The following is a 205,310-nucleotide window of genomic DNA, read 5'->3' as shown; positions in this document are numbered from 1 at the left end:
GGGGTGGACACACAAACACAACTCATACACAGAAGTACCATACAGGAATACACGCAGCAGAATGTACACAAATATGCAGAAATAAGCTATGAGACTTCCACGCCAACAGAGAATATATACGACAAACGTAAGTGTTTCATTGCCATGAATCAAGTTTCAATTGCCATTTTTAAGTTGGTTGTAACTGCTTGTGCAAAGTGAGTACAAGGCACGAGGGCGGGGGTGAACGGGGCAAATTGCACACAAAAATAGACCGAGTCCTGCAATTCAGTGCTGCTCCCACTGAACTCCAAAAAGCTAACTTGATTCATGCCAGTGGAGATTCTCCCAAACGTCTTCATTACACCATAAGAAAGCTGCCAGGCTTTTGTCAAACTACAAATACCTATTTATTTATTTTGAATTAAGAAAATAAAGTTTCAAGAGGAAATTTTTAAAAAGTTAATAATGTGAACTTTTAAGTGGCTTATCGAATCTATTACCTTAAACACTAACACAAATAATGTAATAAATCATCATCTTCATCAGGCTAAAACAAAATACCTCTTTGGGTATTTTACCTTAACGGTGACTTTGTCTTGACTGATCTTTATTTTAGTTGTTAAGTTTTGCATTCAGGAGAAAATTATGGCAGTCTAACATACATAATTGTCATCTTAAAGTCAGATTTAGGCTTCATGGATATCATATTACATGAAATGAAAAAACAGCTCTTTGGTGAATATATAGTTGCAGCAGGCTGCCGGTCTGCAGCGTAAAGAAAATATCTAAGATGCTTTCAGTCCTAGGAATGGAAATTTCCTTGACCAAGTAACAATAATATATTACTTCACCACGTCTCCTTATGATGTAGCCTTGGGTCAAGGTGCGCAATGTGCACCTTCACAAACATGACTCTCGTGATGCGTTGTAATACCACCTTCTGCAACCTCATCAATGAGAAACATTTCCTTCACTCTAAGTCAGTCTGAAACACGATTGCTCAACACGGGAAGAAAAATGTGGGAAAGCTCTTGTCTCCCTAAATGTAGGGGGTCTGAGGGAAAAGCACTGAGGGGAAGGGAATGGCAAGGGATAATTCTGGGTTTTGTGCAGATCTCAGCTGTACTGAGGAGCGCTATGGGAGATGGAAGAGCACCACACTGCAGGCCTGAGACAAGGACAGGGAAGCAAAGTCTTCAGAAGGTCAGATGACACTCCAAATTCACTGGTTTTCTTTCAAGTTGATTATGTTTAAATTCTTGTTTTCTTCTGAAAGTCACTACAGCATTTTCATTTATTTCGGTAGTGCGTCTCCAGTTGATGTCTTTTTATAAATCATCAAATGTTTTTTCTGTTTGGGGCAAGTGGCAAAACTCTCCTCTAAAAGATCCTAACGCTTTAAATAACAATACACGGCGTTAGGAAAAACCAGCATCCCCAAAGCTACGCCCCACCCTGTGGCTGAATGAGAAAGTTGTTAGTTTTAAAGTTGTTAATTTGTTAACTCTGTATCCTGTGTTTGCCTCAAAAGTCTCACAATAATTTCATTTCCGTAGCAAATGCTGAGACAGGAGACCATCATAGAATCAGTAGGATGCTATCTGAGCAATGCCTGAACTACTGTGGTGTGCATGCCTTTTTGCTGACATTGTGTATGAGCTACATTGCTTCAAAATACTTTTCTAGCTTTATTGTCAGCATTAGAAGCATTACTATGTAAGGATTTTTAAAAGGATGTTACTTGTGACTGAAAAGATTAAAATGTTAAGGAAAAAGTTTACAATTAAAGGGAAAATTTTCATTCTTTTTAGAAATGTTTTTCATTTAGCTGTAGGAAAATTCACTTTGATAAAGTGTGGAGTTTTTTTCAATTACCGTTTACTTTATTTCCTACCAAATTGTCTCAGACATACACATAATCCTTACTTCAGAATGCATATTTTATTAGTTGCTAGCATGTCTTTTAATTTTAAAGACAAAAATCTGTAATCAGCCAGCAAGCTCTTTTATTTTTAAAGGGATATTGTGTGTTAACTGAATGAAGCTTCAACTGAATATATGTTCCTTCTAGCTTGTTTTCTTTTTGCTTCTTTTTCATTTTTTATATTTTTAAAAAGTAGTTTACAACTACTGTTCAGTTTTGAAGAGAATCTTTACTGTCAGTCTTTTTTTCAAGTGAGCACTTCAAAAGCAAAAAATGCTGCTACTTTGTAAAACAGTCAGGGAGTCAATTATCAGGAGGCTGGCATATCAATTACCATGAAATTCACCATCTTTTGTGAAGATGTAATTAATTTACATGTGCTTGTAAGTTGTTTGGAGCTGTTACATTTGTACATTGTCTACCACAGTAGCACCAAGGTGGTAAGGTCTCTATGTGGTATCACAATAGCAAAGAAAATAATCATCAATTACATGTTTGTCTGCATACTAGCTGTATCCACTCTTGTAGGAGAAAACATTATTCACTGTTGGCCTGCTGAAGGCTCTAGGAAAGCTCCCAGAAAGTTGTGTGGGATGTGATTGGGACCCTATTTGCTGTAGAATAAGATTTAGAAATCCAGAGTGATTGTAGAATTTGTTGGTTTATACTGATATACCCCTTAGCCTCAGCAAGGAAGATCTGATAAACTACCCACCTGCCTCTTCCCCACTGTTTTTTTTAATTCTCCTTTAACTATTGTTATTCCTTTCTGAAAGGAATATCTGTTCATCAGACTTCCCAAAAGCATACTGTTCGAAGTTTGCTGAAGTTAACAGGTGTTCTTTCTGCTAACTTTAGGAAATTTTGAATCAAATCCCTATTCTGACTTATCAAAAAATTGCCACACGTGCTCAGTTTCAGAGTGACTTGATGACAAAGGCAGATGCTCAAGTGCATTACACATTCTGCATGACCCTTTGTCTGTGCACACATTGTATATATGATTTATACGAACCAATCCTATACATTTTTTATTTTTTGTGATGCTAAATAAACTCCCGCCTCCCATGCTTTGATTTGTGAAAATGTTTATACAGCTTTTCAGTGAATTTAGTACACCACAATTTCACAGTTTATTGAACCTCTCTGTGGTGAAAAGCATGTGGACAATAAAGAGTGTTGGGTACAGTGTGCATCTAAGAGAGAAGGTACCTGAACATTACTTTCCTGTATTTATCTCCACTCGGTCTTTGTGTGTGTGTTCTTATTGTTGTGTTAAAAGAGCCGCTGAATTATAGGTTCCTGTATGTTAGTGTACAAGGTGGTTTGTCTGGATCTCTTGGTGAATATAGGTCTCAAACAGTTCATGTATGGCAAGGTAACTTTAAGAAAAGCTTAAAGCTGGGAGTGAGCTTTGTGTGCAGCTGCGTATGAGCTAGCAAGTACTGCAAAAAGGCAGGCACCACAGAGCTCACGTGATCACAGTTACACTGTTTCCAGATCTGGTACATGATGTCAGTGGGGGACCCTAAATTTACCATCTCAATTCAGCATTTACTAATCCACAGCCCATTTCACTGAGCAATATAGAAATGTCCAAGGAGTCATGGGAAATCAGTAGGTCAGTTGAAATGTGGTTCCCCAAAATAGTTTTGGTACTCAAACCCTGTGTATGACGTACCTGGCTCAAGGTAGTTTAAGGATTTCCTGAGCTAGAGGTTGTATCTGGACCATTGTTTTTAATAGCCACCGATGGGCCTATTTCCCAACAAATGCTCCTAAAGCCTTTTGCATTTAAACTTTTGGCTTTTCCAGCATCCTTTAGCAACTGGTTCCACATCTAATGATGTACTGTATGAAAAAAATGTTTCCTTTTGCTTCAGACCTGATAATTTACTTGGTTGCCCTTAACTTTAGTATTGCAAGAAATAGAGCTTAATCACTGTCCATGCTTTATGCACCATTTAAGATTTTGCAGACCTTTAGTGTATTTCCCCTCAGTGGTGTCCACATCAAGTTAAAATGCCTTCATCTCTTAGACCCTTCTCATACTGAAGCCATTTTATATGGCTGACCATCTTTATTGCCCTTCTCTGTACCTATAGCAGTTCTACTATATCCTTTCAGAGATGGTAGTAATGGATTTCTGCAATACATTAAAGATGTATGTGTGTCAGGGATTTGTTCAGTGGTACCATGATGTTCTACGTGCTGTTTCCATATGGGTTCTAAAATGCTGCTTGCTTTTCTGGCTGCTGCTGAGCAGAGAATAAACCCTGACTCTAGGAACTGTTTAGTGAATGGCAGTAGCTAATTTAAAACCCGTCATTGTATCTGTAGATATGCAGAGTAATTCTAGAAACTTCAGTCAAAATAATGTAGTTAATAGAGATTTCCATCAGTGTAATTGAAATCGGATTCTGGCCTGTGTGTAGTAGACATGAATCACCTTTCACCTACCCCTATATAATTCATTGCAGCTTACTGATTTCACTAAAGCCACTACTGATTTATTCTAGCTAAGAATTAATCCCTTTGATTTCTACAAATGATTTATCTTCAAGCAAGATACATAGTGGTAGTATGCAGTGAGCTTCGCAGAAATAATTTCTCAGCTTCTCACTCTCCAGGAACCTAGACTGCCAGTGGAGCATTTGCATTTCCTTTTTTAACATCAACATAAAAATAATTTTAGAATAAAAATGCTCAGGTAACTTGACTGCAGAGTGACTTGGAACAAATACAGAGAGGCTTAGAGTGAGCATGGAGAACAAAGAAACAGAATTGCTAGGTAGGGTTGGATGGAATTCTCTTTGATTGGAAGATAATATTGTACACACATTCAGTTAAACTCTGAAAGCACTTAATTAGACTCATGGTGTGTGGCAGAAGGAGATAAGTATTATTATGTCCTTTGGAAAATGGGGAAACTGAGATATAGACAGCTGACGTGGCTGCCCAAGAACACAGTGTCAATATGTGCAAAACTGAAATTCAGGAATTCAGGGCTCCCAGCTTTGACTTACAGAGCCCACTCCAAGGGGCCCCCATGACGTCACACAAGTTTCCAGCCAGCAACTCAGATTTTAACCATGGTGTTGTTCAGGCCATCTGGGAGTGTGATGAGACAGCAGTGCCTGCAGCTTGTGCTTCTCCTTGGCGTCCCCATGTACCTACTTATTTGATAACTCTAATGTTCCAGAGAAAACTGAAGGTTAACACAACTTCATGACAAAAAGGATTCAGGATTTGAGAAGAAAGAGGGAGATACTATAAACTATATCATGGGACTTGCACACAACATTTTGTAAAATGTTATGTCACAGTTTCACTTAGCAGAGGGACAGCACAATGAGAATGGACAGTTGTTTCCATCATAAGGTCAGGTGAGATGGACAAAATTTTTTTAACATATTCCTGGTACTGAACTCACGAATTAATTGGAAATGCAGCCTACCTCCTTTTCATAGGCTTCAGTGAGCTTTGTGTCAAATCCTAAATGCATGTAATTGAGAAAGGAGCATGTCTTATTTCACACATTCTATAATCAAGTCAAGACATCTGATTTTTGAAGACACTCTGGAAGGAGGTTGTATTTGTTATTATTCACTTCTCTGATACCTCTTTTCCTTCCACTGCCTGATTCACTTCTTTTATCGTATTTCCCCTCTTTTGCTCTTCCTCAATCATACCCACCTACTTAAAACTAATCACGTACTAAAAAGTGCATAATTAGATTTTTGTAATGCTCTTTCCTGACATAATTTTTTGATTATGTAATTAAGGGTTCTCATTGGGCTCTTGAACTGAGAGAAGATTTTTGGTTTAATTAATCAAAAGGTCTTGCTCAATTCAGGGTATTTTTAAGCAGTTTTGGTTTTAAGTAATGTGCAGAAAGCATTTCTATTATTGCTGACACATAATGTTGTGTGATATGCTCTTTACTCTCTAAAGTCAACAATAGAGAAACATTATCTTGACAGCAGGCTTAGGTACTTTTATCTAAAGCACCAGAACTAGGGGTGGGGGAAGAAGATGCATCAAAATTCAATATGCTTGAAGTAGGATGATTTTTAAAATTTTATTTTGCAGAATGGAAGTTTGTCAGATTTTGATGAAATAGTCAATTAAACTGGGGTTGTTCCAAGTGATTTTTTTTCCCATATGAGACCATTTACCAGTTTGCAATTCCTTACATTTTTTTCTGACAAATTAACATTTCTATGAAATTTATTGTTTTGGGAAGTACTAAGAGAGGCTGCTGGAAGTTTTGCAGATTGTATTGCAAATAAGTATTTGCCCCGAGCTAAGACAACCAAGCAAAAGTCACTTTTTGCATTTTTTTCTCTAGAAGTACATGAAGAAAAGATAACACGAATTATGGTGCTTGTTTTTGTTTATAAATTGCTTCTTCCTAACTGCATGTGTATTATTTTCAAGCATCAGTACATCTTACAGGAAAAGCCACCTACCTTTGTGTCAGCCCAACCAATGCGTATAAAAAAAGTAATTAAGAGGTGGAGACTAGAATTATGCAGCCACTTCTGAACTCATGTGGTTTTCATAACTGGAGCCGGAAAAAGAGTCTCCCTCATGGAACAGATATTGGAAGATCAGAGAAAAAAAGTTTTATGAAATACATGCTATCCAGCAGGCATCCATCCACCTGCTCTTCTTTTCTCCAGTTCTATTCTCTGCTTTCTCCCATGCGCCTCAGTGGTTTTGAAGATGTAGATCTTGATTTTGAGGGCTAGGGATTGGCAATAGCTCAGCAATCTGTCGTCTGCTGGCTTTCAACTGCAACATGTGCTTAAGAGGTTTGATGGATCGTTCACATGCTTAAGTTCAGATCATGCTTAAGTGATTGATTCAGTTGGGGCCTACTCCCTGTGCTGGTGTAAGGCAGAGGAGCAAGACATCGTATAACGTGATGCTGCGTCAGCTGCTGCTTTGACACTCAGTGTCCAAATGTATTTGAACAGAGTTGTAATTTCTGTTCTTTATTGTCTGCACCTGCAATTTTGGTCAAATAGAAAAGATCTTTTTTTTTTTTTCATACTGGGGGACATGAGTAACCTAATACGCATTTCTGAGACAATATGTGAACTCTTCTCCACTAAATACTAAGATTAAAGGAGATCTGCATTTGATAAACTAAAGATCTTTTACTAAGGATGGGCTGGACCAGTTAGATATCACATTAGCACAAAATAGATAGCTTTGTCATAATACATAACTTTGCCATTTACAGTCTCCCTGGCCATCTTGTATTTAGGGTAAAACTCTCTCCATGGTTATTGTAGTGCACGTATTTTACATCCATAGGGCTGAATTCATGTAATTGGGAAAAATTCAGTCCTGTATGTAGCTTAGACTGTGGTTTTATGGTTGGACTTGAGTCAATCTAAGTGTGAGCTACCCTTTTTCCCCTTTCTACATTGCTGCATGTTTTCACCACCTCCTTTGTGAAACTGTGGTGAACGAGATCTGGAACTGATCAGCTGATCCAGCTGAAAATTAACCGGAAGGCAAACAAACAAAAGGTCCTTTTTTAGTCAGATTTGCTCCCTGACTGGCTCAGTGTGCAACCCCCGAAAGCTACTGCTGGCATGAGAGGAGGCGTAAGGTCTTGTGGTAAGGGCAGGGCTGGGAGGTGGGACTGCCTCCTTTGGCAGTAACTCACATGCAGATCAGTTTAAAGCCATTTGTGAAACTGTAGCCTTACACTGCTGCATGCATCAATGCTGGATGCAGTCCATGGAATTATAACCACTTATATAAGGTCAGTGCATGGGCTGTGAGCTCACAGTGTAGGAGTAGAAAGACATTCTGGGAAATCATCACCCAGCTCTAACAGAATACTAATTGACTACAGCAGTCCCACTAGAGAATGGGAATCAGACTTTTTTTGCCTTATTGATATTTTCAAAGGGGGCTTTTTTTGTCTCTTGCTGATTTTGTGCAGAAACATTAAAAGTAGGTGTAGCAATAAAAATGCCGTTAAACTGACAGTATCGCTCATGACGTCACAGAACACTTTCATTTGAATTACAGTGTAAATGCTGTACAAGTCATAACAGGAAGCCAGTGATAGTAGATTAAAGTTAGGAGGAGGCCTATATGCTTTGCCACAGAAGATGGAACTTGGTGTAAACACTAATGGCCCAGAACACAGCATGCAGAAGGTCTTAGACTGAAGATGGAAGGAAATGAGGCAGATCTGTTTTTCTTGCAGCTTTTCTTAACACATAAATTGCATTAATGATAGCAAACATGTCAGTTATGGTCCCTTTGCTTTCAGAAGCTCGGTACTTTTGAGAAATTCTCATTTTGGCCAAAACTTTCTAGTCTAAGTCTGGAGGTTAAAAATGTGAAGATTTGTTCAGAATGCTTGACTGGAGTAGAAGTGAAAAAATACTCTTTCCTTTTCAAAACTGAAGAAAAATATCACCATGTAGACTCAATACTATGCTGGAATTGCTTTTCAGGGAAAAAAAAAAAGATAATTTGAACTGAGTGTAGCTAACATGCTACAGAATGCTTTGTTTAAACAAAAAGTACTTACCAAAGTTTAAGGTGTTTGTCTTCAACATGCATGACGTTTGGATTTTATAGCTCATAGGTGCACCCGGGTGTTAAGTGGCTATAAAGTATAAAATGGTAAGCAGGATTTTCTTTCCCTTTCTGAGGATGTTGACTTGAACTAGATTGTGCAGCCAATTTTACATTTTTACACCCATTGCTGATCTCTATGATGATTTATTACATAAGTAGTCCCAAGCCCTGAAAAGGACATCCACAATTCCGACTTTTCTGGAAGTCCTTGCAGACTTCAGACAGCAGCCCTGAGCTCTGCCAGTCTCTGAGGAAGAAGGCAAAACGCCTTTTTCGTTTGCTTTCTCCCAAGCATAAGGAGAGGAAACACTTTGTGTGCAAAGCCTTCTCTTTGAATGGCTGATGCTTTGGGCATGGCTTGCACTAAAGCTGCATTTTCATTGTTCAAGCACCAAAATCCCTGCAGAGCCCCATCTTTCCTGTGCTCCTCTAGAGGGGTAGAAGTCAGTGTTTTGTATGTGAATTTAAGGTTTTGGCTAGATTTCTGTTTGGTATGCACCAGGACACAGCAACAAACAAAGCTTGTGCAAGGTAATCATACAAATATGAAGTCATTGACAATACTCATCTGCATAAGGATGGAGGGGAGTGGGTTCAATAAATCTGAGTCTCCACATTTCGTTTGAATGACCTCTGATATGGAAATTATTTTTCCACTCTACTGGCTGAAAAAATTATAGAACCATTTCAGTTTCAAATTGAGTATGCTTCCTAATAACACCAGACCAGGACAGTTAACAGCTTCTTTCTTCTATGTCAATACAACATATTGCAACTAAATTTTTGTATAGGAAGTTTCCTTAATATAGTAGCTGGGATTTAAGTAACGAACTACAGAGATATAGGGGGAAACTAAAACACTGGTTTTAAAAAGAAGGCCAAAAGAGCCAACATAATGATGAGAGAGACATTCAAGAAGGTTGTAGAAAAGTTTCCAGTGACAACAGCATAGAAAAATCATTTTGCACTCTATAAACTGAACCAGTCGAGAGGGAGAGAGAAAGAATCAGTCCCATACCCCCAATTTCTACACACACACACATTTCAGTTTTGTCAATATGTTTCTTTTATTCCAGTAATATTTAGTCTCATAAAGTATTTGGGAAACACTGAAAGGATAAAGAAAATTAAGCTTAAATAAAATAAGGGTGGCTGGAGAGCTCACTAGACCTGTTGGGTTACACATGTTAATTCTGGCCCAGTAGGCAGAAGATCGAAGAGGTGAAACCAGAACAAAGCTCCCTTTGTCTAAATGAAGATTCCTCTAAAGAATACCTAAAAGCAAATCGAGAATAAATTAATACAGTAATGAGCAGAGAGAGGAAGCCTTTCCTGCTGAGAGGAAAGGAAACAAGTCTTCTTAAGTCTGAATCAAGGAGCCAAGGAACTGTCTTGAACTGGCTTTGTGAAAAACATGAAGAGCTCTGCACATGCATGAATAAAATCCGTACTGTATGGTAAGAGCCAGGGACATTTCTTGATGACTCTCTGAGTTTCTTACAAGAAATGATGAGATATAAAGATCAGATGAAAGGTCAGAGAGAAGGTCATTCATCAATTTAATTCTTGGTGCTACTAATAGCTCTCCTTGTGACTGAAGTCACCCCACTAGCAAGCAAAATGCACAGGCATGTGTGTCAGAGGTGGAGAGCAATTGCTAAAACCCTATAAATCTGCAAACATTGTTCAACTCCTTTCAGTTTAAGAAATTCTGACAGGATTTTGTTTTATTGTAAACCCGGATCTTTGGTAGCTTGGCATTCTGTTTTCTTCATTTTTACTGAATACAAGGTTTCTGTCAACAAAATCTCAATAGTTACACTATTACCTACATGAAAAGCAAAATACAACGCAAAACAGGCTTTTCTGTGCACAAGATAGAATGTGTAACAAGTCAGTCCTGTGGCATTCAGATACATGCAAGTCTAACTAGCACTTGCTTGCATGGCAAATAAAGTCTCATTATCACCTCTCAGACAGGAAAAATTGCAAGTGAGTGATTATCCAGCCCTGGGTCTTCCACCTCTCAGGCACTTCAGGGTGTGGGAGCTACTCAATTTCATTTGCGTCTTTCCACTCAATTAGACTTCTCACTCTGCAGTCAAAAGCAGTCATTGGCAAAAATATTTTTCCCATCTGCTCTCTCACTCTGGCTGCTATTTTTTAAAAGTAAATACACCGCTTCTTTTTTTTAAAGACAAGCTCTTTCTAATGTTTATGTATATTTAGGCAATTTTTCTGGTTTTTCTGGCCTAGATATGGTTCTAAAGACTATAAAAGGAAAATAGTCTCAAATTTTCGAGCCTGAGTATGTTAAGGTTCTTAAAATGACTGTTTTTAGGGCTGCTACCCACCAGAAGCACACACTGATGTCAGTCACTGGGAGCAGTATGTGTTCAGTAAAATACTTCAGTAAAATAGGCCATGAAGGCAATCATATTTGGATATGTGAACTTAGATTTAAAATCTGATCTTCGGATTCTATTGCATCTCTGGTTGTCTAAACACTGTTATGTCCCTAATAGATGCTATTGTTGTTACATAATAGGGGGATCAGCAAAACCGCTACCATGGACTTCTGGAGGGCGGACTTTGGCCTGCTCAGGACACTGGTCGAGAGGGTCCCTTAGGAGACAGTCCTGCAGGGCAAAGGGGTCCAGGAAGACTGGACGTTCTTCAAGAAGGAAGTCTTAAAGGCGCAGGAGCAGGCTGTCCCCATGTGCCGTAAGAAGAACGGGTGGGGAAGACGGCCGGCCTGGCTGAATGGGGAGCTCTGGCTGGGATTCAGGAAAAAAAGGAGAGTTTACCACCTTTGGAAGAAGGGGCAGGCAACTCAAGAAGAGTACAGGGATCTCATTAGGTCATGCAGAGTGGAAATTAGAAAGGCAAAAGCCCAGCTAGAACTCAACCTGGCCACTGTCGTAAGAGACAATAAAAAATGTTTTTACAAGTATATTAATGACAAAAGGAGAGCCAAGGAGAATGGGGGGGGAACGTTGCCACCAAGGACGAGGATAAGGCTGAGGTACTTAACGCCTTCTTTGCCTCAGTCTTTAATAGTCAGAGCAGTTATCCTCAGGCCACTCAGCCCCCTGAGCTGGAAGACAAGGACCACGAGCAGGATAAACACCCCACAATCCAAGAGGAAGCAGTTAACGACCTGCTACGCCACCTGGACGCTCACAAGTCTATGGGGCTGGATGGGATCCACCCAAGAGTACTGAGGGAGCTCGCGAAGGAGCTTGCCAAGCCACCCTCCATCATTTACCAGCAGTCCTGGTTAACTGGGGAGGTCCCGGGTGACTGGAGGCTTGCCAATGTGACGCCCATCTACAAGAAGGGCCGGAAGGAGGATCCAGGGAACTACAGCCGGTCAGCCTGACCTCAGTGCCGGGGAAGATTATGGAGCAGTTTTGAGGGCGCTCACGAGCCATGTCCAGGACAACCAGGGGATCAGGCCCAGCCAGCACAGGTTCATGGAAGGCAGGTCCTGCTTGACCAACCTGATCTCCTTCTATGACCAGGTGACCCACTAGTAGATGAGGGAAAGGCTGTGGAGGTGGTCTACTTGGACTTCAGTAAAGCCTTTGACACTGTGTCCCACGGCATTCTCCTAGAGAAGCTGGCAGCTCACGACTTAGGTACACTCTTCGCTGGGTAAAAAACTGGCTGGACGGCCGAGCCCAGAGAGTTGTGCTGAACGGAGTTAAATCCAGTTGGCGGCCGGTCACGAGTGGTGTTACCCAGGGCTCAGTTTCGGGGCCGGTCCTGTTCAATATCTTTATCAACGATCTGAATGAGGGGATCGAATGCTCCCTCTGTAAGTTTGCAGATGACACCAAGCTGGGCGGGAGTGTTGATTTGCTCGAGGGTGGGAAGGGTCTGCAGAGGGACCTGGACAGGCTAGATCGATGGGCCGAGGCCAACTGTATGAGGTTCAACAAGGCCAAGTGCTGGGTCCTGCACTTCAGCCACAACAACCCCAGGCAACGCTACAGGCTTGGGGAAGAGTGGCTGGAAAGCTGCCCGGAGGAAAAGGACCTGGGGGTGCTGGTCAACAGCCGGCTGAACATGAGCCGGCAGTGTGCCCAGGTGGCCAAGAAGGTCAACGGCATCCTGGCCTGTATCAGAAATAGTGTGGCCAGCAGGAGTAGGGAGGTGATCGTGCCCCTGTACTGGGCACTGGTGAGGCCGCACCTCGAATCCTGTGTTCAGTTTTGGGCCCCTCACTACAAGAAGGACATGGAGGTGCTGGAGCATGTCCAGAGAAGGGCAACGAAGCTGGTGAAGAGCCTGGAGCACAAGTCTGATGAGGAGCGGCTGAGGGAACTGGGGTTGTTTAGCCTGGAGAAGAGGAGGCTGAGGGGAGACCTCATCGCGCTCTACAACTGCCTGGAAGGAGGTTGTAGAGGTGGGTGTTGGTCTCTTCTGCCAAGTAACAGCGATAGGACGAGAGGAAATGGCCTCAAGTTGCGCCAAGGGAGGTTTAGATTGGACATTAGGAGAAATTTCTTTACTGAAAGAGTGGTCAGGCCTTGGAACAGGCTGCCCAGGGAAGTGGTGGAGTCACCATCCCTGTAAGTATCTAAAAGACGTGTAGATGAAGCGCTTAGGGACAGGGTTTAGCGGGCATGGTGGTATTGAGTTGATGGTTGGACTCGATGATCTTAGAGGTCTTTTCCAACCTTAATGATTCTATGATTCTATAATATTCGTTATTATGACAGTGAAGAGCGACTGCAGTTCAGGATCGTAGTGTCTTCATCTGCAGTTCTGGATCGTAGTGTCTTCGTAGTGTCTTCATCTGAAGATACGGTTCACAGTACTAAGTCATGTGAGTCTTGTATTCTACCCAGTAGGTACCAGACCACTACTGACTTCAGTAAGGAGCTCCTTCTACCAGGACTACTAAAAAAAAAAAAAATCCCTCTAATTTGTTTTTGATTGAAATGTGGAATTTTAACAAAATTATTCTGTGGGAGAAGCATCTGCTTTCTTTGGGCATGTTGCTGATCTTTTGAAATGCGAAAAATATGAAAAATGCAGATTTTGGGTTTAGCCAAAGTGTTAGTTTTTCATATTTTTTTATAAGAAAGTCCAAGTTCTCCTGTGAGAGAGACAGCTGAAAATCTGATCAGTCCTGTTGGCTTTATGAGGAAAGAAGAATTTGATTTTTATTGACTTAGAATTGTATAAATCTCACATATTCCATATATGGCTATTACCCTTTGTAAATTACTTCAAGGTAAAATATTAAGGTAAAAGGTAAAATATCAGCACTGTGCAGAAATACTGATGTAAGTTTCAGAGGCCTGACTGTGGAGGTAGAAGAATACCATTGCATTCGGGGAGTGCTGTAGGTGGACTCATTACAGAAACAGCTGGTCTAATTTCTCTGGCACAGCACTGTGTAAATACAGCTATTTTGCCTCTCAAAAATCAAATATTTTTTTTTTTCATATCATGGCATTGCCCGGTGCTGTTTAGATATATTGTCAGTGTCCTTTTCTCAAATTACGGAGCTTCCTTGGGTAGGAATGCAAGTTCAGTGTGAGGCTGCTGGCAGTAAGTTGGTCAGAAAGATACAGAAGGTCTGAGATCCGGATTTGAAGAAAACAGTGGGAATGAGAGGGAGAGAATTGTATATAAACCTCATGATGAAATGTCTTGCTAATACCACCTGAATACTCGTATAAATACCCACTTAATAATTTGTTTTGGTAATCCTTCAGTTATCTCAATTATACTGTTAGAAATGGGAGAACTCTTTACCATCTGGATTTATTGATTTTAGGGCATGCAGTGTTGAACTGGAAAAAATGTAGAGAGCTGAGACAGTGAATCAAATGTGGAGTCCCCTGGGAAATCCACTAGTAAGTACATTACTGGACAGCAGAGAAAACAGCTAGAAGCCAAGCAGAATAAATAGAATCAGTCCCTATGGAAACGATTAAAAATGGGCAGCAGAAGGGAAAAGAACATCTACAAGGAATTTCTGCTAATGCTAGACTGGGAACTGAGCTACTGTACAGACCAGTGCTGTTTTCCCAAGAATTTTCCTGTCTATTCTGCATCTTTTTTTTAAGGTGAGGTTTCCTTCCTAATGCAAAATATGTAGCAATATGCCAGTGGGGGAAGGGCTGTGAGGTTACCCCTGTCAATCAGCGAGGAGCACCTGGCCCCTGGGCAGAAATCCAGAGAAGCTTCTTGCCAAGGAAGTAGCTTATACAAACTGTGAACTGTGTCCACCTGTTAGGCATTGTATACTCTTGATTTATGTCTTGCACTACAGACATATTTGCTACAACCAGCTCTTTACATCAGTTTAATAGTAATTCTTGTAATTGGCACTGAATTTACTTGAAAACACATACATGCAGATACATGTATTCTTTCCCTGTTTATCTGCCTTCTGTTCTGTTTGAAAGGCTTTCTTTCCTTGTATGCCTCCAACCATGAATACGCATCATGCAATTAAACTCTGTATGCAGCACAGTGCTATATTCAGTAGTAATGTTGAGCTAGTCTATGTTGTTTTTGAATTAGCCAAATAACTCACATTCTCCCCTCAGAAAAGCAGCTAATGTGATCTTAAAATATTTTGAGGAAAAGAATTAAAAAACTTTGAAAATAGTTCTGAGAATGATACCAAACCCATTACTCTCTCACTGCAGTTAGTTGCAAAATCTCATTTCAGTGCGATGAGAGCACTGTTTGCTGAGTGTGCCTAATCTGACATTAGAACTGTGTGTCTTGGGAGATTAAGACATTATGTGGACTGGAAGACATGAAGACGTTATGCCATGTGCTGGAAAGCCCAGGTGCGTTTGGTGCTCAGGTGAAAGAAGCCCTCAGTAAGACACTGTTCGAATGTAATGTAGACTAAAACTTTTTTTATGATATATCAAGCAGGTAGAGACTTATCAGGAGGGCAAAGGGCTCCACTAGTACCATGTGAAATCACCAACCAAAAGCACCCCTAAATATGTAAAGGGCAGAGCTCTTAGTCTCATTATCATGTTGATGGCTATTCTTTCTTTGACAGGCCAACTTCATGACCCCATTTTGACATTTTTGCTTTTACTTTAGAAGACCGTAAAATAGACATACTACACTTATGTGCAAATATATGTGTATCTGCCATATTCACAGTGCTGTTCCTACCAGTTTGATTACCTGGTTGGTAGCTACTAAGTTTGAAGGCTGCATATTATTTCTTCCCTTTTTTGGGATCATAAATGGTTATTTGCGAAGAAGATTGATGTTGTCCTGCTTGTTCTGAAGTTCCATAGAGGTTAACTGTGGGAATCATAACATTGCCCTATCTGTCCTGGTCATTTAAAAAATAAATGTGTTTCCTGTTTTCTCATCAAAGCACGGAGTACGTGATCACTTTTTTATGAGATCTCTGGATGAAATAATTCTAATTCAGTCTCCTCAGTCAGAGCTATTTTGAGTGACATTCTGGTTAGAAACAAGCAATTTCTAGGCTCGGCTTCACATATCCTGTCATTGAGGATATGCCACTACTGCTTTAGGAAAGTAGCCATGATTTGTGAGAGCATTTCGTTCATTTTCAAGTGGATGCATAGCTTTTGAGATTGGAGAGAAAATCTTCAAAACATGAATCCTTACAATCAGAAGGCTAATAGAGAATATACCATTTTTAAATTTTGTAAAATTTCATGCCTTTTAAGGCAATCTGATAGTTTGGGAAGCTGTATTCTTGCTTCACAAATGCTTGGATTTAGCACTGTAGAAAAAGCTAACCAGTGAACAAAGCTGCCAGGTTCTCACCATAGGAAAGTACCTTCTTCAGCTACTACAGAAATCTTACCGGGACATGTTGACTCAATCTCACATTGGCACAGAAAGCAAAAGCCAGGGACGTATTTAATATTTGTCTTTTTATATTGTGCTAAACTTTCACATGTGTTACAACGTTAGAATAGAAAAGAGATTCTGATCCTATTTTCTGCTTTCTGTATCTCTAAATGAACCAACTTGCCATCCACTGACAGAAGCTGTAGGTTGTTCTACACATAAATTACAGGTATGTGTTAGAATAAGGGTCATATAAGAGACCTGTATTTGTTCTCTGTTTCCTTCCTTAATCTGGAGTAAAATACTTGGTAGACTGACATATCAGTGTAAGGTTGTGGCATATGGAAAACACACCCAAGCCACTAAGAGCTGAAACAGATAATCTTACAGGCTGGGCATTGACATACAAGGATAAGCCATAATCAAAGTTATCCAAGCCATGTTATCAACAAATTTTGAGGTTTCAGACAAAATATGAGCCAGATCTAAACCAGCCCTGGCCAACAAATTCTTTGGCATAAACCATTCTCCTATTCTGCCTCACTCCGAGCTCTCTCCATGGTTGAACAGCACTACAGCGTGTGCTGTATTCCAGCAGAGCCTAAGAAGGGTTGTATTGGGCTGAGGCTAACTCACATTACACGGCAGTGGGTCCTTATTGACTCAAGACCAGCTGTACTATTTGTTGTAGTTCTCTTTGGCTAGCTGGATTGCTAGCAAAATGTTAGGTCTTGCAACTGGCGTAGGAGACAAAGCAGATTTGTGGGAATGCTAGTGAAATCCCTAGACTTCTGCTTTCTCAGCTTCTGAATGCATGCAACAAAACTACAGGGGATTTCACTGCTTATGAAACCAGTGTGCACATTATTTTCTTGTAACTGTGGATCTCTTTCTGCTCAGACCTCACAGGTCTCTGAGTGATTAACACTGTGACCTGGGTTGTGGCCTCTTCACAGAGCAATGGCAAGGCACCCATGCTTTCTGAGCAGGTGAAAATCAGGTTACTCAAGGTCTTTCCCATCTGATTGACCACACTGAAAGGCATAATGCAATGAAGTTGTCTCCAAATGTCTTGGTTGTGTTTTGGCTCTGTTTGAATTAGCTGGTGCAGAAAGGAAGTAATGCTTCTATTTTTTTTAATCCCTTACTCCTTCTGCTTTTTTATTATTTATAGTAAAATATTACTTAACCATATGCCTGCACTAAATGGATTTCTAAATTCCCAGTGCTACCTTTTAATATGACAAGCATATGAAGCCATTGCAAGCATTTGAAATTTTCTGTAAAGATAACACATAAAACATCATAGATACATAGTGGTCTGCAAGAGGCAGGGACATGACACCACCAAAAGTTAAGTGTCTGTCTGTTATTATGAGAACAAGGATCTTTTTATCTGGGAACTGTTAAAACTTTTAGAAACAGAGACATATCATATTGTATACTAAGAACAAGGCAGTGTTTTATCATGCAGGAGTTTATGCAATTTACTGTAAGAAAGCAGCCATATTACACTGATAAGGGATCACAATTTTTATTACACACATCTGTAATTGGAGGCAGAATATCCTTTTTGTTGTATATTTCTATAGTGCCTGGCATGGAGCACAGTGTAATTTGGGTACATAGTTGCAATATTTTTATTTTTTCCCAGTCTTTCTTCTCTCCCCCAAGCAAGATATCTAATAGGCATTTGGTTCAGGTTTGGCACTCCGATGCCATTTGGTTAGCAAATGTGTCACAAGCAGCCAGTGATGGTAAATTTTGATGATTTACATGTGTTGCCTCCATAACGGTGTATGCAAATCAGATACACAGTCTTCTGAAAATCTTGTCTTTTTTCATACATGCTGACACAAGTGTCAATGAAAACAGCTCAGTTGGTTTAAAATTACTGGGTGGATACAAGTCACAGATCAACACTGGAGTTAAAAGGAATGTTGATTAGACAAACCCACTGTAGACAGAGTCCAGTATATTGCAGGTTTAAGGGAATGTAGCTGTCTCTCTGGCCTCATTTTTTGCAGTGTGGTTTTCATGCCATGTGGTAGGGACAAGGTTGTGCTTCTGCTTATGTTCTCCACTGTGATCAGTATCATAGACACAGCCACTGTTGACAGTGCTGTCCTAATTTCCCTGTGTGCAGTATAGGAGGACATGTTCATGGATTATCTCACTTTTCCCAGGAGACCCAAGGCAGTTCAGGATCTTCAGATGATTTAGCTCATTCCCTTTCTTGCCACTTTCCCTTACAGTTTTTTTTCTTCATCATCCATAATCACAGACATTCTGGAAATGCTTGCTTAGTAAAAAATGCAGACAACCCTCCCACCTGTCAAAGGGCATATGAGCACATTTAGAAGGGGCCTTCATGATTCTCAGTTTTGACAGTTTTTGTGCTGATAATCTCCTGCCAGCTTTCCATGTCCACTTCAGTGAAACCTGGGAATTCAGGTGGCCACACAGAGCTCATATTGTTTCATAGCTACTGGGTGGGAAACTAGCATCTCTAAGACAAATTGCTTTTCTATACACAGTCAGTAGGACGGGCAGCTGAGTAAGCTCCACAATGAAGGAGGGAGACTTACTCTTCCACATGCTCACCTCAGTCTTCGTGCTTGACTACATGTGGACTTGACCCATCTAGTTTTTAACAGCATCAATTAGTAGAGGGAGGGTCATCTGGGCTAAAGTGCTATGATCAGTAGCAGAAAAATGTTAGCAATGAAGTCAACATTGAAAGGACCAACAGTTTACAGCAGCCCTTCATTCAGGCTCTGATTTTGCATGTGCAATAATTAACACATCCTGTCTTGTTGCATTCTCATTTATATAGTATTGCAAGCAAAATCAAGCTACAGCTGAAAAATTCCAGGAGGACAGAGCAGTTTAAAATATCTGAACCCATGGTGGGAAGTAGTCTTCTAGCTCAAACAGACTGTAAACGTTTCAAATTAACTGCCAGATTATTCTTAAGCAGTAGTCATATAAATAGTTACAGAACGTCATTAGAAACATTTAAACCACAACCCGGCACATCAGCATGACCAATATATTAGTCATATGTGATTTAGCTATGAAAAGTGGCTTTGCTTATGACATCAATGGAATATTGCTTTTGTTACCTCTTGAGTTTAGCTGGTACTTTACTGCTTGAATGACAATTCAATTGTGAAGAAGTGACAGAAAGTAGATGCTCTGCTTATAGAACTTTAAAAAAAAAAAAAAGACTACTGTGTATACTTTGTAGATTAATGCCATAAAAAGCTCTTTGAAAAGGAGAAGCCAGAGGGAAGAGAAAGATAATCTGAATGAAGTAAACTCTTTAAGTCTGTGAGAGGACCAGATCTGCTATTGAATTAAATATTAACTCCTGGAACTAAAACGAGCCAAACAGTAGCTGTGAATTTGGACATATATGGATGGGGGGGGGGGGGACTAGGATCACATCTGATGGAAGCAAATACAAACAAAATCTTCAGGTCCCTGTTTAGCTTAGTGGGCTAACTCTGGCATGTATCTGTCTGCTCACCTGTGTGGAAAAGGTATTGGTCACAGAGAAGCAGATATGACACTCTTCTCCTGGATGTCTTCTGGTCATCTGATCCAAGGCAGACCGCAACACACGGCCATCTGTTATGATCTGCGTGACAATAGTTTCTTTCCACTTCTAGCACCGAAGATTTCATCATGTTAATATGTGTAACTAAAAATCATTATTTACACTGTAGTGATCCTTTTTTTTTCCCTTTCCCTTTTCTTTTTGTCTTTTCATACTTCTGAGCAGTACTGCTTGCGAACTCAAGCGGTGCATTCCCTTTCCGGAGCTTGGCCTTTAGCGCCCTCAAGTGAAGAAAACTGGTTTAAACAAGTGCTAAGATTGGAAAAAGCATAAACCAACCCAAGAACACAATTCCGACGGGAAAAAATGGTATAATTGGAAACAATGCATCTTACTCGGCATGGGTGCCTAGCTCTCTTGGCTTTTTCAAATTAGTAAGCCCAATGCAGATGTGCTCCTAGCTACTAACAATACTTCAGATGCAACAATACTTCAAATGCTATGACATCTAACTAGTAGGATAAATTCAAATACCATTTATGACCATCTAAATAACAGGCTTGATTTTCAGAGAGCCAGTTAGTTGTAACCTTACACTGAAATCAGGAGGAGCTATGAGCAAAGGTTATCAAGTAAGTCAGAGGGAATGCTTTGCTTATGGGTGGTGCCTGTTTTTTCTTTCCATGGAATGCTCCCAAGCAGATGTGATTTTAGGCAGTCTTTCAAATTCTGTTTGTTTTCTGCAGGTTTGAGGGCTTGGTTTTCACTTCATGTATTGATTCCATAATGTGTTTTTATTCTCTATGGTGCCGGAAGAATTGGGATTTATACGTGAAGCATGGTTTTCATGATGATACACTTGTAAGGGGGAAAAAATATATATATTCTGTCTATAGATCATTTTCTCTTTATCACTTTCTGTCGTTGCCTCCTGCTGACAACTGATGTTTGAAATTCAAGTTGATCATGTTAGTTGGTTATGTAAATCGCACAGAAATGTTTCTATTCCCTAGTTGGATGAATAGGTTGCACTCAGCAGAAGTGGTTTGAAAACCTATAAGGGCAGTTCAGGTACAAATAGCAAATAAAAAGGATGTAAAGTTTTTAGAAAATGTGAAAGCTTTTTCTTTCTGCAGTGTGCAATCCCTGTGGACCCTAGAGAATCAGGCCATGCTGTGGATTGTTGGCATGTTGAATGGGATTTATTCTCATTTCATACTCCTTGGTTCATTGCTTTTTTGTAGTGTTACTTGCAAAGGTGCAGGCAGATCCCTCCCTGTACCGCTGAATTGCCTCTGTTGAAGCAGTCTAATCAAGAAGCTGTAGGGAAACTTTCTATTAGCTGTGTCAAGCAATGCTTTCTCCAATAAAATGCATACTACTCCCAGTGTGAATATTGAAAAGGAGTTCTGAGTGTTTTGTGCAAATAAAACTAAATGGTTTAATCTGTGTGGCCTCTGAATAGCAGCCACAAGACTGGCTATCGCCTTCCATTTACCTGGCTGCCTCACAACACCTGATCATAGATTGTTTAAGGACATACTAAACCACTCAGTCTGCCTGGGTAACTGTGTAATCTGCAACATACCCTCCAGGTGACTTTTGGATCAGTCCTGCTGACCTGCTGCAGCATGAACTGTTTTGAAAGAAGACACCTATGAATTCCAATTGGGCAAAATAAAACTATCTAAATATGTGAGCAAAAACTAGTTTCTTTAACAATAAATGATGCTTCAAACAGGCAGGGATGAGAAGAAAGGTCTGAGCCTTTTGAAAGGCCAATGTTGCATGCAGACACCGTTTTTTATTCAGTAGCAGTCTGACTGTGTGAGCTTATAGTCTTAAATTTTTGACACTGACAAGGTCTCACCAAGAACTGACCCATCTTTCTGCAGCTGTTGTCCTTATATTAAGTGAGCATGGAAAATGCTTTGTGGGAATTAATTGTCTCCAGTTATGTGTGCCCAGAGTATTACCCAGTGACAGCAGAGATCGCTTCAGGGAACACCTCCAAATAATATCCAGCCTAACTTTTTTTGCATGTGAATAACGGAAAAAGGTCATAATCTCTCATAAAGGCTGAATCTATGGGGTTGCACTGTCTTTTGAATTACAGATTTTTAAAAGAACTATTCTCCACCTCTTCCATATTTTCTTTCTTGTATCCTCAAGCAGTCTTTGATCTAGTGAACTCATTAGTCTGGTACAAATGATTCAAGTATCCTTGGCCTCTATATCCAGTTGCATGCTAACTCCTCGTTAACAGACTTATCGGCTATGTGCTTGTATTTTAAAGGAATGTGCTTGTATTTTAAAAATACTCAGATTTCTATGAAAGAGAAAAAGAGAGAAAGAAACAAAGAGGAAGAGGGCTCTATTTCAAGAAAACAGAAATGAGAGTGGTTCTGGGTTGTGGATGGGAGTTCCTAGCATGTGATCCCTGTCACGTATGACAGTGGCAGACCTGAAATAGCCCAAACAAGTGAGTGGCAGGTCAATAATAAAATCAGAAAGCATATAAATAACAGACCTGCTATTCTTTGTCATGGACGCCAACCTAGGCAGAACATCATCATGGGGGTGAGTGCCTTGTTACGGCATATGTACTAGTATTTCCGAGTTACTTTCATTGTGGCTGAAGAAAGCTCTCTGCTGGAGAGCTATCTTGTCCCCTAGGTTTTGTAAACTAAGCTATTGCTGAAAGGGTTTAATCTACCTATGAGTACTGCTGCAGATCACACTTCAATTCCTCAAATTTCCTATTTTATTCCATTTGTGAGAATAAGCTATAGATTTTTACCAGGTGTGCTGTTTTGGTGAGTAAACAGCGCAGTAAGTTTTCTCAGGCCATTAAAAGTAATACAAAAGCAAACTGGTGAGAAAACAGAACAAACTGAAGAGAAGTCAAGGAGAAAGAACAGGTCCCATAGACAAACTGTATGCAACATACAGGATCCATTGTACTCTCCTGGGGCAAGTCCAAAGAATTTGCTAGGGACAAAAGGACATCTAATATTTTTTATGCCTGTTTCTAGAAAATAAATTTGCAAATCTGTTTCAGATGCCTAAATTTTCTATATAGTGATATTTCTAGCACATGGCACCCAGTGAGGAGTAGCATATATTATTTTTTCAGATTATACTGCATGTGTGAAACTGTTTCCTGAAAGATGTTCCATTTGGCATGGATGACTGATTGTCTCTTTTGGTTTAAAATAATGATGATGTTGGTGCCATGCATAATAGGAATTGCTAAAAGGATGTGAGTCACCAAAGTACTTTTGTTTTGCTGACTTGTAACAGTTAACAACCTAAACTTAGGACTAAACTCAGTTGTCCCTTGTAAGCTCAGGCCTAACTTTAGTTCTGACTCTAACTATACGGAAAATTTTAAGTCCCTCTTCATCTTCCAGCTTCTGCACTAAATGCAATTTGCTGGACATTTGAGAGATCACCTTACTGATATTTAAACTAAGCTCCATCCTCCTTGTTGATAACTCTAAGCAAGCAGTCCTTCTCCTCCACAAAATTAATACTACTTCTCCAAACATCTCTTATTTTATCCCAGTAAATGAAAGCCTGATCTTAGCTCTTCTTTCCTAGCAAATTTATTATCTAACCCTAATCCTAGCTCTAAATCTAACCTCACTGTTGGCTCTCAGCTACTGACCTATAGCAGTCCGAAAAACAATTGTTCATCAACACCTTATGTCTCATCTGCTTTTTGAATACCTTTCTGAATAATTCCTTGTATACTCAAGAGAATCAGAACCCTACCCCAAACATTAAGCCCAGTCCTAACTTTGACTGTTATGTTAAACCTAAGGAGGAAACCCATCTCCAACCCTCTCTAAAACTGAACACAGTCTGAACACACATCCCAATAGATCTCACTATAAATTTCATGTAGACATCCCTTTCAGACTCAGGCCTAATCTTAATTCACTTCCCTTGATGAGTCTGAACTCCAACCCTAATTCTACCTTGACCATAATTCTAATGCTAAGAAAAGACCTTTGTCACCTCCAAAGTTGAATGTAATTGGCAAGCCTTGGTGGTATGAGTGCTACTGTGAACCCAGAGACCTATTATAAACTCTAGCCTAGCCTCCCTTAAGGAGTCAGAACCCCAAGCTTAACCTGCATCCTAATCCTAAACCTATTCTCGATTCTCTTGTTAATTTGAAGAAAGCAACTGCTTTCAGCCTGACAAACACACGTCTGTAGCCACTGATGATACCAGCCCTCAATTAATGCAAATTTGTCCTTGTAAAATAGGCCTAGCAAAACACCCAGTGAGTTTTGGTCCTAACAACAATCTTGACCAAAACTCAACCCTTGACAAAGTTCAAAACTAAATACACTTCAGTACCTATTGACATTTCCTGCCTTAAATTTAGCCAAATAGGTGCTTGGAGACCAGCTCTAACACTAGCTCTTCTCTCTTACAAGGGCCTAACCCTTTCCCTAAAGGAAACCTCTGAACCTCAACTGGGACTGGGACTGGGACTGCTTAGTCTGGAGAAGAGAAGCTCGGGGAGACCTTACCGTGCTCTACAACTACCTGAAAGGAGGTTGTAGTGAGGTGAGGGTTGGTCTCTTCTCCCAAGTAACAAGCGATAGGACGAGAGGAAATGGCCTCAAGTTGCGTCAAGAGAGGTTTAGACTGGACATTAGGAGAAATTTCTTTACTGAAAGAGTGGTCAGGCCTTGGAACAGGCTGCCCAGGGCAGTGGTTGAGTCACCATCCCTGGCAATATTTAAAAGATGTGTAGATGAGGCGCTTAGGGACATGGTTTAGTGGGCACGGTGGTGTTGGGTTGATGGTTGGACTCGATGATCTTAGAGGTCTTTTCCAGCCTTAATGATTCTATGATTCTATGAGTCTATTATTAATACAAAGCACTATACTCAAGAGTGCCTTCTCCTCCAGATCTAACTTTAGCTCCACAACCCTAATCCTAATCACAGTAATGATTCTATTGCAAATCACAAGGGGAGGTGAAAGTAGTCTGAAAACTAAATAGACTCCATCTCCCAGTATGAGCACTTGTTACTCAGTGAAAGTTGATAGATAACTGTTCTTTAATCTCATTAAGTCTCAAACTCGAGCCTACCTATAACTCAAACTTTAAATAGGAGAGCCTGCCATTCACCAACTTCATGTTCTTCATATGCCACTAACAGTCAAAGAGCTCATTGTAACTAAAGCCTAGTCTTGTCTCTTTAAACTCCAAACCATAACCTCAGTTGTAACCCTACACCTAGGAATTCAGATACTACTATATGATTTGAAAGACAAGTTTTTTTGCTTTTCCCATGAAAACTAATTCTTTGCCACAATATCAGAACTCATAATTTGGCTGACAATACATGAAAAGCTTCTGCCGCTTAATTAGTTCTGCAATGCTGCTGACAGTAATTACAGCTTTTTTTGTGTCAATAACTAAGTCAGCATCTCTCAAAAAAGATTCAGAGCCTTATTTGCCTTTTAGTTATGTCACTTCTGCATCACTGTAATTTCACTGATAACAGTAGAATTACCTTTGATTTACACTAATGTAAGTGAAAGAAGAATCAGATGTATAGACAGCAGTAACAAACGCAGGCAGTTCTTGGGGGATTTTTTTTGCAGTCACATTTCTGATTGATTGTGAGCGTATTTGAAAATATGCATCTAAAAATACTAGCATGTGGAGATGTAGTGCATCAGTACAATAAAACAAACACTGGATCCCCACATAGCTTTAAGCAGAATCTTGTATAAACTACACAGCTGGCTTCAGAACTTGTCTTTCTAACAGTCAGCATCTAAATTCCAGAGGAATACACTTGCTCTTTGCTGCAGATATTGGAGGTGAACAAACAAACAAATTTGTACAAGGGACACCAAACTATATATATATATGTTTACCTCAGTTGATGATCTGTCCCAGTCCCTTTAAAATGAAATAAAACAAAACAAAACAAAAAAATACACAGATGAATGAATTCTAGAAAACAATTAGAGAACTGGAGGGGAATCAACTACTTGAATCTTTTAGCAGATACATCAATTATAAGAAAGCTCAAAATGGATCTCTTTGGGCTAAATTTGACTGTGGCTCATATTGCTGTAAATCCAAAGTCCACTGAGTTCAATGTAACTTACAATGGGTATGTCAGTGAAAATGTTATACAGCAGTCTTATTGTTAAATAGTTCACGTCTATGCTTAACAAGAATAGCGATGAGGTACGATCTGTGATTAATATAGCTATGCTGGCAAAATTTCTTATTGTGGTTAACATTATAAAGACAAAACTGTACTTTGCTGGTAGCTAGAATGAATTTCCAGCAAAGCAGTTCTAGTGGTTCATCCTAGGAATGCTTTGCTGGTACCACACGGGTGTGAATTTATCAGGGAGGGGGATAATAGATACCTCATGTCATGGAACTGTATCTCTAAGCTGTTTGGGCAAACTTAGTAGATTCATTGCTTCAGACCTTCACCATTAATATCACTGCTAGAGTTACCCCCATAGCATCCTGATATGTTTATACTGCCAAAGCACTTCTTGTATAGACTTGGCCCTGTGCTCAGCCAAGTACCATCTGAATTCCAACATCTTGGGTTGCTAAATTCCACTCACTTAAAAAGCCTGTTTACTAATGTGTCTTAGATTTGATATTCCAGTTAAATAATTCCAGCAGAGATTAAGAGACTAACAAAATATTTTAAAGAATTATAATAAATTATGTTATGTACTTATAATACCTTAATGATCTTTCCAACCTATTAATTTTCTTTCCCTTGTGAAGTTGCTTATTACTATTTACATCCACTTTGGATTGTTTTGCAATGTAATGCTGTGCTGTTTGAGTTTCAAGTACTGAAGGAGAAAATTTAGACTACTCCATTCTTTCCTCATCATTAGATTTTTAAAATTAATTTTAAATTTATTTTATTAATTCATGAAATTAAAATAAGTTTTGAAATGTTATAGGATCATTTCCATCCCATTAGATATGATAAAACCTAGAAAACAAAATAAGAACCCAAACCTGTACTTCACCCAGGAGTACCTCACTTCATGCCCCCTATCATTAAGCACTTAACTGATATGCGTAAATGAGGAACCTATACTACTTTGAACCAGGATTTGGATTTAGGGGCTTCACTCACTAAGCTCCTGCATTTAGGTAAGATAAATCTGAACTCTGATAACAAAGGCTCCAAACGCAAGCACTTTAAAGGAGATAGAATCCAAAATTAATGTCTTACTCCTATTTTGCCACTGTCTGCACATAGAGAGGCAGCTTCCCTAGCAGAACTGGATTAATTTTGTTGAGACAGAAGTAGCAGTACAGTAAAACTGTACGGGTGGGAGTTTACTAATCAGTTTGCTCTGGGATGAGCACTAGTCCTGGGGGTAAATGAAAAGAGAAACAGAAAAGTTTCTTTCAGGAGATGTCCTGAGGATGATCTGGCTTCTTGCACTGGTACATTTCAGAAAGGTCTCGTCTGTGAATTCTCACAAAATCTAGTCTCAGGCTACACAGCATCCAATCAATTGTTGATGGGTTAACTATTTTGCTGGAAAAATACGTGTGCTGGTTTTGGCTGGGATAGAGTTAATTTTCTTCGTAGTAGCAAGTATGGGGCTATGTTTTGGATTTGTGGTGGAGACAGTGTTGATAACACAGGGATGTTTTTGTTATTGCTGAGCAGAGTCAAGGCCTTTTCTGTTTCTCACACCACCCCACCAGCGAGGAGGTTGGGGGTGCACAAGAAGTTGGGAGGGGACACAGCTGGGACAGCTGACCCCAGCTGGCCAATGGGCTATTCCATACTATATGACGTCATGCTCAGCATATAAAGCTGGGGAAGAAGAAGGAAGGGGGGGACATTTGGAGTGATGGTGTTTGTCTTCCCAAGTCACCGTTACGCGTGATGGAGCCCTGCTTTCCTGGAGATGGCTGAACACCTGCCTGCCGGTGGGAAGTAGTGAATGAATTCCTTGTTTTGCTTTGCGTGCGTGCGCTGCTTTTGCTTTACCTGTTAAACTGTCTTTATCTCAGCCCATGAGTTTTCTCACAGTTACTCTTCTGATTCTCTCCCCCATCCCACCAGGGGGGAGTGAGCGAGCGGCTGGGTGGTGTTTAGTTGCCACCTGGGGTGAAACCACGACAATATGTTAGGAGTATTGCTATCGCATATGCAACACGAGAGAACAGGCAGTTCCCACATGATTAGAACTTTATATTTTGATAATAACAGCTGATCACTTCACCCAAGAGAAACAGATCAGTGTGGTATGTCAAGCCCCACCACAGAAATTTGAACTCCAGGATATAAATTTAATGCTGCCGGCCTGGAAATAAACTGTCCTGACATTCACTGCTTCTTATATTAACTTTTCCCTCCTTACATGAAGTCATGCCTGTCAGTGCCATTTACTGCCAACTGATAGACAAGGATTGGTATCATTGCACTTGGAGTAAGCTGCACATGCTGCAGCACCTCAAGTTATTGTGATCAAAGTACATTTTGACCTTCTGGTAAAAGTCCTTGACTAGAGGCATTAAACACAGATGCACTGAGCTGCTAGCAATTCCTCAAGCCACTGGACCAGCCTGGAAAACTGAAAACTAAAAAAGCATTAAAAGCCCTTATTTCAGTTTCTATAGACTACCATGGACATATTTTTCTTTGTCCTTCTCAAGGCCCATCTGCATCTTAGCATGATTCACAGAAAACATCTTAATAGGTTTTGGTTTCTTCTAGTTTTCTCTTCTCTGAGAAAGCTGGGTTTTGTTTTCTTTTGTTTTGTTTTCTCACAGATATTACATCCTGTGTCATCTTCCAAGACTCCCTTGGTTTGGGGATATCAGGATATTGCTGAGTGGGCTGCACCTAAAAGAAAGAAGAAGGATCATGATTCATTTCCAATTCCTGTCGCATATTACAAGACAAATGCCACAGGCAAGGTATTCCACCCTCTTTTTCTTCACAGATTTTGTACATTTACTGGTGTCCTTTCTGCCTGCTCACCCAAATGGAGCAGAGTATTGCTGGGTCCTGCCCCTCAACCTGTCCAAAACCTGCAGTGTATCATTACATTTCAAGAATGTACAAATGTCTCTCACTAGCATTTAGAGAAGGAAAATAAAGATTCTGTCTGTACCCCAGACCTCCTGGGCAGTGTGAGATCATCGGTGTTGGCAAGGAGACAGTTTAGCATAGATGACAAGCTATCTGTTTACTGCATATGGATTACACATGATCATACAAAAATCAAAGGCAGGCATTAAGCCTAATCAAGGGAAAAAGTACACTTCTGCAAAAAAGGGCTAGCAATTAGAACCATCTGCCACTGTGCCTGGGACCCCGTGTTGATGAGGGAAGGGAGGAAGCTGTTTCTTGGACAGCTTTTTCAGAAGCTAGTACTAGTGGATCAAGGAGCAGTCTATACCCAGTTAGCTCTGACAATGTATTTTGCATATATGCATTTCTCAGGCTGTGTTGAATAAACTTGTATGTTTGAAACAACAATGTGGTCAACCGTGGCAACTATGCAAGTTTTGGTCTGTTCACAATCAGTCTGTGTCAGGAATCTGCTTCCTTTTGCCTCAAACCCTACAACAATAAAAGGCAGGCAAGGCAAGGCCATCCTAGATGTTAACAAAGGTCTGCAGAGACTTACCTGAAAATTATCTGTAACAATAAAGGATGAGGTTCTTTGGGAGCTTCAGAGTATAAAAAGGACCCATCCATAAGAAGGTAAATAATCACAATAGTCCTTAGTGTAAATGAAAATTAAAGCCCTCCTTTTTGAATAAGCATCCCTTAATTCTTGGGCTCTCTGCTCCTTTTCTTATTCTAATAACCACACATTTTATCTTGTTATGGCTGAACTCATAGTTTTTCAAGAGGTCTCATTTCCTTGCCATTACTACTTAGAATATAAACTTAGTGGAAACTATAACATTCTGTCACCTTCCCAACACAACTATTTTTCACTCAAGTCTGACTACTGGTTAACCTGTATCAGCCAAATCTTCGCTTCTAACTTGGTCATCATGTTCTCTAAGATGTATTCTTACCTATATCAAGACTGTAGATTTCAGCACTGAAATGAAATTACTCTTGAGTCCAAGCACAATCAGTTTGTCTTTTGACTTCTGAGCTCTCAATGTCAGTACTTGACTCTGTGACAGGTGATCCTGTTCTCTCTTTTTTGTGTACAATTTCTCCATCTCTCCCTTTCTAATAGACAGGCATTATTAGGGAGACATATTAAACCTTTTCTTATTTTGGATGTGCTAAATTAAACTAGCCAGAAGAAATTTGATATTGTTCCTTTTTGTCGTTTTTTTAGTCAGTAATGAGGCTCTTAAGGTTTATACTGAATTTCTTGCCCTTCAGAACAGAGCAAATTAAATTAGATGTTGCCTGGTCAGTAAGATAGTCAGTGAGATACCCTGTGTAGAGGATTTGAGAGCCTGCAGTATAGCAGAGCTACAGTGGAGCTGGGAGTAGGAATTAAAGGAGGCAGCTGAGTCATGAGATGCACAGCAAGCCTCCTTCCTAATTCCCTCCCAGAGACACACTGAATCAGCATTAACCTGAAAAGCCTATTTTTCAGACTTTGCCTTTTGGGAACAAGGTTTTGAAAACTACAATTAAACCCCATTCTACTATCTGTATTTTAGTCTTTAATGCAAATTAATTCAACCACTTGGCATGTAAACCATCTCTCAACCCCTTGATACTCAAAGTAGTTTACTCAGAAATGGCACACTTAAGTGATCACAGGCATACAAAGATATACAAATAGAGTTTAAAACCTTAATATGTTCACAAGTCCAAAGGATATTATGAAATATCTCATGGAACTGGTTACAACATACAAAATACTAGACCATGTAATGACTTAATATCCAACACTTCTAGATATGTAACATGCTTTAAAATAAAACAGCAAATATATAAAATGATTACACAGCTGATACTATTTAAAAATAGTAGCATACTGAATCCTGCTAGGAAAACACCAGGAAAAAATATGGGCAACTTCAATATTCTGAAATCAGCTGCATTTTTCTAAATATTTAATGAAGTTAGTTGCTACTGAAAAAGCATACATTACATGGTTTCACTATATTGTGCAATGACATTAATACACAAAGTATCAGCACAAAGCTCGAGGATGAAATCTACTTCTAGTGTAAAAACAATTATGTTACCAAGGCTACAAGAAGAGTGAAGTCAGCACATCTATATGATTACAGGAATGAATGTCTTTTGTATAGGAGACCAGAAATTCATACAAAATACAGGAAGAACCAGACTGTAAGACACTTTCAGTAGAAAACAAAAATGGAACTATAGTCACAATCTGGAAATGTCTTCATTTTTAAAAAAACATTTAATACCCCGATTTCTACATTATTTGTCTCTATTTTTCTGATATTCCCATCACCATGATAATAGAGTCCTTCCTTCTGCTAATGGATAGCAGTTAACATCCAGACCAGATATTAGGAAGAATTTCCTAATTGGAAAGTTAGCGAAACACTGAAGGCGACGAACTGAAAAGCTGTTGAATCTCGTCTATTAGAGCTTTTCATGAAGAGGCAACATTTTGCCTTTGTGCTTGGAGGTGGACTAAATGATCAGTTTTCTAATAGAATCATAGAATCATACAGGTTGGAAAAGACCTCTAAGATCATTGTGTCCAACCGTCAACCCAACACACCATATCCACTAAACCATGTCCCTAAGGGCCTCATCTACACGTCTTTTAAATACCTCCAGGGATGGGGACTCCACCACTTCCCTGGGCAGCCTGTTCCAAGGCCTGACCACTCTTTCAGTAAAGAAATTTCTCCTAATGTCCAATCTAAACCTCCCCTGGTGCAACTTAAGGCCATTTCCTCTCGTCCTATCGCTTGTTACTTGGGAGAAGAGACCAACACCCACCTCGCTACAACCTCCTTCCAGGCAGTTGTAGAGCGCGATGAGGTCTCCCCTCAGCCTCCTCTTCTCCAGGCTAAACACCCCCAGTTCCCTCAGCCGCTCCTCATAAGACTTGTGCTCCAGGCCCTTCACCAGCTTCGTTGCCCTCCTCTGGACACGCTCCAGCACCTCCATGTCCTTCTTGTAGTGAGGGGCCCAAAACTGAACACAGTATTCGAGGTGCGGCCTCACCAGTGCCCAGTACAGGGGCACAATCACCTCCCTGCTCCTGCTGGCCACACTAGGCCAGGATGCCGTTGGCCTTCTTGGCCACCTGGGCACACTGCCGGCTCATGTTCAGCCGGCTGTCAACCAGCACCCCCAGGTCCTTTTCCTCTGGGCAGCTTTCCAGCCACTCTTCCCCAAGCCTGTAGCATTGCCTGGGGTTGTTGTGGCCGAAGTGCAGGACCCGGCACTTGGCCTTGTTGAACCTCATACAGTTGGCCTCGGCCCAAAGTTGAAGTGCTTCCCAGCCTCACATTTCTGTGATTCTGACTTGGAATAGTGATTCATTCTGAACATACATTATTCACTTAATGCAGACGAAAGTTCAAGTCAGTTGCCTTAGGACAGCTTCAGCTGACAAACTCTCAGAAGGACTTTAACCTTCCAACAGTGTCTCACCTTTATTACGTGGTATTTTCTGGTAGCAGAAGAGGCAGAATATACTATTATTGTCAAGAGAACAGATATAACTAGCAGATTTTTGAGGCAGTTACACCCTGATAAATTGTGATTTAATGACGAGCCATGAAATCACACTCATATCACACCCATACTTGAACTGCTGATCTCCAAGGAAAACCCGAGTCTTCAGATACTAACAAACCTTAAAAATTGTTTCCAGATAGAGGCCCTTCCCTGCTTATCCGGCCTTGTTATAACTCTGATTTCCCAACTTCTAACATATTTTTCCATGCAAGTGGAGTCCTCAGCTCTGTGTGAACCAGTCCACATAAACCTCTGGACAGTAGAGGTGATCACAAAGCATCTGTCCATTTTCCCTGTGAAATAACACAAAACTAATGCTTTGCACGGGTGTTTGGGTTTGGAGCCTTTGTTAGTGGTTTCAAGGACAAAAATTGCAGCTCTTGACATCTTGACACTAAGGATCCATGAATGACATTTTAAAGAATTAGAGTCCTGGTGCTTGGGAAATAAGGAAATAAAATTACAATCTAGGCAATGTAATGTGCCCCTGTATTCTCAGTTAGATGCGGTTGTCTTAATTTGATTAAGTCCATTGTGGAATGACATGGAAGAGATGACTGTGTTCCAGTGATGGTTGCCAGATTGTGGTGGAGAGTGTCGATGGAGTAAATTGCCTCTACAGATTATATCCAAAGATTACACTGGCTTTCAAAGAGTCCAGAATTTGATTTTGGGTGTAACAAACCCTACCACGTAGGCCAAAGGGTAAAGGGAGAAAATCCAATTGGGCATAAGGTTATAAAAGGAGACTCAATTTCTGGGACTTGAAATTTAATTTTTAGCGATTCTTCTTCAACGTACAACTTTGGTGTACTTTCTCAGTCCCTCTTGACCGGACTTGTTCTGTGAAAAGTTAACGGTGATAATGCAAATGTTGAGATGCTTAGATTAGAAGCCTTATAAAAATGAGTATTATATTAAGGTGACTTCCCTTTCAGTAATTGTAACTTAATTACTACAAATAATTGCAGTAGTCACTGTACTCGCAATTTATTGATACTGAACTTCGTACCTGAGACCCAGCAGACCAATTTCCACTTAAGCACTTTGCATTACAGCAAGGCAGTGAGTCGGGTTTTGCCCCCAGACAGCGCGGGGAGAAGAAAAGGTCCGACCCAAGCCGGGAGGAGCCCAGCGCAGTGCGCGGGACCCCCTTCCCGGGGGAGCCGGGGACACCCGCGCAGGGTAGCGCGCTGACCGCCATGAAGAGCTTAGCAGCCCGCCAGAAGCCCGAAGCTGCGGGACGTGGCGTTAATTGTCTTTAATTACAGCCCGTACTTCAGCACCGAGGCGCGGTGACTCTGCCACAACAGGCCGGCCCCGCCCCCTGCGCAAGCCCCGCCCACCCCTCGCCGCCTGTCACTGGCGGCACCGCGGAAGGGGTCGGAGGTCATCTCGGGAAGGCGGGGTGCTGGCCGGGGTCACGTGACGGTGCCAATATGGCGGCGCCGTGGCGGCGGCGCGGTGGCGGCCGCTGAGGGAGGTGCGTCTCTTCCGGATGATGGGGCCGCGGCGCGGCCGCAGGCTCTGAGCGGCGACCCCCTCTCTGCCCCGCGGCGGGGCCGCCCCGCCATGCAGCCACCGGCCCGCGAGCAGGACGCCCGCACCAAGAGCATGTTTGTGTCGCGGGCCCTGGAGAAGATCCTGGCGGAGAAGGAGGCGAAGCGGCCCCCGCACGGACAGCTGCGGAGAGCCTGCCAGGTGGCGCTGGGTGAGTCCGCCCGGCGCGGCCCGGCCCGGCCCGGCCCGCGGGACTCCCCCGCCTGCGCCGGGCGCCGGGCTGGGAGCCGCGACCCCTCCCCGGCCTGCGGGAATGGCAGAGGGCACCGCTGACGGCGGGGGGGAAGGAATCGCTGCTCGCCCGGTCCGGCGGGGCCGGGAGGCCGTGTTGCCGCCCCCCCGCCCCGGGTGGTGTCCGCTGCCACGTCGGGTCCCCGGCGGGGTGCGAGGGAGTCCCGGGCCCCCAGCTGCGAGGTTGCGGCCGGGGCTCCGGCCGAGCTTGGGACTTCGGAGTGAGGTGAAAGTTCTCTCTCTAATAAAAGACGTGCGAATACGCGGGGAAAAACCCCAAACACCTGTTTCATTAAGTACTGGTCTCGATATGAAACAAAAGGGATTTGGGCTTGTCACTTTAGAACCAATTTTGAGAAAATTAATTACAAACTTTTAAACTAGGAAACAGGCTGTTAAGGCCCTCGACTTGCGGAGTCTCAAATCTTCCAGGACTAGTAATCTTCTGACATCTTATCTCCAACTCATGGTGGGACTGGCTAAAAACTGTTAGCAGTGTAGCCACATACATACAATGTCTGTGGTGTCTTGCAGAACTGAAAATACTTTCTGTGAAGTTGCCAGGCTGGTCTTGAAATCTGCAAGTACAAATTGATGATACAGATCTCTGTGTTAAAGTTCTGAAAACATATGGTATGTCATGAAGGAGGAAAAAATAAGCTGTGTAAAGCAGTATAGCTCTTACAGTTGGAGTTCTCTATGCCCTTTCTTGATTTGCAGAGGTGACGTCTTTTACAGTTTTGGTTGCTTTGCACCGATATTTTTCCTTTAATTTGAGAACATTTACTGTATCCAGAACAGAAGAAAAGAAAGGCTGAGTATGTAAGGAAACTGGGCACATGCCAGTTCTGTCCAATGCACTGTGAAAGCAAGCTTGAAAAATAGCTGTCGTTTTTATCTTCCTTCCCACAATCCTTACCCTCAAGAAATTTACAGGAGCTAATTGTAGTGATAGTATATCCAGAGAAAGGTAAACAGATAGAAGGGTATTTTTAATTATTATTTAAAGTTGACATTGCAAGCAATAGTATTGCATGTGTGCCCCAGCAGATAGACGCTACTTTGCCTACTTACTTCCTTTTCCTGATTTCTTCCCCAGCTCCCCCAACATGCTCCTAACCCATTTACAGGACTGGGAACCTGTTTTGCTGCTATGTAAATATATTTAGAGGGTGAGAAAGGGAACTTTCTTGAAAGATTACTAGTGAAGGTCTTTGTTTGCTGACACATCAAAGATGATGATTTTGGGAGAGGGGTATTGTGCAATAGCCACTTACTAGCATTTGCGTGTCAGATTATAACTATTCTATGTCTGCATATTTTAAGGTACATTACATCGGAGGGTAGTTAATGCTTGTGATGATGGACTTTTTTTTGCTAATCTTGCTTGGAAAAAAAAGTCCATGTGCTTTCCAAGCAGAGGTCAGCATGAATAGATAACCTTCTTTTGCCCAACTGTCCTGCCCTAGCAGTGCCTTGATTAACTGTACTAAAGGATCTCTCTTATATTTGGTCAATGTTGTTGCATCATTTTAAGTTGCCAGCATGAATGTGGTTTCTTTTATTTACATGTGATTTTTTTTTTTTCCCCCCAAACTTTATTCTGTTTAGGTTAAGCTTTTTTTTACTCAAATAAAAAAATCTGTTTTATTTACATATACTTAAGTTTAATTAAGCTTATACTTTATATTAACTAATACTATGACTTCAGTTTCAAAAATGTTAGCTTAATTATCAAGCCCTGTGCAATAGTAAGTATGCTAGGAAACATGGGAAGAACATTACTTGCAGTCTGAGGAATTCAGGTCAAATTTCATAATCTACACAAACTGTTATGGATGAAAGAAGCTTCGGTGTTTTGAATAATAATAAAAAAGTCCAGTTAACTCTGAGTAAAATTAATTCAGTTTGAGAGAAATGTAAAGTTAACTTTATGAAACTGGTAATTGTGTCAGCTGTTGTCTTTTTTTTTCTTTTCTCCATGTCATGCTTCGAATTATCCCTTTCTACCTCTTACTAAATTCCTTTTGCTGTGCCCTCTTATTTATACAATGGTCTTTTTAATGGAGCCTTGAGGTATTGTACCATTTATAAACCAGTCAACACAGGCACAGGTCGTGTAAATGATATCTGCTCTTGGTACTAGGGAAGTCTATGATGCATCTTTTTTCTAAATAGAGAAGAACTGGTGTATTCTACAACTACCTAATATAAATTAACCTGCAACTATTTCTACAATTTCTGTTGTAGTGTCACTGCAGTAGTGTTTCTGTTAATTACATATGCTTTACTTTTTTTCTTCGGTGAGACAGAGGAATATATTTCTAACTGTGGGAATGATACTCTTGTTTTCTTTTACATGAGTTCTTTATTGTTTTGAATGTGTTCAACTCCTGAGAACTTAAGTAAATTATTAATGAAAATTGCTGTCATTCTTATGTAGGGAAAATACAGGTATTCTTTCATTCTAATTTTAATCTGTTCTAATCGTTTTAATCATTCTAACTTTAAACTGTTCTTACCCTTTTTTCTCTTCGTTTCCCAGTAATATACCTTTCACTGGACTAACACTGTGCAGTTTTGGACTGCAAAATATCTTCATGACTTTGTAGTAATGAGAAGTAATATAGGCTCAAATAGGATGTAAGCACAAGAAGTGTGGAAGAAAAGGAACAAAACCAGTTCCCAGTGGTGGTTTTTCCCCCCCCCCCCGCTCTGTCCACCTCCTCCTTTGGAAATATACAGTGTTAATGTTGAGTAAGCAGAGTTTGAATAGATTCCTTCATTCAGTCTCTTGCTTCATCAGTAGGTGTAACGGTTGTATCCTGTACTTCTAGTGCTAGCAAGCCCCAGGAGAGATTGGAAGAAACGGAGGTCTTTAAACAGAGAAGCTGTTCTTCTCTGCTGTAGAAAACTGTGTTTTTAAGAAAACTCGTTTTCAACAGGCAGCCAGTGTATTGTATAAAAATAGTTGCTTAATAAGCATTTACATAGAGCTCTAGGTACACATGGTTCTTAGTAAATCTACTGAAATAATCTCTGTCCTGAAAAATTTGCAGTGGAACACAGACAGTATGTATCAGAGCAGTTCATATTGGTCTAATGCTAATTTTGCGCCTGGGTCTCTCATATAAACTATCACTCATGCCCTATTAGGACTGTTTTTAATGACATACTGTGCAGCCACTGTGGTTATGTGACCTTTGATTGCCTAGGCACCTCCAAGTATATATATCTTTGAGCTTTGTAAACAACAGAATTTGTTTAGTTAGCTTGTTAATGAGTTTAAAAAAAAAAATCTCTTAAACCATGCCTTCACTTAGGAATCTAGTTGTGTGTTTAAGAAGTCTCTGGGTATAAATGACACATGTCTAAAATAAGTTTGCGTTTCTTAGTTTAGTAGCCTCTTGACTAGCATGTTTTGAGAACGCTGGGGCACAGGGGGGAGAGTCTTGCTTCATTCTGGCAGTCTTTTCTAAAGGGTTCTCTATAGATCGATAGAATCAATAAATGTGGGGTGTTGGGGTTTTTTTTTTGATTTAAGTTTAAGGCAGCCTGGAATTGGGCAATGCAGTAGACTTTACCGGGTTGGAGTGAGGGAAGCTTTTGCTGCTGCTCCGTGTGTTTGTATTGGCACTGCTGTCCGGTGTTCTGACAAGCCATGGAAAGACATTGCTTGTGTCCTTGTGCGAACACAAGCTATGCCATTTTCTGCACAGGAACGAGTTTGCTTCCATTGAGACAAACTTGACTGTACATTAACATAGGATGCATCTAATTGCAGGCAGGCAATTATTTCCTCCGTTTTAATCTATAGTTTTCAGTACAAGCAAACTTAAATCATCCAGCTAATATAGCACGGTAGTTACTCTCATGAGCTTCATCCTGCTTTTATTATGGCCAGAAGCTCTGGAAGAAATTGCTGCAAGGCCTTGCTTGTTATTCCAGTTGTGTTGCCTGGTAGGAATGCTGAAAGGTTTGCGTTGAGTGGGCAGCACGCATAGTGCCTGGAGTTGAAGATGTTTCTGACTGAGGTAGATGCGATGTATGCCGATACATTCTGGTCTTGAAAGGAGCAGGTAGCTCTAGTACCGAAAGCACCGCGTGAGGGGTCAGTGTCGTGCTGCGATGACCAGAGGTTGACCAAAATTCAGACTGTGTTCTGCAGCTGTGGAAGGGAATTGAGCTTGCCCCTTAATCCTGTGACTGGAAGAGGAGAGTGGCAGTAGGTTTCTGGAAGCTGGCTGTGCTGGGTCGGGGCTTGGCAAGCTGATCATGGCAACAGACTTCAATTAGGCAACGATTTCTGTTTCACTCACTTTTGGTGGTCAGACCACCAAATGAGCGCTTCAGATGTGGAGATTTCCAAACTATTTTGATGCAGTCAGTAGCAGAAGCATGCCTGTAACTTGCTTTTGTCCGTACTTTTTTTTTTTTCTGCCAGCATTATCTATTAAAATACAGATGTTTTTACATGGCTTTAGAAAAGCCTTTACATAATAAAATTGTAGAGAACTTGGTCAGGCCTTGGTTAGATTTTTTTTTTTTTAATTTATGGAGTATTTCTGAGAGTGAAATTGTCATTGCTCTAATATGGGACACTATCCTTGCATATTTTTCCAATGCAAGATTCTAATATAACTACTAGTAAAGATGGTGATGATCATGTCTCCTTAAGGCTAAAATCTTTGTGAAGTTCTGATTCAGAACTTTTCTTGCTATGCTGCTTTGCTAACAAATAGTATGGGGGGGAAGTGATCTTTTTGAAAGAAAGAGAAATCATTTCAGTAGGATATAGTGATTTGGAAAAAAAAAGCATTACTTGGTTAAACCCTAAATGTGCAAGTGAGCACTTCTGTAGCTGAAAATAACATATCCTAACAATGAAACCTTTTTTCTTTTACGCTATTAAATTTTACAAAATAACCTTTTTATTTTCTTGGGTGGACTCATTGCTATAATATTCCTACTGTAGTTTGAATTTTTTTTTAACAAATAATATTTAGGTGAGGAATTTTTGTTTTGGATCCCTTCCCCCCCTCCAAGGGACTCCCCCAACAAGCCCTCCCTGTCCACCTCCCACAAAGTGTGACAGAATGAAGATGGTGTGTATGACCTTCAGCTTTCCTTCTGCCAGCAGCTGGGTGCAATGGGAAGAAGCATGGCAAAATTGAACTGGATGAACTGAAACAAGTTTGGAGTAATAAGCTGGCCAGATTAGTGGCCACTAAACAGGTTTCAGTTTCAGCTCAAAGATCAGAAAAGTTAGGCTTGTCCACAACTTCTGAAGTGGCAGCTGCTGAGGGGTGGAAAGTGGGTAAGTGTGCAAACAACAAAGCCCCTAAAGAAAACTCATATTCACTGAGCTCGATGTATCAAATAGGGATTTTTTTTTTTTAACGTATCTCTGATAATATTCACTTTATTGATCTGCCAATGGGAAAAAAATTTGCAGCAACCCTTTTATATGTAAAATAGCTTTCTATTTCATGTGCTATAAAAATACCTGTGAGTATTCAAAAGGTGTCTAGTCTGACTTGACCAAAACATTACCAAATCAAGGAAGCCTTTTTTTTTTCCGAACTAGACAAATTATCATTTTTAGTGCAAGGAGAACCACTTGGCTAACTTGGGCAGTCTTTCTGCTTTGTAAAAATAAACTTAGTTCACAGTGTGTTGAGTTTTCGCAATCGTTTTAAAAAAAACCTTGTAAAACCTAGTTCTGCAGGGTTTCTGAAATATAGCATTAACTGTGTTACAGCTGACCACCCTGGCATCCTGCTCTACTTGGGATCCTGGCTATAGCTAAAATATGTCTTTCTCTGCCAAGACCTGGAGGCAGGACTAAGTGTTCTGAATGTGTAAAGCTACCCAGGAAACTCTGTTTTAAGCAGCCAGTTCCTGTAGGTGACAGGAATACACTGCTCTAATAATAAGACAGATCTAAATAGGGACACAATAAATTGGTGGGTCCTTTAGTGTATGTTGTTTTCAGTAGCTCTGTGGATCATAATGTGATGTTAAAGGTGGGGAAATTAATAAAATCAAGAGGACTGAATTCAAATTTTGCTGAATTGAACTTCTGACTAGCCATCTTGTTGATAAACCAACTGGATATCAGAATGAAGAAAACAGTGATCGAAGAAGTGGTGCTGTAATAAGATTTATATTGTCTGTCTGTTTAGCATGGGAAACATTGGTTATTTCTTATCAACAGTCTCCGTTCTGTTGACTCTTCTTACCAGTGTAGCCTGAAGTATTAGAGGATGACGACGCTGGGTTTGCACTGTCGCAGAGCTGCAAAGTTATTTCTGATTCTGAAATCCCAGGCGCTGGGGTTATGCACTTGGCTCAGCTCGTTGCCTTGCCACCGGCTTGTGCAATACTGGCAAGTGAAAATTGTCTCCCCTTTAAAACTATTGGGCATGGTTGTTTGCATGATGGACTTGATTAGAAAATGGTGGGCTTCTGAACAGAGCCATGATGCATTGTGGGCCTGTGACTCTTCAATTTTTCTGTTTTCTATTCTTCTGTTGAATATAGGGTGGATAATGTTCCTTCTGTTCTTGTTACATCATTTATTGCTAATGGATGTCAGACTGCTGCTTTCTTGACTGCTGACTGTGTTAGCTTTCATTAATGAGAGAGTATGGCAGACAGAATAGCAAGTCCCAGTCCTGGATGTAGTTTATCACTCACAGCTTGTAGTTATACAGGTTTCCCCTATGTTTTGCTTCCATTTTCTCTATAAAATAGGGGTAGTAATGTTACAAAATAGTCATACTCTGCAAGGATTAATTCTTGTAACATTCATTGAACAATAGGACAGTGGAAAAAAACTTGTAATATGTGTTTGTTGCAGTCCTTGTTCGTTAGTATGTTTTGTGTATATTGATGCTTCTGAGACAGAAGAAATTATTGAGGTTCACAGACAGCACTGGAGTCATCTGAACTCTGAACATCTAATACCAAACAATGGTGCCTCTCCAGAGTTGTGGAGAACAAGTATTGAGTGAATGATCCATTTCTGGTAACTTTGCAATTGAAACAAGTTTTGCAGGCATGATAATTTGCAGACGCATGAGATAGGTGGGATGGACAGGATTCCACGTGGTGTTACAAATGATTGTAGCTGTGCAGCCTTACTGTGTGTAAAAATATTTTTGATATTTTTTGTCAGTGTTCACAGTATGTGCTTATGCTGTGTCTGGTGTAGTGCAGTTCTGTTCTGTATTGTGCATCATGGTGATATGTTAGAAATCCTCAAAAAGCCATACTAGGATTGTTGGGATTTGCTGCTGTATACAATAGAAATGAGAAAGAGACTTTTTTTCTGTGTTTAATTTTATGAAAAGCTCCCTAAAAGTGTAACTCTTTAAAAAAAAAAAAAAGCTCTCCTGGCAAAATGACAGCATGTGTTTAAGATTTCTTATCTCTTGGGAGTTTGTTTGTTCAGCTGATGTCATATTGTGAGGTTTAACAAAAGCAGGCTAACCAGCATTGTAGTTAACAGGAAGGCCTGATGCATTGAACTAATGGTTTATGCAGTGGCTTAAAGACTTCTGCAGACCTGAGCTCCCTGTGATGTAGACTTACTCTTAAATAAAAATTGCATACTATACCTATGTTTTCTAAAGATATCTTTTGTTAGGAATGTTTGGAAAAATTAGCTTTTTCATGTAGAAGTTGAGAGATATGCCTTCTAATAAACGGTGTGGCGGTCTACAATCTCTGAAGCTGAAGATGTTACAGGAAAGGAATAGCAAATACTGAAGTGTAAGACTTCTTGTTTGAAACAGCTTTGCTTTATTAGATTTTCCTTATTTGTGTTATTGATAATGATAACTTATGCTGGGTGTTAAATGCTTTGAATTTCTTTTTTTCTTTCTTCCAGATGAAATAAAAACGGAGCTGGAAAAGCAAAGGTACGTTATTAATTGCTGTAAACTATGCCAGAAAACAGCAAGTGGAATAATTTTATAGTGGAAATGTAAGAGTGTATATACGTTACAGCAATGAGTTTGTGAATACCCAGTTACACACCTTTCTGCCAAAAACATGATATGGCCCGCGTGTTCCAATTGCACAATGTTTGTGGCTATGGGTACTCAAGCCATAACTGCCTCTGAATTTCACTATGAAAAAATTGCAAAACTTCTAAAAGGTGCTAGTTTTTCACTTCCTTTTACTGGGCTTAATATAGCCTGACAGGAAATCATAAAGAGCAGTAGGTATCCTCTGTATGATAATATATGCTCTTAACTACCTAGATCAAGAATATCAATTTAAATATCACTTAAGCCGAAATTTTAAAAAACTTATCCAGCACTGATTTAAAATGAGCCCCCAAATGTGTTTCTCTTTGTTTAGTATTCCTCATACGTTTAATTCAGAATAACTTTGATAGATTTATGATTAAGTTGTGTAGGAGTTCCCCAGTATTTCAGGTAGTGGGACAGTGTTGGAGTGTAGTGAGGGAAGAGTTAAGTTGAAGAATATGTGAAAGAGATCAGATGCAATATAAATAAATGTAAAGTGTTTTTTGTGTGATTTTTAAAGAAAATTGAACTTTCTTTAAGAAAGTATGTGTGAGAGAAACTTACATTACATTTGTATGCTGCTATGTGCCATTCAGCTTTAAATTTAGAAAAGGAGGAAGTGTAGTTTGCTGTGATAGACATGTTTAGAAAAATTAATAACTCTTCTTATCTGACCTAGAGAAGGCACTGCTGCTCCACCAAAAGCGAACTTCATTGAAGCAGATAAATATTTCCTTCCGTTTGAACTGGCCTGCCAGTCAAAGTCTCCACGCATTGTCAGTACTTCACTGGATTGTTTACAGGTAAGTGTCCTGTTTAAACTTGGACAGAGTGAAATGGAGAAACATGCAGTTACAAAAATCTTGTGTGCTGTTGGCATTCTTAGAGTGAAGAAGTAATACTGTCCTGAGTACATACAGCTGTGCAGATACCCACTATGGCTACCTAGATGCACAAACCATGCAAAATAGGTTATTATCAGACTTGGCTGAAAGTGCGTCTTGTCAAAGTCAGAAATGTGTGTGTTGTTTTATAGTGAAGCAAGCCTTTATTGAAGCTCATGAATGCTTACATTATTCAGTAAAGTTGTTTCACCTGTGGTGCTCTAAAAGGAATATTTACCATGGTGTTTCTTGTAGTGCTGATGTGATGGGAGGTCAGACTCTGGAATCTTTCCACCTTGATCCTCCTTAGATTCTTACAGAAAAACAAATGCAACTTAATCTCAGCTAACTACTTGGGCAGAACCTTTCTGTTGTGAATAGGTACAAAGATTGATGTTCAAAACCTCTGTCTGGTTATGGTAGGAAGAAACGGTCTGGGTGGAAAAAGCTTGTGTATCACTTACTAAATCTGTTTCGTCAAGATGTGTGAACAGTCCAAGTATTCGGTAGCCAGGCTATTGATGGTGTTAAATATTTGTGTTAAAACTGGTTAAGTGAGGTATGCTGTCTAAAACCCCTTTTTATGCTGTACTTAGTATTTTACTTAACAGTATATGGTTGTCTAACCTGCATTCTTTCTACCTAGAAACTCATTGCATATGGACATATCACTGGCAATGCTCCAGACAGTGGAGCTCCTGGAAAACGACTGATTGACCGAATAGTTGAAACCATTTGCAATTGCTTTCAGGGTCCTCAGACAGATGAAGGAGTACAACTACAGATTATTAAGGTATTTTATTTGGTTCATTTTAGTCCAGTATTAATTTGCTTTCACTGTCTTTGATTTTGTAACTGAAAAAAATTCAATGCAAAGTACTATTTAGGGCCCAGTTTCTCCATTTCTTACACTGTTAGATGTGTCGTGGAATTTAGGGAGGCTGTGACCAGGTCAGAATTGGTATGTGAAATGTATTTCCTCTTGGTGAAGCAGAACATAAGGGAATACTTTATAAATGTTTGTCCTTCCTACTGGGATGAGCCATGGCCTGGATACTTTATCTTGCAGACAGCTTGATGTTCATCTTCTAGGCTAGTAATGCCCACATTCATTAGGCCAATGAACTGCTATCAGCCTTCAACTGAAGGCACTGTAACTGTGATGCAGTATCATGGCCTGCTGCTCTAGCCTGTCTGTTCTTATGTCTGTTTTTCCAGAGATCTGCAGTATATGTTCTTAACAAGGCATAGTAGTACCAGTGGCCTGTGTTCTGGTTCTGAAATCTACTTGGGCTAATGTAGCTGAGGTTAGAAGATGGTGAACCTTCTAGTAATCTAATTTGATGGCAGTGTGGTCCAATTGGCCCTTTCATAGAAATGAAGCTATAAAGTGTCATGATAACTGTTTTCTTTGGAGGTGGAATATCTCCTTTAGTGGAAAACTAGTTGTGATAAAACACTTTAACAGCTCAGGAGAGAACAGAGATATGTGGAAGTTCTGTTACTTTCTTTGATGTGAAATGCCGTTTCAGAGAACTAGAAGTTCCTTATTATGTCTTATAAACAGATACATGTGTTTCATAACAAACCCGCTGATTATTATGGAAGACCTGCATGAAGTGTATTGCTGCCTACTTGCTTAGATTTCATTTTTTACTGTATTATGGACTTTTTCAGGCTCTCCTCACTGCAGTAACATCTCCATATATAGAAATCCATGAAGGAACAATTCTTCAGACTGTTAGAACCTGTTACAACATCTATCTGGCCAGTAAAAATCTCATTAATCAGACAACTGCCAAAGCTACCCTTACGCAGATGTTAAATGTCATTTTTACACGGATGGAAAATCAAGCTGTATGTAACTGTTACTTTTGTTCATCTCAAATGTTTAGGCTTGACAAATGAACAGAAAACTTTTTTATTATTATTTTTAATGGGTCTGTCATTGTAATTGGATATCTATTGATTTGTAATTTAAAAAAAACTGTCAAATTCTGCAGTGAAGCATCCTGACTGATGAAAAATAAAATATGAAGCTTATTGCTGATAACAAGGTTTCACACTGTAGTTTCTGTATAAATAGGCTTTGTATAAATAAATGATGGGATGCTTTTAAAATAAGCTTGAAGCGCATCTTTTTAATTTGACTGGCCAAGTGATTATGTTTTCAGTTTCTTTCTTGTTAACATGTGAATTCACAAAGGAACGTCAGTTATCGTAGACATCTGTTTTCCCTTTTCATGTTTTGTGCCTTAGATTAACTTTCTTCTATTGGTTTTTCAAGATACAAGAATCCAGAGAAGTAGAAAAAACAAATCAGCAAAAATCCCAGTCTCCTGCAATTCAAGTGGTGACCAGGTCTCCGAAGATTGGTCAGTTAAAGCACAGCTATCAGGAAGGCAAACCCACTGCTCCTGTAAATGTGGAATTAACGAACGGTGAGCCTGAGAGGCCAGAAAATGGAGACATGAAGTTGGAGCAGGATCTGGCTCTTTCAGCATCAGGTGAACAAGAATAGGTTGTGTCTGTTGCTTTCAGTTGCAACATTTCTATTGGAAAATGCTCTTTTAGGCTGTTTTGGGGAGAAGTGACTGGGGTTACTGGCTCAAATCATGCTTGGATTTTCTCAGTAGTTATTCAGAGTATACAGGCCATCCTTAGCTCATGTCTACAACAATTATAACTGTTGAAGTAAGGCTCGTTTTCCCTAGAATTCTAGTAAAACTATATATAATTTATGTATATAGAATTACAATGGAATTTGACTTGATTAGGTTGATAAAGGGGAAGGAAAGGAAGAGAATAATCATGGTACGTGAGAAGTGACAGAATTCCTTTGAGGTAACTGAAATTCTGTAGTAAAAATAATGTATATTATGAAGACCTTATCATAAGCTTATATTGTATCTAAATTAGGAACGTAGGATATTGCGTAACTAAAAGTTTGTAACAGTTGATAAATACAAATGACAAAATCAGTGCATTAAAAATATCAGTGCTTTGATTTAAACAATGGAAATAACATCAATGAGTATTTTTGTGTGACTTCTTAGAAATGACTTAAAGGAGAACTACTAAAGAAAATCTATGATTTTTAATCTTTCTGCCTCTGTCATGTTTCTCCTTTTAATCTTTTTCCTAAACCAACGTACTGAATTCAAAACTATCTCTGTGTGCGTCATTAGAGGAAACAACTGATGGAGGAAAGGAAATGGTTAAAGGCATCTTGGAAGATGTGGTCAAGTCAGCTATGAAAGGTAGCAAAATCTTCTGAAGTAAAATAGATGTATGTGTATTTCCAAACTTTTATTCCTGTGATTATAAAAGCATGGAAGTTATTTTTTTGTTGCCAAGTATCTTGTCAAGAACACCTACTAAGGCAGTAAGAACAGGTTTTTGTCTCACAGTATTCTTCTTTTGCTGGTAGCTGAGAAACTTTCTAGTTAACCAGTGCTGCTTCTTGGTTGTAGAGCTTCACAAAGTCATGGGATAAAAAAGCTCAATGGGTGATTTCCCTTTTTCCTCTTTAGTGGCTGAAGAAAAGCAGGAAACGGAACCAGTTAAGGCTCTACCTGCGTTAGAGACTGCAGATATTGCTCTTTCTGGCTCTAGTAATGAAAATGTACAAACAAATGGGATTCCAGATGATGGGCAATCTGTTTCCTCCACTGATAATCTGGTAAATAACTTCACTGGATGCTAATGTATGTTTAGGAAAGGAGAAATGTTTTTATCATACCAACTAATACAATGGGATTTTGGGGAGGGAAGGGACAGAAGCTTTAACGTATGCGTCCTGCTCAGGTTTGAAAAGGAAGCAACAACTGCAATTTAAGTAGATAATGAAAACAACTGTTCTAAAATTGGTTATGTTAGTTGTATTTTAATACAGAGTGGGGGCGGAGGGGAAGAGTCAGTCAACAGGTGTGAAAAGATCCAGATCACTTGTAGTCCTGTTTAGGTTTAATTTAAACTTTGACAAATGTACCGTTTTTTTCAATCTGTAGCTAATTCTCAGAGGAGCTGTGGAATCTTCCTAATTGCTCTGTTGCTTTGTCTCACTGAGTTGTGTTTCTTGCTCTCCAGGAAACAGATGTACCTGGACATCAAGCTGCTGCTAAATTTTCCCATGTTCTACAAAAGGATGCCTTCCTTGTGTTCAGGTCGTTGTGCAAGCTCTCCATGAAACCACTTGGTGATGGACCACCAGATCCCAAGTAATGAGACTATATTTATTACACTGTCATCTTCAGGTAGCTTTTGGAGACAGTTAAGTAGCTGCTGTATAGTAAAGCAGGTATTCAAAATTCACGTCAGGCCCTTGTTTCAGTTAGCTTGATGAGTCTAGGATTGAAACTTTCTTCAAATGATTAAAAATTGAATACTTGAAGGTGTTTTTATTTGTGTAATGGGCTTATTAATCTTATCAGTTGAAATGGCCTTGACTATAGTATTTGTGAAGCTTTTGATGGGGGGGGTAGGGGAATGCTTCTTAGTAGCACTGAGTTGCATCTATTATCCTAGTCTAAGATGTTAATACTCCTGGAAAATCTCCAAATTAAGATGGTAGATGTTGTCCGAAATCACTTGCAGGCTGATTTCCCCCCCTGTTGCCCCCTGCATTGAAATGAATTAAAGTAGCAGTCATTTCTTCTTGACATGGAAGAAATGCTATAGTGCTCATGTTGAATACAAGTATGTATTCAGAAATACATAGTATTCAGAAATACAATAAAAATATATTTAATGTTGAATTTTTTCTAGATCCCATGAATTGCGTTCTAAGATAGTGTCTCTCCAGCTTCTTCTCTCAGTACTGCAGAATGCTGGTCCGGTTTTCAGGACACACGAAATGTTCATCAATGCAATCAAGCAATATCTTTGTGTAGCATTATCTAAAAATGGAGTCTCTTCTGTTCCTGATGTATTTGAGCTCTCTCTTGCCATCTTTCTCACGCTGCTTTCAAATTTTAAGACCCATTTAAAAATGCAGATTGAGGTGAGAGACTTTTTATCTATCTTTTGTGTGATGCTCTAGTTTTCAAATAAAAATACTGCAATGATAAAAAGACAACTGGAACTTAGAAGTTAATGTCTTAGTTTTGTTTGCATACTAAACTAGTATATTACTACTGTATTCAAATTCTAATATGCATGAGATGATATCCTGCAAGAGAAATTGCTGAATAGAAATTAATTTGTACATTTGACATGGTTCTAATAAGTTCCAGATCATCAAGTCCTTTACCTCATTTGTTTTGCAGGTGTTCTTCAAAGAGATCTTCCTGAATATTCTAGAGACTTCTTCAAGCTCCTTTGAACACAAATGGATGGTGATTCAGACTTTAACTAGAATTTGTGCAGGTATTTCCATTGTTGTGAAAATCAGTCACTTCCTCTGGCAGATGATGAAAATTATTTTGAAGACAAATGCCACATAGAATGTTTAAGTGTGAAAAATTGAGTCTGATCCCATAATGCTTGGGTTAAACATCTGGATTCATTCCCATTGCCTGCTCCAACTGGCTGATTGCTTTTAAAAACGCTATTACACTGAATCCTAATATTTGCACTTTCTTTTTATTTTCAAGATGCCCAGTGTGTAGTGGATATTTATGTTAACTATGACTGTGATTTAAACGCTGCTAATATATTTGAACGCCTTGTAAATGATTTGTCCAAAATCGCACAGGGACGAAGTGGGCATGAGTTGGGAATGACGCCTTTACAGGTAAGAAAAACAGCTTTGAAGATAATGTACTATTTTTTTCCTAAATGGTGCTCTATTTTTTCATAAATAGTGCTGTCTCTGCACTGTTATTGATACTTCCAGTGGTTTGTGTTGTCTGTAACCTACTGATGTTACATACTTTTTATTAGTTAGCTAATTTGCAATTGGATACTGAAGCAGTACGATTAATTTACATGGTGATTTTGCTGCATATTTGCATTGTGACACTAGGCTTGTTCTGGGCTCTTTTGTTGGGCTGCCATGGGAGGGAGAATCAAATGAGCCTTCCTCTGTCTTACTCAAATGACTTTCCTTCTGGGGCTTATGAACCAGCAGTACCTTCATCTTGTGTTTTGCTTTGCACAAACTTTTTATGCCGTATCTCCACCACAAGTATTTTATTTCCAAAATTATACTTTCCCAGTCCTTAGAGGAAGGGTGGAGTATAGACTGCTTTCAGCAAGCACAGATATTTCTGACATTGGCCTTGCCTATAGCACTGTTTTTCTAGCCCAGCCTAATGGCTTTCAGGGCTGAAGTGAACTTTATGCCAGTGTTGGTCTCAGAACTGAGTGTACCTCACACCTTCGATTAGAATTGTATCAATGCTTGCTTGATTTTTTTTTTTTTCCGCTGTGGTCCTTTGACCAGAAAATGGAAGTACAAACCAGGAGACCTTTGTTTCAGATTTTGAATAGAACTGTTTACTGTACAACTAAGGTAGTGAGACACTTGTCCTGCTTGTGGAGAGATCTGACACTATCGAGGCTTACTGAATGGTCATAGTCATTTGTACAACAAAGGGGCTGCATTTAGGATTTGGTGTATATTGCCCCTTGGTTGTACTCATCAGTTGTCAATAGACCATTTGCTTAAAGCAGCTGGAATGTGTTCTGGTGTCAGTCTGGTTATGGTTGCTTTTGGCCAGGATATATCCAACCTAAATAGTCAAGGGGCAGAAACTTTGTATAACCGTAAATTTCCCCCTAACTGACAAACTTTCTAAGTTTTGAATGGTGTGATGTAATGCCTTCTAAAAACTTGTGGATATACGTATATCGGTCTGGGGGTTTGGTGTTTTTGTTTTTGGTTTTGTTTTTTTTTTTAGGAGCTAAGCCTGAGGAAAAAAGGACTTGAATGTTTGGTTTCTATTTTAAAATGTATGGTAGAGTGGAGCAAAGACCTTTATGTGAACCCCAATCATCAGGCTAGCTTGGGTAAGATTGTTTCCTTACGGAGAGATAATTTGTTCAATAAGTTTGTGCTTGTGTTTATTCAGTGTTTAGAAGCTATTCAGAAGTGTGGATGCTAGGTTTTTACATGATGACTTGTTTATACAAATGAAGTATTTTACAAACAATTGTTAATGCTGTTGCAGTAACTGACTGTCCAAATGTCTGGTTCAAATAACCAGGTTTTGTTTAAGACCTTTAGCCAGGCCATTGTCTACACTATAAAAGCTGGCTTATGTAGAACAAGATATGTGACAAATCTTGCAGTTACAAAGTTGAAGTGCAAGAATTTCTCCATAACTACTGCTGCTCTTCTGCCTTTTGTTGGATTATTTTAGAATTGCATCAATACAGCATCTTCATGTAGTGTAGACTGCCAAAAAATATATGTGGTAAAATAAGAATATTGACTCATAAATTTCTACTAAAAAGTTTTATAACTAAAAGCTTTTGACTGAATAGGATAACTTAAGTCTTGCCCTGTTTATAAATAGGTTCATATAAACCATCTGAACAGGAAATGGCTGAAGGTAAATGCCTTGAGAGTGGAGGGAGACGGAGTAGTGTCAGTTCTTTGGACTCCACTGTGTCGTCAGGAGTTGGAAGTGTTGGTACCCAGACTGCTGTCCCAGATGATCCTGAGCAATTTGAAGTCATCAAGCAACAAAAGGAAATAATTGAACATGGGATAGAACTGTAAGTCCAGCATGATGGGAACATAAAAGTTCACTAGTAAAAAGCTTATGTGTACAACCATATTGTTTCTTATGGTCTTACACAGTCAAACCTGTAGGGACACTTAGAAATTGATCTTAATGCTGAAGACTCTTGCCTGCTGTTGTCAAAAGCTAATGCTGGAGGCTATTGTACTTAAAAGGAATTCAGTAAAATAGAGGGTGAAGTGGAGGGTGATTTCACAGCTTTCCTTTGTGCTGGTTCAACTGCACAAGGGAGGAAAGTGTGGGTATTCCTAAAGAGAAGTTGGTTTAAGCAGGTGGGCTTGTTTTCTTACAGCTCGTACACCATTTGTTGTCTTTTATTGAAATAGAGTTTGGAGAATTAAATCATTGTCCAAGTATGTTTTACTTCTTTTTCATTAATTTGAACATCTTTATTTCTGTAAATGCTATAAAAAGGTCTTGAACAGCAACATTTTTAACATTTTATGGAAATTCTCTAATTTTTAATATTTCAAAAGGGTCAGGTTTTAAGTGAGTTTTCCAGCAATAACTGTTAAGCTTATCAGCAACTGAATGTACATTATGAGATGTAGCCTATGGTGTGATATAGTTATTACACTTGTTGCACATTCTTTGACTTTTTTCTAACTATAAAAAAAGACATAGAGCTACAGCACAGAATCTCTGCTTTAGAAGGACTCTGTAGAACGAAAATTTTATAGGCTGTGGTACTTTTCAATTGTATGTCTCAATTTCCCCATGTTTTTGTCTGAATAGGTTTAATAAAAAACCAAAGAGAGGAATACAGTATCTACAGGAGCAGGGAATGCTTGGAACTACAGCAGAGGACATTGCACAATTTTTGCACCAAGAAGAACGCCTCTGTTCTGTAAGACTACAGGCACCATAAGATAATTAATACTCTTGCCCCTACCGTCTTGTCCCCTGTCTTCTGATGTCTGTATGCACTCTTTCTTTAGTTCATATTTCATTAACAGATAACTGAAAGTGTAATGGTTCTAATGAAGGTACTTAATACCAATGCTACTTTCTATTTACTTGCTGTCCCGGGCTTTTTAGTAAAGTAGCTGTGTTTACAATAAAGGGCTGAAGGGATTCCCCATAAATGGGAACATGCATTTTATCTATATCCGCATTAGCGGTATCTTGCCAGCAAAGGAATATCATATACTGCAGTGGCAAAGCATTCTCTACTGCATGTGAAATTGGGCACAGTTCAGCTTTCCTTGGCTCTACAGTAATGCAGATCTTGCCTTGAGAAGTGAGGGAAGCAAGAATATGCAGACTAAAGGCATTTCTAATGACACTGGTTTCTTGTCATCCCTCTAACGGTTGCTCTGCCTGCTCAGTGAAGCTATCAGTCTTACAAAACTGACAGCTGTGCAATTCTTGTACTATCAACTTTCTTGCAAAGCTGGCAGTTGGATTACACAGTAATAACTGTCCCTTCTGTTTTTAGACGCAAGTAGGGGAATTTCTTGGGGAAAGCAACAAGTTTAACAAGGAAGTGATGTATGCCTACGTAGACCAGCTTGATTTCTGTGGAAAAGACTTTGTTTCTGCTCTACGTATATTTCTGGAAGGTTTTCGTCTGCCAGGTGAAGCCCAGAAGATCGATAGATTAATGGAGAAGTTTGCTGCTAGATATATTGAATGCAACCAACGGTAATTCAAAACCTTTGTATTGGATAAGTGCCTGAAGAAGGCTGTATTGTTTGTGGTCCTTAGGGGCAAGGTGCAAATCACACTCATACCAGGTCAGGAACTTCTACAGGCTTGTGTGAGGAGCAGATCTTGTTGCTAATATTGGTGCTGAACCTCTTCAGCAGCTAGGCAAAATGGAAACTTCGGATAGGAAGTATACTGATGCTGGCATTTCATTAAATCCCAAATACTTGTTAGAAGAAATTATTGGAAGAGAGAAGCCCTACGTATGTTAAATTGTCTCTGTATTAGCTGTTCTGTTTTTAAACAAATGTAGGTCAGTCAAGTGTAAACAACAGTAATAAGCCGTAGCAATTGCTAAAATTAAAAATACATGGCATAAACAGCTAATAAGATGTTACACATGTTTTTGCTTGCCTGTTAGATGTTGAACAAAATGTATATATGTTAGTTGACATCAAGTAGGCAGTGTTGCTAATGTTGCTACTGTTTCTAATGCAATAAAGTAGCATTGAAGTTTAGCTACATGTTCAGGCTTAATTGGTTTCCATTCCTTAGTCCAGTTGGTGCATCACTGAATTGGTTTTGATAATTCTTTATGAAATGCTGGGAGTGAAAAATAAGCTGTTCTGTAGCTTTTGTAGGATACCCAAAGAAGGATAATGTATAATCTTTTGGGAATGTACTTGAAAATTCCAGTCATGGCTAGTTTTCAACATTGTGAAGAAGACGCTTTTATATTTTTTCCCTTTTTATTTGCATTTTAAAACAGTTGGTGCTTCATGCGTTTCTAAAGACTACTTTTAGGCTCTGTTAGCTCTTTGGTTGAATGCATAGCACTTCTGGGTATTTTTCTTGCATGTAGAAATAGAGCTAATGGATTGAGGAATTAGGGCTCTAAAAACCTGTTTTGTTTTTTTTCCTCCCTTAGGCAAACACTATTTGCTAGTGCTGACACTGCCTATGTTTTGGCATACTCTATTATAATGCTGACTACAGACTTGCACAGTCCACAGGTAGAAATCAAAAAAAAAACCTGTAGAACTTTAAATTTCCCTGGAACTTCCATTCAAAATCTGATATCCAACTTCCATTCTTTTTTACAGGTAAAAAATAAAATGACAAAGGAGCAATATATTAAAATGAATCGAGGAATCAATGACAGTAAAGACCTGCCAGTAGAGTATTTATCCACAATCTATGAAGAAATAGAAGGAAAGAAAATTGCAATGAAAGAGACAAAAGAATACGCAATTACAACCAAGTCTAGTAAACCAAGTAAGAAGGAACTAGCAACTAGAAAGACCGCAGTGCTCTTGAACTATTGCAGTAACTTTCAGGATGGCATAGTGGAGTTCAGATCCCTTTTTGAAAACATCTTTGTGTGTTACATAAATTACATTTAGAATGGCTAATATATATATTTGGAATGAAACTGGCTCAGTTATTACTTAATATTCTACTTCTGTGATGGAAACATAGCTGTGTAAGCGCATCTGGCACTATTGCAGAGAGGCACTAGAAACTAGATTTGGGGGGTTTTTTAAATAGAAGTGTGAGGGGAAAATGGTAGAATAACTGAAGGTGGCACTTACTTTGCAAGTTAACTTAGTGTTTTTATGTGCTAGACAACAGGTGAACTTTTGGGTTGGGTTGTTTTTTTTTGTCTCCCTCTCAGTAGTATGTCATACTTCATAGGCTGGTAAATGCCACAGTCCTTGTGATAATGTTTGAAAAAGAGAAAGATCAGAGAGTTTGTCATGATCTATAGTCACCTATCCTCAGCTAGAACAAATGAGGACTTCTGTGTGTAGTATACACTAGAAGCCAGTATCCTCAGCTGTACCCTGCTTTTACTCAGAATAGTTGGTATTAATTTAATTCAAATTAGTGAATTCTAAATCTTCAGCATAGTGCTTTTTCAGTGTTTTCTGTGCTGTTTGCCGGTTTCCTAGATGAAAATAGGAACAAAATTTATTTGCTTGAAAATTGAAGTTGCAACCCTTAGTATAAGGATGAAGAAACACTAAGTTACTAATTTATTTATGAAGTTGGTGAGGGCTAGTTTTGTTCTGAGGATGTCAGCCTAAGAAGATGAAGGATTTTTCATGCATTGTTACAGGCAGAGTGACTTAATAGAGTATGCCTCTCTGACTTCCAATGATTAGGTCATAACATGTGGCATATAATAAAGGGCTGAATTAGTTATTTTGTATAGAATAAAGTCTTAAGTTGGGGTGTGGGTTTTAGTGCTTGAGTTCCTTGCTTGCAACCTATGACAGCCTCCTGAATTCTAACATTCTGTAAGATTTTTGTCTTTAGATTTAATTCGCAATACCTTTATTTAACATTTTGTGATGCTCAACACGAAGACATGGAATATGCTGTTATAAAAAAGAAACCAATGCCGCTGTGTGGTGTTCCCCTTAGGTGTAGCTAATGAGAAGCAGCGGAGGTTGTTGTACAACTTGGAGATGGAACAAATGGCTAAAACAGCTAAAGCCCTCATGGAGGCCGTAAGCCACGCAAAGGCTCCTTTTACTAGCGCCACTCATCTGGATCATGTCAGACCTATGTTCAAAGTGAGTGTGAAGTTCTCCTTGTCTCTTCATTGCTAAGAATTTTAAGCATGGAAAAAAATGGAAAATTACTCTGAAGAGTTAGGTAATGCAACAGGTAGACTCTTTGGATATATTTGGTTTCAGTTACCTGGTGTTTTGGGCTAAAATTGTAATAGATTTCTGAAGTTAGTTTCTTCCTTTCTTTAGCTTGTGTGGACTCCATTGCTGGCAGCTTACAGTGTTGGCTTGCAGAACTGTGATGACACAGAAGTTGCATCCCTTTGTTTGGAAGGAATACGATGTGCGATTAGAATAGCCTGTATCTTTGGAATGCAGGTTTGTATAAGACTTAGCATGGGGCTTACTAAGGGCAGTGTAGGCTCTGGGAGGGAGATGAAAAATTACAAACAACTTATACATAGAAAATGAAGCATCTCATCTACTTTCTTGAAATGGTAAAATAAAATATTACCATATCGGTTTAGTTCGTTTTAAGATCTTGATATTGTCAAGCTCTTCAACTCTGCTTTCCTTTTATTGCTGAGTCTTCTGTCAAGAGCATTTGCTAACTTGCCTCCTACTCTTGTTCGGCTGGAAAGTGCTCTAATAGTGCCAACTATACATAGAAGGAAAATTGTGTAGGCATGCTGGATAAGTAGCTTTCTCTAGCTCTTCAGGGACTTGATTACGATGCTTGTTTCTCTGTCTTGTAGCTTGAACGAGATGCTTATGTACAGGCCCTTGCTCGTTTTTCCTTGCTGACTGCCAGTTCCAGTATTACAGAAATGAAACAGAAGAACATAGATACCATTAAGACGCTTATTACAGTTGCTCACACAGATGGCAACTATCTTGGGAACTCTTGGCATGAGGTAAAAACTTGATTAGTTTAAATAGTGCAACTGCATTGTCCTCTGAAAAATTGCAGGGTTTTTTTTTCTACTACTTGCAGTCTTTAGTAACTGCATTAGCTCCCAGCATGTGTCAGAACTCCTTTAAAGTGTGGATGCAAGTGCATTATTTTGTTAGTGGTTTATATATATATGTGTGTGTCTGTGTGTGTATGTGTGTTGTAATTTTTGTAGATGCCTTTGATATAGAGTTAAAAACCATATTAAAATCTCATTTGACTTCAGCGAATTCTGCAGAGAAACCATTGCATTCTTGTTCACGTAAACAAAAATACTCTAGCTCACAGGTCCAGACTTGTCTGTGCAGTGTTTGGCAACATTTATACCACGATCACATGGAAACTTAGGGCTAAAATAACTTGGTGGGGGATAGGCTATCGGGATCATATGTATTTCCTTAAAGTATATTTTCCAGGACCTCTTTAATAAGATCTAAATCTGTGCTGCTGCTAACAGGGGCATTCCTGCTGCATTATGTTCTCTGGCAATAGTCTTTGGCTACATGATAATACAAGCCAAAAGGTTCTCTAGCTGTCGAATTGCTTGGACCTGGCTTACAGCATACCATCACAAATGCTTGTGCCAGTCCAAGGGATGTTGCAGTGGGGGAGTAAGAAAGAAGAGAGAGCCGATTTTGTGCTGATGGCAAGGCACAATTTTGGCATTTTCACTGTCTACATTGGAACATCGTTACTCAAAGTGGTAGCTGCAATAATTCAGTCTTTTCATCTCTCTGAACCAATGAACTCTCTAGAAGATCAACTCCAAGTTTTTTATAGTTTTGAAGGTTGATGCTGTAAGAAGTAATAAAAAGGTTTCCTCTAGTAGTTAGAGATCCAAGTTAGATTTTTGGGTACTGTTTATTTTTCTCATATTGGAATGATTTGTGGCAGCTGGTGATCTTGAATGAATCACTCAACTTTATTTCCAGTTGTATTGGTAATGTTTCAGTTACATCAAAACCATTATCATTGTCAAAGTTGTTTTAAAGGCTAGAGAACCTGGGAAGGTTGTAAATATTAAATATAAATATATGTTAGGAATAAAAATATAATGGTGTCCAGAAACACAATGTTTAAATATATTTTGGTTTTAGATCTTGAAATGTATTAGCCAGCTGGAACTAGCACAACTAATAGGAACTGGAGTGAAAACTCGGTATTTATCTGGCTCTGGGCGTGAAAAGGAAGGAAGCATTAAAGGCTATGCATATGGAGGGGAAGAGTTTATGGGCCTGGGATTAGGTAAGATTAATAATCTTGGACTTCACAAGATGCACATATAAGTGAAGTATGATGGCTAAGTAAGCTCAATGTTATAAGATATTAAAATACATTTACTTGCTTCCAGGGGAAGCTATATTGGATTAATGAAACTTAAAAAAATGGAACCGTATATTTCAAGATGTATTAGTAATTACCAAATATGTTTTAACTTTTTAATTGGGTTAAGCTATTTAACAAAACTCTTCCAGATTTATTTGCTGGAACATGTTGTTGTCAAAACTGTTTTACCATATTAGTAAGTCATGGGTTTGTTACCAGTATTATCAGTTCTTTCTTTTTATGCTTTGTTTTTAATAGCAAAAACATAAGCCATTTATCTTTAGGAACTAACAGATGTTTCAATGATCGATAATTGGTTTTCCAAAGGAATTTCTTATCTCTGCATGTTGGGCTTGCTGTTCCAGGTCCTATTGTTCCTGCATTATATGCAAGAAACAAACCTTAGATTTTAAACTGTAAATTAGAGGGACAAGGCAAGTTGCCTTAATCTTTGGAAAACTATCAAGAAAACCTTTTAATTTGAAAATACTCTGGAGTTGATGCTATACGCGACAATGATGCTGAATGTAACAGAACTGTGCCTGGCGTTAACTACTTGTATCTGACAGAGTTAATATTTTAAAATAATGTTCTATCATTTCCAGTTTTTATTAACAGCATTACATCATCTTAACTTAATAAACATGATGGTCAAAACAATGCCCTAAGGGAAAAAAAACATACTACTTGCTGGATGTTTCATTTTGTAATAATCTGGCATAGATCTGACAAAAGCACCATCTGCTCCATGTAAATTACGAGCTAATTGGAAGTAGTAGTCACTTGTCTTTGTCTACTTGTATAAAGTTGGGGTTAATATAAAGTCATGATTTCATGATGCTAAATACTGGTTTTTAATGGTTTTTGTTGCAGGTAACCTCGTTGGAAGTGGAGCTGATAAACGGCATATGGCAAGCATTCAAGAGTCCGTGGGAGAGACCAGTTCACAGAGTGTAGTGGTAGCAGTAGACAGGTACTGAGAATATAATCTCTTTCTGGGGAAAATGTGAGTTGAAGTTACTGACCATCCTCACTTTATTTGCAGACTCTGACAGGGACTTTTGTTCTTGAAGCCTGTTTCTCTTGTGAGAAAGATGCTGATACTTAGATACTTTCTCTGGATCCTCTATAAGTATACCTCTTTAGGCATGTAATATTCACAAAAGAAAGACTGTCATTAAATAGCAGTATAATTAATGTAGTGTATTGTGAGAAGGGGCACTGTGTGTATACATGTCTTTTTATGCCTTTTCTTTTGGAGTAAGCCAGTGAAGACCAGAATTAGGTTGGTATTACAGTATTTAGCTATTTTTGTTTTACAAATCCGTCTGATAATTGTCTCTAACTTTCGTGTGTGTGTTCTGTGTATTTGGGTTTCTTTTTTTTCTTTCTTTTTTCTTTGTTTTAGCCTGAACAGGACAGGTATCCAAAATGAATAAATGCTTTTATTCTATTAAATCATGCAATTTTCTTTGGTCTTGTGAACTTTGGTATTTCAGCATTTATTTAGTTGCCATTCTTCAGCTTTTTATTCATTAGTCACTGCATTCTTGTCCCAATCATTATCTTTCTCATTTGTCCTTCTGAAGTGTTGTCTAAAGAGATGCTTCATAAACCATGTGCTGGAAGGGGACTTATTTATAATTATTGAAACTATTGGGAAAGTCTGTAGAATCGTTCCGACTTGTGGTATTTATTGTAACATAAATGTGTCCATTACCATATCAAAGTCTAAAAGATTTGGGAACATCCTCCACTTATCAGTGTTCTGTATGAACCACAATCAGTGGTCTGAAGTCCTCTCAAGACTGAACAACTGAAGGGGAAGAAGGGACAATGGTGCATCCATAGTCTTTCTGCTATCTGTTTTAACGGCCACAACTTTAAGTATTCTTGCACCATGTAAAGATCAAGCAGGCGGCTGGCATCCAGCAACAAAGTCTTGCAACAAAGCTTTCTTAATGTCTCTTTAGTCTCCCTATGAAATTTAACATACTGTCACCTAAACGAGTGTTCCAGCACTACTTGCCCTGGATAAAAATGTGAGCCTGTGCCAGTTTCCTGCAGTGGGAAGGAGCATAGTAGACTGTAACTTGCGGCAGGGAAGAGAATGCTTAGAGTAGAAGAAGGACATGAACTGCTGCCAAGGAGTAAGAATAAAACAGTTGCAGAGTTCATGGCGTGGAGGTCTGTAAAGTACCTCCAGATGTGCTGACATTTGCCTACAGCACTAAGATGTGATTGACTCTTGTGGATGCACGACTAAAACTGCAACTCATTTATTTGTTCCATAGGATATTTACAGGATCAACTAGGCTGGATGGAAATGCAATAGGTATGTATGCTGACCATTTGGTGGGTTATAGGAACTCTTGCAATGTAACATCCTGAACTTACAGTAGTGTTTTAATGTTCAGTTGACTTTGTCCGATGGCTGTGTGCTGTTTCCATGGATGAGCTGGCTTCCCCACACCATCCACGCATGTTCAGCCTGCAGAAGATAGTGGAGATATCGTATTACAACATGAATCGTATTAGGCTGCAGTGGTCAAGGATTTGGCATGTGATTGGAGATCACTTCAATAAGGTATTTTTTAAAATCAAGTTACAGAACATACATGAATAGCAGGACTTCTTTAATCAGCTTTTTCCTTTTATGTTCCTAGCGGTGTAGGTTGTGATATTTAAAAAAAGAAAACAAAAAACCCCCCAAAAAACCCAACAACAACAACAAAAAAAAAACAAAAACAAAACAAAAAAACCACTAAGATTCATTAAAGGTGCCTAAAGGAAACATCTATTTAAAAATCTGAAGTATAGAAATAGAAATGGAAATGTTTATGGGAATGACCTTTAATCACTTCATTATATGATTTTTGTATTTGTAATTTTTCTTTATGCCATTGTCTTATCTTTCTGATCAAATGCCAAGTTAGTTTTCCTCTAAAATATATACAGATGATCCTGGAACAATCAAGTTATTTTCCTTAGGAAACTGGACCATGTTTGGGTGGGGTTTTTTTAACCCAAGATTTTTTTTTTAGTGCCTAGCTGGCTATTATAGTTCTGCACTTGTTGCATACAAAATCCATGGATCTGTTTAGTTGGATCAAATGACTGAGAAAGCCCTCTCCGAAAGTAACCCCCCATCTTCTAATTATCTGAAAACTAGTGATTTTTAGTGGATTGACGTGAAACTTGAATGATGAATTTGTTACTCATATATGGTAGCTGCTAAGTTTTTGAAATCATGCTTTTTTCCTAGGTTGGATGTAATCCTAATGAAGATGTTGCCATCTTTGCAGTAGACTCATTAAGGCAGCTGTCAATGAAATTTCTTGAGAAGGGAGAGTTAGCCAACTTCCGCTTCCAGAAAGATTTCCTAAGGCCTTTTGAGCATATTATGAAGAAAAACAGGTGTGATGCACTGCAATTTCTGTTAGCTTGCTTTAGTCCTACTTAAAGATGTTACTTGGTGTGGGTTAGATTGTCGTGTAAATGGAAGTGGCACAGTTACTTTGTGCCAATGTAAAATTGTGCCACTTATGAAAGTCTTACTTTCCATTTTTTTTAAGATCTCCAACTATTCGGGACATGGTAATACGCTGTATTGCTCAGATGGTGAACTCTCAAGCTGGTAATATTCGTTCAGGCTGGAAGAATATCTTTGCAGTCTTTCATCAAGCAGCGTCAGACCATGATGGGAATATTGTGGAGCTGGCCTTTCAAACTACAGCACACATAGTTAGTAAGTAATGCTTGACAGATGCAAGTACCCAAATAAGCTTAGCTGCTATGATTCTGGTTTAAAAGGCCCATCTGAATAAGACTTTTGTATTTCCAGGTAAATAAACACAAGATCTTGCAGCCAGACTGCTTAAACTCTGCAGCTAGGTCTTGCCCGTTAAGTCTTCTGATTGCTATGGACAGGAAAAACTAGATACAGATCTCCTGCTATAGAACTTTGGAATAGATTCAATAAGTTTCTATGTTGCCCCATCTGTCACAATAAGTTGTTTTAGATTAAGGAACACATTTCACAAACTTCATGCTGATTCAGTATCGTATGGTGGGGATCATAAAGCTTGTGATGTTGATATGTGACTGCTTCTAGAGTTTAGTTCATACAGCCTACCTGCTCTAAAAGTATGTTTGAACAAAATACTACTGCCACTTTCAAAGGAAGACAACCAATTCAAATGTTCTTGAAATGGACCTTCAGTATTGATTGTACCTTTCTTAAATGTCCTGAAATTGCTCTCTTCCCATTAAACAGCATGGGGAAAAAGAGCTATGGACAGTATTAATAAATGCAAATAGTAACAAAACTTCTGCTAACTTGAATTGCATAGGTCTTGGGAGTTGTAGTTTGTTCAAAAGCTTGTATGTGTTGGATTGGTTTTGTATTTAGTCTGTCCCTTAAGTCTGAAATCTAACGGCTTTTTCCTCTCTTGCTACAGAATATGAATAATTACAGGTGTACATAATTTAGGTAAATTCAGGTAACTTCAGTCACAGCAGGGAAGCTAACATCAAGCTTTACTCCTATTATTTCTCAAAATATTTTAAGAGCTTTGGGTTGCATATGCTGTGGGAGGAAACTGAACCGTATAAGAAGCCATGAAATAATCTCAGATTATAAAATTGGTAATTATTCAACCTGAGAAAATGTGATGCTGACAAATTTGGGTGGTGGGGTGAGATGGGGAAGAATGCAAGGAAAGACAGAGAACCCTATTTAATCTAGAAAATCTGTCCCTTTCATGTTTGTCCATTTGGTAGTGGTTGACATCTGTAGATCAATGCCAGTTTATCTATAAATTTCAATATCAGTAAATTTTAAAAAGTGTATTTGTTTGTTCTTCACAGCAAATATTTTTCAACAGCACTTTCCAGCAGCAATTGACTCATTTCAGGATGCAGTAAAATGTCTTTCTGAGTTTGCCTGTAATGTTGCATTTCCGGACACCAGCATGGAAGCTATTAGACTTATTCGGTATTGTGCAAAATACGTTTCTGAAAGGCCACAGGTATTTTCTTTAAATTTTTACCCTTGTGTATTCTTACACTATCTTCTACTGTTAAACTGAGACTAATCTTGTAACTAAGAAAGAGCTTTCAGACTCAAACTTCAGTCTCCCAGCAACAAGTGTTTGTATTAAAAGCTTATGCAGAATTAGGAGTCATTTTGGTATTATGTAAGCAGTAAACTAGGACTAATTAAAAAAAATTAAGTCTCATCAGTCCAAATTGGAAATAACTGAATGAAATAGTCCTTTTTTTTTTTTAAATAGTGTTAGGATGACCTGGAAAACAATACTTCTTGTTCTATCACCCTAATTATATCTAGTTAAATTGGTTACAAACATGCATATTTTTCTACACCAGTCTATTGTGTGAATACTTAATATAATAACCACTTTGCTGAAAAGAGCCTGGAGTTAGATTGCAGTTGCATGTTACCATTGCAGGATGTGCATGCTGTATCCAATATGCCAGAAAAGTGTAGAATTTATTTATGCCGAACTTAGATTTCCTTATTACCTGTATTTATATAATTGTTGCCTGTCACTGTTAAACTTGCTTCCTAAAGTCCAAACTTCTGCAACTTGTAAAGCCTTTAGCAGGACTTAAGTAAAATGGATTTAAGTTTTTATTTTCCATTTTTTTCCCCAGTGTTTTCACAAATAGATATGTCTCAGATTTATACTTATATTTTACAGGATTTGAGTGTTATGGTAGAAACTAAGATAACTTTTCAAGTCTGTCTGTGCCACTAGAAGTATCTAAATCTGTCAGAATTGAAGATTTTTTTGAGATTTTTTTTTTTTAATCTTTCTGCCCATCTCCAAGGTATTAAGAGAATACACGAGTGATGACATGAATGTTGCTCCTGGGGACAGAGTATGGGTCAGAGGATGGTTTCCCATTTTATTTGAACTTTCTTGTATCATCAATCGTTGCAAATTAGATGTTCGAACAAGGTAATAATGCTTTGCTTTTCTTTTTTTTATTCAGTTAGTGAAGAGATCACAGGTACGCATTTTAACATCTTTTCCTTTATTTGTTTGGGTTTGTTTATAGAGGCTTAACAGTGATGTTTGAAATAATGAAGAGTTATGGCCATACCTTTGAAAAGCACTGGTGGCAAGATCTGTTCAGAATTGTGTTTCGGATTTTTGATAATATGAAACTCCCTGAACAACAAACAGAGGTAAAAACAAAAACAGAGAAACCCAAGAAGCAAGCAAACATTAGAGTTGTTTTTTAAGAACTCAAACAATCAAGGCAGCAGTTTATATTGTTTGTCTTGTCAGTGTATTCTCACCCCATACTGCCTCAAAGGTAATGATACATTGTTGTATTCTGCTGTATTCTATGGTATATATGAAACTTGTCATAGTATCCAGTGACCTATCTGTCTGTCTGAATATTTTCAAGGAGAATATTCACACTTTGTGAAAATGTATAGTTTCTGAACAGTAATTCATGTGGCCAACTAAATGCTTCTGACAAGACATCTACAGTAGTGAGGCTTTTTAGTTTTATCTAGATTCTACTCCTCTCCTCAGAGCTATGTCCTTTGTTGAATAGCCATGCATAAGCCAAGCGATATCATCATAGAAGAACCCACATAAAAACAAAGACTTTTCATTTTTTCTCATAGAAGTCTGAATGGATGACCACTACATGCAACCATGCACTTTATGCAATCTGTGATGTATTTACGCAATTTTTTGAAGCTTTAAATGAGATCCTTCTTCCTGACATACTTGCACAGTTACACTGGTGTGTAAAACAAGGTAGCTTATTTACTTGTATCTTTTGATTAATGTATTTTTTAAATGCTCATTACTTAACAAGGAGAAAGTTAACTAAATTTTGGAAGAACAAAAACTACCATTAGGACAATGTTATGTAATAGATGGATGCAGTATCTTAAATATTTGAGCATCATTCTATTTAACCAGTTAGGCAGCTCTTCTGTTAACGTGTTTATAATGTGTTTATGGTGCTATTGTGACAGAGCAAAAGCTTTTAAAGAGGAGTTGTGTTAATCTTCTGCCAACAACCTTTCTCCATTTGGCTAAATGGATAAAATACCTCATTTATTTACAGAGAGAGGGAGAGATATACATGAATGCATCCTGATTTTTTTTCTTTTTTTCTCCCTTTTCCTCAACCGTCTAATACTTTTAGATACGACTTTCTAAAGAATGTGTTTTCTTGTGGGCTCCAACTCTTATGCCTGAAATCCTGCTTATTGCTGGCATGGAATGTTGGGGGACTATCTTCCAGGAAATAATAAGTTTCTAATTGGTGCTTTTCCTTCCTTTGTCTTGCTGTATGCTTCCTTTCTGCTTCTCTCCTGTCCTTTGTCTTCCCTGTTTGGATTTCAGTCTCATGAAGTCTGTTTTTAAACACCATTTTTTTTTTTAATTCAGTACTAAGCTTGATATTATTGTAATATACTTTATAAGTAGGCTTTAAGCTAAGATACCTTGCATTTCACAATATTGGTAAAAATGTTTAATGGAGCAGTAATAGAGAATGCTTAAGTTTTTATTGATATTGTAGAAGTTGATAAATATGGAACATTTCTTTCATAGATAATGAGCAGTTGGCTCGATCAGGTACAAACTGCCTAGAAAACCTGGTAATACTAAACGGACAGAAATTCAGCCCTGAAGTCTGGGGCCAGACATGCAATTGTATGCTAGATATCTTCAAAACTACTATTCCTCATGTGTAAGTTCATAAATTTAATTCTCATACTAATATCCGATTCCAGTGCAACAATATTTACCTTTTTTTTTTTAACTTTGTGAAGCTTGCTGACGTGGAGGCCTGTGGGAATGGAGGAAGATTCAGCTGAAAAACACTTGGTAAAAGTTAAATCAGTACAACAAACTAACTTGAAGGGTTGTGTGTTAGGTTAGCTTTCAAAATATTTTATTGTAGTAAATACACTTGACAGCAAATACTGGAATTGACATTAGCTTGTATTTGGTGTCATTGTAAAATAAGATATAAAGAATGGATGCAGGAAGCCTTTGAATCTAAGATTAGAGAAGTCATCTGAAAACTGATAGCTGGTTGGTAGTTAGTGTTTTGGATTGCTAGAATTGTTCTGCGTTCTCTTCTAGGATTTAGACCTAGATCACCAGTCTTTAAGCAGCATGGATAAAAATGCTTCAGAAAGAGGACAAAGTCAATTTTCAAATCCAACAGATGAGAGCTGGAAAGGTGGTCCTTATACAAGTAAGGAAAACATGCAAGTTTATTAAATGAACTTTTATAGCCACTCTTAGTCCACTTCTGTAGTTCTGTAGAGAAAGTTTTTGGGCACTTAAACTTGGGGTACATATTTACAACTTGTGTTTATGGCTTACAGAGAAATTTTCTCTTTATGAGATAATTCACAGCATCACTAAATGTCAAAATGCTAATGGTAATGTAGTGTTTTGCTAGCTTGTTGTAAGTGAATTGTCATAAGTTTGCTTCTGAAACTTGTGTTACTCCATTTCATTAGACCAGAAACTATTTGCTGGCCTCCTTATAAAGTGTGTGGTACAGCTGGAATTGATACAGACCATCGATAATATAGTGTTCTATCCAGCAACAAGCAAGAAGGAAGATGCTGAGCACATGGCTGCAGCTCAGGTACAATCAGACTTATTTATAATCTTGTTGTGGCAGTAAAGTACAAAGACCATCAAATGCTCTGAAGTGTGTTTACAAAATAGGGTATATAGCCTCTTCCTTTTTCTAACTCTCAGCGCTACCCTGAATGTGTGCGTCACTACTCTTAAGCTGTGATTTTCTTTGACTGCCTCGAGTGTCTCCTGGCAGCCTGCCTGTTAGATTATTATGATCATATTAACATTCTTTTTATTATCAATATAATATATTATCATTGTTTCTATAATAAATACGTACTCATCAAGAATGGTTTTTTGTTTGGTTTTGGGGAGAGCATTCTTTGTTGTTGTTTAACTGAGTGTCTTCATTTAGTCACAGTTGAGGCTTTGCGCAGCCTCTAGGTGTTTACACAGGAGGAGATGCAGAAGTTGAACTTCAGCAAGGTTAATGGTCAAGATTTAACTCATTACCTGCCTCGGAGAGGTCTTTGTCCCTGAAAATTCTGATTCTAGGGAATAGTGCAAGGTAGCTCTTGCTTAACTATGTTAATAAAGCCCTAGGCTAGAAGTTTGGGCTAGTGCGTTCAGGTAGTGTTTTGGGGATGGTATAGTTAAATTTCTAATGAAATTAGCTAAAAATATTGACCAATTTTAATGAAACTTGACATTAGCCAAAAATGGGGAATTTCAACACTGCATCATTTAAACTTGCACTATTTTTGTGGTTCATTTGGATGCTTTTCAGAATTCAGCAGACCTACTCAGTCAACTCCTAGGGGAGAGGAAATGTTCTATATTTGATTGCTATGACTTTTTTGTGCCTTGATAAGGGAGGTTCTTTCCTTGTTCTTGTTTTTTTTTTTCTTTTTTCTCATCAGTAACTAGGATACATCATAACTTCTCTCTTTTAAAACATCCTACTGAAAAGAATCATAGAATCATTTAGGTTGGAAAAGACCTCTAAGATCATCAAGTCCAACCGTTAATGTAGCACTACCAAGTCCACCACTACACCATGGCCCTAAGCACCACATCTACATGTCTTTTAAATACCTCCAGGGATGGTGACTCAACCGCCTTCCCTGGGCAGCCTGTTCCAATGCTTGACAACCCTTTTGGTGAAGAAATTTTTCCTAATATCCAATTTAAACCTCCCCTGGTGCAACTTGAGGCCATTTCCTCTCGTCCTATCGCTTGTTACTTGGGAGAAGAGACCAACCCCCACCTCGCTACAACCTCCTTTCAGGTAGTTGTAGAGCGCGATGAGGTCTCCCCTCAGCCTCCTCTTCTCCAGGCTGAACACCCCCAGTTCCCTCAGCCGCTCCCCATCAGACTTGTGCTCCAGACCCTTCACCAGCTTCGTTGCCCTTCTCTGGACACGCTCCAGCACCTCCATGTCCTTCTTGTAGTGAGGGGCCCAAAACTGAACACAGGATTCGAGGTGCGGCCTCACCAGTGCCGAGTACAGGGGCACGATCAGAGTACAACTCTGATATTTGACAGGACCATTCTGCTGTGTTGTACTGTGCTAATATTTGTACTAATATTTCACTTGTACCTAAAAATGGAATCTGGAGTTAGTGGTATATAGTCTGTGAAGTATCAAAGTCTCTTAAGCTTATATAAAAAGAATATGTTATTGACACTCCTCCTCTCTCTCTCCCTCCCTCTCCCTGTTGTCCCCCCTTCCCCCCCCCTTAGCGGGATGCATTGGATGCAGATATCCACATTGACACAGAAGACCAAGGAATGTATAAATACATGTCTTCACATCACCTCTTTAAGTTACTAGACTGTCTGCAAGAGTCTCATTCATTTTCAAAAGCGTTTAATTCAAATTATGAACAGCGAACTGTGTTATGGAGAGCAGGTGAGGCTTTTATCTTTAGTTTGATGAAAATACTGAGCTCCATTTATAGCTTTAGCTATCGAGATACAAAAGTATACCATTGCAATAATCTCTACAGTTAATCTGGCAGTCTTGCATGCTTTTATTACTTGTCTCCTTCCTGATAACTTGAGAATAATTCTGTTTGCTAAATTATCTGCTTTTTTGATTAAAGTAGAGCTACACAGTTGGTACTACACAGTTGGTACTAACTGTAGTTAAATATCTTTATAAATAGATTAGGTCTCAGTCAAAATCAAGGAGGAGGAGATACTATCCAGACAAGAAATCATTACTGTTCACTAGTGGAGGTATTGTTGATAAACCTTACCTCTTGGCTAGGAACTGCAAATGTGAATGTTCCTTCTCTCCTTATGTGTAACTGATTTCTAGGGTTCAAGGGTAAATCAAAACCCAATCTTTTAAAACAAGAGACCAGCAGCTTGGCTTGTTGCTTGAGAATACTCTTTCGAATGTATGTGGATGAAAACCGCCGAGACTCGTGGGATGCTATACAACAACGACTGCTTAGGTAAGAGTATCAGCTTGGTTCTGGTGTGTTCTGTTTTCAGCCAGTATGGTGCATCCCTGGATGCAAATGTTCTGTTTTAACTTGCTGAGCAGAGCGTGCAGAGTATATGAAGATACACAGAGAGAGAGAGAGAGAGAGAGAGATGACCATTCTTTATTAAAAGTTAATTTAGCAATAAGGAAGCAATGTACTTGGAATAAATGAAGCACCTTCCTGCCTGGCATAAGCTTTTCTTTCCAAAAGTGGTGGTGTATGAATACTTTTCACATCTGAGTACATAATGATATTTAGAGGTATAATAGGATACAGTAATCTAAACAGAGTGCACTATAAGCTGCTGTATACCTGAAACTTGGGTAAACATAGAAAATAATGCTAAATAAATATAAAAAGGTATTATGTTCACCTTTTTTTGAAAAGTGAGTTGTTGGTACATAAAGTTCAGAGTACTAATCTCTAACCAAATGTAAAGAACTCTTAAACTTGCTATTGGTATTAATGCAGTGGATTTCAGTAGCATTTTGATCTGTCAGCATCTATAGACATATTAATCTTTTTGGTGTGTAAAAGAGGAGGTTCTGTTCCCTCTTTAATTGAAATAGTACCCCAAAGAAGCCATAGTAAGTGGTACAGTTTGTACCTTGTGTTGACAGGACCAAAAATTTATTAATACAATAGTAATCCCTCTTTAATCCGTGATGCTGAGCTCTGCATATCTTTATTAAAACAGTCTAGATTTGGAGAGAGAAATCTTTCATGGCGCTGTTGCCTAAGCTGTCCCAATGTAAGGATCAGGAAATAATGTTTGCAGCTTGAAGGTGATAACGCTTTAATTACAGAATGTTTATGAGGAAAATCAGCCTTTTCCACCCCTGACTCCATGGTTCTTTGTTGACAACTTGAAAACTATTTCAGTTCAGTTATCTGTAACAACTACTGTAACAGAAAAATCATCAAGACAAATTTGTGTAATTAAAGTTGTTGCATGTGATTGAAAACTTTCCCATGGAAGTGCATTTTACTTGAAAACAAAATACACTATGAGAGGACAAACAGTGCATGTTATAAAAACTTTTTCTGGGTTTTCTTTATCGTTTGTCTGAACTGTGTCATCTCTTTAGTGTATGCAGTGAAGCCCTGGCATATTTTATTACCGTGAACTCAGAAAGCCACAGAGAAGCTTGGACCAATCTATTGCTGTTGCTTTTAACAAAAACACTGAAAATCAGTGATGAAAAGGTAAGAACAGGCTGGAAGTCATGTCTCTTTGCTTTCAGGTATTTTTTCATTTCTGCTTCTGTTGAATTTAGTCTTTATTATCTGTATTGCAAGGTGGCTAGTTCACTTATTCACATATTCTCCTTGAAATACAGCAATTGTTACGTCTCCATTTTTTGCAAGCATTCCACATGTAAAAATCAGACTGCATCCATGAAATTCACAGTTGTATAGAAATATTGATAGAATTACTGCAGATCTTTCATATAAAAGCACAATGAGCGTGCAATAAAGGATGGGCTTGTGCTGTATTACAGCTGCACAGAATGATAGAGTTAAATTTCACTACTGTAAAATTAGAATCTGGTTCCTTGACAGTGATAGCAAAAAAATACTTTTCAGGATCTCGGCCCTTTTGAGGAAAAGGTGAATGCAAATATTCAGTACATTAGGACATGCAGAGAAACTTCTGGAAGCTGCTTGCTTTTTTTTCCCCCCAACTTCCCAATACTGTTGAACTTCATCTTGTTTTAAAGTGTGGTATTTTTTCCTGGTGTATTTTTTTTTCTGTATTGCAAAGTGTGTAATTTCACTTCACTCTTGTGTAGTCTGCAATGTTGTATTGCAATTTACCAATATTTTAAGAAATTTGTAGTAATGGTGACTTGGCTTCACCATTTAGCAGCAATTCAGTGATGTCCCTGTGGTTATGGTGTGTTGTGAGAATAATCTTAACTCTTTGTAGGTAAAATGGCGAGGTGGCTGTTCCTTAGTACACAATCCCAGTATCTTTTTATTATAAAAGTTCTGTGGTGAAAGTGTTCCATCAACTTTCCCTGTAACTAATACTGAGCATTATTAGGAAAGGAATAAAGGACAAAATATATTTCTTGATGTGTAAATTCATGAGAAATTTGCATCTTGAACACTGGTTGCATTTCTGATCCCCCATATCGAAAGGGGTGTAATGGAGCTGGAAAAGGGTTGAGAGAGTGTAACAGGAATAAGGGGTATGGACTGACTCCCATACATGGAACTGTATGTAGTTTAGACTTCTACTCCGTTATATTTTATCTGGAAAAGAAATAAAAATGAGAGGTGCATAAAGTCATCATTAGCATGGATAGAGGGAAATGACTGCTAATTCTTATACTGGAAGAGAAGGTGAATGAGAGTTTCAGAGATGGCAAGTCACTGGAGAGGAAAAAAACCCAAACAAACGCATAATGGAGATACTTCTTCACATGCTGGTTCAGCTGTGGAAGGCTTTGTTAAGTATTGTGGATGATATTTTAAAGAGGCTGGAGAAGCAACTGGACAAATTCACATCAGAGGGGGGTGTTTCTACAAGTAGTCCCTGATACCACCTCTAGTCTGAGAAATCCCTGAGCCACAAAATAGTCTGACTCTATTTTAGGGAAGTAATGCCAAATGCATGCTCTGCATATGGTTTCCTGTAGGCATCTGCTAAAGCTGCTGCGGAAAACACACTTGTCTTGATGGTCCTTTGGCCATCCAGGAGGGGCCTTTCATCGCATGAGACCTTGTGTTTTAACAAGTTGGTGTACCCATGAATGTGGAAAAAACTCTGCGCTTTCCTATAGTAATAGAGAATAACATTCTTTTTTCATATCTTCTTTGATAGTTTAGGGCACATGCTTCAACATATTATCCATACTTGTGTGAAATCATGCAATTTGACCTGATTCCTGAGCTTCGAGCTGTGCTACGGAAGTTCTTCCTGCGTATAGGTGTTGTGTTCAAAATCTGCGTAACAGAGGAGCAGATACGGACAACTGGGATGAACTTACCTTCATGGTAGCCCTAAGTAGGGTTGGTTACTTCTGCTTGTACATAAAGCTATGTTCCAGAGATGGATTAAAGTGGATGGGGAAAAATGGGACCCTGGTGTATCAACACAGCAACAAGTTACTCTTACCACAATGGCATTTGGGGAGGAGGAAAAAAAATCCTGTTCTGTCCATCCTACAAAACTATCAGCAGTTTTATTTAAATTATTGCTTACAGAATTAATACAGTAGATGTAAAGTCTCTTTGTTTCAATGCTAGTCATCCTTATGATTAAGTCTGTCTCTTCTGGTCTTTTATCAATTGTTCAGTCTTGCATCCCAGCTAAATCTGATAAATCAGCTGGATTCCTCAATAGAAATTATGCCCCTTGGAAATAATGAATATAGTTGTATAGCCTTGTGATGTTAACACATGTGTTCATAATAAACTGTACTGCAGTGGCTAATGACCACCTAAGATCATTCTGGGTTTTTCTTTGTGTGTACATGACTGGACGAGGCAGTTACAGTTTTTGAAGTGGACAGCCTATAGGGTATTTGGGGAAAGAGTTTTCCTCCTGTTTAGCAAGTCATTTTTAAAACTTTAATAGCAGTGCTCATCTTCTGAGACTTATTTTTGTTTTTATGGAAGGCTTTACATCAGGAGCACACAATAGCATCCTCTTTATTTAGCTTGTTAGTCTTGAGTTAGAGGCATTTAAAAAAAAAAATTTTAAACTTTCCATTTACTTTCATACGTTGCCAGATGATGGACAGAGCATAGACAGTAATATTAAAAACAAGGTTCAGAACAAATAAAACCACCCTTTTTACCCTTGACTATAGTGTATTTAGTAGTAATTGTGTCTAGCAAGAAGTCCTGTCCTTGATACATATCAGGTTCTGTCTCTTTTTATTGCAGATCTGCAACTTCTGATTTGTCTTTTTGTGCAAATGATTTTTGTTCTCAATTATTAGTTCCTATTGTGATCTAAAAGAAAACTGAATTCCCACGAAACTGCTCTAGCAAAATTAAACTTAAGTTCATTCATGTACTATAAGAGTTACCAATACTTTCAAAGTATAGAAATGTATCTGTGAGGCAAACATGACTTAACACTACAGCTTTGCTTGCCCTAGAGATTTTTCTTTCTTTCTTCAAAACGCATCAGTTTTCTGTGACAACTGTTTCCATGATGGAATACCAGTTTACAGTTGAAGTTATACAGAGCTGAGGTCTGTCCTTTTGAATTAATTTTTATTCCAAGTTTTAAGACTTCTCTAAACTGGAAGAGTATGGCAGGATGGGAGGAGAGGTTCCACTTCCTAAAATAATGTAAACAAGGGTGTTATATTAACTGCTGTGCTATCCATATTAGCCAAATGTAAAATAGAACAGTATTAAAAAAAATAAAAAACAAAAAAAACCCCACCAAAACAAAACAACAACCTACTTGAATGGTATTAAGTGTTTAACCTGTTGTTTTGCTTTTTAAGTTGAGTTTCCTGGTAGGGTGGCCGTAGTTGCGGTTGTCTTGGGCTATTCCACACTCAGAGTTGTTCGGCTGCTTTTTTTTTTTTTTTTTTGGGTGAGCTATTTCCAAAGGGTTCATATGGTGCTCTTCAGTAAATTGGCTTCTCTATAAGTATTGTTCGGGAATGGTTTTGCAGTCAATAGTAGCGATAAGGCTTTCACATTTTTAATTTTACTTTTTATTTTTAACCAAAGAAAAATAAATTGTGGTTGTGGCTCTTTAACTTTTAAATGCCCATTAGATTAAATCTATATGCTATAGTAGAAGGGAATATATGGCTATATTTTACAATAGGAAAAGACTGAAAAATAAGCAATGCTGGTATTTAACTTGCTGCATTTGAAATGTCCTTTTGTGTTGCATTTAGTATAGTTGCTCATTCCCTGGTAATATCACTTAATCAATTACAGTAAAAATGAAGTATTTATTTTAATTCTATTTAAATCTGTAAGAATAGGCTATTCCTTTTCTTCCGGTCCTAGATAGTCCTAAAGAAAATATTTGAAACTTCTATTTTTTCGGATTTTGAATGTGTCACTGCCTCATTGAATGTATACCTTACCTCCTATCAAAACACAAACTTTAAAGTTGCATGCTTTTTCTGTATTTTACAGTTTTGAAAGCCTTACAATTCATGTCTTGAAACAAGTCTCTTAATTTTCAGTTCTTAAATTACTTTACAGTTGCATTGTGGGCTTTCCTTACAGTAATGTGCAACATTTGTGCTATCTCTGCATATAGAATAAGGGCCTTTAATCAATCCTTTCCTTCAGCCTTAGTTCTGAGACTGTTCTTTTACTTAAGTAAAGCTTTTATTGTATTTATACCATTTATAAACTGCTGAAATTAGGTATGTGACATCAAAACATCCTAGCCTCTGCAGTGCATGAAGGAGAAGGGGGACTGGAATGCAATTGGATTATAACAGCCTTAATCCTGTCAATTTTCTGAAATTGATTGTACATGTTAAAGCAATAACAATGGTATGTTAAGTGTAATACCTGAAACGGTTGTATTCACATCAGTTGTCTGGTTTCCCTTATACAGTCAGAAAGATCATAACCCATAGACATCTTAATGAAGCTTAATGAATTTAGCTTAATGAAGCTAAAAATGCTGAGCCAAAACTCCTGCAGTAGTCACTGCTGGTTCCGATCTTGTCCTGACTCTGCTGACATAGACTGTACCTGCCTGCGGTGGTTTTACTGCCTTTAGTGGAACTATGGTTGAGAACGAGGTTCTGTGCCAGCATATCCTGGAAGAGATCGAGACATCTGTGCAATACATGGAGTAATAAAAAGTAACCTCTTAGACTTTTAAAGTAGTGTTATGCAACAAATTATAAACTGATTTACCTATAATGGTATAAATATGGAGACTGCATGATATTTATTACTACTTCTTTTGGGAACCCTCTAGGAAATAGGTAGGCAGGGGGAGGATGCTAATGAGGAAAACCCTACAAACTCCCTTTTGTGTTGATTCTATTGTGTCTTACAATACAAGAAAGTGTTATTTTTTACAGTGGTTTGTTATCCATGTCTCATGTCTCACTTTCCGAATTGTGAACAGAACAATCTTCAACAATGTCCGCTAATACAAGCAAACACCCCCCAAATTTTAGCTCAGTCTTACTTATTAAGAGTGAGAAAGATTAGAAATAAGTAACTTTTAGCCTGAAGTAGAACTAAGATTTCTTTGTCAAAAGTGCAGCTCCCTTTAATATGTAAATTCAGTTTGTTCAGCACCTTTAATGTTATTTCTGTGTAAAATGTATGTTTTCACATATTTAAAATGCTTACGTTTTTTGAAGATCTCCATATTAAGTGCATTTAATATCAATAATTTAAAGAAGAGCATCCCTTGCCCAATGGATGTATACATTTTTGAGAGAATACCAAAATTATATAATATTAAAAACTATGTAAAGTTTTCTACATGAAAATACTATGTATAATACTGTTATATTCCATGCTTTAATCAAGTGGTAAATCAATAAAGTTTTAAGAAGTGTTGCTCGTTTTTCATGTAGTTTATTAGAAGGCTTGTGAACCGACAGCCTGCTCTACGCAACGTGAGAATTCATCACTGATTATAATTATGGGGCTTTCACTTTTAGGTTTTTTTGGGGGGATATGTTTTTTTTTTTTAAACACACCACTGCGTGCCTTCCTCCCACCTGCTGGCTGCTCTTTTCCCTTTTTAATCACTAAAAGGGCTCCTGCCCTTCGGCCGGCCCCGCTTTCTGCCCTCCCGGGCCCTGCGGCCCACGCCCGCCCCCAGCCCCCTCCCGCCGGGCGCCGGGCCGCCTCCCCGTACCCCTGGCCCGGCTTCCGCTCGTCGTGTCCCCCAGGAGCCGCTCGCCGGGCCCGCAGAGCCCGAGCCGCAGCAGAGCCCCCCAGGCCCCGGCTCCACCGCCCCGGGGCGGGGGCCGAGTTCCCGCGGCGCCCCAGCGGCTCTGAGAGGCGCCCCAGGGCCTTGTGGGAAGAGCCTGGCCATTGGTCGGCCGCCCCCGTGGGGAGCGCGGCTAGGATTGGCTCACAGCGGAGCGCGTCCGGGAAGAGGAGGCTGCTGATTGGCCCGGCGGCAGAACGGTGTCACCGCCCTGCGTGATGCGGTCACGGTGCCGCCGCCGCGCCCTCTCACCGCGGTTTGAATGTGAAGCGCAGCCGGAGCTCTCGGAGCCGCCGCTGCTGCCGCCAGCGCCGGGGAGAGTCGCCAGGTGAGGCTGGGCCGCGCCGCCCGGCGATGCTGGTGGTGGGGCGGCCCCACAGCCCGGCGGCCCGCATGGCCCGCAGCCCGCTGCCGCTCGGCTCCGCGCTGGGCTCGGGCGCTGGGCCCGCGGCGCAGCGAGAGGCGCAGCTCTCCATGCTGGGGTGCTTCGGCCCGCCTCCCGCAGCTCGCGATTGGCCCGCGGCCTCTCGGGCTGAGCAGTGTGCTCCCTTCATTGGCTTCCGCTGCTGCCAGTCTGGAGGTGGCGGGGAGGGGGAGGGGAGCAAGTTCGCCTGAGGGCTGTCGGTGCCGTTCGGGGCTCCCCCGCTGCGGCCGCCAGCCCGCGCTGCCCCCGGCCCAGCCCGGCCCGGCGGGAGTGCACAGGCTGGCCTGCCCCAGGACCCGCCTCGCGGGGGCCGCAGCCGAGCCCGGCCGCAGCCGCATGAGGCAGCGGTAGCACCGCCGCGGGGGAGGCGCAGTCTGGCGGCGGCGGGCGGGACAGAGCGGCCCCGTCCCTTGGATAAACCGCCCCGGCGGTTTCAGGCTGGGCAGGCGGCGGGGATGGGACCGGGGAAGCGCCGGGGTGTGCTGGGCTGAGGCGGCGGGAGGGAGCTGGGCCGCCCCGCTGGTAGCAAGAGCGGGGACAGCCCCGCGGGTGGCCGGGCCGTCTCCGGGCCTGGAGGGCTCCTCTCCCCGTCCCTGCTGCAGGACTCCCGAGCGGCCGCCCCGCGTCACGAGTGGCCTGGCCTTTTGGTCCGTAGGGAAACGGCGTGAGTGGGCTGTCGGGGGGGGGATCCTCGCTCCTGCTCCCGTGGCCGGCTGGTGCTTGTCTCCCGAACCCTGCAGTTTGCTGAAGTGGAAAGTGAGTGTAAAGATAATCTTTCACATAAAATCCGGACCATAAAGATCCTTAGGCATGTAGATGCTGTTTGGTGAGTGCTGTGGTGAGTGAATACAGGAACAGTTTTCCCTGAAGTTCTTCACAGTGTGAGACCTGGAGGACAGCTGCTTTTTGTTTTGGTTTTTTTTTTTTTCCTTAAGTGGTCTGTCAATTTGACTAAAGTAGTTAATGCATTAAGCACATTTTACGGGTTTTCTTCTGAAGAGGTGGTCTGAAAATATTCTCATTTTCTGTGGCCTTTTCAGGAGGCATATGTCACAACATAGCAAAAAGCAGCATATCACTCAAGCAAGTACCACCAGGTTTTTGTAGTGGAAAACAAACAAAAAAATTTAATAGCTAGAGGAAGAGAGGGAAAAAAAGAGTAAGCAGGTAGCAGGTGAAAATATTTATCCTTTTCTATGAGGGATTGAGTAATGGATTCCAATCTTCACGTTTGGCCTTCAAAGTAAACTCACAGTCAGCTTGAGGTGTATATTTTTTTATATGGGGCCCCTATATTACATATGTATGTGAGGTATTGTAAAAGGCCATTCAGGGTTGTCAATCTCCTCCTTCAGTTTGGTTTCCCATTTGAGTCAAGTTTAGTCTTCATTAATGATTTCTGCATGGGTTTGCACCTCAGCCTTACAAACTTCCCTGCAGCAGATAATTTATATTTTTTTAATTATGGAAGATTTAAGTATTAGTTTCAACATCATAGTAATGATGTGTGAGGCCGTTTTGTAGAACAGATGAGCCAGCGGTTATTGGTGCTCTTTGCTTATGCTGTACTTTATTGGGATTTTGTTGTTTCATGTGAATTGGTGAACAAGACTACAGACAAGTAAACTCCCAAAAGGAAAGGGGGGTGAAACATGGGAGGCAGGACTCTTTAGGTGGATTTTTACTTTTTGCAAAATATGTTGGGATCTCAATTACTCATTAATATTCATTTAATTCAAGAGGATACTGTTGCTGTCTCTTTTAATGATATAGATGCCATAGTGAAAGTAAAAATTGTGTCATTAAAACTCACTGCCTTTGCAAGCATGCATAAATAGAAACTATATTTATCACACTGATAATCAACATAAAAAAAAAAATCCAAAGTGAGACAGTCAAATGTCGGTCTATCTTACTAATTAGAAACTCCAGAGAAAAAATGGAAATCTTTGCTTCCTCATTACTTCTGTAGTGAGTGAACTGTGCTGCTGGTAGTAAGAAAGATGGGCAGAATTGATGATGATATCCTTAGCAACATGTCCATTAAAGCATGTCTTGCTGCTGTTTTACTGTTACTGTAATTTTAATTATTTCAATTAAAGCTGTGAAGTTAATATATCACTGTGGTAAGTATGAGAACATATGTGGGAGGATTACTAGAGAGGAGTAATTTAGACTCATTGCACAGAGTTATTCTGTAATAAATATTGCAGTTTAAATTAACTCCCACCCTAGTCTAAGTTAATTTTACAGGGTGGACAAACCCTCTGGCTTTGCACAGTTTTTTGTCTCTTTATAAAAAATTAATTTTCTGTTGAGAGTTTTCTTTGATAATGAGTATTTATTTTTAAACGAGCCTTGGCTCTCCAATACACTTTGAATTGTTCTATTTACAATTATGTAGGGCAGGACTACTCAGCTTTTTCAACCAGAAACAGGTTTCTGGGGCTGACAGAAGTTCTCAAAAGCAAAAACAAACTCCTGTTATCTTGAAAGGGCAAGAGATCATCTTTTGGCTGTACCTGGTTCATGGTTCTAGATGTGTGATCCTATTCTAGGAGTTTGGTTTCAATAAACTGACTGTAACAGTTACATGTAGTTGAAGAAATTGAATGCTTTCTGTTTTGTGCTTGGTGCACACTAGGTGTTTTATTGGATGAGACCTATAAGATAGGACCATGCTTTATGAGGTATAGTCAAAAAGAGCTGATGTGTGTCTTCTGTGGAATCTAGTTTTACATATGTGTAGCTTACAGGATAGATTTTCTGATCTATATTTGTAACAAAACTAATTGTGGGTTTTAGGTTCTGCCAAAATGGAGCTGAGTGATGCCAATTTACAGACTTTAACTGAGTATCTAAAGAAAACGTTAGATCCAGATCCTGCTATAAGGCGTCCTGGTAAGTGATTCTCTTGAGTGACCAAAAAAGTTTAGTTTCTTTTTGGCTCTTCTGTCTGTGTATAGCAAACTTCAGTGGATGTTTATGCAATAAGCTCTTTGCAGAAGTTCTCAGTATCCTTTTAAAACAAAAAACCCAAAAACCTAATGAAGGATGGCTATAAATATAAATTTATTTTGTTTGCTTTTTGTAATTTTATTTTCCTTTATTCCTGAATTTTTTGTACTGTTGTTATTTAAAACAGTGCTGCTGTTCACAATAAACCAGGATTTACTTCTAGCGGGTTATGGCTTTTAAAAATGGTGAGGAGGCAATATTTCCACATCCTGCTTTTGTTAATAGCAGAAGCGTTAAGGAGCTTAGTAGCAAGAAAGCTACAGTACCTTTTTTCAGACTTGTTCTGTGTTTCTGTTCTTGTGAAACTCTGGAGAAGTGTTCATGTGTTGATTATTTTAAATAGACACTTGAGGAATCATAGGACTCCCATTAAAAAAATCAGCTCAGCTTTTGCTAACCTTACTATATTCTCTTACAGCGGAAAAATTTCTTGAGTCAGTTGAAGGAAGCCAGAATTACCCATTGTTACTCTTAACGCTGCTGGAGAAATCACAGGAAAATGTCATCAAAGTTTGTGCATCTGTAACATTCAAGAATTATATTAAAAGGAACTGGAGAATTGTAGGTATCCTAGCGAGTAGTTGTGCTAAGATTTAATAATCCTTTTAAGGTACAATAAGATATTCTACAGTAACCTTGGAGAATGTGTGTATGTTTGTACTCTGTGAAAGAAAGTAGATCATTCAGAGAACAAACACAAGGTGTAGTTTACCTGGACCATTGGAGTCCATTCTATTAAAAAGAACTAGAGCTGGGTGATCAAACGATGAATAACTTTCTCTAATATTATATGCGTATTTTGCAGGAGCACAGCATTTAAAGCTCATTTAACTAACAGTAATACTACTGAAACTGAAATGATTGTGAAGTGTCTGTACACATGAGCTGGCCAATTTGGCCTGTATCTATTGTCATAGTGTTACAAACATTTCAAGCCAGCACGGCAGCTGAAAGTGATGATGCTAGCTTCTCTTTCATGTAAGTGCTTCTGGGGCATAGAATAGTGTGGGACAGTTTATTTTGGCCTTCTCAGTTTAACACTTAGAAGTATTTGTAGACATCAAATAGAAATACTGCCATCTAATCCCATTTTATCCTTTGTTTCGGAAAGGTCAGAAACATTTTTGATTCAGAGCTTTCAGCATTCATGAAATTTAAATTATGGTAGAAAGTATTACATTTGAGAGCTCAACTCCTTCAGTCATGAGAGGTTTTAGTTGATACTGTTTATACTTTGTCTCACTGAAAGTACTGTTTGTATCTGAAAAATATTAACTGTATAATGTTGCTTTACTACAGGGAAACTGGTAAGTATTTCATGATTACATCTTAGCTGGTGCCTATTTACAAACTTGCCTGTGATTTCTCCCCGTCCCCCCATACTAATATTAAGAAGCTATAGCAGTCCTGGATCTGGTTATGTTTGGTAAGATCAGCGCATTCAGTCTGGCATGAAATTTCTAGAACTTTGTTTCTGTGATAGTGTATTCTCAGTCATTTCTCCCAAATCGCATCTTTATCTGTAGTATATTGTAAGTAGAAATAATGTTCTGTTGCGGAAAAATTTGTAAGTGGCTTCCTTTTTATGACTGCTGATGTAATTCAGGATAAGATTTTTGTTTTGGAGTAGATGGAGATGCTATGCAGTAAGTGCATCCAGAGGACCACTGTAATCTCAATGTGGCTTCAAGCACATTGTTTTGTCCAAAATTGAAGCTTTCATTTCAAGAGCAGCTTGAACATAAAATACAGCCCTAAGGCTAGCTTACCTAGATCACATGGTTTAATTTAGCAGCCTTGGACTTGACTGATACAAAGCTCCGTGGAAGTAAAAGGATTTTGCCTACTCAAGGACTTCAATTTGGTAGAGCCTGGAGAGCTAGATGTACGGGGCACTTCTGGGCAGAGGGAAGAGTTTCCTTTTTTTAGTTTATTTTTAAAGTATCTACAGGGTACTGACCTATGTGCTGCCTCTCACGTCTTGTAAAAAGGTCTCATTTCTTTGAAAAAATCTCATAAATAACTCCATAGTAGGATTTGTTGTTGCTGATCTCTCCACCATCTTTGTCCTCATCTATCTAAATGCATAGCAGTGAGTCCTGCCTCCCTACTTGGAGCTTGTCTAGCACAGTTATTGTTGCCTTTCACATCATATAAACTTGTAAAGCTCAGGTTTTAAAGATCATCTTTTTTGCGGTTTTTAATGTATATATAATGATTCTCTACATTCTTCTGAGTCAGTGCAATGTGATACAAGCGGAAAAGCAAGTTTTGTGTGTCTTATTTTTGTAACTGCTTGTTTAACTCTTGAAATTTTGAAATTACTATATTTTTTTTTAAGTTTATGGGAAGATGGTGAAAGGGAGGTAAGAAGGAAGGTAGTAGTGCCATCTGGTTTAAGCATCTTAAGATCATTGAATTACTCTCTGGAGGTGCTTACCTCTTAATTGCTGGATAATTTCTAGGTTTCTGAGCTTCGGTGCTGTCATCACCGATAATGTGACTATCACTGCTGTCACTGGTTGGTGACAAGCCTCCTTATTATTTTATTTCTTTAGTAGAAATTTTGGCACTATTGACTGACTGGACTTCGAACTGATTGATACTGTGAATTGATCAGATAACTCTTAAAGTCAATGTTATGGTTTTGATGGTGTAACATGCACCCATCTTCATGAGCAGTTTCTAGAAAGTATGGCTTGAGGCAGCTTGCACAAAATAAATTTTTGAGATTGGCAGAAGTGAGGACAGAGATGTGGTTTGGTATGATGGAAAAGGTAACTATTGGTTAAATTTAGGTACGTTATTGGCATATGCACCCACCCTTACTATGGCTGAATTGCTGATTTGAAAAGACATTGTTAGAGAAGGAGAAAACTAGTTCAAGATTTTACAGAAATTTCTTTCAGCTTTTTTTGGGTACTAGTGTTATAGATTCATTGTAGGCAATATCTTTAACAGATCTTCTTATCAGTTTCTTTAACTATGTAACAGTTACATAAATCAGTATAAGCAATTAGTTTCTGAAATGCTGTTACTCGCTCGTTGCCTAGAGTATACCGATATGCCCATGTCTTAATTATTGTTTTAATTTTAGGTTGAGGATGAACCGAACAAAATATGTGAATCAGACAGGATAGCCATTAAAGCCAACATAGTGCCCTTGATGCTTAGCAGCCCAGAACAAATTCAAAAGCAGGTAATATGTCAATTCCTGGTTATGTCCATGAGACACTTGGAGTATTTTAAGTGTGCCTAGAGGCTCTGGTTATTGGCAGAGCTCAGTTCCCTTACCAATGAGGTCATCCCAATCCAAGTAACTTGGAGTGTATTGTCACAGCTACTTCTGCCTACTTTAATTTTTTTTTTTTTAAAACGCAATTACTGTATAATAGTAAAGTTCTAGCATTAGGCAGTTAAATATAGTAATTCCAGAAAGTGAGACTGCGTGTACACATTAGATTTAAAGTGAGATTTATTTATTTGTGGTGAAAACTGGTAGATATTTAACCCAATGATTTTTGAATCTGACAGGAATAATAAGCATTTTTCTTAGATATTTGCAACATCTGGCATGACTTTTTTTTGTAATGAGGAGCCTTCTATTATATCATGTAATGGTTATGTTTCCTTTCCAGTTAAGTGATGCTATTAGTATTATTGGTCGGGAAGACTTTCCTCAGAAATGGCCAGACTTACTGACAGAAATGGTGAATCGCTTTCAAAGTGGAGATTTCCATGTCATTAATGGGGTCCTTCGCACTGCTCACTCTTTATTTAAAAGGTACCGGAAATAAGGGAGGGAAGTATGTGGATTTTAAATTTCTGTTCAACTCTAAATTTTTACAGTTAGACTTAATTTTGTAGATTTACAAAGTCTACAGTTGTGGCTTCTACTTACACTTACTGACTTTTTAATAAGAATTTAAGTGGTTGTCAAATTGTACACCTTGCATGGTATTGAACTATGTTGTTTAATAAGAATTAAATACTGTCTACTTGACAGTATTTGTTCCAAGGTTCAGCACAAAAAATTAATTGTATGCAAGTTAATTTGGTAATAAATGTGTTTTTCGTGTATTTCTCTTTCACTTGTCAGGTACCGCCATGAATTTAAGTCAAATGAATTATGGACAGAGATCAAACTTGTCCTTGATGCCTTTGCTTTGCCCTTGACAAATCTCTTTAAGGTATTTCTTCTTGAAATGTTTCTAAAACAAGTTTAGCATTCTGAATTGCTTGTTGTGAATACCTGCAAAATGAAAACTTAAGAATAGTTGGTTTGAAACTGTTAATGAGGTTCAAACTAAAGTCATGAAGTGAGACTTGACAAGATCGATAAGAGGAGGAAAAGAAACTGTTGTATTTTCTGTTTTTTTTAAAAAAAAGGTTACATGACACTTCTAAATACCTCTTGTCAATGTGGTTTGTGTGTGTGTGTTACTTGACTGAATCTTGTGTCTTTTTCTAGGCAACTATTGAACTTTGCAGCACACATGCAAATGATGCTAGTGCTTTGAAGGTTCTCTTTTCTTCTCTCATTCTAATTGCGAAGCTGTTCTACAGTTTAAATTTTCAGGTGAATCTCCTTGTTCTTCTAATAGTTTTGCTTTGATCTCACGAAGCTGTTATGCTCTTATTTATAGGATCCATTTGAGGCAGCCTTTAAGGCCATGCTTTATCGCAAAAATAAAAGTTGACAGTCTGCATCAACGCTGGAGTAAAGGCACAGTAAGGATGGGGTTAATTAACATGTTAGCTTGGCCCTATCTAAACAAAAGTTCAAGAGAGTCTAAGATACTTTGCTGAGGTGACATATATGTAGTGTCTCAACACGAACATAAATCTGTGAAGTGTGATGATCATGTCTTGATTGCTTGGGATGTTCTTCCATATTGTGCAAAAGAGCAAGCTGGAGTTAAAAGGGCGGCTTGTGCTCTCTGGGTAGGAGAGCAATAAGGTTTGTTCTGTGTAAAACTGTAGGCTGTATAGGGTGTAAGCAGCTAGTTTATTTGGAAATAGTGTGTTCCAAAGCCTGTCTGGAGAGTTTTTGTTTGGGGGGAGGAGGGGGTAGTGTTTCAGTTTGAAGATTGTTTTCTACACTTTGTTGTCCCTCAGTAGATTATAAGGTGGATGCATACTACTTACAATGTAGGTATGTTATCTAAGCAGTGCAATCAGAAATTAAAATGTAGATTTATGCTTTTCCTTCACAGGATCTTCCCGAGTTTTTTGAAGATAACATGGAAACATGGATGACAAATTTTCATAGTCTTTTAACTTTAGATAATAAACTTTTGCAGACTGATGTAAGTACTGCACAAACCTCCTGGTTTGCCTCTGTGTAGTGGAGAGGGTTGACTGAGAACTTAAGACTAACTCTGAACAACGTAATGTTTTCTTTGTTGGTTAAACAAAGGAATAGAATGATTACAAGGAAATGGGGTTTAAGAGAAGTTGCCCCATTGTCTAAGAAATTTGAGGACCAGTTCTTGAAATTGTATCTCAGTTACAGGTATACCCAGCTGTGTACAGAAATCAAATTACAGATAATCATCAATGAGTAGATTCTTTCGAGGACCTCTGCTAAGTAACCTGATCATTAGAGAGTCACAGTGCTCAGGTTTTCTCTACCTTTCAGCTGGTTCGTGCACTATGTTTTGGAAAACAGGGTATCTTAAAGAACTTGAAACATAGTTGAACGTTAGAAGTACTTTAGTTTAGCATTTGCTGTCTTTGTCTAATTATAAGAATTAGTAGTTTCACAGGTGAAAGATGATACCAAGTCATCAAAGCTCAAATTAATTTTGTGCATCTTTCTGCATTTTAAATGCTGATGTCTTCCAGATACAGTACAGTAGTTTGCCACGTGATGGAGCCAAAGCAACTCTGTAAATTTCTTTACAATACATAGGGAGGCATATTAAGTGTATCCTGTGCTGTAGTTTCACGGTTGTTATAGGCTAACACTGCTGCTAAAAGAGGCTTTGCTGCTTTTTTCTTTTCTCACGTGCACAGCACAGACATTCATGCAGCTGTGTGCTGAAATGAGTCGGGAAGTGATATGCATTAAAACTGAAAGGGGACTGGGGGGTGGGGAGGAGACGGAACTGGGGTGGTGTTTGGTTGTTGGTTGTTTTTTTTTTTTTTTTTTTTAATTTGAGCCCAATTTTCCCAATTCACTTTGCTTTGTGGTTCCACAAGCATCTGTGCTGGTACGGGGAAGAGGAGGGAACTACTTTTACAACTATTCTAATGTAAAGTAGCAAGATACGATGTCTTCTAAGCATATTTTTTCAACACCTTGTATTGTCTTTTCCCTATTACATTTATAAATTAATTTCATGTCAAACTTTATCAGGTCTAAACAATTTAAAGTGCATAGTACTTCCATTTGAAATGTAGGTATGATTTATAACTTGCAGTGCAGTTCCAGTACAAATCAGCAAAATACAGTAATTCTAGGGATTCTAGGGATTTCTTTCCCCTATTTAGAACATGGTAAAACAATAGTGTAAATATTTCCTTCAAATATGTTGATACTTTTAATATTTAAGTAGTGTTGAAGTTTGGATGTTTAAGTTCTTAGTTTTGTTTTATGTGAGGATGAAGAGGAAGCTGGATTACTGGAGCTCTTGAAATCACAAATTTGTGATAATGCTGCTTTATATGCTCAAAAATATGATGAAGAATTCCAGCCCTACCTGCCACGTTTTGTAACAGCAATCTGGAATCTGTTAGTCACAACAGGCCAGGAAGTGAAATATGACTTGGTAAGTTGTTACAAACTGATCTTGTCAAGTTTAATAATGAACTATAAATTGGTCAGTCAAGCTAAAACTGTATGTATTCTCTCTGCGTTGTTCTAGCTGGTTAGTAATGCGATCCAGTTTCTGGCCTCAGTTTGTGAGAGACCACATTACAAGCATCTGTTTGAAGACCAGAATACATTGACAAGCATCTGTGAAAAAGTTATTGTTCCCAATATGGAATTTAGAGGTAACTTTTTGAGACTTAAGTTTTCAAAGGCACAATAAAATCTGACTGTAATTATAATGATATGTGGCTTTGCAGAACTAAGAATTGAGGATTAGCTCTTGTGAACTTTAGTACTAGATTCAAAACCAAGTTTCTAAAACAGATTGCTGTCTTATGGGCTTTCTAGAATTGTATGAATGTATCTAATAATTTTTCTGTCTTACTGGGATCTCAAATTGAAAAGTATAGGAAGTCTAGTTCATGTGCCACCAATGCTTGAAGTGAGTATCAGAATAATTCAAGGAATCTAAATAGGCATGGATATCAGGCCTGCTAAATTGTAATGTCTATTTCTCCGAGTTTTGATGGGCTCATATTGATCCTAGTATCTAAAATGCAGTGAAGATGTATTGCAGTGATAAGAAGCTTCTCTCTCAAGTCTATGACTCTCGAAGCCTCTTTAAATACACTGAGTGTTGAACATGTCCAATCTTTTTTTCTTTGTTTTTTTTTTAAATCAGGAAATCATCAGCTCATGAGTATGAAAGACTAATTTGTGGGGCAGCAGCAAGCTAAACAGGCTAGTCTGGCTGGATATTTCTGATTGATTTCTATTAATGTTATAGAAAAGTACTTGGAAAAAATAGCAAGTTCATAATAATACACCTTTTTACCATAAAAAACAGAGATCTCTTTAAACTTCTATGTATTTTATATTTTCAGCGGCTGATGAAGAAGCATTTGAAGATAATTCTGAAGAATATATAAGAAGGGATTTGGAAGGATCTGGTAATCCACAGATTTATACTAAGAATACTTGGTCTTTAAATATAGCTCTAAAGAGCTGAAGAAATTTACTGAAGCTTTTACAACTTATTTTTTAAATTGGCAAGGTTCCCCCCCCACCCCCCCCAAGAGATTTTATCCAGTTTTTGATCATTTGCTGTCACAATGTGCCCATCACACTGTCTTTTTGTTTTGAACAATGTTTTTGTAGGGTTTTTTCCCTTAATTGGTTTGGTATGTCTCCTGCACTGCACACGTTCTCATTTCAGCAAATATAGCCTGTAAGTCAATGCTGAATGGTGGCCACAGTTGTGTATTTGATTCCTATGTGTAGAGTTTTAATAACGTGGAGAGCCTGTGCCTGTATTTAGTAGTCTATCATGTTTAAACTGAAATTCTGAGCGGTGTTGCATACAAATCTGTGATCAAGCCAGCTGGACACCAACCAGCCCTTGTATGCCGGCACCACCTTCAAACCAATACAGTAACCGGCCTAAAGACACAGTGCTGTGCTAACAGAGCTACTTGATTTTTCTGATTGTAGCTGTCTGGTCTTCAGCCAGGTCAGAGCACAAATGAACCAAATCTAGATCTGTATGACAATTCTGTATATGCTGTTCTGTGCCACTAACAGTTTGCTGACTGACACTTAGATTAATGGCACTTCATAATAGATTTAAGAAATTACTGTATGTTTGCAATGGAGGACAAAAATTGGAGGGAGATGTTTTTGACTTTTTTCAAGCGAATGTTTTATCCTTATCCAGGATTAGATGCATTTTAGGTATTTGTGAAGCTTTTATTTGTTAGCTACTTCTGCTTTTAAGAGAATTGAGGCAGGAAGTATTTGTGTTCTTCAGAGATTACTTTAGAAATCTACTCTATTGCATTTAAATTGACTTGCTTTATTTTCCTTCTGTCGATTCTGTTGGTATATTGTATTAAAGGCCAGCTGACTTTTTTTTTTTCCTTTCTTGAAACAAGGCATTGTTTTGGGGGTAGGTTTTTTTTTGGGGGGGGGGGGGGTGTTTTGGTTTTGGTTTTGTTTTGGTTTTTTAACAAAAACATACTGATTCAGTGTGGTGGGCCAGGAGCTAAGCACCACACTGCAGCTTGCTCATTCCCCACCCTGCTGCAATGGGATGAGGGAGAGAATAGGAAGAGTAAAAGTGAGAAGACTTGTGGATAGAGATAAAGATACTTTAAGTGAAAGAAAGAGGAAGAAAAGAGAAGAGGGAAAAAGAAAAAAGCAGTCAATGACTCACCACCGCCCACAAGTAGACTGATGCCCAGCCTGTCCCTGAGCAATGGCTACCCCCCCAAAAACCCTCTCCCCTCAGTTTTTATTGCTAAGCATGACGTTATATGGCATGGAATATCCCTTTGGTCAGTTTGGATCAGCTATCCAGGTTGTGTCCCCTCCCAACTTCTTGCCCACTTCCAGCCTACCTGCTGGTAAGGAAAAAGAGAAACCCTTGACACTGTGCAAGCACTCTTCAGCAATAGCCAAAACACTGGGGTGTTATCAACAGTTTGTCACCAGTGCAAAACACAGCACCATATGGGCTGCTATGAAGAAAATTAACTCCATCCCAACCATTGCCCAATTGTCAACATAGTAAAAAGCCTCCCCCTGCGTGCTTACTGAAACTTTCTTTAGAGGGCAGTAAAACCTGTGAATACGTATGCAGTATTGGTAGGTGTCCATTCCTCTTTTTGTTGTACAAATAGTTCCTATTATGACAGTAAGTAAAAGACTTAAATGTGTTCTTATACATCAATGTGGAGGATTGCAATAATTAATATAAGGTGTGGCTGTAACTTGAGAAGCTGTATATCGTTAATATATTTATTATTATGCTTGTTAATATGAAAAGCTGTATACTTTCTCATATCCAAAGAATCTTTGGTTCTCATGCAGATATTGACACCAGGCGCAGAGCAGCTTGTGATCTAGTCAGAGGCTTGTGCAAATTTTTTGAAGGACCTGTGACAGGGATTTTTTCTGGATATGTTAATTCTATGCTGCAAGAATATGCAAAGAATCCATCTGTTAACTGGAAGCACAAAGATGCAGCTATTTACCTTGTTACGTCTTTGGCATCCAAAGCGCAAACACAGAAGGTACTTTTACATTCTATTAATTTTAGTCCATATGCATTCAAATATTATAGTATGTATACGGATTGATGCAATTCATTTTATGCTGCTTCAGAATGGGAGTAACTGTATTTGTAGTAGTTTAATGTTGATGAGATTAAAGGTTGTCCGTTATGTAATCCTATCACAGTTGGTAATTTGGTGGTATCTGATCTTCAGAGAGATTGGGCAAAGTTAACAACTGTGTGTGACCATTTGGCAGGTCTTATTAGCATGTGTGAAGCAGCCATACAAAGAAACAAAATTAGCTTGGGTCTAGAGCCTTTGAGCTTTTAAATGGTACTGAGCCAGAGTTTGTAAGCCATGGAAGGCCAAATTTAGCTTTACAGAAGATGATCAGAAGTGTTAAGCAGACTAGAAGGAATCTAAGTGACTCTTACAGTTCTTGTCATTATATTTCCCAATGTTTCCTGTTATTTGAGCGTTTATGATTTGGAAATGGCATGTGAATGCTAATGATGGCTGGAAATGGATCTCATTACTTGCTTTGGGAGAAAGCAACTAATAGGCTGGATACATGGAAAAGCCACACCTGAACTAAACTGTATTTGGAAACAGTAGCATTGTACCAAATGTCCTACAGAACAGATTTTAATATACTAATAAATACTTTAAATGTTCAAATCTCAGTGGCTTTACAAGACAGATTTGAGGCAAGCATAGTAAAAACATAGTAAAACATGTTGTACAACATCTTTATGCAATTTTGCTGAAAGTTCTCAGTCTTTTCCTGAAACTCTAACTGTATACTACTGCACAACAATTGCTAATAATAGTGACGCGTAATGTGAACCAGTGTCTTCTAGCAATTAGAATACTGCTGAGTTTTACATCTTTCTTTTTCTGTGCTATTTAGTGGCAAATATGGGATAACATCACTTAGAACACTTGATTGATAAATATTCATCTGAAAATCCCGTTTTAAAAATTAGTTGTATTTTTCATAAGAGAAAACTAAGTAGTCATTATTTTGCTGCTCTAATTCAGAATTGGAGTTTGAGTCCTAAACTTTTCCTTTTCAAAAGGCCTATCACAAAAAAAGTATGAAGTTAGTAAGATGCTGATATTTTCTATCTAAAATTTTGGTTGATTATTACTGTGTTACATGCTATTATTCCTCAACTCAGAGCTGGTAACTTAAAATCTCAATACTGCTACAGCTGAAACCTAGACACTAAAAACATTAAGAAAAAGGAATTGGATGGCTCTCTGCTAAAGATGCAATTTCAACAATCTCATCACGTGCATGCACGCTTTAGATTCCTTTTATTAAAAGCACATAAAAATGAGTAAGAAAACTAGCTGAACATGAACGTCTAAAACCAGAATTATTTTGGTTTTTGTTTTTCTAGCATGGAATAACACAAGCCAATGAACTTGTTAATCTGACAGAATTCTTTGTGAATCACATTCAACCTGACTTAAAATCTGCTAGTGGTAAGTTAATGTTAATTTTGATACGGCATTTTTTGTGATATATCTACAACCTTGACAGTGACCACTGTTTCTTAAGGCTCAAGCACTCATATATCAGCATAATCTCTGAGACAAAAGACTGTTAACACCTGGCACGGGAGGTAATTCAGATTTGTTTGGCTGGCATTGAATGAGCTTTTAAACAAAAGTGGATTACCACATGCTATCTGCAAGATCAGAGCATGTCCACACATGGTTGCTATCGGCTACATGCTTAAACTTGTTGAATCAAAGTAATTTGATTTCTGTGTTTGAGACCTTATGGCAAACTTCTATGCTATAGAAAATCCTGAGAAGTTAAATACTGAAGACTAGGTCGTAGCCTGTGTCAGCCCGTATTGATGAGATGATGCATGTCTAGATTTAAGCCATGTAATTTATTTTATGCTTCAGCAATTATCTTATGATATTTGGAACGTAGTGGGTTGTCTTGGAATATGTAATTGGAGGCTTTTAGAATCAGAGCCGGAAGGGGAAATTTCACGTGAAAGAGCTGGACTGTACACTTAATGGTACTGGGGTGTGATTTGTACCTAAAACTGATATCCTGTCTAACAGTGCCCATACAGAAATGCAGAAACTAAGCAATGTAGAAAAATGTGTGTATTATTTTTGAGGGGAAAAATAATGAGTTAAAATCATGAGTTAATGTCACCTCTCTATATAGTATATGTTCAGTGATCACATTTATATGAAAAATATCAACAAAATTCGCATATTTTTCTATTGCAGTGAATGAATTCCCTGTGCTAAAAGCAGATGGTATCAAATATATCATGATTTTTAGAAACCAAGTAAGTTTTTCTTTTACTCTTACGGTAAAGACATATTGTAGTTTGTTACTTTATACTTGTCAAGCCCAATTTATCTTACTTGGCCATATGTTAACTCAACAGGTGTTTGATAGCCATATATAACACTTCATGCTGAATTTTTAGTTTTGAAAGTAAATTATATTGTTATAAATATCCAATTAACTTGTAGTCTATATGCTATCCATATGCTGTGGGAGCACTGAACATCTTAGCATGCTCAGTTCTGTGACACACACAGACTTTTTCAGGTGAATGTTAGTCTAAATATACTTGATTACTTGTATCATTGCAGTAGTTGTTAAAGTGAGTACAGCAACTTTGTCCTTTACCTTTTCTGATTTGTGAGATGCAGTAAGAAAATATATTGAGTATTATTTCTAAATTTTAGATTACCTTTATTCATCTCTTATGAAATATCTGTGATTTTTTTTTTTAAAGCTTGATATTTTTTAATTGCCCATTAAGACAAAGTAAAATGGAAAAAGAAATCTACATTAGGAATATATGCGCTTACTGACAATCAAACGTAACATTGATGTTCGGGGGAAGTATACAGGCGATGACAGAAATAGGTACCTCTTGGTTGTCAAGGTGTGATTTAGCAACTGGAAGAGCCTTCTAAGATTTCTTCCTCTGCCAAGCTTTCAGTTTGTAGCTGATGAGCTCAGAGTGGTTATGCTGTAGTGTTGAACCATCTGTATTTTTATGTAACGTATGTATAATTTGTTGCTATATTTCTGTAGGTACCTAAAGAACAACTGTTGGTATCTATTCCTCTCTTAATCAATCATCTTCAAGCAGAAAGTATTGTGGTCCATACTTATGCAGCCCATGCTCTTGAAAGGCTGTTTACCATGAGGGGGACAAATAATACTACCCTGTAAGTTCTTAAGCAGAAATAAATTCATTGCTACATAGGTTTTGTCCATTAAGGATTAGAAATATCTGTAGAGGGTCTTTTATTTCTTAGCATTACAATATTGTAAAATGCTTGAAGTTTATGCATGTCTTTCATCATTAAAGAGCTGTGTTTTACTTAACAGCATTACAGCTGCAGAAATGGCACCATTTGTAGAAGTGCTATTAACAAACCTTTTTAAAGCGCTGACCCTTCCTGGCTCATCTGAAAATGAATACATTATGAAAGGTAAATGCTTTATGAGTTCTGCAATATAAGAGCAACTTTGTTAACTTGAGGTAAAGACTTATAGTTACAGGCTTTTTATTTGGAAAACCTAATTTATGCAAACATGCTAAAGAGGTATGCGCAGCCTGCAGTTATTTACCAGGCTGTATTAAGTCATCTTTGACTGAATTTATGGTACCAAAGAGAAACACTAAACGTAATGGTATTGTGACAAATTATTTCTCAAATGGTAGTCTTTGTAGTCAGGACAGCTACCTGAGCAGTGTCAGTAGGAGATCTGAGTGGGTTATGGCTAATAGTATGCCAAGATTTGAGACTTGCCCAAGATAAATGATGGTCTTTGCAAAGTTGCTTAATCTTCTGTGCTCCATCTATAGAATGGGGATAATGAGGCTTTGCTTTATCCTCTGTCATGATTATAGATTGATTGCTCTTACAGCAGATGCTCTTTCTTACCGTACCTAATTCCTTGGGATCTGATTTAATAGTAAAAAGTAAAGGATTTAGGCATATGATGGATGACAGAAGTGTATGTTTGTCTCCAGAAGATAATACTTTCAATTTATTTGCAGCTATCATGAGGAGTTTTTCTCTGCTACAGGAATCCATAATTCCATACATCCCTTCTGTCATCACACAGCTTACACAGAAACTGCTGGCTGTCAGTAAGGTAAAGAAACAGGCTATCTGAGCAAAATGTGCACTTTTTACTTTTTAGAGCAGCCTTTCTAAAGATCTATGTATACCTTGTTGTTTGTGATCTGTTAGAATACTTTAAATTGTTCAATATTTTCTGACTAAAATAAGTTAAAACAGCCTTCCAGTGAAGTACCGTCTTCCTTTTAGAACATACTTTCAAATCATTCTCCTCTGCTCTCATCTGAAATTTGGAAACAGCATATGAAATCTTTTTGTAATACTAGTTTGTTCTAGTATAAATGTTTGCTTGTGCAGGGGCCACCATTACAATAATCTGTTTTTCTCACAACTCCTTTATTCTTTGTCCATGAAGCTTCTGAGGCTAATATTAAATTTAGGCACTGGAATGTGGGATTAAACTAAATAAATTACCCTCCTGCTTTTGGTGGGTAAAATTCTCTTAGTTTTTTTTCAGGCTGGGCTAATATTCTTGAACATTGACATTGGGGAATGCTTTAGAATACCTTCATGAACTATCCAAAAAACTTCTACTATGCATAGTTTAAACTTAGCTGCTGAGTATAAGAAGTGTTCAATAAAGAATTGACTAGACACTTAGAGGATTGAAAAATAATTTTTTTTTCCAGTTTTTGTTTTGTGATACTTTAACTGCTTGCTAGTTTACGTAGCGCTTCTGAAAAACAATTGTTGTCTTTTAAATAAATAAAAACCACCATTCCTTTACGCTATAAAGGTTTTTATGTTTGCTTTTATCTATGGAATTAATTTCATTAGCGTATTAATAAATAAGTCGTAAGTATCCTTATTCCCAATTGCTACTGTAGACTTCAGTTGAAATAAAATATGTGTTTTGCTAAATAAGTGACTTGGCTGCAAGTTTGGGTTGATATATCTGTTTATTACTTGTTTTTAGAATCCAAGCAAACCTCACTTTAACCATTACATGTTTGAATCAATATGCTTGTCAATAAGGATAACATGCAAAGCAAACCCCGATGCAGTTGGAAGCTTTGAAGAGGCTTTGTTTATGGTGTTCACTGAGATACTACAGAATGATGTGCAAGGTAAATTAAAATCAGTAAGTGCTTGTGCGCTCTCTCTATTATAAGTGGTTGCTATGATTTACCTCATGGCAGTTTTTCTGTAACACAGGAAATGCACGTGAGAACGCAGCATGTTCACAGTCCTAATAAATACTTCTAGGAGGCATGTGGGTCATTCCATAGCGTACATCAACTGTATTAACTTATTTTTAAAGCAAACTGTATATTTAAAATATCTAACAGTCACTACTCCAAAGCCTCTTATTATTCTTCTTAATTATATTGCCTTGTTTCTAGTAGCTTGTTTTCCATGTTCTGAAACATCAACAAATAGAGGAAATAGAAATTGTATATATACAATGTTTGCAAATTTTTGGAATAATTAAATTTGGGAAGTGATACATTTCTCCAAGGTTTTATTTGTTGAAATCTTTGTGTTAATATCATAAAATTGTAGGTTCAGTCAATAGATATGTGGTTCCTAGGAATTGACAGTGACCATATTTGCTGAACTTGTAAATGTCATCGTTTCTTTTCCAGAGTTCATTCCATATGTGTTTCAAGTGATGTCCCTACTTCTAGAAATGCATAAAAATGAAATCCCTTCATCCTATATGGCATTGTTCCCTCATCTACTTCAGCCAGTATTATGGGAAAGGACAGGAAACATTCCTCCTTTGGTCCGACTCCTGCAGGCTTATTTAGAGCGGGGTGCCAATACAATAGCCAGTGCTGCTGCTGACAAAATTGTAAGTTGGATTGATTTAGTCACAGTGTATGCCTCTAGACATGTTGATTTAAGACTTAAAAATTATGAGGAATTTTTTCCTTTAGTGAATAGCTGGATTTGTGCAGAATTTGTGCTTGTACTTTACATTAATGGTGCTTATGTAGAAAGACAACAAATACTATGAATGCAGGCCTTTTGGATGCTTTTCCGTTGTGTGGATAAATCCTAGACCGTTGTGCTTTTGTCAGTTAAGATGTAAAATTCCTGCACTTAGTTTTTGCAAGCAGGTAAGCTTCCACAGTTTTCCTGTCTCATCTGCCTCGTGTTGAACACTGTGGATCAGGAAGACTCTCAGAGGTTCTGTTCAGAACAATCTGGAGAAGAGTGAGTGAGGAGGAGCCAAAATGTCGGGACATCTGAGGATTAGTGAATTCAGTGGGAGATTTACTCTGCGTACTTAACTTCTGTTACTTCTGCTGCATGATCTGCTGTAGTCAGACTTGATTAGACAGTGTCATTGATGAAGCAGACATGCATGTTCAAATTGGCTTTGGTGTTCATTTGATCAAGGTTAATCTTAATGCTCAAAGGAACATCACTTGGTCCCAATAAAAATCTGCCTTCCTTGTCCTTAACTGCAGAAACAGAATCCTGGTTTAGGTTATGAAAGCTTTTGCCTTGGTGTGTGTCTTAGATGGTAAGGGCCAACTTTTTGGTAGGTCACATATGAAGAACTGTTGTATAGATTTTTATATTTGCTTTGCTTACAGCCTGGATTGTTAGGTGTGTTCCAGAAGTTGATTGCCTCTAAAGCTAATGACCATCAAGGATTCTATCTTCTAAACAGTATTATAGAGCATATGCCTCCGTGAGTATGAGTTGAAATTACATTCAAAACTAATTTCTGTAGACTTTAATGTTTGGTATGTTTGTACACTTCATAGTTAATGTTTAACAACTGAAAAATACCACATTTATCAGTGAAATAGATTTGAACAATTCTATACTTGTTTTTTGTATAGTAAAACATGCAAAATCGTAGTATGAATTGAATAATGATTCTTCTAAATTTCCAGTGAATCAGTTGACCAGTACAGGAAACAGATCTTCATTCTACTATTCCAAAGACTTCAAAATTCCAAAACAACAAAATTTATTAAAAGTAAGTTCTTTGCTATATGAAAAGCTTCAGTGCGGTGATGCCAACAGTTTAGAACATGCAACTGTACTGAATAAGTATCTTATCATGTCCTGTGATTATGCGGATGAAGGGATACTAGTGACTCTTAACATCAGTGACTTGCTTCAAATTATTTGTGTAAGCAAGGGTGGCATATAGGGCAGTTGCCACAGGGGGTGACACTTATTTCATGAAAACTGAAGGAATGGAACTAAAAGAAGGGAAGAGACTTGTGTATTCCTTTTATTCTGTGTGATATCATTAATTATCTGAAAGTGTCTTCATTTAACCTTCAACTAATACCAGCAAACTTTCACTCTCATGCAACACAATAATGCTGACCACACTTCTTTTTGTTACATATAGTTGTGTGTTGTTACTGTTAAATATTCTATGCATGTGTGTCATTCTGCCTTAATATGACTTAAGTTATTGATAAGGATTTATGTTAAACTAGCAAAGCTGTGACAAATTATTGAAATACATATTCTGGTTATTCCTGCTGTAACAGGAAGATTATCGTCATACTAATTAAATTATTTTAATGATATTGTCACTGCACAAATTATGCAATGTCTATTACTTAATCCTATAAAATCTGATTAATGCCACCTGATAGGAGCAAGAATGATAGGATTACTTATAATGGTCTTCCACAAACAAAATTTAAGTGATGCTTTTAATGTATTGCATTTGCGCTCTGGTACAAAGGCCATGCAAAGGGATTCACAACTGATCTGAAAAACTGCATTGCATGAAGTTTTCGGCTAAAACCATTGAAAAGTTCTTTTGGTCCTTGATCTGAAAAATTTGCAAATGGCTTTTCTAATGCTTTATAACTGCTATAAGGGGAAAAAGGACTGAAACTTGTCTTAGTTGTCTTACTGCCATGTTTTAGTGTGTTGCGGTACGTGAAAAGATCAGCAGTTTTTAGGCAAACTTCAACATAGAAAGTTAATGTACTTCACTAAAACTGAACATTTATAAAGGTTGCCATTTCTATCCCCTTGAAAAACTTGTTAGAATGTATTTTGCTGCAGACTCTAAAGCTATTCTTTTGTTTTCATGTTGAGTTTTAATTTGACCTTTTTCTTGTTACAGGTTTCCTAGTCTTCATTAACTTGTACTGCATAAAATATGGGGCATTAGCTCTGCAGGAAATATTTGACAGCATACAGCCAAAGTTAGTATGATGTTTATTTTTTTTTTATTTAAGACTGCTGTGTAATTTTTATCTTTTAAAGTAGGAAATAGTTGTCTCCTTTAGCTAAAATTGCAAACTGCATTTGTCACTAATTTGACTAGCCAAATGTTTCTTCTAATGTGGTTGATTTATTTGTCTAGCAATTTTTCTTTTCTGATTTGCTGCCCATAGTTCCTTGTTGATAGTTGAAGATACTAACCTCCTGAGCAGGTCATAAAAAGGGAAAGTGTGATGTTTTTATTCTTTTCCCTTTGTAAAAAGTTTGTATGCTCAAATTTCTACTAGGCATCCACTACAACAGGGCAGCATCTTAACAAATTATCTGGTTTTCTCTTTTTCCTAGTGATTCATATTGTTTCTGGTTTTCTTTTGTCACCATAAGGCTGATAAGGCTTTCTAATGCTTTTTCTTTTAATGTCATAATAGGATGTTTGGAATGGTTTTGGAGAAAATTATAATTCCTGAAATCCAGAAAGTGTCTGGACAAGTTGAAAAGAAAATTTGTGCTGTTGGCATTACAAAAATATTAACAGAATGTCCTCCTATGATGGACACTGAATACACCAAGCTGTGGTATGTAGAACAATTCTTCAAGTTCTGTTAGTGTGGCTATTTGATTTTTTTGAAAATGTGAGCTATCATCAAAATATATTCTTCAGATAAACGCCGTTGTGATTTCTTCAGACCTGCTATTGTTATGAGGCTGAGTTTCAGGCTTTTCATACCACTTCCTTTTCTCAACAAATAAAACTGTGTTTTCAAAGCAGATGCCAGAACTCGTTTGAGGTTTTTGTGATGGAGATAGCACTGATTGGGCTAGCTAGGACTGCATTTAAGAAAATACACTACTTTGTTTTAGCTTGTATTCTTTTTGAAAAGCTAGGCCCAGTTTTGACTTACAACTGTTCTCCTAGTCAGGAGACCTGAGCATACTTATAACCTGACAGAGAGCTGTAAGATCTTAGCTCAACAGTAGAATTTTGAGGAAAGCTCTCTGGGAAGATTGTAAGCCAGTCTAGCAGTCTAGGATGTCAGGTAGCCTGAATTTAATGACAATAACTGGATCCCTTAGCTAGAACTTTTTTTTAATGTACTTAAGAAAAGGTGTAATCTGGAAGAGAATTGTTTCATGACAATTTGACCTGATAAAAAATAAATACATTGTTCGTGCTTTTAATATGAGCACCTACATTATGCCTGTAAAATACACAGATCCACAATTCTTCAAGTCCAGCTTAGATTGGACGCTTAAAATTTGGTAGCTAAGCAAGTACCTGCAAGGGCTAAATTGTAAAGGGTTCCAAGTAATTTGAACATTCTTGTAAAATATACACTGTCCTAATGTATTTTAAGCACTCCAATTTTATCCTCCCATCTTTACATATAGGACTCCTTTGCTGCAGGCCCTCATTGGCCTCTTTGAACTGCCTGAGGATGACACCATCCCTGATGAAGAACACTTCATTGACATAGAAGATACTCCGGGATATCAGACTGCATTCTCTCAGCTAGCCTTTGCTGGAAAAAAAGAACACGATCCTGTAGGTCAAATGGTGAACAATCCTAGAATCCATCTGGCACAGTCTCTTCACAAACTGTCTACAGCGTGCCCAGGCAGGGTAGGTGACTTTTATACATGGCGTGCTAATGCTAAATTCTACAAAGAAATGCTTTTTTGATAATGGGTCTTTCTTGCTAATGTTTAATAACCAGCTAAATGAAGTATGTCGTAATCAGAATGCAAGGTATCGCTCTCTTTTATTCTTCAATGGAATATAGCTTTTGTAAGGTTTTTTCCCCAGTAACTTTAGAAAGGCCGTATTTTCACATTACTTTATTTAGCAATAAGCTTAAATATGTCATTTCTTAAATGAAAATTTATCCACTTGTTGGTATATAACTGATACTTGTCTCCAGTTCAATTATATGCGCTCAGGAAACTTCAGGCAGCTCATGTTAAATGAAACAAATCAAGTTTACAGTTAACTATTTTAACCCGTCGTGTCTTTGTTTTGTTCAAGATTTTGGTAAGTAAAGATTGCCTGAGAGATCTGATGTTTGCTGCATCCAAATATCTGCTTTAATAACTGAAAGTTTTCTCTACTCTTTTTTCATATTTGATTCAGATAAGTAGTACATAAAACTGTCAGCATCAGGAATTGTAATTCCATCAACTGCTTTCACAATGGAAAACTGCTGCTCTCAGGATGTCGTTTGACTTTGTACCATATGTTGACACAGTGATTAATGGGATGTAGCAGTAGTATACACACATTGACATTTCTGCTCTATCGTATGTTTTAAGGTTCCGTCAATGCTGAGTACTAGTCTGAATGCAGAAGCGTTGCAGTATCTCCAAGGATACCTCCAAGCTGCAAGTGTGACACTGCTCTGAATTGCATATATTCCACAAGCAAGATCAAAAGCTGTTTTGTTATACAGAAGGTTGACACTGACTTTTTTTATAGCAGAGCTCAGACAAAATGAAAAATGCTACTTGAAAATGTATTGCAGAATCCATCTTGTAAAAGATAAATGTGGCTTTAAGCAGAAACTGAAAGAATTTGGTGGTTTGTGTACTCATAGATAAAAGGTGGGTAACTTCCATTCCCAGTTTAATTTCAAAGGGAATAGTCATAGCGGTTTGTTATGGGATTTATTTGAAATCTGCATCTGCAGTGTTTGGATAACATTTTGAAATGTATGGAGAGCACTGGCTGTAGAAACTCACTTCGGTCACTAAAATTCCTTTTCATTTTGATGTTGTCCTTTGTATTTCTTTTGTCTTTCCTTAAACTTTATCTAAATTGTGAATAAATAAGAAGTACTTGTTTAAAATGCCTGTCACTGTGCGCTTACTGTTTTAGAAGAATGTAGTTGGTTTAAAAAAAGATAACATTTTAAACTTAGGATAGAATATAAAATAGTGGGACTGTGAGGATTTTTCTTTATCTTAAGTAATAGTTTAAATACATTGTAGGATCATACAGAGCAAATCTAAAACTTCGGCAGAAGGTCCAAAGCTATTATCACTCTTGATATTCATCAACAGGTGCACCCCTTCTCTTTGAACAAGGCATGTCAGTATAGTGCAGTAAAAGCAAGTAATATACCCTCTTAGAGCGGTATCAGCCTCCAAGTGGATTTTTAGTGATGTATTAAAACTGAAGCAGTGATTTTAAACTTAACTCGGATGTTCTCTCTGTCTCCTCATAAATATACTGATTAGGTTTGGTAGCCTTGAAGTCTAAGTGCATCAGTTTACCGTGTCGTTATGGCTGTTCAAGTGACTAGTTAAATAAATGCCTGAGCCTTACTGTGTTCTCGGATGGCCTGGGCACCAAACTACTAGACCATAGGCTTTTAGAGCACTGGTACTGCAGGGATATAAATAAATCTAATTATAGAGACTGAAAAACTCCTGAATAAGAGTAAAGTCTCAGACTTACGTGATATTAAGCAATGTCATACATGACAGATTTTTTAGTTGTCCACAGAAATTCTGCAGATGACTTGAGTCAGGACTGGTTTTTTGTAGTTAGAATGCCTGTCGAAGCTGGGCCTTTTATCAAGAAAGTTACTGAATTTACTGAGGGTGAAACATAGGGGAGAATCAGCTGTCTTTCAGTTCTTCCTTAGTATCTGTGGCTGCCATGGGAGAGTGCATGCTGGCCATATCTCTTAATATATAAAGAAATTAGTTGCTTGTTAGACAACGGATTTAAACTACTAAGTGCCTAAAAATGTCTTAAATGAGTCCGCATCCACAGGTTTTCCTGAATCTGGTCTGTCATGCAGTGTCAGGCCCTCTTTATTCATAGGTATGAAGTGAAAGCAGTTCTCAAGAGTGAAATAATACAGTGGTGATCATGAAAAGCATCTGCCTTAATGCTGATGAGAGAGACTGTGATGTGTATTACAAGTTTGCCGAAGCGCCTTGCAGAATGAATTTCAATAGACAGGCTGAAACCACATGGGAGATGTGTGACATTTGCAAGGAACTGAATGCCTACCTCGAATGTCAATGTTAATTGAGCTGTGGTCATTCAAAACCTGCAAGCCAAAAGGATACTCAGAACTCTTGTCTGCTTTGCAGCTTTGTCTTTTTCCTTGGATAATAGGGAGAACAATTCTACAGAGAACTTGCAGACTTTTTTTTCCTGTCAGCCTCAAAAAACCAAAATTAAATTGGTACTGGTGGTCATGTAACAGTAATTTGACATGCTACCTTTGCATCTATTCAAGTAGACAGCCTATTATGCATGTATGCTAGATAACCTTGTGCTGAAACGGGGTTCTTCAGCACTATGCAATATTAAGGGGCTTGTATTAGACCATCTTAGTTCTGCAGTTCTAAGCAAGATTTCTTTAGGGGACAGGTTGCTGAGATATGTAAGTAAGTGAACAGATGTTTCTTATCTTACCAGTACCAACATAGATGGAACTGGACAGGATTTACAGCAACAAGCCAGAACCTTTTTGAGAGGTAGCCAAAGAAAAATTGGCTCTTCTGAATGGAAAATTATCAGTGAATCTTGATGTTCACTATCTTGCACTTCCTGCAACGTGTGACTTTTTGTTGTTGGACAGACATTCCGTGTGAATAAGTGCCTAAGTGACTTCAGATCAACAAATACTAGTGGCGTACTTGTCTTTTAGTTCACTCAGAGTTGAGTAGACTTAGACTTTGTAGACATGGTTGTGGCTGTGGCACTGTTAGTGACATGTTATTTAGTCCTGATATATTCTGCAGATTTCATAAGGCATGCAGGTGTTTATATAGAGCACTTACCCTTTCAGGGAAATGAACTTTCAAGTGTAGTGCAGGCAAGCAGATGCATCTCTGCTTCAGAGTACAGGCAAATGTTATTATATATGCCCTCACCTTCATTTATGCCCTTATTGCTACTTCTACCTCCCCTTCTCAAGATTCAGAAGGCAACACAATGTTCCAACTATATTTATCTGTTAATTTTAGTGGAAACTGATGCAAGCAATGTTGTAACATTTTTTCGCAAGATTGTTGAAGCCCTCTGGGTCACCCTTCGGTGTATTCTTTGTCAAACAGTTAGGCAAATACCAGTTTCTTTAGAAAGCTCAGGCTGGAAACACCTGGTATCAATAGATCTTCTGAGGACTTGGGAGCATCTAATTCAATGTTAGACAATTAACTCCTGCCCATCACCTGAGATCCTCGTCTGAAACACTTCTGAAAATGAGTAGCCAATTATCCCTTGCAATTGATAATGGTAGAAGATTATTCAAATTCAAGGGGAAAAAGATTACTTGCTCCTTTTTGACTATGAAATGGGCAAAGGGACACCTGTTTTGGGATCTTTTGACACCAGGGAACTCTAATCTACTGTCCTTTTTTGGGGCCTACTGACTGACTTGTGGTTGTGGGCTTCTAAATAATGTTCTGAGGCTTTTGTAGCAGAAGAAATACCTTATTGTTGGTTTAAGAAACAAACAAACAAACAAAACAAAACACCACCACCACTGTCAAGACCAGTACATATTCTTGTTTTCTTGAGTTGTGAATGGGATACGATACTACCAGCATTCCTGCAATGCTGGCAGCACATATTAAAGCAAAGTTCTATTTCTCTATTTCTTCATATAAATATGTGCTAAGAGTCATCCTCTCAGTGAGCCAGACATTTCATTCTAAAAATTCTCTGATGAGGCCAGAGCACATTCTTTCTCTCAGCTGACTTCTGCTTTCAGAAACCTTGATTTTCTTTAGGCTCTCAGGAGCTTGCTTGAATGTGCCTTCCATCAGGCAGCACTGCTTTGATTGTTGCATGTACTTTTGTACTCATTCCATGACCTTTCCAATGAGAACAGCCTTTCTGAGAGCCGTAATATTGTCAAGAAGGGGTAGGCCAGATTAAAGCTGTCAGAGCATGTCTTTGTACTGTCAACAGCACGAGTTAACCATAAGGCATCGTGTGAGATTCCGGCTCAAAGCTGGCCACAGCAATCTATTTGTTTACAGTTCTTCACCCTTCCCTGAAGTTCGCTCATTCTTGTACGGAAAAGGTTTATCATTCAGTGAGCTTCCCTTTATCAGTCCCAAGACTGCATGCTTCAAGCTGTCAAAAATGCTGCTAAAATGCTGGCGAATCACTTTGAAAACATTTTGACAAAACTTTGGAAGAAGTTTGCAGTGCAGCATCTGTACACCTGCACTAACTTGGATAATAAAAACAGCCTGGCTGTAGCAGTATGGCGATTTAGGCATCCGGCTATATTTGGTGGAGTAAATAGTCTTACCTGGCAAACAGAGCTGACTGCACGCAGTAGTTCACGGAAAGCTAGTGTAGGTACAGCTACACCCCATGCTCCAGAATGGCTTGGCGGTTTCCTTGTCTCAAAGCTCCCCATGTCAAACCTTGATTTTTGTCTTAAAACAGCTTAATCCTTTCTTCATAGAAACAATAGTATTTCTCAATACCTGTTACCTGTTTTGCGGATTCCATCAACAAAAAAAAGCTGAGAGAAGAGTCATGCATGTTCTTTTAGGCCTCAGCAGAAGTATTACAAAGGCATTTTCTCCTGTTTCAGGCATTTGCTTTTAAAATTGTGCAGTTGTTAACTGGCAAAGATAAGCGCCAGGTGTGACTTCTCTGAAAATTTAAATCTACCTATAAAACTACCTAGCTATCAGAAAGCAGGATAAATGCTTTATTTTCCCTTAGCTTTCTACCCTTACTTATTTAAATCAAGTCATTATTGCCTTTAATATAATTTAGAGGAAATTTGAGGTATTCCTGGGAAATATGGACTATAATAGTAGGTACCAGCTAGTACATGAAAAGCTCAGTGACTCGTATTGACAGCTAGTTGCAAAGGGACTATAGGCTTTCAATTTTTTTCTCAAAATAATAATAATCTAATTCACGTGAGGTCAAAGCTTATGCTGGATTTACTGTATTGTATTCAAGGTGAAAATAGAAGAAAATACCTTAATAATAAAGTAATAAATCTTAATAGAAAGTAAAAGATATTTTGTTACAAATGAGTAACGTCACAAAAGCAGAATAAAGGGGTTTTAGCACAGCTAGTTCATATACTTAGCTTCCCAGTAAAAAGTTTTCATTTTCAAAAGCTGTGAAGAGAAATTCACACTCTGTTTTTGTGCCTGATACAAGGGGTATTTTGAAATAAGTTTTTAACAAATAAAATATATTAATAACAAATATCAGATTTCTACATGAACATCTGAAAATACTGTAATTACAGTACTGCTTCCTTCATAAAACAAATGAAAGTTTCAAATACTTTACAAATGATTAGCTAGAAATAGGTCTCCGTCCTTGTTTAAGCTGCTGCATAAAGAAGAGTGGAAAAGTCTTCTGTAACATTTTTGAATAACTAATAATCGTACACATACTAGAGGAGTAAATATCCTTCAAATGAAAGGACAAACGTTGGATATTTGAGGTGGTGTGCCAAGTGTTCCTTAGACTTTTGAATTACATATGTATTTGCTTAAATTATGTTCAACTTTGTAATTTGGCTGCGGATACTTTTTGTCTGAATCATGCAGATTTTACACTTATCCAGACGTTCACAATTTTCTGGAAAAAGAGAACATAAAACTGAATTTTTAATGTAACTCAATCTGGAAAAAAAATAGACAGCTTTGTAACTCCCTGTCTCCACCTAACTTTCTACAAAAAACCTGACAAATGTTGTTTCTGTTATAGACAATATTAAGCCTTGCAGTAATGATTACACAACAGTTGAAATTTCATTTCCTTCTGAAATATAACTGTGGCTGGCTTGGAATAATTAAAGCATCTAACAGCACATATTATTATGCAACAGACCACAAGAACACATGAATAGATGTTTAAATGTGATATGGGATATATATCTATATACTTACATACTGGAGAATGTCTTTTAAATGCTATATTGTCAATTGATTTTAAGTGTACGATGTATTTTCTTTATGGTATCTTTGGAATCCATATCAGTATTAAATACAGAAATGGATATGGAGCTTTAGGTATATTGTTTTTTGTTTCTAATTTGGTTTTGCTGAGATGTTGTAGTTGTGATTCTCCCTACTAAATATGAAGGCTTTTGCATTTACATGTATTCGGTTAGTAAATGTTGTGGGCTGGATGCCACATTTTTTTGCCGAACAATGGCAGAAATTACTGACTTGCAATTTAACAATGCCATAGGGTTTAAATGCAATCTTGTAACTTAAAATGTATTTTTACCTATTAAGAAAGATAAAATATTTCTAAAACAAAAAGTTCTCATAGTATCTTTTTCTGACAGAATGGATTGACCTATTCTAGCACTGTTTGATATTGTACTGTAATTTTTGCTAGCTGCTTTGCTAGTGCAGATTTGTTATAAAAAGCAGTTGTATTGCTTTAAGAAATCATACAGGTTAGGAAAAGTGTTGTCTTTAAAATACTTAATGATACTTAACTTTAAAAAAATTAATGATGGCATTTATTTAATCTTGTAGGACATTTTGATTGCTACAGTGACCTAGGAAGGGAAACTTCCGCTGTGTCAGAAGTTCACTGGACAGCTGCATGCTGCTCTTAACGTAGTTTTCACTCTTCTTTCAAGAGCTATGGTATCTGAAGCAACGTAACAGTATTTAAAGGCTCAACTTGTATGACAAATCTAAAATTACTACAATAGTGGCATGCTGAAATTTTGCTTTCTTAATGCAAAATAAATACATTCATATCTTGGTTTTGACTTAGCTAATGTACATGGATTCACTCCAGGTAGTAATTTCAGGAATCCAGCAAAAACAATCACAAAACTGAGAGCCATGGTTAAGGTAGTGGCAGTTAATTATTGGGGGGAGCGGGGAGCTTTGGGAAATGGGTGGATAGATGCACAGAGGGCAAATTAAAGCTGTGCAGAGGAACTAAACAGATTTTACATTCATGCCTTTTACATTCAAATGTAGATCTTGAGTTGAAATGCAGTTAGCTGCAGAGTTAAATGATGTCAGTGGTGTGCAGCTGTACACACAAGTGGCATTTTTTCCTGGGCAGTATCTGTTCAAAGGTTTTTGCACATACGTAGTTACTGGTTTTACTTATACATCTTCTGAAGTTCAGCATTTTTCCTTCCCACCCACGTGTTTTGAAATTTGAGATTTTTTTTAAAATACTCTTTTCCTAGTTGTCTTGGCTGACATTCGCTATTAACTCCTGATTTTAAAATAACTTTACCCTGGTGTTTACCCCGAATGCACCCGTGCTGAATGTGCCGATTCGCCTTCGGCCTCGTTCCCTTTCTCTTCAAAGGCAGACCCGGCTTCCCGGGGGACCCAAGTTCCGCGTTTCTTCCGTTTCAGATTGTTCTTTTCCCAGAAATGCAGTGACGGAAGTAGAAAATGGATATTTTATATACGTGCCTTTGCTTTATCCGAACAGAAACGGGGCACAAAGGGGGGTGGACGGAGCGCGGAGGCGCTGCCCGCCTCGCAGGTGCGCGGTGCCGGCGGGCGGCTGCGGCGCGCCCCGCTGTCGCCCCGCGGAGCTGCCGGGGCTGCTGCCCGGCCGCTGCAGCCCCGCCGGACCCGCCGGGCTCCCGCCGCGCCGCAGGAGCCTGGTAGGCGGCTGCTTTCCCAGCGAACGGCGGCCTGCCCCGGCTGGGCTCCGCTCCCGCGGGGCCGCGGCCCCGCCCGCGGCCCCGCCCGCGGCCCGGCCGCGCGTGCGAACGCTCCCGGCGCCCCTCCGCCGCCCGAACCGGGGCCCGCGCATCGCCCGCTGAGAGAACGCGGCTGCCCGTCCCCGGAGCGGGAGGAGACGCGCGGGGAGGGGGCCGGCCCCAGCGGAAGGCGGCCGGGAGCCACCCGCGCCCGCAGGAGGGACCGGCGGCGGCCCGAGCCGCTGCTTCCCTCCGGCGCCCCCATCTTGGCCGGGTACCGCGGCCCTGGCGCGCGCGGGGCACGCCGGGAGCTGTAGTCCCCCCGCCCCGAGGCGGGCTGCGGCGCTTTCGCCGGGCACGCCGGGACTTGTAGTCGCCGCGAAGGAGGCGGTGCTCCCGGCCGGCCCCCGCGTCCACTGGCTGAAAGCGCGGAGGGGGGCGGTGCCCGCGGGGGCTCGACCGCTCTCGATTGGCTACCCGCCTGCCCCGCCTCCCGGCGCGGTGCCGTCACTTCCTCCCCGGCCGGAGCTGGCCCCGCTCATTCTCTTTAGTGTTTGCCCTGTGCCCGCCGCCTCCCTCCGCTGCCGCGGTCGCCCCCCGGCACCCCCCCCGGGACCCGGCCCATGGACTGAGCCGCCCGCTGGCCCGCACCACCCGCCGGCCCGGGAGCCGCAGCCCAGGCAGCCAGGTGAGGGGGGAGGCGGCCCGGGCTCCCCCCGGCGCCGAGGCAGCGGGGCGGGGGGTGGCGGCGGGGCCTAGCGGGGGCCGCGCCGAGCCGTGCCGGCGGGGCTGTGGGGAGGGGACAGCCCCCGCGGCGGGCGGGCCCGCCGCCCCCTGCTCCCCCCCGCTCCCCCCCGCGCCCCTTCCCCCCCCACGCACGGGGCTTTGCTCGGCTCCCGGGGGTGGCGGCGGGCCGGGTGGGCAACCCCCGGCCCTGTCCCCACCGCCTGGCGGGGGCGCGGCGCGGGGGAGCGCCCGGCGCGGGGGGAGTGGGGCAGGTCGCGGCGGGCGAGCCGCGGGGCCGTCCCCGCTGAGCCTGGATGGGGCCGCTGGCGGGGGCAGCGCGGGCCCCTGCCCGCCCTCCCTGCCCGAGCGGCTGCGGCGGCGCCCCCAAGCCCGTGGGGCGAGCGGCGGGGGCGGCAGGTGCCTTGGCCGGCCCTAGCGAGGGAGGTGACAGCGGCGGGGCTGGGCTCCCCGAGCGCTGCGAGATGGGGCTAGCGGCAGCACCGGGCACCCCAAGCGCTCCAGGCAGGTGATGCTAGCAGTCCTCTGCCCAAAATCCCCGTTTCAGCTTGGAGGGTGGCAGTGGTGGCTCCGGCACCCCCGGAGCAGGGGTTGGTGGCAGCGCAGCTGGTGTGGGGTCTCTGATCCCCTTGGAGAAAGCGGCTGCAGCCATCCCGCTTCTCCAGATCGCCCAGAGTGGGTGACAACAGTCACAGACTTCTGCAAAGTCTCAGGGGCACATGATCTCGGTAGCAAAACTCCCGAGACTGAACTAGACTTGTCTGACTGTTCTGATAAAAGGTGTAGGTACGGTGACAACAGCAGGAGACGCCCCCAGCCTCCTCCTTGTGCAGATTACAGTGCAAACACCGAGACAGCTGGTATTAGCAGCATTAGCTTGCTTTCTGAACACTGGCATCATCACACTTTCTCCTCATTGCCCACGGGGTTTGGCAGCCATCACTGCACCAGGCTCACTTTTCTTTTCACTGTTTTTTGATCACAACACTAGTTTTTCAGGAGATGTGCAACAGCAACAAGTTCCTTTTAAATCTTTACACTGCTGCTGTCTGTCCTAGAGGTTATACGGGGTTTGATTCGTTTGGGTTGTCCATCTAGGTGATACTATAGCTGGTAATGTTGACAGCCATTTTTCTGATTTATTCATCTGTTGGGTATTTTTGTCATTGCTTTTCTGGCAGGTTTAAGGCAAACCTGGGAGGAACATCATTTGGAATGTAAATGAACGCTAGGTGTATATATAGCAGTGAAATAAAATATCTGAATGAAGTCCTTTGTCTGCTTTTGGAATAGTATATTTATAAAATCTTTTTTCTAACTAGAACGTGCAAGTGTACTACATAGTTCCCTTGCTCAAACTGGCAGCAATGTATTTTTTTTTAATACTAATGAACATCAAAACTTGAGTTTTAATGATGTAGCTATAGCTATGATGTAATAAAGTGATCTCTCATTTGTCTATTGATCATCTCGTACATGCAACAAATTTCTATGTTCAAACTTTTACAGAGATACTCACTGGATGTCTGTCACATCTTGATGAAAATTTGAAGAGCCAATGGGTTGAATTTTTTACTGTATTTTCTATTTTCTGATGTTGGATCAGAATCTCATTTCAAAACTCTCATTAAAGGTTGTATGCAAGATACAATTCTTTTTTTTATTATTATTTTAAGCAGCCACTTTTTCTTTGTTTGAAATTTTTCATAACGTTTATCATTAATCATTTTTTCACTATCAGTACCAGTCAGTCAAAGTATTAGGTATTTTGTGTCAAAATTAAAGTATTCATAGGTTGAAATAAATTTGGGGTGATGTAATTGTACAAAGTCAGAGCAAAACTGAGAACTGCTCTGTGCCTTTCAGATCTTACTGAAGAACAGCAACGTTATTCTGAAGACATATGAACTTTCCAAAAATTTTTTTTAGTTGCTTTGTCTAGGATCCTTGCCGAGGGGTTGATTATTTTATTAGAGTTCTTGAAGATGGAACAATAGAGGAGATCTGTGCACTGATTACCATGTTAACTGTAATCAGTGGCAATGGGCTTTTTTGACCTGTTCTATTGCAGGGAAGAAATATATTAAATATTTTGTCACAGTACTAACTAATTCAGCTAGAAGTAAGCATTTAAGCATTTATCTTTATTCATGATTGACTTATCACTTTCTGGTTTATTATTTTGCATTATGTTTGGAACTGTCTGGTTTATGTGTATATCTGCTAGTTCCCTCTTTTCCTTCAGATTTTACTTTAAAATTTTAGCTTTTCGTCACCGGTTCTCTTATTAATAATCCATGTCTTAGCTCCCAAACTAATTTGTTTAATATTTAGCGTTTCCACCCTTGAAAATTCATCTTACCAGTACTCAAAAAGAGCATCATCTTTTTCTACAGTGAATGTTGCCTTTGAGATGTACCTTGTCTTGCCCAAATATTATAGAAAAAGATTTATCTAAGAAGAGAACATTGTTCAGCTGGTGTTTTACATTTTGTGTAAATAGCCTTAAGTCTGTAAAATTTGTAGTCTTTTTTTTATCTTGATAGGTAGTGAACATTTATTTAGACTTTCCAGTTGTAAGTAGTTAGATGTTCTTAAACACTGTTGCAGCAGTCAAACGCTTTAGAGTTTTATGCTCTATATTACAAAGCTACCACTGATATGGGTTTTTCGAAGGTATATGAGGAAGTGAACCATCTCGACAAACCTCTTAGAATTTGTGGACATTTGTTCTTCATGCTCCAAAATGGTCGAGTGTGGAACAAAAGAGACTCGGCCACCACATTCGAGTTATTTAAAACTCCTTTTTAAAAAGGGAGGGGAGGGGGAATCTTTCTAACCAATAGTTTATCTAGGTAGTGAATGCACTGTAATATTCCCCAGTCTGCAAACAACAGGTGAAAGTGTTGTTGAACAGTGGGTCTGTCTTTGGTGTGGCCATCAATTCTGATCTGAGCTGCGGGGGCTTGGCCTCCTCTGTCAGACCAGCTCAGCAGATTGTTCCTGCGTGGCAGATAAGCGCTACTGCAGTGCTGCGCTTTTACCCAAATGGGGGTTGGTTGACATTGAGTGGCAATAGAGCTACGGACATGTAAAAATAGAGGAGGCGAAGGGGTCAGTGAGTAAATGTTGCGCATTCCACAGTTCGTTTAGTTATTTCAGTTCTGCCTAGCCCCCACCTCGGATACCCACATCGTTTTGCAGGGATAGGCCTTGGGTTTTGTGTTCTAGTTGCCCGTCTGTGAAATAGGGATAAATGAACTTTTCTGAGAACTTTTGAGAACAGAGTTTGTTGTTGATAAGGAACAATTAATCTTCCTTGCTATGTGACTGAAGGGTCAGTAACTGTCCAGATGCTCTATGTTATGAAGCATCCACTTTTCAGAAAGAAATTAATGCTTAATTTAAAACCTCATTTCCTATCGCTAAAACTTTTTCTTGGATATTGTTTATGACATAATTTTTAGTTGGTGATGTCAAGAAGTCCTTGTAATTTGAATCTTGAGGGTTTTATCTGGTATCTGTTCTGTTTCTCATTCTACTGTCGTTCTCGTTCCATAAAAAGCCCTCCCTGCCTGGTGCTGGTGGATCATGAATGAATGCAAAGAAAGTTTTAATGGGGTACACATGGAAGTTCGTAACAAGTAGCATAATGAGAATGTCATAACTTCCAGCCTTCCAAATGTGCGCATCCTAAGGAATAGGACACCTTTCCATATTCTGGTCCTGGCAATGAATAAAACCTATTTCTTTGAGGATTTAGTCTCTCTTTATCAAGAGTTCAGAGCAAGTCTGCGGTAGGACCCACATGAGATCCCCCTTTTTGCCAAACCTGTTGTTTAACAACAAGGCCGTTGTCTTCCTCTACTAAGAGACGGAAATGTGCTCTTACAGCCAGGTACACGAACGTGTGTTCACAGTCATGGGAATCCGGGCTGGGAGCAGCTCGAGGGAGTGAAGTAGTCCGTCCCTCTGCGGTGTCAGGTATGCCAGCCTTGTTCTAAATGGATGTTTATCAATTACTTAAAGTTTGCCAAGAGTGAAGTCACCTCTGTCACCCAAAGCAGTATAGTTCATTGCAACCATTACTATCAGAAAGCATTTTCTTGATGCACTTTTAAGCCACTTGCCTCTAGTTCTGTCACTTTAAGCATGAAGAACAGATTGGGGAACACTCCAAAAACTTTTTATGGACTTGAAGACTGCTGGTTGTCAGGCCCCACCATATACAAGCTCCTCTTCAGCATGTACAAGCCCAAATCCTTTAGTGTTTTTCTTACAGGTTATATTTTTCTAAAGCTGAGTGTTTTGTGGTTTTCCTACTTTGTTTTTACTAACTGGGTCCACATCTGTCTTGAAGCGTGGTACCCAGGTGTGGATGCAGCGCTCCAGCTGAGGGCTCAGTAACACTAAGTACAGAGTAGAAGGACTACTGCAAATATCTCTCAGGCTATTTTTCCATTTCTGCATCTCAGTATGATGATTGCTTTTTCTAAAAGAGCCTGTCAGCATTGGCTTATGCTAGGTAATGATCTTCTGTTGGTTGTAACTCTTCTTCCACTCTGCTGATGTCAACTGGTGGTTTCTCTGCCCTGTGTTTGATCAGCAGACAGTGCCTGCTCAGAACCTTGCACCTGCTGAGATTAAGTCATTCATTTTTGAGCCTGGTTAGACCACCAGAGATGGCTGGAGAAAATTCAGTTGTCTTTATACAACTTGGTTTTGATCTCGCCTGGGAGTATTATCCATTTCCTTGTTTTCCAGGTGCTTAATTAAGCCTCCAGAAAAACTTCCTAGAAGAAAAGTTGAACTGATTAGACTGTAATCCTCTCATCTTCCTTCTTCACTCTCCAGTTAAAAAAATAGGCACAATGTCTGCCTTTTTCAGGCACTGTATCCTCATCTGTTCTGCAGGACTCCTCCAAGATAACTGGTTACAGTTCTAAGATTCGTGCAGGATTTTGAAATGGCTGTCTGAAGTAAATTCAAGACCTTGTTTATCTATGTCCTCTTCTAACCTTAATCAAGGTTGAGATCTTACCCATTCTGTTGCCGGTAGTAATGTTGCTAGCACCTGCACGCAGTTGGCTTTAGTCATGGAAAAGAAGGATTAAACACTTTGTGCTATATTTGTAAGCAGAATAAAATACGTTTTGATTTCCATTTAGAGCAGTCCATGCAGTGACAGGTTTCATATTCAGTACTGAAACAATTTTATTCTAAAATGGTTTTAGCTAGGTGGACTTTTTTATATGCCTATTTATGAGTGAAAGCATTAGACTGGAAATGTAGCCAAAAGGTAAAATTTTTGTCAGATTTTTGCAGTTAATTTTGCAGCTGCCAGAGTTTCTCAGATTAGCGGCTTGCTTTTGGTTTGGCTTTGTAAATTAAGGTCTGGGTCTAATTTCAGTAGCTGATCTCTAGGGCTGTTAGGAAGAAGGTTAACTTCTACAGAAATGGAAGCCTTACTACAGAAAGAAAATTTGCAAGTGACTCTTAAAATCCTGCAAAGAGCACTATTGTGAGATTCCACTGTTTGTGTAAGAAAAATCACTTGGGTTTGGGGAAAGAGCAAGGAAGGAAGATTTTTGGATCAGGTTGGAATTTCTGCTTGGAAAAACATAGCTCCGTTGAGCAGTCCGTCAGTGACAATTTAATGGTCATACAAATTCTTGTCATCCAAACAGATGAGACAAACTCAATGTGGTGGTGAGACATTTACTACAGAAGATCTTTTTGTAGCTTTAGGAAGCAAAATACTAACTCTCTGTTTTTCCTTTTAGGCATTCTCCATCTTAAATATCCTATTCAGAACTAAATCCAAATCTTCACTCTCTGGATCTCCTAAAGGTACAGGAACCTCACTTAAAACATTAAAGTTTCTTTTATTTGCATCATATTAAAGAAACCACAAGTTGTGGTAAAATCTGATTATCCACAGGAAGTGTCTGTTTTTTGTTTGATCTTCTGGCTTCTATCTGCAACACCTTTGAGAATTATGACACAAAAACCCCCCAAGAGAACTTTTATCTGAAAATGCTACATTCTTTCTTTTATATAGGAAGATTTTAATTTATTTTTGGCTGAGTGGACTGAGACTGTGTTCACATCTTTATGCATTTCTTTGCTTGCCTTTTGGTTACCTTAGTGACTTCTGAACTTTGCATTTTAATGTATTCAAAATTTCTGGGAATATTCCAGGCATTGATGCACCAAAAGAAAATAAAAATCTAAAAACCTGAGTGGGGAACAGTGCTCTGTAATCTGCAAATCCATCTCTCTAAGTTTATTATTGTCCACAGGTCATTGAATTGTTTGATGGCAGCCGTTACCATCATGAGGATGATATTCTAGTGCAACACTGTCTCAATAAAATTTAAAATATTAATGTCTGAGTTAGCAAAAAGTAAGTGTGGAAGGGTGGGAAGGGAGCAAGTTATGTGATTAGCTACTGGCTAAGATGGTATGAGTAAAACATTTGTTCATTCACCTATCTTTTGATGTTTGTGAATGGTTTTAAGTTCTAGCAATGCCTCAAGTATTGTATAGGGATCAGTTATTTGTACTAGTATTTGTCCTGAAAAGTTTGAAGTAGCTAATCTCTGATTACATGGAAAAATCACTTGAAACACTGGCATCTCTTTGTCTCTCTATCCACTGAAACAGCCTTTAAGTTGTTAGCCTCAACTTTCTAGGTAACGGTGCTTTTTCTTGGATAGTTAGGGTTTTGTAAGCCTGTTATAAGGTAGAGGGCGTATTACTTTGTAAAAGCACTGTAAATCCTTTTATAATCCCCAAATAACCTATAACTAAATGTGCAATAGTGGACAGTCAGTTCTTACACCCTAGTGAAATACTTCATACAATAGTATCATAAACTTCACAGGTAGCTGAAAAAATACATACAAAGTTCCAGTTTGTTTTGTCAGACTGTTCTTTGAAGTTGCTTGTGTGAGCTAAATGTTTTTAAAAAGAAAACATAATATATATTTGTATATATAAACTTGTAAGGTATAATCTTGTAAGTTACTACCTAGTGTCTGAAATTGTCAGAAGTTTGTAAAGTGGAATTTCAGCAATTCACAAGATGTTTTTAATGCCTACTTTGCTTTGGTTCTGCCTGAATTCAATCTAATGAACTCTGAAATAGTTCTGAATTGGTGATAGCTTACAGAATGTAGATTCAACTTTTGATCTGAATATAAAAATGTGTGAGATTGGTGTATTGGTGAAGGAGAGAGAAACATGATGATGATGTAGCAATTTATGTAGTAATGGTGTAGCGATTTATGTAGAAACAAGCATTATATTCACTTAGGTTAAAAATGACACATTCATTGGAAAAGTTTTATTTTCCTTGCAATTCAGGTCTCTCGCTGATAATAAATCTCTGTTCAGCTGTGGCAAAAGACTGGCGTGTCCAGGAACTCAGCTACTTGAATGTCTTGGGGATAAACCTTGAACAGCAGTGTGTTTTACAGGTTTCAGATTTCTATTTCAAGTAAAGATATAGCTTATTGATTTCTTAAAATTTCTTTTTGGTTAGGCATTGCAGCTTTTCCTTCCTCCACCTTTAGAAATCGTCATGGAAAGGAGCACTCACAGGATCTTGTTGAGTACATCTTTTCTTTCTTGCGAAATTAATGGCTCCAGAGGCCATGGTAATTACCATGTATGGTAATTCTGGTCATCAAATCATGGCTATACTTGTAATTGCAAAGCATTTTGCAAAGAAGGGTGAGTGGGATTGTTACCATCTTACAGAAGCATAAAGTGAGCTGTGCTTAAACTCTCAATACTTGGTTTCTTGTGAGGTTGGAAGTCTTTTGGATTCCCAGAAGGTGCATAAAGGCTGAACTCTTCCAGTTTGTTGAAAGGTTGGGGGATGGCGTGTGGTGAATTCCCGCGAGGTGTGCTTCAGACACTTTCTAGATCCTTAGTCCGTTTAGAGGTGACTGAGCAGCCAGACTGCCGAAGAAGTTGGGCAGTTGGTCTCTATGCTGAGAATAAGCAGGTTATGAGCTGTGGACGTGTCTGCAGCATGGTTTTTTGTCTGGTCATGGAATATGCACAGCAGAAGTCTATTCGAAATTGGATCGGTTTCCAAAACCTTATTGTTTCAAGCACTAGGATGTGACCTCCAGTCTTCACAGGTTTTTGTGAACAATGGCTGAATTGTCTGTCCTGAATATTACTCTAACCAGAGGTGTTTGAAGAAAAACTTTTTCAATCTGAACACTGGTGGTTATAACTCTTGATGGAGAGAAATCTGGGTAGAGAGCAGTCTGAGCTGTACTGCTGTGAGGTTCTGTAGTACTCTGCCGTAAATATAGAAAGTGAACTAATAATATCCTTGTCAGGGACTTCCCTTCTTGGGGAAAAAATAAATTACTAGGGATTGGTATACTGTTCTTCTCTGCATCTGTGTGATAGTTGACTAGAAAACCACTTTAATGTGTGTATTTTGGAACTGAAATTCTGTGTTCCCTAAAACCAGGTGACGGCAAATAAATGAAGGATTGTGCCTTGCTTTAAAGGCAAAATGCTTGTAAGGCAGAGTTTTCTGAGAAGAATTTCAGACTTCGTTTCCAGCATGATCTGAAAGATCCTCATGTTACTGATTTCAAAATAAAAACTTTTGGTGTCGTCTGCTCAAAATGTGTGGATTAGAAACTGTTTAACTTCAATTACTTTGAAGGGCATTGCACTTCAGCAGGAAAGGAGAATTAGCTTTTTTTATTGCACTGCAAGACTTTGTAGTCTTTACCGGGCAATTATTGTTGTATTATGTCTGAAAATTTTCAGTGTTTCTAGTGATGCTCCTGGGAATGAAACTTAGTGATTATAAAATTATTACCCTGGAGTGTTAATCTACATACTTTTCATCCTTGTCTTACAACTTCTTGGAGCTCCTTTAGATAGACGCCCTAATACCCTTTTCACAGTTATAATGCATCCAGTGTATATATTCTGCAAATTTAGTAGTCAAATATAGTATTTGTTTTGAGTGTAATCTACATGTAGGTCTTCTGCACTAATGAGGTCTGAACTAATTTCACTCTCTAGTAAAAAACAAAGTTATCCAACCGGTAGTATAATAAGCCTGCCATGTTTATGATGTTTTTTCAAAGTAAAAATATTCCAGATGGTAGATTTGTTGCTGTATTTGTTATTTCCCAGCAGCTTCTTTCCTCTTATTTAATAAATAAATAAATAAATCTTTGTATCCATGAATGTATTAACCTAGGTTCTCCTCTTAGATTTGTTTTGTCAGTAACTAGCTAAAAACTTCTCTCTGACTCATTGCTGCTCCTCTTACATTTGGAAGTCCATTCACAGGTTCAGAATTTGAAGCTTACAGAGCACTAGTGGAGTTGTGTTGCTACTAATAGCTCCCTGGTGGTATCTGGAGCAGTGATTTCTCTTCTCCTTTTCATTGCTAAATTATGAAAGGATAGATCTTCGTTTGCTGCACTAATAAAATCTGTAGGTGACCGGTGTATGTGTGCATGTGTGTGTGCCTGTGTGTGTAAAATGTATTTACTTGGCTGTAAAATTTATTTTTAATAAATAAGTTGATATGTGGATCGTAAGCAGATATGGGCAGCTGAGCTCTGGCAGCAATGATAGCCTTCAAACTGGCAACCTGTTACTGTATATTTAGGTTTAACTGTCTGAGCATGAAGATAATGTTGCATCCATGTGTAAGAGAAATCTAATACTAATTTGTTGGTGGAGGAAAGACCTATCACAATACTTCACATTGGCTGGTGCAAGTTCATCGCTTGGAGGTGTTTTTTCTTAAATGAACATAGGTGCCTATGAGCGCTTTCAACACTTGTTTACAGTTCAAGGCCAAATAACTCTAAATTGGTGATTGAACTGTGATTGAGACATGTTCTGACTTAAATAGAAGTAACCTTCAAAACGCACGAAGCTTATAATGTTATGAACTCTTACACCTTCGCTTTTCCCAGTCACAGCTACTTTGGCATTTTCTGCTGGACACCAGTTGTGTTCCCCTCATAAATGGCTAGGCATTCTTCTTGGTGATCCTGGGGGAAAAGTATAGGATTGTAATAACGGGTGCATGCTCTAAATAGTTGTTTTGTAAAGACTGCATTTATTGCTTGTCCTTCCAAGTTAAAAACTTTAACTTCAAATGGTAGAATGCATGAAATGTAATCTGTTCATGAAAGTTGCTCTTTGTTTAGTATGTAAGCAGTGGCTATCAGTTTAAGTAACTGGATTTGCTTTGTAAGTGGATTCAGTGATGGGGAAAACAGATGGATAGTTATCTTAAATGAACAAGCATAAATAAAGCTTCTGTACTACTCCTCTTTTATAAATGAAAGAAATGTGAAACTTAAATGATAGGGCGTATAGATTGAAATATGCTGTTAAAACTGGATGCTTAAGTGACCTATCGCATACAAAATGGAAACAATGGATGCTTGATTGAACACTTTTTCTCCTTTTCCCCTTTTTGCTGAAGAAGAAATAATTTCAGTAGATTGTTAGTTAGAGAATGCTAAATATTTAGTATAACCTTTCTTTCATCTTTACATTTTAGGTCAGCAATTTGGCTTCATCGCACTGAGTTTGCCTGCATTCAAAGCTGTTTACCTACAGTAATTTGCTCTGGTTGGAAGTGAACATGTCTCAAGTTCAAATTCAGAATCCTTCTGCTGCCCTTGCAGGGAGCCAAATATTGAATAAAAACCCATCTCTTTCACAGCCTTTGAGTATTCCTTCTACTACTAGTTCTTTGCCCTCTGAAAATGCAGGTAGACCTATCCAAAACTCTGCTTTACCCTCTGCATCAGTTACATCCACCAATGCAGCTGCAGGTAAAATTGAGTGTCTGTTATTAAGTGTATATATTCTTAGTGTTTATAGTTTGGCATGATATATTCCTGATGTCTTGCACCTACAAATACTTCTAAAAGTAATATTTATCCAACTACAGTAGCTTGTAATGCTTTTTCCCTATTGAATGAAATCTGTTTGAGACAGAAGCATATTTTTCCACGAAGTTCTAATAGTTAATTGAAATGTTTGTAATAGTAAAGAATATTTAAAATTGTATAACATTGAATTTTTAAAACATTGCTATCCATCTTTTCTACAAGTAGCTTAAGTATAAAAAAGGTGTTGTTTGAAATAGTTTGTTTCGTTCTATTATCTTTAGTTCTTTTATGACCAGTTTAATGATAAATATATTGTGCTAATAAAATATAATAGAGCGAATAAAAGGTGATAAATAAAAAATAGATAATAGGGAGAAATAGGAGAAGGAAAAAGAAATTAACTGACTTTTTGAAATTATTCAGAGCAAGTGACCATGATGAATACTTAGGAGATTTGCTCCTTGAAATGTACTACATAAGATGCAAGCTAAATGCGGGAGTCAGCTAACTTCATACTTCTGGCTTGCATTAAAACATTAAATTTAATGATGCTGTCTTTTAGGCGTGCGCATTGCTTGGAAATCCCAAAGTTCAGTAGATTATTGCCAGTTTGGCTAATGAACAGAGCTGCCTATTCCAGCAAATCTTTTCTGAGAAGTGGTGTATTGCAGACAACTAAATGCTAAGCCAATGAGATTTTTTTTTAATTAAAAATTGTAGTAGAGTTCATAGCTACCTGTTCATTTATCTGATTTTATGTGATCTTTCAGCTCCTTCAAACATGGCAAACCCCAAAGAGAAAACCCCAATGTGTCTTGTGAATGAGTTAGCCCGTTTCAACAAGATCCAGCCTGAGTATAAGCTTTTGAGTGAGCAAGGTCCAGCTCATTCTAAGGTAAATATAAGTTTCTTATTGCTGTTGTTCCTGCTCTTTCACTTTCATAAGTGGAAAGCCAAAGTATATGCTTTTGGTGCAAGATAATACAGAATAATAGAGAGGAATGGGAAGCTCACCAAAGAACCGATGGTAGGGAAGTGTGAAGCTGTTACATGTGTACTACAAAGTTGATTTCCCAAAGTACATAGCGGTTGAACTTACCTGTTACCTAAAACTACTGAGCTTTTTTTAAGAGTTTGTTAGCTCCATTATGAGGTGCTTGGCATTGACTTTCATTTAATAAAGCAAGGTTTGTCCCTTGCACTCTTTGCTAAAAAATTTTGTTTTAAATACGGATGATCTTTATACAGTCACTTTCTAGTACATTGTTAAGCTTTGGTTCTACATCTTGCCTGTGCTGCAAATTTTCTGTGTTCTTCCTGTGGTGCATTTTAATATTTTGAAATTAATCCCACCAACTTTAAAAGATTACAATAGTTTCTTAGTCCAAATTATCCTGTGAGATGCAGGAAGATTTATGGCAATTATGTTTCTTTAGGAAAAATGCTACATAAGGAGTTGTAATGCTTTTGTGTCTATGTAGTTGGCAAGGTACAAACCTGTATTTGTTGATATGCCCAGAATTTTTACTACGTAAAATTAAGAGTTATTCTTTCTTGTGCACATCATAACTGAATGTTGCTTTGCCGTTTGCTCTGTTTTAGTTATAAATACAATGAACCTTTCTATCCTAATTGCCCGATATTTGGGAAACAAGGATCTTGGTATATGTTCTTCTATGCCTGAATTACAGTATGATTGAACAGCACGGAACGTTCATCTGCTCTGGAACAGTTACTTTAGCAAAAGAATCTTTAGTTCTTCACAGTGGAAATACAGGAATGCCTAGGGTAGACCAATGGTGGGCATCCCATATCATGGCATATCTTTTACAATGTATCAAAATCCCGGTAATATACAATTCCTTTGGTGTTCTGTCCGTATGCAGAGAGATAGTTTTTCAGGAATATAGCAAATATACAAGCAGTTTGTATTACTTCAGAGAACACTGAAGAAGGGAGTTCTAGCAACATTAAACTTTTTAATCCTCATTGAAGATCTCTATTGTACGAGAACTGAGGTCAAAGCATACAAGTAAAATCAGCTTGGGATGTGTCTATTTAACCTGACATCGTCTGTTTCCCGGAACAGTGTTTGTGTATGTTAGAGGAATTGCCTTGGAATTGAATAATATTAAGAACTAAAATCTTTCATCCAAAATACATGTAATGTCATCTTCAATGTGCAAAGGAGGCAAGGTTTGCATTTACAAAAAGTATTGGAATAACATTCAGAGCATCTGTTCACTGGTGTTTTCATTCTCATTGAAATTAAACTTCATTTAATTACCAGGGAGACCTTGGCTTGCTGTTGTCTGATTAATTTGTGAAAATTTAGGGCAATATGTATCCTTCTTTATCCCACATACTTAAAAAGAAGTGCCACAGAGCTTTGCTCTATAATCAAGTAGGTTTGTGCTCACCTGTGGGCATGTAGAAGCTTTTATGGTGCAACATGAACTTACCTTTCTTCAAACTGCTGAAAAATATCATTTAAAAAAAAAAACAAAAACAAACCTACAGTATTAAAGCAAGAATCGAGTTATGTGGAATAAAAAAGTCTGAATTTCAAGGCTGCTGTTCGGAGTAATGTTGGCATACCAGCTATCCATGTAGCTGTCACCTCTATGCACGTTGTGTCTTTTGTTTTTTAGCCTTTATGATCTCATGCAGTATGCAGGATAGTTGCTAGCTACAGTTATTGTGAAATTCTTAGTTCAGTAATTAGGGAAATCCTATCGATGTCCAAAGTGTTTAAAATCTGGAGATGACATGGTAGTTGAAGAAAGCTTTGATTAGCATATTCTCAACTTTTACATCACTAAAGGACTCATTGTTTTGTGTAAGAGGGTCTAATAAATTATGTGAATACTGAAGCAGCTCATAATAAAATTCATGTTTTCTATTTTTGAGGTGTTTACAGTGCAACTGACTCTAGGGGACCAGCACTGGGAAGCTGAAGGAACTAGTATTAAAAAAGCGCAACATGCAGCAGCTGCCAAAGCTTTGGAAGGGACAAAATTCCCTAAGCCTACGGCTCGTCCATCTCGTAGTGAAGGCAAGAATCCAGGTATATGCCAGAACAAACTGATTTTAAAAAAAAAAAACAAAACCAAAACCACCTTTCTAGTTTTGGTATGTATTTTACAGTTGCATAAGGATGAATAAAAACAGTGATTCTGCATATTTAACAATGGCAATTGTCAGGTTTTGTAAGAACATCGTCTTGATTTAATCTTTGATCATTGTAGATGACATAAAAAAAAAAATCATCATATTAACAAGTTAAAGTATAGGGTTTTCCATCAAGTCATTCAGACTTGAAAAACCCACTGCTTAACTTACAGTTTTGTATTGTAACACTTGGTGGAATCCTGAAAAAGATGTTTATCCTACTACTAAAAAAAAAAAGTAAGTAAAAAAAAAAAAATCCAAACAAAAAACAAACCATGAGGAATTTGGTCACAGCAAAGAATAATCTTTTGTGTGGGCAGATGAATGTGTTTGGTAATTCTGATAGGATAATTCAAAAGCTTGACAATAAAGATTTCTTTGGAAATGAAGTTTAAAAAGAAAAACAAACAAACAAACAAAACCCCCAAAACCCAAAACTGTTAAATTTGTGTTGAGGGATTGGATCAGAACTTTAGAATTTGCATCATTTATCATCACTTCTTTAAAGAGAAGTAGATGTTGATTTGTATAAAAGCATTTAAGGTGTAGCTAGCTACGTTTAGGGAACTTCTTATTTTACTAAGATTGCTTTTAAGATATATTTAAAATGTAAAATTAAGTATGAACTAGCTTCACATCTCAGCTGCACGTGTGATTGTTTTGCATTTACTCTTAGTCACTTGAATGTAAAGCTACTGGGATAGCATTAGTATGTTCAGCAAAGGTTAAAACTTATCTTCTGTGCCAGTTGTATTCTAATATCACCTAAATTCTTTCTTTAGGAACACTTGGTACAGTCAACAGTGAAAATATTAGAAGCTAGCAATTACTTATTTTGTCTGTGAATCTGTTCCATAATTTCAATTTTCTTTTGGCAATTGCCTTATAACAAAACGCTATTGTAATAGAATACACGCTGATTTTTTGAGCCAGTGAGGCCTGTGATAGAAAAAATGACCATTTACGTGACTGTTCTTTCTCAAATGAGAATAGTCAGTGAGTCAATTCTTCATCCACACGATATCTGCAGTGAGAGAAATGTTTATAGCCCTCAGTAGCAATATAACTTCCTTTTCAAAAGGCAAGTTGCAATTTGAAAGTGAAGAGTCATAAAAACCCTTCTTAGGTCATTGAGTACAAAGAGAAATGTTTGATTGTTCTCAGTAAACAACAGAAACAGAAGATGTGTAGCATGTCTGTTAATTTAATTTAAAAGTATTTTTTGGGGAAGAGAAATTTCTGTTCTGTAGACCACATCATTAGATATGCTGTAAAAATAAATAAATTGGTAGCTTCACAAGTTTAAGGCAAAATAAAATAAAATTTTAAAAAACCGAACAAACCAACCAAAACAAAACCAAAAACAAAACATAAAAAAGCTCCCAGCAAATTCACTTTTTTGTAACAGGATTTGTCACGACTGTACTAGGCTGCTAATTTAATATGTATCAGATAGACTTATTTTCTTTGTGTTCATTAGCATTTCTATTCAGAATTCATTCGTTTAAGGTGCTGCATGTGGCAAAACTTGAGCTAATTTTTCCCTGCTTTGAGACAGCGTAAGAGTTTAGATTGTTTCAGTTCCTTGTGACAGTTGGACAACTCTCTTTATATTCCTTTTTATTTAGACAGTGTAACCCCCACAGTGGAGTTAAATGCACTTTGCATGAAGCTGGGAAAGAAACCTATGTACAAACCTATCGATCCTTATACGGGGATGAGATCCACTTACAACTACACTATGAGAGGTGGTACTTATCCTCCACGGTATGTGGTGTTTAATTTTTTGGTTTTTGCAGTCTCATATCTTTGAACTTCTGCTCTCATCATTGGAGTGCTTTGATGCTATCTTCTGAAAACTAGCTAAAAATACAAGGTCCTTTAAAGGGATATTCAGCTTGAAACATAGCCAGCTTATGACGCAAAAAGCTTTGATAAGTACACCCCATTAATATCTGTAATTTGTCTTATTTAAGTTTTTTTTTTTCTTTGGGCAGGGGGGAAGGGGAGGAAAAAAGGAACTGAACCAAATGATGAAGTGTTTTTGAGGGCATACGGATATAGCCAGCTTCATGAAGTGAATAGCTAAATATTAGCTAAATATTTCTTGCATTTCCTTTCTGTGTAAAAGGCAAAGTGAAGAAAACAGTTTGCTTTTTCTAAAACTATTTAAATTAAAGCTTCAGTTTAAAGAATTTTATATGGGCATAGGAATTGAGAATTCAAAACTTACTGTCCTACCAAGTCTATAAAAGCATAGTTACGTTGTTTTTCTCTGTTAGAAATGTGTTGGTATTGTAAAACAAGAAATGTTGATACTGTGTTTCAAAGGTCTCTCTCTAAAATCTTTTAGACTTTAAATCAATAATTAATACTAGTGCTTCAGTGCTGAGTCGTGGTTACTGATATCCAAGAGATTCATCCACGTATAACTTATGTTTCTGTTTACTTTGTAGGCCAAACTATTTGCTTATTTAAATCTCTCTCTTTGCAGGTACTTTTACCCATTTCCTGTCGGGCCCTTACTTTATCAAGTTGAGCTTTCAATTGGAGGGCAGCAGTTTCATGGGAAAGGAAGAACAAGACAAGCTGCTAAGCATGATGCAGCTGCTAAAGCACTGAAAGTTCTGCAGAATGAGCCCTTGCCTGAGAAACCAGAGGTGGGAATTAATCTTAGTGTTGTAAGCGTAAATTGCTGAGATAAACTGAGATATTGTTGTAGATTTTTTCCTTATTGAGAGGAAGATGACAGTTGTGAAATTTAATTCTGTGTAGTAGTGTTGACCTACTTGTGTCAATAGAAATACTTTGATTTAAAAACATAAATTTCTATGGAACTAGAGTTTTCCCAAATGAAGTTATATTAATTCTTTTGCTGTCATATTTTTCCACAGCAATGCTATAGACCTCTGTCAGATATGAGCACTGGAAGCATAGATAGGAACTAATATCTAATATCAGGTACAGATCATATACAAACTTCTGAAGAAGAGTGTAAATGGGGTACTTGCATTCTAGTATGGGCAACATAGAAATCGGGCATGGATTTGCTTCCTGGGCAAAATTCCTACATGATTTTGGAAAGAACCATGGAAGTTCTAGAAGAGCAGGAAGTTCATGGAAGCAGTAAACTCATACGCGCATTTTGATATGAATATAAGAAGCAAATTTTTATCCCTCCATATATTTATGGCTGCCCAGCACTTTCCATTCCAAGACACTGTTATTGTTTTTTTTCATGCTTTTTTGTTAAGTTGCTTTAGGCAAAAGGTCTCATTGTGTGCGCAGGAGTTACTCATAGCTTCTGGGGCTGGTTGACTGCGTGCACCCTCTCCACAGTGTTGCCTGACTGCTTTGGCCAAAGACTACTACAAAGCAGTAGTGTTTTACAATACAAAGAGTATTTAGTCGTTCGTTTATGGGCTCATTATACCTGTCTGAGTTATGAGGGCTTGATGTTACAACTAAGAGCAAGAGATCTGTTGATGTACTCCATGTTGGCATCTAGATCGTGTTGAGGAGGAGGCCATGCAATACAAACCTAGGACATTGCCAGAGAGGTGAGGAACAGGAAGTGGAGGTTAGACTGATAACTTACAATCTGGGGAGCACGAGAACTTGCTGGATATGGAGTCTGGCTATGTGCTGAGAAGAAGGAAAATTAAGAATTGGGCAAGAAGGTAACAAGGGGTCTCAGACTGGCAAAAAAAAAAAATAGCTGGGAACTAGCAGGAATGGCAGAGCAAGAGGATTGAGGAAATAGTGTCCCTTGGCTTCACAACACGAGTTAAAACTTCCGAGTGTGTTTGTAGGAGAGAGCATTGCCCAGATAATTAGGCAAAAACACTGGTTCTGATAGTTCAGGGAAGAGGCCTAGGATGGTAGCGGTTCAGGTAACAGAAAGCTCTCCTGGAGGAATGTAGATTATTGAATGATGGAGGCTACTAAGAGTCAAGGGATTACAAATGCTATTGGGGAGAAGAGAGTGATGCTGGGAATAGAAGGTGAAAGAGTGGAGATGACTTCTGCGCTGAACTCTAGAACTGGTGATAGGCAGAGTGTGGTCAGGGACAAGCTGGAGGTCTTCACACAGGAGAGGTCAAGCCTGAGGGGGATGTTCCCCTTCAGTGCAGGGGCACCCCAAATTCCTGAGTATTGTCATTCTGTGTCAGTGATGCATAACATCCTCTTTTTGCACTCGCCCTCGTAAAAGATTCCCACCTGAGATGGAAAAATGGCCGATGACAGTAGGTTAAGTTCTGTGTACTGACCCAAGGAGCCCAACTCTGCAGAAAGTTATAGGATCACATGTAACTGAATTCTTTTCTGTTCACTTTTTTAGAAATGCTTCTGTACAAGTGACTTTCTGAATATTTGTAGAGTTGTATTTAAAGTTGAGTAATGTGAGGTCTTCGGAACAAACACTGCAGTTGTCTTTATGTACCACGTATCCTTTTCTATAGGATGTCTCATTCAGTGTAAGGGGTGTAAATTGAGAGGTAAAGGAAGTAAACCTACAGAGTCTCTCCTTTTTCTTTTTTTTTTTTTTTTTAAGGACATGATAAGGGAAATACTATTGTGAATAATGCAAGAGATTGCAAGAAAGGGGAATTATTTTATGAATAAAACAGTTGCAAGCTCCCTGGGAACTGAATGCTGTCTTGACCCTGCTATACATATGCTGGGCAAGTCACTTAAACTTCCACGAGAAACATGCGTTTGTCATTTTATTTTTCTATTTATGTTTGACTTGTCTACAAAATGAACAGTAAGAAATGCAGCTATACTTAAGGAGAGCAATCCTTTGAACAGAGAGTACTGTTTTATAAGAATTACTTGGATAAATCAGATCTTAATTTAGTTTGGTACTTAAATGCTAAGTTCATTAATATTTGTGGCTTTCAAATATTGTAGTTTTAGGAATGCCTGAGGGAATTGCTGTTTTTGTAACCGCGTTTTGCAGTAGACAAGATGAAGATAAAATAAGGAAAATTTTACCACTGAGCACTGTTCATTCTTGCATTCAGTGAGGCAAGGTCCTTGAAGGATACGGTAGTGTAAGATCATAAGAGATGCTGTTATAATGCGTGTATACAATGGAGGCAAATTAAGATTTCACAAGCAGACATAATCCTGATACTTCCTACCTGTTATTTGATGTTGCCAGTAATTTTCCTTTTAAATATAGTTATTTTTATGTATCCCATTTGTGTGTGTGTAAACAGAATATGCTTAAGCTTGAACTCTTGGGGGGGTTTTTGGGGGGGGAGGGGGAAGGTAATTTTGTACATTTTTATTTCTTTTTTTTTAATTTTTATTTTACAAATTTTTGTATTTACAGGATTTTACTCTTGTATTTTTAAATTAGAAAGTATTCAGTGCTTAAGAAGAAATCACTGAATAAAATGATTAGACTTTAAGCGTAAGAGTGACCGTTTCCCACACCTTCTCAGACTGCAAATCTAGAAGCAAGTGGCTGGAAAAAGATTTAATAATATTAGCTCTCAATTGGACAAAGCCCTGCCTGAACAACCCAATTTAATTTTAAAGTCTGCTCTGCCTTGAGTGGGAGGCTGTAGTAGGAGACCTCCAAAGGACCCTTCCAACCTAAATTAGCCTGACTGGAGTTAAGACACACTGACGAAGTTGCAGTATGGGGTTACTTTGCATATTCAAAGACAGAGGTGATAAAGCATTGATTTAAAGCTTAGAAAACAGAGAAAGCTATGCTTTCTAGCACAATTCTTAGACAGAAATTCTAACTTTTGATTGAAAATACTAAAACCAGAATTGCTTCTATGTTTTTTGCCAGCTTATTTGGTAAATATCAGCTGCTCTTTATACCCTTAACATGGAAAAAAATAGTCAGACTGATACTTATGTTGAAATCAAGGTAGTTCTAATCAGCAACTCCACTGGTTTTCATAATTTGCTTATAAGCAGTCCTTAAGGAAGTGCATATTGAAAGAGTTGCTAGAAAAGGGTGAATCCCTCTTAAAGGAGTATATTACTGTTGCAATTGGCTTGGGAGTTTTTTAATCTGTCACTTTTGTTTCCTTTTGTGACTGTTTTTTTTCACTTGTTAGAGATGGATTCAAACAATTTGATGAGAGCTAAGAGTGGTAAATGGTTATATTTGTGGTCTCATATATATAAGTGGTCTCATTCTGATTTAGAGGCATAGGTTCCTTGGAGAGTTTGGTCTATGCACACATGCAAGCTACTTTAAAAGCAGACTTTATAGATCATCTGCCTTGAGGTGTGCAGGGAAGGAGAAAGAGGGAGAGCGTGTGTGTATGATTATTTTTGATTTATAAAATAAACTGATCCAGAACTCAAGTAAAGGCAAAATAATCGGTAAAATAGCTATAGTCTGTTAATTGTTATTTTGCTATTAATTTACTCTTTTTAGATAAAGGTATTGAAGAAAAGTACCTGTGTTTTACACCGTGTGAACAGACTTGGAATATGTCAAGAATATACACCAGAATATAGCAAATAATTCCATACTATTTATTTGTATTCTCTTGAAAGGATATTAAATGGGAAAAATCTAACCCAATAAAGAGAAGTCCTGGTCACCTTCACAAGGAAAAATGTTGGAATTTGAAAAACTAGAATATATCTGAAATTACAAGGAGGGGAAAAATATTTGTAATTAAAGTGATTGTGCTAATGTTTTGGTAGTAAGGGTAGTGACAGATTATTCCTGGTAGTAAACTTGCTGTAACACCTAGACTGTAATAAAATAAGACCTTAGTAGTTAAAATATTTTTTCTGGGTATATGATGCTATTCCTTTTGAACTTACCAATTGCATTTGAAATAGGTTTTAGAATATGATGATCAAGACTTTTGACTCCTGTATTCAATCTTGGTTTTGCCAATTTTTACCTGCGTTGTGCCTTCTGCTGAGGTATAGTATGGTTCCTCTAGTGTAGGCATTGCCTCCACGTTTCTCATGCAGTCTAATGCACAGTGCATCTGCCTTGCTCCTGTGGGAGTGGTACCATCGTGCGGTCTCAGTTTTCGCAGATCTGAAGATTGCTCTATGTACACCTCCGCGTAGAGGTTGGAGACTGGATGTAGTAGTGGGATCAGAAGTATCGGATGTTATCATTGTAAAAGGATGTTGGGCTATAGGTGCTCTTCTGAAATGTTTGCAACTCGAACCTGAAATACAAGATCAACCCATAAGAACAGTGTGAAATCTGATGGGACAGTGGGAGGAGTGAAAACCAAGATTAATTTTGCTCATATTTTGTTCTGAGATGGGAAGAGGCTGCTTTAAATGGTGGGAAAAAAAATTTCCTTCATGTTTTAATCTAACTTTTAGTAACAGACATTGGGGATGCTTGCTACCATCAAAAATATTTTTAATCAATGAGAACTCTCTAGCATATTTCTGCTGCTCCAATGAAATATTTAAATCATTTTTGTTACCTGGTTACATAACTAGTATTGTGGCATGATATAATTGGTGAAATTGTTGCTATTCATCTCTATCGTAATCTTTCCAATATCGCTGCTGGACACTTAGTCTTAAAATTTCTCTGTTGCTGTTACCATGCCTCTTAGTTCATGTTGATCCCAACATCAGTGAAGACATTTTTGGAATCACAATCAAAATTTTACCTGGAGATACGTAGAAGTGCCTGTAGGTAAGCTTCACCTGGCACTGCTGTCCTCCTAGCAGGTGTAAGTTCTCAGAGATGTACACCATTTGATTTAAGGCAAGTTCCTGATAGCATGTTCTTCAGATGAGAAAAAAATCTGTAGATGAAGCACTTACAAGGGAGCATGTTAAATGACAGAACTATGCCAGGGTCTAATTAGCCATCCTTTATTCACATTGGTCCCATTCTCAGAATCTTTATTTTTCCTGCCCTTTCTCTTATCTGATACTGTCTTAGTGCTTTTGGTACAAATGTCCAATCAGCATATGAAAATTGTATTTCATAAAGGTACTTCCATTTGGAAATCAGCTCATTTAACACTTCAGTTTGTTTTTCTAGAAATAGATCTTTAAACCTATTGGCCCTTATTCCATTTTTTCTTTCCTGTAACGAGCACATGAAAATATGAAGGTTTGCTAGCTTTTACACATACACCTTAAATGAGCTTCTTAAGTTTCAATTCTGTAGTATGTGTGCTACATTTCTACACATTCACGTAAAACAGCAGTAAAGGTTAGAGTACTTAAAATTTTGAAAGTTCAGTAAACTGGTTGGATGGATAAAATTCAATTTAATAGGATCTTTATTTTAAATAGAGTATGCTTCTTTTAGGTTAACGGAAAAGAACCAGATGATGAAAATCTCAATAAATCTGAAATAAGCCAAGTTTTTGAGATTGCACTTAAAAGGAACTTGCCTGTGAATTTTGAGGTATGTTTATTTTACAAGCTCTAGATTTGTTTTTATTAGAATATTAAGGGTACACATTAAGTTGAGTCTCTTCTAGATAACCCAAACAACTGACTTTTAACATGTCTTGTTAGTTGTGAATACACTCTTACCTTCGACAGTCACCCCTGATTGTCTTGGAGTTCATATGGTAAAGTGAAGAAAAAAGAAAGATCCACCTGTTCACAAATTCATGCACTAAAATCGTAACATGAGTGAACAGCTATGCTGTGGTTGTCTGTGCAATCTTTTTTCCAAGCTTTTTGAAAAATCAGTATTACAGTGAAGAAACAAAACACAACCCCACATTAATGGTTAGAACATTGAAGTGCAGAGTCGAAGCAAAAGAGTATAGCTCACTCTGAAAGACATTTATGGAAGTATTTGCTTAATTAAGCACTGATGTGGACTACCCGCAAGTTGCAGAATCTCACAAATAGGTTTCTTTTCTTGCCATGAGGTGACCTCATGTGCATCTTACTTTCCTTTCCCTTTGGCCTGGCTGCTTGCTGCCTCTTTGCCCCTCCTTGATCATTTTAGTTATCTTAAATCAATATCTTCCATAGGAGCATCTCTGTTTCATTAAAATATTAATTTATCATGCTGCTTTCCTGAGCTGGCAGAGTAACATTTAAGTCGACTATATGAATTATTACAGTAAGAAAAGGCAATTGTGTGTATCTAAATTGCTTCTAAAACCGTTCTATGAAATTTTACATGAAGCTTTCAATTATTGCATATTAGCCTGAGCATCACTGGTAAAAATATCCTGTCACACAAAGCCACTTGTGGGTGGAAGTTCCTAATTCATTCTTACTTTTTGACTTTATGAATATTTTGAAGTATGATGTGTTATGAATGGAGTTAAAAGACTAGATCTGTAGTAGGCAGCTATCTCTTAGATGTCTCCAGAATTCTTGATTTCTGAACTAAAATGCTGGATCCTAAAGAATTGCTTTCTCTGTAATGTTCTATGACCGTAACGTGATGTATTTAATGAGGTGATGTTAACTGTGTGGAAGTACACACTGATGAAATAGAACAGTCATATTTTAATATTGAAAGAGTAAATCAGTAAATTAAATAAGATGGCTTAATGACTTACATGTAAATACTGTTTACTGGTTACTGCATCTGATCTTCTTAAAGTATATGTTTATTTGGGTGGGATTATGTTATTAGAGTGAGTATGATGTACATCTCTATTTTCTGTATTGTATGAGAATCTAAAATCTCTTTATCCGTAGTTCTTGAGAGAAGTTTGCTATAAACAATGTGCCCTACCATTTTTAATAAGTGTTTATCACGCTTTCACTCAGTTTTTCCCTCTGAAACAGGTGACCAAGGAAAGTGGTCCTCCCCATATGAAGAGCTTTGTAACCAAGGTGTCAGTTGGAGAGTTCATGGGCGAAGGTGAAGGAAAGAGCAAGAAAATCTCAAAGAAAAATGCTGCAATAGCAGTCCTAGAAGAACTGAAAAAATTGCCACCCCTTCCTACGGTTGAGAAAATGAAGCCACGAATCAAAAAGAAAACAAAATCAATAGTGAAGGTAAGAGACAAACAGATTGGAAATATGACTGTTATAAATAGTCATCAGATGAGAGGCATTTCTGAGTTAATTATAAACACTCTTCAATTCCTCAAAGTTTATCAGCAGTCTGGTACAGCAAATGAAATTATATTTTGCACCCACTCTAAATGGGGTTCTTACACCACTTTCACAACAGTTATCAGTAAATTCAGGGTGAAAGAGAAATCTTACAAAAGAATGAGTGAACATAAAAATCAAGCTCTGACTTTCAAGCCTTAGACTTTAGAGCTTCGGGTTTTGCATGATTTTGCTTGTGCAAATTCTCCTGCAACCCTGTCCTTCCTAATATAGCAGGATTAGAACTTGTAAAACTATTACCGTTGGTAGGTTATATGTGGTCAACTGTGACAGCAGAGCCAAATAAATTGAGTGTTTCTCTGTGGCTGTGACAGTGTTTCATTAAGCAACTTTTATTTCAGTGTTTTTAAATTCTAGAGATGAATTAATTCAGTGGCATGCTGCATTTTGTCCATTAAACCAAATATTCACAAATTTTGGCTTATTTCCTAAACATTGTTCTACATAGCTGCAAACAAGTCCAGAATATGGTCAAGGAATGAATCCCATTAGCAGACTTGCCCAGATACAGCAGGCCAAGAAAGAGAAGGAACCAGAGTACATGCTCATCACAGAACGTGGTCTTCCAAGGCGCAGGGAGTTTGTTATGCAGGTTTGTATGTTAATTTGAGAAATCTAGTTGCATGGCTGTGATGTCTTTGGGGTTTTTTTTGGCTTGTGGTAATCAGGTTGTCATGATGATACACAAAGTTAACAGGATTACGGCCCAAATTTCCAATTTCCAAATTTATTAGGAAAATATCTAGTGGGCTACATTCAAGGAAGAAAAAGGTTCAAGAAAAGTCATCTGAATCATGTTTAAAAAAAAAAAAATTGCATAGGGCACCAGAAGTCTGTGTTGTAATTGCCTAATGTTTTAATTAACAGGAATATTAATATTCTGTTAAGAGATACCGAGCTGCTTATATTTTGTAATGTAGGATTTATTAACACGAACCTGGGTATCCTTCATTTCCTCCTTCCCCTGAGTTTTCGTGTGTTGCTTTAGAGTGCAGCACTTTTTGCACTCTGCATTGCAAATCCCAATAGCATACTAGTATTTTTAATCTGAGTATCTACTAGCCTCTAATAATTAAGTGCATTCCCCAGACCTCTCTCCTATCCTGGCCAAGATAGGAAAGTTAATTGCTTTCTTTCCATTACATTAGTAAATCTGCTAAACCTGTAACTTCAGCTTGGAAAATCTATATCTGCTGTGATACCAGCTTTGAGCATTTAGGCTGTTGCCAAGGTGAGATGATGAAATATGGTTGTTTGTGTGACTTCTGTTTGCATTTTTCATTCTTGGAGGCCAATGATCATTATAAGTGACAACTTGCTTAGAATAATGATCACTTGAACTATTTTGTGACTCATGGCGTGCTCAAGACACAGGTCACTAATAAGTGAATCCTCATACTACTGTTTAAGAATTGATTTGTTTTTTCTTCCTCTTTTGTCCAGGTGAAAGTTGGTGTACACACAGCTGAAGGAATGGGCACGAACAAAAAAGTTGCTAAACGCAATGCAGCTGAAAATATGTTGGAACTTTTAGGTTTCAAAGTCCCTCAACCTCAACCTCCAAAACCAGCATTAAAGACAGAAGAGAAGGTAAGAGTCTTTAAGAATCAACCGCTGTTTAATACTACAGCAAAAGTTGAGTTGAAACAATAGCAGCTTTGCAAGGCAGTAATAGTGTAGTAAATTCACATTTTCTGCCCTAGCCAGGAAGCAGTTGTATTGAGGTGACTGTCCTCTAAAAAATTAGTGCATTTTGGATACATTAAGGGTTCAATTTTGCAAGTAAATCGAAGTCTCATCAGAAGGCTAAATGAATGTATGTATTCTTTATCGAATGGCTCGGAACCTGTGATAATTGATGTATTCGTCTTAGAAACCTGCAGACATATAGGTTATAGGACTTTGTGGTAGCAATAGTTTTACATAGCCTTATCGCCAATTGCAGTTGGAAGTTTTTTACAGGTCTCTTTGTTTGGTGGGTCCCTCAGCAGGAAAAGCACCTTGCATTCTCCTATTGATTCAGCAGATGTTACCGGGGAGTTAAAATAGCAAGTCTGGTTTTAGTTTTCTCCTTTTCATGTATATGCTCATTTGTGTCCAGTATATTGTCGTCAGCAATACCAATAACTAATGTTAGTTTAACTGGCTTTGTTATGGTATCCAGTTCTCAATGTCTGGGTTCTTAATACCACTTCACTGGTCTGTAGATAGTTTTAGTCATTCAGTGAATATGAATCACTGAACTTGTCTCTTCTTGGTAGCTATGTAATAATTGAGGTTTTTGAATAATACATTTTTCAGTAACATTTTGATTAGTCAGATCACCTACATCTTGAAAACTTTAAAACTTGGGAGGGGGGGGAGTTTTAAAGGGATATTGTGTGTTTGGCTTTTTTCCTTTTATTTTTAAGACACCAGTGAAGAAACCAGGTGATGGAAGAAAAGTAACCTTCTTCGAGCCAGGCTCTGAAGAGACTTCAACTAGTAAGTAACCTTAGTGGGAGAACCACGGCCCTGTTGGCGCGTGTGTGTGTGTAAGACATGTTTCTCAGTCCCTTCAACAGTGTCATTTATCACACTGTAATGAGCAGAGGTGTGCAACTGCTGGCTTGCAAACTAAATCTACCCTTTGGGAAGGTTTTGTTCAAATCCCAAAGAGCTTACTCCTTCCAAGTCCTACACTATTCAGCTTGCTTGGCGTCCTGCTCGGGGAAGGGAGTAGATGGCTGAGCCAAACGCATGTCTGTGCTAATGGGTCGGTCGAGCCGTTAGTGGAGGTGTAGCTGCTGCTACCTGCAGTCTGGGCTTGTCTTACCTCGATCTGAGGGACCTTGGGACAGGCTTTAATTTGTGTCTAGGGCTTTCTAGGACAAGAATGAATGTTCAGGACTGAGCTGGGTTCTGATCCAGGGACCAGGCTCCTTCAACCAACAGCAGGAGTGAAATGGGGGCAATTTCTGTGGGGGAGAAGGTAAGGGGAGGAGCAGAGGTCAGCCTCTTTGGCTCAGCAGAAGGTCTCTCTGGTATGGGGTCCAGATGAGGATGGGAGCAGATTCCCTGGGAAAAGGGCTGGGGTTTCTGCCACCTGGGAATAGCCTTCTAGATTTGGAAGAATGGTTGCAGGTTGGAAGACTGCCCCAGAAATGTCACTCTAAGCCTGAGGTAGAGTAGGAGTCGGAGGGTAGTGCTGAATCTGTTGAGGCAGAGTTAGCTGTGTTGTTTGGCTGTATCACCTTACAGACACTGAGGGAATAACTGCAGTATGTTGAAGACTGTTCCTGGGATGAAGATGAGAAAGGGTGTCAGTGCTAACTGAAATCGGTCTTCCTAAAGCCGAGTTGGAGAAGGAAGGAATGGCCTCGTAGTAGTCTGTGCTTGGTCTCTAATGACCGAGAGCAAGGAACTGTGCCTGCGTTTATTTCAGACAGTTAATGGTTGCAGTGGCCAGACCCACAGATGACTGGCTGGAACAAAAAAAACCAAACCTGGCCACCAAGTATACGGGCATTGGCTTTCTCTAATGTAAACTGTTGGGAGGAGTCATTATGGAAAGTTTGTCTATCGCAACATATTTCTGTTCTGGATAGTATGTTTCAGGTGCTTTATGTGTTTAAGTATAATTTTGTTGATTAAATTATAAATAGTTGGGATTGCCTTGAACTTTAGTAACGTTTTACTGCATCCATAAGATCTTAGGTAAACTTCCTGACTTCTTATTCAAACTTTGCCATCCCTGCTTTTTTCCATCTACAAATTTTGGCTTTCGTCCTTAGACGTGAAACAGCTCAGTCCTGCTGAACTTCATTTATCTATTCTGCCATAGTACTGACTCCTCTATTTCAGTGGCACTGAACTCCCCGCCTTTCTTGAGCACACCTCTGTGATTTTACTCCACAGTTCTGTGTATGCGAGTTCCCCGTAAAAAGCTGTTCTTATCCCTCTTCAATCTAACTTATGCCATAATGTCAATAAATTGCTATCAATTGACTGTGGTTGGATATTTGCTGTAAATAGTCATTCTTGCTTCTTCATACTGTACCAACATTACATTTAACCCTACCTACCTGTTTATATTTTCACAATATACAGTTAAAACTTTGTGGACTATCTGTCACTATCTTTACAATATGTAACAGTTGTTCTGGCTATACTATGGTTTCATTATTTGCTCCTACAGTTTAAATGATGAAATAAAAAATTCTGAAACCAAAGGATGTATCTAGAATGTGGTTGCAATTGTCTGAGGTGTCTCTAAGCTTGACTAACCTGGAGAAACTGCTCCTGGAGGTAAAGGTGCTCCTTTTGGTAGAAGCAGGTGTTGTACCGAATCATTTATTCAATAGGCAAACTCTGTCTTGATGATGCTGAATCTCTGACACACCAAAGGTGACTCAAGCTCGCTAAATTTGTTAGTGTTTCAAAAGTAATTTGAAACAATTTTTTTTTTTTCAAAAGTGGCTTTTGATACCTATATATGCCTTCATGTGCCTGCAGAAGGCCTCATAGAAGTAGCTAGCATCTCTTTAGTATGTACCTCTCTCTTCTCAGGTAATAAAGAAGATGAGTTTAGGATGCCTTATCTCAGCCATCAGCAGCTTCCCGCTGGAATTCTCCCCATGGTCCCTGAGGTTGCACAAGCTGTAGGAGCCAATCAAGGACACCACACCAAAGAGTTCAGTAGGGCAGCCCCAAATCCTGCCAAGGCTACAGTAACAGCAATGATTGCTAGAGAGCTGTTGTATGGTGGTACTTCTCCTACTGCTGAGACCATATTAAAGAATAACAACTCATCAGGCCACGTACCCCACGGACCACTTACTAGGCCCTCTGAGCAGCTGGACTATCTTTCCAACGTTCAAGGAATCCAGGTAAATGTTCAGCTTTGCTGATTTCTTCCAAAGCTATCCAAACTGGTCCAAGCTGTTGTTTGTTCTAAAGCTTTTTAGTTCTGCTGGTGACTGATGTATTCTGAGGCTGCTTGTTAAGCTGAAATTCATGTAAATGCTTTACTTTGCCTATGAAATGTACTGAATTTTACAGGTTTTTTTTATTTAGTTTTCAAATGTGCATTTCTGTACTGCATCCTCAGCCTTAATTCAGTGCTACTCTGAAGTCTTGGAAGAATAAAATTGAAAGTAGCATTTTCTGAAAATTGTCATGATGTATGAACGTAATATGAACTTGAACTTGGCTGATCTGAAATCACTTTTCCTGAATAATCTTTCATATGTTAACATTTGCTGTAAGCTGTACATTTTCTTGTGTTTGGTCCCTTTAATCAGAATTGCATGTAAGTTCCTATATTAATAGGTTAAATTAGCTCAGTGGATTAAAAAGTATAATAGGAAAAATTTTAAATGCACATAGCTACGATCAGAATAAAGGTCCCAGCAATGATCATTACTACGTAGCAACTTTTATTGAGAAGGCTTGCAGAGCTCTCATGATTACTAAAAAATATTGCAAGGGAAGTCAAACTTCAAAGTAAATACTGACAGAATGATTAGAAGTAAAGTTTAGCTTCATATATGGGCAAATGATCTATAGCAATTGTGATCTATTTCCTGTACTTGAAAAGAACTAGATCCTTCTCTTTTCTTCAGGTTGAATATAAAGACTTTCCAAAAAACAACAAGAACGAGTTTGTATCTCTTATAAACTGTTCCTCTCAGCCACCACTGATCAGCCATGGAATTGGAAAGGATGTAGAATCTTGCCACGATATGGTATGATGACTTTTGCTGAAATGCTCTCTCTGTGGCCTTCAGTGAGCTAAGGGATGCAGCGGATAGACCAAGGTTTCATATTACTGCTGGATAGCAATGAATTAAATGCTGCAATTCCCTAGCTAATTTTTGTTTAGTATTTCACAGGTTGTTGAAATAATTGATTAATAATATCAGAATCTAATCTAAATAACCTTCAAAATGCTTAATATATTCTCACAGTTTTGGTCTACAAAAAATGCATTTGCTTTATCTTGATATTATTTGCATGAGCACGTATTAAAGAAAATGCATGAAAAGGAACTGTTAAAACATAACAACGTATCAGCTTATTTTCTTTAACAGAATGGGCTGATATTTCATTGGGAACTGTAATACTTGGGTTCATGTTACCAGACTTTCTGCTAGAACAGGATCCAAAACGAGGAAAAGCAATTCACCATGAGATAGCAGGAGACACTCTAAATCTGTTAAGCTCCCTTTATAAATAAGATCTTTTATTCACAGTAGCTGAAATATTTCTCTGTGAAAGAATGAGTCTTCTAGACTGTAAACTGTAAGGGACTTTGTCTATAAAACACATTACATATTGCTAACAATATGTACACAGTCTACTATAACTTGAAGAGAGTTTAGTTCTTTTGGTATCCAATGGGGACCTGAGTACTGACTGCAGACCAAAGTAATAGTTTGCAATATGTAAATACACTTAGGAAAACCTGATTTTGCTGATTTTTACTAAAAATTTTTGCACTAATCTTCTAATGGCTATAATTAGATAGAGATTTCTTTGATCTTTGTCGCTTAATTTTGACATTTTCATACCCATCTCTACATCCTTCTGTAAAGCTCCTGTAAGACTAAGCACACACGTCAGTGCAGTAAGTAGAGGGGAAAAGGGCAGCCAGTTCGGAGCTTAAACATTGTGACTGGGCCAATGTGAGAACCTTCCTCTGTTCAGATATTCAGCTTTCACTAATGCATGTGCCATAACTAACCAGGGATATTCCAAAAAGGTGCACCTGAAATTGATCTGAATAAAGTTGAAAAAAATTTTCAGTTCTCAAAGGAGGTGACTTACTTTTGCATTAGCCATGTCACATTGACTCTTCTTCTAAACAGTCACACGTGCCCTATCTGTGTCGTGTTTTTGATTCTTGTGTAACTTGTTTTCTTTTTCTGCAAAGGACTTTTTGGTTCTGTGTATTTTAATGTCCTTTATCTTAAGCTCTGTACAGTTTGAGCCATTACTGATTTACTGTCTTTTGCCTTGATGTTAATAGTACTGCTGAATTAATTTTCCCCCATTGCTAAAACAAATGCAGTGGGAATCCCCTAGCCACAGCACCATTCTATTGTTTAATGTAACAAGATGAAATTCTACACCGTTGCATTTTTTCCACCATAATTATGCATCTAAAAAAAAAAAATTACCAAAATTAGAACATTTACTTTGTTTTAAGTGAGTCCCGGTCCTGCTTTCACTAAATTAATGAAATGGACTCAGGTTGAATTGCTGAATGCTCTCTCTTTTCTTTAGGCTGCATTGAATATTTTAAAGTTGCTGTCTGAGTTGGACCAACAAACCACAGAGATGCCAAGAACGGGAAATGGACCAATGTCTGTGTGAGTGTGACCCATTGACTTTCCCTTGCATTAGTGGAAACCTCTAACCCTATGATGTTCTATAAACAAATAAAATGTGAGGGTTTTTTCCTTTGCCAGAAAAGTTAAAATGCCAAGGGCTGTTATCTTCTGCAGAAGGATGAGAGGGTAGGTTTTATGATCAAGCTCATAACTTTCATGTGTCAAATGCAAATTACTAATCAGGACCAAGCGGGTAAAATGTAATGGCTGTGATACAGAGCAATTCTGACTGCGATTTCTCTGCTTAAACTCTTTGTGTACATATATTTGTAAATAGTGTGACTTTTCAGTGTGTTTAAGTGTTACAGCTGGTCCTCTCTTTCTAGAAATCTTCGTATGTAAAATATAAACAATGTATAGGTTTCACAGCTTGCTTTCAGAAGAAACACGGAGGGGTTGCAAATTACTCCCTTTGACCAGGGGTGGAAAAAAAAAGTTTAGCCTCTCATTTAGATAATAAGCTGTCAAAATGGTGGAATTAACAAAGTGCTAATTGATTAAAAATGGAGGCCAGTTATATGGAAACAAATTGTTATATGCACCTCAAATTCTTTGTATCCGATTTAGAAGCGTCTTATTTGTGGAAATAGTGTTTTATCTCCTAAGTAACAGGTGTTTTCTCATTTGTAGATGTGTGAAACAAGAAATGGAAAGTGACCCTCTTCTCAAACCGGCTAACTCAAACACTTTGGGACAAACACTGGACAGCACTGCCTAAAAAAGGCTTTTGACTGGACCCAAACCTGAAAGCACCAGAGAAAATCAAATGCTTCCTATTAATGTAACCTAACTGTTTTAGAGTGCTACAGTCTTTACAACCTACTGTAGTGTCTAAATCATAACCGTTGCTTTCTTTTCAAACAGCGATAAATTTTTAGTTTCATTATGTTGTTTTGATTGAAATGACACTATAAATTTTTCATTTAAAAGTTTCTTAATTGTATCTAGAACAATAGCACAGTTTAGAAACTTTGTCTTCTGAGACTGACATGTTATCTGTGAACTAACTTGGGAAGATCATATCCATGTATGTGGTTATTTTGTTTTTATTGAAATAGCAAAGTTTCACTGGAAACAAATTGTGTGCCCACCATTTTAAAAAGTCCAATATTTTCGCAAATAGCTTCATTATCCAACGGTTGAATGAATTAAAACACTTTAGGAATTTTAAACTTTGTTTGATCATTTTTGGTTAATTTCTAGTTTTCTTGAGTGGGGGGTAGGGGAACTCGAATGCAACATGACTTTAAATGATCTCTGATCTATGTTTTAAGGATTGTGTGTGTAGATGGCACACAGCTCACTACATTACAGGATATGATCTCAATGTAGTGCATATAAAACTGCAGATTGATTTTCCTTGAGTGCTTTATACTGTTTAATTACATCTCCATGTAGGGCTGAAAAAAATTACCTATGTTTATATATAAACTGTGTTGCTTTTGATGTTGTGTTATTGCGCGCTGAACTGTGCGCAATAAAGTTTTTTGCATATGGTCCAGGTAAAGCACGATAGCCTTGCAAGTTAAGTACTGCTTCAGTTCATTGTTTACGCTGGAATTTTTTCTCCCCATGGAATGTAAGTAAAACGTAGTGTTTGTCACCAATAAATGGTAATACTAAATTTTTTTGGTTAATTTATTCTTGTATGCCACTACAGGGGCTGCTTTTTTATAGGATTTGTAACGCTTGTGATATAGTACGGGCAGTATTGTAAAGCTATGGAGTAACTGTACAATGGTTATCAATTACATATAAATAACTACTATTTAGTAATGTGGAGGATGTGAAAACCTGGCAAGGTCAAGGAAATTCAAAAGTAATGTGTGGGTACATTTTGTTATTTGTGCCACAGTGTGTTAGTGCAACTGTATTACTGGGAGCTTAAACTAAAGTTATGATTGTGACAAGGAACCTGGCACAACAGGTTGGTATGATTTCAAAGTTTAAGTCTCTACTTTTAAGTTTCCTTGTTTGCTTGTAATTTGAGTCATAACCTTGCCTTGCACTTAGTAATTTTTGGGGGGTAGTACTTTCAAAACAAAACAAAACTTTCCCTCTAGCAACAAAAACTGGCACCATAGACTGACACATGACAGCGTATCGTTTGGATGTGAACAACGCTCAGTGCGTACTTAACCGGTAATCTGTAGCAGCACTTCCTAATTCAGTCCGCAGTGCGTGTAGTAACTCGTGTCACAGAAAGCAGTTACTGCATATGCTGCATCTCAAAGCTAAAGGTCTGGGCCATTTTATTTGCATTATCAAAAGCAATTGGGCCACATTAACTGCATACCAAATTTTATTGAATCAAGTTGGTTTTGATCATTATAAGCGCAAAAACATTGTAAAGTTTTTTGGTTTTTTTTTTTTTGTTTTGTTTTGGGTTTTTTTACATTTGTAGAACTAAAATGCTGTACATTTAAAAATTAAAAGAAACTTGCTAGGCTGAGGCTTTGTATTGCAAATTCTTACAACTTAGAAACTACTTTCCAAACAATTTATATTGCAAAACAGATACCACATTGATAGTGGTGTAAATGGTCTCCCTGCGTTTATCCGCTGCTACTTAGGAGTCTTCTCTTTGGATGGGAGTAGAGCCTATTCTGACTATTTTGCAGCATTCATTTGTTGATAATCCTATGTTTCATATGAACCTTAATTAAGGTACTTTGCCACAGATACCTCTGTTTCAATACTCTTAAATGCATCTATCATCTTAGAGGTCCTATGTAAGAGAAGGTTCTTTTGTCAAAGACCTTGTAATCACAGCCTCGTGGTGGAAGATTTCAGGTCGCTATGTGCATTCTAGGTAAGCCAAAGTGAGTTCTAGATAAAGGTGTGTTTTTTCTAGAGCACTACAATCACTTGCTTTTTCTGTTGTCTCCTTTGTGCTTGATGCAGCAAAGGCTAGGAAGAACCTGAAGGCTTTATATGACGCTTTTGTTCAACAGAGACTAAAATGCTCTACAAAGAATACAAATGAGGTGAAGGTGAAATTCTCTGACTGCATTAGACTAGCAGGCTGGTATTGGTATAAAGCATACATTTCTGAGTACTAGGAGAGTGCTGTCTGCAAGACACCTCACCTTTTTGGATTCTTTCTTTGAACTTTTTACTTTTATTTTTGATCTTAAGAAACCTTTTGATCTTAAAAAACCTTTTGACTGCGAGGGAATGAGCTGGAGCTTCTGAATATGAATATCAGTGTACATTAGCTTGGGCTTCCTGCCACACTTTTCAGTAATGATCCCATTATAGAAAATTTAAGTATAGGGCCTGTTCCAAAATTACTTTCTCATATTCAGATCTTAATTGGTTAGGGTTGTTCTCCCACAAGCGGATTTTACCAAGCATTTTTCTCCCCATTATCTTATTTGACTCTGTTTGAATTACAATAAACGTTTTAATAAACTAATGCATTTTTTCCTATGGTTCTCCAAAAGTATTTGGCAATATGGCAGTACTAATCTGAGTGTTCCAGAATCTGCTGTACGTTTAGTAAATTGTGAAATTTTGCACTCAAAATACTCAGTTCAGGTACAGAGAACTTCCCTTTCATCACTTTCAAATGGGAGTAGGAAAACAAAGTATTTAGTCCAATCTATCAGGACTAACTATTGTGCTATCACTATCGACTGAGATAGTGATCTTGTTTCTTTTCAGAATTTACCACGTTATTATCCCAGCCTGTTAAATTATACCGCTGTTCTGCAGGTAGGGCTGCCCCTAGGCACCGCTTCAAAGTGCGGAGGAAGGAGTTCTGATCCTAAGGGGCTTCCACTCCTGATTTAGTAACGTGTAACTGAGGGCGATTCCTGAGGACGCAGGTCACTGGGGGACAGGAGATGTGACTTGGCAGAACGAGTCACCGAATTTCGGTGCATTCCAGTCTTGTTCATTTGGACCTTTTTTAATGCCTGCCCATCCTACTTCCAAATGTGGAGCATACAGGCTCAAAGTAGCTGAGGAGTTTGGAAACCAGATTCTGGAAATACTTATGTTCGTTTTCCAGTAGTTCAGCTTGTAAATAAGATCAGCAGAGACCACACAGTGTAGGCAACACATTTTCCTTCAGCAAAGAAAATGTCTTGTTTGCCTGTACTCCCTCACATGTCTAGACTTTGACAGACTCCAGTCTTCTTCACGTTGTTATTTTCTGGTGTTGCAAAGAAAGCACTCATTACTGCTTCCTCAAATTTCAAAGCCTTAAGCCAGCGTCTGAATTCTAGCAGCTTTTGCATTGCTTTCCTTCAAGCCTTTTCTTATTCTTAAAAGCATACAGCTGCGCTTAATAGGGGCTCCTGTCAAAAGAATGATACTGGGCCACTGTTCTTTGAAGAGGTGCAGTCAAATGCCTCGTTTCAATGCCCCGTGTGAGAACCTGAAAAGTGGCTTTGTAGATGTGTTGCATATGAAACCTGACCAATGAAGCCTTTTCCAGTGCTGCTTAAAGACTGCTGCTCAAGTCTCCTATTTTAAGTAACAAGTTGCAGTCTGAAGTTGGTGTAAGGAAGGAACGTAGTCCACGTTCATCGAGGGATTTTGGAGCATTATCTGCTTGCTTGAATGGGTCAGTTTGCTATCCTTGAGACAAAAAACTGCATCATGTGAAAGTTAAAGGGGAATAGTGAAAATTGGTCAGGGAATTTTTTTAAAGCAGAATATTTTATTTATAGTAGGAAGTCCTGACTCCCCAAAGGAAGAAACATGACTTTTCATGATCCATCATTTTTGGATTCAGGACGGAGGTCTTAAAGAAAAGAAGGATTTGTGCAAAAGTTATTTTTGGGAATGCTAACCTGTAGGATAGCTAAAATGTGCCTACAGAATGAGAAGCAGCCTGGATTCACTGTGATACTGGTTTGTTCCATAACATTAAAATACATTCCCATAACTTGGTGTTGTTGTTTTATTTTAGGATATAGACAGCTGATATTTCCTTAGGATAAATCCTATCTGAAAGGACTCAGTTGAGGAATCTAGAGTCAGCAGGGTGGTTACTCTTGTTCTCAATTCTCTGGCCAAATTTTAGTACCATACATCAGAGTTAAACGTGGCTGTACTTGGAGTTCCACTGCAATTATTGTGTTACGTAAGGATCAAACCAAAATTCTGTTCTAACCCACTGATCAAAGTTAAAAATAGTTTTATTCTGTCCTAACGTATAAAGACAAATGCTGGAGGTTCCACAAGTGCCTAACTGCAGGAAGGCATAGGATGTGTGTATACCACTTCACTAATCTTCCTGTTCTGTGAAGCAACCACATAATTGTTTGCTGCTTTTATTTTGGAAGTCTGCAGGTAGAAACCAAGAGAATAGGTGTGAATCAGTGTAATACCTTCCTTAAGGTCTTCTATATTTAAGTGATTTTATTTAGACGAAGACTCTGTTCAAGCTCAGACCAAGAAATGCTGCTCCAGAGGTGGTTACAAATTTGAAAATACTCAACTTCATCTCTGTGTCTGTGACATGCTGTGTTCTTCCCTTTATCTGCTGATTGGACGCGTACATTTATTTAATACCCAGGAACTTCTGAGCAAGAACCTGAACATCCCATGGAAGGAGGCTGGGAAAAAAAATTAAGTTGTTAGAGCAAATTAAAATCTCTAGGGTAGTCATTTAATCTCTGGATTAGAACTGAATAAAAGCATACAGACGGCGAATAATACTTATCCAAGAGTGTATTTTATTCTCCGACAAAACAAATTATTTTGTATACCACTAGCAGTATCCTAATGGAACAAAATTGTATTTTATTAGAAATGAAGAAATTACAGTGTTTTTAAACTTTACTAACCTGCTAATAGAGGATGGTTTAGATGTTAAATGTCCCATGTTAATGATGTAGAAAATATCCTTCACAGAGTATGCTTTCAATACTTTAATCCTCTGCTACCATTCTTTCATTTATCTTTACTATTTTCAACCAAAAGATAGTCTTTTATGTTTAAATGCTGCTTCCCCCCCCCCCCCCCCCCCCCCAGGGAGATTAGTGCTCCCAAAGAAGGCAATTCCAGCGCTGTGTTAAGGGACAAAACCTCTGACATGTTTCACGTCAAAGTCCAAATGCAAAATCTGTTTGGGGACAACTGGGCGCCTCTACAGACACTAACCCCTATTCCCCATTTTATCATGGGTGCAATCTCCCAAATTGCTGTTCTACCATTTTAAAGCCACAACCAAGTACATCACGGTAGGGATATATATTGTGGTCTGATTGCGAAGTATTGCGTTCATTGTTGTCTTCACACAGTAGCTTGGTTGTAACAGAGACGACTGTTTAGCTCTTGCCTAGAAAAAACAATTGGGAAAGGAAGGCACCACTGGAAAAATAAATCCATCTGCAGTTAGTTGTAAATATGATTCAGTATAGTTGTCCTACAAACCGCCACTGCATTTGCATAAAAAGTTTGTAAATTCCCTTTAAAGCTTGTTAAGTAGATACAGAGGAGCTTATGTATTAAAATGTTGAGCCACCAAGTTATTTTAATTACTAAAGTGGATAAAAACTTGGGGACAATGTGCTACTTCAAACTCACAAAGGCTAAATACATATAAATAATTGTCTCTTTTAAGCATTCTTAGCAATAACTCTGTTGTGCTTTCTCTGGTACTGTACTAACTTCACAGGTAACTGGTGTTTTCAGTGAGTGTTTTAACTTCTTGTATTTCCATATGCTAAAGGGCTGATGTAGAAATACAATGCTGACTTTTATTTAAAAGAGAAAAGGTTATTTAAGAGCTTTTACTGTCTAACCCCTCCCCATTCTGCTGGCCCATAATTGCATGCAGATAGGGAAGATGTACCTAGATTAAAGTGATACTTAAGCTGGGTCAAATGCAGACTCTTGTTCATCAGTCAGCTGGATAGATCTTCATTGATTTTAATGGCCTTCCGCCACATGCTGAACGTGGTGCATTTTTGTTTAGGCTGGACATTAAACAGAGCTAATCCCACTTCAAACAAGCACGTGACAAGTGTTCAAGCCGTGAACAAGCTTGCACATATTGCATCTCCAAGCACTTGAGCCCATCGGGGCTACCCAGGAAGGGGATGAACCTTGTTCATAGAGGGATGTTTCCAAATTCCTTGTGAATGCTGCCATTTCTTCCCATTTTCTTGTCTGTATTTTTTGTTGGCACTTTCTTTTGGGAAGCTGTTTTAGCCTTTAGCTATGTGCACGCTCATCCCTCCCTTCCTACTAGTGGTTTTACTTCTTAAAGAGGCTTACTCTTCCCCTCCCCTTCTCCCCATGAATCCCTACTCCCTGAAGAGTAACATCTCTTAAAGCAGGCTTTAAGATGATCTGTGATGGACAGATTCCTGCATCTGTGAAGCATATGGAATATCTTTCCTTTCCTTAGAGAGAGACGCATTTCAACAAAATGTTCCATGAGGTGCTCTTCCGAACTGGGGAAAAAGCCAGACAGAGCTGTACTCGCACTCAGGGCTGCGTGGGGTCCTGTGCTCTTCACCTGACTACCCTGGAGTGTGTCATCCTCAGTGCAAAAACGGTGCAGTTGACAGACGGCTCCAGGTACCGCTCTGAAAACAGGTCAGCTTCTAGGAGATGCATTTTCTCTTCGTCCTGAGAGAAGAGACCTCCTGATTCCAGGAAGCCACTAGCAAGGCTTGTGGTGCCTTCCTGAGTGTAGCTAATAAAACACTGTTTAGATGAACTAAACTACTGTTTATCTGCTGAACCAAAGCATTTCCATCTGAGTTAAACTGAAAAGGAAAAGTCTTGTAATGTGTTTGAGTTCCTGCACATGTTCAACATTGCAGTTGAAAGGCTTGTCCCATGTAAATGGCCTAAGAACATTTGGTTATTTTTGCAAAATAAAGAAGGATGTAAACATTTCTAAAGTCACTTTTATGTTAACGCCATATTGGTCTACAATTTCCTTTGTTCTTTTTGCTCCATCTCTTTCTGACAGAGTTGTGTCTTTCATCAATGTCTATGTAAAATTCATTTGCTAATAATCAAAGAGTAATCTGTAAGCCACGAAAGCTCCCTTCTCCCTCCAGAAATGTTTTTTGTAGAGTCTAGCCAATAATTTTGCAAAATTTTACTGGTGTCATGCAGCATTACAAATTGCTATATCCTCAGTGCAAAGCTGTTAAGGCAGCTGCTCGTCTAACAGGCATTTATTGTTTCCACGTTTTAAATGGTTTATCTGAGTTTGGAAAAACCGGTAAAACATTTTGATCAATTTTAAGGCTAAAGCTGAACAGATGCATAAAATCAGCAAAGGACCCAGTCCTGCAAGGTGGAGTGCTCTGGCTCACACTAAGACTCGCTGCAATGGTCATACCCTGAAAACCTGCAGCATCTCTAGGGAAGATTTGTTTTCATTAGAAAATGAATGTTGGGATCTCTCCGTAAGAGCGCTTTGTGCCCCTGGTGATCCACCTCTAAACCTGCTCCTGCAAACAGGCCCGAAGTTCCTGCTACAGTCACAACGTAGCTGTGATGCATTTCTGTCATTTTTGGAAGGAAACCCTTAACAGTCTGTAGGAAAAAAAAAAAAAAAAGAACTTCATTTATGTGCAAATATAAAATCTGAATAATGGTAAATCTGAATACATCTCCCTGTTGGGTCTCTTTTGCTGAAACTCAGCTGGGTCATTCACAGCCTTCATTTGTTTCTAGTTTTAGCTGCAGGCTAGAAAAATTCTGGCTCCACAACTAAACTATGGCAGTTTCTCTTACTGCCCTTTAATCCATTCTGTGAATTTTGTGTTTGGAATTTTTCATATTCCAGAAGACCCGTGTATGGTTTGGCAGATGCTCGCAAAGATTTTTTTCAATACCTTCTGAGTGTGCTGCCTGTTTTAATTTGATTACCATACTGCTCCACAGTAAAGTTGCTGACCCAACAGTTCAAGGAGATCTTTTCATGTCTTTCTTAATGCATACCTTTTTTTTTTTAAATTCTATTACAAAATTTTATGCTGGAAAATTATTATATGTATTAGAAATTTCCACCATACTGGAGGCACCTGGTGCTGGGTTTTCAGTTTAGGTTATTATGCCAAGAAGTCAGAGGTTGCATCCCAATTAAAGTTTGGATTTCTTCATATTCAGCTCTGATTTTAAAAAAATCCTGAACATAACAATGTAGCAGTTGGATGCTGGCAAGTGAAATATTTAATCATCCCATGAGACTAAGAAGGTCTGGTTTAGCAATTCAGAAGCATTTCTTCTTTCATCAAGTTTCCCCTTCCTTGGGCACGAAAGAAAAGAATGATTCTGTGCTAGCACTCAGTGTGGGCATTTGGAAGAAGCTGAAAACACGTCCCGTAAAGGCTGGCATATAATACAAAAGCATTCTTCAGAAGTTGTGGTACTGTTAAAGAAGTGCATGTGACTAACTGCCTTTTAATCTCTTACCTTAGCTTTGGCCACTCGTGTAAGGTTAGACAGAGTAGCTGCTCCTGCATGACTCATGCAAGAGCAAACATAGGGACACAAGCCTGGAGAGGCCCAGCCCAGCACGCTGTTGCCTGCACCCTGTGCAAGAAAAGCGAGTAGCTGTCCTGTGGGCGATGTGTGTCCTGCCCCACGGAAGAGGTCCCTCTGCAAGTGGAAAAAAAAAGAGAATTGGGACGTGAGCATGTTCTGACTTTTGCCACCTCTTGAGGAACTTCCTCAGTTCAATCAGTCTTGCTACTTTGAGCCCTGACTGAGTTGAAGAACTCATTAGCTAAAGAGATTTTCAACATTATTCTGCCAAGGAGAATAAAACCCACTGAAATTAAATAAATTCGATACTAAGCTCTGCTGCAGCTGTTTAACATCCCAGACTTCCCCATTTTTCCTTCCTTGCCAAGCTAGGCAACACAAATCACATTTACAGTTGTACATGTGACATGGGTTTGCAATGTAACAAGATTGGTTTTCCCTGTAATCCTCTTAAAATGTCCTTCCTTTGATTGTCTTTTCATCTTTCGGTGTTCTGGAACTTGGATTAATGGGATTCAGTTGTATTCCACAAGTCCTGTTTGATAAGCTGCTTTCAAGAATTAGTTGTCTACAAACACATTTAATTAGGAAAAAGCATTTTGATGGTAGCTGAATTATGCAGTGTTATGCCAAACACACTATAAGGCCTATATACGTACTTGCAGTATGTCTGTCTGTAGATACTACTAGACAAGGAGGTGAATAAAACAAGATAGGCTTACTCATCTCAGAGTGTCTAAAATATCTCATGTGGCTTCTCTAGGCAGATTTGCAGAGCCTTGGCTGTATGTCTGCAAACTAGATGAAAAATTGACCTCGTGCCTTTTCTTGTTCTCATCACATTCAAGCACCATCCTTGAACTACCCCTTCCACTGGTCCCACAGCACGCATTCACCTTGCGATCAGCTTGATCTGGTCCCCGTGTCACTGAATCCCTTTAGTTAGTGGAAGCTTGATACCAGAGTAACAGCCGGTTTGCTGAAGCACTGATGTGACAAGTCACACAATGCTAACACTTCACACAACTCAGAGAGAGTGACTGAACAGCTCTGCCTGGTGCCTTGGCATAACCAGTGTGTGTTTTACAAACAGAAAAACCCAAAGCATAGAGCAATTACATGATTTTGAGGTAGTCTAGACCAGCTGCTCATTGCAGAACTCAGGGTTTTTCAACTTAGCCCAAAAGACCACCCTGCTGATGTAAAACTAGCGTATGGCTTCGTGCCTTTCCCTGCCTGTCCCCCTGCCTCTTTGTTTCCATTTCAACCCCATCTCTTTAGTTGGGTCTTATTCTAGCGACAAAAGTTTCTACCTTCCCCAGGAGGTGCTGGGAGAGGGCGGTCATGGCTGCGGAACATTTCTGAATCATACGGTGGCACCCCCTGCTATACAGCGACCACCGGTGAGGGATGAAACGCTGTGCTTGGCTGACCTTTCTGAACATGAATAGATGCACACACTCCGTGCAAGTGTGGGACACTGAAAATACCTTCAATGTGTATTCAAGGGTGTCATGTGGCAGGTCTCCACCAGATACGGATGACTGGATTCCCACCCCATTTCCAAGGTGAATTTATAGCTATGAAATCACCCCACACAGCAGTGCTTGGGTTACAAGCCAGGGTGTTCTCATTCAAGACACGTTTGCTCTCTATTCCATTCTTCACGTTACTCAGTGGCAAACTAATGCAACATAATTTGCTGGCCTACGGCCACATAAAAGCAAAATAACTATTACTGCAATGTGTTCCCCAAACTGCGGTAGGCATCCCCCCAGTGACACAAACCTGAGCTGAAGCCCGAGCGGGGAGAAATACAGCGGGGTAAGCGGGCAGTCCTTGAATTAACTGTCAGGGGGCTCCTGCTCTGGATTAAGGTTGGATCACACACGTGATGTTGCCACTGCATTTGCACATGCCTTTGGACAAGTCACTAAACATCTCTCAACCCGTTTTTTTTTTCTTTATAAGACGAAAATAAAGAGAAAATTAAATTTCCACAGCCATACTCGCCCATCCCGGCAAAGCACGTTAGCGTAGCCCGGGCCGCACGCAGCACTTGCCCGGTTTCAACCTCCGGCCCTCCCCTGCAGCGTGACATACCGCGCGTACCCACACCTACACCGCGATCCGAGGCCGCCCCGCGGTGCCGGAGCCGGGCGGGAGGCCTGCAGCCGCCGGCCCACGGGCACGCCGCGGGGCTCACCTCCGAGCGCGGGGGCGGGCGAACCGCCTGCGCCCCCCCGCCGCGCCCGCCTTCACCCGTCTCCTCACGGGAAGCCCGGGCACGGCAGCGGCCCTGGGGCGGGCTGCAGGCGCTAAGCGCGCGCACCGCCGTGAGGGGAACGGGGCCAGGGAGCAGCGGCGCGGCCGAGCACGGCCAGCGCCCCGTCCCGCCCTGCACCGCGAAATGGCGGCCCCGGCCGGTTCCGCTGCCGGGCACCCCTCACGCCACCTCCACCGGCTCCGAGCCCGCCGGAGCGCGGAGCGGACAACTCCAGCCTCCGCCTCCGCTGGGAGCCGCGGCCCCTCGGCGGGGAGAGGAGGGCGGGGCAGGGCGGAGGACGGCTCGAGCGGCACCGCCCAACATGGCGCCGGTGCCCGCCCTCCCGCCTCAGCGCGGGCGGGGCCGGGGCGGGCCCGCGGCCCCTATAAAGCGCCTCGCGCGGCGCCCGCTGGCCTCTTGCTGCGGCGTGGCTGAGGTGGGTGCGGGCGCGGGGCTGCGCTCCGCGGGCGGTCGGTCGGGGTCTGGTGGGTCCGGGCTCTGCCCCTTCCTGGCGGCCCTCCCTGCCCGAGCGGGCTTATGGCGGCCGCCGGCGTCGCCTCCCTGCCCGCCCGCTGAGGGAGCGGCCGGGGCCGCGTGGGCTGGCGGCATGGCCGCCTCCGCTCTGCGCAGCCGCGGGGTCCCCGACCCCAGGTGCTCTTCTCCGCGCTCCTGCGGTGCTTCCTGGCCCACCGGCCGCCCTTCCCGGGAAGGTCTTCCACGAGCCCGCCGGTGGAGGCGGGAGCGTGGCGCGGCCGCCGCGGGTGCGGCCGTGGGGCCCCCGGGGCTCGCTGGTGGAGGTGATGGCGGTTTTTTCGCCGTCAGAGCGACGGTGTCGATCTCTCGCTGCTCAAGCCAGGACGAGTCTGATGCACCGGCGGGAAGCGCCGCTGTGTCCCGCGGGCCCGGCGCTGACTTCCTTCGCTGTACTGGCAGGCGCTGCGAGGGCGGGGAGCGCAGGGCTCCGGGAGACCTGGGGCGGCGGGGCCCGGCGTGCCATGAGGGCCGTTGCCTGGTTTGCTCCGCCACGCCGGAGCCTCTGGCAGGTGGGAATGGTAAGTCCTTAAAGTAACTGTTCCTCACTGTTAAAGATACATATAGATATATTTTCGTCTTCAACATCGTTACTGAGTTGCTTCTGCAATGCTTTGTCAGGCTGGTGTCTTGGCAGATGCGTAGGTTTGACTACTAGCCTAAGTACTGTGGAGCTGACCGCAGAGAGGGTTTCCTCCTGCTGAAGCCTTGCAGCCAGGCCCTTTGTGCCTCGTCTTGCTCCCGTTGTGTGCAAGGTGGCAGGTCCAGCAGGGCGAGAAATCTGCAGCCTGGGAAGGGCAGTGGGTTTACAGCTGCGAGCCCCTGGCAGGTGCCCTAGGGCCGGAGGGCTGGGGACCAGGGCACGCTGGAGACAGGCGGGTGCTCTGCTGCAGCCCTGGCGTGGGGCAGAGCTGGCCTGGCTGCGGTGGGCCCTTGGAGGAGGGGCTGGTTCTGGAGTTTTCCTGCCCTGCCCCTTGCTGGTAGGTGTGCAGTAGTGTTTGTGGCCGAGCTGTTCCCTCTCCCTGAGGTCTGGCGACTCGCGGCGTTTACGGCTGCGTGTGCGACCTCCTGCTTTCGCGTCGGGAAGGCAGAATCCTCACATGGCTGTAAAGGCTGGGCCCGCAAAAGTGCGTAACCTGTTATCTTTTTCTGCCTTCTCTTTTTCTGTTACATCTGTCTTGGCTGTCTTGCGCTCTGCTGCGGAAGCCCCATACATAATTTTCTCTGGACTCTTGCAGCATTTCCCCTGTTGTGCCTGTTGAGCATGCCAACTAGCCAGCTCTTTTTGGGCGACGATTTGCATGAATTCATTCATTGCCCGTGGGAATGCCGGGGGAGGTGGGAGCATGGCATGGCTGCTGTGGGTGTGCAGCCACCTAACTCCTGGGGACTCGCTGGTGTAAGTGATGACCGAATTTTTTCCCCATCAGAGCGACAGTGTTGATTTCTCACTGTTCAAGCCAGATCATGTCTGATGCACCAGCAGGGAAGTGCTGCTCTGTCCTACACTCTGGCAGCACTTGGTGCTAACTGTTCCCTTTGCCTTTACTCGTAGGGTGCTGCAAAGGCAGAGGGGGTGTTGAGCCTCTGGGAGACCTGATGTGATGTGATGGCAGTGATGAACTGTGTGAGGAGAGCAGTTCCCTGTTTGTTCCACCATGCCTAAACCTCTGGCAAGTAAGAATGGTAAGTCCTTAAAGTAACTGTTGATCACTGGTTTAATTAAATAAAAAAGGACGGGGGGGGGGGAGCGGAATAACCTTTCTGCAAGGGAGTTGCTTCCAAAAGTCTCTGTCCATCTGCTGCTCAGAGCAGCTGCCCCAATAAGGGACAGGAACCATCTTGGCTGAAGTGTGTCCCTTTGGAAGAGGGGTGCTGTTGACTCTTTTCTGCCCTGCCCCTTGCTGTCCAACTTGAGGGAGTGTGAGGGGATTGCAGATGTTCAGTGGTGGCTGTGTGTGTGCATGGCTTTGCCACTTCCTCTGCCGTTAGTTCACTGAGTCCCTGTGGATCTGCTGGCGGAGGTGGGAGCGTGGCACGGCTGCTGTGGGCGTGCAGCCACCTAACTCCTGGGGACTCGCTGGTGTAAGTGATGACTGCATTTTTTCCCCATCAGAGCGACAGTGTTGATTTCTCACTGTTCAAGCCAGATCATGTCTGATGCACCAGCAGGGAAGTGCTGCTCTGTCCCATACCCTGGCAGCGCCTGGTGCCAACTGTTCCCTTTGCCTTTACTCGTAGGGTGCTGCCAAGGCAGAGGGGGTGTTGAGCCTCTGGGAGACCTGATGTGATGGCTGTAGCCGGCAGTGATCAATTGTGTGAGGAGGGCAGTTCCCTGGTTTGTTGCACCATATGTGCCCCTCTGGCAGGGGAGGATGGTAAGTTTTGATACACCTATGTTCACTGGTTTAAATTAAAAAAAAAAGGGAAAACCACCTTTCTGTAAGGGAGTTGCTTCTGCAGTGCTTTGACAGGTTAGTGTCCCTGGAGATTTGACAGATGTGTAGATTTGAGCATTGCAGCAGGGGCCCTTTTAAGTGTTGGACCTGAGTATCAACACCTGTTGAAATACTCAGGTTTCCTTTCGCTATCTTTCCTGCAGGGTTTAATACCTTGTCCGTTGTTATGGATGTGAAGATTTTTCAAATGTAATTGATTGCCTTTTAACATTCAGCTGAAGAGCATCTGTCATGATGACTTCAGACTTTTTTTCCCCACCAGATTGGCAATGCTGATGCAAACTTCTGTTTTAGCCAGATGGACTGATTCCCCAGATGCAAGATGCTTCAGTTCCTCATGTGGCTGTATATTGAGGCTACATGCCCTTGCACCTCTGTTGCAGAGAAACTGCATGTGTGCTGCATGCTTTGAGGGCGGGCAGCACTGGAGGGTGCTGTCTGCACATACCATAGTAACTGATTGTATAACACTATCTGACGTGTAAAAGACTTGAGGATCAAAAGTGAAAGAATTCTCGTGTTCAAAAGATCCCAAGTAAATGGCAGAGAGCTCTGACAGGTTTCAATTTAAGCTTAAAAGCATAAGCATAGTTTGCTTTGTTTTGCCCCATTTAAGCAGTGTTAAAATGAGATGGTGCTTACAGAGTCAGGGAGCTTTTGTTCTTGATCTTTTTTCTTTCTTTGTGTGGATTTTTTCCCCCCTCTGAATGGGAGGCTCTTAATGCCTTGGGAGAGAAGTGTGGATGAAAGTCAGCTTCCAGCAATGTGTGTATTTGCAAGAGAGGGATTGCTTTTGGTGTTCTCTTTCTTACTTTGTTTTTTTCTATAGAAGGTAAACAATGTGACATCTGAAAACTTGGCTGTTTGATTAGGATTTCACTAATGCTCTAGAAAATGTGCTTAACAGAACTTTACTTCATTGGATAAACAGCTGTTGTCACTGGCTTCATTCAGTTACAGCCTTGTGTTGCTGTTCAGGTGCCTGTTGTGCAGCTATCATATCTCCAAGGAGGCTGAAGTCTTGGTAGCCTGTATCTATGAAGAGCATAAATGTGACCTTTCTATATGGCACTCTTGAATTCAAAAGGAGTATGAGTGGTCTGTGTCAGATGGTGAAGCTGGTAGAGCTGACCAAATGTTACTCTGGCACTCTCTGCTCAGTCAGCTCCCCCAGGCTCTTACCAAGTACTACTCTAAAAGCTCCCACAGTGCAGTTTTAAGAGTGGATCCTATTTGGAGTACCTGGCAGTGAAGAAGTTTTTGCTGTTTGCAGAGCAGCCCTGCTGTCTAATAGTTTTTGGGGGAGGATTTGAAACTATATATTTGCTGTTCGAGGTAGAGTGGACTGACAAAATCTTGGTTGTTTTCTTGACAGGTTGAGATTTGTCAGAAGTTGTTCTGGGACCTGCTGTGATTTCAGGGTCCTAGCAGAAAGCTGTCCTCTGCTAATGATGTCCCTCTCCATGCTGCTGCCTGTGATCCCTTGTCCAAGCTACAGCATTCACATCACCCTGCAACAGCTCTGGTCTTTTCTCAGAGCTAGCAGGAGTGATAAATTGGTGTCCTGCCAACTTACAGATGGAGGATGTTATATGTTTCTTTCCCTTGGTATGAGGCATTTAACTGTAATGGAACTTGCCGCATGTTTAATGTAATTGGATGCTTTTGTCTGCAAGGGCTGCATTCACCACCTGCTAATGTTATCCTACCACAATCATTAAAAGTAAGGAAGCCTCTCCTTAGAGAGCGATTGTCAAGTATGAGAGGATGGCCTTCTGTGCAAGGAGAGGGGGGATTCAAGTCTTGGCTCTCCCCTGTCATCCAGAAGGCTTTAGTAATGTATCATTGGCAGCCTGTAAAGTGGGGAAGAGGCATCTCAGATGCTGCAGTGCAATGTGAGTTTCTGTACTGTTTAGAGCCTATTTTAATAAAATCTGAGTACTGGGTGAATTCAGCTGGTGACTGAAATTCTATTTATATGCCTTTAATAGCCAATTTCTGGATCTCCTAATTGTTTTGGGGAGTTGGATGGCCACAGGGCTTCAGTGCAGTGATTGCTTACATCGAGCTGCCTGCTGCCTCAGGCCAGAAAGGGGCACGATCTCATGGCAGTGTAGTGTCACACGCCCTGAAGTGAAAGTGCTTAGCTGAGACTTGTGGCTGCTGCGGTGCTGCAGGAAACAGCACGAGGGCACGGTTCTCTGTACATAACAGCTGGCGCTAAAGGTCGACAACAGGTCTGTCTGCTGGACCAAAGCGAGAGGCGTAGTCTGCACTTTGCCTCTGTGGGAACAAGGGCTCTCCCTCAGCTTCTCCCCTAGGTCCTGTGTGGGGAGCAGCTGGTGCAGAACATAATTCAGTGGGGATTTTAGCTGGCCTGGTAAAAGGTGTAGATTAGCATGTTCCCAGGTAAGTCACTGGCTTTGCAAATCCTTCCATACATGGGTCTTGCAGAAAAGTGACAGCAGTCTGGGAAGGAAGGGAAGCTGATGTCAGCTTCTGTGGGGATTTGGACATTTCCCTCATGCAGTGTGTTCAGCTCGCAGGAATGACTGTGCTGCTGGCTGGAGAGACTTGGTGACAGATGTTTGTTCAGATCCTGCAGCCTTCCCCTGGATGCTGTTTGGCAAACTTCCAGGTGTGCAGAGCAGGAGAATTAAATACGGATTGTACATACGTGCTGGAGTAGGGAACCACTAAACAAGAGGAAGCTAAAGGCTTTCCTAGTATCAGAGAAAGGTAGTCAAGAGCCCTAGGATGTATTGCTTCCTGTACCTCTGACTTTTACATCACAGATAATTGACTGTACATGTCTGGCCTCAGTAGGGGTGAAAAAAATCTGTCAATGAACCTGTGCTGTGCGATGCCTGCCCTCTTGTAGAGGGGTTGAATGGTGGCGAGTGTTCTGCACAGAGGGAGAGGACATTCTCCATCTGCCGTGCCCGTTAGTCTGGCAGTCAGGAGCGGTGTCTGCATGATGCACAGTCAAACAGGCCTTGGCAGATGTCCTGTGCAGGTCCTGGTCTGGTAGCATTTGTACCCCCCGCTGGCAATGCAAATGAAGTAAATAGCCCCTTCAGATCAAGCTGATGTGGAGAATTGGGATATATATTGACCTGCAGTGTCTCAGACAGGTTCAGATTCAAACCCCAGGCCTAGTGATGGAACCGGCTCTTCCCAATGTGCTGCTGTTGGGAAGTAGTGCAGCAGCAGGTATGTGTGTTAGGGATGGGGTTAAAAACCAATCCGCCTGCAGCCTCGTTAGGTTCCTGAGGAGCAGGGCTGCCACTGTTGAAGGTTCCTGTGTTGCTAGTTCTGGGCCTGTGGAAGCTGTAACTGATGGGTTATCCATGCTGACTACCAGCTGAGGGGCTGCTGCCTGAAAGCAGCTGGGCGCATGTGCGCAGCGGCTGCAGTGAGCTGGCTAGCCCAATGGTGACAATTCAGCCTGAAGTAGCTGAAGGGCGAAAGTGAGGCACGGATAACAGGCTGAGGAAATGTTTAAGGAGTGATTTCCTGCAGCGTTTGAAGTATTGCTGTTATTTTTACTGCCTGATAGCAACAGCCTAATACTCTAATGGATTGGAAGTTATTTACAGCAACTACAAGTTTAGGGGGTATTTCTGCTACTTAAAAGCATAAATAACAGTTTCAGTGGTTATGAGAGAGGATTTGGTATCTGAGCTGATAGTGGCCTTTGGCATGTATGTTTAGTAGGAAACAGCAATGATGGAAAATTAGCTATTAATCAGCATTCAAAGCAGTCTTCCATTAAATTAGGTAGAGATTTTTCTCATTCAATTAATGTAACAGCATAATCTCTTGAAACAACATATTGATGAGGGATCAGAGCTGCTGCTAATATAATTACTTTCATAATCTAATGAGCATACCTACCAGCAAGCATACTTTAGGGAACAGAGTGTGCTGGTTGTCCAGTGGGAGCTGTGAGGACGGATGTAGCTGGAACGTGTTTTATTATCTCTCCAAGAAAAGTTGCTCAGGTCAGGATTCAAGCACTGCTGCTATTGCATACATGGATAGGGATGGAAGACAAAACTCTCTGAAGATAACTGATCCACGGTAAGCAACTCATGAATGCTCTCTAGTCTGGATGCAGGGGCTAGCTGGATGGAGGAACTGAACTGTGTACGATGAACTGAATCTGGAGATCTCTCTGCTCTGGCAGCTGTAGGGGGTGCTGTGGGCATGCGTTGCCCAAAGCTTCAGTAAGGGCCAGATGGGATTTCTGCATCAAACTGTCCATTTGTTTGAGTTGTTCTGTTAGTATACAGTCAGGATGCTTTCACCTTGTCACTATAGCAGTGTGCTGTACTAAACCTCTGGACCAGTGGTCATTAGCTTATCTGTAAGAACAAGAAGTGTGACAAAGTGGAGACAAACCCTAAAAGTAACATCTGAGCTTGTCAGAGGGTTTTATTTAGAGGAGGAGGAGGTGGTCTTCTGTACTGGTAGGCTTTTGCTTCAAAGCTTTCATCTGCTGGAGTTTCTGATATGCCTACAAACAGCTAGGCACCTTAGGTGTGGCTTCATTTTACATCTGCCTCTATGATGTTTTTTCTGGAACTAGTTTAGGTCTAGAGAGCATCCCCTGACACTCCTTCCACACCTTTGCTCCAGATTCCCATGCACCCACTCAAAAATGTGAGCATGGCCGCTTTTACCAAAAGTCTGTCTGGACAGAGTTTCAGGAAAATGAGGATATATGGTAGGCGCAGCTGGGAGACACAGGCTGCGGGTCATTTTCTTTATTGCCATAGCATCTTTTTTTCTGTTATATGGGATATCCTACCTTCTGCTGCTTCTCCAGACACCCTTGGTAATGGAGAGCTGGCTGAACTTGACTCTGGCCAGCTGTGGGCTCTCAGCAGTGTGGTATGCTATGAGTTTGGGTAATTTTCCTGTGTGTAACGATAAGCTATTAAAAAACTTCAGCTGCAATGGACTTCCTAGTACAACTGCGTTACAGCCAAGTGATGAAGTAGGCCTCCCGGTTAACAAAGAAACCATCAAACTTTATTGTCTGTACCAAGCATGGAGGTAAGATCACCCCATTTGAAAATCTCTTAATATAGCCCTTCGATAAAAGTTGGAAGGACTTAACACTGAATTTGCAGCTCTCCTCCTCAGAGCTGTCCTTGGCATTTGTTTCCCCATTACTTGCCTGACTTCTGCAGGTACTGGTCAACTCCTGAGTGTGTCTGCTGGGTGTTTTGAATGAGGAGATGAAGGCCAGGAGGTGTGATTTGGACAAAGGCTGACTTACAGTTTTTTCTCTGCACAGAGAGCTCCCTACTAGCTCTTGGAGGCCAGCAAAAGATAATCGCACCAGTGCCTGGTCAAGTTGCTTTCAGTGCAGCTGAAGGGCTGGCACCAAAACTGTCACCTGCCTGTCCCTATGCCTGGCAGGGATCTTTTAAGGACCCCAGAAGGGTCCCAGCTCCTTAGGGGAGGAAAAGGTTAAAAAACCAAACACAAAACAACCATATATCTCCTTGGATCAGGAGAGATTCTGATGTGTTGAAGACGACAGAGCCCCCAGAAGACAGAGCTCCATCTTTATTGCCCCAAAACCCAAGTTTGCTGACGATACCAAACTGGGAGGTGCTGTTGACTCGAGGAATGAGAGGCCTTGCAGAGGGATCTGGATAGATTGGAGCTCTGGGCAATGACTAATGGCATGAAATTGTACAAGACCAAATGCCGGATTCTGCACCTGGGAGGGAGTAATGCCAGGCACGAGTCTGAATTGGGAGAGGGGTGGCTGGAGAGCAGCTCTGCAGAAAATGATCTGGGGGTGCTGGGTGACACCAGGCTCGACAGGAGCCAGCAGTGTGCCCTGGCAGCCAAGAGGGCAAACTGCATCCTGGAGAACATCAAGCACAGTACGACCAGCTGGTCAAGAGAGGGGATTATCCCGCTGGAGCTGGGGTCGGTGTGGCCTCACCTTGAGTACTGCGTGCAGCGCTGGGCCCACGTGCTCCTCGGCACAGGCGTGTACGAGGTTCTTTCAGAAATGAGTCCTGTTGTCTGATTTAATTCTTTCACGGGTGCCGTGTCACCATAAAACTTGCTTTCCAAAGCCCAAGAGAGTATCCTGGGCAGTGGCCTGGGTCACAGGGTATGTCTCCAACCATCCAGCAGTCGCTTCCACCACGGTAAGCAGATGGTGTTTGCCACGGTGGGTTTGTGGTAGTGTGATATAATCCATCTGCCAGGCTTCCCCATAGTGATACTTCAGCCATAGTCCTCTATACCAAAAAGGCTTTAGTCACTTGGCTTGTTTGATGACGGCGCACATTTTAGATGGGCCATGGGCCCATCAGGCTATCAAGAGCTCACCCTTATGTTCCCTGTCCAGAGCCACTTCAATTCCAGCAGCCTGGTGCACCGGCTCCTTGTTTCCAGGTTCCTCAGTGGCACAGCTCTTGGGTCTGTGAGCATCTACGTGATGTCCTTTTACCACCAGGTTCTCCACCCGGGCAGCAATATCTTGCCACAATTCAGCACCCAGGTGAGTTTCCCTCTGCTGCCAGTTGCTCCACTTCCATGGCTGTAGCCACCCCCACAGAGCATTTGCCACCATCCACAAGTCAATGTAGAGATCAAGAACTGGCCATTTTCCTTGCTCAGCGATGTCTAAAGCCAGCTGGATGGCTTTCACATCTGCAGACTGCCTCGATTCACCTTTTCCTTCTGCAGTTTCTGCCACTTGTCGGGTAGGACTCCACACACCAGCTTTCCAACTTCCATGTTTTCCCACAATGTGACAGGATCCATCTGTAAACAGAGCATATTGCTTTTCATGTTCTGGGCATTTATTATACAGTGGAGCCTCTTCAGCACGAGTTGCCTCCTCTGCCGACACTCCCAAGTTTTGGCCCTCTGGCCAGTCCATGATCCCTCCCAGGCGGTCGGGTATTCCCATTCCAGCCTGTCCATGACCTGTACAAGCCACTTACTCCATGCACCATCAGTCACATGTGTAGAGGGGACCCTCTCTTTGAACATCCAGCCCAGCACAGGCGACCGAGGTCCCAAGAGGAGCTGTGCTTCAGGACCAACTACTTCTGAAGTGGCTCAAACTCCTTTGCATGCTGCTAATATTTCTTTTTCAGTTGGGAGTATCCCCGGCTCCAAAACCCTCGAGGTCAACCTTGAGTCTCTCCAGGAGCTCTCTGCCAGAGGCTCCAGGTGGGGCCGTGGTCCCTGGCTGCGGTATAAAGCATGTTTTTTTTAATTTTTAAAGGCCTTTTAATTCAGTTTTCCCTTAACTTTCCTCTTTTCTTTACATTATAAACAGAAATAACATAGGGTAGCCTTATGGCTGACGTGGCGGCCAGCCAGGAGACATGGTAGGAGAGAAGACCACACGCTAGTGACATTTTGCAATGAGGATCTCTCCCCTTCTGTGCTGGCGCTGCGTTGGCTCTCCCACCAGTTCCAGCGCCGTTGCTTTGGCCAGTGGGCAGCAACCTCACTTGTGACACCAACCTGGTGGGGGGCAGCTCAGAAAGCCAGATGGGGAACGCAGCACCCGGCAAAGCTCTGCAGCAGCCCAGACCTCCCTGCGACACCACGGCTTCATCCCCCTCCCATGGCTGCGGGGACCAGCCATGCATCTTCTCTCCTCACCGGGGGTTGGGTGCCCCCAGCCCTGCTCTTCCCGGCTGCGGGCGTGCAGGGGGTCATGGGACGAGTCCTGGGGGCTGGAGCTATTGCTAAGGGCTGGGGATGCAAACTGTGGCCGGAGCCACACGGAAGATGGATGGGTGGACAGACGGACGGATGGAGGGAGCTCACCGGACCTATCTGAAACCGGAGCAAGGTGGGGAGCGCGTGTGTGTGTGCACGCACCAGCGGGATCCGGGAGTGCTGGAGGAGAAGAGTTCAGACAGCATCGCATCCCCTCGGGACTCTGCCAGCACCCACGGCTCCCTGCACCCACAGCCAGGGACCCTGCACCTGCGGGCCCCGTGGCACGCCTTCACCAGCACCCTCTCCCCGCAGGCTGCGCTGCCCACTCCGCGTGTCACCCCGAGTGGGGAAGAGAAGCCGGGGCCACTGGCAGCAGCAGGAATGCGGGCAGGGCAAGGGTTGCTTTGCTTCAGGTTTAGTCTCTCGTAGCAGCACAGGGTAAAGCAATGCAGGACATGAAGCAAAGCTCTGCGCGTGTGGCAAAACCTTAAACATCAGCCCCTACAGCTACAGAACCTTCTCCCCTGATCCCTGCACCAGCCATGCCCAAAGCTCTCATGGCCTTCAGGGGATTAGTCGGGATTTTGCTTCTCTACAGCCTGATGCTGGCTCTTGCCCCAGAGTCCCTTTCCTTTACCTCCAGCAGGAAGGGGAGCAGAAGGTTTCTTGGCCGCTCTGATGGCATCACTGCAAGGGTCGGTCACATCAGAGCTCATGCTTTTGTGGTGACATCTTTGCTCTTGGGGACACCACTGACCAGCAGCCCATGAACCCTGCTGGTGCCCAGAGCCGTGACCTCCATAAGTGGGACCCCCTCTGTGCACAGGTACCTCCTGCCCGCTGGGCGGTGGTGCCAGCACCCCAAGCCGGCTCCAGCCCTGGGAACCCAGAGCAGGGAGAAACCACAACTCTGCAAATGCCATGTCTGCCCAAAGCAAATGCAAAGAGAGTTTGGGTCTGAACAAACGTAAATAAATATCTTTATTTACAAAAAAAGAACTCAACACAACAAACTATCAATTTTATTCTTGAAAGCCCTGCTCCAGCTCTGCCAAGTCCCGCATATCTGTCAGCCCTGGAAGAAAAGCAGGTAGCACGGTCATCTCAGTTAGGCTACTGATGGGCATGAGATTTGCCACAGCCCTGGGAGACGCTGGGGAGAGCGGGACTCTGCCGCCAGCGCTAAGCCCTGGCTGGGCTTAGGGTTAGACTTGGGTTGCCTGGCCCGAAGCAATCGCTCCCTTCCCAAAGTGGACGGGTGCTCAGGGCAGCACCGGTGGTGGCGGTTGTGCCACCAGGACAAGGGGACCCCTGCAGCGGGGCCCACCCACCCCAGCCCCAGTCCCAGCCCCAGCCCCAGCCCGGCTGCAGGCGACCCAGCCTCACTGCAGGCAGAGGATGGGGAGTACGTGCCTGTGCTGCTGCTGGTGGGTCCATCTCCATTTCCTCCTCCTCATCCACATCCACCTCCATCATCTCCTCCTCCTCCACGTCCACCTCCATGCCCTCTTCTGTGCTGCTGGCAGCCACCTGCGCAGCCTCCAGCACAAGCTGGGAGATCCTAAGCCAAAAGCCAAGCAGAAAAGTGCATTGGTCCTGCCCCGGCCAGCCGGGCGGACCTGTGGGACGGGGGTCTCGGCACCCCTGCCCCCTCTCGCCGCCCGGGGAGAGCCGTGGGGCGATGGGGCCCCTGGGCACATCCCCAGCAGCAGCTGGCTGCAGGCTGGGCAGCTCCTTCGCCACCAGCACCCACCAGCACCCACGAGCCAGCGCCTGCAGCCGGAGGATCCTGCGCTTTGTGGTCTTCCGCTGTTTGCCGAGCGGCACCGTCCTCCGGATCTGCCAGAGCAGAGCGGGCAGAGGTGAGTGGCCCTGCTCCCTGCGCGCGGGGCCCCGCGCACAGACCCCGGCCCCACCACGCGCAGACCCCGGCCCCACCACGCGCAGACCCCGGCCCCGCGCCCGCCTCGGCGCCCAGAAGCTCCTTACTCTGCGCAGGCGGCTCTTTGGCTCCGTGCTGGTCTGTGCGCAGGGGTGAGCTCCCATGGCTCCAGCCTGGAAAGGGGCAGAGGAGGCAGCGGCTCAGGTTTGGGGCAGGACCCAGCTGCTCCCCGCGAGCATCCCTCCGGCACGAGCCCGGGGCTCCCTCGGGGACGTGTCCCCCCAGGCGGGGATGCTGGATTTCAGCAGGGGATGAGCAGCCCAGAAGGGCTTCTGCCAGCCCGTGGCCTTGCAGGGGTGGGTGGAGAGGGCGAGCCAAGCTCCCGGCCCCCCGAGCTCCCCAGAGCGGGGTCCCCACCCCACACCATCCCCGCAGTGCCTGCTCCAGCCTGCCCGGGCAGAGGGGGGTGCCCCCGTCCGTGGAGTGGGGCTGTACCTCCAGCAGCACAGGTGGCCTCTTCTTCTGGGCACTCATGATCCCACCTCGACAGCAGCACAGGGATGGGGGCCGCGGCGCTGGGAGCAGGGGAGAAGGGCTGGGCTGGGAGCACGGGACAAGGGCTGGGCTGGGAGCAGGAGACAAGGGCTGGGTCGTGTGGCCGGGAGCAGGAGAGAAGGGCTGCGTCGGGAGCAGGGGAAAGGGCGGAATTGTGCTCGTCGCCGGGCACTGGCAGTTGCAGCTGGAACAGGGGCCGTGACATCACACCTCTGTGACACGGGAGCTCCGGTGCCGGCTGCGCAGCAGGGGATGGGGATGACCCCCGCTTAAGAGTGGTTATTATATATTAAGCTGCCCCCCTCAAAAGTTAACAATCCCAACAATTTAGAGTTCAATGCTGTCTTAAGCGGTTCTTCCGAACCACCCCGTCACGCCTCGCAGCCTTCCACACCCCTCAGAAAGGTTTTTCTCCAGCTGCTTCAGGCAGTGGCTGGACTTTACCTCACTTTCTATGGACGTCCCTTCCCAGTCTCTGACCTCTGCGTCTGGACAGCAAGTGGTGCTGAGCAGTGCCCAGGGCCCTTTCTCCAGGGACGAGCACATCCCTTAAGGCCATCCTCTTTTGCAGGGCTACCCGGGATGCTGGTTTTCCCTCCAGCCGCAAGGCTGGAATACCATTGCCCATCTGGCCACGGCAGCAGATGTAGTTACGACAGCCCTGGCTAATCCTGATGCCCCAGCCAGGGCGCGAATGCTCATGGAAACTGCTGGAAGCCAGTTTGGCAGATATTTCACCAGTGGACTTTGCCCAGAGCGTTGCAGACTTCCTTTGGGACGCTGGGGCAAGTTGTGCCCGTCCTTCCCAAAGAGGCCTGGATGTATGGAAATGCCAAGGAAAAACCCAACCCGTCCTCGTGTACCAGTGCCAGCCCCGTCACCAGGCAGCATCTGCTGGGCCTTAGAGCCACGTACCCCTCATCCCCCTCCACGCCTGAAGGGCTCACCATACAACAGTTCTTATGGGTCAGGAGATGACCCGTCATAACATAACCCCACCGGCAAAAGCCCAGAGCAAACCCAGCCGCAATTCCTAAAACCACTCGAGGGGTTCAGGTGATACCAACGGGGTCAGGACAGTCTGTTTGCGGGGCTGGAGCTTGTCCTTCTGGTGACGTTGGACCCAAGGCAGCTCCTCCAGACCACCCAGCTCTGCTCTGGCAGGCCATGGCCTCTGCGCTGGCTCTCAGCATGGTGGGACCCTTTGAGGCTGGGCAGCGCGGGTCCAGGCGAGCAGCCCTGGCCCACGGCTGCGGCGTCAGGAGTTCCCAGTGCCCGCTCAGGTCCCTCCCAGCGCAGCCGAAGGGCGTTTGCCCTGGCACACCTTGAGGGAGACCCTTCAAGGGGGGACAGGCTTCAGTGGGGGCTCTGGGACAGCTGCTTCCAGCTGTCTGTGCAACGGCCCCCACAGCCCCTCAGTCCCTGGCAACGCTTCAGGAAAGCCTCCTCTGCTGGTGCTGGGTCTGACTGCACGGGAGCTCGGGTGCTGTGTCCGACGGTCTCCTGGGGCCGCCCAGGAAGGTCTCATGCGGTGACAGCCCCCGTCTTCTACTCACACTGCTTCCCATCTCCATCCCTGCGAGAGGAACACATCCAGACCTCCCAGGCCACGCGCTGCACAAGTGTTTTTACCACTTTCATTTTAAGATCGGGAGCTTTCCCTCTCTGCAGCCCCACGGGACTGGGTGCGATGGGCACTGATGGGCACAAGGACGCTTTGGGCCTACCTGTAGGGCTGCCCATATTTTCTGCACTCCTGTCCAGTAAAACGGGCCCCCTGCTCGCTCTCCAGTGCCAGGGGAACACTCCACTCAGGAATTAGCCCTCTCTGCAATTTGGCTTTTTTAGCAACGCTCGTTTCATCTGCATGTTCCCAAGGCCAGGCCTGCATCCTGAGAACAGGTCTAAGGTGACGAGGACACTCGCACTCTTACACATTGAGCACCTGAATAAATTTGCCAACCTCCAAATGGTCCCCACGGTTCGGGGTGAGCAGCTCCAGTTGTCTTCTCCTCCTGGCTTGTCTTACCTGGTTGAGAAGTTGTCCTAGCAGTAGGAAGATCTAAGCATTTGAGCAGGACTTTGGTAGCAGGCGTCAGTGGTTCACACCTTAATTGCTGACAAGATGAAAGTCCCTGCCTGATCGGTCAGGCCATAGAACCATCGGACTAAAGAAAGATGCGTATTAATGATACAGAGACTAAATGTATGCGGACTATTTAAAAAACCCCAGGAATCATATATAACCTTCTTTAACTTTCCTTTTTCCTTTTGGTGGCTGCCTTTAGCGCTGACATTCAGGGTGTGGGTGTTGGCGGGGTCTGGCAGGACGGCACCAAAACCGTCCCCTGCGCCGTCCCTGTGCCCGGGTTGTTGCCGCTCTTAAGGGCAGGATCTTTTAAGGACGCCAGAAGGGTCCCAGCTCCGCAGGGGAGGACAACCCCCAAACAACCCTGTATCTCCCTGGACCAGGGACTTCTCTGAGCACCCCTGGAGACAAGGATCTCTTGCGGCACCGGCAATCGCACTGGCTGGCCCCGCGCCGTCCTGCCCAGCCACCTCTGCTTTACAAGCAGGATGGCGTGTGGTTGTGCAGGGGGAGTTGCATTTCCACTAGGTCCAAGATGTGCAGAGTTCAGTCATGTTGGTTCCCCTAGAATTCACCCATTTCCCCTGTCACACTCGGTTCCGCTGCTCAGCTGCGTCAGGGTTAAAGCTCGGTAAGATGAGGCTGCTCCTTTGCAGCTCTGCATTTCCCTCTTCTACCCGATTCTGCAGAAATTTGCATCCTCTCGGTCTCCCTCCCGCTTTACGGCCAACATCATTCTGGATTTGGTAGGTGGAAGCGATTTGTGACTTACAGGTGCTCTCCTCCGTCCTTTGGTGAACTTCTCCTCTCATCTCCCAAACTACAAACGCCAGTCCCCAGCCCAGAGTCGGAGCCATTCGCACCTCCTGGTGACCTCCTAATGCTCTGGAAACCTCTTTAGATCCAACTGATCCCGCCTCCAGCCCCAGGAACCCACAGCAAGTGGAAACCACAACTCTGCAAACGCCGTGTGTGCCCAAAGCAAATGCAAGGCAAAGACAGAGAATTGGCTTTGAACAAACATAACTAACTATCTTTATTTACAGAAAAAAAACCTAACTATAACAATCTAAAAATCTAACAAAAACTAACTATAACAATAAATATTCTTCTTAAAAACTCTGCTCCCGCGCCGCCAAGCCCCGCATCTCCGTCAGCCCTGCAAGAAAAGCAAGCGTCACGGCCCTTTCGCTAACGAGCAGCGCCTCGCCGAGCAGAGCTGGGGCTTCCCGAGCCGGCTCAGCGGCAGCAGCTGCTTCGCATTGGGGTTCGTCCCCAATTTTAGGGGCATGAGGTTTGCCACAGCCCTGGGAGACGCTGGGGAGAGCGGGACTCTGCCGCCAGCGCTAAGCCCCGGCTGGGCTTAGGGTTAGACTTGGGGTGCCTGGCCCGAAGCAATCGCTCCCTTCCCAAAGTGGACGGGTGCTCAGGGCAGCGCGATGGTGGCGGTTGTGCCACCAGGACAAGGGGACCCCTGCAGCGGGGCCCACCCACCCCAGCCCCAGCCCCAGCCCCAGCCCCAGCCCGGCAGCAGGCGACCCAGCCTCACTGCGGGCAGAGGATGGGGAGCACGTGCCTGTGCTGCTGCTGGTGGGTCTGTCTCCATTTCCTCCTCCACCTCCACATCCACCTCCATCGCCTCCTCCTCCTCCACGTCCACCTCCATGCCCTCTTCTGTGCTGCTGGCAGCCACCTGCGCAGCCTCCAGCACAAGCTGGGAGATCCTAAGCCAAAAGCCAAGCAGAAAAGTGCATTGGTCCTGCCCCGGCCAGCCGGGCGGACCTGTGGGACGGGGGTCTCGGCACCCCTGCCCCCTCTCGCCGCCCGGGGAGAGCCGTGGGGCGATGGGGCCCCTGGGCACGTCCCCAGCAGCAGCTGGCTGCAGGCTGGGCAGCTCCTTCGCCACCAGCACCCACCAGCACCCACGAGCCAGCGCCTGCAGCCGGAGGATCCTGCGCTTCGTGGTCTTCCGCTGTTTGCCGAGCGGCACCGTCCTCCGGATCTGCCAGAGCAGAGCGGGCAGGGGTGAGCGGCCCTGCTCCCTGCCCGCGGAGCCCCGCGCACAGACCCCGGCCCCACCACGCGCAGACCCCGGCCCCACCTCGCGCAGACCCCAGCCCCGCGCCTGCCTTGGCGCCCAGAAGCTCCTTACTCTGCGCAGGCGGCTCTTTGGCTCCGTGCTGGTCGCTGCGCAGGGGTGAGCTCCCATGGCTCCAGTCTGGAAAGGGGCAGAGGAGGCACCGGCTCAGGCTCTGGGCAGGACCCAGCTGCTCCCCGCGAGCATCCCTCCGTCACGAGCCCGGGGCTCCCTCGGGGACGTGTCCCCCCAGGCGGGGATGCTGGATTTCAGCAGGGCATGAGCAGCCCAGAAGGGCTTCTGCCAGCCCGTGGCCTTGCAGGGGTGGGTGGAGAGGGCGAGCCAAGCTCCCGGCCCCCCGAGCTCCCCAGAGCGGGGTCCCCACCCCACGCCATCCCCGCGGTGCCTGCTCCAGCCTGCCCGGGCAGAGGGGGGTGCCCCCCTCCGTGGAGTGGGGCTGTACCTCCAGCAGCACAGGTGACCTCTTCTTCTGGGCACTCATGATCCCACCTAGACAGCAGCACAGGGATGGGGGCCGCGGCGCTGGGAGCAGGGCAGAAGGGCTGGGCTGGGAGCACGGGACAAGGGCTGGGCTGGGAGCAGGAGACAAGGGCTGGGTCGTGTGGCCGGGAGCAGGAGAGAAGGGCTGCGTCGGGAGCAGGGGAGAAGGGCGGAATTGTGCTCGTCGCCGGGCACTGGCAGTTGCAGCTGGAACAGGGGCCGTGACATCACACCTCTGTGACACGGGAGCTCCGGTGCCGGCTGCGCAGCAGGGGATGGGGATGACCCCCACTTAAGAGTGGTTATTATATATTAAGCTGCCCCCCTCAAAAGTTAATAATCCCAACCTATGATACTTCCATGCTGTCTTAAGGGGTTCTTCCGAACCACCCCGTCACGCCTCGCAGCCTTCCACACCCCTCAGAAAGGTTTTTCTCCAGCTGCTTCAGGCAGTGGCTGGACTTTACCTCACTTTCTATGGACGTCCCTTCCCAGTCTCTGACCTCTGCGTCTGGACAGCAAGTGGTGCTGAGCAGTGCCCAGGGCCCTTTCTCCAGGGACGAGCACATCCCTTAAGGCCATCCTCTTTTGCAGGGCTACCCGGGATGCTGGTTTTCCCTCCAGCCGCAAGGCTGGAATAGCATTGCCCATCTGGCCACGGCAGCAGATGTAGTTACGACAGCCCTGGCTAATCCTGATGCCCCAGCCAGGGCACAAATGCTCATGGAAACTGCTGGAAGCCAGTTTGTCAGATATTTCACCAGTGGGCTTTGCCCAGAGCATTGCAGACTCCTTTGGGACGCTGGGGCAAGTTGTGCCCGTCCTTCCCAAAGAGGCCTGGATGTATGGAAATGCCAAGGAAAAACCCAACCCGTCCTCGTGTACCAGTGCCAGCCCCGTCACCAGGCAGCATCTGCTGGGCCTTAGAGCCACGTACCCCTCATCCCCCTCCACGCCTGAAGGGCTCACCATACAACAGTTCTTATGGGTCAGGAGATGACCCGTCATAACATAACCCCACCGGCAAAAGCCCAGAGCAAACCCAGCCGCAATTCCTAAAACCACTCGAGGGGTTCAGGTGATACCAACGGGGTCAGGACAGTCTGTTTGCGGGGCTGGAGCTTGTCCTTCTGGTGACGTTGGACCCAAGGCAGCTCCTCCAGACCACCCAGCTCTGCTCTGGCAGGCCATGGCCTCTGCGCTGGCTCTCAGCATGGTGGGACCCTTTGAGGCTGGGCAGCGCGGGTCCAGGCGAGCAGCCCTGGCCCACGGCTGCGGCGTCAGGAGTTCCCAGTGCCCGCTCAGGTCCCTCCCAGCGCAGCCGAAGGGCGTTTGCCCTGGCACACCTTGAGGGAGACCCTTCAAGGGGGGACAGGCTTCAGTGGGGGCTCTGGGAAAGCTGCTTCCAGCTGTCTGTGCAACGGCCCCCACAGCCCCTCAGTCCCTGGCAACGCTTCAGGAAAGCCTCCTCTGCTGGTGCTGGGTCTGACTGCACGGGAGCTCGGGTGCTGTGTCCGACGGTCTCCTGGGGCCGCCCAGGAAGGTCTCATGCGGTGACAGCCCCCGTCTTCTACTCACACTGCTTCCCATCTTCATCCCTGCGAGAGGAACACATCCAGACCTCCCAGGCCACGCGCTGCACAAGTGTTTTTACCACTTTCATTTTAAGATCGGGAGCTTTCCCTCTCTGCAGCCCCACGGGGCTGGGCGTGATGGGCACTGATGGGCACAAGGACGCTTTGGGCCTACCTGTAGGGCTGCCCATATTTTCTGCACTCCTGTCCAGTAAAACGGGCCCCCTGCTCGCTCTCCAGTGCCAGGGGAACACTCCACTCAGGAATTAGCCCTCTCTGCAATCTGGCTTTTTAAGCAACGCTCGTTTCATCTGCATGTTCCCAAGGCCAGGCCTGCATCCTGAGAACAGGTCTAAGGTGACGAGGACACTCGCACTCTTACACATTGAGCACCTGAATAAATTTGCCAACCTCCAAATGGTCCCCACGGTTCGGGGTGTGCAGCTCCACTTGTCTTCTCCTCCTGGCTTGTCTTACCTGGTTGAGAAGTTGTCCTAGCAGTAGGAAGATCTAAGCATTTGAGCAGGACTTTGGTAGCAGGCGTCAGTGGTTCACACCTTAATTGCTGACAAAATGAAAGCCCCTGCCTGATCGGTCAGGCCATAGAACCATCGGACTAAAGAAAGATGCGTATTAATGATACAGAGACTAAATGTATGTGGACTATTTAAAAAAAACAGGAATCATATATAACCTTCTTTAACTTTCCTTTTTCCTTTTGGTGGCTGCCTTTAGCGCTGACATTCAGGGTGTGGGTGTTGGGGGGGTCTGGCAGGACGGCACCAAAACCGTCCCCTGCGCCGTCCCTGTGCCCAGGTTGTTGCCGCTCTTAAGGGCAGGATCTTTTAAGGACGCCAGAAGGGTCCCAGCTCCGCAGGGGAGGACAACCCCCAAACAACCCTGTATCTCCCTGGACCAGGGACTTCTCTGAGCACCCCTGGAGACAAGGATCTCTTGCGGCACCGGCAATCGCACTGGCTGGCCCCGCGCCGTCCTGCCCAGCCACCTCTGCTTTACAAGCAGGATGGCGTGTGGTTGTGCAGGGGGAGTTGCATTTCCACTAGGTCCAAGATGTGCAGAGTTCAGTCATGTTGGTTCCCCTAGAATTCACCCATTTCCCCTGTCACACTCGGTTCCGCTGCTCAGCTCCATCAGGGTTAAAGCTCGGTAAGATGAGGCTGCTCCTTTGCAGCTCTGCATTTCCCTCTTCTACCCGATTCTGCAGAAATTTGCATCCTCTCGGTCTCCCTCCCACTTTACGGCCAACATCATTCTGGATTTGGTAGGTGGAAGCGATTTGTGACTTACAGGTGCTCTCCTCCGTCCTTTGGTGAACTTCTCCTCTCATCTCCCAAACTACAAACGCCAGTCCCCAGCCCAGAGTCGGAGCCATTCGCACCTCCTGGTGACCTCCTAATGCTCTGGAAACCTCTTTAGATCCAACCGATCCCGCCTCCAGCCTCAGGAACCCACAGCAAGTGGAAACCACAACTCTGCAAACGCCGCGTGTGCCCAAAGCAAATGCAAGGCAAAGACAGAGAATTGGCTTTGAACAAACATAACTAACTATCTTTATTTACAGAAAAAAAACTAACTATAACAATCTAAAAATCTAAAAAAAACTAACTATAACAATAAATATTCTTCTTAAAGCTCTGCTCCCGCGCCGCCAAGCCCAGCATCTCCATCAGCCCTGGAAGAAAAGCAAGCGTCACGGCCCTTTGGCTGACGAGCAGCGCCTCGCCCAGCAGAGCTGGGGCTTCCCGAGCCGGCTCAGCGGCAGCAGCTGCTTCGCATTGGGGTTCGTCCCCAATTTTAGGGGCATGAGGTTCGCCACAGCCCTGGGAGACGCTGGGGAGAGCGGGACTCTGCCGCCAGCGCTAAGCCCCGGCTGGGCTTAGGGTTAGACTTGGGGTGCCTGGCCCGAAGCAATCGCTCCCTTCCCAAAGCGGACGGGTGCTCAGGGCAGCGCGGTGGTGGCGGTTGTGCCGCCAGGATGAGGGGACCCCTGCAGCGGGGCCCACCCACCCCAGCCCCAGCCCCAGCCCGGCGGCAGGCGACCCAGCCTCACTGCGGGCAGAGGATGGGGAGCACGTGCCTGTGCTGCTGCTGGTGGATCTGTCTCCATTTCCTCCTCCTCATCCACATCCACCTCCATCATCTCCTCCTCCTCCACGTCCACCTCCATGCCCTCTTCTGTGCTGCTGGCAGCCACCTGCGCAGCCTCCAGCACAAGCTGGGAGATCCTAAGCCAAAAGCCAAGCAGAAAAGTGCATTGGTCCTGCCCCGGCCAGCCGGGCGGACCTGTGGGACGGGGGTCTCGGCACCCCTGCCCCCTCTCGCCGCCCGGGGAGAGCCGTGGGGCAATGGGGCCCCTGGGCACATCCCCAGCAGCAGCTGGCTGCAGGCTGGGCAGCTCCTTCGCCACCAGCACCCACCAGCACCCACGAGCCAGCGCCTGCAGCCGGAGGATCCTGCGCTTTGTGGTCTTTCGTTGTTTGCCGAGCGGCACCGTCCTCCGGATCTGCCAGAGCAGAGTGGGCAGGGGTGAGCGGCCCTGCTCCCTGCTCACGGGGCCCCGCACACGGACCCCGGCCCCACCACGCGCAGACCCCGGCCCCACCTCGCGCAGACCCCAGCCCCGCGCCTGCCTCGGCGCCCAGAAGCTCCTTACTCTGCGCAGGCGGCTCTTTGGCTCCGTGCTGGTCTGTGCGCAGGGGTGAGCGCCCATGGCTCCAGCCTGGAAAGGGGCAGAGGAGGCAGCGGCTCAGGTTTGGGGCAGGACCCAGCTGCTCCCCGCGAGCATCCCTCCGTCACGAGCCCGGGGCTCCCTCGGGGACGTGTCCCCCAGGCGGGGATGCTGGATTTCAGCAGGGCATGAGCAGCCCAGAAGGGCTTCTGCCAGCCCGTGGCCTTGCAGGGGTGGGTGGAGAGGGCGAGCCAAGCTCCCGGCCCCCCGAGCTCCCCAGAGCGGGGTCCCCACCCCACGCCATCCCCGCGGTGCCTGCTCCAGCCTGCCCGGGCAGAGGGGGGTGCCCCCCTCCGTGGAGTGGGGCTGTACCTCCAGCAGCACAGGTGACCTCTTCTTCTGGGCACTCATGATCCCACCTAGACAGCAGCACAGGGATGGGGGCCGCGGCGCTGGGAGCAGGGCAGAAGGGCTGGGCTGGGAGCACGGGACAAGGGCTGGGCTGGGAGCAGGAGACAAGGGCTGGGTCGTGTGGCCGGGAGCAGGAGAGAAGGGCTGCGTCGGGAGCAGGGGAGAAGGGCGGAATTGTGCTCGTCGCCGGGCACTGGCAGTTGCAGCTGGAACAGGGGCCGTGACATCACACCTCTGTGACACGGGAGCTCCGGTGCCGGCTGCGCAGCAGGGGATGGGGATGACCCCCGCTTAAGAGTGGTTATTATATATTAAGCTGCCCCCCTCAAAAGTTAACAATCCCAACAATTTAGAGTTCAATGCTGTCTTAAGCGGTTCTTCCGAACCACCCCGTCACGCCTCGCAGCCTTCCACACCCCTCAGAAAGGTTTTTCTCCAGCTGCTTCAGGCAGTGGCTGGAGTTTACCTCACTTTCTATGGACGTCCCTTCCCAGTCTCTGACCTCTGCGTCTGGACAGCAAGTGGTGCTGAGCAGTGCCCAGGGCCCTTTCTCCAGGGACGAGCACATCCCTTAAGGCCATCCTCTTTTGCAGGGCTACCCGGGATGCTGGTTTTCCCTCCAGCCGCAAGGCTGGAATAGCATTGCCCATCTGGCCACGGCAGCAGATGTAGTTACGACAGCCCGGCTAATCCTGATGCCCCAGCCAGGGCGGGAATGCTCACGGAAACTGCTGGAAGCCAGTTTGGCAGATATTTCACCAGTGGGCTTTGCCCAGAGCGTTGCAGACTTCCTTTGGGACGCTGGGGCAAGTTGTGCCCGTCCTTCCCAAAGAGGCCTGGATGTATGGAAATGCCAAGGAAAAACCCAACCCGTCCTCGTGTACCAGTGCCAGCCCCGTCACCAGGCAGCATCTGCTGGGCCTTAGAGCCACGTACCCCTCATCCCCCTCCACGCCTGAAGGGCTCACCATACAATAGTTCTTACGGGTCAGGAGATGACCCGTCATAACATAACCCCACCGGCAAAAGCCCAGAGCAAACCCAGCATCAATTCCTAAAACCACTCGACAGGCTCAGGTGATACCAACGGGGTCAGGACAGTCTGTTTGCGGGGCTGGAGCTTGTCCTTCTGGTGACGTTGGACCCAAGGCAGCTCCTCCAGACCACCCAGCTCTGCTCTGGCAGGCCATGGCCTCTGCGCTGGCTCTCAGCATGGTGGGACCCTTTGAGGCTGGGCAGCGCGGGTCCAGGCGAGCAGCCCTGGCCCACGGCTGCGGCGTCAGGAGTTCCCAGTGCCCGCTCAGGTCCCTCCCAGCGCAGCCGAAGGGCGTTTGCCCTGGCACACCTTGAGGGAGACCCTTCAAGGGGGGACAGGCTTCAGTGGGGGCTCTGGGAAAGCTGCTTCCAGCTGTCTGTGCAACGGCCCCCACAGCCCCTCAGTCCCTGGCAACGCTTCAGGAAAGCCTCCTCTGCTGGTGCTGGGTCTGACTGCACGGGAGCTCGGGTGCTGTGTCCGACGGTCTCCTGGGGCCGCCCAGGAAGGTCTCATGCGGTGACAGCCCCCGTCTTCTACTCACACTGCTTCCCATCTCCATCCCTGCGAGAGGAACACATCCAGACCTCCCAGGCCACGCGCTGCACAAGTGTTTTTACCACTTTCATTTTAAGATCGGGAGCTTTCCCTCTCTGCAGCCCCACGGGACTGGGTGCGATGGGCACTGATGGGCACAAGGACGCTTTGGGCCTACCTGTAGGGCTGCCCATATTTTCTGCACTCCTGTCCAGTAAAACGGGCCCCCTGCTCGCTCTCCAGTGCCAGGGGAACACTCCACTCAGGAATTAGCCTTCTCTGCAATTTGGCTTTTTTAGCAACGCTCGTTTCATCTGCATGTTCCCAAGGCCAGGCCTGCATCCTGAGAACAGGTCTAAGGTGACGAGGACACTCGCACTCTTACACATTGAGCACCTGAATAAATTTGCCAACCTCCAAATGGTCCCCACGGTTCGGGGTGTGCAGCTCCACTTGTCTTCTCCTCCTGGCTTGTCTTACCTGGTTGAGAAGTTGCCCTAGCAGTAGGAAGATCTAAGCATTTGAGCAGGACTTTGGTAGCAGGCGTCAGTGGTTCACACCTTAATTGCTGACAAAATGAAAGTCCCTGCCTGATCGGTCAGGCCATAGAACCATCGGACTAAAGAAAGATGCGTATTAATGATACAGAGACTAAATGTATGCGGACTATTTAAAAAACCCCAGGAATCATATATAACCTTCTTTAACTTTCCTTTTTCCTTTTGGTGGCTGCCTTTAGCGCTGACATTCAGGGTGTGGGTGTTGGGGGGGTCTGGCAGGACGGCACCAAAACCGTCCCCTGCGCCGTCCCTGTGCCCAGGTTGTTGCCGCTCTTAAGGGCAGGATCTTTTAAGGACGCCAGAAGGGTCCCAGCTCTGCAGGGGAGGACAACCCCCAAACAACCCTGTATCTCCCTGGACCAGGGACTTCTCTGAGCACCCCTGGAGACAAGGATCTCTTGCGGCACCGGCAATCGCACTGGCTGGCCCCGCGCCGTCCTGCCCAGCCACCTCTGCTTTACAAGCAGGATGGCGTGTGGTTGTGCAGGGGGAGTTGCATTTCCACTAGGTCCAAGATGTGCAGAGTTCAGTCATGTTGGTTCCCCTAGAATTCACCCATTTCCCCTGTCACACTCGGTTCCGCTGCTCAGCTGCGTCAGGGTTAAAGCTCGGTAAGATGAGGCTGCTCCTTTGCAGCTCTGCATTTCCCTCTTCTACCCGATTCTGCAGAAATTTGCATCCTCTCGGTCTCCCTCCCGCTTTACGGCCAACATCATTCTGGATTTGGTAGGTGGAAGCGATTTGTGACTTACAGGTGCTCTCCTCCGTCCTTTGGTGAACTTCTCCTCTCATCTCCCAAACTACAAACGCCAGTCCCCAGCCCAGAGTCGGAGCCATTCGCACCTCCTGGTGACCTCCTAATGCTCTGGAAACCTCTTTAGATCCAACTGATCCCGCCTCCAGCCCCAGGAACCCACAGCAATTGGAAACCACAACTCTGCAAACGCCGCGTGTGCCCAAAGCAAATGCAAGGCAAAGACAGAGAGTTGGCTTTGAACAAACATAACTAACTATCTTTATTTACTGAAAAAAAACCTAACTATAACAATCTAAAAATCTAACAAAAACTAACTATAACAATAAATATTCTTCTTAAAAACTCTGCTCCCGCGCCGCCAAGCCCCGCATCTCCGTCAGCCCTGCAAGAAAAGCAAGCGTCACGGCCCTTTCGCTAACGAGCAGCGCCTCGCCGAGCAGAGCTGGGGCTTCCCGAGCCGGCTCAGCGGCAGCAGCTGCTTCGCATTGGGGTTCGTCCCCAATTTTAGGGGCATGAGGTTTGCCACAGCCCTGGGAGACGCTGGGGAGAGCGGGACTCTGCCGCCAGCGCTAAGCCCCGGTTGGGCTTAGGGTTAGACTTGGGGTGCCTGGCCCGAAGCAATCGCTCCCTTCCCAAAGCGGACGGGTGCTCAGGGCAGCGCGATGGTGGCGGTTGTGCCACCAGGACAAGGGGACCCCTGCAGCGGGGCCCACCCACCCCAGCCCCAGCCCCAGCCCCAGCCCCAGCCCGGCAGCAGGCGACCCAGCCTCACTGCGGGCAGAGGATGGGGAGCACGTGCCTGTGCTGCTGCTGGTGGGTCTGTCTCCATTTCCTCCTCCACCTCCACATCCACCTCCATCGCCTCCTCCTCCTCCACGTCCACCTCCATGCCATCTTCCGTGCTACTGGCAGCCACCTGCGCAGCCTCCAGCACAAGCTGGGAGATCCTAAGCCAAAAGCCAAGCAGAAAAGTGCATTGGTCCTGCCCCGGCCAGCCGGGCGGACCTGTGGGACGGGGGTCTCGGCACCCCTGCCCCCTCTCGCCGCCCGGGGAGAGCTGTGGGGCGATGGGGCCCCTGGGCACGTCCCCAGCAGCAGCTGGCTGCAGGCTGGGCAGCTCCTTCGCCACCAGCACCCACCAGCACCCACGAGCCAGCGCCTGCAGCCGGAGGATCCTGCGCTTCGTGGTCTTCCGCTGTTTGCCGAGCGGCACCGTCCTCCGGATCTGCCAGAGCAGAGCGGGCAGGGGTGAGCGGCCCTGCTCCCTGCCCGCGGAGCCCCGCGCACAGACCCCGGCCCCACCACGCGCAGACCCCGGCCCCACCTCGCGCAGACCCCAGCCCCGCGCCTGCCTTGGCGCCCAGAAGCTCCTTACTCTGCGCAGGCGGCTCTTTGGCTCCGTGCTGGTCGCTGCGCAGGGGTGAGCTCCCATGGCTCCAGTCTGGAAAGGGGCAGAGGAGGCACCGGCTCAGGCTCTGGGCAGGACCCAGCTGCTCCCCGCGAGCATCCCTCCGTCACGAGCCCGGGGCTCCCTCGGGGACGTGTCCCCCCAGGCGGGGATGCTGGATTTCAGCAGGGCATGAGCAGCCCAGAAGGGCTTCTGCCAGCCCGTGGCCTTGCAGGGGTGGGTGGAGAGGGCGAGCCAAGCTCCCGGCCCCCCGAGCTCCCCAGAGCGGGGTCCCCACCCCACGCCATCCCCGCGGTGCCTGCTCCAGCCTGCCCGGGCAGAGGGGGGTGCCCCCCTCCGTGGAGTGGGGCTGTACCTCCAGCAGCACAGGTGACCTCTTCTTCTGGGCACTCATGATCCCACCTAGACAGCAGCACAGGGATGGGGGCCGCGGCGCTGGGAGCAGGGCAGAAGGGCTGGGCTGGGAGCACGGGACAAGGGCTGGGCTGGGAGCAGGAGACAAGGGCTGGGTCGTGTGGCCGGGAGCAGGAGAGAAGGGCTGCGTCGGGAGCAGGGGAGAAGGGCGGAATTGTGCTCGTCGCCGGGCACTGGCAGTTGCAGCTGGAACAGGGGCCGTGACATCACACCTCTGTGACACGGGAGCTCCGGTGCCGGCTGCGCAGCAGGGGATGGGGATGACCCCCACTTAAGAGTGGTTATTATATATTAAGCTGCCCCCCTCAAAAGTTAATAATCCCAACCTATGATACTTCCATGCTGTCTTAAGGGGTTCTTCCGAACCACCCCGTCACGCCTCGCAGCCTTCCACACCCCTCAGAAAGGTTTTTCTCCAGCTGCTTCAGGCAGTGGCTGGACTTTACCTCACTTTCTATGGACGTCCCTTCCCAGTCTCTGACCTCTGCGTCTGGACAGCAAGTGGTGCTGAGCAGTGCCCAGGGCCCTTTCTCCAGGGACGAGCACATCCCTTAAGGCCATCCTCTTTTGCAGGGCTACCCGGGATGCTGGTTTTCCCTCCAGCCGCAAGGCTGGAATACCATTGCCCACCTCGCCACGGCAGCAGATGTAGTTACGACAGCCCGGCTAATCCTGATGCCCCAGCCAGGGCACAAATGCTCATGGAAACTGCTGGAAGCCAGTTTGTCAGATATTTCACCAGTGGGCTTTGCCCAGAGCATTGCAGACTCCTTTGGGACGCTGGGGCAAGTTGTGCCCGTCCTTCCCAAAGAGGCCTGGATGTATGGAAATGCCAAGGAAAAACCCAACCCGTCCTCGTGTACCAGTGCCAGCCCCGTCACCAGGCAGCATCTGCTGGGCCTTAGAGCCACGTACCCCTCATCCCCCTCCACGCCTGAAGGGCTCACCATACAACAGTTCTTATGGGTCAGGAGATGACCCGTCATAACATAACCCCACCGGCAAAAGCCCAGAGCAAACCCAGCCGCAATTCCTAAAACCACTCGAGGGGTTCAGGTGATACCAACGGGGTCAGGACAGTCTGTTTGCGGGGCTGGAGCTTGTCCTTCTGGTGACGTTGGACCCAAGGCAGCTCCTCCAGACCACCCAGCTCTGCTCTGGCAGGCCATGGCCTCTGCGCTGGCTCTCAGCATGGTGGGACCCTTTGAGGCTGGGCAGCGCGGGTCCAGGCGAGCAGCCCTGGCCCACGGCTGCGGCGTCAGGAGTTCCCAGTGCCCGCTCAGGTCCCTCCCAGCGCAGCCGAAGGGCGTTTGCCCTGGCACACCTTGAGGGAGACCCTTCAAGGGGGGACAGGCTTCAGTGGGGGCTCTGGGAAAGCTGCTTCCAGCTGTCTGTGCAACGGCCCCCACAGCCCCTCAGTCCCTGGCAACGCTTCAGGAAAGCCTCCTCTGCTGGTGCTGGGTCTGACTGCACGGGAGCTCGGGTGCTGTGTCCGACGGTCTCCTGGGGCCGCCCAGGAAGGTCTCATGCGGTGACAGCCCCCGTCTTCTACTCACACTGCTTCCCATCTTCATCCCTGCGAGAGGAACACATCCAGACCTCCCAGGCCACGCGCTGCACAAGTGTTTTTACCACTTTCATTTTAAGATCGGGAGCTTTCCCTCTCTGCAGCCCCACGGGGCTGGGCGTGATGGGCACTGATGGGCACAAGGACGCTTTGGGCCTACCTGTAGGGCTGCCCATATTTTCTGCACTCCTGTCCAGTAAAACGGGCCCCCTGCTCGCTCTCCAGTGCCAGGGGAACACTCCACTCAGGAATTAGCCCTCTCTGCAATCTGGCTTTTTAAGCAACGCTCGTTTCATCTGCATGTTCCCAAGGCCAGGCCTGCATCCTGAGAACAGGTCTAAGGTGACGAGGACACTCGCACTGTTACACATTGAGCACCTGAATAAATTTGCCAACCTCCAAATGGTCCCCACGGTTCGGGGTGTGCAGCTCCACTTGTCTTCTCCTCCTGGCTTGTCTTACCTGGTTGAGAAGTTGTCCTAGCAGTAGGAAGATCTAAGCATTTGAGCAGGACTTTGGTAGCAGGCGTCAGTGGTTCACACCTTAATTGCTGACAAAATGAAAGCCCCTGCCTGATCGGTCAGGCCATAGAACCATCGGACTAAAGAAAGATGCGTATTAATGATACAGAGACTAAATGTATGTGGACTATTTAAAAAAAACAGGAATCATATATAACCTTCTTTAACTTTCCTTTTTCCTTTTGGTGGCTGCCTTTAGCGCTGACATTCAGGGTGTGGGTGTTGGGGGGGTCTGGCAGGACGGCACCAAAACCGTCCCCTGCGCCGTACCTGTGCCCGGGTTGTTGCCGCTCTTAAGGGCAGGATCTTTTAAGGACGCCAGAAGGGTCCCAGCTCCGCAGGGGAGGACAACCCCCAAACAACCCTGTATCTCCCTGGACCAGGGACTTCTCTGAGCACCCCTGGAGACAAGGATCTCTTGCGGCACCGGCAATCGCACTGGCTGGCCCCGCGCCGTCCTGCCCAGCCACCTCTGCTTTACAAGCAGGATGGCGTGTGGTTGTGCAGGGGGAGTTGCATTTCCACTAGGTCCAAGATGTGCAGAGTTCAGTCATGTTGGTTCCCCTAGAATTCACCCATTTCCCCTGTCACACTCGGTTCCGCTGCTCAGCTCCATCAGGGTTAAAGCTCGGTAAGATGAGGCTGCTCCTTTGCAGCTCTGCATTTCCCTCTTCTACCCGATTCTGCAGAAATTTGCATCCTCTCGGTCTCCCTCCCACTTTACGGCCAACATCATTCTGGATTTGGTAGGTGGAAGCGATTTGTGACTTACAGGTGCTCTCCTCCGTCCTTTGGTGAACTTCTCCTCTCATCTCCCAAACTACAAACGCCAGTCCCCAGCCCAGAGTCGGAGCCATTCGCACCTCCTGGTGACCTCCTAATGCTCTGGAAACCTCTTTAGATCCAACCGATCCCGCCTCCAGCCTCAGGAACCCACAGCAAGTGGAAACCACAACTCTGCAAACGCCGCGTGTGCCCAAAGCAAATGCAAGGCAAAGACAGAGAATTGGCTTTGAACAAACATAACTAACTATCTTTATTTACAGAAAAAAAACTAACTATAACAATCTAAAAATCTAAAAAAAACTAACTATAACAATAAATATTCTTCTTAAAGCTCTGCTCCCGCGCCGCCAAGCCCAGCATCTCCATCAGCCCTGGAAGAAAAGCAAGCGTCACGGCCCTTTGGCTGACGAGCAGCGCCTCGCCCAGCAGAGCTGGGGCTTCCCGAGCCGGCTCAGCGGCAGCAGCTGCTTCGCATTGGGGTTCGTCCCCAATTTTAGGGGCATGAGGTTCGCCACAGCCCTGGGAGACGCTGGGGAGAGCGGGACTCTGCCGCCAGCGCTAAGCCCCGGCTGGGCTTAGGGTTAGACTTGGGGTGCCTGGCCCGAAGCAATCGCTCCCTTCCCAAAGCGGACGGGTGCTCAGGGCAGCGCGGTGGTGGCGGTTGTGCCGCCAGGATGAGGGGACCCCTGCAGCGGGGCCCACCCACCCCAGCCCCAGCCCCAGCCCGGCGGCAGGCGACCCAGCCTCACTGCGGGCAGAGGATGGGGAGCACGTGCCTGTGCTGCTGCTGGTGGATCTGTCTCCATTTCCTCCTCCTCATCCACATCCACCTCCATCATCTCCTCCTCCTCCACGTCCACCTCCATGCCCTCTTCTGTGCTGCTGGCAGCCACCTGCGCAGCCTCCAGCACAAGCTGGGAGATCCTAAGCCAAAAGCCAAGCAGAAAAGTGCATTGGTCCTGCCCCGGCCAGCCGGGCGGACCTGTGGGACGGGGGTCTCGGCACCCCTGCCCCCTCTCGCCGCCCGGGGAGAGCCGTGGGGCAATGGGGCCCCTGGGCACATCCCCAGCAGCAGCTGGCTGCAGGCTGGGCAGCTCCTTCGCCACCAGCACCCACCAGCACCCACGAGCCAGCGCCTGCAGCCGGAGGATCCTGCGCTTTGTGGTCTTTCGTTGTTTGCCGAGCGGCACCGTCCTCCGGATCTGCCAGAGCAGAGTGGGCAGGGGTGAGCGGCCCTGCTCCCTGCTCACGGGGCCCCGCACACGGACCCCGGCCCCACCACGCGCAGACCCCGGCCCCACCTCGCGCAGACCCCAGCCCCGCGCCTGCCTCGGCGCCCAGAAGCTCCTTACTCTGCGCAGGCGGCTCTTTGGCTCCGTGCTGGTCTGTGCGCAGGGGTGAGCGCCCATGGCTCCAGCCTGGAAAGGGGCAGAGGAGGCAGCGGCTCAGGTTTGGGGCAGGACCCAGCTGCTCCCCGCGAGCATCCCTCCGTCACGAGCCCGGGGCTCCCTCGGGGACGTGTCCCCCAGGCGGGGATGCTGGATTTCAGCAGGGCATGAGCAGCCCAGAAGGGCTTCTGCCAGCCCGTGGCCTTGCAGGGGTGGGTGGAGAGGGCGAGCCAAGCTCCCGGCCCCCCGAGCTCCCCAGAGCGGGGTCCCCACCCCACGCCATCCCCGCGGTGCCTGCTCCAGCCTGCCCGGGCAGAGGGGGGTGCCCCCCTCCGTGGAGTGGGGCTGTACCTCCAGCAGCACAGGTGACCTCTTCTTCTGGGCACTCATGATCCCACCTAGACAGCAGCACAGGGATGGGGGCCGCGGCGCTGGGAGCAGGGCAGAAGGGCTGGGCTGGGAGCACGGGACAAGGGCTGGGCTGGGAGCAGGAGACAAGGGCTGGGTCGTGTGGCCGGGAGCAGGAGAGAAGGGCTGCGTCTGGAGCAGGGGAAAGGACGGAATTGTGCTCGTCGCCGGGCACTGGCAGTTGCAGCTGGAACAGGGGCCGTGACATCACACCTCTGTGACACGGGAGCTCCGGTGCCGGCTGCGCAGCAGGGGATGGGGATGACCCCCGCTTAAGAGTGGTTATTATATATTAAGCTGCCCCCCTCAAAAGTTAACAATCCCAACAATTTAGAGTTCAATGCTGTCTTAAGCGGTTCTTCCGAACCACCCCGTCACGCCTCGCAGCCTTCCACACCCCTCAGAAAGGTTTTTCTCCAGCTGCTTCAGGCAGTGGCTGGAGTTTACCTCACTTTCTATGGGCGTCCCTTCCCAGTCTCTGACCTCTGCGTCTGGACAGCAAGTGGTGCTGAGCAGTGCCCAGGGCCCTTTCTCCAGGGACGAGCACATCCCTTAAGGCCATCCTCTTTTGCAGGGCTACCCGGGATGCTGGTTTTCCCTCCAGCCGCAAGGCTGGAATAGCATTGCCCATCTGGCCACGGCAGCAGATGTAGTTACGACAGCCCGGCTAATCCTGATGCCCCAGCCAGGGCGGGAATGCTCACGGAAACTGCTGGAAGCCAGTTTGGCAGATATTTCACCAGTGGGCTTTGCCCAGAGCGTTGCAGACTTCCTTTGGGACGCTGGGGCAAGTTGTGCCCGTCCTTCCCAAAGAGGCCTGGATGTATGGAAATGCCAAGGAAAAACCCAACCCGTCCTCGTGTACCAGTGCCAGCCCCGTCACCAGGCAGCATCTGCTGGGCCTTAGAGCCACGTACCCCTCATCCCCCTCCACACCTGAAGGGCTCACCATACAATAGTTCTTACGGGTCAGGAGATGACCCGTCATAACATAACCCCACCGGCAAAAGCCCAGAGCAAACCCAGCATCAATTCCTAAAACCACTCGAGGGGTTCAGGTGATACCAACGGGGTCAGGACAGTCTGTTTGCGGGGCTGGAGCTTGTCCTTCTGGTGACGTTGGACCCAAGGCAGCTCCTCCAGACCACCCAGCTCTGCTCTGGCAGGCCATGGCCTCTGCGCTGGCTCTCAGCATGGTGGGACCCTTTGAGGCTGGGCAGCGCGGGTCCAGGCGAGCAGCCCTGGCCCACGGCTGCGGCGTCAGGAGTTCCCAGTGCCCGCTCAGGTCCCTCCCAGCGCAGCCGAAGGGCGTTTGCCCTGGCACACCTTGAGGGAGACCCTTCAAGGGGGGACAGGCTTCAGTGGGGGCTCTGGGAAAGCTGCTTCCAGCTGTCTGTGCAACGGCCCCCACAGCCCCTCAGTCCCTGGCAACGCTTCAGGAAAGCCTCCTCTGCTGGTGCTGGGTCTGACTGCACGGGAGCTCGGGTGCTGTGTCCGACGGTCTCCTGGGGCCGCCCAGGAAGGTCTCATGCGGTGACAGCCCCCGTCTTCTACTCACACTGCTTCCCATCTTCATCCCTGCGAGAGGAACACATCCAGACCTCCCAGGCCACGCGCTGCACAAGTGTTTTTACCACTTTCATTTTAAGATCGGGAGCTTTCCCTCTCTGCAGCCCCACGGGACTGGGCGCGATGGGCACTGATGGGCACAAGGACGCTTTGGGCCTACCTGTAGGGCTGCCCATGTTTTCTGCACTCCTGTCCAGTAAAACGGGCCCCCTGCTCGCTCTCCAGTGCCAGGGGAACACTCCACTCAGGAATTAGCCTTCTCTGCAATTTGGCTTTTTTAGCAACGCTCGTTTCATCTGCATGTTCCCAAGGCCAGGCCTGCATCCTGAGAACAGGTCTAAGGTGACGAGGACACTCGCACTCTTACACATTGAGCACCTGAATAAATTTGCCAACCTCCAAATGGTCCCCACGGTTCGGGGTGTGCAGCTCCACTTGTCTTCTCCTCCTGGCTTGTCTTACCTGGTTGAGAAGTTGCCCTAGCAGTAGGAAGATCTAAGCATTTGAGCAGGACTTTGGTAGCAGGCATCAGTGGTTCACACCTTAATTGCTGACAAAATGAAAGTCCCTGCCTGATCGGTCAGGCCATAGAACCATCGGACTAAAGAAAGATGCGTATTAATGATACAGAGACTAAATGTATGCGGACTATTTAAAAAACCCCAGGAATCATATATAACCTTCTTTAACTTTCCTTTTTCCTTTTGGTGGCTGCCTTTAGCGCTGACATTCAGGGTGTGGGTGTTGGGGGGGTCTGGCAGGACGGCACCAAAACCGTCCCCTGCGCCGTCCCTGTGCCCAGGTTGTTGCCGCTCTTAAGGGCAGGATCTTTTAAGGACGCCAGAAGGGTCCCAGCTCTGCAGGGGAGGACAACCCCCAAACAACCCTGTATCTCCCTGGACCAGGGACTTCTCTGAGCACCCCTGGAGACAAGGATCTCTTGCGGCACCGGCAATCGCACTGGCTGGCCCCGCGCCGTCCTGCCCAGCCACCTCTGCTTTACAAGCAGGATGGCGTGTGGTTGTGCAGGGGGAGTTGCATTTCCACTAGGTCCAAGATGTGCAGAGTTCAGTCATGTTGGTTCCCCTAGAATTCACCCATTTCCCCTGTCACACTCGGTTCCGCTGCTCAGCTGCGTCAGGGTTAAAGCTCGGTAAGATGAGGCTGCTCCTTTGCAGCTCTGCATTTCCCTCTTCTACCCGATTCTGCAGAAATTTGCATCCTCTCGGTCTCCCTCCCACTTTACGGCCAACATCATTCTGGATTTGGTAGGTGGAAGCGATTTGTGACTTACAGGTGCTCTCCTCCGTCCTTTGGTGAACTTCTCCTCTCATCTCCCAAACTACAAACGCCAGTCCCCAGCCCAGAGTCGGAGCCATTCGCACCTCCTGGTGACCTCCTAATGCTCTGGAAACCTCTTTAGATCCAACTGATCCCGCCTCCAGCCCCAGGAACCCACAGCAATTGGAAACCACAACTCTGCAAACGCCGCGTGTGCCCAAAGCAAATGCAAGGCAAAGACAGAGAGTTGGCTTTGAACAAACATAACTAACTATCTTTATTTACTGAAAAAAAACCTAACTATAACAATCTAAAAATCTAACAAAAACTAACTATAACAATAAATATTCTTCTTAAAAACTCTGCTCCCGCGCCGCCAAGCCCCGCATCTCCGTCAGCCCTGCAAGAAAAGCAAGCGTCACGGCCCTTTCGCTAACGAGCAGCGCCTCGCCGAGCAGAGCTGGGGCTTCCCGAGCCGGCTCAGCGGCAGCAGCTGCTTCGCATTGGGGTTCGTCCCCAATTTTAGGGGCATGAGGTTTGCCACAGCCCTGGGAGACGCTGGGGAGAGCGGGACTCTGCCGCCAGCGCTAAGCCCCGGCTGGGCTTAGGGTTAGACTTGGGGTGCCTGGCCCGAAGCAATCGCTCCCTTCCCAAAGCGGACGGGTGCTCAGGGCAGCGCGATGGTGGCGGTTGTGCCACCAGGACAAGGGGACCCCTGCAGCGGGGCCCACCCACCCCAGCCCCAGCCCCAGCCCCAGCCCGGCGGCAGGCGACCCAGCCTCACTGCGGGCAGAGGATGGGGAGCACGTGCCTGTGCTGCTGCTGGTGGGTCCGTCTCCATTTCCTCCTCCACCTCCACATCCACCTCCATCGCCTCCTCCTCCTCCACGTCCACCTCCATGCCATCTTCCGTGCTGCTGGCAGCCACCTGCGCAGCCTCCAGCACAAGCTGGGAGATCCTAAGCCAAAAGCCAAGCAGAAAAGTGCATTGGTCCTGCCCCGGCCAGCCGGGCGGACCTGTGGGACGGGGGTCTCGGCACCCCTGCCCCCTCTCGCCGCCCGGGGAGAGCCGTGGGGCGATGGGGCCCCTGGGCACGTCCCCAGCAGCAGCTGGCTGCAGGCTGGGCAGCTCCTTCGCCACCAGCACCCACCAGCACCCACGAGCCAGCGCCTGCAGCCGGAGGATCCTGCGCTTTGTTGTCTTCCGTTGTTTGCCGAGCGGCACCGTCCTCCGGATCTGCCAGAGCAGAGCGGGCAGGGGTGAGCGGCCCTGCTCCCTGCCCGCGGGGCCCCGCGCACAGACCCCGGCCCCACCACGCGCAGACCCCGGCCCCGCGCCTGCCTTGGCGCCCAGAAGCTCCTTACTCTGCGCAGGCGGCTCTTTGGCTCCGTGCTGGTCTGTGCGCAGGGGTGAGCGCCCATGGCTCCAGCCTGGAAAGGGGCAGAGGAGGCACCGGCTCAGGCTCTGGGCAGGACCCAGCTGCTCCCCGCGAGCATCCCTCCGGCACGAGCCCGGGGCTCCCTCGGGGACGTGTCCCCCAGGCACGGATGCTGGATTTCAGCAAGGCATGAGCAGCCCAGAAGGGCTTCTGCCAGCCCGTGGCCTTGCAGGGGTGGGTGGAGAGGGCGAGCCAAGCTCCCGGCCCCCCGAGCTCCCCAGAGCGGGGTCCCCACCCCACGCCATCCCCGCGGTGCCTGCTCCAGTCTGCCTGGGCAGAGGGGGGTGCCCCCCTCCGTGGAGTGGGGCTGTACCTCCAGCAGCACAGGTGGCCTCTTCTTCTGGGCACTCATGATCCCACCTCGACAGCAGCACAGGGATGGGGGCTGCGGCGCTGGGAGCAGGGCAGAAGGGCTGGGCTGGGAGCACGGGACAAGGGCTGGGCTGGGAGCAGGAGACAAGGGCTGGGTCGTGTGGCCGGGAGCAGGAGAGAAGGGCTGCGTCGGGAGCAGGGGAGAAGGGCGGAATTGTGCTCGTCGCCGGGCACTGGCAGTTGCAGCTGGAACAGGGGCCGTGACATCACACCTCTGTGACACGGGAGCTCCGGTGCCGGCTGCGCAGCAGGGGATGGGGATGACCCCCACTTAAGAGTGGTTATTATATATTAAGCTGCCCCCCTCAAAAGTTAATAATCCCAACCTATGATACTTCCATGCTGTCTTAAGGGGTTCTTCCGAACCACCCCGTCACGCCTCGCAGCCTTCCACACCCCTCAGAAAGGTTTTTCTCCAGCTGCTTCAGGCAGTGGCTGGAGTTTACCTCACTTTCTATGGACGTCCCTTCCCAGTCTCTGACCTCTGCGTCTGGACAGCAAGTGGTGCTGAGCAGTGCCCAGGGCCCTTTCTCCAGGGACGAGCACATCCCTTAAGGCCATCCTCTTTTGCAGGGCTACCCGGGATGCTGGTTTTCCCTCCAGCCGCAAGGCTGGAATAGCATTGCCCATCTGGCCACGGCAGCAGATGTAGTTACGACAGCCCGGCTAATCCTGATGCCCCAGCCAGGGCGCAAATGCTCATGGAAACTGCTGGAAGCCAGTTTGTCAGATATTTCACCAGTGGGCTTTGCCCAGAGCATTGCAGACTCCTTTGGGACGCTGGGGCAAGTTGTGCCCGTCCTTCCCAAAGAGGCCTGGATGTATGGAAATGCCAAGGAAAAACCCAACCCGTCCTCGTGTACCAGTGCCAGCCCCGTCACCAGGCAGCATCTGCTGGGCCTTAGAGCCACGTACCCCTCATCCCCCTCCACGCCTTAGGGGCTCACCATACAATAGTTCTTACGGGTCAGGAGATGACCCGTCATAACATAACCCCACCGGCAAAAGCCCAGAGCAAACCCAGCCGCAATTCCTAAAACCACTCGAGGGGTTCAGGTGATACCAACGGGGTCAGGACAGTCTGTTTGCGGGGCTGGAGCTTGTCCTTCTGGTGACGTTGGACCCAAGGCAGCTCCTCCAGACCACCCAGCTCTGCTCTGGCAGGCCATGGCCTCTGCGCTGGCTCTCAGCATGGTGGGACCCTTTGAGGCTGGGCAGCGCGGGTCCAGGCGAGCAGCCCTGGCCCACGGCTGCGGCGTCAGGAGTTCCCAGTGCCCGCTCAGGTCCCTCCCAGCGCAGCCGAAGGGCGTTTGCCCTGGCACACCTTGAGGGAGACCCTTCAAGGGGGGACAGGCTTCAGTGGGGGCTCTGGGAAAGCTGCTTCCAGCTGTCTGTGCAACGGCCCCCACAGCCCCTCAGTCCCTGGCAACGCTTCAGGAAAGCCTCCTCTGCTGGTGCTGGGTCTGACTGCACGGGAGCTCGGGTGCTGTGTCCGACGGTCTCCTGGGGCCGCCCAGGAAGGTCTCATGCGGTGACAGCCCCCGTCTTCTACTCACACTGCTTCCCATCTCCATCCCTGCGAGAGGAACACATCCAGACCTCCCAGGCCACGCGCTGCACAAGTGTTTTTACCACTTTCATTTTAAGATCGGGAGCTTTCCCTCTCTGCAGCCCCACGGGACTGGGCGCGATGGGCACTGATGGGCACAAGGACGCTTTGGGCCTACCTGTAGGGCTGCCCATGTTTTCTGCACTCCTGTCCAGTAAAACGGGCCCCCTGCTCGCTCTCCAGTGCCAGGGGAACACTCCACTCAGGAATTAGCCCTCTCTGCAATTTGGCTTTTTTAGCAACGCTCGTTTCATCTGCATGTTCCCAAGGCCAGGCCTGCATCCTGAGAACAGGTCTAAGGTGACGAGGACACTCGCACTCTTACACATTGAGCACCTGAATAAATTTGCCAAAATTTAGAAATGGTCCCCACGGTTCGGGGTGTGCAGCTCCACTTGTCTTCTCCTCCTGTCTTGTCTTACCTGGTTGAGAAGTTGTCCTAGCAGTAGGAAGATCTAAGCATTTGAGCAGGACTTTGGTAGCAGGCGTCAGTGGTTCACACCTTAATTGCTGACAAAATGAAAGCCCCTGCCTGATCGGTCAGGCTATGGAAGCATCGGACTAAAGAAAGATGCGTATTAATGATACAGAGACTAAATGTATGCGGACTATTTAAAAAACCCCAGGAATCATATATAACCTTCTTTAACTTTCCTTTTTCCTTTTGGTGGCTGCCTTTAGCGCTGACATTCAGGGTGTGGGTGTTGGGGGGGTCTGGCAGGACGGCACCAAAACCGTCCCCTGCGCCGTCCCTGTGCCCGGGTTGTTGCCGCTCTTAAGGGCAGGATCTTTTAAGGACGCCAGAAGGGTCCCAGCTCCGCAGGGGAGGACAACCCCCAAACAACCCTGTATCTCCCTGGACCAGGGACTTCTCTGAGCACCCCTGGAGACAAGGATCTCTTGCGACACCGGCAATCGCACTGGCTGGCCCCGCGCCGTCCTGCCCAGCCACCTCTGCTTTACAAGCAGGATGGCGTGTGGTTGTGCAGGGGGAGTTGCATTTCCACTAGGTCCAAGATGTGCAGAGTTCAGTCATGTTGGTTCCCCTAGAATTCACCCATTTCCCCTGTCACACTCGGTTCCGCTGCTCAGCTGCGTCAGGGTTAAAGCTCGGTAAGATGAGGCTGCTCCTTTGCAGCTCTGCATTTCCCTCTTCTACCCGATTCTGCAGAAATTTGCATCCTCTCGGTCTCCCTCCCACTTTACGGCCAACATCATTCTGGATTTGGTAGGTGGAAGCGATTTGTGACTTACAGGTGCTCTCCTCCGTCCTTTGGTGAACTTCTCCTCTCATCTCCCAAACTACAAACGCCAGTCCCCAGCCCAGAGTCGGAGCCATTCGCACCTCCTGGTGACCTCCTAATGCTCTGGAAACCTCTTTAGATCCAACTGATCCCGCCTCCAGCCCCAGGAACCCACAGCAATTGGAAACCACAACTCTGCAAACGCCGCGTGTGCCCAAAGCAAATGCAAGGCAAAGACAGAGAGTTGGCTTTGAACAAACATAACTAACTATCTTTATTTACAGAAAAAAAACCTAACTATAACAATCTAAAAATCTAACAAAAACTAACTATAACAATAAATATTCTTCTTAAAAACTCTGCTCCCGCGCCGCCAAGCCCCGCATCTCCGTCAGCCCTGCAAGAAAAGCAAGCGTCACGGCCCTTTCGCTAACGAGCAGCGCCTCGCCGAGCAGAGCTGGGGCTTCCCGAGCCGGCTCAGCGGCAGCAGCTGCTTCGCATTGGGGTTCGTCCCCAATTTTAGGGGCATGAGGTTCGCCACAGCCCTGGGAGACGCTGGGGAGAGCGGGACTCTGCCGCCAGCGCTAAGCCCCGGCTGGGCTTAGGGTTAGACTTGGGGTGCCTGGCCCGAAGCAATCGCTCCCTTCCCAAAGCGGACGGGTGCTCAGGGCAGCGCGATGGTGGCGGTTGTGCCACCAGGACAAGGGGACCCCTGCAGCGGGGCCCACCCACCCCAGCCCCAGCCCCAGCCCCAGCCCCAGCCCGGCGGCAGGCGACCCAGCCTCACTGCGGGCAGAGGATGGGGAGCACGTGCCTGTGCTGCTGCTGGTGGGTCTGTCTCCATTTCCTCCTCCACCTCCACATCCACCTCCATCGCCTCCTCCTCCTCCACGTCCACCTCCATGCCATCTTCCGTGCTGCTGGCAGCCACCTGCGCAGCCTCCAGCACAAGCTGGGAGATCCTAAGCCAAAAGCCAAGCAGAAAAGTGCATTGGTCCTGCCCCGGCCAGCCGGGCGGACCTGTGGGACGGGGGTCTCGGCACCCCTGCCCCCTCTCGCCGCCCGGGGAGAGCCGTGGGGCGATGGGGCCCCTGGGCACATCCCCAGCAGCAGCTGGCTGCAGGCTGGGCAGCTCCTTCGCCACCAGCACCCACCAGCACCCACGAGCCAGCGCCTGCAGCCGGAGGATCCTGCGCTTTGTTGTCTTCCGTTGTTTGCCGAGCGGCACCGTCCTCCGGATCTGCCAGAGCAGAGCGGGCAGGGGTGAGCGGCCCTGCTCCCTGCCCGCGGGGCCCCGTGCACAGACACTGGCCCCACCACGCGCAGACCCCGGCCCCGCGCCTGCCTCGGCGCCCAGAAGCTCCTTACTCTGCGCAGGCGGCTCTTTGGCTCCTTGCTGGTCTGTGCGCAGGGGTGAGCGCCCATGGCTCCAGCCTGGAAAGGGGCAGAGGAGGCACCGGCTCAGGCTCTGGGCAGGACCCAGCTGCTCCCCGCGAGCATCCCTCCGGCACGAGCCCGGGGCTCCCTCGGGGACGTGTCCCCCAGGCACGGATGCTGGATTTCAGCAAGGCATGAGCAGCCCAGAAGGGCTTCTGCCAGCCCGTGGCCTTGCAGGGGTGGGTGGAGAGGGCGAGCCAAGCTCCCGGCCCCCCGAGCTCCCCAGAGCGGGGTCCCCACTCCACGCCATCCCCGCGGTGCCTGCTCCAGTCTGCCTGGGCAGAGGGGGGTGCCCCCCTCCGTGGAGTGGGGCTGTACCTCCAGCAGCACAGGTGGCCTCTTCTTCTGGGCACTCATGATCCCACCTCGACAGCAGCACAGGGATGGGGGCTGCGGCGCTGGGAGCAGGGCAGAAGGGCTGGGCTGGGAGCACGGGACAAGGGCTGGGCTGGGAGCAGGAGACAAGGGCTGGGTCGTGTGGCCGGGAGCAGGAGAGAAGGGCTGCGTCGGGAGCAGGGGAGAAGGGCGGAATTGTGCTCGTCGCCGGGCACTGGCAGTTGCAGCTGGAACAGGGGCCGTGACATCACACCTCTGTGACACGGGAGCTCCGGTGCCGGCTGCGCAGCAGGGGATGGGGATGACCCCCGCTTAAGAGTGGTTATTATATATTAAGCTGCCCCCCTCAAAAGTTAACAATCCCAACAATTTAGAGTTCAATGCTGTCTTAAGGGGTTCTTCCGAACCACCCCGTCACGCCTCGCAGCCTTCCACACCCCTCAGAAAGGTTTTTCTCCAGCTGCTTCAGGCAGTGGCTGGAGTTTACCTCACTTTCTATGGACGTCCCTTCCCAGTCTCTGACCTCTGCGTCTGGACAGCAAGTGGTGCTGAGCAGTGCCCAGGGCCCTTTCTCCAGGGACGAGCACATCCCTTAAGGCCATCCTCTTTTGCAGGGCTACCCGGGATGCTGGTTTTCCCTCCAGCCGCAAGGCTGGAATAGCATTGCCCATCTCGCCACGGCAGCAGATGTAGTTACGACAGCCCGGCTAATCCTGATGCCCCAGCCAGGGCGCAAATGCTCATGGAAACTGCTGGAAGCCAGTTTGTCAGATATTTCACCAGTGGGCTTTGCCCAGAGCATTGCAGACTCCTTTGGGACGCTGGGGCAAGTTGTGCCCGTCCTTCCCAAAGAGGCCTGGATGTATGGAAATGCCAAGGAAAAACCCAACCCGTCCTCGTGTACCAGTGCCAGCCCCGTCACCAGGCAGCATCTGCTGGGCCTTAGAGCCACGTACCCCTCATCCCCCTCCACGCCTGAAGGGCTCACCATACAACAGTTCTTATGGGTCAGGAGATGACCCGTCATAACATAACCCCACCGGCAAAAGCCCAGAGCAAACCCAGTACCTAAAACCACTCGAGGGGTTCAGGTGATACCAACGGGGTCAGGACAGTCTGTTTGCGGGGCTGGAGCTTGTCCTTCTGGTGACGTTGGACCCAAGGCAGCTCCTCCAGACCACCCAGCTCTGCTCTGGCAGGCCATGGCCTCTGCGCTGGCTCTCAGCATGGTGGGACCCTTTGAGGCTGGGCAGCGCGGGTCCAGGCGAGCAGCCCTGGCCCACGGCTGCGGCGTCAGGAGTTCCCAGTGCCCGCTCAGGTCCCTCCCAGCGCAGCCGAAGGGCGTTTGCCCTGGCACACCTTGAGGGAGACCCTTCAAGGGGGGACAGGCTTCAGTGGGGGCTCTGGGAAAGCTGCTTCCAGCTGTCTGTGCAACGGCCCCCACAGCCCCTCAGTCCCTGGCAACGCTTCAGGAAAGCCTCCTCTGCTGGTGCTGGGTCTGACTGCACGGGAGCTCGGGTGCTGTGTCCGACGGTCTCCTGGGGCCGCCCAGGAAGGTCTCATGCGGTGACAGCCCCCGTCTTCTACTCACACTGCTTCCCATCTCCATCCCTGCGAGAGGAACACATCCAGACCTCCCAGGCCACGCGCTGCACAAGTGTTTTTACCACTTTCATTTTAAGATCGGGAGCTTTCCCTCTCTGCAGCCCCACGGGACTGGGCGTGATGGGCACTGATGGGCACAAGGACGCTTTGGGCCTACCTGTAGGGCTGCCCATATTTTCTGCACTCCTGTCCAGTAAAACGGGCCCCCTGCTCGCTCTCCAGTGCCAGGGGAACACTCCACTCAGGAATTAGCCCTCTCTGCAATTAGCCCTCTCTTTTTAAGCAACGCTCGTTTCATCTGCATGTTCCCAAGGCCAGGCCTGCATCCTGAGAACAGGTCTAAGGTGACGAGGACACTCGCACTCTTACACATTGAGCACCTGAATAAATTTGCCAACCTCCAAATGGTCCCCACGGTTCGGGGTGTGCAGCTCCACTTGTCTTCTCCTCCTGGCTTGTCTTACCTGGTTGAGAAGTTGCCCTAGCAGTAGGAAGATCTAAGCATTTGAGCAGGACTTTGGTAGCAGGCGTCAGTGGTTCACACCTTAATTGCTGACAAGATGAAAGTCCCTGCCTGATCGGTCAGGCCATAGAACCATCGGACTAAAGAAAGATGCGTATTAATGATACAGAGACTAAATGTATGTGGACTATTTAAAAAAAACAGGAATCATATATAAACTTCTTTAACTTTCCTTTTTCCTTTTGGTGGCTGCCTTTAGCGCTGACATTCAGGGTGTGGGTGTTGGGGGGGTCTGGCAGGACGGCACCAAAACCGTCCCCTGCGCCGTCCCTGTGCCCGGGTTGTTGCCGCTCTTAAGGGCAGGATCTTTTAAGGACGCCAGAAGGGTCCCAGCTCCGCAGGGGAGGACAACCCCCAAACAACCCTGTATCTCCCTGGACCAGGGACTTCTCTGAGCACCCCTGGAGACAAGGATCTCTTGCGGCACCGGCAATCGCACTGGCTGGCCCCGCGCCGTCCTGCCCAGCCACCTCTGCTTTACAAGCAGGATGGCGTGTGGTTGTGCAGGGGGAGTTGCATTTCCACTAGGTCCAAGATGTGCAGAGTTCAGTCATGTTGCTTCCCCTAGAATTCACCCATTTCCCCTGTCACACTCGGTTCCGCTGCTCAGCTCCATCAGGGTTAAAGCTCGGTAAGATGAGGCTGCTCCTTTGCAGCTCTGCATTTCCCTCTTCTACCCGATTCTGCAGAAATTTGCATCCTCTCGGTCTCCCTCCCACTTTACGGCCAACATCATTCTGGATTTGGTAGGTGGAAGCGATTTGTGACTTACAGGTGCTCTCCTCCGTCCTTTGGTGAACTTCTCCTCTCATCTCCCAAACTACAAACGCCAGTCCCCAGCCCAGAGTCGGAGCCATTCGCACCTCCTGGTGACCTCCTAATGCTCTGGAAACCTCTTTAGATCCAACTGATCCCGCCTCCAGCCCCAGGAACCCACAGCAATTGGAAACCACAACTCTGCAAACGCCGCGTGTGCCCAAAGCGAATGCAAGGCAAAGACAGAGAGTTGGCTTTGAACAAACATAACTAACTATCTTTATTTACAGAAAAAAAACTAACTATAACAATCTAAAAATCTAACAAAAACTAACTATAACAATAAATATTCTTCTTAAAAACTCTGCTCCCGCGCCGCCAAGCCCCGCATCTCCGTCAGCCCTGCAAGAAAAGCAAGCGTCACGGCCCTTTGGCTGACGAGCAGCGCCTCGCCGAGCAGAGCTGGGGCTTCCCGAGCCGGCTCAGCAGCAGCAGCTGCTTCGCATTGGGGTTCGTCCCCAATTTTAGGGGCATGAGGTTTGCCACAGCCCTGGGAGACGCTGGGGAGAGCGGGACTCTGCCGCCAGCGCTAAGCCCCGGCTGGGCTTAGGATTAGACTTGGGTTGCCTGGCCCGAAGCAATCGCTCCCTTCCCAAAGCGGACGGGTGCTCAGGGCAGCGCGATGGTGGCGGTTGTGCCGCCAGGATGAGGGGACCCCTGCAGCGGGGCCCACCCACCCCAGCCCCAGCCCGGCGGCAGGCGACCCAGCCTCACTGCGGGCAGAGGATGGGGAGCACGTGCCTGTGCTGCTGCTGGTGGGTCCGTCTCCATTTCCTCCTCCTCGTCCACATCCACCTCCATCATCTCCTCCTCCTCCACGTCCACCTCCATGCCCTCTTCTGTGCTGCTGGCAGCCACCTGCGCAGCCTCCAGCACAAGCTGGGAGATCCTAAGCCAAAAGCCAAGCAGAAAAGTGCATTGGTCCTGCCCCGGCCAGCCGGGCGGACCTGTGGGACGGGGGTCTCGGCACCCCTGCCCCCTCTCGCCGCCTGGGGAGAGCTGTGGGGCGATGGGGCCCCTGGGCACATCCCCAGCAGCAGCTGGCTGCAGGCTGGGCAGCTCCTTCGCCACCAGCACCCACCAGCACCCACGAGCCAGCGCCTGCAGCCGGAGGATCCTGCGCTTCGTGGTCTTTCGTTGTTTGCCGAGCGGCACCGTCCTCCGGATCTGCCAGAGCAGAGCGGGCAGGGGTGAGCGGCCCTGCTCCCTGCCCGGGGAGCCCCGCGCACAGACCCTGGCCCCACCACGCGCAGACCCCGGCCCCACCACGCGCAGACCCCGGCCCCGCGCCTGCCTCGGCGCCCAGAAGCTCCTTACTCTGCGCAGGCGGCTCTTTGGCTCCGTGCTGGTCTGTGCGCAGGGGTGAGCGCCCATGGCTCCAGCCTGGAAAGGGGCAGAGGAGGCACCGGCTCAGGCTCTGGGCAGGACCCAGCTGCTCCCCGCGAGCATCCCTCCGGCACGAGCCCGGGGCTCCCTCGGGGACGTGTCCCCCAGGCACGGATGCTGGATTTCAGCAGGGCATGAGCAGCCCAGAAGGGCTTCTGCCAGCCCGTGGCCTTGCAGGGGTGGGTGGAGAGGGCGAGCCAAGCTCCCGGCCCCCCGAGCTCCCCAGAGCGGGGTCCCCACCCCACGCCATCCCCGCGGTGCCTGCTCCAGCCTGCCCGGGCAGAGGGGGGTGCCCCCCTCCGTGGAGTGGGGCTGTACCTCCAGCAGCACAGGTGGCCTCTTCTTCTGGGCACTCATGATCCCACCTCGACAGCAGCACAGGGATGGGGGCCGCGGTGCTGGGAGCAGGGCAGAAGCGCTGGGCTGGGAGCACGGGACAAGGGCTGGGCTGGGAGCAGGAGACAAGGGCTGGGTCGTGTGGCCGGGAGCAGGAGAGAAGGGCTGCGTCGGGAGCAGGGGAAAGGGCGGAATTGTGCTCGTCGCCGGGCACTGGCAGTTGCAGCTGGAACAGGGGCCGTGACATCACACCTCTGTGACACGGGAGCTCCGGTGCCGGCTGTGCAGCAGGGGATGGGGATGACCCCCACTTAATACTGGTTATGTAGATATTAAGCTGCCCCCCTCAAAAGTTAACAATCCCAACAATTTAGAGTTCAATGCTGTCTTAAGGGGTTCTTCCGAACCACCCCGTCACGCCTCGCAGCCTTCCACACCCCTCAGAAAGGTTTTTCTCCAGCTGCTTCAGGCAGTGGCTGGACTTTACCTCCCTTTCTATGGGCGTCCCTTCCCAGTCTCTGACCTCTGCGTCTGGACAGCAAGTGGTGCTGAGCAGTGCCCAGGGCCCTTTCTCCAGGGACGAGCACATCCCTTAAGGCCATCCTCTTTTGCAGGGCTACCCAGGATGCTGGTTTTCCCTCCAGCCGCAAGGCTGGAATAGCATTGCACAGCGGGGATGGGGACAACTCTTAAGTGGGGTTGCATCTTCATGGGGAATGTTGGGGAATCTTTATGTTACACCTCGATGTGAATTAAACACACACTTTTTTACTTAAATATAAAATAAAATGAATGGACACTGCGTTGGGCATAGTCCTGCCGCCATTAACGGTTTTTCAAGGAGTCTGCAGAGATGCATCATGAGCAGATCCGTTATATCCAGCTGCCCCAGCACCCGTCCCTGAGCAGTTGCATGAGGCATCTCAGCCTGGCCGTGGGTCCATCCGCCAGCTGGACCTGCTGCCCAAAGGTGGCCCCTGAGTGCTCCCATCCCAGGATGGCTGCAGGACAATGCTGTGGCTGTTTCTGCTCTCATCCCCAAGGCAAACTCCACTCCGTTGCAGGGAGTTCTTCTGGCTCTGCCATCCCTACTTCCAGCCAGCTCAACCCCTTCTTCAGCTGGGCCTCCATGACAGGTCATTCCTTGGTCACAAATCCCCACTGCTGAGCAGTTACAATCTGAATTTCCCCTTCAGGGATCAGCTTGGGAGGGTGACACAGCTTGAGGGTCACTGTGAGTGGGGTTCCCCTTCCTCAGCGCAGCACCCTGCCCTGCAGCCCTGAGGGGGCAGCTCTGGGCTTCCCTTTCTCCTGAGCTCCCGGCACCCCCCTGCTCCTGGGGGAAGGGGGCAGAGGGAGCCCAGGACACCAGGATGGGTAGAGGGGACCTGCCAGCCCACCATCCACTCCCCACCACCTCCTCTTGACGGCAGCGCAGGTGCATGCAGCAGGTCCAAGCTGCAGAAGGGCCAGGGCATAGGGCCAGCTACACGAGGTGAGGACCATCTCCTTTGCTCTTTTGTTGTCCCATGAGCAGCCAGCGAGCCGACACAAGCACTGCTGATGTCCTCCAGTTCAGATACAGCCATGGGGGGTGGAATTCATCCCTGTCCAACCTCTGGATGCAGGTGGCGGTGGGACATGGCTGCGCTGCCATGTGCTCCAGCTGGGCACGTCACGGGGTGATCCCATGCCAGGACCTGCGCCCGACGCGCGCTGAAGGCTGCTGAGGAAAGGACAAGATGTGCTGCTATTAGTGTGTTGTGAGGACTCCCTGGTTTAAGTGTGAGGTAAAAAACCTCAGGATGGTTGAACTCGGACACCCCTATGTGCATGTGTGCGCACACTTGCTGTATGCAGCAGCACCCCTCTACCCCCGCTGGCATTTTCCTACTGAAAGGTCCCTCTCCCACTCCACCCGCCCCGGCTCCTCCCGCCACCTCTCGCCCTGAGATGTGGCCACAATGACTCACGCCAGCGGCCGATGGCCCTCGGGGCAGTGGGAGGAAAGGCCAGTGAGCGCATTTGCTGCAGAGGTGGAGGGGGCGAGCGCTGCCGGCTGTGTCCCTGGGGAACCGGCCCTGGGAGCCAGCCACCCCGCTCCCACTGCCGGGGTCCCCAGGGAAGGGGAATGAAGGATGTTCCCAATGGCAGCACCTTCTTGCTGCTCTCGGAGAGGAGGAAAACCAAGCTGGCCCTGCTGCGGGGCTAACAGGCTGGCAAGAAGCAGCGTGGCAGAAGCAAGCGGTTGTCCCTACCTTGCATGGTGGGTCAGCACCTCCTCTCCTCCTCCACGGTGCTTCTGGCCCTGGGCGTCTCTCACAGCCCTGTCTTGTCCTCAGCACCACACTGCGCATCTCGGCGCATTTGAGCCAAGGCTGTAGGACCTCACCAGGGTGCTCACTGCCAGCCACGCTTTCCCGGGGTCTGGCAGCCTGTCCCACATCCCTGTCTTGGTGTAATTCCCCGCTGCCATCCCCTGCTTAGGGTACCGACATGACTGTGAGCAGCACTTTGCCAAGCCGGGGAAGGCGTTTTCACCCAGCAGTGTTTAACGACAAAACAGAGGCAGAGCGTGTGCCTTAAATGTCAGGGGCTGGAGGAGGCGGTTTTGGCTCTGCTCCTCCTCCCACCTCCCCTGCGGGTGAGCAGGGCCCAGGGGGGTCTCAGGACCCCAGGCTGCCAGGCAATTTCCCAGGGCATCGGCTTGCATGGCACCAGCTCCGTGGGCAATTTCCCACTGCCACCCTCTGTCCCGCTGAATCCTCACATGGCAGCGCCGGTGGGGTTACATTGGCAAGAGCTGCAGCCCACCAGTCCCTGTGTCCCCAGCCACCTCTGGCCGCAGACCCTCTTCCCAACACCACGGGCTCAGTTTCCCAGGGCGCGGGGCTGCAGCACGTACCTGGGTGGGCTTCCCCCTCCTCGCCTGCCGTTGCTTTGAAAGGCGGTGGGGAGAGGGGGAGCGCGTGTGCGAGCAGCCTCCCACGCCGCCCCGAGGGGTGACCTTTCCTTACCTGTTCTCAGTGCCTGCGGCACAGCGCGGGAGATGGGGCGAGCTCCCACACCCTCCGGCTCAGCCCCGCGAGGAGGTACGGGCTGCACCGTCCCCTTGCCCAGGTGGCAAGGGTCTGGCCATGCTGGTGAGGGGCCCCGGGTGTGGGGCAGGGTGCCACACAGCTCAGCTCCTTGCTCACCGAGCTGGGAAGTGATGGGGTGTCCGTCCTGCAGGAGGGAATAACACGCGTTTGGGGAAAGCCCAGAGCTCAGCAGGGCCATGCCAGGGGCAAGCGGGAGGGAGAGGCAATGCCACCGCCTCTGCAGCAGGCTTGGGTGCATGGCTTTGCACAAATTTGAGTGCACGGAGTGCACAGAATCAGACCCAAGGGCTGATTCTGCACAGCCAGGATGGTGCTCAGAGCGGGGCCATGGCACAGCCGTGCTCAGGACTGGCTCACACTGCCTTTCAATTAAAGTCACCTGAGTTTTAAAGCTGATGGGGGAAAAAAAGCATGATTATGGCAGAAAAAAGCATCCTGCGTGGCAGGGCTCCAGCACTAACGCTCGCTGTGTTTGTAGCCCCTGTGGCAGTAAAAAGAGCCAGCGGGATTTCCCCGGCACAGGGAGCATCCATAGGGCAGCCGGGGCCAGGAGCTCATCGCAAAGAGACGGGAGGCAAAAGCTGTGGGGGTGATGGGAACTGCAGCTGAAGTTCAGAAAGCCAGACGGGTAACGCAGCACCCAGCAAAGCTCCGCAGCAGCCTGACCTCCCTGCGATACCACGCCTTCACCCCCCTCCCACGGCTGCGGGGAGCCTCGCCTCGCCTCTCCTCTCCGTGATCCCCCCTCCCCATACCCCTGTACGAGGGGGTTAAACCCCTTGTCCCTATGTCCATTCTGCCTCCTGGTGCTCCTGCCTGGGCTGGCCATGGGTCACATCAGCCCCAACCCCTAGGAGAGGTTTCCCTTACCCCTCATTATCCCTCCCCACTTCCCCAGGGTGGCCCCGAGCTGTCACAGTGAGATGGGGACAGGAGCCAGCCCAGCCTGGCCCTGCTCCCCTTCCCCCATGGACGGGCACCAGCTGGGCCCCGAGGTGCCACCGCACCCCCACAGCCTCTGCAATCCCCAAAGGCTGCAGGGACAAGCCAGCCCCGAGGGCGCTCCCCCCCAGTGCCATAATGCCTAATGCGCAGGGAACGATGCTGCCGGCCTGGGATCCCTGCCAGCATTGCAGCCACTGACCACCCGGTGTTCCCCATCCCCTGTAACCCTCTGCCTGGTGCTCCCGTAGATGCTGCTGCTCTCGGGGCTGGATGGGTGAAGCAGCGTTGCTGGGACCTGCCCACAGCCCTCACAATGCCCCAGGACACGGGGCTGCCCGACGGCAGTGAGAGCAGACCCCACGCCGGACGGCTCAGCCTGCTCAGCCTGCCCCAGAAATAGCAGGAGCTGATGGAGAGGAAAGCCCTCCCAGCCGAGGGCAGCCCCGGGCAGCCAGGCTCCGGCAGTGCCCTGCCAGCCACGCTCCACCAGCCCTGCCTGCCTGGGGAGCAGCAGGCAGATGCCCAGGTGCTGCCCAGGGCTGCCTGGCTCTCGCCCAGCTGGGTGAAGCCAGCGGCTTCTGCAGGGATCCGGCAGCCGCGGGAGATCCAGTCTGCTAACAGCATAGCGGGCACTGCCAACGGGGCAGCACTGGGCTGCAGACAGCCTCTGGGCACTGTGGTGGCCTGCAGAAGGGGCTGGGGCACCCCCAACCCCGAGGGCACCCCCCAAAACTATCATGGAGCCAGGAGCTGCCTGCACGCCGTGGCCTGGACATGGCTCAGCAGGCAGCACGCAGGCAGGCAGGCCAGAGGGCTGGGGATGGTGGTGGCAGGGCACTGGTCTCCAGCCAGCCCTATTGCACTGGCAGGGGCTGAGCCTGGGGGGGGGACAGAGCCGGACAGGGGCCTCCCCCCGGCCACGCTGCTGCCCACAGCCTGTATTACGCAGGCGCAGGTGTATCACGGACTGCCTGCCCCTGGCTTGGCAGTGGGTACAAACAAGCTGGGCAGGGAGGGGACCAGCCTGCAGGACGCTGGGGCTGCTCCCGCCACACTGCCTGTGCCCTGCTCGGCAGCCACGCATCCCGCCCCCAGCCCCTCGGAGCCCCCCAGCCCCTCACCTCTGCCTTCAGCCGGTGCTGCCCCTCTCAGCCACCTCCCGGGGCTGGTGCCCCACACAGGAAGGGTAAGGAGAAGCCACCTGCCGACACAAGGGACATCCCCACGATGCCCACACCCGTCCCTACCCACCTTTCTGCCTCCATCATGCTGTATCCCACGGGACCGTCCTACACGTTGGTCTATTCCCGGCTGCTCTGCCCTGCGGGTGCTTACTGGCAGTGCCAAACCCTGTCCCACTCCGGTGGGCTCTGGCCCCTGCTGCTGCCGATGGTGAGCACGGCCTTCGCGCTGCCCCACTTCCAGCGGGGCTCCCTGGGGGCCGGCAGAAGAGGGTGGAGGAGCTGCAGCGGAGGATTTCCTGGGGTGCACAGCAAGTGCAGAGCTGCACCTCAGCCCCTGTCTGGTGCAGGGCATCCGGAGGAGTCCGTGCGCTGGCTTCACCTGCCTGCAGGTCTACCTCGGGGACCAGGGCAGGCAGGTGTGTAAGGTACCGTCCTACGGAGAAAAGGGAACACCGGGGGACGGGGGCCCCCTGCCCACCCTGCCCAAACACGCAGGGTACGTGGCAGTCACCAACACAAGCAATCGTCCTTTGCGCTCCCGCAGCTCTTGTTACCCAAAGCAACTCCAGGGGCTCTGCAAATGTTCCTGCAGAGCAGGACTGGCCAGTCCTGAGTGCATCTTGGCCTCCCAATGGCCAGATGGGTGCCGTTTCTCAAGGCCAGGCTGGCCCAGTCCCTTCAGTCAGGATCAGTGGCCAGGGAGGGCCAGAGCAGGTGAACCCCAGCTCTGCCACTGATGTGCTGCACAGCCTCGGTCATCTCTCTTGATGTGGGAGGATAAAAAGGAGCTGCAGGGTCCAGCAGGGCTGGTGGCTTTACCAGGATCAAACACATTGTGGCTGAGCATGGCTGCCAGCGCAGCTGGGAAGGAGCCAGCCTGCCCAAATTGTGGGGCAAGCAGGTGAGAGCGGCCGGCCGGGGGGCTGCCCCTGCACCAGCCTGATGCGGGATCTCTCCTTGCTCTGCCCAGATGTCTGCCAAGGTGCTCCAGGAATACCCCTTCTCTCTCTGGGCCGGGGCTGGGTGTTCTGCTGCCCACACACGACCTCCCAGCTCTACCAGCTCCCATGCCAGCAGCTGGCCGTCGGTGCCGTCTGCATGGTGTGGAGCCCGAGGCCATGGGGACACGACACCCCCGGGGGTTGGCAGGAGCCTCCACTGGCACCATGCAGGGACTGCTAGTGCTGGGACTGGGCTCCCCTCCCTCGGGGCAGGACATGGCCAAGGAGCCGGCCGGCTCCTGGCGTGGAGCGGTGCTGCAAACCCTGGCCAGGCGGCACCTCGGCGCAGCCTGGCTCCCCCCGCCTCGCCTCGCTGGCCCTGCGGAGATGCTAATTTCTCAGCAGCCACATTCCTTCGAGGATGTTTATGGCTTTTCTGTCTCCCCGCTGTCCCAGGCTAAAATCGCCCCTTTTAAGGGAGCCGCAGGACCGCCGGTCACTGGAGCTTCGCTGGCAAAGGCTGCTCCCTTGCAATGTATTGCCTCGCTTACTGGGAAAGCAGCCTTGCCTTGTTTTTCTCTTGACTCCACAATTTACTGATTGAGTCAAGCTGCGGCTCACTCCCAGCCCCGTCCACGCACGCCTCCTAGAGAATAAGATCAATTTTCACCAGCAAGTGATTCACCTGCCTGGCGCTGCTTCACCTTTCCCTTAGCAGCCGACTCCTCCCCAGCTCCATCCAAGGCTGCAGCTCCCTGACTCACCTCCCAAACTTCTAATAGAGGGGAGAAACCTGAGCGGGAAGCGCAGGAGGAACAAGTCACGTTACATTTTCTCCTGATGATGGGTGCACTTTGATGCTGGCTCCCCTGGGGACTTTTGGCAGGAGCTGAGCTCTGTGTCATGGAGAGAAGAGGCATCATTCCTACCTGAGCTTGTGACCCGGATCTCCAGGGGACACCTCCAAGGACCTGGGCATTTGTGGTTAGGGTGAGGGCTGTTGATACAAGACAGTGCCATCAGCCTGCGCTGGAGGCACAAGGGAGGCAGGGATGCTGCGGCGGCCGAGGCAGACCCTGCAGGTATCTGGCAAGGCTTATTCTTAGGGCTCCCTACTAGAAGTGGAGATTCTCCACTGACTTCAGCGTCACCTCTGTCCCCTCTCGCCTTTTGGCCAGGGGCAGGCACACTTGGCCACGTGCAAAAAAAATCATTATGTAGAGCTGGCTTGCCTGCGTTGGTTTAATTGGAATAAAATGGGTGCCCCGCTGAGCGGCACGGCTTGTGCTGAAGAGCCGGGGTGAGTCAGTCTCCGTGCTGATGATATCACTGCTTTTCCAACCCCCTCCCAGCAAGGCAGGATAGAGGGGCCGCAGCAGCGGGGGACCTGGGTGCGTGTCACTCTGTGCGAGCAGCACCCACATGTGCTGTCCCCGCAGCAGGGACTCGGGCTGCAGTGAGCTCTAGGGAATTCAGGGTGCTCCGGGGGACTCGTGTGCACAGAAACAGTCTCCACGCCTCGCAGTGGTATCCGGTGCCTATCGACACAGACATGTCACATAGCAGAGACCTAGCTAATTCCCCGGCCCTGCCTCCTCGCCCCCCCGCTGGCAGGGCAGGGCAGGGGGTCAGCAGGGACGGTGGCGAACGGCTGATGCTGCCCAGAGGCCATGCCAGACCACACGGACCTGTGAGGAAGCCAGAGCCAGCAGGTACCCACCAGAGATTTGCTCCCGCAGCTCCTCAGAGACCATGAGCCCCCCCTCCTGCTACACCAACCTGGCCCCCCCAGCCTTCCAGGGCCAAGCCACAGTGCTCGCATCCTATGCTCAGGTGGAAACCGTCAGGCAGGACTGAGGGAGCTTTTTGGATAAGGATAAACATTCACGTGGGCAAAGCTGATCCCTCGGAACCACTACTATGTGGGTGAGCTGAAGCCAGCAGCTACAGGCAAGTGCACAGGGTGCAGGCACCGGGTCCCCAGTACAAAGCCATTTTTTTGGCAGCAGGAGCTCCCAGGAGACAAGGGGGGGACAGCAAAGCAACAGTAGCCAAAACAGAGCTGGGACACAAACAATACCCAGTTATCTTTAGTCATCCAGACAGTGAGACAAACACACTGAGGACGGGGCAGGCGGGACACGCCACAGACACTGGAAACTCCCTTTCAGCCAGAGAAAAGGGCAGAGTGGATGCTCCCCACTCCCAGCTCGGCGGTGACCAGGCTGCGGGCAGAGCTGGCGCTGGGCACAGCGAGGCACTGACTCACCCTGCTGAGATACAGGAAGGAGGCAGGCGGCCAAGTCCGCTTCTCTGCCAAGTAGCAGCCCTGATGTGCAGGGCTGAACGTGGGAGAAAACACCCCAGAGTGGGATCTGCTGGCGGATGAGGGTCTCAGAAGGCCAGGGCTGAGCTGGGGAGGGAGCCCAGGGCCCATCCACCCAGTGTGCTGTCGTCTCTCTCGCGTGATCGCGTAAGCTGGGCATTTAGAGAAGAAAAACAAAAAAAAGACAAGCATGAATTGTAACTGCCCAGGCACAGAGACCCCTGCCTCCAGCCCTGCCCACCCCCTGCCACGCTGGAGCAGAG

General features: G+C 44.2%; 3 protein-coding genes, 2 long non-coding RNA genes and 3 other non-coding genes across 24 annotated transcripts; 7 read left to right on the top strand and 1 right to left on the bottom strand.

Moving 5' to 3' along the window:
- The first annotated feature begins 34,037 nt into the window (after nucleotides 1-34,037).
- Nucleotides 34,038-74,333, top strand: ARFGEF2 (ARF guanine nucleotide exchange factor 2). 6 transcript variants are annotated; one of them, XM_075166386.1, is made up of 39 exons: nucleotides 34,038-34,328; nucleotides 42,303-42,333; nucleotides 43,127-43,250; nucleotides 43,978-44,124; nucleotides 45,009-45,188; nucleotides 45,619-45,838; nucleotides 46,520-46,591; nucleotides 46,865-47,013; nucleotides 47,421-47,551; nucleotides 48,099-48,333; nucleotides 48,599-48,698; nucleotides 48,926-49,065; nucleotides 50,174-50,282; nucleotides 50,792-50,993; nucleotides 51,755-51,866; nucleotides 52,458-52,663; nucleotides 53,595-53,679; nucleotides 53,770-53,941; nucleotides 55,094-55,245; nucleotides 55,432-55,560; nucleotides 55,938-56,096; nucleotides 57,232-57,379; nucleotides 58,334-58,433; nucleotides 59,755-59,795; nucleotides 59,878-60,047; nucleotides 60,726-60,877; nucleotides 61,036-61,208; nucleotides 62,330-62,490; nucleotides 63,314-63,444; nucleotides 63,545-63,674; nucleotides 64,128-64,263; nucleotides 65,071-65,209; nucleotides 65,292-65,346; nucleotides 65,608-65,722; nucleotides 65,994-66,124; nucleotides 67,804-67,972; nucleotides 68,384-68,522; nucleotides 69,644-69,761; nucleotides 74,113-74,333. In XM_075166386.1, the coding sequence occupies exons 1-39, from the start codon at nucleotides 34,190-34,192 to the stop codon at nucleotides 74,125-74,127; spliced, it is 5,217 nt and encodes a 1,738-aa protein (XP_075022487.1). In that variant the 5' UTR covers nucleotides 34,038-34,189; the 3' UTR covers nucleotides 74,128-74,333. The 6 variants fall into 6 exon arrangements, 5 of the variants coding, with proteins under 5 accessions (XP_075022487.1, XP_075022485.1, XP_075022488.1 ...); XM_075166384.1 differs by lacking the exon at nucleotides 74,113-74,333 and adding an exon at nucleotides 71,386-72,957; XM_075166385.1 differs by lacking the exons at nucleotides 46,520-46,591; nucleotides 74,113-74,333 and adding an exon at nucleotides 71,386-72,957 and having other exon boundaries at nucleotides 34,047-34,328.
- A 1,334-nt stretch (nucleotides 74,334-75,667) lies between these two features.
- CSE1L (chromosome segregation 1 like) lies at nucleotides 75,668-104,104 on the top strand. Of its 3 annotated transcripts, none has more exons than XM_075166391.1 (25): nucleotides 75,668-75,787; nucleotides 78,689-78,784; nucleotides 79,320-79,462; nucleotides 81,999-82,100; nucleotides 82,540-82,685; nucleotides 83,001-83,091; nucleotides 83,373-83,480; nucleotides 84,118-84,210; nucleotides 85,507-85,674; nucleotides 85,771-85,900; nucleotides 86,603-86,668; nucleotides 88,587-88,789; nucleotides 90,178-90,262; nucleotides 91,034-91,095; nucleotides 91,860-91,996; nucleotides 92,160-92,263; nucleotides 92,836-92,933; nucleotides 93,837-93,987; nucleotides 94,507-94,715; nucleotides 95,467-95,564; nucleotides 95,773-95,858; nucleotides 96,978-97,059; nucleotides 97,507-97,653; nucleotides 98,468-98,699; nucleotides 99,386-104,104. In XM_075166391.1, the coding sequence occupies exons 2-25, from the start codon at nucleotides 78,700-78,702 to the stop codon at nucleotides 99,473-99,475; spliced, it is 2,916 nt and encodes a 971-aa protein (XP_075022492.1). In that variant the 5' UTR covers nucleotides 75,668-75,787; nucleotides 78,689-78,699; the 3' UTR covers nucleotides 99,476-104,104. The 3 variants fall into 3 exon arrangements, with proteins under 3 accessions (XP_075022492.1, XP_075022493.1, XP_075022491.1); XM_075166392.1 differs by lacking the exon at nucleotides 75,668-75,787 and adding an exon at nucleotides 76,507-76,639 and having other exon boundaries at nucleotides 99,386-99,839; XM_075166390.1 differs by lacking the exon at nucleotides 75,668-75,787 and adding an exon at nucleotides 76,632-76,709 and having other exon boundaries at nucleotides 99,386-99,839.
- A 3,113-nt stretch (nucleotides 104,105-107,217) lies between these two features.
- On the top strand, nucleotides 107,218-140,618 carry STAU1 (staufen double-stranded RNA binding protein 1). Of its 10 annotated transcripts, XM_075166383.1 has the most exons (17): nucleotides 107,218-107,410; nucleotides 113,250-113,316; nucleotides 118,040-118,316; nucleotides 119,147-119,271; nucleotides 121,287-121,443; nucleotides 123,176-123,314; nucleotides 124,042-124,207; nucleotides 129,835-129,933; nucleotides 131,289-131,501; nucleotides 132,070-132,213; nucleotides 133,065-133,211; nucleotides 134,033-134,105; nucleotides 136,170-136,489; nucleotides 137,225-137,347; nucleotides 138,888-138,973; nucleotides 139,073-139,120; nucleotides 139,625-140,618. In XM_075166383.1, exons 3-17 carry the CDS (start codon nucleotides 118,124-118,126, stop codon nucleotides 139,710-139,712), a joined length of 2,121 nt encoding a protein of 706 aa, XP_075022484.1. In that variant the 5' UTR covers nucleotides 107,218-107,410; nucleotides 113,250-113,316; nucleotides 118,040-118,123; the 3' UTR covers nucleotides 139,713-140,618. The 10 variants fall into 10 exon arrangements, with proteins under 10 accessions (XP_075022484.1, XP_075022481.1, XP_075022478.1 ...); XM_075166380.1 differs by lacking the exon at nucleotides 139,073-139,120 and having other exon boundaries at nucleotides 139,639-140,618; XM_075166377.1 differs by lacking the exon at nucleotides 139,073-139,120.
- A 3,729-nt stretch (nucleotides 140,619-144,347) lies between these two features.
- On the bottom strand, nucleotides 144,348-150,489 carry LOC142089655 (uncharacterized). Its single transcript, XR_012676244.1, has 3 exons — nucleotides 150,254-150,489; nucleotides 148,394-148,579; nucleotides 144,348-147,511 (listed from the first exon to the last, which is right to left on the bottom strand). It is a non-coding gene; the product is annotated as an uncharacterized LOC142089655 (long non-coding RNA).
- Nucleotides 150,490-151,147: 658 nt separating this feature from the next.
- On the top strand, nucleotides 151,148-155,675 carry LOC142089653 (uncharacterized). Its single transcript, XR_012676243.1, has 4 exons — nucleotides 151,148-151,783; nucleotides 152,818-152,948; nucleotides 153,504-153,640; nucleotides 155,097-155,675. It is a non-coding gene; the product is annotated as an uncharacterized LOC142089653 (long non-coding RNA).
- LOC142089935 (small nucleolar SNORD12/SNORD106) lies at nucleotides 151,519-151,607 on the top strand. Its single transcript, XR_012676366.1, has one exon. It is a non-coding gene; the product is annotated as a small nucleolar SNORD12/SNORD106 (small nucleolar RNA).
- LOC142089933 (small nucleolar SNORD12/SNORD106) lies at nucleotides 152,656-152,746 on the top strand. Its single transcript, XR_012676364.1, has one exon. It is a non-coding gene; the product is annotated as a small nucleolar SNORD12/SNORD106 (small nucleolar RNA).
- Nucleotides 153,342-153,432, top strand: LOC142089932 (small nucleolar SNORD12/SNORD106). Its single transcript, XR_012676363.1, has one exon. It is a non-coding gene; the product is annotated as a small nucleolar SNORD12/SNORD106 (small nucleolar RNA).
- Nucleotides 155,676-205,310: the final 49,635 nt, after the last annotated feature.

The sequence above is a fragment of the Calonectris borealis genome, chromosome 17 (assembly GCF_964195595.1).
Source record: "Calonectris borealis chromosome 17, bCalBor7.hap1.2, whole genome shotgun sequence".
In the NCBI taxonomy this organism is placed as follows: Eukaryota; Metazoa; Chordata; class Aves; order Procellariiformes; family Procellariidae; genus Calonectris; species Calonectris borealis.
The sequence above is the reverse complement of the archived record's forward strand: the minus strand, read 5'-3'. Positions and strand labels throughout refer to the sequence as shown.

Coding starts and splice junctions, on each gene's coding strand:
- ARFGEF2 (XM_075166384.1), top strand. CDS start 34,190: ATGCAGCCACCGGCCCGCGAGCAGGACGCCCGCACCAAGAGCATGTTT. Junction 53,680..53,769: donor CAGACTTGCACAGTCCACAG/GTAGAAATCAAA, acceptor TCTTTTTTACAG/GTAAAAAATAAAATGACAAA. Junction 55,246..55,431: donor ATGTCAGACCTATGTTCAAA/GTGAGTGTGAAG, acceptor TCCTTTCTTTAG/CTTGTGTGGACTCCATTGCT.
- STAU1 (XM_075166383.1), top strand. CDS start 118,124: ATGTCTCAAGTTCAAATTCAGAATCCTTCTGCTGCCCTTGCAGGGAGC. Junction 129,934..131,288: donor ACTTGCCTGTGAATTTTGAG/GTATGTTTATTT, acceptor CCTCTGAAACAG/GTGACCAAGGAAAGTGGTCC. Junction 137,348..138,887: donor TAGAATCTTGCCACGATATG/GTATGATGACTT, acceptor TCTTTTCTTTAG/GCTGCATTGAATATTTTAAA.
- CSE1L (XM_075166390.1), top strand. Junction 93,988..94,506: donor ACTACAGAATGATGTGCAAG/GTAAATTAAAAT, acceptor TTTCTTTTCCAG/AGTTCATTCCATATGTGTTT. Junction 95,859..96,977: donor AACAACAAAATTTATTAAAA/GTAAGTTCTTTG, acceptor TTCTTGTTACAG/GTTTCCTAGTCTTCATTAAC.